Genomic DNA, 281644 nt, shown 5'->3' with positions numbered 1-281644 from the left:
CCTTCTTTCCCACCCCTGCTCTTCGTCCCTCGGCATCGTCGCCCTGCCGCGTGGCTTACCTATAACCAACTGTTTTGCGAAACGGAGTGGTATACGCCCTTGTGCCTGTTTTAATATACCTTCTGCGTGTGATATACCGTCTTATTTATGCAAGCTGCCTTATGCGCTTTTCTATACTTCATCTTTCAACGCACAGATCATACACACGTATTATCGAGCCACAGAGAGAGAGAAAAAGAGAGGAAGAGGGTGAGAGACGGATAGAATCGGATATATTTACTGCTCAGCTGTTGAATACAGGCACCCTCTGATATGCGGAGTCGCAAATCAAGCAGACGTAATGTCCCGATTTTTTATTCAACTTTATTTTCAATTGTGATAAAAGTATGCTGCGATCGGTGACGTGAAAGAGGCTTTAAATCGTCAAATAACATGGTTTATTTAATTTATTGTCGGTATGTAATTCGATAATATGAAAATGCAGAATTTACAATTTTTTGGTTATTCAGGGTGTTTCGGCATTTCAAGCAAATAAATTTGCCGAGAAGATACCCGCCAGAGGGATAATTTTCTCTCCACACACAATTAAGTGACGATGATTCTATTCCGAGGATTTGAAAATTTCAATAATCTCTCAAATCAGAATCCGCAGATCCCGATCACTGAATGATTCTTGTAAAAACCGTTCGTGTCTCAATTTCGATGACGTAAAACCTAAAACGAGTTTCAAATTACTTCCAATTTTCCTTCTTGTATCAAATTTTCAACAAAAGTATAAAACGATGTCCAGCAAGGATTTCGAGCCTACAGTTATCAGTGGAAGGATTAATTGATATCAGAGCGTCTGAAAAATCACGAAGGGATCGTTATTTCGTGAGGATAATAACCTGCAAGGTGTGCGATGAAAACTCGTGTAACGGTTTCAGTTTTCACGTCCGTTTCATCCTCGCCATACGATTCCTATGTATAACCGTACACATAACCGTACACGTCCCACGAGTATTATACGCACACCCGTGTACATAAACCTATACGGAGGGTAATAACACTGACAAAAGTGCTGGCAACCCTTGCGCGAGGGGGTGTAAGCTTTCTCGGAGTAACATAAAAGCGACGGAAGTAGGAGAAAAAGAAACCTAGGGAAAAAGAGGGAAATGAAATAAAAAAAAAACGTCGATTTAGAGAAGGTGCTTGTCCGTTTTCGCAATTTTTTCTCTCCACTTTTTTTTTTTTTTTTTTCTTTTTGCCTCTACTTCTTCTCACCTTCGTTCTCCTCACCCTCCGCAGGTTTGAATTTACCGAATATTGGTCTACGATCGTGTCATCGTATCGAATTCGTCGTACGTAAAGCACCGCGAGCTTCTCGATCGTCCTTCAAATGGCGATTTACAATACTTATAACTCGTAATTCGCGGTATGATAATGACACGATTAACCTTGAAGGATTGATTTGATATCGAGACTTATCGAATATCAAAGGAAATAGGAGAGGTCGAATTGACGAAGCTGGAGCCGAGAAGAGCGACTCGATGGGTGGTCAAGCGGCAATTTCAATGACCTGCAGTCGTTACCCGGCGGAACTACGAGGATCGTAAAGACGCGGTTACATTGTTATTTGGCAATTTGATCTTCCCTCGTATAAAGGATATTACGACGACAATAACCGGCGCTGACGGCAATAATTGAATTGGCCATTCGGACGCGGCTGGTTGTGTAAGTTGCAGCCCGAAAGAATTCAATGTTCCCACGGATGCAGCGGCCATTCTCACTGGCCGCGGAAATTGATGGAAGCGGATGTTTCCTCTTATTCTCTAACGATAATTAGCGAGCTAACCGAAGATTATGGCGAGATAAATTTAACCTCTTTACCCATTCAACCGACACGAAGTAACGAAGTTACGTCGGATCTGCAGTTGCAGATATTCTGGCTGATTGGATAACAAGACGTCGATCTGGACGATAATTTAGGCGACACGAAATTCACGCGGTAATTTTACAGACATCCGACCGCACCGTCAGACATTTATGCATCAGCTATTCGAACGGTCAAATATAATATGCACCCGCTGCTTATCTATTCCGATTAACCAGATTGAAATTCGCGAATTATTCCCAACTGACTTTAAATCGGCCGTCGACGCGAGGAAACACTCGCACGGCGAAGATCCTTCTAAGTAAATAAATAAATGAATCCAAACGGATATGTCGAATTCGTGAAACCAGACCGCAAACGAATCGACGCGTCTAAATCCGCGTCTCGAATCTACCAAGAATTTAGTAAATATATAACGAATCCAATGATTTATTCTACCGGGATTTGGACTCACCGTGATCGCAGGTGCATCAAGAGAGGAGAAGTTCAAATTTCAATCCGTGAACCGGTATTTCAAAGCTTCTCCGCCTTGGCAATTCGCTCTCCGCCGCTTCACCGAAACCCAATATCAATCCATTACCCGTTAACAATCAGTGCCACTTCGGAACGGCGAGAATCAATTACTGTACTTGCACAGCGGTCCGATGGTCAGAGTCAGTTTTTTCATCCCACTCACCTCCCCCCCCCCCCCCACCCCCCGCCTCTCTCTCTTTTCCGCATTCATCGTCGAACGAGTGGCCGAAGAGCTTGCAGAGATCGTCGTAGCGAAAGCCACTTTTCCCGTGTACTCGGACCTAACCAAACGTGTGCAAAGACTTTTGTTTCATTTTCTATCCGTATTTTTTCTTCCTCCTTGTACGATCTGTATTTAACAGTCGATCCAGCAAGGGCACATGTTTTATTGATGCGGATATACCGTACAGGTAGTCGAGTGAGGGATCTAATCGCGTTAGAAATTTGTCACACTCCTGTCGCAATACGAACTATGTATACCTGTATATTGTACGCGAAATCCATCCAGTTTGGGGAAACAGGAACGTGGAAGGAAAGAAAAACGGGATTTTGGTATCGGAATGGAAACCCGAAATTTTGACAACGAACGAGGGTGGAATATTGTTAAGTAGAATCCCTGGTAAGTCGACCCCTGCGATTTTTAACAAGTTCATGTAAGTTGTAGAGCACCGATAACTGAGAGACACGTATATTTTTATTTTGTTTTTTTTATCTGCTAATAAACGATTTAGAGGGGTGAAAGCAACCCCCAAAGATGGGATCACAGCGGGGTGATTTCTTGATGCGGTTGATAGACTCGAACGAAGCCAACGCTTGAATGTTTTATTAATTGATAGAAACAAAATAGAAATTATTATACATTTACCGTCGTAGAAGAAAAAATTATTTCCCATAGCCTGACGAAGAAACTCGAAAAGGAATTTCAAAAGCACGTCTGTAAATATGAAAACTTCAATCGGAACATTGATTTTTGCGTCATTTTTCGAAGCATATTATATAATGCATAAAGTTGCAGCGGAAATTGATCTCGGTGTTTTTTCCCATCTTTCCAAAGTTCGTATATTATACCGGATTTCCGTTCGGCGCACCGTGCATGAGAAACTGCGCGAGCGAATCAAAGAGCTTTTCACGGTTATCCGTACATTCGAGCCAGCGGGTATTTATTCGCAAGGATATTAAATGTAGGTATAACGGACGAATGGAAAAAGCCTGGCAGTGATTAAAGAACAAACATACGCGTAGAAAAAAAACCTACAAATGAAATAAATCCGACGAGCGTATAATACGCGACGATGAAAAAGAGAGAAAAAACAACACACACGGACACTCGCGGCTCGTAAACAGTTCCGTTTAATCGGAGAAAGAGTGAAAACGTGCCCGAAGCCGCAGTTCCCTGGGATCAAATTCAGTGTCTTTGGTTGAATATGAACTTTTTAACAAATTCCTAGTCCATTATTTCAAGGAGTAAAAAGATGCCGGTTAGACGCATCAAGCCGGTTTTAAGACGTTTCGCGGTTTCAGGATGCAGTTCGGTTGACGCTTTTGCACTTGCAGCGGCGAACTGAAAGTTCCGTAATTGCACCAAGTACTCGTAAAACTTTCCTCTCCTCTCCTCTCCTCTTCTCGTCGAGCGGCACACGGCACAGCACCAAAACTTCTTATCAAGATTTTTTCAATTAAAGTTAAGTAGAATAAGATTTTGCATCCGATTATAAATTACAAGAATTTCCACCCACGCCTTCCCGTGTAACTAACTCCACCTGCACAGGCTGAACAAGGTATAACGCAATTATATCCTACCTGCGAGACTCTCCCGCTTTACACACACACTCGCACTCACTCTTACACGTTTACGCTTACATTCACCCTTCCCGTTACAATATCTCACCCCGGCTTTTTTACTTCCCTTTACTTCATTCTTCTTTCCTTTATATTCTCTCGTATCACGTATACTTATATATACACTTACCTACCTAGAATGCGCGTATTATGCACACCTATACTCGTACACCTTACACACACTCGCTTCATTCTTAACTACGCGGATAATATAAAGCTCTTCGAGGTAAAGCTCGCCTTTTCTAAGAAAGAGAGAGAGAGTGAGAGAGGGGCGGGGGGGAGGAATAATTATTCCAACAATGAACCGGAAAAACTCGTTTATATACTCTGTCGCCTTCCAAACTATTATACTCACCGTACCAGAAGCTAATTGCTCCCCGAATTAATTGGTCTGACAAGGTCACCTAAACCGATAACTGCGATCTTATCCCGATCCGATACAAAAGGTATGGCCTTTGATTATTGACCCAAAGTGACTTTACCGGTGCAAAAAATATTGTACAATCAAGCGTCTGTCAATGATTGGCGGCCAAAGTGGAAGAGGGGTGTAAAAGTATCGTTAGGTCTCTGATGATAGAACAGAGGCACGGATAGTGCCATTGGTGCAGTAAATATTAATCAAAAGAGGAAAGTGTTTCGATGGCAAGTGAAGAAGGATCGACATCGCGAATTTGACGAATGGCTCGTTGACGAGATTCGCGCGTCGTGCTTTCAGCGTCAACGGCTAGATGAAAGCGCGTCGAGGCTTCTTCTCGCAGTTAGTCGCCTGGGATGCCGTCCGCGAAGAAGGGTGTCGAAGAACTTGGAGCATCTCGATCCGGGCTAGCGGCAGATCCGTGCGATGTAGGGCATGCGGCGTGCCGGGTGATTTATGTAGTTCTTATGCTCGGAAAACTTAGCTACATAAAACGTCGATATTTCAAGGGTTCGGGAGCACGAGATATGATTTATCCTGCGCCGGCAGACGGGAGAAGAGGCGGCGCCAGCCGTCACTGGGCGTCACGACGCCTCCGTCTGCCCGGGACCAGGAATCACTCTCTTTCCTGACCGAACACGGCACGCACACGCGTGTATATTTATACGGGTATAAGACGTGCGCGGTGGCGAGATCTCGAAATGCAAGCCCGAATTCTCCCCGCCGTCGCAACGTCCGACTTCCTGTTTGTTTTTCATACCGTGTCACGCGAAGGATGGTCAACACGTCAGCTATTTGCCATCTTTTTGGCCGAATCGAAGGACCGTCAGGGGAGTTATTGCGAAAGATCTATATAATTTTACCGGTCCCTGAGTCCCTCGGGATTGTCGAGGTTAAAAAAAACGGATCGAGGATCGAGGATAGCGATAAGCTCGGCCGTGTCTCATCATCAGCCGGAATCCCTGATCAAGACGACGAATTTCTTGCCCCGGTTTGGAAATGAAAAAAAATTTCGCTTCTTACCTTGCCGTACCGCAATCGGATTCATTTTGATCGGCGAGGAACGATAGCGGATGTATCCAAAGCTCGAGTTTGAAACAACGGAAAGGCAATCAACTCCGGAGGCGACTGAACAGGTATACCAATCTCAAAACAAAATTACCTATCAACCGGATCCCGCGAACCTTCAATCAGTTCGAAATAAAGCTGCACCTGATCCTTTACGCTTTGGGCAACCGGAAAGTGACGTGCGTTCTACATGCGTGCTACGTAAAAAGGTTCAAAAAGGACAAACGCGATTCTGGATTAAACCTCGAACAAACTGATTTTATTCCGATTTTGCCGTTTTTTTTTTTTTTTTTTTTTTTTTTTTTTTTTTTTTTTTTTTTTTTTTTTTTTTTTTTTTTTTTTGTTTTACAATGCCGATTATTTCGCCGCACGGATATTTGTTGTACTTTGATTTTCTCAGGGAGTGGGGAAAAAGCGAGGGACCAGCTGATAACGACTCCTGCCGCTGGCGAGGAGGTTCGATACCTTTAACTTGTCAAAATCAACGGCAGCCGCACGTTTACACGACGTATTGATTAATACGCGAAATACAAGTTGGTCCGAAAAAGCGGACGAAACGTCCGTAGTGGAATCATTGCGTGTAAAACACAACTCCGTCGGAACAGCAATTCGGAATTTTGCGAATAGAAAGAAAAAACTGAGAAAACAAAAAACCAGTGAAAAAGTTTCGAAAGCTATATTAAGCCAAAGTATACTTCGGTGAATTTAAGCCGTTTGCTTTGAAATGAAAATATTGACTCAAAACACCTTTGTTTGAGCGAAGAAACAATTTTTGACCGATTATGAGATGTTTTTAGACATGTTTCAAAAATTGAGCTTTTTTCGCAGTATAAGAATATTTCTACAGAATAAATAACGGTATTTGAAAATTTCCCCCTATTTCATATCCTTGACAATTATTTAACATGCAATATATCTCGAGAAAATCATTAAAAAAAAACAATGTGGATGCATGGCGCTTTTAAGCTTAAACTGGCCGTCTAAATGAAAAGACAGAATAAATGCATATATAATAATAATATGCAATTAATCGACAATAATTTCGCTGTGTAATATCCGCGCAAAATTCCGCAGCACGCACGGGAGCTTTGCAAGTTTTTGCACGAGCACTTTACTCCCGATACGACTTAACAAGCCGAGCCCTCCCGTACGTTGAGAAACAAGCATCCCAGCCAGCCATTGATAAAGTGTAAAGTCACGTTCTATGTGTTCGAAAGTTTCGAGCAATTAGCGCAAGTTTTCGGAAGCTGCAACACTCGCTGTACTAAGTATTCGCACCACGGCCGTACACAATGGCCGAGGGTAAAGAGACGTCGTCGAGTCTGTTCATTCATCACACGGTGGCCTGCAGACGACAAGCTTCCAGCTCGAGTCTTGTTAATGCGAAATTAGAATAGTTTTAACCCGGCACATCGGATACTTGATAAATTAGTTTCAACCGTCGCGGATTCCAGCCTGGATAGACGGCGGACTTCGGCCTTTGAATCTGCGTTTCTACAGCGTTGAATACCCAGGAATTGACTATACGCGAAAGCTGCCTGCTCGTCTACGGCTGATTTCTCGCAACCAATGTTGCAGCAACTCTAGACGGCTTCTAGATTCTCCCGGCCTTTTCATATGAGAATATATTTGCCGTTGTTCCGATGTAATTCAAGCATTCGTGCTGAGCTTTTTTTCCTCTTTCCGTACGGTGTCAATTGAGGAAGTTTCAACACTTCCGAAACTCAGTTAACAGCGTTTCATTTCGATGGAGTATCGTTCACTCGGTGACTCGAGTCACCGTAAAGGTCGTTTGTATATAAAAAAAAAAAAAAAAAAAAAAAACAAAATATACACCGTTGGAAGAGACTTTTAGGATCGAAAAAGTATTTCACAGTTATGAATGACTGTTTTAAACATGTTGACTGCGATGTGTGAGCCAGAAAAAATTTTCCACTCTTCGGGTCGATTCGTTGATAACGATTTTTAACACCCGCACCATATCCCATATCCAAGAAATCTCTCTTCGAGTGAGTTTTCGGTGAAAGCGATTCATCACTCTTCAGAAAAACTACCGAGTGTGAAAAGGGTGACAAGCTACGAAATACACATTTCCACATTACGGTCGGCGGTAACTCCGCGACCATTGAACGGTTTTTGAATTCAAAAAGCTCATTTCGAAGCTTCAACTTCCGCAGCTACTCCTTTCGTCATTTCTTCCACGCGGTCTAGCGTGCTGAAATGAAACCGTTCCTCAAACATACGAATCGGAATAAATTTCACAAGTATATCGTCGAACCGCCTCGAAACTTGATCCATGTAACTTTTTCCTACAAAAGTTTAATTTGCAGGTTCGTATCTTGCCTGCGACGACGTAGAATCAACCGTCCAGTAGCACGCTGGGATTTCCTAGATTTCTTCTCGTTTCGACGCGGGTGTCCGGAGCATTTACCGTGGACCCCGTATAAATTCACAACCAGAAGGCTGTAGATTCGCGTTGTTGTTTTCACGGTTCGTTGCCGCGACGCATCCGCCAAAAAGGTGGCTGCGCCATTTCCACAGAAGCATGGATTTCAGTGAAACAGCGCTGCAACCTGCTGGCTGCACTTGAAAAACCGCTTTTCGGACATATTTATTTCTCTTTATTCATCGAGATTTACGAGGCTCCGTTCAATGCCACTGTCTCTTTTTCGTTCCCGCTATATCTCGGCGACTGAAATTACCGGAAGTGAAAAATTACCTCCACTTTACGCTCGAGCTGTTTGTTGCGAAAACTTGACGTTCAAGTCCGGCAGATTGGTTTATAGAATTCGATAAATGGAATAACGAGTAAATCAACCCTGCTGAACGCTGAGAGGAAACTCTGAAATCCCCAAAATCGAATTTAATTAAACCCAGCGATGTCTCCTCAAGTTTGATTTTGCTTTGTTTGTTTAATTGATTTCATTTCACGGTGTCCTCGCCTCAAAATTTTCCACCTAGCAATATTAAGCTTGACATTTGTCAAGTTAATCGCTTACAACGATCGAAATGCAGGGGTTGCTTTCTCTCTTTCATCCTCTCTTATAATTGTAAGTCTATTGGAGTGAGGAACTAGACGTTACATTTGCATACTAATTGTACTAATTGCGGGATGATTAATTGCCCCGTCGGAGTTTTCCCGAGGACAAGAGACGCCGGAAGTGAGGAGTGACGGAAGGGGATGGAGGAGAGAGAGAGAGAAGGAGAGAAACTGCGACGATGACGGGCGTATTTGTCGCGCGAAACGGATCATCAGACCCACGTATCTATAATGCGTACGTATATAGGTACGTACGTACGTACAGCGTAGTAGGGTAATTACAAATTGCCTGCTTCTCAGGTTTGCCTGGAAACAAACGATCCGTCACTCGCTTCAAATTCATCCCCCGCGAAGAGCACAGCCGAATTATACTTCCCACGAACTGCGGCTTGGGGATGGAATGTCAGAATTCTACGACTGTAGGGAAAAATTATCCGCCCGAGGGCGTGAAAATAAACGAATCGAATTTAAATCTGTGAAAAAAATTCATCGACGAACATAGTGAGATGGAAAGCAGAAGAGGGTGAGGAGAAATAATATATCGAGGCGGGAATGATTACGCGAAATATGTAAAATAATGTAGTCTGTAGAGCGGGATCAGAAAATATAAAGGAGAAAAAGAATGCGAAGGAAAAAAATATTATTCAGAGCTGACAATGAAAATTTGTATTCAAGGAATTTTCTTCCCTTATTCCACTTCTTTTTCTTCTTGCTTCTTCTTCTTTTTCGAATATTATAAGGAATGTCCCCGGCAAAGAGTTGGGGAGAAATCCCTCTTTCCAAACTTGCGAGAAAGTCGATGGAAGAATCTGGTTGTTTTCAGTCTTACCCCGAACGAGCCAAAAGAGAGAAAAAGCGAGAGGGAGAGAGGGAGATAGTGAAAAATGATAAATACGTCAAAGGAAACCGGCACGGTGATTCGTGACACCCTTGGTGCACGTATTTTCGCCCTCGTTCCTCTCTCTCTCTCTCTCTCTCTCTCTTCGCTTTTTCTCTTCTTCTCTCTCCGCCCTTACAACTTTAGAATTGCAAAGGGCGGTGGGTCCGAGGTCCGTCTTCCACTCGGTCTCTTTCCCTTTCCTTGAATTACCGACCCTGCCCAGTACAGGGAGGAGCATAAAGAAACTTTTTCCATTAACCCCGCGGGGTCAAAACCTGGGTCAAAAGACCGCACGCTCTGTACAACTTCCGGGCCATTTTTACCCAGGCTGCGAAATAAGGGAGAAGCGAAAATGAAGAGACCGGGCGTAAGAAAGGAGGAAAAAATCAAGCCTGTGGCTCTACACTGTAAGATTCAACGATTCGGTCACAAACGACGAAGCCCGACAAAATAACGATATTGTCAGCTCGCCTCCCTTGCATCGTATAAACCAAGGTCCGACCTAACGACTGCGCTTCCACTGGGTCGTATAATTCGCGTAAATAAGTCGTCACCGTCCAGCTATTGCAGCATGGCAGTGAATGCGGTCTTACGCCCGGCAATAAGCGGCGCGACTCACCGTTCGGTAGAAAAAATTTAACAACCACCAGAATAGCTGCAGCATCACTGACGAGGAAAGTATCGAGGTTTACATCACGGATTTCCTCCTATCCGCGATACGTTGTAGAAGATGGAAAAACGCTTGGCACGTATTTAATTACGTGGTAATTTGGTAATTTAACCCCGTGACAAATAAGGGACGCAACCCCTGAGAGTAAAAACACCGAGCATATTACAGGGGATGATATCGGATTGTTTTAAAAAAAAATTCGACTTTCGACAACAAACTACAGAGGTATAGTTTTCACCCTAAGAACGACCGAATCGGCGTGTTGAAAAAATACACAACGATACCTCCTCCCCGTTCTGCTGGAATTTACCTCGCGGCAAAACTGCAGCGTGAGCGAAAATTTGCAAAAACTTCTTTCTCCCAATTTTGTGCATTTTAGTAGATATCTGTACGGAGGAGGGGTTCTGAGTCAGTCTCCTTTGCCGACCGAGTAATGGGACTGCCGGAGCACTCGGTCGGTAAGGCAGATTAAACCAGAAACTTCCCTCGTATATCTATTTGTTGCTTCACCGCGAGAAATTGCCTCCGGTAACCGAAAAATTCTTACAAGCGGTTGGAATAAGTTGGTAATCAATCGGTGACGATCTGTAGAAGCTTAATGGGGATGAAAGAGCTTTATTTGGTTCTACCAAAGGGGGCAGATTTCGAGACACACACGGTTCGCATAAAATCTAAAATAGATGAAATCGTTCCGCGGCCGCGAGAGCTAATCCCTGCTATCAATTACTTACGAATGTTCGGAACTTGAAGTGGTCCGGCAGGCAGCCGGCCATGATATATCGAGCTCTTAACCGCAGAACATTGCTGGCCCGCTAAAGTTCACGTAACTTACTCCGACATTTCCTAATTAATTGGCTTGATTAATGTTGCATCCGGGAGTCGTCGGGCGGCTGGTGCGGGTCAAAGAGCGCACGCGTTTGTGTTGCGCGATATTCGCAAACACGCTTTACTCTCGCAATCGGCTCAGCGTATAGTTCGTGATAGCAAATCGTCCGGCTCCCGGGATCTCGCATTGCCGGTGAATGGCTTATCCGTCGCTGTTTTATCGCGTCTTTGCTCTTCGTTTCACATCTTTTTCGCGCTGCAGGTTCGCGAGCTTTTACAACCCCAGGGGTAGTTCGAAAGCCGTATTTCAGAGTAAATCAAAGAATCGTTCCACCCTTGTTCATGACCTGCGCCACATTGTCTGAATTATCGTGTCTGCTTTCCATTTTCCAAACACGTTTCCTCAGCCTCGTTCGATTCGGTTCGTAGAAACTTTCGCCCCAAAATTGATGATAACGTTCATAGTTGTACCTCGAAATTTCTTGAAGGATACAATTACGATACAATTTTTAAATCATTTTTCTTCCCCCCAATGTATCTACTTGGACTTGAATTCAGAGCTTTGAACAAAGAGACGAAAGAAACGTGCTCGAGAGGTTGGAGATAAAATTAAGGAGCAAAATCGCGTCCGCAGCAACACGAAATATAAGCTGCCGAGAAGGGAATCTTGGATTATCAGAGGCGTCGATCGGAGAGGAAGGCGGGTAGTTCAGCTTCCGTGACGACGATTTTGTCTCTCGTAAGAGAATGACGATTTCATCTACTGATTAGAATCGATTTAATGCTATCCTGGGTCCGCAATAATCATGTCGTTAGAGGAGATACGCGCCGGCGAAGATTGAGGTCCCCGAGGTACGAGGGCGAGGGATGAACGAGGGTTTCGGATTGCCGATGAAGAGGCGAAGAGCGAGGGTGAAGGTGGAAGGTGGAAGGGGGAACGCAGGGCTTCGGCGTTGCTTTGTATCGAAACAATGAAGCAATAATCGTTCGGCTGGTGCCGCCAGAGATCCTTCCCGTTAAATTGTTGTCTCACTGTTATTCAATTTTATTATCCACACATGTCTGACGCCAGTCGAGACTCTCACACTTTTCGTAGTATCCGCGATGAGGATTGGAAGTATAATTCTGCGCGTTTGTATAAATACGTGCCACAGCTTTTTTCGAATGGATAACAATTTGCGAAAATTCATTCGACAAGGCTGAATCTTTGACAGCAATTTTTTTATACAACTTGTACAAGAATTTTTCCCGAATATACACTGACCGTAATTTACAATTTGTGATTGCTCAAGTCCGAAGTATCAAGCTGCGCAAGTGATACTCGGCAAAAAGCTCCAAATACAAGAATCAATCGAATACAAAGTCTCCCAAGTCTTTATCCCAGGTGTATGACAATCTAAGTTCGAAATTGATCTTCGAATATTGAGAAATCCAGACCTAAGCTACGATTTGAATAAAAATTGCCAAATTCCGCGTTCCAATTTCGAAGACCGAAGTGAATGGTTTACAGGCACATGAAACAACGGCTCAGCGGCGTTTTTCGTGCCAATTGAATTTCCGAGTAAAATAATGGGGAATTTCCGAATGACCGCGTGCTGCTTCGAGCACAATATCCCGAAGGTGAAGGAGAATAAAGCGAGAAAAGAGCAGAAAACAATAATCCCCGGAGGGTATAATGCGTGAGGTTGGTGATCCGCTAGACGTGACGCGACGTGGCGTAGATTGTAGATTAAGAGAAAGATTAGGCTTACAAGTTTAGCCACTTACCACTCGGAAAGTTGACGGGTTGAAAAAGTTTCCTCTGCGGTTGCCACAGGAACGCGGAAAGAACTGTCCTGCATCAAGAAGAAGGCGGACGGGATGGTCTCCTGGAAAAGTGCGAAAACGAGTTAAGATGAAAAGTTTCGAATGCATAGCGGTAAGAAGTATAAACAAAATAAGGTGTAAGGCAGGGAGGCCGAGTCCCACCTTAAACAAACGTATAATAACTTACACAACGCGCGAATCTTGCCGCGTTAGGTATTTCCGTTGAAAAGTAACTGATGTTCGCATCCGCTGTATGTTATATACATTATATTATCCAACGTAGCCGAGCAAGTCGTGAGGTTCATTCCTTGATCGTGCTGCAGCTTTCTTTTATATATCTTCTTCCTTCACGTCCCTCCCCTATAAAAATAGGGGGGAGGGGGGGATGGAGAGTAAAAAAATCTTTGGTGCCCGAACGATACAGCGGTTAGGTACTATGCTTGGAAAGAGTAAATTTTTATACATGTATATTGTATATATACATATATATATATATGTATATATATATATATGTATGTATGTATGTAATGTACGAGTACATGTTATATATACGAGTTGCACGGTGGTGGTTACGTTATGCATGCATGGTAGGTATGTATATATACACGAAGGCAGTAACAGACATGTTGCCATTAGCATAGATAGTGTTTTGTTTTTCATCCGCGAAAGAAAATGGCAGGCGTATTTCAAAGTGAAGTAGCTTTTAGGGAAATTGCCCGCATCGCCAGTTACGTCAACCTAAGCGAACATTATGAAAATATTTCAGCGCTCCGACGCGGATCGTCTACCGTATCCCTCCCCTCCCTTCGTCCCTCCTATACGTATAGTCTATGTATACCATGTAATACGACGCGCGTAAAACTCCGTACGAAACCGCCGCCGCCCTGCAGAAATAGGTGCGGGCGTCGAGACGCGTTTCTCCCCCTCCCCCCCCCTGTACCACCTTCTCCTGCTTCTTCTTCTTCTCTTCTTCTACTTCTACTTCTACTTTCTCCCGCCGGACCGCCGAACAAGTGCCAAGGAACGAACGACACGAAACTCACGGCACCCCCTTCGAAATATGCTACTTATTTGTCACTCGAAATTTTTTATGCAGCTCGCGTCGCGACGATGTCGCTAAAAATTGTCGCACGTCGTGTATTATACGTAACCTAAATATGTACGGTGTATCGTAAGTGTGAGAACCGCGCATGGAAGCCAATTCGATTGATAATATAGGTACAATATTGAAATCTCAGTTCTGCAACTGCCGGTCGAGGTAAGAATTTATGAATATTCCAAATCGCAGAGTCTAATATTGCAGTCTACTAAATGTGGGTAAAAAATTGCAATATGGACCTTCGAATCGCTTCACAGATTGGCAAAAATTTTCGACTCACATTTCATCCGAGATATACTCGTCGTGAGCTTATATACATGAGAGTAAATTCAATAAGAACCTACTATTCTTATTGGATCTTGAAATTGTGAATATCCACGAATAGTTTGTACAAGATATTTATTTTTCTTTACTTTCCACCGTACTTGATTTCAGATATTTCAGAGCTTTCATCATTTCCGGATAATTTTTCACTCGAATTGGAACGATGACTTGATAATTTCATTAAAAAACGATTGCAATCTTTTGTAAGTACGTAAGTTGCATTCGGTTTCGAAACTGCAAGAATCCTTCACTATAAAAATTTGGTATCTTGATCGAAGTCGAATACGAAATTTGTGACGATAAATACGTATTTAATACTTACATCTTATTCCGTTTTGTATAACTTTCATCCCATCCCATTCTTTTTTTTTTTTTTTATCGCTATCGAGACTGCGAAGCCCGAAACGTGGATTCAAACGAGAAGACGAAGAAAGGATAAAATCGCGAACCAAACATGCAAGAAGGCTAACTATACGTAGTATATAATATTACGTCGCGACTGCGAGGCGGTATTTCGGGCACGTGAACACCTCGCGAGTTCATTATATAAGTATAATAACGTAATAATGCAGAGAGAATTGTTACGCGGGCATGCTTAGGTAATATTGGAGAATCCAGGTGGCGGTAAAGCGGTAAGAAATAATTTACTCACTCCGTGGCTGGTATTGCCGCGTGTAATCAACCGGTGTTTACTGATCTCGCGTGTCGACAGGTCATTTCGTAAATCCTTCGTCGGTGGTACTATTTACACCGAAATCGCTGCCTTTAAGGGTTGAAAGGAAGAGAGAGAGAGAGGGGGGGGGGGGGGGGGGAAGAAGGAAAGGAGTCAAAATTTAGTGCCTGGTTAGATATGATCTAATCGGTCGCCCGCTACTTATACACCTCCGCCAGAACCACGGGCAAGGATTTAACCCCCGGATATTTCACCGCAACAGCAGGTAAGCAACGGGCGCCAGGATCTATCGACTGTACAGTCCACGCAAAAAGTCGGAAATCGAAGAAAAAGGGGAAAGAAATCGCGAGGCAAAAACTCTAGGGGAGGAAATTTTTCTATCGGATAAATAGCGCAAATGTAATGCGTAACAATGAAAGCCGAATGAAGTCTATGGAATTTTTACGGTTCACTCGATCGAATCGATCACCCATAGTCGATGTCTCGACCGATTCGTCGAGTTTTTTCACGTTGTCAAGGAATTTTTAACCAGCCTGTATCAACGGATGCACCCCGAACGATATATCCGCGGCATATCCGATGCTGGGATCTCTGAAAGGACTGGAACAAGCGTCGGGAGGCAGGATATCCGGCAGACAAGTGTCCAATAACCCGGAGCCGTTTTTGAACGGGAATTCAACGTCAACGCCAACATCCGCGATTGATCTGTAAAAGGCCGCGGAGCTGGCGGGAGAAGGGAATAAAATATTCCAAGAGTGTAACAGCGATATTCGATATCATTCTCTCTCCGCAAGATTCGCCGATTTGAAATAAGAAGAGAATTAATTTTCCAATCCACTTTGCTATTCCCCGTCTTATATTTTATCTACATACCGTCGGGGCTTCTTCGCTGCACGTAATTCCTTACCGTTTCCCCGATCCTTTTCGTCCGCCTACGTCGTCCTCGAGCACGCACACTCGCGCAACCTGATCCTTGAACAAACGCGCAAGGATTCTCACAGAGACGTTGCATACACTCCGCGTAACCATCCGGCTTCGCGGACAACTTATTTCGAGGGAAATTTATTCCTCTTCTCTCGAATTTAAATAAGGCAACCCGTTTGACGAATGCACCGCGGTTATCGCTCGAAGCAGGACTCGGGCTCGTTTCCTCGCTATTTTAACCCGTTGAGTCACGCGTTGTTGCGCTGAGTCAACTTTTGTAACAAGATAGTATGGTTGCATGATTTTTCGGGTCACTGATTACGAATCTGAAATCAGATTTTCAAAATTCAAGGTGGCTACTCCAATATGACGGACGAAACTTTCAAATTTAATCAAATCCGTTAGAAAAACTTCTATTCGATTTTCGGGGTCGCCGATTGGATTCGCCGTACCGAATTTTCAACATCCGATATCAAATTCGTAATCAGTCACCCCTAAAAACTTATAATGTATGTTAAACATATGTACGTGTAGAGGGGTAACTTTTCGCAAATGAAGTATTCCTTCGATTTTCACGATTTTTTTCAATACATTTGCTTCTAAAATCTAAAAACTGATTAGCATACTATCAGCAAAAAACCGGCAAAAAAATATGTCAAAAACTTTTTTAAATGTACAACAATTGGATGTAAAATATATGGTAAGAATACTTTCCACTATCACTCTAAGAGTTCAACATCCGCGGTATTGCGTTTACGTGTGCGAGAACGCGATTCTGTCAATGACGAAAGCTTTCGAAACGGTGAAAGTGCGGCAGAAGGTTCGCGAACCGCAATACGGAAGCTACACGGCGGAAACTTTGACCGTTAGGAGGTTAAATTCTGCCGCAGAATATCGAGCCGGTGAAATTTCAACGAGAAGTTTCGAATCAAGAGTCGAAGGACGCGAAGAACTAATCAAATCCCATTTGAGCAAGCGGCGCCGAACAGCTTCGGCAAATGTGAATGGGATTCGAAAGCTCACCGACAATGCAGACCCCGAAATATTCCGTGACATCCATGGGAGAAGAGAAAAGAAGATGGAGACAAGGCGAAGTATCTCGTATGAGTTTTCAAATTAAAGAGTGTCCACCAAAAAGCGACAAATAGTTGTTCAACAGTCAAGTCTGCGATGGGAAGGCGTTGTCTCCCGAATTTCTATCTTCCACTTTATTTTCTTACGGTTATTTATTTATTTGCTTCGTTACGAGAAGTCTTATCAATTTATCTTAAGATAAATTGATGATTTGTTTAAGATGTTTCCTTTTAAGTTTTGTGAATTTTCGAAATCTTTAGCTGGTTAAATCCTGGTCTTTAGTTCTCTGGAAGACGTTTTCCTTTTAGATGAACCAAAGTAGCCAGAATCTCTCCGATGACCATTTACAACAGAGGTGGAACGACTTAAATTGAATAATGAATTCAGAGAAACTATTCCAGTGTACTCGATGATACCAGCGATATGAAATTCGTAAATAACTTTATTTATTGTTCCAAAAACGTCTCAATCTCTCCAACATCTTTTACCGAATGCCTACTCCTCCCTTTTCACAACAATCCCGTGAAAAGATCGTTGCTTATCAAACTTGAACTTATTTTCTATCGATCAAACGTTTACGAATAATTCTAAATTAACTTTCCTTTCCTACACAAGTCACCAGATTGACGCTCGTAAGCAAAACGATTAACGATCCGATCGGCGCTTAGCAATCAGGGTAAATCAGAGTCACTCTCACTGGCGGCTTGTGGAACTCTATTTTACGTCACACACTTTCCTCACCTCCACCCTCCGTTCGCAGGACTAAAAGAGGGTCCGAGTCGCCCGCGTCCCGCAATTCCCACCGGGTAAAAAACGTCCCGCGGAGAATTCACGGTATTCACGGTTATGACGAAGGTACCAGACTAATAACGGGGCGACCGTTCCAACAAATCCACCCGATTATCGAGGTGAGCCGAGGCAAGGCACCGCCTCTCTTGTACGCCTGTTACCTGCATGCGAATACATTCATGAGCTTTCCCAGTTGACTAATCCAGGGCTACGCGAGCCTTGCCGAATTCGCCCTAATTGCCCGGCAATAAACTTTCTCGTCTTCCGTGCGTATAACAGAGGCGTTCGTTGCGTAAATACACAGAGGCAGTGAAGTTTCGTACCGTTTTCGGAAACTCGATAATCACGCCAATACTAGTGGATTAGAAAACATCCCCGTTCTCTTCGCCACCGACTCGAACTTGCCGTACCATGCGGTCTCTGTTGCTCAGAGAATCGAGATGAGGAAGTATTTGGCCAGCGAGCTAGCCGTTTTGATCCTCGAAAATAGACGAGGTCCTTCGGGGTCCTTGAAACGATATTAAGTCACGTCTCCCAGGGTTGTTGAATCGCCGGATCGATAACGCCAGCAGCAAACGTGGTCGCGAAATCGTGGAGGACTGACGAATGCACCGGAAACTCGTTATAGCTTTTTCGTTAAGCTGTGAAAATTTCACCGCCAAATATTGGAAAGATACGATGCTGAAGCGTTTTAAGGGGGTGTCACTGGTCCGTTGTTGAATCCTGCTTGTGTTATACGGTAGAACTCCTGTCTCATGTACGAAACCCATGAATATCGAATCCTCCGTGATCAATTCGTCGAAAATTGATAAGAATTTGTTTTGGAAGATGGGAAGTGACGAGTAAAAGAAGCATTAAATTCATATTCTCAAAACACTCTCTAATATGCGTGAAAAAAAGGGAGACAAATATTCTACGATCTTTTGGGTCGAAAATTTCTTATTTTTTCTTCGTTTAGAGATACCTCCGTTTCTGCGCAATGATTTTTGTGACGCGGGGTCCCCGGAGACCCCGATAATATGACACCGGTATTGTAAACAGGATGTGTGCAGCGTAAGGGTTAACTTGGTTCCAAGTTTGGATCCTGAAAAGGACTTCGTCGCAACAAACGTTACAACGATTCGTACACGAGTTGTAAATTATCGGGGTTTGCGGAGCCTTCTATTTTCCGCGCGGCTCCCCCACCCCTGTCGACGAACCCGTTTCCACGTTTCGAGGGTGGTTTTTCTCCTCGGCAAGCGGACGGTGCGGATAGCTGGTTGGGAATTTTCGCTGACGTGTCAGCAGCTCTTTTACATGCAGCGACCGCACTGCGACACTTGCGGATATTGCATGGGAGAATTTTTCAGCGTTTCAATGCCCGGTTTGTCGTATAATATGATAAATTTGCGAAACGGTGGTCAGGATAGTTCTCACAGAGCTTATATCCGCGAGGAGATCATCGGATCGGAATGGAAACGCTTTGATTGGAGCAGCCCGGGTTCCACATCGACCGGAAGTCGGGTTCGATCCTCGACTCCGAGTGGAATCGCTCGCCTTTTCGATCTCGAACAGGGAATGAGCGATCCTTGGTCCAGCGGCTCGGACGCTGGCACGCCAACGGACGGGCATCACCTACCAGAACAACCGGAACTAACAAGATTCGAAAAACCGATGCAACGTCACTCGGGCAGCCGTGCGTGAACGGAACTCGATTCGGGATCCCTGCGATCCCGATCCCGGAGGAGGGCCTGAATCAATTTCAGCAAAATTAAACAGCTTGAGAATATTCTCAGATTGATAAATTTTCAGATCATGTTGTCGATCCTTGCATTTCCGAAACAAACACCGGCACGAGCTTCGGGAATGATACATATTTCAGTCGGATATACGACGTACACGCTGCTGTACGTTTCCAAACTTTTTAGGGTAGCACAAGGGGGCGAAAGAGGGGGAAATTGGCATGTCCTATAACCACCGAACAGCCGCGGATTTCACGGGGTCTGATTTTAAATTACCGTTATAAAGCAAAATAGCTGAGCGGGTGCACACAGGCACTTCTCGCGCTACCGAACCCGACTCCATGTCCCAGGACACCCTCGTCCTGTTGCAGAATAATTATCGTTCCCCTCGTGCATGCGTCACCGCGTGTGTGTTTGCCGGCGGAAAAATAAGCGTAGCGCGAATAAACGTCGGTCGGCGTATGTAATTAACTTCTTCGTCAATTTACGATTCTAGTTGTGTTATTCAAAGTTTTGACAATTTTTGTATTTTTTGTATTCTTTCTCTCCTCTCTCATTTGTTTTACACTCGGTATTTAATTCGACTGTGAATCGTTGCGATTATTCTCGACCAGCAGTTTGTATTCTGATTATGATCGGAAAATTTTTTCGCCCCTTACAATTGGAGTCTTCGGCACTGCGAATCGAACTATCGCAACGAGAAGACGAGGGAAATACCACGCGGAGACCATCAGCAGTGACCACGAAGAGACGGAGGGGATAAACTGGTTACAGTTTCCAAGGAACTCAACCGGAAGCGGATTCTGGAACGGTTTACCCGTGCAGAGGGCGATTAGCCAGCCTTCACGGGGAGCGAAATGTACTAAACTTAGCATAATGTAACCACCTCGAATTTCGCCGCTATCGTCCAACAAGATTTCCACACAGTCCTTTCCTGTAGGTTGATATTACACGCGCAAAACGACTTACAAGCTGCGAGATGTGGACGAGTAACTTGACATCCGTCGCTAACACCGAGAAGATTCTTACTTCTGACAACGAGTCGACGTAATTTTTGTTCCGTCCGAATAATCGTGTCACTGACTTTTTTCTATTCGCAACGAAATATCCGTAATGCCGGAACCCCCCAACAAATGTATTTCACTCACATTTTCGATATAAAAAAAAATTGTCGAACGATCGTACCTAACTAAAAAAAGGTTAGAAAAACGTAACAATAACGAAAGCTTTCAAAATTTATTGAAAAAAAAAAAATTGTGGTATGTTTTTTGGCAGACGAGACGAAAAACTTTCTGTATTATACAAAGACCGGTTTTCTTTTACATACAAACGTGCTTTTCAATATCGTATACATGTGTGCTTTACTTTTTTGCTGCACAGAAGCGACACGTCAGCGGCGTGTTTATTTATACGAGTGATAACTATATTTGAAAAATGCAAAGCGAACGGACGAGCACTTGGAGCCGACGCGACGCTGCGCGGTATTTGTTTTGTTGCCGAAAGAAGGACGGTCCTTACCATGCAAATGACCCAACCAGAAAACAATTTGCGGACAGGGTGTCGGAGGCTTTATGGCGTCAGCTTACGGGGTGTAGGGTTATAAGACCGGGCTCGGAATACATGCGGGAGGTACGTAGATACGTACGTACGTACGAATGCGGTGGTGTAGACACGCCACACAGGCGTAGATACCAACACGTGTATCTTTATCTCCTCGGCTTAAGCCGCCGTTGCGAAATCGTTACGCATTCGCGTCTCGCGTGTTTCTTTCTACTAGTAAATCGCGTTTGAGAAAGATTTCCCTTTTATAGATTTCCGGTGGGGATCAGATTCAACGGCAATAACGCTGAACCTCAATTTCACGACATATTCCGTTTATTTCCTTCGACGATATAAGGAGAAGAAGAAGAAGAAGAAGAAAGAAAGAAAACGTCGAAACGGGAGAGCGAGAGAGAAAAGAAACAATGTCAAACTCGAATCCTCTCAAATTCCCCGTTAAATCGTCGCGAATTCGCATTTCCAAACCCGCTCCTCATACTTACGTTCGCTTTGACGTGGCGGTGAAAAAAACGGATTTTAAAAGAAAAAAGAAGAAGGGAACTCTCGATATCCAGGATAAAAAGATGAGATACCCACTCGCAGAGGCTCCTCTAATATTAAGCATCATAAACCACGATCCGTGTCGCCTTTCCGCACGTATTCCGCGGATCTCTGCCTCTTTGAGGTCCTCTTCCACAGTGGAAAACTGCGAAATTGTGGACAACCCTGGTACGGTACGTGACGCAATTTCCTCCCCGCTGGAGCGTTTCGATGCTAACGTTCAGATTGCGGCACCCCCGAGTGCACCTTGCAAGCTTTTCGGAGGATGTCGCCGTCCGGCATGCAACAACGAAACTGCGTCCAGGGATACGCAATTAACCGGTGAAAAGTCGGCGAGTATGAATCTGAAGATCGGAATCCGTGCAACCATTAGAGAAAAGGATGTTTTTCTTGATCGTGAAATTTTATTTTTTGCAAAAAGAAACGTTTAGTGTTCTCCGATCGATCTTACACGCTCATCGTCAGCGAATGGAGGTACATTTTTTCCCAGTTACGACATTTTAATAACAGAGGATCGACGCTGCGTCAAAATTTTAGGCAGACGCGTTTCTTCGTTCGCGTTCTCCGATCAACCTACTCGTACTCTTTGAAGGAAAGAAGAAAAAATACTGTGACGTTTGAATAATCGACGGCGTGGACGAAGCATGAATTTTCTAAAATGATTAACGCTAACGGCGAGCAAAAGAAAGTAAGTAAATCAGAAGAACAAGACGACAAAAGGGAAACACGCCGGAGTTAACAACGAACGAAGTGAAATTGGGATAACGTCGTGTAATTTAATCCTGTTCAGTATTACCTACGTGAGATTATTTTTTTAATAAAAAGAGAGCCACTCCTCGTCATTCTCATCTCGCGAGCTAATCGGCTTTGAGGAAGAACAATGGCGTCGCGCCGTGCGGAAAATTTTTTTCAATGTAACCCAGAGGACCTTGGCCTGCAGTGACCGTAGAGAGGTAGAATTTTCCATGTGGAAAATCCCCCGCGTTTGTGTTCGTATGCTTGTGCATGTACACCCGGCGGCGTGTTGAAATCCAAAGTCCCCGAACTGGTGAACACTTTGTAAAAGGTCGGCAAGTACTGCGGAAAATCTATTCACGCATCGAGACGATTTTACAGAAATTATAGTTTTTTTTTTTTTTTTTTTACTCTTAACGATAAACAATCGCGTATAAACAATCCGCATGCGATGATTTTTAAACAATTGAGTGTGAAATTTTTTGGCGAAAATGGTAACTTATCTTCAAAGTTTCACGATTTGTTTGATTGTTGATGTTTGAGATTTTTTTTTAATCTACATAGACAGTGATTACATGGAAAATGAGAAATTCTTTGGTTTTTTTATTCAGACAAAAATTACGCACGCTACATTGTACGCCGATGAGCAACTTCGGCACGAAGACGTTGAACAGTTCAGAATATTTGGTAAATAAATTTGAAATAAAACACCCTGAAAGTTTGAAAAAGAATCGTTTCATCGTTATTGAGACAAATGATCGCGAAACAGGCAAAATTTTGAACTTTCTAAAACAGACTCTCCCCTTAAACTCTGTACGACTTACATGAACATCCGGTTTGAAAAGTCTTTGAAAATCATTGAGTTAAAATTGAAATTTCAATTCGGAACGAGGGCTTTTTTGTTGAAACAATCGACTTGTCGATGTAGCCGAAGACGCGTGTAGCGTTGAAATTGGGGAGGAAATTGTTTCTGTTTCCAGGAACCGCTTATCTTCCCTCGGGACGTGAAAGCGGTGAATCCGGCCCGGCTAGTAGATTCGTACGACTAGCTAACGAAGTGCCTCAGCACCGACGTTCCCGCGTCACGTTTACCGCTGAAGATGATCTCTTTAGTGCTTATTGACGGTTGCGGTTGTAGACCGAGCAAGTTTACCGGAGTTTAGAGCGGGACGTAGCTTTGAAGACGCGGAGGACGCGGAGGATCGGGAAGATAGCGGCGTCGCGGCGGCTCTTCGAGGATAACAAAATTAACGAAGGACCCCCGAGAGCGCCTAGTCGGCAACGTTTTATTGCACGATCCTCTCCTTTACGAGATGTGATACTGTACACGCCTCTCCTGTTTACCGAGATTCAACTAATACGCTGATTAAATTTCACACCGTTTGAATTTCCTTTTCAAACCATCAAAGCGAAGTAACGGAAAATCTTAAAACAAAATCCCTGGAAGTCGTTTTTCAACACTTTCGAAATGTTTTCCCTAACTTCTAGATTTCAAGCAGCCTCAAGTACGAAAAGAATCAACGGATTTAGGTGATTACCTACTTTCACGAGATAGGCTGGATTTTATAAGCTTTGTGAAAATTCCAACTTTATTAAAATCGACCTGTAATCGCTGAAGGTATTTAACGTAATGTCAACAGGATTAAACTTCGATTATCTAAAAAATTTCAGTATTATTATTGCTTGGTACGAAAATATTACGTGCTACCGTTACGTGGGGAATTCTAATCAAATGTTTATTTCCAAAAGCCGCAAAAAATGTAACAGAAAATTCGTTCCAATCTGTCCGAATTTCTTTCGCAGCAACGGCTGATTGGAATTCAAAAGTTTGAAGCGTGCTATTTTGGGAGTTTTTTTACAGCTGTATGTATGGGTGACGAAAAATCCTGTAATACGTATCTTTTCAAACGTGTCAAAGAATGGCGTTGATTTTAATTTTTAAACGGTTTAAAATTTCGTACAAATACAACCTACAAATAAAACCTTCGCTGAGAAAGATTTCGTTTGTTATAGTAATGAGTAAAATACGGTAAAACAGGTGTCGTTAAAAAAACTTTTTGAATATTATTGGAATTACGAAAAACGAGGTACGCGTAACCATTTTGCGCTATCGTCGATCCCTTTTTGGTTATTGCAACGCAAAATCAGTTTGTTCGGTTTACTCTACTTTTTTAGTTAAACAAGGCTTTAACGTCAATTTATCGTTGCACAAGCATTAAATTTTCGGAACGGTTGCAAGAAAATCTAGTAACAGTGATCGTAATGAGAAAGAATAGCAAGGAATACCAGACTTTCCGTTAACAGCAAGAAAACTAATTTTCATTTTCTACCTAGAACTATATTTTTCGATTGTGGTAAAAAATGAATATGATTGAGGACTGAGCGGTAACCGGAACTAGAAATTTCTTTCAGTGTTGAATCCTCCGACCCGACCTACACTCCTATAGAAATACTTTATGTATCCTCGATTGATTTACTCTTGAAATACAGTCTCGACGGTTCAATTAACAGCCTCCGCCACCGGACCTCGCTACTAGTAAGCTACACAGCTCTCTGCCCGCCGGCGCAGCTTCGATTTCCCATATTTCTTCCCCTTGAAATAACACCTATAACTCGCCGCTCGCAGCGAAGAATCGAAAACTGAAATTGACCGCTAGGCGCTGAGTGTGCGACGTGCAGCCTTGGATAACATTTAAATATATATCGTTTTCATACGAGTTCATCCGTCTTTTTTATTTACGAGAGGAGTAACGATCTTAGCGATCTACCGACGCACGCGACACCTTTAACGACTAAAACATTGAAAAGCGACAACTGGCGACGTTTGCTTCGTTCAAGCGATTACGATCCTGCGGAAAAAAGGGCTGTTTTTATTCAGACGCTACATGTTTTCACCCCCGAATTCGTACTGCGCATCTGCATCGCTGTTTACATAACAGCTTTCAGCGGCACCGTGGGATGTGGAAAATCCGGAGCAATCTTGGAATAGAAAATCCGCAAGAAGAAGAAGAAGAAGAAGAAGAAGACTGATAAGAAAGCTGCATAGACCGATGTAGAGTTCCTCGAGGTGGTTCAAAAAGTAGATTATCGATTTCGGATAAATCGGAGACCCGAACTGAAGGACTCTTCCCTCCAGGACTCTGATCCCGATAATCGGAAGCCGCCGGGAAAGTTGCACCGAATCGCGATCAGGATCTCGGTGCATCGGGGGACCAAATGGATCGTCTTTTCTTTGCCGTGACAGCAATTACGTAAAGCGATACTGCAGCAGTCGCCTGCACCGAGACCCTCGTTCGGTAAAAAGCATCCCCATCGCTAGGGGCGGGAAATTATTTAACAGTCCGATACTCGGCGTGTGGAGAAGGAGAACTCGGAGCGGCGCGTCTCAATCAAGTTCGGTAGTTGGTCTAAAAACGGCCGCCCTGTCAGTCCCGTCCATATAATTTCTTCCCCCTGCACACAGCTGCATCGGTATATTTACTTTTGAATGTTTACGCGCGCACCGAGGCTCGCTCTCAAAAAATTCCCCCGTCTTTGTGAGCGGAGCTTAATGACAAACGGTGAAAATATACAGATAGCTGTGAGAAAGAATCGCGCGCTCTTCGAAGCGAAGCTTCACGAGATGTTCGAAACTGAGGTCGGGACGATCTTAGAATCCGATTTCATGTTCGCGTTGGATTTGAAAGAACGTGCCGTTTGGCTGGGTGGGGTAAATTATGCTTCGTTTGGGGCAAGGTTGAAGTTCAGAGTTTGAAAAATTCCGAAAGCGCCCAATTCCGAATTATTTGGTGGAGAAACTCGAAGTGAAGAAATCGAACTTTTGCGAAACAACAAAGTTTCGAATGGTTGGAAACCCGGCAGCTCAATTTTCCGGAATGCAAGATTCCGAAGTAAGAATCCGAAAATTTCAAATATGCTCGCACAGCGTAGTTTACTCAACGATTGGATGTCAAAAACGAGAATAACTGAAAATCGGAATGACCAGGATTTCAAACGTGGAAATCGAATATCCAAAACAAAGAAAAATCAAAGGGTTGAAATTTCACCAACCCACAAATTCGCAGAGCTCAAAATCTTCGATCATTCTGAATTTCGATGTTTCAGATTTTTAAATTGAACTTTGACGTTTCGTTACTTTAATTCTCCCCACCAAAAAATTCGTAATTCAACGCCGTCGGAACATCTCAAATTCAGAATATCAATCCCACGCCCTTCGCGCGACTAAAAAACGCCGCTTCAGACGCGATGAGAAAACTCCGAGACCTCGAGCTAAATCGTTTCTTCATACGTGCGTCGTAGGATGATTATTACCGTACCACGCGTGTAAAGATAACAGCGTCGGGTTCAACGAACATGTTCTACAACAAATCACGTCGGGCCGTACGGCTCTAGTTTCAGCAATTAATAAGAGCTTTAAAAAGCTGGCACCGGCTCTCGTGTAACTCTGACTCCCAGCAGCGACGTACCGTGTAATCGAGAAATAATATTTGTAGTGTGTGTAAAGCAGGAAGCCCCAGGAAGCGCGGAAGCACATCTCGTCCTTCGACCGATACCGAGGCATGTGAGCTTGCGAGGAGGAGAGGTGTGTGCTCGGGGCGCGGAGAGCGAACAAGCTAAGCAGACGCAGCTTTCGGGAAGTACTTTGGCCATAGTTTACCGAGGTGCTTGTGCTTGCGTGTACGCGACGCGGGCACCGCTTAGTATGAGAGTAGAGAAAGAGAGAGCGAGAGAGAGGATGAGATCAGAGAGAAAGAGAGAGAGAGAGAGAGAGAGAGCGTAGGTAGGTACGTAGGTACCTCCCGCCGTTTATTACATCTGCGAATCAATTACCGCCCAGACGGTATCTAACGGCAGTGTATACATACCGACATCCGGTTGCTTCTTGTCCTACCACCGCGACTTGTTTGAGCTTCGCCATGCCGCGGCTTAGAATCTTAACCAAGCATGCAGACACCCGTGTGTTTACTTGTACCTACCTACCTTCAAACTCGGCGTGTCATCGCGCAAACTGATCTAACGACGTTTTGATATATTCAACGTGCGTGGAAATCGCTCTGTCGAACAGATTTGCCAGAAACTTGAAGCGGCGGTGTTGCCGAAATTTCCTGTCGACGTTTTCAACGAATTCTATGAATTTCGTAGTCTCGGATTAGATTGGAATACAATAAAAAAGAAAGCTCGAATGAGGATTTTTTTTTTCAGTAAAGACACAACTTTTTTTTTTTTTTTTGTTTCTCGAGGTTATTCAAAAATTGGGAAATAAGCGGTCTGAATCAATACAATTCTCACCGATTCTTCTCCTGTCCAAAAAAAACTGTTTTATACGATACTTCAACGAATCAGAACCTGTTTTACTGAATTTTTCTAGTTACTATAACAAATGAAATATTTCTCAGTGTAAAAGATAAGGATTCTTAGCTCACCGAGCTACTTAACATCCCAATTTTCACTTCCGGTGAGATTTCGGGTCCTAAGTTTCGCAATTTCGGCATCGGATGAGCGAACCCACGGAAACCATTCGCGGTAAGAGATGTTTTTGCACATGAGTGAGTTCAAGCCTCGGCATCGAGTCGGTTCCCGTTTTCGCAATAACCGGCATTCGCGTGTGTAACTCGCGAGGAGCATATGCGGTATGCGAAGGTATCAACGTGAAATTCATTCATTCATATAATAAGCGCTGCGAATCGGTTTGACGAGGTTAGTGCCGTTTTCAATTCCTCGGTTTTTAAAAATATGCATACACCGAGCTGTGTCGGAACGGAGCTACACGGGACAGAAGACGAGTTAACGCTGCGCGCGATTCTAAACGTTAAACGAGGAGAAGCTAACGCAATTTAATACGGGTAAAAATTTATTCAACCTGTTATAATTACACCGCTTGTTAAACTGGGTCGCATTCCGTCTGCTCGGAGAGCTTTTCGCAAATCGTTACAACGTTGTTCCCACGAATACTTACGCGGAGCGTGTATACCGATCAAGGAAAAAAAAAATAAAAAAAAAAGCCTCGCCGTCTGGCTGTAACAAAACAAAAAGAAACGACGGGAAAAAAGAAATCGAACAAAAGTCCAGAGATCAGAAACGTTGATATTCCGATTGAAAATTCATACGTATAAATATTTCACGATTCGGGTCGCGGTCCGAGACACTATATTGTTATTCAATATTCAAATTCGCAATATTTCTGGTTCGTTGATTTCGAATAAATCAACCACCACGCGTAGAATTTCGCCCTGTCTTCCCGTGCCTATAAATAAGTATGTGTCGCGGTTGGAATCCGTACAGCATGCGAGACACGCGATCTATACGTATACCTTGTGCCTTGCCTTACCTTGTAGGTACGAAGTGCCACCTTGCGACGTCGGGAAAGAAAAGCTCTGCGGGAAAAACGGCAGACCACCCGATGTCTCCCGCGGGGTTTTTTGAAGTCGTCTGGATCAGGTACCGGAGCACAGCGCCCACCTCAGACGGCTGAAAAAACGCCGGCGTTTCTCCGACTCGCGTCGAGTCAAAAGCAGCGAAAGCTCAAGCTCGAAAGCCACTCGTCGTAGGCGACACGGGAAAAACCGAAAAACGATATCCATCGATGCCTCGTTGCGTTTCTCTACGCTAAATGATATTGGATTGCCTTCGCGAAGGTTGCCTTTGTACACTCTTCGCCGTTGACAGAACCGAGACGCTTCGTTTACGCGAACCGAGAAGCTGAGCGTCAGCTTCGAGACACGGTTTATGGTAACATCCACTCGCGAGAATCGAGAGAAACGTTGTTCTGGGGAAAGAGCTCGCGGAAGCAAACAGTTAACACAAAGGATCGTGCAAATGCGATTTATAAACTTGGCCGTTTCACGTGCTCGACGTACCGGGCTCATTTAAATTCCGTCAGTCGAAATTTGGAACTCCGAAACTCGACGGTACTAAATTCGTCTACCTTTCCCGGCTAGACTCGCGATTTTACTATCACACGCTGTCGAGTTGTCGTCGATCTCGTCGATCGGTTCTGCGTATCATTGAGCTGTCCTCCTTCGGCGCTTCGCGCACTTCACGCACTTCGCGATCTTCTTTTTTCTGCTCCCATTCACGCGGGTATTTGTTTGTACCGTGCATCGGGCGATGTAAGATCGGAGTAATTTACTCGAACAGACGCAACAGGATCGGTAATAATTTTATGGAAGTATTTTGTGGTTTAAAATTTAGGTTAATCACAGTTTTTCGCCTTTGAAAAACTTGTCGCAATTTTTTTGTCAGGAGTAAAATTCAAACCTTCGCGTTACAAGCACCGTTTCAAAACACACGCACAGAGCGAAAAGTGAACTTCACATCTTATATCGGTTGTGATAAATATTTTGTCGACAATTGTTTTCAGTAAAATCTACAACGTTTCAACGAAATTTACAACTCAGTGATTAGATTTCATCGTAATCGCTGGAGATTCTGTTGCCAAATACTTCTGGCATAGTCGTAGCGACACTTTTCCCCCCTCCATAAACACGTCCCTGCGTAATAACAATCTTCTGTTTACATTCGTCGAGCGTCCTGCAAAGTTTATCTCAAACTTTGATCGTTTCCAGAACAGTTTTTCGCTCGAAAGCGCGCGTTACTGTATCTTCGGATTGATTTTCTACTCTCGGTCAAGGAAGAATGCTGAATTTTTTTTTTTTTTTTGATTACAAACTTATCATTTTTTTTTTTTTTTTTCATTCGACGCTGCAAAATAAAATTGCAAGTGAAACAAAGATAGAAAAATAACCAAAAATAAATCAGTAAACAGTTGAAAATAGTTTATCGTTGGTTTTTAAATCCGCGTGTTTTTTAACCTGAAGAAATGGCGAGGCCACGTAAGGCTATGTTCAAAAAAAAAAAAAAAAGTGGGGGAACCACTCGAAAGTTGTAAAAATTATCAATTTTCATCGTCTTGGGCGTGGAGCTTTTACAGAATGTATCTTGATCGAACTTCGCTGATCCCCAGGGTAAGTTTTTTCAATTTTTCAATTCTCAGGAATTTTAAACACGAGATGAATTTATAATGCGTGTAACCACCTTTCCTTTCTACACTTTCGCCTTAAATTTTTATCCGCGAACTTTTGCGAACTTTCAAATTTTCCGACCCAAAGTAAAACTTCTCCGACAACTTTTACTCAAAATTCTTGGAATATCTTGAATTTATTATTTATTATAAATACGACAGATGCATTATGTCATGAACTTAGGCACCCCCTGTGAGATTTATGTATTATTATAGTATACAAACAATGTATTATACGTGCCTGGCACATCACATCGAGCTTCTATATAATCCACCGACAGGGGCCATTTTGACATGATTCCAATATATCGTCCTCGCTGTATGCAGATGTATAGGTGTGTGTGTGTTACATATACGTATACACGTAGCGATAAAATAGCGGCTGTGGGAACGGATTTCAATTTATCGCTTCCCCTTTCATACACCCTTCCTTTGTCCATTTACTTCAATTTGCATCACGCCACATTGTGAATTGTGATGCGAACGATTCTACGTTGCAGGATATGTATTCCAACACACCTATATGTACGAATACACATATGCAGGATATGTACCGTATACGCACGACGTCGCACGTTCCCTGAAAAATTTCGCCCCATTTCAAGTATGACTTGAGTTTTTTTTTTTTTTCTCTTTTCTTCACTTGACGCAATACCCTGAGGTTTTCCTCTTTCGTCCATTTTATCCGACGTATCTGCACGCGATATAAAAAATATCGTGCTCCCCGACTAGAAATCCGATAAGAATTTCAAATAAACGAAGAAAAAAAAAAAAAAGAAAAGAAAAGAAAAACTCATTCGAAACTCCGTTCTCCGCATAAAAACGTTACCGTGAAAAATTGTGAAATTGTTGAATCCGTTTCAATTTCACACGCGCGACGAAACGACTTTTGAATTGAAATTACGAGCAAGGAAAAATAAAATCGACGCTTTGGATGAAAAGAACGTGTCCAATCGCCGTAAAGAAAAGTCTTTAGCTGTGCACAGTCAACTCGGTACATCGTTAACCGAAAACACCTCGAAGTAGTTCGTGTCAGGTTTCGTGTTTCGTCGCTCAGGGTGCGGGAAGGGGGTGAATGTAGTTGATATTTTGCACCCTGCAGGTATGGCGGGTATTAGAAGATGGGAAAGGAAGAACGCCTGTCGTCTCCCTGCATCGCGGATCGGCGCCGTGTTTCTTTGTAACACCTGTCTAGTGAATATTTACGGGGACGAAGAGACGCGAGGACGAAGGATCGTCACTGTCGCTGCACCGAGTGTTAAGGGCGGGGAAAAGTTTTAAATACACTTCTTCTTTCGAGTATTTTATATCGCTAGAGTTTGAAAAGTTTGGAAAAGTTTTTAAAAGTTAACTGGTTAACGTCATAGTTAAAATGTCGTCTCCGATGTTACGAAGACACGGGAAATTCTCGCTAAATAACATCGAAGCGTCTCGTTCTCGCGATTATATTCACGGTGAAAAATTCACACCGGTACTCTTGTTTCTTTTATTGAACTGCGTAAAAAATGGTAGTAATATATCGATTAATGGACGTACATCAGCGTGAGCAATGAACAGGGATCAAAGTATCTTGTTTACAAATCTTTTGTACACCAAGCAGTCGTTAATTTTTAAGAACGCTGTAGACGAAGCGATTACTCCGGTAATAAAGAAAAATTTACACCCTGAATAGTACCGCGGAATTTTTGTTGTTGAATAAAAAAAAAACAACGTTACTCTTTTCATCGACGTGTCTGGCGGACTTTTTAGATCCGTAAAAAATATTTACCAACTCATTTTCAGAGTCTTAAAAAATTTACTGAATTAAAAACTTGAAAAAATGTTTATCGAGATGGTTAAAAAGTAAAGGGGGAAAAACAGAGAAAAAACGAAGACGTAATTTCAAATTCAACTTTTCAAATTAAATTACTTTTATTCAAAACTTTAAATGCGAAACTAAAGTTTGTTTAGTTGTTATTCGTAATAAATGTTTGAGGAAATAGGTAATTTTTCTTAAAATCCGAGATATCGTTTTGATTTCTACAAAAGCAAACTTTATCTAATACAACAATTTTTTTTTCTTTTAATAGTTGCGTGCAAAAAATCAAAATTTGACGTCTAGAACTTAGAGTCAAAAATCGTGTTGACCGGTGTTATTTATTTATTATTTATATTAGTTATTTGAATATAAACTAAAAAAAAAAAACAAACAAATTCTTTGATGACCTGCGTTATCTACAAATCAAATGGTTCTTAATTATGTAAATAATGATGAAAATTTTTTTTTTTTTCAAATTATTCTCTGACTTCGAAACGCAGCCAAGCGTGAAATTCTTTCAGGCTGGACGATCAAGTCAACCAAATAACTGCCTGTCAAAAATATTGAACCTCTTGGAGAGTTTTAATGCGTGTACTTCGATTCGGATTCCGTGACCATTAAATTATAAGTAACTCATTTTACGTCTGAAGAAATAAAAAACTTGTCTTCAATTTGTACGAAAGTTTAAGAAAGTCCAAAAGTACAATTTCACGTGAGACCAAAGCCGCAGGCTTCGTCGAGTCCTTGTCTATGAAACATGTTTTTTGGCTGAATATTTACGAATAAAAAATTTGGCAATTCATGGGTTCTTATGGAAACTTAATACCTTTGACAAGGTAAAACCATCGCCGCCTAAGTATCATTTGCGACGATAGATCCTCTAACAAGCAGCGTTAAACACGAGAAGCAAAAGATCCGGACCCTGCAACCCAGCTCAGCTTTAACGAGCCCTATTGCAGTGACAACGTGAAAGAGGAAAAAAGCGTCGCGACGGCGAAAAAGAGACAAACGGCTCGTATACGTCATGCGTTGAGAAAATGAAGTCTCGTAAAATAGTTGTCGAAATAAAATTTGATTTCTCAGATAATTCTGATTCCATTTTTTCCTTCGCGAAAATCCTACTTTCTATAATAAACTTGGTTTCGTTTTTTCCGACGCTTTTACCGCCTTCCACCTTCTTCCTCTTCGTCCTTCGAAAGTTCGCGATCTTTTTCCCACCTCGCAAAAATAGTGAAAATATTTTCTTTAAATATAATAAACGGTAATAAAAAAAATACGGATAAAGAGGGAGCGAGAAACGAAAAATGATCAATGGACTAAGTTGACTTGTGCGGAATAAACGCTACAGCGACGCGAGTGTAATTTGACTTTGCTTTTTTTTCGCTTTGCCTCTCTTCCGGTTCAATATCCACCCGGTACATAAGCCTCGAGTCCTTCTCTCCATTTCTCTCTCTCTCTCTCTCTCTCTCACTCTTTTCGCATTGTGCCAAACTTCTCATAGATAAGCGACACGAGACGGTGACCCTCGGGGCTTGGAGTCGTCGTCAAGAGGGTGGTATAAGGTTATATTATGACAGACATAGAAATCCGGTGAAAATCTTAAGGAGGGAATTCTTCGACTACTCAATTCACTTAGCACCCTCGGTGAGTCGGGGCTCTGAAGAGGCTCGAGAAACCGGGTAAAATATTTCAGATTGTAAATTGAGAGGTGGGAAAATTGGGTCAGGAGAGTGGTGAAAGAAGTTTAATCATTCTTACCATCATCTATCTCTCCTCTCTCTCTTTCTCTCTCTCTCACTCCCTTGCTCTATTTATTACTCTCTCATTCACAAAGTGCCCGAAAAATAAATGTATATACTTTTTCGTGAATGAAACTGAAGTACGAAAAAAGAAACCTCTCCGTTCGGACGCGTAATAATGAAAATGGATATCAGCGACGCGTTTATAATATCGCGAAGCATTGAAGAAACTGACGATTTTGAAACTTTGAAATCATTTCGAAGATGCCAAATTCACAGAGTATTATTATCCGCGTTTAAATGTGCTCTGAAACTTCACTCAGTTTCAAACATTTCTAAAATTTGTGGAACAACGATTTTTCTAAAAACCGAATCGCTGTACATTACAGTTACTTTCGCGACGTTAATCTCACGGACGAATGTATCTCGGAGAAACGGGAAGCAGCCCAAGTTTGTAATTAATAAAGTATAATATTGGCATATCCGTTTACTCGGGTGGTTCGTTTCGTTCAGCTTATCTCGCAACATTATCGCTTGTTATAAAATAAGTAGCTCTGAGTATTCCTCCCCAAGAAGAAAATGTAGAAGAAGAAGAATAAGAAGAAGAGGCAAACAGTTCCTCGAGTAAAATTACCGGAGCGGAAGTTCCGCAGAACCGGCTGAAGATCGGCGTTTCTTTTTCTTTTCGGTTTCTCCCCCTCTCTTCTTTTCACAATTCATCTCGTCCTGATAAATTATTTCCCACGCATAGATGCTATTTTCATTCTGCCGCTGCAACGCGTTTGCAATTTTCACTCCGGGTTTTTAATGCCCGCGATTAAATTCTGTCGGCTTGAAAATATATATATATATATATATATATATATAAACGTATGTGTGCGTGCGTGTGTGTAATACTTTTAATTTTACTCCACCGGGGTTCGTTTATCTGCGAAATTTTCCACCCCGGTGGCCGATAGGAATGTTTTGAATTCTGGGCGATTAGGCAGGTGGAATTTTCTAACGGCACGAAATAAAAGGCCAGGCCTCGGCTCTCTTTCCCTTTTTTCCCTCAATTTTTCTCCTTCGCCCCCCCCCCCCCCCCCCCGCCGATCACTTCATACCTGAATCGTAACGATCGCGTTTTGTTCTACGACTCGGCTCGCCTCGCGTTGTCGTGTCTGGGCCAGATTAGGCCCTCCAGCCCCGAGCCGAAGGTCCCATCCATATTCATCGCGGCCGCAAACCCTCCGCGTATTTATTATTATTTCTTATATATTTGCCATAATTCTCGCCGAAAATGGCGCCCACATTTCTCGCTTACCTTACAGCCCGCCTCGAAGGACTGCCAAGCATGCGATTCACCTGCACGCAACGACCCTAAAGAGCGCCGTGTCATCCACTCGCCCCGATTTTTACGATTTTTACGATTTTTACGATTTTTACGCCGCCTAAACCCTCCAGTTTCTCCAATGGCGTGAAAGCTCGTCATTTCAATTCGCGTATCCGCTTCCAACATTTCCTCCTTTCGATTTAAGATAAAATTTAGGTACACAGAGCTTTCTTTGATCGAGGACGAATGAGACCCGCTCCCAGAATTAAAAGCTAGGCAATGAAAGGAAAGAAGAAATGAAAACGTTTGAAAAATGTCAAGTAATGTTATTTGCGCCAACGACGATGAGCGGGAATTAAGGAACACGCGAGTTTGCTCAGATTCAAAATAACATCGCTGGAGATTTTTTTCACAAGTTTTTCTCTCTTTGCCGAGCTTTTAATTCAGCCTTAATAATCGTTTGACGGTGCCACGAGTCAAAATGTGAATGAAGAAGCGAAATTAGTCTCGTGCAAGGAATGAAAAAGAACAAATTTCCAAGGGATATTAAAGAAAAATTGAAGTATTCGGATATCTTCGGTACACACTTAGTTAATTGGGAACGAGCCTCGTTTAATATTCTTTACCCACGGATCGCCGCAGGGAAAAACTTTTCAATACACTCGGAGGTTAAAATACCAATGATGAGAAAAAATGAAATTGGCATTCCGCAGACGCGACGCGGTGAACAGCTTATTCATAAAAAATTCGGCGACCGAATTCCATGCATATTCCCTTACAGGATTAAACTAGAAGCAACTTGGTCATGCTCCTGATCTTCTCCTCTCTCATCCGACATTCGATCGAAATTATCCTGTCAAATACATGTGTACAGGTTACGGCGATCGTTAATTTATAATGTCCAAAAAACAATGTGTGAATTATTTCAGAATTTCAGCTCGATTGGAAAGGGTGCCGAAATCGATTTGAAATTAAAAATAAAACATAAATTAACAATCTCAATTTTTGAGTAAGAAAAAAAGAAAACTTTTGGTCGATTGACATTGATTGATTTGAAAATTTGAAACTGGAAACAAACTCAATTTTCGAGTAAAAAAGAAGAAAACTTAACGTTTGATTAACTTTTTTCTTTTTTAATAAAAAATTTACGAAAAAATTCTATTGTCTCGAAGTTGGAAAGGGTGTCGAAACACATTTGATAAATGAAAAACGTTTTAGAGCATTTTTTTTTTTTTTTTTGCCACGACCATTTTTAAATCTAGCAACGACGTACGATATGTTTTAACGTTTATGCGATAAATGAGCATTTTATACGAAAAACAAACATAGTCTGCATAACGTTGTAATGTGACAAGAAGCCCATTAAATACATTTTTCTGCCGAAATTGTTTCGTTGTTTGTCATTCTCGATTATTTTCTTTTTCTGATCAAGTAATATGAATTGAACGATAGCTCATTTCCATTTTACTCGAAATGTGAATGTGGGATTACGAAAAACGAGAAAAATAGTAACGGATGCCAGACTTTTCGGTAAAAGCTAGAAAACTAATTTTCGCTTTCTGCCTAGAACTATATTTTTCGATCGTAGTAAAAAATGAAAATAGATAAGGACCGAGCGGTAACCGGAACTAAAAATTTCTCTCAGTGTACATACATACACAGATCTCCGATTTTCCGTGAAACTGCGAGGCACGGGGCGAACAATTGCATCGACATTCATTCGCGTTTGGGGATCGATGTTGCTCGACTAGTAATTTACCTTTCACGGTAGGCCCTGGAGTCTAGCCCATTGATTTTCCCGACGTAATTGACTAGTCACTGCGTCCCTGCCCTCCTCGTTGCGTCGCCAGATTTTCCTACCCATGTTTTGCCGCCGTGTACACAACACAGATACCTGCTCCGTGTAGCGTAGTCTGGTATGTATCGTAAGCTGCACCGCAATCTCTATTCACCGTCAGACCACTCTCCGTTTCACAATGCAGAATGGCGACGCAAGTATAGTTAAAGCTTCGCAAGCTCTCCCATTCGAATATCGTCTTGTCAACTTGATCACAAAACGTCTCGAACTGCTTTCCCAGCAACGAATACCGAGAAGTACATTTTTTTCGTCGATGATGAACGGTGCAATCGTTGCCATCGACTTTCAAATTAATAACAAGGTTGAAATTTGGATTGCGCGGATAATTTCGCGATTATAATTATTGGCGGGCTCGATACGTTAGCCAACAAATATATTACCGCCAGTTTCGGAGAGCTGTTTGTCAAACAGAAAATTTTCAGTTCGGACTAACGAGGCAAACATTTATTTCACGAATAAATTCGAACCGTAGAAACGTTAATTCGTATCGAAGGCAACAACGAGTACAGGTACTTCAGCTATCATGCCGCGATTGACTGTGTTTGAACTAACTTTATTTGTACAATTAATTATATCGCTAATAATCACTTGAACTCGGGACAAAAACTGACGTTTATCACACCATGGATCGTATCGATGGATGTTGATTATTCGAGCTAAATCTTTTTTTTCTTATTCTATATTCAATAATCAGCTTGCTTTGTTAATTTCGTTTAATTACAAAACACAGTTCTGTTCCAACGAATAGGAATAATTTCAATTTCGCTAACAGGAAATGTTATTTGCCTATCTTTTCATAAACGGGTTGAAAATATACGACGCGATTCTTTTCACAATCGCAAAAATTGTCTTTTCCAATTTCCGATCAGGCGGGGTATAATTCGCTTCGTTTTATTCTCGTCGACGATGATCCCACGGCATGAAAAATACAGACGACGTACCGGGACGAGGCCCGAGAGGCAGAGCGCAGCATCATCCCGGCATGCTAATTGCAGCGGTTCGGTACAAAGAGTAAAGAAGAAGTTATAGTTGAAAACAGGCACCTCGAGGCTTCTTCCCACCTGTAAATTACTATTTACCGTCGACTTTGGCCCCCGGGGATTGTTTCCGGGACGAAACCGCGTCGTGTGTGCAGTGGCGGCGTTTTAATTCACGGTCACTAAATCCTTGTCTGCACGAAGTCGAGGCGAGGAAAAAGCCGCCGACTTTCATCCTCGAACACACCCCGCAAGTTCGAAGCTCGAGCGGGCGAGAATGCAGGCTGCTTGTAAATTAGTCGGAATCCCGCGAGGGTCCCAAATTACACGTTTCGAGTGATAAAACCAAACCGCGTAGCCGGGCACGATGATTTTCTCGAGGGTGGATCTCTCGCCTATCGGGACAAACCTGGAGAGACGTGTGCCGAGGATCGATTCTCTGTGTACTATAAAGGAGAGCTCGTAAATTATGGAGGCGGAACCTGTTACTTATTAATAATAAGCATCAGCCTCGGTGTTGAAGTCTGAATTGTAAATTGTGAGATCGTAGAATGAAGGCGAGGCCCAAAGGCTCTCTCTCTCTCTCTCACGTTGTTTTAAAAATTTATTATATTTTCAATCCTTGTGTTATCTTTATTTTCACACTTTTAAGTGTTTTTGAGCTACTATAGACTTAACCTTTAGCTGGCACGTTGGGGTCGTTCGTGACCTAAGAGTTTTGATCGAGATTTTCGTAGCTTGAAAATTTTTTCTCGCCTTTTAACAAATTTTTTACTACCTTAAGATTAAAAATGATTGAATCGACCTTTTTTATCTTGTAAAAGACACTTAAGTGAATATCCAAAAAGAATTCAAGTCGAAATATTAAATTACATCGATGTATGGCCCCAAGGTGCCAGCTAAAGGTTAAGAAAATCTATTTGTAAAGGTGTTGTACATTTGTAGCTTTGATTCGTTCTTTTACTGGTTTGTACGTAATTGCATGATACTATCGTTTTTACGTCATCATAGCTTGAAGAACTCGTCATCGGTATTGTCTCACTGAACTTACACCGCGTGTCATGTACTCCATAACATTGAAAATTGTACTCTTCATGCTTGTTACTTCTTCGCCCCAAAGCTAGCTGGGTCATCGTTAAACTCTAATCAAACGATCAATCAATTCTCCACGTGGCTTGATATCTCTACAGTCGATTCCATCGGAAAGGTCCCGGCACAGGAACAGGTCTTTCTCACGTTTATCGAGAGACACGATCTTATTTCCACAAGATACACTTTTTCCCGGGCTCGATCACCAACATCGTCCGCGATGCTGCGTCGGAATTGGGAATGTTTACTGTACCCAACCTTCCCCGAGATTATTTCGTCGCAAGATTGGACCTCTGCCTTTGCCTGTAGGGACTGGAGCGGGAAAGTCACGAAGTTCAATGAAACGCTTGACGGTTTTCTCGACGCTCATGCGCCTCTTCGAATGGGGTTACCCTTCGTCGTCAATCGGCACCCTGGATGACCTCGGATCTCCGTAAACTGTTATCCTCGCGCAATCGTGCGCGTGTCAAAAGGCGTCGTAGCAAAAGTGCATCCGATCATCTTGTGTACAAAGGACTAAAACAACGTATATCGAACTCTGAGGCTTCGAGTTCCCTCATTTTTTGCATCACAATTAACGTTGCGGTGTGCAGAGTCGTTCGGCGTGTCAAAAATATATAGATTAATCGTATATTAGATCGTATATACGCTGGTCTCAGCCACTCGGCTTTGGAATTCTATACTCCCAGCCATACGTGAGACTCCGACCTTTGCGTCCTTCAAAAGGTATCTCTTCGACCATGTTCTTCGAGTTCAGTGGAGTATAGCAGTTCGTACGGGTATTGGTCTCGATAATGGTAGAAGTTCAAGGTCAATTTAACGTGGATCCTTATTCCACACCGCCTACCACTGTATTCTTAGTGCTTATTTCTTAGTTCCTAGGTATTACTCTCACTAGTCTGTCTTTCTTATTCTTACTTCTATTCTTTATTTCATTCTGCTCTACACAATTTTTTTTTTTTTTTTTTCATCTTATCGCTGCTACCTGCTTATTCGCAATTCTGAACCTAGACCAACAAGTCAATTTTAAGTTGAATTTCTGTGTTCCTCAGCCTCGTTGTTTACACCTTTGGGTTCACTACCCTGGTATAATAAAAATTGTTCTATTCTATTCTGTTCGATTCTACTCTCCTTCTCTCTTAGCCTGATCTTTCTCCGGCTCCCGGCGGAACTGCCGCCAGGTTTTCCGATATGAAATATTAATGTCAGAGACCCGTTGGAACCCGTTGCAGGACGCTTTACGCTCACTCCGATCCGATGCCGCATTCGGCTTCCCGCGAATACAGGAGCCGCCTTCATCCCTCCTTAGCCGTGATCGCGGCACACAGGATCGTTGATATCTCGTTTATATGCAGCGAGATTGGCAGAAAAAGCGAGTGCGATTCACCTGGCTCTGCTGCGCCTTCACCCCCGTGTATCGTCTTTCGTCGTCTTTCCACCATATCCGGTATAAAAATCACGGACTTTGATGTCTCGCCCCATGCCGTGCAGCGTTTTATGCGCGAGCTCGTAAAACTCGAATTACATGTCATGTACCGGCTGATACGCTCGATGCCAATATCGGCATGTCGGAAGAGTTCCTTCCCCTTCGTCGTATGATATTTCCTTCGGATGACCCGCACTTTTTTCTCCAACTTCAGGGAACGAATTCCGAAATGGCGTATTCTGGTCGTTAATTGCCAACTTTCAACCGGTGCAATCCGTATCGATTCACGCGTTACGAATAGAAGAGTGAGGCTGAATAGTCCATATCGGATGAGAGGGTCTCTGGGAAAACAGAATCCATCAAATCTGAAGTGAGCGTCAAAACAATGGGGTGCCGACTTCCGCCGGGGGTGCGGAGCCAAAGTCGGAAAGGAATTCAGCCTCTCGTGGATGAGAGAAAGAAGATTGATTGATTGATCGAATGCGTTCGTCTCGTAATGTCTTGCAGCAAAAAAAAACTCGTCATGCATTCGTCAAAATAGGAAGTAGATATAGGATCATTTTTCTACAGACTCGCGCATTCGCGCTTCTCATTCACTTTCGCGATTTATTTCGTGCGCCAAATTTTTACTTACCACCACTTTTCAACTTAACGTGTGACAAATACTTTCAAACGGAGAACGTACGTAGCTCAAGAATTTCGGTTATAATCAGCCGGCCGTTAATGCAGCAATAATTTATTCCCCAACTCGACTCGATTTTATGGAATACTGTAAGCCCTGCGTAATCCTCGAGACTCTCTCGAATTTCCATAAATATTATACACATTCGACGCGTTGAAATATAGGCATGCGTGCGGTAAAATTTGAACAACCATAAACGCTTGAAATTCATTCTAAATTGAAATCACACCGGATGTGCCGCAGCTTTATAGCTGCTTGTTAGGAGGTTTGGAATTCGGAATAAACGAATTGTGAAAACGACGTTAATTCCGCGTCAACTTTGCGCGGAGGCGTTCATTTTTACCGAGTGAAAATTGTTACTCAAATCGAGTAATATTTTCTACCCGCGTATACATTTACAATTGATCCCCGCGGATCACTCGCGAATTCATCCTGCTGCAGGGCATTGTTTTTCAATTTTCCCCCCATTTCGGTAGGTTATATCCAATTTACCGGCAGACCTAACTTTACTGTCGGACCTTTAAACGCTGAGAGAGAATGATGAAGCAAAACCGAAAAAGTCAATTTTTGTACCGTTATCAAAGTCGGTAATTAACTCACGGTTATTGGTTTGAAAGCGCGTTTCGCAGCTTCAAACTCAATTTGATTAACAACGCGGCAACGATTTCTCGATGCGATTGTAAAATCCGATTCTTTCATCACCACGAGTTTTTCTCGTGTAACAACATGGCTTCAAAATTTCTAAGTTGGGTAAATAAAATTTGCACATTCAATTCTGCACCTTGCTACCGAAAGCTTAGCACCAGCTTCAAGCCGAGCTTTCCGTCTTCGTTGTAAGTTGGACTTATTCCGCTTAGCGAAAGTCGACGCACTGTCAAAGTTGGCACTTGCGTCACTCGTGTCAGGAAAGATGTTCCCGAGGAATCGCGGTTTAGGTATAATTTAGCGCGGTTTCGCAGCGCAAAGTTTGGAATTACCAAATTCTGTACTAAATGGAATTGTTCGGGGTTAATTGAGGGGGCTTCTAGAAGCGTGTGAAACAAGCTCTACCACCGCCACCCACTCCTGCTTCTCACTTCTGAATTAAACAGCTCGAGCTCTACTGAAAATGCTTGACGACGGTGTAGCTACACTAGTCGACATATTTGACGTCTGAATCAACGAAATTCTCATATCTTGAATCGGATTAATATTCACTAAGTAACAACAAACGGTGAAACGATATAAACAAAGGTGAATTTTGTGAAAACGAACTTTTTGAAACACGAAATTCAACTGGAAAAGCCTGAACGGAAATGAATTACGTGTAAACATAACGACAGTCAACAAGCGAAAGAATGACCGAAAATAATTTAATCTACTTTCCATTAAATCAATTATTTTTTCCCATTTAATAGAGTATAATCAAATATTTTTCAGACTCGATTAATCGACCGTCTCAATTATTTTTTCTTTACTCCCGTGAACGATGCAATCCAATAACAATTTATGCGATTAAAGTATCAATTATTATCCTTAAATGAAAGATAATTTAATATTTTCACGTGAAATTGAAAAATATTTTGCATGAAACTGTAAATCATCGAAAAACTTTAAACTTTACGAAATTTTGGTTTCACATGCACCGTTTCAAAAAAAAAAAATACGAGATATAATCAATGAACCGATTAATTTTTACCGGTTCGATCAAATCGTGTTCGATTATTTTTTTGGACTCATCGATGCATCGATTAAATAAAAATTTAGCTTAGTGGCTATCCCTACGTTCAGAGTCCAAACGATTCTTTCTCGGACATCGTCAAAGCGAAGGGAGCGTGAACTTCACGGATGAGGCAGGATTGACAGGAATACGAGCGATCAAGTTTGGAAGCAGCGTATCCAGACGATCGTAACGAGGAATAACCGAACCTAATCGGGTTTCCGAAAGGTCGGCTATAAATTTGTGGCTGTCGAACGAGGTTACCAAAAGTGGAAAAGTGCAATAATCCAATTTTCGCCACTCCCTCATCCCCGGCTTCGCCCCTCCGCGCGATCTTTTCAGAAATGTTTCTCCACCATCGCTGACTAAGGCGCGAAAAGTTTTAGGACTGTTTCTCCCCGACCTCTTTTTCCGTTTCTTCTCCTCGCGCTTCTTGCATGCTCCGCGTCTTTTTCCCCGCTCGTTGTACCCTCACACGCACAAACGAGCCCATATTCCCAAAGGAAATAGGCCTGGGATTGATATTGGGGTATATGGGAGGGTCGATACCCCGAGGGATGGACGGAGCCGCCGTTCACGGCAGCCAACGTCACCTCCGTCGTAGCTGCGTTACGCACCTTGATCAGGAAGGATAACGTAACGAAAAAACAAACAACCCCGCTTTCACGCTCCGGTTTCACCTCACCGGTCAGCAACAATTTTATATCTTCGCATTGGTATACCTCGCCTAGTTAAGAGGGTCGCTCCGAGTTGACCCTCCGTTTTGCACTTTCGTCTTCGCAACGGAACAACCGTTTCATCAGCCTTTCACTTTTATCCTACATTTTCTCTCTCTCTCTCTCTCTCTATGCTTTAACCCGATACTTATTGTTAGTAGTTAAAGTCACTTGACTCGTGAATTCCATTCGTGGAATCCCTGGTTTGACACATTGTGATTGTTCTACGTGCATTGGAAAAGCTGATTTGAACGATCAAATTCAAACTCGAGTCAAAATTTTCTTTCCTTTTCTGAGGCAGCGAGGATATCATAAAATTGTACGGACATCCGGTGATATCCCGCGTTTGTGTAATACCTACGGAAACTGTTTAATGACTTGCGTTTCGTCCGGAAGGTTCGCAAGCGAATTAGCCATGCCTTATATCGCAACCTGTTGAATAATTCGACTGTATTTGAATGTTAACTTGTCCGTTAGGGAGGACTCGAGGTGCCTGGCTAATGCGTATAATCCACGTGTATAACGTTTGAAACGTTGCATGTAGGGAACGCAGCTCGCAGGCGGTAACTGTGACAATTTTCATTACCATTTTTAACAAACCAACAACCACCGCATTCCGTTTCATCGTGCCTGTGGAATAGCGGAAGAAAAAGAATAATAAAAACGAACAAGGAACACCGAAACAAAAAACAAACGCCGGCTGAATGATGGTCGGGAATTTTTGCAATTCGCAATTGCCTCGCGGCAATTACCTTGCACCTACCTACCCTCTGTTTTCCCTCTCTCACTCTCTCTCTCTCTCTCTCTCCCTCTCTGAACAAAGTTCAACGCCAATTCGAGTTCGGAGCAGTTGCGGCCACTGTGTCATAATATCTCTTCCGCGGAGTGTAAAAGGGGCACGCTATAAAATCTGCAACAAACCCGGTGCATGTATTATTGCACGATCTATGAAATGTGGGGAAAAGACCGTATGAAATAAAATTTCGTTAATCAGGGTTTACACAGTTTCAGCGATTAATTTCACCTCGGTGAAATCAATTCGGGACGCAGGTGAAGTTCGAGTCTTTATGTGCGAATGAGGGTGTAAACCTGGCTGCGGTTTACGCTATAGGTATATTATATCGGGGTGACAATGGGGAGAGAGAGAAAGAGAGAGAGAGAGAGAGAGAGAGAGAGAGAGAGAGAGAGAGAGAGAGAGAGAGAGGCTTTTCGCAAACGTGAAGCGCAGCTTGCATTACCCAGAGCTCCGCGCATCATTCGCGCAATCCGAGCAAAAGTTTCAAAGTGTGATTAGAGCTACGGTTATTATTTATAATCACAGTTTCCTCGGAACGAGCCTCGAAATGTGTTTCAGCCCCGCCTTTCGACGCCTCTCAACGACGCTTCGCAACCCCCTCAGCAGCGTAACGTGCAGCCGCCTCGCCATTAAGTTTGAGGAAAGTGATTAGGGGCGCCTGCCATCAACTACTCGCGCCCTCCTCTCACCCTTCTTGTAAGTCAATGATGCACCCGTCCAGCTATCCAGATGCTGACGCTTCGTTGCTACTGCTGCTGCTGATCTGCAGTTCCAACCCCCGAACCCGACGCCTCTGCGAGGCAAAAGTGCTTGCTGGGGTGGAAAAAAAATGGTGAAGAGGAAACCGTGAGCAAAAACCATTAAATGCGGAAAAATAAAAAAAGGGTTTCATTTTGCTTGGAGAGAATTGGTTTCGAGGTTTGTTTATTGATTGAGGAGAAGACGATTTGTTACCCAAAATTCTTTCCCAAATTTTGAAAGTCTGATCTTGGATTCGTTGTCGATTCGGTCCCGAAAAACCATTTTCTTTTTTAAATGAACCGACGGACGCGGGTACTTAACTGTTGCAGAGAAAGAGAAAGAGAGAGGGTAGCGTGTATTCGCCCTGGGACAATTCCCTTCAGATGGCAAATATAAAGAATAAAAAAATTACAAATAACTTATAAGCTAAAGTAATTACGTGGAATCAAGGAAATTAAAACATTAGCACTGAACTAACATTGCAAAAGCGAAGAGAAAATAATAGTATAAACGGTATGGAAATAGAAACAAGCAAATTTTTTTTCAAATAAATAGATGTATATACATATATATATATGGGGGATTCCACGTCAAATTGAACAAAAAAACGAGATTTTTTCCCTGACCACTTTTGATATTTTAGCCCTTTTACTCAATTGAAGTTTTCAAATCAATTCTGAATTTTTTCAGATTTTCCTGACTAAGCATTTTATTGCGACAGCTAGTCCAAAACTCAGCTTTGACGATATCCCATTTTTTCAAGTTAACATAGCTTGAAATTCAGATGACGTATAAAACAAATATTCTTACACAAAAGTTTCGCACCTTGTGTATGAAATTTCTAAAAATAATTTTGTGCAAGTTTTCGTGGCCCGTTAAAGTATAATTTTTATGAAAAATCTTCGAAAATCATTCGCAACAAAATAGCACCCTGATCGAATTGACTGAAATTGTTACACAGCATGTCTTTCGATATCAAAGATTCTCGATAAGTTTCGTAGTGGGTGTAAATGTAGTTCAGAAGTTACAAGTAACAGTTTACATGGAACTGTGAAATTTCTCATCCACACGTACTATAATGTGGCGGTATAAACGGTAAAAATTATACAGTCGGTATTACGATACGCGATACATCGTTGAATTCTTACCTTGGATGAATATGCTTCAAAAATATCTCTCGGCGGCACGGAACTCACATATCGTGTCAGGAATCGTGATAAATGACGGACTGAAGTACGCTCCTCAAGAAAAAGTCGTCAACTGTTATAAACAACACGCGTAACAATTGAAGATCTCGCTCGTGTGCGCAACAGCGCCACGCGCAGGGTGAGCAAATTTCTTGCCGCGGCGCGAAGTTTGAACCGTGTTCTCGCCACCGTGCGAACATTTTTTAATATATCTTCCGAACCACTGCACCGCCCACTACGAAATTTTCAGACAACCTTTCGCATTGAAGAAGACAAGCTGTGTATAAATTGTAGCCCATTCGATTCGGGCAATTTTCAGTTGCAAATAATTTGCGCGCATTTTGTATGAAAACTACACCGAAACGGGATATGAAAAAAACCGAAAAAATACCGTCGAGAAGTTCACAAGAGAACCTAAAATTTTTATGAAGAAACTTTTGTCATATGTCGTCCAGGTTTTAAGCTACGTCGGCGCGAAAAATCAAAACATTGTTGAAATCAATTTATTGGATGAGTTGTTGTGAACAAATCGTCTGTCGGAATATCCGAAACAATTCAAAGTTCATTCTTTCAATATGTACTTTCATTGTGTGAAAGGGCAATCGGATTAAAATGGGTTAGGGAAACCTACCGTTCGATTTGACATTGAATACCCCGTATATAAAAAAAGATATAAACGCGTAATTAAAATAAAACAAAATAAAAAAAAAGTAGAAGAAAATTAACTAAATAAATAAATGTGTATGTTAAAATAGGATATCAATAAAACGTCTGGTATAAAGGTTAAATAAAAATCAACACAATAGTGAAAAATAAATAAGGAGATCGGGTTAAAATAGAATAATATAAGAGAGATGTAATCCTGTAATCATAGAGGAGTCCGTAAAAGACAGTTCAAAACAAAGGAATAATCACGAACAAATAAGTTAGGCGGACGAGAGAGAGAGAGAGAGAGAGAGAGAGAGAGAGAGAGAGAGAGAGAGAGAAGTTGACCCAGGTGTACACTGTACATAGTTGTTAAAGTTTAATTATACAAACTTTATTCGATACAGTATATATTAGGTAGGTATACCTATAGGGAATATAGGTGGGTATTATAGCTCCGTACTTAACCCGGAATGTTGCATGCCGTAGCTGCAGAGTTTACTCGAAGCCTCAAGGCGTTGCGTCCGACGTCCAGGATGTCGTGGTTAATAACTGAAATTTCCTGATCATAGATATTACGCGGGGAAATATCTTGCCGGGGATTTTATTAACATCCGTTAACAAATAGCTTCGGATGTCGGATGAGGTCAAAGATCAAAGATCAAGGATCGAGGATCGAGGATCATAGATTCCGTCAATTTAACTCGGGGGTTTCCGAAAAAGGAGAGAAAATAGTTTTAACCATTGAACGACTTCACTTCCTACTCGTACAATTGTTTCCTTTTCAGGCAAAATTTTTTTGTATCACGAGTTGTTGACTTAATTGCATCGGAATAACAAGAAATAACTTAGGAAATTTTATGCTAATGAGGATAAAACTTGCCTAGTCATTTTGGTGTTACGTTTAGTAACAGTTTGAAACGGAACGAATTTCGGTTCCACAAAACGCCATAACTGCCCTTCGGCCCTTTGAAGGTTTCTCACAGGAATAACGGGCGTGTAATGACCGTCGCTGATCCATCGATCATCCAGATGCAAGTATACCTACTGCTATTTAATAGCCCACAAGTCGTGTAATAAATCTTTATTGCATACAAAGTAAGCACGTAATACGTAGATTATGTTCTTAGAGTTTACTTCGAATATAACGATGACAGGTGCGAGAAATTAATAACAATTACATCAAACCTATCAAGGATTGATCTGATCGGATAATCACGTCAAAATCGCAAATGTTCACGCGATGCATAGAATCAAAAAATTTTCAACTAACCGAGAGGAAATAATTCATCGTCGATTCTGTAACGAGTTTCGATTATTTTTGTCGCGGTTGGCAAAAACTACGATTAAATTGTGTTTATAACACAATATAGAAAAAAGTAAATAATAAAAAGGTAAAAATAAAAAAACACCAGCGTCCGTATCTTATTAAATCAGAAGCGAACCTCGTTTTTTACGTACGGAGGTGGCAAGTTGAAGGTAGAATAAAAAAAATTTCAATCACGAAGCAAAGGTTTATTTTTCTTCCGTACGGGGAAAAAGCTGGGCTCTCTCGAAATGAGGAACGTGCATCTGTATATCATCGCAATAATCCAGCATCGAGCCAAAACGCGATATACTTTTACCCATCAAAATGACGGATTGCCAGCGAATTGGCAAAAACTTGGATAATAATGTCGGCGAAAGCGCGCGCGCGTGTGTGTCTGTGTGTGTGTGTGGGATAGAGAGAGAGAGAGCGATGCATGCAAGGTACGATGTGCAATTTTATATATATATATATACGCGTACTACGAATCTGCGGATAGGAAAAAGCGTCGCGAACACAGATGCTGCCGAGTTGACGGTGCAGGCATCTCGGATCCTAATTTACGATGGTGTTTAGTTGTGTGTAGTGTGGCAAAACACTTGCCAGACATTTCTGCGCCGCGGGTCCACTCAGCCTAATAAGGTTTTCTGCTTTATTTTTCATTCTATTCGCGATTTTTTTATTTAGTTATTTATTTTTTTTTTTTATTTTCTTCCTCATATTCTTCTATCTGCTTTTTGTACCAACGAAGCAATTTTCCTCATATTTATTTCAGCCGTTTATCACAACCTGAATGCGGTGATCGGTTGGTTGCCTCGTGACGTTTCAGATTCCAGGAGCAAAATCCTTCAAAGCGTGTACCTCTTCGATATATATATATATATATATATATATATATATATATAATTTTTCTTTTCGAAAACCAGGAATCTCCCTTCGACGCCAGAATCGAGGATGTGTTCCATTCGATGTACGTTAATGTAGTGCGGTACATACGCGATGTGCATATTACGTGTATACTTATCCGCATATGCACACATGTGTGTATACATCATACACGGTATAGTAAAGCCCGAATCTCTGACAAATCTCACCTCGCGAGGATATTTATTTGTTTGTTTGTTTGCTTGCCACTGTTTGCTCGATACCCGATTGATTCGTTTGCCAACTCGGTTATTTCTACACTTAAATAACTTTGCCGCTAATGCGCCTTTGTTTTTTATTTATTTATTTTGTTTTTTTTTTTATTTTTTTTATATTATTCTTTTATCGCCGGCTGTTGTGTTACAAAATACGAGGTTCAGTATCGACGAGTGGTTATTAATTAAACAATTATACCTCTTTACCCACCCTAAATGTTAACTTGGGTACTTTGTGGTTCGATCTCCTCGTTATTCTCAACTCAGAAAACGGAGGAAGGAGCAAGAATTGATGCGAGGAGGATGTACAGTTGAATATATGATTATTTGTTGCACAATAAAGAAAGTAAAGATTTTTGTGTTGAATGGATCTTAGTTATTAACCGTGCGGTTGGAATTGATACTCGGAGAATGGTTTACGAATTGGTTTTCTTGAGATTTGACATTGGACGTTGAAATAGCAGTTGACTGATTGAAATTTGAAATGGAAATATACCCAAAGAACTTATAAAGGGGATGAAAGGGAAAATTTTTAGATCGGTTAGTAAATTGGGCCGAATTTTTCACCTCGATTTACTTAGGCTAGAGATTATTTTATCCGCGCATTACTTTTGGAAATCCATGAATTTTCATTAGCTGTGCAAATTAGCGATCGTTGAATAGAAGAAAAAGAAGTTTACGAACGGTTTTGCCTCCCTTCGCGTAGAAATTTTTCTAATTACAATTCTCTCGAAGAAGGAAAAAACGACGAAACAAAAAAAAAAAAAAAAACACAAGATAGATAAGAGTAAGATGGATGAAAATAGACGAAGTTACGATTAACTGCTTCACCGATTTCGAGCAACGAATCGAGCTTCGCGAATTACACTGCAGCTGTATTAAATATCGACGAAGCTGTACATATATGTATATATATATGTATATACGTAAAGCAGAAAATTTAATAAACTGATCAACCGAGCATCGCGGCTCGGAATCGCGCATTGTAACTGACAGTTTATTTTCTATATATATTTCTAGCTGACTTCCGGTATTCGGCGATGGTTGCCGTTTTTTAAACATATAACGCGATACGGGATTTTTACGCTACGTTTATCGTTGCAACGATTTCCTTTTTATCATTCCTTCGTTTTTTTTTTTTTTTTTTTTCATATTTATTCCTTTAAATCCTGTTATCCATCCACCCGCGTTGTTCGCCAGATTTCAATAACCGGTTGATGCCTGAAATTAATGCTTTTCGATTTCACATACAAATTCCCATTTCCACGTCGTCCGTTCCAGTTTTCGTCGGTCAGTCGTGTCACATGATAAACGTGTTTTCAAATAATGGTGTATTTATCCTTTTGTGCCGCAGAAACACACGCGGATGAAAAGGATGACATTAATATAAACGCGGCAGGACTTATCCTTCAATATCCTATGTCAAGGATCGTTTTTTAACTTCCCGTTCCTCTGGTTTCAGGGAAAAAAGGAAGTGATTTTCAATTATTTGAATAACAAAATTCCAAAAACTCAAATCAAAATGATGATATCTTGAGAGTGGATGAATGGATTAGAATGAAAATTGGTAGGTGGAGGTTTTTTGGGTCACCGATAATTAATCCCAGATCAGAGTTCCGTGATTTATAGATAACGTTGGACTCGTTACAGTGGTTAAAAATAAAAAAAAATCGCAACATTTTCGTGTTATATGTTATCCGATATCCGCTTCAAAATCGTTTATCACAAATCTGAAATTCTAGTCCGATATTGGAATTGGATATTATACTCGTTTTTTTTTTTTTTTCTCTCTATGAACTTGGAACCTGCAATGTGAGAACAGGAAGTTTGACGACTGGCTCACGGCCATTCTAAAGCCGCTTGTTATTATTAAAAGCAAAATCTCGTGCCTCCAAATTTGGTCTCCGTTGGAGAATCCTATTTCTTACCGTTTTCAAACCATGCGACTCCATATCGCCACCAGGCTTGACACGCGTACCTTAAAGGCCTCAATTTTTTCCCCACAGTTATTACATCGTACCTTATAACCAGCCCGAAAGCACACTCCCAGGTAAAATGCCCCTATTTATCTTCCTCGATTTGCATAAGGTGCCGCAGCGGTTCAGTTTAGTTCCCCGCATGTACCATCTGCGCTCTTCCACCTGCCGTGAGTCGGCCCTTCGAGATACTTGTGCTTTAATAAAAAATTGCCCACGCACGAGCTGAATAAAAAAGTACACGATTCTCCGTCGATTCCGTCCGTTTCCTCTTTGATAAGCATGAATAACGGATCCTCTTCCGCCTCCAGAAATCACGCGACCCTTTCGAACGACGTGAAAAAAATATGCAGACGATTCTCGGAAATTTTCGTTGGCTCGTGAATTTTGAAGTCCAATGTCGAGTAAAGTCGATCGAAATCAGTACCTTGGAAAATTAAATATTTAACGATACCAATGTGATGGAAAAAAATGTCGTATGGTGGAATCGAAGAGAGAAACCAAAAGCAAAAGTGGACGTCTCAGCTCTTTGCGTGTAATTTTGATTTTGTTTCTTGAATTTTTGTAAAGGGATGCAACGAATCGCTGAATTACAGGGAGTAAAACGCGTGCGAAAGTTTCGCACTGGACCATAAAATCGACAACGTCGCCGTACAACGGAGTGAAAAAACGTTCCCGAACTTTGAATTGAGAAAGAATTTGCCCCAGGTGCGGTTTGAACAGTGGCTGTACGCGAAAAAGCGGGCCTTTCTTATTTCCCCGGTGAATCAGCGACGAAGAATCGTTAAAATATTCAACCAAAAGCAACGGAAGGCTTGAGCTATCCTCGCCTCGAAATATATTACTGTACTTTCGACCCCCGATACAGGAATTTAATTGAAGAAGTTCCCGAGCGGACTCAAACAACAAGTTTTCTCTTTCTGTCTTCTCTCTGTTCTATCTCAAGTATTATCACTTTAGTTTTGTTCAACACTTTTGGCCCAAATTTCGAACCCGGTAAACTCGACAGAATTCGGGCCAACTTTTACCCCATCTTTTCAGGCCTCCGGTCAAGGCTCGATACTCGCCCGAACCTCGAATCAATTATAACGTTTAATTACTGCTGACACGGCGCTCGATGCCACTTCATTAACACCTGGTTCTACGTACATTCAGTCCATCGCGATGCGCTCCATTCGACTTTTCCAACGTTCCACTAAACTCAATTAAACTTGGAATTGTGGCTGACCTGCTCTTCAAACCTCGGAATTCAGCCACGCGCACGTACCAATTTAACCTATGTCATGCACGTCTGATCGACGTTACATCGGCAATACTTGCACTTTGTACACGCATGTTCCGGGTTTTGCAACGTTAACAAAATCCGCCGATTCAATTTTTTCGAAGATCGATAATTTGCCGCTGCTTCTAATCAAGAACAAATAACAAATATCATGCTTCGATGTGAACTTAAGTTCGAAACATGGAACGAGTAAGAAACGACATAGTTTTTATACCGCTTTGATTGAGCCGAATGAAAATGAGTTTAACAAATTTTCAAACCCTTGCGCGAATCAGACTTGTTAACACTTATTGTTGCAGGCTGACCTTCAAGGGAAAGTGTTTTGTATAATTTCACATCAGCGAACTCTATTTTCTATTTCGATGTACTTCGAAGAAATCTGCTACCGACATGTTTTGATGGAAAAAAAAATCGTGCGACAAGTTTGCATACAATCAGTAAGACGAAAATTGTGTAATTATAAATCGCTATTAATCATTCGGCGATTGTAAAAATATTTTGAAAATATTTCTCAAGCCGAAGGATAATATCAACGATGCGAACAGTCGTCGAGCCGTTGATGAAAATCGTAAAATTAAACTTATAGCCGTGAGAAACGGGGCGACGCGCATATTCTCTACGGGTATAATGACGCGATGATGCGCGTACGTAACGATTCACGGCGTTATTATTACATCATCGTGTACCTCGCGCTGAAAGCTGTAGGATCACCATTGATATTCATATCGATCCACGGTTAACGGGTCGATATAATGGTGAAGTGCAGACTCTCGGTGCAACTGCCAATTAAGCTACTCATTTATTACTACTAACAATAAAGTTAACTGCCGCTGTACCGCCAACGGCTCGCTTTACCGTTAATCTTAATACCTTGGGGTTGCGGACTGCCGCATCAGCCGATCGTTGTTTCCAATTAGAAGAAGATCAAGCCGCAAGTTAGATCTGAAATATATTCGTCGATTAGTCGTTGGATCGATTTTCTTACAGCGTTTAACGCGAAGCTGCGAAAAATGCTGCGCGAAAGGGTGAAACTTTGTTTTTAGCGTTATTCTTACGACTCTTGGTGCAGACAATAACATGATATTTTATCACGGTGATTCTTTGGAAATTCAATTGAAAATTGCGAAAGTGCATTTAGAAAATTAGCCCCTTGTTCTCTGCGGGACATTTTTAATTCGCCTTAATTACTCAGGGCGAACATTAAGCAGCCGATAATTTGTTTTTAATCCGAAACACCTGCTTCCCATTGCAATAAGAGTGGCTTTGGATATACAGCAGGGAAAATATTTTCTGGATTTATTTTATCGCTGTTTCAATCACGGATTCCTTTCGCTTTGCAAACTTAATTCTGAACGTGGCTGATTATACAGACGATAAACGATGTTCCGCGGTATAAGGAAATTAATCTTATCTCGTAAACTAATCAAGGAAGTTCAGAAGTCATCTATTCGTCCGATGCAGCTTTCTTCGTTTCATTTTTCTTCCCCCCTTGGTCTTGTCTTTCTCCTTTTCCCGTTTTACAGTCAGTCATTCGCGGCAGAAAGATGATGTAAAAAATATGTGATGGAACAAAATCCTTGCCGACAAGAAACCATCGGCTGTTATTAGACAGCAAATTTATCGCCGTGAAATCATATTTTTTAGAGACTCTAGGGTGGCTGCAAGGTAAAGAAACCGGAGATTCAGACCGTTTCATCCCGGTCAAAGACGGATTTTTATTTGAAAAAAAAAAACGCATTAATTATTGCAAGTTTCGTTATGGCATAAGACGTATTGCTGTGGCGTCTAATCACTCAATTTTTCATTCGACTATCTTCATTTTTTTCCCTTTTTTTTTATTAGAATTTGTTACGAATAATCGAAACGTAGGCTTTACAGGTATATATGTAAATTAAATATCGAAATTAATCACCCTTGTTAAGCAAAGATCGATCGATTGTCTTCGAGATAATTGTGAGAAAAAATCAAGCGCGAATCTTCGTGCACTTATAATGCATTATTCTACCGCAATCGACTAATCGAGTCGTTCAATTTAGGGGTGAACCATGCAATCATTAGGTGCTAGTTTAAAATGCACCCCGAGTGAGCAAGGAAAATGGGGTATGTCTGGAGACGTCGTCGAGGGATTCGACCCTGATGATAAATTTAAGAAGTTAAACTCACCGTCGACTTCCTGTACGTTATACGTATTTTATGTATATGTATATACTTGTACACACCGCGGTAGATAAATATTTTACTTTGTTTCTTAAACCTGCCTCGAACTTCCATTTGTATTCAAATTTATAAATTAATATTTATTCAACCATTCGTCTTCCTCATTTCTTTTTCGGTTTCATCTTCCTCATATTTTTCTTCATCTTCTTTTTGCAAGCTTCGTTACAAACGTTTGATTTTCATTTTAGCGGCAGTTGTCAATTCAGTTCATTCGGACGATCTTTCTGTGGGCTTAAAATACTTTTTTCACAGACTTTTTTCGTCTTTCAAGACTTGCAAGTTCGGAAGGTAATCCACCGCCGTCAGGTGATGAACTTCCGATTGAATCCGGCCTGTTTTTGTCGACGAGGAGATCGAACGCAGACACAATGCATTAATTTGACGTATACTTAAACGTAGCTCCAAGGTTTTCAGTCTCGCTACGAATCCCAGAGTCTCTCCTCCCTGTATATAAGGTACAAAATTCACAGTACAGCAGACAGATAATGTGACGCTGAGATCCATTGTTTTATACTGCTCCTATTTTGCTTAATCTTTTGTTCCGAGTTTCTCCCTGCGTACAAAAGCCACTCATCTGAATCACGGAAATGCGACGAGAAAATACAAACGACGAGTAGCTACGTTACTCACTATTCTTCGATTCAAAAGATAAAAAGCTCGGGTAGGGTTATACTTGGCTCCGAACTTCAAGCTCGTGGATAAGATCATTATTTTTGGCACCATCAGTTCTAAAAATCCATCGGAATAAAAAGTGTATACTCGTCAAAAAACGCAAAACTTCTAAGAAAAACTCGAGCTTTTGTAAAACGTGATCGTTTCACATCGCGAACAATTAAACAGCTTTTGAACAACCATTGTCCCCAAAGACATAATCAAAAATGAGATATACTTTATCCGTAACTTTTAGCAGCTGCGATGTAAAATATTTGTTTAAAACGATCAATATTTTCATTAAATGTCGAATCGTCGCAATGAGATTTCGTTGGCAAGCAAACGAGAGCGATTTCGGTCAAAATTTCAAGCTAATCGTAAGGGATCGTCCGGATTTCAAAACTGGAGAAAAATATCTACTTATCCCTGGGTATACTTTTCATTCTTTACTAGCCGTCCAAATATCGATCCAACGAAGCAATTATCCTTTTTTTTACGCCGAAAATTGCCTCGCCAACGAAGCAGGAAGTCAAAATAGTAAACAAAGTTCATTAAGCGGTGGGTGCATTTCGGTATTCCGAGACGAATTTCGCTCTGCCAGTGCTAAATTCCAGGGTTGGAATCCCGGTTTCGGGAATCGGGGTAGTTCTGGGCGGAAATTTAGCCTTTCGGGGTGCCCGGTAACGCTCTAATTTCGCGCCCATGCCAACAATTACGGTAAACACGAGTCTCGCGCAGGGGTCATATTTACCCTGGCTGAAACGTTTTGGTTTACCTTGAGGTAGCCGTTCGCGAAATCGCCCGCCGGACCGCGCCACGGCGCAAAAACAGCCCCGAGCAGGCCGTCGGTAAGGGGTGATTTCAACATGCGCGCGATAAAACAAATCCCAGGGCAAAGAGGAATCGCGAACGGAACTTCGCTCTGCCAAATTAGTCCGGAACGGGGGTGAAACGGACGGGCAATATCCACTTGACAACCGCACTCGGCGCTGCATTTCGGTGCGTTTTCGACGCTCCGGGGCGTTTTGCGTCCGAGGTTTGGGGCGGGGGTGGTTCCGCCAACGACTGAAGTAATAATGAACCCGCCCTGTCGCGGACCCGCCATTATTACATTGCTCGAGTTAAATAAATTGACTCTGCCGTTGCCGCCGTTGCAAACAGATCCCTGCAAGCTTCCGTCGCCTCGCTGTTCGTTCCCTGCGGTCCTTCCGCTCTATCACGGTTCGCCATATTCCACGCCGTGCACTTCTGCAGGTGAGTGTGAAAGTACCCGGTATTTCATGGCTGTGGAATTTTCGGACGTTTTATTTGTTCCGGTTACCGCAGCACGCGAATTTTTTTTTTTTTTTTACAAAAAATAAAAAAGGATTCTAGCTGGTGTTTCAGTGAGCGCAGGGTCTCTTTGCTCGACGTAGAATTTATGCATCTTTTACAACGTTTGTTGCAACACTTCGTCAGGGCAACGATATGATTTTCTGTTTTTTGGACGTTTGTAACGATCTTTTCAACGATTCAAAGCTTGTTCGTCACTCACCAAAGATCGTCGCTGTTCGGTTTCGTCGATGGTTTTTTTTTTTTTTTTTTTTTTATAGTAACTTTGGATAAAGATGTGAGTAAAAATTCAATTCATCAAATTACTATTCTTCAAAATTCGGTCCGGAGTTTGCAAGTCTGTTGCTATCGAATCAAACCTCTGTACGTACAACGTACATACATGTATTCAGCTTTCCGTACGCGATTTTATAAGTTTTGCAGTGAATAATCGGATCGGATAAAGGATCCGGTCGATTCGACAAGCTGGAAAGAATGGTGAATAGCTGAAGGGAGATTCATTATCGTTGAGAATCCTCGTTTTTCATCGTCTCAACATAGCGATCCTCGGACTCGAGCGCCTGCACTTGTGTATACACGTACAGTACGCGGTTGTAGAACATGAGAAGCAGTGTCGGCGACAGATAGTTGGGGACTGAATAAATCACAGGCCGCGGCTTAGGTGTTTCTCTCCGTTTCCCCGCGCAGGCGAAGGGTCTCGAGCTGGGTTTACACAAGGAAGTGGAGAAAGTGGAAATGGAAGTGGCAACGGAAGTGAAGAGCGACAGTGACAGGAGACATCTTACACTTCCACCGAGATTACAGGACTCACTTGTTCCGCGGAATGTTGGGTATGAAAGGGTTGGCCTCTGCACGGCCGTGCAATCCCGACTACACGCGTCTCAATTCAGCCCGGCAGTTATGTAACCTCTGCAAACTTGTCCAGTTCCCCGACCTGAACAACGTTTCAACTACTCTTAGGAAGTCACATAATTATCTCGGGAAGACAAGGACCCATCAGGTCCGCCGGACCATTCAGATTGGAAGGGTCGTCGAACCAGCCATCGAAGCTACAAGAGACTTCGACTCTTTCAGGTTGATCTTTTCGATTTTATTTCTCGCGTGACATGTTATAGTAGGCTAAAAACCAAGCGACACGTATTTTTTCTTATCTGCCATTGAACACTTTGAGGGGGTGAAAGAATCCTCCAAAGTAAGGCATGTCGAGGGGTGGTTTGGCACAGTGTTTTTTTTTTTTTTTTTTTTAATTTTTATTGAGAAAATTAGATTTTTTATTTCTCGTTATGAGAAAACCTTTCCAGTTGGATTGGTTTAAAAATATTATGTTCTTGTGAGTGAAACCGTCAAATCAACCTTACTTTGGAGGGTTGTTTCTTCCCCTTAAAGCGTTTAATGGCAGATGACAAAAAAATACATGTCGCTTAGATTTTAGTCTACTATAACATATTACAACAGAAATAAAATCTGAAGAATCGACTTGATCGTCGTTTGGTCTTGATAGTGATCTAAAAACAGCGAATAACACACAGAATCGAGTCATTAATCACTCCTGAGAAGGCGTTCGGTGCTCAAAAATCAGATGTTTTAAACTCAAAACACTTCTGTAGTCTTGAACCAGACTCTTTGATACCTTGACCATGTGTTAATTGTGTCGAGTAAATGTAACGGTGATCCTCACTACCTGACTTTGAAGTAATGATTCTTGCTGTTGTCGGCAGTGATTCAAAGTTCGCGCGTTCGATCTTACGTTAGTTTCGAACGACCGATATCGTTACTTACGAGCAAATTTATTTTTTGGAGATGAAAGAAGTAAGGATTGGATGTAAATTATAGGTAAATCTGCCCATTAAGTGACAATTGTATAAATTCAAATGGAATATTCCGTACGAAGCCGTGGAGAAAAGAAAACATTGAAAAAATAAATTAAAACCGATAAAGTTAAATGAAGTTGAGGTTAGCGTCTGCAAGCTGCAGACGTGTAATTTCCATTAGCTGAACTCCGTTTGTGATTTTAACAGCAGTACAAAGTTTTTCTTGAGAGAAATTTGAATATTCTATTTCGAACTGTACCGTACCGGTACCTACCACGTTCCCGAACTAACTTTATTTCAATTATATGAAGATATTCTTCTGCGAAATTGCTCGCTTGAATCTCCAACTATGGTGAAATGTGAAAAAGTTGGAATTTAACGTTCGGACGTGTAACGAGGATTTGTTGAAACTGCGCGAACGATGACGATTCGTTGGATTGTCTGAGAAAATTTACAGCGACTCGATCGAAGGTGAGACAAGACTTTCGGGCATACCGGAATAACGATCTTACCGATTTCACGGTCAGGAAACACGGCTGCAGAATCGCGCCCATCTCCCGAGGGGCGGTAATCATTAATTTGGCGAAACTGTTCGAGGCTGAACTATCGGCACCCCTGCGATAGAATTTAGTAACGAGGTTCGATCCGTACGCCGCTAACCTCGCTCTCACAATCAGTCTGGACCTCCTCCTCGTCCCGACGCGTCCCTCGCCTCCAGGATTTACCAAATCCCGGAATTAGCGGGTGACCGCCGGTCGGGCGAGTTTGGCGTGGATAAAAAGTCGATCTCGCAAAAAGCGCGGAGCCAACCTGCGGAGCTTCGAGACTTCGAATGTCGGGGTGGCTCGGTTAAAACAGCGCCGATTTCATCAGCTTTCATACACATTTCGGAAGAGTCGAGCGTCCCGAGCAGAGTAGGAATCGATTTAACCGACCTTGAACTCGGATCGATCTTCTTCCCTCGCTTCCCGAGGGGTCGTTAAAACCGGTGATAAAGTCTGGCTAATAAGTCTTCCGCAGACCGAATTTTGGCTCCGCAGCCGAGGGATCATCAGGAAGTACGGAAATCCAACCTTGCCGAAGTCAAAGAGAGATCGGTTGGCTCCGTTTACTTTTAATTGACTATCCCGGTGTCCCTTTCTCGGCCGGTCCAAAACCCCATGCATCGAATCGCCGCGTTGCGTTTAACCGTCGAAAATATTCTACCTTAAAGGAAGATAACCCGGACGATTTTGATCCCAGGTTGAAGTTCACTCGAGTACAAATCACCCGTTACTTACTAAACAGGAATCGTTTCCGTTGTAGGTACCGCCAAGCGGAGGGGTGGTGGTCTCGCTCTCTTCATCCCCAGAGAGAAGGAAACAATGAGCATCCGTCACGCTTTGATCAGGCTTAAAATATTTGAGGTATTAGCTTTCGCTTGACAAAACATTTATGGTACCGGATGTTTGATCGGAACGAAATTTCGAGGCGAAGAGCAAATGTTTGTATTTTCGCACGTTTTTCGCGAACGCGTGGAGTATAATTACACGGAGCGATCACGCTCTGCATCGCCTGACCTCGAGAGACGATCAATTAGCTTCAGCGCGATTTTTGTTAGAGCGCTGAACAAACCCGACATTTCGCTTACCCCCTGGAAAATTGACCCTCGCATCGAACAAACTGCTTTGGGAAGGTCTGTCCGAGTTTTCTCTCTCCAACGAAAGCTCAAGGATTTGGTGTATCGAGTGACGATGTTACCGCCGCTAAAGCCATGCCCTTATCCCACCTGATGTGATAAGTCACGTGAACGAATTGTTTCGTCTCGCTGAACGATATCCGCTCTTCCTTGTCTGTTCCGTCGTCCGATTCAATAATAAAATAGGCGATAGGCGACACCGATTCAACCAGCATTATCGATGGCTGAGACCAACAAGTGTGATACCGTGGGCAGGCGGATCGGCTCCACGTATTTTTCCCTCCTCGGAAAGATCGGAACACAGTGTCGCCGATACGTTCTAACATTAGAGTTTATGACACAGCTGCTGGACGTCGCAATAAGCCGGCGAAGAGAGTCAAGTTACAACTTTTAGTAGTCGCTTTAAAATTGATGAAAATCGCCCGAGACGTGCAGAACTATTGCTGGACATTTTTTTCCGCTGAATTTGGAAATTCAGAAACACGTGGTGTTGGATTGGCAACAAATTGCGGTTCGCAAAGGCACGCACCGTGTTTTTGTTACAGTCCAAAGTGGCGATAGGGATGAAAAATTTATGAACACGACTGACCCTGACATCCCAAGCGACCGGGTGCTGTGTTTTCCTGATCGCGATCAGCTACCTCTAACTTATTCAGGTCGTCTTCTCTCACCTCAATACTCCTGAGACTTACCGTCGAAGCTTTGAACACGCTACTTACTCACTCCGGCTTCATCACTCCACACTTGTCTGTAAATAATTCGTGTTAGACATTCAGGGGCAGCGGTAGGTCCCCGATGATTTGTCGCGCTTACGAAACTTGGACTTTGAGTTACCCCGATCCGGAACGGAGCTTTGGCTTCTTTGACAAGCTTCTGAGGCCCCAGGAATGTCAAAACGGTGAGTGGAAACATCTGCTTGTGTACGTATAATGTACACTTTGAAGATAAAGGGGCGTTTGCTCTACCGCGGTTTAAGCAGCTTCCGCCAACAAATACGGCTACATCGGTTCGAGCTTCCGCGAATGTTCCGTTGCGGCTTCCGCAAGCTCCCTCCTTCGAGTCGTCGCGAAGACGTGGAAATAAACGTTTGAAAAATCAATGGAGCGACGATTAAGGAATGCTCAAGACGAGAAGTCATAAACCCCGGTTATTTGTCTCCTCGTCTTCCGCATCTTGAGAGAAAAACTTCCCAGACTTGCAGCTTGCAGCGCAACACGGCACGACTGCACCCGGTGAGAATTCTGACGATTACTGCTTCAGGAGTCTCTGTTGAGAAGTTTACGACTTCGCGATGAACGCTTCCGTCATCCGATGAGGAACAATCTTTAACTGGATTGTTTCATTCTGTTGCGCTGCTTCCATTCTACCCCTGCACTTGCATACTTATACACGTATACGGATATCGTAGCTGTACCGACGCTTTTGAATAACGTTTATGAAACTAATCAGTCCTGACGAAGTTACGCTCCAACTTTTCTCGAATTAAATCACAATTCTCCATTAACAAAGCCTTTGTGCTTATATGTAACGGTAAAACTTGTAACAAACGCTTGGTAATAAACTTTTTTCCCACTTCTGTCCGTCGTCTCAAACAATGCAAATTACATTCGCAGTTTTCAATATTTTGTGCAGGCGATTTTTTTTTCCGGTATCAGGAAAATTATTTTAACTTTATTCTTATATTACGATATTCATTCGCTTGCGTCTTATAAACCATTCGAATAAATAGCGACAATTATGTGCGCTGGATATTTTTGAAGGTAAACAGTGTGTTTCTATTGTTGTTTAAATTTTTTTCAAATTCCACACACGGTTGCAATTAATGAACGCTATTGCTCCGCGTTCCGAGTTCGAAAACCGCGAAAAACGACACCAATAATCACGGTGTCACGTCGAATTGTATATTTCAAAACTAGAGTGTAAAAAATTAAGCAAAAAAACATTTCCCCAAGCCCCGGTCAATCGAATCCTACGAGGTAAAATCTCCCAACTTTTTTCCTGCAGTCATACGTGTCGAATTAATCCTGACGGTAGGAAAACTCCAAACGTGCCATCCGACGAAACCGCTGTGATGCATGGGGCGTCGTTTATTCCGTCGGAGGCTAAAACCGTTGCTTTTCCCCGTCCGCGTTTTTACACTAAAAAGTATATTATATTATGTGTATAAATCACAGTTGCAAATCGTTGTGCGTACGTATATCTGACTAGAAAAAGAAAATACACCAATCGTGAGAGATTGCATGTGAAAAATAATCCGTGGTGAGATTTTCTTCTTTTTTCTTTTTACAAAACTTCGATAGAACCGCGTTGCGAAAATTCCGCGTTGATGGCTCTGCAAAAATTGTTTCGCCCATTGTGTCTGTTCGCCTCGTACCCAGAGACAATACTTACTCCGCTTAGCATGAAGAGACTCTCTAGAGTTTCCGGAACGCAGATAAATCTACGCCTCAGGTGCAGAAAAAATATTATAATTGTAATGTTAATTATAGTAACAATAATAATAATAATGATGATGCAACAATTCGAGCGAAATAAAGAGAACGGAGAGTGCAAAAATTCGCGTTCTCCAATTTTACGACTAATCTCACACGCGCGACTCCTAATTGCGAATTTTTATGGAAGAGAACAATTTTCAAATTGTAAATCGCGCAACAATCGACTCAACATCATCCCAACTTGAATGCTTCGTGGTAAAGTTGACCTGGTTGGGATGTTACGCAGTGTAGGTATTAATATGTGCGCAGGTATCCGCAGCGGATTATTGTGCGGCAAAAAACGAGGAAAAAGTAAACAGAGAAATAAGAAAAAAAAGAAACGGTATAATATAAAAAATGGAGGCCGCATGGGCGCGGGTGAAGGAAAAACCAACTGAAAATAAACAAAGAAGGTAACGCAACACCACGCATTACGTATTCCGTGAGTTTTGTATGCTCTACCTGAATAAATCTTTCGCTATATTAATCCCCGAGGGCATTTTTATGTAATATAATAACAAGACAACAAAAGCAGAAGAACATATACGCGGAATTTTTGATACTCTTTCATCGAACGCGCCGTTGTATATTTTTTCATTGATTTTTTTCCGCTTTCGGTAAGGTAAAATTTGCGTGACGTATAACGTGTGGATATTGTTTTTTTTTAAATTTTTTATTTAGTATAAGTTGCCGATTACGGGAACTGTTTCCATTCTTCATATATCGCTATAATGATCCCGACGTTTAATGGAATGTTCTCACTCTAATGCACGTGCCTCTAATGACTCTCAAGACTCGAGGCGGATGCTCTACGAGTGTGTGTAATGTGTTACATGATAATAGCCGGTCGCTATCCACTCCTCATACGTCCATCAAACTCGACGAATTTCAACACGATAATTTCCTGCCTCTGAAAATCCCCCCCTCCATACATTGTTCAAATAATCCGGATGGATTAATCCATTGCAGCGTTGATGAAAACGCTTTTTCCTCAACAAATTCGATATTTATCCAGCGCTTCGTTAGTGAAGTGAAAAAGAAAGAGCAACGGCTTTGAAAAAAGTTAATTTAGGATTCATCGATTCAAACGGTTCCAGTTCAATCGGTATTTGCAATAAAATAACATTAGCTTTCATAAACTTTTGACGATCTACTTATAAATGCTTTCCTCGGATTGTTGATATTTTATAGCTTGTGTTATTCAAATTTGAACACATTAATTTCTATCACGCGGTAGACGAGTCGTTTCACTTCATGCGAGTTCACTAAAATTGGCGCAAATGACGTTGCTGGAGATTTTTGGAACGGTTTCTTTCTTTATTTCGTAACTTTTGATTTACATCGGATTTGAAATACTTGATCTTCGGCTTTGCCGGAGCCATTCGGTTCGGCGATATTACTTATGCCCAAAAATATCGCGCGTCGGGTGAACGAAGAAGCCTGCGGCACGTTCGTTAGTGGACGAGCTATATTTGGCGGTGAATATGAATCGAGATTTCCGATTATGCAACACCTGCAGCGTACTCGAGATCCGTGAACTCGACGTACCCAACGGAGTGTTCTTCGTCCGCAGGACAGTGGAACGCTTAGAAAGTAAAAGGTGAACGTGCCGGGATGGACATTGCGGCAGTGATGCACACGGGCCGTTGGACTTTAATATCGACACTCTCATTCCCGGTACCTAACCTTGTCACACCGCAAAGTAATTCTATGAAACGGTCGGACCGTAAGGAACTCGAACTTTTATCACACCTGGAGTTCCTTTCCACCTTCGAGACTCGAAGAGTCGGACGACTATGATCGAATCCAGAAGTATCTTCCCGCTAAATTGAAACCACTCGATCCTGGGATTTCGAAGCTGGAGTAAATTCGTGAAAAATGAAAGAATTCAGAAGTTGATGAAAAGCCCGAAAGCTGCGTCATCCTGGAATCGCAAATTCCTGACAGAATTCGGTTCACTTTGGCTTGGGCTTCGGGAGGCGATACTTGTTGGAGGCTGCGGATCTCGCAGCAGAACGACGCGGTTTCTGGTATCTCAAACCTTTGTCTAGGTAGCGGGAAGGCAGGTCGCAGGTATCCACGTAGGTCACGTTCCCCTCGGCCACAATGATTTGAATCTGAAACGCGCGTCGCCGTCCTAAATGCTGGAGGGTTTAGTTATGCGTGGGAAGTCGGATCCAGGGTGAGGAGAAAGGAGACAAGGGAACGAATTGCTGCCCGACCCTTCGATATTATTTCGGCAGGTACGCTCGAGCGTCGACCTACGTTTTGGCTTCCAGAGTTAACCACCCTTTGAATAAAAGCTTCGAAATCTAACTGCAATTCAAATATACTTGGGTGGTAATATTTTTTCCATTTACATTATTATTTATCGGCGGATGGAACGATATTTTTTCAACGTTTTACTGTGACACGTGATAAAATACACAGAGCTATGATCGATTTTATTATCGGTAAAAGCGATCGGTTTTATAGTCGTAAGTAAACTGATCTTGAGAAATGAAAAAAAAAAAAAAAATCAACAAATTTCAGGAATATTTATTTTTCCAGCTACTCGCAAATCCGACAAAATTCTCGCCACTTTTTACAGTGATCCTGAAAGTCTTGCTTCCTAATTTCTCGCATTTCCACCGATCCTTCGTCACTTCCGCATCCTCGGAGTAATTTCCTCTTCTAGGCATGTAGTAAGATAAAATTCCTTGGTGCGGTTTTAGCCGAGACATTACACCGGGTTGGTTGGGGCTAAATTTTCTGGGCGTTCCTGGTTCGCGCAGTGTTGTACCCTTGAGGGTCACTTGCAGGTACGATAGTTAAAATTTAACGTCGAGATAAAGCGCGGGGGATCCACGGGTCGTATTGTTTAATTTGCGGTTTAGCCGGACGTTAAAATTTTACCAGACTCTCTCTCTCCCTCTTTTATTTTCATCGCGAATATTAACTGCGCTGTGCAACGGCCCTGACTTTATTTTCACCATCAAAACAAGACTTTTCGCTCATTCCGACGCTGCAATTGCAGGCGACAATTTCTTTCCCCGTGCCGTACGTGAGGTGAAAAGTAAAATTTAAGCGCAACTGTGTGGCAATGCGACAGTTTTTTCCAAGGCCTCAAGTCCTCTGATATTATTACGCATATCCAAAATGCCGACAAGATGATTAATATGGTAATTAACACCTGTCTCCGGACTTGGAAACTCTTCGGGAGTAAGATTCGTGCGGGGAAATGTCCAGAGATTATAACTACGATGCAAATAAAATTTTCGTTCAAGAAACGGACTAGACTTACATTCCAGCATATCTTCATTTCACGCGAACTTTTTCGCAAATGAAATTAAGATTCTGTAATAATTTTTAAGTGAAGAAGACGCGTTATTCGTAACGTCACCGTTACGTTAAACCAGTTTTCTTGACAAGTTTAACGTATAGAAGAAACACACGTTTTGGTTTCTACAATTTTGTTTGCCAGACGCAGCATTTATTTATTTCTTTTCTTTTCGGCCAGTACTCGCAGATAACTAAATTCTCTGAAAAGTGGTTGAATTCGATTTCAGCAATAAAGTGTTAGCGCCGCACGTATGGAAGCGGAAAGCGTAAAGCGGGTAAAAGAAACTGGGTAAATCGAAGAGGCAAACTACCGTGCAGTTATGGACGAACCAACTTTTTCTTGGCCAGCGCGAAACGAGATGCGGATATCTGGAATGCATACCTATACACACGTGGTGATCCGTGATAGAGGGAAGTAAATATGCAAGCACGTGAATGCCGCGCGCATATAGCGCTATTTAAATCTTGGCTAGTTGAACGTCGGAGTTAAAACTCGACGGTGCAGCTGCAGTTATACCCGAGTAGCTGCTGCAAAGCGCAAGTCGAACGAGAGCTTTCCCTCGTTTTTGTCACCGTCCAGGAAAATGGCTTACGAGCCGATAAATTTTAAACTTTTCACAAACCAGCTTCTTCCGCATCTCCCCTTCTCTCTCTTTTCCTCCCTCAGCTCTCGTATACGTCAAACCTTGGAATCCAATTCACCTCTGACCCGGGGATAAAATTACTTTTTCCTTACTTTCAAGTTTTTACCCTACATTATTGCGTGTACTGTATTTTTTCCACTTTTCGCATCTTTCGTTTGCTTATTTTTATTTCCTTCTTTCCTCTTCTCTAAGCCAACTTTAAATTCTGTGAAGAATCTAATACCTATAGGGGAGAAAACGCGTGTAATTTTTATACACGCCCGAGTCAGCGTAATGAAAAAACGAGAGAATAAATAAAACGCTTGATAAGAATCCCGTGTAATTCTCTTTCCTCACCTGCCCTAAGGTAGCGACTTTAAATTACCTGTATTTTTAACGTTCATTTATTTTTCTTCTCCTTGTTATCATTTTTAGAGAAGTTGATACATGCGCCACTTATCCCAGTTCCCGCCATTAATATCGTGCCTCGAGGTGTGCGCCGTTGGCTGCCCGTTTGCCGAGAAGGTTGTGAAAATACGAAATGAGTAATAAAGGTGGCAGGTTGAAAAACCTGGGGCAAATCTCTGCAACTTTTATTAGACTCGGGAGTAGCAATTCCATTACCGAGTTGATTTGTTGCTAGACATAAAATAAGGAGAGAAAGGAAGAGGAACCGACGCGCAAAGCGGGTCTTCGGATTAAGCCGCTCGGCCGTCTTAAGCGCCGACGGAATATCCTCCTCGTCCTACTGCAGCAGGATTTCTGCCCGCTCAGGGGAAACCGGGACCCGTGGATGACTTTCGTCTCCGGTCCCCGAAACGAATCGAGAATAGATATTGGCAAAAAAAAACAAACAAAAATCTCGGACTCGTCGCGTCGAATTAGACGGGGGTGAGAAAAAATCGGGCAGAAATTAGCGCCGTTCGATTAGCAAACCTGCTTCCGCAATTCGAATTTGCATCGAAACTACGGAGCTTTTCATTTCTACTTTACGTACATGTCTATATACAGAGCACGCGGCGCTCGACAGGATAGGACAAACCGGCACTAATCAAGCGGTTTGACTATCGCGTTGAATCGCTTTTTGTTTCGCGTTTCGAGCTTCGTTAGATAGGAACGATAATGGCAGGTACGAGCGACAAAGAGAACTCCGGTGCGGAGGTACGAGGGAAAGGCTGACGTTTTATACGCGGTGCAGGGTTGATTTCAAGAGAGGTGAACTGCTCCAAAGGGATGCCGTCGAGATAGCGGAGCCGATCCGGATCTGCTGCTTGATGGAAATTACGGGGGTTCGGAATCATTAGCGATTCACCGAAACTGGGCTGTTTTTCAATCCGGTCGGCTTATCAACTGCAACATGATTACCCCGACCTCGTTCACCCGACCTAACGAGCTACAATTGGCTCGATAAAAATCTACCCTCATTTTATCGTACTTGTACGCCCTCGCGTATCACCGTGACTCGACGATACAGCTTGAGAATAAATTTTCAATTTTGTCAGGAAATAAAGAGGAAGACACTCTGATTATATGCTGGTAGAGAGAATTCTGAACGATGGCATTCCGGCATTGCAATTTTAACAGTCGTATATTATCAAGAATTGGAACTGTAATTCGTATCTGCGATCTCGGAACGCAAATTTGTCGCAACTCTGAAGTCACATGAAATTGAATTGAAATTAATTCTACGTTCTGCTTTACTATACTGAAACTTTTTTTGTATACTTTGACTCCCTAAATTTTGAAACTCTATTAAATTTGATATCATGTCCCTTCTATTTTCTAATTCATCCATATTTTCACCCGCGCCCAAACGTTTTGAATATTCGCCTGAAATATCGATCAAAATTACTTCGAGTCAAACGTAATTCACTTCAATTGGCAACAAGTAGATTAGTCCGTTCAATTCACGAAGCACTCGCTTAACCCTTTCAGTCACGCGAGTCGGTTTTTTTTTTTTTTTTTTTTTTTTTTGGCACGGAAAGTTCAAGATTTTGCGTGAAATATTTTCAGAAAATATAAAAAAAAAGAAGAAAAGAAGGTTGCCGCTAAAGTGGCTTCCATGACCGAAAGGGTTGAAGTCGAGTATTCCATAACTTGCGACTCTGTTCTTCGGTCCGTTCCTCGTTACTTCCGCTACCTCGAGACGTGACAATCCTGACCGTAGTGAGGGAACGCTGCATGCAGTGATAGAGTGGAGTGTCTAACGTACCTATCCGAATCGGAGACGAAAGGCGAGATGTAATTACACGCGTACGAAGATTAACCACGAAAATGGTTAGCAGCATGCGGTGAAACAGAACAAATCCCGGAGCTTGCAGCATGGCGGTTCTGGTCTGCCGCGAGTTAAGAACCAGGGCAAATTGGATTGCGAGGAGTTAAGCCCTGGGAATGGGAGAAATTAGGTACCCGTCTTGCGGAGCTGAGACACGGCTGCAAGGATATCCGAATTGCGGGATGAGGCAGGACGAATTTCTGAGCGCGGGGCGAGGCGCGATCGCCGATACAAGATATCGCGAAACCGGCCGTCCGACCACTCCGGACTTTTCCACTTCTGGCCTCCCCAACTTTGCCCGGTATTCGACTTCCGGGCGAATCTGACGCGATGCGTGTCCCTTTGCGCGAAATGCGGCCGAGGGAAAAAGTGGCGGGCGATAAGAAAGCTGAAGAAGCGAAAAAACCGCCGGTCCTGCAAGGAGAAAGAGAGAGAGAGAGAGAGAAAGAGAGAGGATCGGACGAAGAAAGTGGAGGCGGGATGGATGGAGAGAAAAAACTAACTCTCGACAAGTTTACTCTCGCAAGAACAAGAAAGAAAAATAACAACATCGACACGGGACGGAAGAAAAAGAAGAGGGAAAAAATACTAGGATCGGCGAATTTACCGATGGATAAAGGATCGGCTAGTTTTTGACGTTCGATTTAAAACGGCGGGATTGCCCCTTCGAGAGAATACTCAAGTGAACGCTGTGCGAAAGAAGCTGACAAAAAATGTCCTTGGGAAAAGAATTTTCTTGCCTGGTAACACCCACTGGCAGGAATTCCCTGAAATATCAAAGATCTCTGCCCAGTAACGAGCTGCGATTAAAATATAATTACACGATCTTTCAAAGCTGGGGAATTTCTACTCCTTCCAATTCTAATCATAGTATAATTTTATAATAAATTGGAGAGGTTATATTATACAAAGTATTCCCTCGAGTAGATTGAAATTTACTCCCAGATGTTTTGTTACATCGAAATACTTTGATATTTTCAATCCGTATTTAAACCTGATTGTGCGTAACATCTTCCTATGACGCACAAATTTTCATGCAATTTTTCCGCGGAATTCATCTGTCAGCGAGAAAAATTCTTTCCTCATTGGTATTAGTTTTTTTCAAAAATAAAGCCATTTCAATGTAACCCTGCATACAAATTCTGAGTTACAAATCCCAGTTTTGCTTTGACTGCGTCTAAACGTAAAAGAGAAAGTGAACATACGATCCAGCTCTTGAAACAAAGGGCAAAAAATTGTTGCACGAAGCTGTCGCACGATAATCACATCGCGTAAAAATCGACCAACTGAAAGGTTTGAATTTAGTTGAGCACGATAAAAAGAACGATGTTCAAAAAAATTCACGTATTTCCGTAACCCGGTCAATTATTTCTGTGAGTAAATAAAAACGCAACTGTTGACGTGTAATCACGTACCTACGAACCGCGTCGGTCAATCAAACGAACTACCCCAACATCAAAACGTAGGTGTACGCGTGTCGTGGATACCCTGCTGATATACGTATAGATCGGAACCCGGAGAATTGGTTATACGCAAAACCCGAGCGTTTGAAACGGAGAAAATTCTGTCGCGCTATGCGAAACCGTATTACGGGTTAGCCGTATTGATATGCACGTCACGGGGAGATATATTTCGCATTCGATATTTCGCATTGTGATTCGTTTGCAAAACCGCCCCATCAATTCTTACGCTTATACGGTGATGGGGGACGGGGTGGGGCGGGGCGGGGACGGTACAAAGAAGAAAGAAAAAAGAAAGGAGAAAAGAGAATCTATACCTAGTCTGTACGTAGGGAAAGGGAAGGAGAAGAGGAACAAATAATAAAAACAAGGGCTTAAAATATTTCAAAAGTTATCTGCGCGAAAACTTTCGCATTGAAATTCCATCCCGATGAAACCACACGCCGCATGTTCGAATGCCTGAGAGACGAACGTACGTATCATACTTATATATGTATGTATACGTTGCATGTATAATGTATGGACGATTTTCGATATCGCAATATTAAACAATTCGTCACGGTTCTCATGAATTTTTCAAACGTCAAGTAGTACTAAATTTCCTGTCAAGTATTCGCATTGACAAAGGTTTGAATAATATTAATTCATATTCACTTCTTTCCCCCCTGCCGAAGTGTCGATTAAATTTTCATCACGTTGAAAGCTCCGCGAGCAAACACACACGCGGCGTATAATAATTATAGATTTCGGTGACGTTTAACGTCCGGATTAAAAAGGGAAGGGTGAAAGAAAAACGCTAATAACAATAATAACAATAACGCGATCCAGGGTACGGAGGTAACGGGATAAAAAATATTGAAAAAGAAGAGAAAAAATGTCGCGTCGTTATCTCACCACGTCGCGTGCAATTGCGGCCTGCGAAGGGCGAGGGAAGGGAAAGGAAAAGGGAAAGGGAAACGTGAAAGGGGATAAGCGAAATCTCGCGTATACGCCGATTTTCACCGATTATTATTTTCGTTTTTTACACTCGGTCCCCGGGATTTTACGGATATTATTTTCATTCATATATTCCGAAGTGAGGTTTGCAGCCTCTACTCGTACAACCCTCTGCAGCCTATTTAAATCGGCAAACAGATCGATCATTATCCCCGCGCGGTGAGAGGCGACGACGCCGGTTAAAAGTGGGCGAAAATTTTCGCGGTTCGAGAAATTCCCTTGCATCGAATATATTTATACACGTCCGTGTGTGCGCTCGTGTATATATTTGCAGACACCCTCTCTTCGGGTATTGATTTCACCCGATATCGTTAAACGCACAGCTAACACAAATCGCCCAGCTAACATGGATCGCCGCGTTAACTTTCAACCCCGAACCAAAACCGGGCGGCGGCGGCGGCGGCGGCGTGCCGATCGGTCAAGCATTTAGCTGCGGAACGAGAAGTCCGGAATGGAATAGAATAGCTCAGAGGGGCGGAGAGGAGAGGAGAGGAGAGGAGAGAGGGCTGGGTGCCACCTACCGGTCAGTTGCGAACGGTGAAGGAGAGCGTCTGCAGGCCGATGGGGTGAGCGCCACGGGCTGCGGAATCGTTCGGCGCTTCGGGCCGCGACGCCTGGCGCCGCGGTTCGAGAGGGTCGTTTGTAACTGTTATCGCAAGAGACTTACAAGCTCACTTACTAGCCCCACCATCTATTGTTCATCCGGAGGACCGCTCGACGTTCCTCCGCTCTTTGTACCTACCCTCTATATCGTCGGCGATTTGTCTGCAACGTGAAATTCCTACCCCTCCTTATTCCCCATTTTCCCTCATCCGGACGGGACGGATAAATCCGCAGCCAATTACAAACCTGCGTCGATTTTCGTTACTCCCGCGGTAGGTTCGCTGCTTTTGGAAAGCATCCGTTTTTTGGAATCCTGTTTCTTACTAGGGTTTAATATTATCCTACGAACAAAGACGATTCGTTATTGGTAATTAGAAAGCTCTGACGTTTTACGTTAGACGTTTGTTTCACGAATCATATTTTATACATTCGAATTACGAATTGTACAATTTTTTTACAATATCAGTTGAATTTTCTTTTTTGGAACAGAATGAAACTCGGTTGAATCATTGGTTGGTAAATTTATCAATACGGAATTTTTATTACTTCAACGTGGGCGATTAACTGAAAGCTTTGACATTTTGAAACAATAATTTTCTACCGCACAGCTGGTGAACGGTATAATTTAAACGCTGAGAAAGAAAATTAGAATTTTATGACCGCGCGTTAGTACTTTCCGTAGCGATGAACGTCCGCAAAGATATTATATATATATATATATAGATATATATCGAATTTCCCGAAGAGAAGAAAAGAAATTACGGCTGTTTACCCCCAAAGCTTCTTTATAAAAAAAGAGAATTAAAAAAAAAAACAAAAAGAAAAAACGGAGGAACTACACATACATCAGAAATTTTCAGGAGAGATAAAGGCGCGTTCGTCCCCCGTTATCGCCTAATATGATTTCTCGACTCTTCTCTGCAGCAGCAGCAGCAGCAGCAGAGATTCTATAAAAACAATAAAATTTCCCCCGGTATGAAATACGAGCAGAAATATCCTGCGACGAGGATAAGGGGAGGTAAATATCGTCCTAAAAATGATTTAGACACTGGACTCGCGAAAATACGTTACGACTTTAACGGTCCGGCGGGTCAAAATTGAATAGACAAACTACAGTCTGCGAGGATAAAAAGGAAACCCTGTACGTGTAGCTGGGAGGATACGGGACGGGAATTTCACGATGAAAAATTGCGACTTTGGAAGAAACTCGCCTCATCCAAATATAATTTTTACCAAACCAAAATTGCCTCGTGCTGCAGAATTATTCCGCAGAGGCCGCGAGCCTTGATCCCCGACGAGAAGAAGAGACGGCGAGCCGCTGTTTATCACGACGAGCTGATGAATCTCAATATCGCGAGGGCAAAAAATTCACCCCATAAATCATACACGGTGTTTGTACAGTTGCGGTAGAAGCTATTCCGCAGGGGTTGAAATTCAAACGAGAAACCAGAAAAAAAGGCAAAAATTTTACAACGTCAAGATTCAGATTGGTTTCAAGGATAATTTCAGTCCCTTAGAACTTTGAATATATCTCAAAACCGCTTCAATCTCTTCTTTTTCGAACTTGGACGGTGAAAATTCGCGAAGAGAATATATTCACGAAGAATTTCCAATGAGGTTGACGCTCTCGGCGTCCCGATTCGTTGGTCGTCGGTTGGCGTTCTTTCCGGCACCTCGTAAAGGCGATCCCTTTGAAACGTTATCGGGAACGGTATCGGATACAAAGTCTGAGAGTCCGTAGGTAGTAAGGTAGTACTGCACGGAGTTGGTTGGCAGGAACTGAAAGTTTTCGCGAAAGATCCATTACGCCGGGCGCTCCCGTCGCAGAATCACTTTGCAGGATACGTAGGTACGTCTGCGCTGGGAAATTGAATTGGCCCTGAAACCTTTGAGGCGTCTCCAACGGCCACACTCGACTTCCTCGACGCCGGTCCTTTGAGTCGAAAGTAAGGCGCGTGGAACGATCGGCCGATTCGTGCATGATCAAGCAGTCCGAGAAACCGGAGGAAAAAATTTCTAGGAGAGAGAAGAAAAAAACGACGTCCCAACGATTCCGAAGGCAGGCAAACAAACCGTTTCAGAAGGGATCGCTCCGTTCGGATTTCTTCTAAAGCGAAATATCTCCGCACGGGCCAAAGTGTTCCACCAAAAAATCGTCCGTCTCTCGACGAATATCATTTTTTACCGGTCTCAGGAGCTTCGTGATCGATTCGAAAGTTTCTGCTAGACGAAAGCTCGTCCAGGTGAGAATTCGCTTCGTCTTGTACTTGATAAAATCACTCTTGTTCAAGATTTGTCGTTCAGCCACCGACGCGTCCGTCGATTATCGTCTTTTCTTCCTTTCAACCGGCAATCTATCGACATTCGCAATCTCGATAAAAAAAAAAAACGTGAAATTGTTTCCAGAAAACGTGGAATGCGAATCGTCCCGGTGACCCCATGGATCGGCGAAACCGACCGATAAAAATCACAACTGACGACGCAGCGAAGCGAAAAAGCGAATCCAACTCGAATTTCTTCCATATTTTGACACACTTTTCAAAAAACAACTGCATCTCACAATTGTATCACACTGAACCTGCAGTTACGGCTTCGCGCAAGAGCCAGCGAAATGAGGTGCGCCAAAAAATATCCAGAGGTGGAGAGGAATCTGCATACGACGGTCGGTACAAAGTGAGTGTGAAAAATGTCGAATTAACGAGATTCGTAGAGAGACATGCAGACAATAGGGTTTTGATCGGGTGACCCGGATGCTTGTCACGTCAGCCGTCGGCTTGTTCTCCACATTTTATCATCCCTGGCGATATGAAGCGGTTCGTAAAAAGGTAATAAATGTTAAAACGTGAATCGAAGTGGGTAAAAGCGTGGACGCAGCGCGAGCGTAACACTGAGATTTCTTTCTTCATTTTTTTTCTACCGTATCCTTAGCCCCTTTTTATAGGTTCTGCGTTTGATTTATGACGGAGACAGCTGCGCCCCGCGAACATCGACCAATCCCGTACACCAGGAGAAAACACCCCGCCGATTCTAGTTTCCACTGCCATCCTGAACGAGGAATGAAAAATAAGAGAAGGGAGAAAGTCGACGCGCAGCCAGACAGGCAAGGATTTAACCCGAAAACACCGAGCTTTTTCATCGCCTGCGTATAGTAGGTACGAAGGTTCTAATAATCTTGACGAAAAACAAACGACTCTCTCCGTTTCCGTCGATTTATACTCTGCATGGGCAGGATCCGCACGAATCCGTTTTTATTTTTCGCCTACGTGCAAGTAAATTCCACCTTTGTTGTACCCTGCAGGCAATGGATTAAAAACGAACGAAAAAGCTCAAGCAAATATAAGGGCAATTCAACCGGTAATATCCGTCGAACGGAAGGATCGGAAAGAAAAAAACACGACACCCGTTTCAACCGTAAAAAAGCAAACAACTAAATCTCGACGTGAGAGTTATTTCTCCTCGAGCTATGGCATTTTTAAAAAAATTTTTCACTTCGGCCCTTCTCGCCAATTTGTACGAAACTGGCTCGAATTAATCCTTTACGTTATATTTATTTTGGCCGGTATACATTATCATGGACGAAAATCCACGAATGGTAAACACGAAAGTTCGTCGAATTTTTTCTGGTCGAAAAATTTAACGAATCGGCTTATCCACAAAGTACGCGTATTAAAAAACAAGTTTCCAATGTACAAACATCATTTTACCGGATTAATTGAATGGCTGAACTTCAAATTTCGTTATTCATTATCGTGCCTAAAAATATTCGCATGTGTGTTCTAAAGATTTTTTTCCTCTTTAGAACAATTCGTTTCAGCCTCTATTTGATTTACAGAATCTTTTAGAATCAATAAATTCCACAAATGCAGCAGTTTATTATCACCGAGCTGCTTTAAAGCGCGATTGCTGCAGAAACACTTAAACAGATCACAGAGAGGGCCGAAGCAAACTAGGAAGCGTAAAATGCATCGAGAAATTTGGATATTCATTCTCGCCAAATTTCAACAATCTCTACCAATTGTTTCCGCGAAATAAATTACACAACAGCCTAATTGTCAGACGAAGGAAGGATGAGAAACAAAAATAAACGACTCGCAGAATTTGTTGTATAAAAAAACTTAAACTTTATTTACACTCATTACTAAGGAGAGAATTAAAAATTGCACATATTAGCTGGGTGTGTAAATTCGCGGGTGTTAATAATACATTCATAGAGCGATATATCAGGGTCGAAATCCTCTCGACAAAAAAAATCATCGACGCAACCTTATCAGTACCGGTATCCGGCATGGCTGGCCGAATTGACTCCAACACCGGCACCCTGGTAGCTCGTCTTCTGGTAGTTCTGCTGGGGCTCGGCGCGGTACTGACCGTCCTGATTTTCGCCACGAGCTTCAGCGGCGAGGGAAAGCTCGACTCCACGACGGATCTCCTCGGAGATCGGGGGCGGTGTTGGCAGATGAGCGCCCTCGGGATGGAAGCCGTCCGGTCCAGCGGTGTAGCGGATCGTGTAGAGGACGCCGTCGGGTCCGGTGTACGAGTACGATCCGCTCACGCTCTCGGAGTCACCTGGGATGATGAGAAATAAAAGGATTAAATCATCGTCGCGGCAACGCCTGACAAACCAGCATTGCGCGTGCCCTTACCTTGAAGGACGCCGGCTTCTTGAGCAGAGATTCCGTTCTCAGTCTCGTAATTGAACTGGTAAGATCCGTCTCCGTTGTTCTCGTTGTTGAACTGCTTTATGGCGTATTGCTGACCGCTGTATCCGGTCTGTCCCTGGTTGTAGGAGGTCTTCTGACCTTGGTAAGCTCCGCTCTGACCTTGGTAAGCTCCGCCCTGACCTTGGTAGGCACCGCTCTGACCTTGGTAGGCACCGCTCTGACCCTGGTAAGCTCCGGTCTGACCTTGGTAGCCTCCGGTTTGACCTTGGCTGTAAGCTCCGCTCTGGGCCTTGTAGGCGGGAGCGGAAACGGATGCGGGACGGTTGAAGCTGCTGCCGAAACCCGGGGGTTGAACGAATCCAGCACCACCGGCGGAGGCTGCGGATCCTGGTGGAAGATAAGTGTGATCGAGACGAGCGGACGCCGCGACGCCGATCGTGAGGAGGAGAGCTGTGGCTGCGAACTGTGGAGAAATCGGATAAATCGGTTACGGGATGAAGAATCGGTATACCTGACGTCGTGATTGGACTGATGATTATTGAAAAAATCGCGGGGAGCTGCGGGTATTAAATTGCACTTTGGATAAGCAAGTAACACTGTGCGGGATTAAATCGCGGATGAAATCGAATCTTCGAGTAGCGGCAACTCTCGGCTAGACCAAGAGCCGCGGTCCGTGGAACTCTCACAATGTAATTACATCACTTGCCTTCATATTGGTTCTATGAGTTGTTACGTTATCCGGAGTGTGCGAACCAGATGAGTCGAGTGATGAACGGCAAGAGCGGACCGCTTATATAGCGCTTCTCCCTACCAATGAAGAAGAAGATTCAATTGTTAAGCAATACCTCGGCTGATACAGATCGCCGAAATAATATTTGACGCGAGGTCATCTCGAGGAGAATATATTCCGATCACGGGGGGGAACGTTTACTACGCACATGTATGTGTATATATACATATATATATATATATATATATACACGCATGCGTGGATATGCGAACCTGTAATTTGAAGATTATTTGCATACGTTTATTACACTTAATGCCCGCGTATTCCTTCGCTTCGCGCCGATTTTTCATGGAATTCGGTCACTTTTGTGACCTCGCCTCGACATCAGATCTTCGACATTATTCACGGATTCGTGACTGCATTTACAATATTTCAGACACCGCGTGCCGTCCTATTAATTCAGGTGAATTATATTATAACAGTAAGGGAATTCAATGATAGAATCGAATTTGAAAGTTACCTTCTCACAAATCTAATTCTAATCCTAAGACGAAATAAGAGCGAACGAAATCTGAATTGAATTTGAAACGCTTAATCGTGTCACGTGAGTCATCGCATCCTCTCAACTCCGCCATTTATTACATCATTTATGAAAATCATTCAACGCGAACATTCGGAACTTAGTCGAGACTACTTTTATTTCATTCGAAGCTGTCCCATCCACAATAGAAATACGCGTTCTAAAGTCTACATTGACTCAGAAAAAGTCATTTGTTTCAACTCCAACCCATTGCGAAATTTCTTTTGAAAATGTAAATTTTTGTTCATGTCAAACTGGCAAACTTTTTCATTTCTTGCACTAATTGTGAGCATCTATTTTCGTAATTGGAAACATTTCGTCATCATTACATAGAAAAATTTGTCAGACGTATAGAAATTTTTTAATAGATTCGTTATTGAGTAATCGTGTACAATGTTCCGATGAGACGTGTACGTGTGCCTGAATTGCGTGGGCGGAGGTAAAAGTGCAGAAAGATCAGAATATAAAGGGTCGCACAGAATTTTCAGGGAACCGAAAATCAAATTTCTAAGATTTCAAGATTTCAAAAGTCGGAATATACTAAAGTCAAATTGTAAAAAATTATCAAAATGCAGAATCGTTAGAATGGATAAGAATATAGCGAGCCAGAACATAAATTCGTCAGAATTTTGGTTTTCTGCGTCCTTCATTTTAATACATTTCGACTCTCTGTGTTTTAAGGTAGATTTTCGCGCTTATGAAAATATGATATTATGACTCCTCTATTTGCTAGAATTTCTACAACTTTTATCCCCATCCGATTAGGCAATAACATTCCTGCAAAATTACGGAACAGCTGGAATGTTTTTCATTGAAAATTGATTGGTTATGGTGTAATTCCGCAGCAAATTCTCGACCTTATTCCGATTATTCCGTTTTCCCGAGCACGCGGTTATTAGCCGGTAAAATGGATGAAATAAAACCGCAATTATTGGTGCGCGGTAGATACAAACTGGAGACTTTCCGAGAAAACAAACCGGGGTATAGGTACCGCAGCATTAGAGGAATTTATATAAGCTTCAAGCTCGGAGTCTGAAAAGTTTTTGAAACAATTCGTTTGTCGCATAAATTTTATCTCGCGCGAGGCGCGGTTTACGTCACCGCACATTTGCAATACCGGGAAAGTCCCGGGAGGTCGTTTGAATTTTCTCTTCCAGACATGGAACGCGGGTCGAAGATCATCGGCTGGGTTTCCAAACTGGCATAATTCAATTACACGAGCCTCAGGTGTAATCCTTTACGTTCACAGAGCTGGATCGATCGAAGTTTGCTAGGCAGAGGAACCGACTCCCTGCATGCGTGGATCGTGAAAACAGCCGAGAGCCTTTTACACCCGTCAAACTATTTGCACATGTCGGAAGACCTTTGCGCTTATCTGTCTGACAGGTAACGCTTGATAACCAAAGATACGATCTCGACCCCTGATCTGCACCTCATTTCACACGTGGTACTCGACTCCAAACGTCCGCCTATCGGTGGTACCCAACTATGGAAGACTCTCGTTAATCGCATAGATCGGTCCAACACTCGTGCCAAATCCGACCTTAAATCACCGAGCATCGTTGGGACCAAAGGATCGTTACACGATTCTAATCGAGTTACACTGTAAGGTGGAACGAGGGACGGGATTTTTCGGAGAGGATCGTCTCCGTCCAGCTTCGATCTTCGCACGGGCGTGACGCAACATGTGTGTAAACTCCGAATCGAAAGTGTCCAGGATTCCTCCGATCCACAATTAGGTGTCTGTAAGCAGCCTCTTCGGCACGTCCGGAACGATCGTGCGATTCACGATTAGTACCCACAGTGTACACTGACTCATTGTTCTCATTGCTGCCGGGTTGCTGCTAGGCGATGATGCAAAGGCAAACAAATGTACCCAGCGAGGAGATGATGCCGCTTGGAGGTGTGGAGGTGCGGAGGTGCGGAGGTGTATCCGCCTCCTGGACGTGTGGACGTCGAGGAGATACCGCCTATCTGCCTGCACGTACGTACGAAGGTATGCCTACATAGTTGCGTGAGCTTGGGAATGGGCGAAACGAAATTGCTCCGGGTGCCTTCTGCAGCCAGGCACAGACGCCCGACTTACTTTATACACTCTCACTCCGCGATACTGGAGCATCTTAAAGGTCACGTCAGCCGCAAGGTCCGTCATTCGTTACGTGCTCGTTTATTTCCAGGCTCTCTGTGTTGTTGGGTAATTGCCTTGTATACCTGCGCCAAGTCGAAGCTACTTAAGTCGTCGAGGTGTAACTCGTGTCATGAATCACTTTTATGCCAGGATTTGTATACCTACCTACCTGCCTGCCTGCCTGCCTGCCTGCTCTGATTTCTTCGATTTTATTACACCGTGTAATATCGCGAACGGGCGATAACACCGATCGTTAAAAAGTTTCACTGCTTCACTCTGTCGTCATACTCGGCAGTTGAGAGACGATCATGGCGCGCGATGCGTAATTGAGTCGTTCTTGATGCACTCGCCTCGACGCTGTTTCAACGGGTTTTCACGTACTCGCCAATCACACTTCGCGTTCAAAGAATTCCTGCAACTCTTCAAGGATTATAAAACGAGACAGGTATATTACCGTATTGTGTTCCCGGCTGGCTTTTGGCCACAATAGACTGATCGAAAAGTACGTCAAACCAATATCCTTGTAGGTACGCTGCTTGTAACTGGTTTTCCCAAAGGTCGCTCAACTGGCCGGAAGAATATTCATTCGACGAGCATCGCGGAGGAATAATTCTCGGGGATTGAAAAAACGTCGATCGTACGACGTCGAAAAGTCTTTCGGTAGCCGTGGGACAGCTAATCTAGTGCAGGGTAAAGTTCAAACAACTCATCGATGCGACGAGGTATCTGAAATAAGGGAAAAGTCGGGAGGAGTTGGGGAAAGACCTTTTGATAACGTAAAAAAGTCTCAATTTTCATGGTTTTACGAACCCGAGTAACAGTACGTTGATACCTACATGTGAACGTGTATAAAACCTCTCGGAGAATACGGCCAATTCCAGCTTGTCCCTCGGGAGAATAAGTAACTTTTCATCCTTCCTTTAGTATGGTAAAGTATACGCGAGTAATCCCTCTCTAATTTCAATTTCCACGGCTTAGCGTGAAGTTCAATTACCAATTAAATAATAAGCTATTTTGCAAGATAAGGCCCTGGGCCAAGTTTACATAACGAGGGCACAAAGTCGAGGGCGACGACCATCGTTCCGTGCCTCGTGTGCAGTTTGTACTTTATAATACATCAATTTTCCGCCCGAGTTCTCGGCTCTCTCGCGAGTAAGGCTGAAATTCTCCTCATTTCACCTTTGTTCCTTCGTCTAACAGACAGGTAACCGAAGGCACGGGGTAACTGAATTACTTCCGACAAAGTGCCGCCTGCCTCTGCTTCCTCGCCCTCGTACACGACCGAGGGGAGAAATTCTATCGCGACGCGGTGAGTGCATATTGTTCCTTCTGCATTCCGCCGGCTTCGCCTTCGTTACGAATCATTATTTCAGCCCCGAAGGCGGAGACGGGTCGTTTCGTCAAAAACCAAGGCAAGTCACAACTTGTTTACAAAAGCATCGTAAAATGCGTCATCTTTATTGGTGTACAATACAAATTTTCATAAAATATAAACCTAGTTATTGCGAGTATCTGCAAGGATAATACAAAGAACGAAGAAGTCAACACCCTCAACGGTGTTGTCTCACGTGGCTTCTGTTCCTCGGATGCGACATGCACCGAACAATAGCCAAGTCTAGTAGTGATAGCCTCCGGCATTGGCTCCGGCCGAGGAATGCTGGTTGTTGTACACCTGGGCAGATCCGGAATGATACTGTCCTCCCTGGTTTTCCCCGCGGGCTTCAGCGGCCAGAGACAACTCGACCCCGCGACGTATTTCTTCGGGAACGGGTGGTGGAGTCGGGAGGTGAGCACCTTCGGGATGAAAACCGTTCTCATCAGCGGTGTAGTGGACCGTGTACTTGAGTCCATCGGTCCCGGTGTACGAGTAGAAGCCGGAAACAGCCTCGGTGTTGCCTGTGGAAATATGGAACAAAATGGACCAAGATGATAAAGAAACTTTGGTCGAGATTGCGGGGATTTCGCGCGGTCTGCACGCGGCGTCATTACCGTCACTCGGACCGGTTTTTGGGACCGCGGGTGACGCGTCGATTTGGGAATTGTGATCCATCGAGGGAGTTGCGTTATATCGAGGTCGGATACGGAGGTTTGAGAGCCCTTCGAAATGGACTCCGAGACGTCCGAGCTGCGGGCAGTCAGCCGAAACGACATTCGCCTCGCCACTCCGGAGACCGTTCCAAGGACAGGAAGCTTGTATCGTTGGGGCAACATCTTCGAGAGGAAGTCCATTGAAATATGATTGCGGACTTTGGCCGGTGTTGTGTGGTCCGCAGTTTGCGGAATTTCCTATACGATGGTCTGCGATCTTCCACGCAACCTCGAGCATCCAGGCTTCGCCTTCGTTTCGTATCGATTCAAACGCGGGCGAGAAGTTGGCGAAGAAATTGAGGAAGCCGGTCATGGGAGAGGAAAAAAGAGAGAACCTCGTTCGCGGTGAAGAACCGTCTGCGAGAATACTCTCAGACACACTTAACGCTTGCGAATTTTTCAGGAATGAATCTGCGGCGACCGACGGTATTCGAATACCGGACGGTTTTGAACGCCGGAAGGAATCTGCTCGTCGCCTGCGGCTGTTTCATCAAGGCGAGTCTACCGGACCGATGGATGACAAAGCATCGTCGTTACACCGTTTCTAAACTCGTTCGGTGCAGTTTAATCCACATCCTTAAAACGTCGAGAGTACGAGGTCGTCACGCCGTGGAACGTCTCGTCATTTTTTATCCGTCTTGCTTTTTACCATCTCGAATCTCCTAAGATCGTTCTACCGGATGTCGCTGAGGCTACCTTGTCCCTAATTGTGGACACCGACGAAGAACTAACTCAAGAAATGAGACATCGATGGAGATCGTATAGAAGAAAAACGTTGCCTTCGCATCGCCGAGTGTCTTGAAAACTCGTTCGAACGCGTTGCGGATGAATCATTCGAATTGATCAATGGCAACGGCATTCTGGTCGTACTCAATGGACCACGCTTCGTCGGTTCGGCGGTTAATCTTTATCGACGAACAGCAGAGACTGCCAGTTTTTGGCTCAGGATTTTACTATTGAACCGAAATGACGGTTATGCGTTGCTTCGAAAGTGAGAGGTGACTGGTCCGAAGCAACGTAGAATATATTCAGCCGTCGGATAATGAACGGTGAAAACAAACGAAGAATATTGATAAAAGTTTGGACTCCATTTGTCAGAAATTATGTAGATGAAAAACACGAGCATCCTCGTATCGTGGTTCCGTCTCAAACGCGGTTAAGAGCCTAGGATAATGATTCTTGGAAGAAAAATGTATGACACGAAATACGGACAAGGACAAATAGCGACGGATAAAAAGCTCTTACCACGGGCTACTCCGGTTTCCTCAGCGGAAATTCCATTAGCCGTTTCGTAGTTGTAGCGGTAAGATCCGTCGGCGTTGTTCTGATTGTCGTACTTGGTGATCGCGATCTGTTGTCCGTGATAAGAACCTGCAGCGGTGGCGTGAGCCTGGGGATTGTAAGCTCCAGTGAATAATCCCGGAGCTTGAACGAGCCCCGCTCCTCCGGCCGTCGCGGCCGAAGCCGGTGGAAGGTAGGTCTTCTCCAAACGGGCAGCGCTGGCCACTCCGGCGACGAACAAAAGGGCGGCGATCTGCGAACAGGAGCAATTGCGGTCTACATCGCACGGCGACGTTGGTCCATTCGTGATTGCCGATTGTCTTTCTCGGGAGGGTCGATTCCCGCCACCACGAGCTGCCGGACCAACACCCCCTTGACCACTGGCCGGCAGCTCGAGAGAAGACGCTTAACTCCTGACAAAAGCTCTTGGATCCGGAGACCGTGAGGGACTTGGGAGAAAACTGGATCGGTGAAATAACAGTGGGATCTATTCAAACGCGGACATAATTAGATCCGACACATAAGCGGACGGTGTGCATTGATTTGGAATATCAGGAGCGAAATTTGTACAATGTGGACTCGGAGGATAGTCGATGAAGACCTTGGGTCGTCGGAAGTAGTCCCGATGTAAGACTGAAAATTATTTTCGAAAAGTCGATTTTCAACGTGAATTCCGTGCATCGCTTTGACGTTGAGTCGCACTGAGAAAAATTTCCTTTGTTACAGTAACTAGAATAATTGAGTAAAACAAGTATCGTTAAAAAATCTATTTGAATATTGTTGGGATTACGAAAAACGAGGTACGCGTAACCATTTTGCGCTATTGTCGATTCTTTTTTTGCAATTGCAACGGAAAATCAGTTTGTTCGGTTTACTCCACTTTTTTAGTTAAACAAGGCTTTGACGTCAATTTATCGTTGCACAAGCATTAAATTTTCGCAACGGTTGCAAGAAAATATAGTAACAGCGATCGTAATGAGAAAGAATAGTAACAGATACCAGACTTTCCGGTAACAGCTAGAAAACTAATCTTCATTTTCTACCTAGAACTATATTTTTCGATTGTGGTAAAAAATGAAAATAGCTAAGGACTGAGCGGTAACCGGAATTAAAAATTTCTCTGAGTGTGGTAACCAAACTGGTCAATCAACAAGATCTGTTTGAATTACGTTACCGATCATATATTTGACACTTTTCGATGAAAAAGGATGTGACTTACACCCCGGTTGAAGTTGAATATTTAGGATAAAATTTGATTTTCGTAGTGTGAAAATTTTACCTTCATTTTCCTTCTCTTCCGAATCGAAGCTGTCTTCACTGTTGTCAAAACTTGACGTGCAACTCTAGGAATGCTTGCAATGAGACAAGTGACGTCGAGTTTAGGGGCGAACGGTTTATATACACAAAATCTCCCCCCTGAATGTAGCCGGGCGGAAAGAATCGTTGAGCAATACGTGATCGAAACGTGCCGAGTGTTTCTGATATGGATCATCAAAATACGAAATATCTAGAGTGACTTGCGATTCGCTGCGGAAAGAAGGCGTGCGCTGTAAATACAAAATTGAAGGTGTAAGGCTCGCCACACGGGGAATGTAAGTCTGCGCAAAAGTTAGAAGGCTGCTCTCTTACCCTTTGGCTCGAGTTATTTGCTCTGATCCGAATCGCCGATCCATCCCACATTTCAACGCGGCAATAACGACGATCTTTCACGACGATTATTCAAAGCTCATCGGTACCGCTGCGCCCGGTCTAATGGCCGATTAAAGGACTCCTAGAACTCGTAATTATAGAGCGGCGGTTAATCGCTTGACGCAACACCCGCTCCGGAATCCTAAACGCGCCTGTCTAAGCCTAGGCCGGCTGTTTCAGAGGTGCGTCGAGACGCGTCGCGTCGCGGCGTCGCGGCGACAGGCGTACACGTACAGCCATTCCGGAGACGACACACCTCATTACCTCGCTCTTCGTTCAATCTGTTACACGCAAAACTTCCTCCATCCAACTTCGCGGAGCGGCGGGCAAACTCGTTTCACGAGCTTGAAAGCAGCCCCGGGATCTCATTAAAATTCGTCATTTCGCGAAACCGTCGATATTTCCCTCCGTTTTCTCCCTTTTTCCATCACCGAAATACCAAAAAACTTGAATCGAGACGTCGTTGGGATACCTTGTACGTATTTCCCTCTTCTAAACGTGTAAAGATTGAGGATTCCCGAGGCAAAATTCGTCATGCGAAATCGTTGCGAAAATAATCTGTGATCAATCATCGAGCATACCGAGGTCGGAATTCGGGTGAGACTTAGACGTATCATCGCATCGGTCGGAGCCATACGGGGAGAGTTAATCAAACTAAAAGCCTTCGGCGAAACGTGAGTGTCTGTGTGTAGAGCGAAACGAAAACGTATTTACTATACGACAATCGAATATTCATATCGCCTGCAGGCAGCGCTTTGCAAGGTGCATGCAGAAAACGGGCGGCTCCGTGTTTGAACGACTTTAATTGAACGTGGGCGTTGCTCGCTGGCTCGAATGTTTATTAATTTAATTGCGGAATATAATAGAGCTAATGAGTTTTAGCGAGCGTGAATTAAAAACAATATAGATTAAATTGAAAATAACTTCCCCCCCGGCTATATTACGTTAGACTCGCACAAATTTCGTATGTGGTTTGCCCTACGCTATGTGAAATTTAATCGCGATCTACCCACTCGCTGTAGACTCTCGCTCGCCCGATCCTTAGATATTGGAGTACCTTACACCTTAAAGGTCACCAGCTCGTCACAAGGCCTGAATCATTACATGTAGTAATCGTCGCAGTTCTATCTTTGTTCGCGGTTGTTACAGCATCGATTATTCGTTCTTCGCGCATCTTCGATCGCACTAAAATTGGGCCGCGGAATTATTCCAGAGTAAATTCGCTGTAAATTTCTAGTTTATTTTTATTTTTTTATTTATTTTTTTTTTTGTTTTACTCCCCATCCTTTCTCGACGATCTTCTCTGTCATCGTTTATTTTGACCGTCCGTTATTTTTCTTTCTTTTTTTTATGCCAGTTGGCAGATTGTTGCTACTCATCTCATATACCGGTTCAACAATATCTTTCAGGTATAACAGTGAAAGTTTGACCGCGTCTGTCTGATGGCTGAAATTTGATTGATTACTCGTAACCAATGAGCAATTTTTTATTCTCCCTCTTGGATCTAATTCAGAGCCTAACGAAGATACGGACGAGTCAATACTTCTCAGCAGGTTCGATTGAGTTTCCGGTACTCGAAGAATCGAAGAATCGTCGTTTCGAATGTTTCACAGAGCTATTCAAAACTGGTACAGCTCTTTAATGACCCGAATTTTGTAGTCTTTCAATTTGTTTCTGGGTCACGACGACTTTCGGTACTATGATGCAAAAAAAAAAAAATATATATATCGACGATACCCGGACTGTTTCAGAATCAATCATAATCAAGAGACTGTAGGTAGAGTCTCACGCCAAATATGCAGCAAAGAAGAGCGCAAGGCCATGAAACACTTTAATCGCGACGAGACTTTTTATTTCAGGCAATCGATCGTCCATTAACAATGGTCGTTACACGAGAAATAAGATCACCGGACATCATCCGTCAAATTTTCGATTTCAATTACGAAATAGAATTAAAGAAAAAAAGAAAGAAAGCCACTAAAAAAAAAAAAAAAAAACAGGGTCACACGTTTAACATACAGCGGAAGACCGTGTATGATTATAACTCGATTGAGATTAAGTTCTTTGTAGTAAAAAAAAAAAAAAAAAGAAATTTATAGTCCAGCTGTGTAACCGACGGCCTTTAACAATTCTCTAAGCACAGCCAAGTATGTCGTTTCCGGTGGCTTATCGGTAGGTCGATCAAGCAGCTTGAAATTCCAGCTGAAAGAGCGTGAAAGCTGATTTCATTTTTATTGTCAGCTCGAGAAGCGGAGGCTTTTCACCGCTACGGTACGGTTCGAAAAATAAATAATGAAAAAAAAAAAAGAAACAAAAACAAAAAAACCCAGTCACAGCGATCTTTATCGTACGTACATAACCGTACACGAGTAGAACATCCGTTGAGATAAAACTTATTTTTTGGTATGACGTTTGTTTCGCGGGTCGGCATGAAAAAAAAAAATAATAAAAAATAATAATAATACAACATATTTCTATCGAAGGGCACCCCAGCTGGAAGACGCGTTTCACACACTCTCCTACGGCTGGTACAAATGTGTCTCAAGTGCGAAGGAAGGCTGCCAGGCAGGCATACCTCGATGTTCCCTTGGGTCGAAGGACACATCGAGCGGTACGCGCAAGTGGCGTTTGTACCAGATGGAACAAAGAGGAACAGGACTTCGTCGTGCTCGGACAATTACCGCATTCATTCGCGATCCGCATCTAGGCACCTTATGTCTATTACTCTCCTATGCCTGAACAAGGTGGAGGAGGAGGAGGAGGAGGAGGACTTGAACGGAAGGTCGCTCTCGGCCACGGAGAAAGTGGTCTCTGCATTCAGCCGTTCCTTGTACTCGTTCTTAATAGCTCGCCGCTTAGTTCGATTCCTGGTTATAGACGAACGGTCGCACGTCTTCGTTCTTGCGCAATTTCTACAATGAGGTGATCGTAATCGTTATTGAACGAAAATGATCTGCATAATCCATTCGAACGCGTTGTAGCGTTCGAATATTCACCACCGATTTTCGACTCGAGCAAAGAAGGATCAAAAAATAATCCATATGCGGGAATTATCATCCAAGATGGCGCCGGAAAAAGTGATCAGCTGATCGTTTAGGGTCGATTATACGATCGTCGGTGCGGAGAAAAACCTCGCGCAGGCTGTCAGTCTTGTATTTTATTGAGTCGAGTCGATTTGAAGAAAACGATACGATGAACGTCAATTTTTATAATTAAATACGAGAAACGCGGAGGCGCAGCGTTTGCGTTTTCTGCCACTCGATGCCTCGCCGTCTTCCGATAGCCGACGCTCCTTCTTCTGGGCGCGAAAATCCTTTCTCTGAATGGTTTCACGACTCGGAATATGCCTCCGCAAATTACGCAATTACCCATCGTCTGACCTACCTACGCCTCGAGAGACCCACTTGCCGGGCCGCAAATTGCGCAACACTCGGTTGCCTCCCTTTACTTATAGCATGCGCTGCACCGATACATCCGAATGGCCTCTGGGTCCGTAAGAAACAAGATTTTTACCGCGATGGGAGAAACGAGTCGGGCGCAGGTCCTCCTTGTCGTCTCGTTTAACACTCTTCTCGAATCTTTGTAACGAGTGGGAAGATCGTATGATTTTAGAAACCCAAATTTTCTGACGCAATCATCCTTATTTGTTTTCTATTGTTGTGTAAATCGTTCCGGGCTGTTTAAAAGACTGCCGCTGTCTTGACAGCGTGCCAATCGACCAACTGAAACCTATAATCAAATTCCTCAATCACCGTATGATTATCCACCGGTGTTTGACGGGTTTCTATCATTTTTTGTTTATTTTGTACGTTCTTCTTTTTTTCACTTCAACTCTTTAGTTAGAAAAAGATACGGATACTTGTTTTTTTTTTTTTTTTATTTTATAGTGTCTCGAAAAAACAGATTATTATAGAACCAGTTTGTAATTGGGAAAACCGTATAGAAATTGACCACGTACGGTAAAGTTCGATTTCGTTGTACTCGTAGAACGTATTTTCATATATTCTCTTTAAAATTTCCATAAGAACTGTGAAAGTTTTTGGAAATCGGGAGGTTTTCAGAGTGATTGAAAAAAACTACCAAAAGCTGGATTAAAACTTGAGTGAAAATGAATATCTTTTCCAGCGAAACTCAATATTTTTAGAGACAAGCCATTTCGAAATTGCAAGCTATCGTAGAAGTTTTCATCCGGACGTTTCGGAACCAAATTAAAATTCTTCCAGGTATCTCTGTCGTTTACACTTTCGCCCTGAATTTTTCTCCAACATTATTTCCGTGGGAAAATGTCGAGTGAAAAACCTTTACCAAGATCAATATAACGACACGACTACACGATATAATACACGCACAAACGTAAAACCCCAGCGATGTCAATTAACGGACGCGTCGTCGAGTATCCGGGTCACCGATAGACGGGAGAACACAGATAGTAGGGTGCTTCCCTCGTTAGGGGGTGAAAACCGCAGCGAAAGGGTATAAAGAAAAACGCAAAGAGCAAAAGAACGACGAGAGGGAAAAATCGAGGGCGAAGAAAAGGCATCGAAAAGGAGGTGGGGGGGCAATAAGCTCAATCAACGAGTGAAGCCTTGCGTAGCTTTGCGTCGTTTGATTGAAAGACCGTCGGAGGTAACCTCCGTCTTTATCTCCCCTTATTTCCCTCGACGTATCGGCGTCTCTTTCGTTCCTTCTTTCCTTCTTTCCTCGAACGTGTTTCAACCAGTCAGCCAGTCAGCCAGTGTCGGCTAGCTCGCTCGCAACCGGTAATTTACCGAGCTATTTGTCTCTATCGTATACATGAATAATGCATAAACTCGGCATCGGGGGTAACTAACCGAATCACCCGGCGTATGACTGCAACGGCATCCACCGGCTGCCTGTAAATCGCAGATTTGAATATCCCCCGCTTAATATGCATTGGAAAGTGTAATTAATACTCGCAGTGAGACAAATCGTTTCAACTCTCTTTACTTCCCCTCGCATCTACCCGCGTATAATCGATCTTCTTCGCCGCACGATCAAACAGATTTCAATTTCTCACAATTTTGTCCAATCCGCTACACGAGGTATTTCACGCGACGAAACGAGACGAGCTTCCGCCGATTGTCAGCGAATTTTACGTACAACGACCAGAATACTTATTCCTTACTATCTTGTGGCAAATAATTATCGACCCTCCGGAAATTACGATTAAAAGAATTTTTCTTAGGGTCTGCTCGATTCGCTTGAAAATTTTTACCGAACGCAAAAAAGTGTAGTATAATTTTCAACTGGACTTTGTTTTCTTATTTTTTCAACACATTTCTTTTTTCACATATCGATCTGTGTTTAGTAACATTTTTCAAGCGAATCGAGTAGACTCTGTAAGAAAAATTCTTTCAATCGTAATTTTTGCGGGGAGTCAAAGATTATTTGCCAGCGAAAACTATGAAAGACTGGACATAAAATTCCAGTATTCAAGCAATCAGTCAAGTCCACCTCTTTTTCCGATTATCGATGCACCGGTCATCACGCTGATAACGTTGAGCTGCACAGCGTAGAAATTCGTCCGAGAATACAACCTCTTTTCATTCCCTCCACCCTCTTCAAGATGCGCATCCATATCGTATAGGAGGAGCAAGAGGAGCAACTTCTTAATTCAAAAGGGCGCGCTCGTTGGGCTCGGCAAGATGAGTAGCGGCTCGTTCATATTCATTTACGAAACTCGTTCATCGAGGGTCTTGACCCAATAAACATCACGTAACTTGCAGCGTGTAACCGAAGTGGGTAGATACGTGAGGACCGTCGAGGCGTTAGACGATCACTGCTACGTAACCAAACTTCCTGCCCGATCGCTGCCTCGCGAAATGGTCAAACTCCTCGACCTTTGAAGAGGAATTATGCCCAGGCATACGGGACACGTGGCACTGGTTACACGACGTTTTGTCCAATTATCAAATAACTATCCAACACCTGGAAAGGACCGGATATACAATAAATGTGACGCGGGCCGTTTGCGAGATGTGTCAGAATCGCAAGTCGCGTGAATTGGCTTTTGAAACGTAAAGCACTCGGTTGCGTGAAAGACGAGTCATCGGTTCATTCTTCGAATCAAATCCGGCTTTTTTCTCCGGTTAAAAATCGTCAAAGACGTGCGCGAATAAAGTTTTTTTTTTTTTTTTTTTTTTTTTTTTTAACACTTCTTACGCTTCGACGTAATGTTTTTGTTAATTAGAAACGTCAGCCGGGTTGCGGACGAATCGACCTGTCAGAATTGTTGTCTGTGCACGAGTGTTCGAAAATCAACATCTCGTCACTGAATGAAAAGAATTACGCAACCGGCTTGTGAACCTTTTGGCACCTAATGCCTTCCAACTGGCAATTACCGTCTTTTAACCGTGTTTTGACGTTGTATTGAGTAACGAATAATTACCCGGAAATTTTTTTTACCACGTTACCTTAGACCGCGGCTTCATCTGCCGTAATTCAGGTAAGTCTGTCATTGTCAAGTAACGTAGTCAGTCCGCTTATACTAGTGGCACATTTCACGAGTGTCATTAGTAATTTCAAGCGGCATTTCTCGCATAATCCGATATATATGCCGCGGAACTGTATATCCTAAAATAATCTCAAATACTGTGACCCAAAATTCTCATTATCTACCTCGATTCGTAACAAGCAAGGCTGCTAGGGCTGTTTCGAAATCAGAATCAAGCAAAATAACAATTAACTGCAACAACGGATGTTAGTTGGCTGTAATTCAATCGCAATCAATTATTCGTACCTACCTAAATCCGATTGAAAGGTAAAATCAAAAGCACCGCAGTGGCGCAGGGATTGCATCCGAAATTCGCTGAGTGACAACTCGAAAGCCCGATATTGCTTTTGTGAACATGATGTAAAGCCCAAGCGGGCTGCACGGTCAACGAATTATACGCAATTAATGCTTCGATTGTGTTACAATTGCTCGGCTCAAGAGCTTAGTCACCGAAACGAACGAACACATCGGTGCATTTGTAGTTCCAGCGCAGCCTCGTCTTCGTTAAAAAGTATCATCGAAGTTTTTCACCTGATCAATGACCGTTCCACGTTCACGGTAATTGACTGCCATGGACTGTCGAATCGTTCATCAGCGATATCTCGAAGGAAAACATTCGAATCAGCCGCAATTATCTTAACTCTGACAAGCAGATACCGCATGATCTCGACTCCATTACCTCCACGGCCACTTATTTCACCCCATTCTTTTTTACACTCCTTTTCCGCCCCGGGTATCGCGGATAACTTTTCCGCATGGCGCTAGACTGCGACAGATAATTTGCATATCTTAAACAGCCGCGGTATGTAAGACAGAGTGTTTTTTAGCGTTTGGATTTATGTATAATATCGAGCGCTTCGTCCTCCCGGTTTTCCCGGTCCTCCCGCAACGCCTGGATGTCTGTCCGCTGCGGCTTGGCACCGGGAACGGGACAACCGATCCGGGCTGGTCGTTTGTAACCGCTATCACGAGCCTCGTAAGCTCCCTCGGCCCGCAGCCCGTAGATCCTGGAGGAGTGCTGAACCTCGTCCTCGTCGTCGTCCGCAGACTCGTCTTGTTATAACGGACCGCCGTTTTCCCGCATTGCACATTCGAGAACGACGATATCCTAGCTGCGCACAATCCACCCCTTGACAAATGTCTGAACGGCTTGTTGCCTATCGCTGGAAACGCGAAGCGGCACGCGAAACAATTCAATTTCACCCCGATGCTCGGTAAAGGATCCTGCGATTGATGATCCCACCCACCGGCTATGGATATCCTCGATTCTCAACCTGAATTGCGAATTTTTTATGAATTCCTCCAGGCACCGGGCTGAGGCAACTTCCGTGCGTGACGTAGCAACGCGAATATTCACTTCTCACAGTGAAGATCTCTCGAAGATAGATCTCTCCAATTTCACTTCTTTTGTAATATGTTATCGTAGACTTAAGACTGAGCGATAAGTATTTTTATTTTACTTTTTTTAACTGTCATTAAATACTTTGACGGGTTGAAACCACCCTCCAAAGTAAGGCATGTCAAGGGGCGATTGGACAGTTTCACCCACAAGAAGATAATACTTTTTAACAAATCGAACTTGAAAAGTTTTTTCATAACGAGAAATGAATAATGTAATTTTCTCAATTGAAACGAACACACTGCCAAATCACCCCTCGATTTGTCTTACTTCGAATGGTGGTTTCACCCTCTTAAGGTGTTCAATGGTAGATAAAAAAAAAATACGCGCTGCTCAGTTTTTAGCCTGTTATAGCATATTACAAAAGAAATCAAATCGGAGAGGTCGTCCTGGGATACCTTCCTTGTCAAACCGCGCTCACGATTTTCTGACACCTACTCAATATCGTACCAATTACCGTTTATACTCCGGAAGATTTAACGATGATTACTTAGCGAATTCACACACGAATTGCCATCCCTCAGCGAAATCGGGAGATTCAAAAGTAGTAAATTTTGTCTGATTTCGACTCGGCTCTTGAAACGAGGAAGAAAAAAACTGAAGAAGAACTTTATTAATTTGAGCAAAGTCATTTTCGGTGTCCAAAGTACGTAAGAGCAAGGTCGGGGTGACCGTATAGGTGAGAGCCTGTTAAGCGGCCAATTAGCGTTATTAATTGTGAACTCTGTCTAGGCGTGCGTGTATGCGTATCATACCGACAGACGTGTTATAACGAGGTGGAAAGCGAGCCGCCGGGGAATCCCGCGACCCGAGTCTTGGCCATTAGTCAAATTAAACGAACCATAAGCAGCTCAGAGTCTCCTAGGTCTCTACACGACAGATTTACACTCCTTACTCGAGCCGCGATATCGGACGATATCACTTTCACATAATATCTTGTGGCTGTTTTCTTTGCTCTTTGCTTAAAACTCCCGGTGAATAATCAACTCGCTCTTATCGCGAACTTAACAGTGTCTACACAGCTCGTTACAGGCAGTGAAATAAAATCGAAAGTCCATGAACGATACAGAAAATGTAATGCGGATGTAGCTTATAATTGACTTTGTTGAACAGATTCATCTCCTTACAGTTTTTATTAAAGTTAATCGTGCAAGCGTGTACACGAATCATCAGCGAGGGAGAAGATAGGTGAAAGGTCGACGATACTCCATCTAGACAATTATAATCGAAAAACATGACCATTGACCCATAATGGATCTTGTCGAAAATAATAAACTGACGTTGGAGTTTGAAGTGTAGATCCACCTTTCGATTACGCGTGATCCTTAAATACGTGAGAAACCAGTAGTGTTTATAATTGAAAAGATAAATACATTTTAAGTTAATCGACGCTGAGAGGCTACTTATGTAAATTTCAAGCATGTTGCAGGACGCTGCGAGGTGTCAAGGATTGATTGAGAACGTACCCGCGTACCTTGCGATTGGTGTAACGAAACGTTTGGCTTTATCGCAACAAGAAACTTTGAGGTAATACATAAAACTGCGTGATAAATTATTATGCAATGCATTTTGATAGGTATGTACCCACGACGATTGGAAGCCGCGTTTACCGTTCGCCTGACAAATTCCAAACCGCAACGATATTCCATCCGGTCGATCACGTTCAGGATTATAATTAGAATTTGTACTCTACCGCGAGAAAACTCATGATAGTTTTAATATATACATTATATATAACAAGTATATACGTGCGGAAGTTTTGCGGAGTACATAGAGAACGAGTCGCGGTATAAACGTAGGTACATATATACGAAGTCGGCGAGCCAAAACAACCCAACTGAGTCTTAGTTAGAGCTATAATTGAGAATGTTGGGGAGAAATGAGATAAAACATAATTATAACCACCCCTTTTACACCCCCCCCCCCCCCCTCGCAAAAGCTCGGTACTTTTCACGAAGAGAAAAACCTCTCGCTCTCTTTTTCTCTCCCGTTTTTCCCTTTTCTTGCCTCGGTCTTTCCTGCTCGCTCTCTCAAGTTTTCCGGAGGAAAATAGAGCAAGCCGGGAAACTCGGCGGCCTCTAAGTGATAAGTGGTTGCCGAAGCTAAAGTTGTTCGTTTTAATCTCGTTAGCCGGGTTGATTCGCCGTTGCATATTGCATAACCCAACATCGCGTCCCGATCCGCGCCCCTGAAACTCTACGACTTGCCGATGTGAGGGAAATTCACGAGTGCAGCTTCGCCGCTCCAAGGATCCGGTCCTCAATTTTCGGTGCACCGTTGCACAGCAGATATGCGGATAGACGGCTGTAACGAGGCCGTTTTTACTCGCTCCGATGCACAGAGCTCGCGACCTACTCGGTGAAAGGAATACCCGGAGCCATTGTTCGGCGATACGGAGAGATGATGGTCGCTGCTTAAGGAGAGCTCGCCCAGACCGTGGAAGAAAGGGTTTAGCCGCGGTATTTTTCGCGACAATGAGATCAAGCGGGAGAGAGAAAGAGAGAGAGAGAGAAAAAGAGAAGGAAAAAAGAAAACAGGGGATGAGGATTTCGCTGAAATATGAGGATAACTGTGAAGTAACGCGACGGCGGCGGGAAAGCCGATTTGAAGGTGAATTCCAACTCTCGACCTTTACGCACACATATTCGTGCAGAGGCCGCGTTGAGCTCTTGAGTGTTTAATTTCACATACACCTATAGTCACGCGTAATTCCACCGCCCTGCGTAGGGCCGAATCTTTCAATTATACGAATTTCGCCGGAGATTTATAGCTCTGATACCGCGTACAGAGGTTTGAATTATTTTTACTGGAAAGGGAGGAGAAATTTCAGCGAACCGTTATACCCGGCACGTTACTACGGCAGCCTTCTTTCTAATTTCGTTCCTTCGCTCGCCTGGCGATTGATTAAAAAGGCTTGTCGGTAATTACTTAATTAATTACGGAGCTGCGGTGGCCTCTCCAATTATGCAAACCTTGGAAAATACAGACTTGGACGAACAATAGCAATCACGTGGTTCGATGATCCTCGTCGGTTAATGTCAACCGAAACGACACCGTGACATTGAAAGACTGCTATAGGTGTATTAAAGAGATTTCCACAAACGATTCCGAAGCTTGAAATTGAATCGAAACACTCTGTAATCGGAAATCAACGCTTCAACCTCGGCTGGAGAGGGAAAATTTTTTAATCCTTCCGCGTGGCGTAATGTTGATTAATTCCAGCCACTCGACCTACCGTAAATCCACGCGAAACCGACCCGCTACCAACACCCCGCCCTTCGTATAAATTAAAACCAACACTTTTTCGATTGATTAATGCCCCCCAAACAGAAAAAATTGTTTTCGAACGGTATTTTATAAATTCCACCAAGAGTTTCATTATTTTATCACTGTTTTCCAGTCTCAGTCTCCACTTGCTGTTGGATTACATGGAACTCGGAACAGAATTTGGTTGATTTCAATTGAAAAATGACAGGTCAATTTACGAAATTAAAAAACATTATGCGTGAAAAAAATATTCGTTGAGATAAATAGTTTGATCAATTCGTTTCCATCTAATGAATGGACAGAAACTAAATTTGTCGATTTCTTGTGCTTGGAAACAGCCCTTTTCATCGCTCCCGCCTTTTGTCTTTTCCGTTCATGGATCATGAAAATATGGCCTCCCACTCTAGCTTTTTTCACCCTCACAAAGCGGGGCACAAAAGTTTTAGAAGGCGCCGTTGGTACGTGGAAAAAGGCGAAGATCAAACTATCGGTGTACGTGCAAACACCAACTAGAATTGTAGTGGGTACAAAAGAAACCAAGCGTACGTTGGACACGCTAAACTGATTCAAACTCCTCTGCAAGCGGAAGTTGAGACTCGAGTTCGGTCGAACAATCGGACAAAGGACGCCTTGTGAAACAAGCCGCGAGAAGTATAGCGTCAACAGCGAATTACTCAAGATGAATTTTCGAAAACTAAACTGGACCTATTTTCGAACAATATTGTGGTGCGGAAGTGATTCTTCAGATCCAAGTGTCAAGCGTCAAAAGCAGCTGCGAACTCGACGAATGGCCTGAAAAACAAACCACAGGCAAGGTAGATTTCAACAGTCGGATCAACGCGCTATAGAAAAATCAAAATGGCCGCCGCTGGCTCACTTGAGATTCTATTTCTTCTCTACCATCATTTTCATCGGTGAACATTTGCCGAACACCGAATCACGTCCAACAATACGATGGCAAGAATCGTTCGGTCATTATTTCTCCTTCGACGAAGTATCGACGACCGAGAATTCAGCTTTAAAAATTACGGCAGGCCAACGGCCGACCTCTGACCCCGTTAAGACCAGCTTCCACGAATCGAGGAAAGAAATACGGTGCACCGCGTTGTTAGTCCCGATTATTCTCAATCTTCCGGTTCGTTGTTCGGCCGGAGTAAATTGAACAGAAAACGTAGTTTCTATCGACGCGTACGTCGGAAGCTGGGATGAAAAAGCAAACGTTGGCGGTTAAACACGCCGAAACTTGGCGGTACATCGTCAGCGTTCTAATTAGACGTCTTTCCGTTATTTCTAAGGCTTGTTCGACGGATAGTTCTGCCGCCCGGTTTCCCGGGTCTTCTGCGTGCCAACCAACTACGCGAGTGTTCAAAACTCTCAAGTACTTGAAAGTCGTTGAGTAACCGAAACGCTACTTGCTCGTCGGTATCGCGAATCTCGACGCTACCCCAACTCTCAAAACTACCTGCAAACGATTCGCATCTTCTTCGCAATAAAGTCTGCCGTCTCCCGTTTCCGGAGGGTGATTTTACACCGCAAACAAAAAGTTGCACCGTTTTCCTCGACGTGCGTAAAAATTATCCAACTTACGATCCGGATTCGACTATTTTTTCCAGAAGCTATTTCATACGTGTCCGATCAATTTCTTTGGGCTTGCGCGCCAAGCCTCCCAAACGATAATATATTACTTCCTCGGTCAGGGGACAAGTGGCCTCGTAGTTGGTTGAGTGGGGTGAGCATTAGCCTACACCTCTTGGCCTGAGGCGTGAGTGTGGTCAAGTACTTCCATTAGGAGCTCAAGGAGCCAACTCCGCCCTCTCAACTCCCTCGTTCAAATTTCGAACGCTCCGCTCTGCGGTGTTAGCGGTCTGAATTTTTCCATTTTTTAAACCGGGGAATCAGTTACTTGAAAGTCGAAAAAAAGAGAAGAGGAGAAAAAAAACTTGCGCATAGAATGTATTGTCGCACCGAACCCCGTTGCAGCCTGCTTTTATACGTCTCTGTTTTACGAAAAATACAAACGGACTAAACAATTAATCTTTCAGATTATAAACACGGAGATTGTTGAGGCGATTGCAGAGGTTTTGAATACCGGGTTGGCTCCAGGCTTTACACTGCGACAGGTGTTCATCTTGATTACAATCGAAACACCGTATTCTGTGCCTCGACTCCCCGTCTCGAAGACGAGGAAGACTAGAAAACGAAGCTTCAGGTACGTTTGAACACATCCGAAACATAATTGTAATTTATAAGCGTTATTCGTACGGAAATTATCAGTGTATGTACGAGGAGAAAGAATTTTATTCACGAGAGAATACTCACTCGTTTGTCTATGTCGCGTTACAAAAATCGAAATCGGTGAATTACGAGTACAAGAAAATCCGTCGATCTCGTTTAACAGTGATAGATTCGTTTCTACTCTTTGGAAAAAAAAATTCTTCATTTCGAAACTTTGACCCGTATAAATTTTCCGGCAACGTCGAAGAATACCTGAAAGCCCGATTAACAAAACCATTTATGTCATCGAGGAAAGAAAAGAATAATTGCACGTTTAAGTACCAATTGAGTATCGGAGTGAAAAATTTCGCTGGAGGACGAAGAGCGAGCCTTTCGCCAGCCCTCGATCTTGACCCCCAAACATAAAACATCCCGGATTTCCTGGACGGTCAAGAATCCTCGAGAAGTGACACTCATCTTCTGGAACCGAGCCGCGCAATGGCGGGACTCGCGATCGTCGACAAAGGCTGCTAAGGTACACAAAGACCCTGGGGACATTAATTCTCCGTTACCGAGCTATATATGCTCAATTACGTCGCATTTACCCGGGCAAACGGGGCGGAACGAGGAGCAGATCCTTCGGAGCGATGCAGAAAACTGCTTGGTATATAATATGAAACGCGCTTGATAAATCGTGTCTCAAGGATGTATCAACCGTGCAGGCCTGCAGTCGAGATATTGATCGAAAAGATAAAACTTATTCAATCAGAGTTCAAACCGTCCGGCTGAAGTCGATTGAGGTGAATTTTACGGAAACGAAAATCTGTCTAGCCAATATGAGGAAAATCAGTACCAGATGTTGAAACGAAACAAGTCCGATTGTCAATCGTTTCAGAAATAATATATTATTGCTCGTTTCTTTTTTAAACCAAATTCGTATTCGTCGACTTTTCTTTAATGGAACTCCTCAAACACTCTGAAATAAATTTCGATTAACGTCTAAGTGAATTTTAATAAAGGCATACGTTTACTACATCCAAGTATTTTCCTGACTAAAGTCACAAGCTTGCAGGGCAACGAAGGTTAAATTATTCAAAATCTTTCGTTATTTTATTTTTGCATGTTTGAAATTTCTGTACATCGGCCATTCGCAATATCGACCGATCCAAGTATTGACCCCTACCCAGTTTTTAAAGCTTTGATTCAACATTTTGTGTTCATGCGTGTCGGACTCGGCAACTGATCGATTAATCGTCTCTTTGAGTTACTTGTTTTTCCGATCAATCGATCGATCGGTCTCTTCAATAAATTCCACTTTCAATCAATCATCTTCAGCTAATTAATCCAAGTCTAGGATCAATCGATGAATCTCAGAGCCCTATTTCGGACTAAATTCGTGGTCCAACCTCGAAGTAGGATCGAAAGACCATCGAACCAGGACTCGCAAATGATCCGGTGATTTCCGACCGTAAACAAGCGACACGCCGAAAGGCTCGGCAGGCGAAGAGGAGACGGCGCCACTTCGACGAGTGTCATGCAGAAGTTTCTCCTCGACGACCGCAAGTTTATTTATTATATTATTTCTTTCGGCTTCTTCGACGATCTCGCCGGAGTCGCTTCTCTCCCTGCAGCAAAGCCACCGCTTTGATTAATTCCTCTCTCGACTCCGGTCCGCTGCAGGAGGGCGTTCTCCGCTTCCTCGTCCTCCACTCGTGGCGTCGACGTCCGGCTTTGCACACACAGACACGCCGAGCCGCTGACCTGGAGGAGGGTCGAAGCCGAGGGTGAGGGGTGAGAGATTCCCGGGCGTTGGGGATGAAATAATATTTCTTTTACTCTCTCGATTAAATCTCTCGTTCTTTCCCCGCCTCGCGCCTCTCCGCACCGCCAAAGAGAGACTATGACCGCTGTCTTCTCACGCCTTATATACTGCGGGCCAAAGTGAAACTTGATTTACCACCCCTTAATCGCGAGCTAATTATGTCTTTTTCTTTATCCCCTTTTATCTTATACCTATACAGGTATATATACTCGTATGATATACAATTTGGATTGTTACGGCAAGCTTTCCCTCGCGTATATAATTCAAGTTGGTTCGCGGACTCGCTGATGAAGGGCTCGTGGATAAAAATAAATCAACCGGCTCGTTCCCAGCTGCGATGCCAAGTGGTATATAGGGGCAACAATTTTCTTTCTTCTTTTTTTCAAACACTTTTGTTGGAATGAAAATTCCGATTGATAAATTGAAAACGAATATTGAGTAGATATTACGGTCGAAAATTAGACTCAATAACACACTGCAAGTTCCAGGGATATTTTTAAAAAATTACAACAAATCAACATCCCGGAAAATCGATTAGAAACGAAGAAACAATTGAAAAGTATTTTTCTCGTTTTTCGAAATCTATCCATCTATAATATTGGTTATCCCTTGAATGCTGAATATCTGAATTTTTTTCCCCAGCCTGATGGCTGTAGAAGTTTTATTGCAATAGCTGAGTATCCCCGATAATCGACGTATGAATTTTTTCCACCACCCATCTTCATAGAATCACCTTGCAACCTTCTATATTCCGAGACGGCCGTATAACCTTATCCAAAAAATCCTCCCGGCTTACATAATTTATCCACCGTATTCGCGGGAGGCCGCTTTCGCTATGGTAAAAAGTGGCTTCTTCTCTTTTTCACCTCACCCTCACCCTTTCTTCGTTCTCCGTTTTCACTTTCTAGATAGATATTCGAAGAAGCTGCACAGCGCGCGTGTAGCGCCTAGCTGTGCTCATTTAACCGAGCGAAGTACCTACGTACCTAAAAGTACTCGAGCACGAGCTGAGTCCGCAGTTAAGTATATACTCGTAGGTATATTACACGCACATACCTGACACACCCACATTCCTAAAAAGGAACAGAAATCGCGGTGTAAAACGACTGTAACTAACAACTTCGGGATTCCCGGAGGCTCCTAGAGACGTAGAAAATCGCTTTCCACCTTGCGAAACTTGGCGAAATTAACTCCGCACGGCGCGCAGTGCTTTCGGAGAGCGAACGTATTAAGCACCGAAATTGAAAGTCTTCGGAGAAGAAGTGAACCGAACGCCCCGCGCCCTTATAGACACGTATAATCTACCGTGACGATGACAGCCGGCCTCGTCTTGCAGGATGGCTAATTTCCCGAGGCTTCTTCTTCCCTCCTCCCCTCTTCGCCGCGGCAGCCTGCTAATTACTTTTGTTCATAACCGTCCCGGCGGAACTCTTTATTGCCGGGACCTCGAAGCATATTTTCGGCGTCCTCTGCGAACGAGTATTACACTTTGATTAATTTTATTACGCCCGGAATATTTTCCCCGAAAGATCATCCCGTCCCGTTCCCTTCGTTTTACCACCAAACTTAAGACACCCCCGCCTCGCCAAATGTCTCGCATTTCTCTTCACCGGAGTGAGCGAGCTGTACAGATGCTGTGAAAACCACGGCCTGTCATTAGCGGTCGAAAAATAGCCCCCTCAACTTCATTTATCCAAACATCAAATTTCATGGGAAGTTCTTTTTCAACCGCGGTAACGAATTTAATCAGCCTCTGCGCGTTCCTCCCTTTACAAAATCGCTGGGGCAAAAAAATTAAAGGGAAGAGAAGAGTGGAAACAAAAAAAATTTTTCTCACCGTTAACATAATTCTCCGATATCGTACCTAGGTGTAGAACCTCAACTTGTGTTAGAAACTCTCAATTTGAATATCGTACAACTCGCCCAGCGACGTTGACAATTATTCGCATGCACGCGCGAAAAATTCTGACGATTTAATTTACATGCGCGCGTTGCCATTTACTAATTATTTAATTCCTCCGGGTGGTCGTGGCTGGGAATTTGCTTGCAGATTTTAAACGAAATTCCCGCAACTCGATATAACAATTGTACTGGGTTTCCTCATCCGCAAATGCCGATGGTTCTGATTACCACAAAACCCGTAATAATCGTATTGTATATTATATTTGCGAGCTGGGCGAAGAGCAGCGCTGTTTCTCTGTAATCGAAAAGCTCTCTCTCTCTCTCTCTCTCTCTCTCTCTCTCTCTCTCTACCTCTCTCCACGGAGAAAAAATACGATCGAGTATTCGCATTCGTTAATTAATTTAATCACGGAACGGAAGTGGCCTCAAACAAGCAACTGTTACGCAGCTGTACCGATGTGGATAAATTTCAACAACGAATAAAATTTCGTTCATCAATTATGTAGCGCAGCCGGGCAATTGGAGATAAATAATTGATAAAACCTCAGACCCGACAATCCCCGGGATAACAAACTGCGATATTACGTTGTATCTAACCGCACTGTGATCACGTGATCACAAGCTCATACGGCAAGGACGGACCGCAAGTATTTTGCTAAAATATGCGAATCCAAATTAACGCTAATGCGGCAACTATGCGTACGTATGATATAATTATTCGCGGTCTTCTGTTAATAATTCCTGCGTAGGTATAACGGCGAAACGAAAAGAGGTGGAAATTCGAGAGGATGAAATTGTGATATTCCCCCAGCTACCGTAACTCCTATACACGCACGAGTATCCGAATCCCATCTATATCTCGGGCTATTTTGTCCAGATTCTGCTCGAAAAGAGTCGTCCGATGCTGCAGGACGCATAATTCATTCCTATCTTGAAAGCCCGGCGGTGGATTAGCCGCGAGGCTATCTGTATCAGACTCGACCGAACGGCTAGCCACGCAGGACTTTATTTGTCTGGATTTACCTCATCAGCCATTGAGTAGCTGGCGAAACTTTTTACCCGCGCAATTCGTCTCTCTGTATCTCTCTGTCGCTCTCTCTTTTTCCTCCTGCAGGAACGGCAGCTGATCGATCGGAAAAGTCGGACGTGTAGAGTAAATGCAACTGTGGTGCACGGCCATTTCCTCCTTATATCCTGGAGAATGCTCTCCGTTTCGTACTTGTTTTTTAACCTCCGAGCCACTTTTCAAACGCACATTGGAAAATTTTTATCCCAAAGAATATTGTGACTGGTGCTCGCTGCATTTTTTGCATCGATATTGGAACAAGGAATTGCGAAATGTAAAAAGAAAGCGCGACGCGCAGAGGGGTAAGAGAACGACGAAAGCTTTATCAGCAGCCGGTTCCCTTGGAACACCGCGAAAGATGTCTTATTACTTATTCATTTATTTACATCCACTCGTCTCGTCATTCGAGAGGTAAATATAATATAATAATGGCGCTCGAAGAAGAGTGTTGAGGATATCGCGCAGTGAAACAGCGACGTCAGTGGGAGGGTAGAAGCGGCGCTGTAACGCCGCGAGAAAGAATGAGAAAAGTAATTTTGAAGTTCTGTAAAGTTGGGGTATCACGCGTTCGATCCCCCGGTGCAGAAAGTCGCCGGGCGTCGACGGGATACCGTGCACAAAGAGAAATGAAAAGAGTGGCAAACAAACGAACGAAAAAAGAAAAAAAAGAAAATCCCCCCCCATACACGTGTACATAGCGCGAAAGAAGAAGAATAAAATGAAAAAGTAAAACATGGAAAGAACAAAGAACGAAAAGTCAGGTGAAAGCGCGCGGCTCCCGTGGCTGCGGGGAGTGGAGTGGAGAAAAAATTGAAAAAAAAAAAAAAAAAACAGGTACCGAAAAACCCGGGGGCGACTGCACGAACTGATTCGAGATATTTGACGCACCGGGTCAAGCCTCCCTCCTCAACGGCCACACAAAGTCAGGTTAACGAGTATTAATGGCGCCCCGCTTTACTCCGGTAATTATTTACCCGCTGCGAGATATGCAGGCAGGAATGAAAAAAGTTGGGGAACACTCGATGGCTTCCGACACACTCCGAGCTCCGGACCCGGGGGCTGAAGGCCCGGATCCCGCAGGCCGGAGACTCTCGTGGAGGCATTGATCGGTCGCTGCAGGACGGATTAATGGATCGCTCTCGACGAGGCAGGTAGATGTAATAGGATCGAGGCGCCTCTGCTCTGTGTATAAATAGTGAACACTAGCGCGTGCACAATGGAGGTCAAACTACTTTTAGTCCCTGAGCACCGCTGCGCTTGTTGTCGAATTGCCCTCTGCACCATGCCGGAGGAACAGCCAAACCTCGAACGGGGATGACGTTTCACCCCGGTGAAACGGGCTTAACAGCTTACGCTATACACGCGGGTACCTGCTAGCTGTAATAATTACGACTAGACGGGTTGATTAATTGCGGTGGGCGTTCATCACGTCAAGGTGCATTCACAGGTGGTGGAGAACGATCGGCTCGGTGAGGAAGCCGCTCCAGGTTACCCGGGTCGGTGAGGAAGGGTGGAGAGGGATGAAACGTTCAAAGGGATGCCGGGCGGAACCCTTGAAGTTATTTTCAATTAGTTTGTCCGAGGTGAAAGTATCGCCCTATCTTTTTACTTCGCCGACTCGGTACGGGAGAAAAGGTTTCCATTACAGGCAAGGTTCCAGCTGTGAAAGAACTCGTGGACCACTCGAAGGTTTTTGCTGCGATTTGTTCAGGAACATCTCGTAATTGCAACGAATCAAGGTTCCATCCGGCGAATAGTTGAGCATTAGCTTGCTCTCAGCCCTGAGTCTAGTGGCGGTCGTTATGACAGTGTTCAACGGCGAATATAACCCCGAGAGAAGTGGACCCTTTTCAATACAAACGTCTGGCCGAAGGTACGTTAACGGGTCTCCCGAAGGACCGAGGTTGTTGTTCGGCCATCGCATGTTTAACTTCAATTTTCCTGAAACTCCTCCAGGTTCGCCCTTCCGCTAGATCGAGCGGACAAAGTCATCGTTGACGAGTATTTAGTGCAATTTAGACCTCCCTTGTTTCGACCCTATATGCAGGGTAGTACGTTGGGCCACTGCAGTGTCGATCGATACACCAACGCACCACGGGTCAGGTTTATTACAGGGCAGTGAAGGGCCGTCCATAATTTACCTAATGCTACATTTGAACCCCTCTTTGACACCCTTGCGCTGTGAAACGCAACCCTCGACCTTTGTTCTTTGCCCTCTAATGTCTGATAATTTCGTTTCATGTTGTGTAACCTTGCTCCAAATTGCAACACCTTGCGTAGCGGATGATGAAAAGTTGACGAGTATGGAGAATATCATGGGTTGTTAACAATTTCGTAATATACATCAGCATGCTGCGCGCAAAGTGTCATTTAACTGCTACTGCATTTGGCCCTTTACGCAATATGGTGTGTTTTCATGCACCGAGGATACCAGTTATAGCCGTCAATTTGTTACATCCGCACGTGTGATTATAGAGACGAAGGGCGGCGATACGTGTCTGCGGGATAAACTGCGATGATAGCCCATTTGCCTAGTCATCCAAGCGACGAATGAACCGAACCGTTAAGAACCGTGTCAACCCAGGGAATTGCAACGTCATTCGTAAAGTTGGCGACTTCCGTAAAGTCCGTTGATTCGCTTCAGCGGCTCAAATTTCTAATCGCGTTCTCGCTGACGGGAGATAATTCCAAAGTCGAACAAAACCGGGAGCTTTTCACTGGTCTGACGATGAGTGTCTCACGCGTAGCGTGTAACGCCGTAAACGCGACCATGGCTGAACGAAATTCATCAAGTTTACTCGGAGGAGCGAGGAATCAACGTGCGATCAACGTTTCCGACGTACTTTGCACGTGCGGCGCTGAATAACGTACCCTTGAATACCGCACGGAGTCAAAGTCAAATTGTACTAATCACTGTACCTCAAATCAGAAACGTTCTCCTTGTTGAGCGACTGTTTTTCCACATCAGCGGACCAGTATTACATTCGAAGATTAATTCCAAACCCCGATTACGATTCATCATAATCAGCCACTGCCAGAGCGGCGCGCTGGGCAGAAAATTTTTTCCTCGCTCTCCACCGAGTGTGTTTCGCCAACACGTCCGTCAAAGGGTCGTTCTTACCCGGGAAATTCGCACGAGCAAGTGAGCTTCCATCTGTCAACGCCCAGGCGTGATTCATAACCGCGGTAAGCCGACTGCGAATCAATGATTCCGGGGGTGCGGGACCCGCTCTCCATCGACCCTACGGCTCTTCGCCTAGGGGCGTGATGGTCCTCTGACATTTTTACCCCGACACCGGCTCTCCAACGGTCGCCAGATCACCTGTCCAAATGAATCTTGTATGTACCACGCCGATGCGGGCGATCCGAATAAGATCGATTGATTCTGGGATGAAGGGCCAAGTCCACTTTCAGCATCCCTGTAACGCGATGTGCAAACGTGTAACGGTGAGAGAAATTTTATAGATCTGGTTACTGTACGGTCATTGGCAGTTGTTTCCATTTTTTTAGTGCAGCCAAAAAGTACAGTTTCGAATAAAAAAGAAAAGAAAATTACTTTTGAACGAGGCGTTTTAACTGTAATCACAATGAGAAAAATTTCATTTCTCATAGTTACTGGATAATTTTTATAAAATATTAATGCTGTGCACTCTCAGTTCAATAAGGCACGAACATTAATTTATTGTTGCGCCAAAATCAAATTTTCGCTACAGTTACAAGAAAATATAGTAAGTAGATTTCCTGGCTACAGCTGCAAAACTAATTTTTGATTTGTACCTAGAACTACCTATATTTTTCTCTTGTGGTAAAAAATGAAAATAGTTGCGGACTGTGTAACAACAGTAACTAAAAATTTCTCTCAGTGTATAAAATCTAACATAATGTTACTTTTCTGTTAGATTTTGGTCATCTCGTAACGCACTTCTTTGTCATTACATTGTGATAATTTGACGTTGACGCAATAGCAAAACAATTTCAAGTTCTCGTTCAACTGAAAATGTATTAGCCTGAATATACAAGATTTGACGTTGCGATAACCAGAAATCGTAGTAGTCGCGATTATTTAATTACAGTAAATAGTTACTTGCAGCATATTTTTGTTTCTCATTTCACCAATATTTAAACTGCCTTCGTAACGATGTCCATTCGCTAATATTTTATAGTACACACCGTGACTATATCTGAAAGTTTGCCCAACGCATGACAATCGACAACTTTGTAATCCTCATCCACTTTTACTTCTTGCATGCGATTACGAGGTACAAAATGATGTCTCAATACATGCAGTTATGGGCCGCAGAGGTGAATGCGTTTTTGGAACGGACGTGGTCACTGGTCGTGCCTTAGTTGTCCTCAGGACTTCGGACCGAAAACGGAGACATTCGGTGGTCCAGCTGTGGTTTTGAGCAGCCGCGAGTTAAGACTACTGTCAGTGCGAGTATCGCTAAGTTCCTCCAAGGTATAATTGGATTAAGCCTCGAGGAGGCCATGAAAGTACAAACGAGCCGGTGGTAATTGGCTCTACCGGCGTCTTAAGGGACAGTGGTAGAAATTTCTCATTAATATACCTAAATTGGAATCATCATATCACAAGCTGTTGAATAAGCACTGAATCAAACGAACAATTACACGCCTCTTGTGCAATCTCTACTAAGTGATCGTCGGATGTCGCGACAGGTTTGACGTCAGATCGCAAACGATCATTCTGCAGCCCGCAGCGCATCGAATCCGGATTTCAAGACCTGCCGGCCAGCCTGCTGCTGGCAGTCAATCACATCGAGCAACCTTATTAGTGTCAGCGAAGTTTCGAACGTGCTTCTGGAGACTGTAGGAGGTCCACAAAGACGGCAAGATCGAAGAAACGGAAACGGAGAACGTTTGCCATTCGGCGTTGGTGGTCCAGTCTACCGACTGAACGGGGTAGCCAAGGAACACGGTGACTTCTGGCTAACTTCTAATTGATCAGATAGAAATCGAGGAGACAGCTCCGGACCAATTTATCGAGCAATGCAAAACCCGGTCCCCTTATCGTTCGCCAATATCTCTGCAGCAGCTCGGAATGCGCGAAACGTGGAGCGGAGAGCGTGATTTACGGATCAGTGTTCTACCTGACTTACGCCGGTGAGCATGAGGAACCGTTTCGATCGAAAATTCACGACTGTGATCCCGCGTTTCGCAGTATAATATACCCAGCTATTCCGATTAATTGATCATCTAATCGTGAGTAGGTATCAAACAGCATTCGCCTGGGGCAGGGAAACTCGACTCGACGAATTTCAGCACGCGACGTGTCACGGCAAAGGATTTTGGTATTGTCTCAAGCTTATCGCGACGGAGCAAACATGGTATTATATGCTTTGCCTGCCTGCTGCAGGGTATCAGACTTCGACTGATGCCGATAAAGTAATTATCCTGGCGTAACGGGCCTTCCACGTTTCGCCTGTAATTTCTAACACCTGTGGGATATTGGTAAGCTTCTCAAATTCTCTGCCCCTTTGATATCCAGGACAATGATTGTGGAGCCTGCCTCCACGACATCCTCCGATTCTTATTACGTATGTATATAGACGAGAGACGGAATCCAGCCTCGACAGCTATTAATAACCATCGTCTGATTCTTCTCACCGACTAATCTCCAATCCCTCAAGCGATTGCGCCTTTCGTTTCGTTTCATTTCATCTCATCTCATCTTATTTCTTCCACAATCGGCTTGGCAGCATCAGGTTCTTCTCCCTGTTTCCCTTGATCCAATAAATCCTCCCCTTGCGCGTACAAGAGATCAAAGGATACTGAGGTACGACACGTACACTTACGTACATACAACGACAGTTTTCTAGCTTTGGTGCTGACGGTAAATTACACGCTATTTTCTCGTAATCGGATCCTCAGGGTATTACATTATATACCTTTTGAAAATGTGCTACCTTACCAGCTGTTGAGAAACGCGAATATTCTACGAGGCTTAATTAGCTCTCGCGGTAAGGCGATTCCACCTGTAACAGATAATTGAGACACCTCCTTAAGTTTCGAATATAAAATCAATTTTTCTTTCACTTTTGTAAATGTCCAAAGTCCGTACAGTAGCAGTTTGACAAATCTTTGAGGAATTATGCTTAATCGAACTGCTTTCAAAAAACAGGTAAGCCGCGTTAACGAATAATATCATGCAACGACAAGGTTTATACTTAATTGGAAAAATGTGTCCTTCAATTTGAAATCGTATGTAATTTATAACGCCGGTTTAATTGATACAGGAGTCGATGCAATTAGATACAGCAATTCAATCAACGGCCCGCAGACGTGAAACTTTCTGTCAAGATAGCTGTAGAATATATCGGTATTACGAAACCGATTTAAATATACCTGGTATCCCGAGTCATTTACATTCAAGCATAATACCCGCACCTTTGCGCGTGGCTTTCTGGTAATTGCTCGATCAACGCGTACACCGGCTTAAATAGCATTTACGACTTAATCGTTTTTAGCACCGTTGCACCGAGAGGTGGCATGTTGTAACGCGCGTAAATCTATAGGTATACATCGAACAGAGCCAGTCGCTGGGCTAATGCTACGGACTCCTGACATTCTCTTTCAATTAAACCACTTCCCGCATTATTACCGGCTAATTGTTGTAGCAAATTTTCCCAGCATTCAAGTGCTCTAATTCAGAATTTGACGGCTCTCGAGTGACGGAGGTCGTTAGGACAATTAGAGATTCGAGAAACATCGGGCCGAGGCTCGGCTGTCTTGTCAGGTGCTTTGCATAATTGGCGTTAAACATCAACCCCGGCATGAAGATGTTGCTCAGCTTATTAGCGCTTTGCTCCTTTCCTCATCGTGGGCTTGATTTAGGATTTGGTTTGATTGACGTTCGCCTGCATTGCGCGCATCTAATTGGCTGTGTTGGTATGTAAATCGACGGTAGTCACCACTGGGTTTGTTGATCCTTCGGATGAATACGGATATATCGAAGAGCGCACCCGGTTAGTCAATAATAAACGCTGCGATCGTGCAATAATAATCAACAAGCACAGGTGAGAGAAAAGGAAAGAATTATTCGCAATGTTCCTCGTTCGAATATAGCATCGATAATTTACAATCTATTCGTTGTAATTGAACTCATAAATTTATTTCGCTAATCGATCGACACACACAAATTTTGCAATTTGCGTAGATTCTATTTCAGCGAGTTCAACGTGAGCAGATGCGATTGGCGGATTTTATGAAATCTCACAGTTTTCATCAACGCGTTGAGGCAATCGTGTTTTAACCCTCGGTATAAGGTACATGGCTTTTCCATTTCTATTTACTTATGGCCCCGATCGACCTCGCGCATTCCTCCGGTGACTAGTGAAATGATGAGTGCATTCCCGTATTTCATTCCCTTGCACAACTGATCGCAGAGTAAAAACTTTTTTCCAATTTTAATGCTACTTAATAATCCTGTTTCGCAATAATAACATCATGCGTCTTTATAAATTATATGTCGAAATTAGTACGTCCGCATTGGTTTTATGAAAGATTATACTGCGTGTCTGGTCTCGAAAATGTTTTTATTTATCTTAATTATGCTTGGGAAAAATGAGTGAGAGACGAAAAATAACCCAGAAATGAACATGGATCTGCAATCTATAAAATTTCGGACTTTAGAGTTTTTCCACTTAACGGAGTTCATTTTGTAAACGCAACCAGTCCTTTCACATTTCTTTCTCATAGTTGCGATCTTGAGTTTTTAAAATACCGGACCGATGAATTTTTTTAATTCACTTTAAACTAATTCTATATATATCTATGTTCGCAAGATCGAAAGAGAAGAATCTGATAGCATCGATTGCATAGAAGACCTAAACAAAACAACTCACATATACGAAACCCAAGAATATCATAAAAAAGTATAAAAACGTGTGCAAAGAATTAAACCAAATGAAAATTAAGCTTGACCCATGGAAGCAATCAGTCAACTTTTATTCTGAAAAAACTGATGATTTTACCTACCCAATAACAGTAATCGTATAAAAAGAACTATGACACTGCGATACATTGAAATAGAAGATATATGTACCAAGCTAGAAACACAGATCTAGAAAATAGAGCAGAAATTTAAATCCACGGAAATCGCAGCCATGGGTACTCCGCAAACAGAACGTGAATGAAGATCATCAAAAAATGGCCGATTAAATAGCGAAATCAATTGACGTTGAACGCAGCCAAGGTAACATCATAGACTCATACAGACTCAACCGAAGTGGAAGACAAGCAGGAAACATCCTAATGAAAACAATCACCACGATTGTCAGAAACGAATGGCTCACTCAATATATAAACAACACAAGACCATGAACGCATCAAAAATACACCAAAATTTTCCACCAACCGAAATATACAGCAACGAATCACTAATACCTACAGTAAAGAAGCTCACATGTCAAGTCAAACCGCGCGCCTAACAAACAATTTCAAATTCACTTCGATCAAAGACAGTCAAACGTATCGTGACATTACCTGCGTGCGCTTCGTAAGCACTCCTAATTATAGGCAACTGAGGATGCAATCGACTCTGAGCAGCTCCGAGTTTCGCAGTAGCGGTTTCAAACCAAAAGTCTGAAACTCGGAGCTGCTCAGAGTGTGCGAGCAGCCTGAATTGCCTATAATTAGGGGTACTTACGTTGCGGATCACGTAATTTCACTGTACGTAGGAATATAACACTCGGTTATCAACAACTTTACGAAATTTGCCGTACCTGCAGACTGTTACAGTCTGCCTTATTATACGCTACCTGCACGTCAATGACGAATGATACTAAAGATGGCGTCACAGTTTCACGAAGAAAGTGCTGCCATCTCAACAATGAACTTGAGAACTATTATTGCCGTAGCGGGAACCTTGTAGCGAATTTAAATGCATTCTTAGGATCAGATCGTACTCACCGATTAACCGAGGTAACTTAATGAGTTCATAGAATGCAAAATTAGAATTGAATTTTGTAGGAGGACGCATCTCCTGTTTAGTGACAGTATGTCCAATCCTTTTACCGTAAATCTTTTGCATTGGTCAGAAACATATTATTAGTCTCGCTGTTCGTTTGTTAACGATATTTTTTTTATTTTTTGAAATGTACTTAGACTTGAGAAGCTGAGAAATTTCTACTGGACGATTTGTGTTGCGGAAAAGGAGTTTTTTAGATGAGCTAGATGTTGCGCGACCTATGCCAACATGCATGTATAATTAATTAGGCAAAACATCTTGGCTAACTTATATACTGACTAGTTCTGAATTGCGGTAACATAACATTCATTTGTAGAGACTCAGCTCGAGGCTAGGCGGTATGAAATCTTGCACCCGCCAAATAGTAACCGCGAAACCGTTTACTTGAGAAATTACACCTGTCAAACACGAACGAATAGACCATAAACAGCAGGGGAGAAACATGAATTTGTAATAATTGAGATATTAATCAACAACATCGTGATTCATAGCTAACGAGCCGCACACCATTAGCTTGGGTCATTTGGCCTGCTCGACAACTTGATATCCACATAAATAGGTACTTATTACATGAGTAAACGAGCGTTCAAGGTTTTCTTTTCCAAGTTTTCTTTGTTTTTCCTCTTTCTTCTTCTTTCTTTCTATTCAGCATAACTTCAGGCATAGAAAATCGTTCTAGAGGCTTTGTGCAACAGCGCAACTCGCTATATTATACAGTAATGATTTGTTCTTGCATGGTTGAATGGTATGATTCTCGATTAAAATCTGTTTCAAGAAATTAAAATATTGTAGTGTATAAAGAGAGTTTTGCGCAAACGTGTGAAGTTGCTTGAAGAGTCCGTGAAGAGAATGAATGAGCAAAATATGCAATTACGATTCGATCGGCGTGAAATCGGGGGTAAGTGTATCAAGGAAGTGCGGCACATACAAGCGCTAGCAGATTGATGAGAGCTTGAAGCGGTGAAAATTGAAGAAATTGAAAGAGTTGATAGCAGGCCGACCACAAGCTTTAACGAGATGATAAGGAAACAATTATTGAACAATATCAGTCTGCAGCTTCTGATATACAGCGAAAATGTTAATTAAGTTGAGCGATATAACTGTTGATTGAATCTCGGGGAAATGGATGTAAATAAGAATGAAATGTGTAACCTCGGCGGGAAGAGGCTGCAGATTTGAATATTTATGCACATCGTGACCTTTACGGATCAGAGAAGTGCCGCTGCACGGTGAATACATGTGAACGAAAGGCATTGCAGCCCAGGATGATCCAATTCCAGCTGCTGCTGCCGCACCACGAACGTACAACCAAGTAGTTCATCCGCGAGAAAAAGGTTGAACACCTTTTTGCAACGTCGAGTGCATACATCTCGTGACCTTTGGAGGAGCCGCCGACTCCTCGCCTGCAGACACAGCTAAGGAAAGCTCCGGGCGGCAATGCGGCGATGGAGACGAGGATGATCCAATTTCCAATGCAGAAGAGACGATGAAGCGGTTTTCCTTGGGTTGTGCAATCCGCAGTTTAAGGGAATTTGCAATTCCGCGAGATTCTCCACGCGCCGTGTTGCGAAGACGGCCGACAACCGATGGACAGGCGAATCGGTGAGCAGCAGATTTCGCGGATCGTGCATCGCGGATCTGCAGGATTCAACTGCAATAAACGCTGGGAGAGGAAAAAAAGGAAAACAGAATCGGGCGCGTTTCGCAACGCGGCAAAGTCCGCCTTATTCTGTCATATTATATAACGCGGCTTCAACCGACGACTGTGTAAATTGAACATTAACGAGCTTTGCGTCTCTCGAATAAGGATCCCGCGGTTCTTGGGGAAAAAGCTAATCACTGCACTCTGGAAATCATTCTGCACCGATCGACCTGGAGATCCACCGTCAAAAAAACGTCGACGGGGTCGGACGATCGCTCTGGAACAACGCGGTGAAAGTTCACCTAGATCCGCGGAGACTGTGCAGTGCACGCGTCAAAACGGAGTATCTCGTATATTACGAGAGCCTGATTCGTTCTTGCTCACTGATCGTCGGCCCTCGGGCAATCGGCCACATGCCCACGCGTCCATCGATCCTTATTCATCTTCTGACACGCACGCAAGGTGCGGGTCACGCGTTAAACGCGAATTAAAAGATTTTAGCAGACATGCGCCGTGCGGTGAAACAATTACTGTCGCAAAAAAGATTATGCAACCAAGCTTTAGTAGTGGAACTGAAATTGATGGGCTAGAATTCTATTCAGAGTCTCGTCTTAGCGTGGGAGACGATTTATAAAAACTGTCAAAGTTCAGTCGTTATATAATTGCTCGTCAGAAACATTACGTGTAATTCAAAAATCGCTTAAATTTACGATTTAATAGAGGATAACATGTTGTTCAATTCAGTATAATTTTATCAATACTTCGTATCGAACAGATCCGTGTATAAATTGTTTTTTATCACACGTGCATGAAAAGTGCGGCTTTGCGTAGCGGTTGAGCGGGCCGAAAGTAACCAGTTTCAACTCAATGTTGTAAAGATAGGTTCGCGCATGCGCAGCCCGCAATTGCCTCACTTTCGTCCCTCGGGAAGAAAAATGGGCCACACGCGTCCGGCAAAACTTCCACGCATCGCCCACCACTTTTAATTCGCTTGTTATAAAAACCATCGTGCGCGACTCGGGCCAAATATTGACGATCGCCAATTTCCGACCCTTGTTACTCTATATACACTATTCCTCATTCCTCTACGATCTGTTGCCGATGAATTTCGAATTTCTGATCAAGAAGCAAAATCAGACGCAGCAGTACACGAGCAAAAAGTACCGTTAACTTTGATAACAGAAAATGGAGCCATTGTCTAGATGCCGAGATGAGCAAGGCAACACCCGAGTGAAGGATAAGTCGGTTGTATTCAAGTGTAAGAGAAGCCGCAGGTGAATACGGACACGTCAACATCAGATCTTGTGAATAAAGTTACACTGACACACGTAAGCGGAGAACAGCTTCGCCAGGTTCCGGATAAATTAATGACGGCGTCGACGAGGTACCTAGGTCTATGAATAAAAAGACAGCCGTGGTTAATGAAGGAATAAACAAACTCTGTAACGCATTGGATGTTACGGGAGGTGAGCAACGTCTCTTACGCAAATCCGTACGTTCTGGCATTCGGCTTTTTTCGAAAGCCCCGAAAGGAACTGCGTTTTTACTAGACGGTGGTGCATCCACTCCATTCTCATGACCCCCTCAACCTCGCTGGGTTTGGCATGCACCTTGCAGACTTAGAACCTGATCCATCGAATGGTACTCCGTCTCAATATACGATCGTTCCTGCGCTACTGCTACTGCATGGTAACCATTAGCAAGGCCCAACCCATTGTTGCCTTCACGGATTGATTGAATACCAGCAAACTGTCCAACACTTTCGTCGCATAATTAACCCGAGAACGAATGACCGGGGGACAAACAACTCTCAATAGGATTTCAAATTCCGCAACTTTCTGCACATCTTCGTCACTTTCATTTGTTCGAACAATTCTTTTTTAGTTCTACCAACTCACCATTGAAAAAATTAACTTTCATGCACACCGTTCGCTTTCTTATTACTTATCATTTGTACGGTGATTTATAAATATTCAAGCTCTGTTATTCGTTACGGAAACTTGAATTTATCCCTTTGTCCGCCAGTCTGCAGTCGTTTAAATGCAAAAAAAAAAATAAAACAAAAAGTTATACAATCGTTCCATGGTTGACGAACTTTTGAAATTATTTCTCTATTAAACTGGAAAATAATCACATATGTTTGAATCCCGAGGTACTTTGAAATCGATTAATCAGTTGTTAAGCTATAATTTCAAACCACCCAAATTTCCGCGTGTAAATGCCCGCAACGAACAAAACTTGAGACAATGAAACCCTTGCGCAAATCAGCGAAGCGTGAGTCATTCTGCAAAATTGTAACCCTGTTAATTACAGCCTGTCCAGAAAAGCAGCTAGTTTATTAAAAGCGACATTAGGGAGTTAGAGAATACAAGGAGAAGAGCCCCGAGGCAAAAAGCAATAAGAGATCCATTAGCGCAAATGAAATGACTCAGAACGAGCTGATGGCACAAGTGGCGTCTGTGAACTCATAAATCCCGCGAATCCCTCCGGCAGGTAAGTAAATCTACCGAATAGACGTCCGTCTAGCCGGCGATCGGATACACGATTGACACGTAAGGCTCCTGTTCGCAGATCCTCGGGATCCAGGAGCGTCAAAGTCCTCTCATGCAGTTTAACGCGATCCCAAGAACGCTACCGATCAACGAGGTCAATTAAAGGTCACGTCAGATCGGACGGCTCGGGTTAAACCGGGCCGTGTTATCCAGGTGAGATTAGCCGCGGATCAAGAGCTACTTACACAGCGATCCAAGAAGAGAATCCCACCATTTGAGCAGCCTCTAATTGCCGGTTGCACACCAGAATAAAAATTCTACGACTGATCAGCAGATCGGATCTTTTGACTGCGTTTGCTGTGAAACAATCCGGGCAATTCTTTATTCCGTTCTTTTAGAACGCAGTTTTCACCAGGCATGATGCAGGTTCATTACACCTGTTACATTTATAGGTACTTTACGGGGTTGCGACGTTCGCATTGCTGGTTTTCAGCGAAAATCTAAGCGCAAATCGTTTATACTGCAGCTTTGAAACACCGCGATCGCATTCTCCGACATTTTATATTATATCGAATATTCGAAGTCTCTATGCTCCTGGGAAGCCTCGATAGGATCCGCTGTTTTATATCCATGCACGTTACTGCGTTTTAACGACCGTTTCAAGTAGGAAGGAACGCGATTTTTCTTCCCTCATATATATATACATATATATATATATATATATATATGTGTGCTCATAAAATGTGAAACAGCATGGGACCTTGTCAATAAGCAGAATTTATAGAAAGTATACCGTATATGTAAAATATAGAACCAAAGATTTCGATATGTTGCTAAATAGTCATTAATCAATTATTGTACATTTTCTTCTTCCCTTCAGATTATTGGTTAACATAACGAGGAAAAATCAGTTTAATCGTATCGTTGAATACTTTCTCTGTCTCTTGCAGGCTCTTACGAAACTTGGGACACTGGCTGTTGTTCTTACCGATAGCCAATCGATAACATTTGACACTAGAGCGGCATGACTATTCGTTACCGTATCCGCGTGCCTTCCTAGCCTCTCGTTCGTTGCCTCGCCTTGATGGCATAACACGAGCAGATCCCTGTGGGATAAAAATCCGAAAAGGACGAAGAGGACACGATCGCACAAATCGTGCAATTCTCGGTCCGATATCCATTGACTCATACGTGCCTATACCGCAACTTCTGCGCAGATCGCGAGAAATTCGTCCGCCAATAAGGAACTCCGATAATTAATTTCTTGGATCAAGAGAAAAGTCTCGCGGTCATATCCGTGATTTTATACTGAGAATAATTATCACGTTGCACTTCTCATCTTTCTTCTTCGGACAACGGAAAGATGCAATTTTCATCTTACCGCATCCGATGCGAATGATTAATTGCAGTCACGATCATACCGTAGTAGAATGACAACAGACGTTCGATTGGCATCGCATTCATCGAGGGTAATAATTAATTCATTATACCCACTCGTAGCACGGATCTTACATCGGAGAAATCGAACACCGACACTTTGTGCGATACTGAAATTATTCAACGAAATTACCGGCGACCATTGCCTAGTCTGCATTGTAGACAATCGAGCGTAACTTGAATAGAATAATTGAAAATAAAGGGAAAGTAATGATGAGAATTTACTGCACGTGATTCTTGGAAGAACAAAGTAAATGGGCGCGATGCCGATCGTCTCTCAGGGTGCGCCAGATCCGTGTGCAATTTCTTTAATGCAATAAAATGTCTTCATACTTTCGGGCTCCCGGATAATCGCTGTACTAAACAATCGCGATTCAAGGAATTAGGAAAACGATTATCCAGAAAATCCTGAAAAGATCCCACCGGAACTTTGGTGTTCATCGGATCTTTCCCAAAATACTCACCGCGTACGTATCATTGAATCTGAGTCAGCAATCGTTGATAATATTTTGCCTGTTAAATAGAATCGTCGGTGAACCGCATGTTCTACACCATCTAGATTTACCACTATGGTAATCACTCCCTGGGTAAATGACAGCCCTGACCGATTTGTTCGTTTGCAGAAGAGCAATTGACACTTGAAAATGTACAGGCACATGCGCATTTCTCAATACGCCGCAATTAATTATCTGCAAAGTGTGAGCACATACTCTGCGTTTGACACGCTGGTCCGTTAGGAGAAAAGAGAATCATCTCGAGTCATCCGATTTGCGAAACAAGCGCAGGGCAGACGAGATGAGAGCAAAGTATGACGAAGCTCATCAAAGCGCACCGCAACAGCGAGATTGACGATTCGCCGCATCAGAATTGTGCTTGCTTAATAACTTGACCAAGAGGATAAACAGAACAGGATCACGGACGTCGATGCATCATTGATCGATGCGACGTGACAAGTCAGCGCGCAGTATTGATCTTTATAGACTAGATCGGATAACGAGCTGGTGGTAACAATTTCGCATGGGACGGTAATTAAAGACGCATCTCTTGTACCTCCGTTGCCCGCAACTACTCGGAGGCGAACTTTCTGGTTCACTTTCAATTGACCCGATTGAATGACCTTCGTTGAGTAAGGTATGTTCTCGACTAACCACCACGATCTGTATCACGTATCACGGCAATGACGCAATGACAGGCGCATCTTTGCCCTCCTCCAAAGCTACGGTCCCTCGAATGCCGGGTTGCTGGGACGCCGAGACGAGAGCGTCACTCGAGCCGCTCATAGTTAGGTATATAAGTTCCTCTACGATTAGCGCCAAGCCATCAGACACCGCCGAGAGGAGTCCTCCTCTGGTGCATCTCGCAGATACCCAGTTCTTGTACGAACTCGTCGAGAGAGTTCGCCGGCTGATTTACCGTGAAATTTAGTGCCCGCGGCACCAAAGAACACCATGAAAACCGTACGTCAACCATAGTTAACCAGTGCGTCGTCACCAGTCAGAAACAGATCCGGGGGTTTCGGTTGGGTACTCCGGGTTCGTTTCAACGAATGGCATAAATCCGCGTCAGAATACACATCGCGATCACAATGCATATTTTAGCCAATAAATCAATCCCGCGACCACTGTCGACGTTCGTCATCCTCCGCGTATCTTCGCTCGTCGTACAGCATCACCATTTGTTGAGCCGTCAGTGGTACTCCGGTGATTGATTTGCGGGCTAAGGTCGCTTTGCACCGATCGGAACTCGCAGCCTCAATAACGAACTGTACCTCTGTTTTCTCGCAAACTAATTGAATAAATAAAGCATTCGGCAATGATTACATCGTCAATCAGATCCCGGCATTCTAATCGTTGGGATTCATACACCGTTCAATTCTCACCCAAATTTGGATCACAGTTTTCTTACAATCAATGAAATCGACGAAACGGTATTCGTTGCGAGTGCCGAAACTGCCTGACGAAATTTCTAAAAAATGATCAGACCTTGTCCATCATCCCTCAGATCACGTCGGTTGCGCTACTCGCGCTAATCGGTACCTGCTACACCGCGCGTCTCGAAAACACTTACCTACCACCGGGCGGCGCGTCAGGTTCCGGTGGCGCAGGGTTCATTCAAGCACCAAATCGAGGAACATCCGGAGGATCGGGTGGTCCAGGAGGAAATGGCGCCGGTGGAAGTGGGGGCGGTAACAGATTTGCCGGAAGCGGTGGAGGACGTCCTGGTGGCAACGCTGGCGGCGGTGGAGGCGGCGGATACGGCGGTGGTAAGTGTTCCGAATTCTGTCTAATTATGAAACAGTCGTGGAATAATGAACTTGCAAGTTGATGTTTCGAGCATCGACCAGAAATAACGGTCCAACGGTATAACAGATCGAGTTTCAACGTGATTTAACGAGTCTTTATTTTTCGCAGGAAGTGGTAGCGGCGGCGGCGGTGGCTCCGGAGGGGGTGGAGGCGGAGGTCGTGGTACTGGATCAGGTGGCGGTGGCGGCGGTGGGGAAGTCGGGATTAATTCGTTCCAGAACGAGAACAACGGGGATGGAAGCTATCAGTTCAGCTACGAAACGGCGAATGGAATAAGTGTCCAAGAATCTGGCCAGCTTCAGGGTTAGTAGATAAATCGAACGGTCCCGAATCCGGACCATCTCACGGTCTGTGGCGATTAACGGCAACGTAACAATTTAAATTGCTTCGAGACCGACTGTGAAACTATTTGCCAAAATTTTGAAACCTGGTTGCAGGTGAGGCCGAGTCGGTGAGCGGATCATTTTCTTTCACCGGTGATGACGGAGCCCAATATACCGTGACGTACACCGCTGACGCAGACGGTTTTCACCCTGAGGGTGCGCATCTTCCAACGGCGCCGCCAATACCGCCAGAAATTCAACGCGGTATCGAATTGTCCTTAGCTGCAGAAGCTCGAGGCGAGAATCAGGACGGTGGTGACGGAGGCGGAAACAGCGGCGGTGGTGGTGGTGGTGGTGGTGGGGGTGGTGAGAAAGATTCTATATATGTAATAAACTTAGCCAGAGGCATGTGAGATCCGCATTTTTCCGCTGGAGTAAATCAACGCTCAAACCATCTTGAAATTCATTTTTGAATGATTGCTTTCAGGCGGTGGTTCAGGTCGTGGAGGCGGATCCGGAAACGGTGGAGGCGGTGGTGGAGGCAGTGGACCCAACTCTTTGTACCAGGGGCCAAACTCTTACCAGGCAAGCCCCAACGGTGGATACAAATATTAGAATCGACCCTCGTGTTACATTATATCGGCTACAGCCTACGCACTTACATTTCAGTCATCGGTGTTTCTTCGTCTTGACTTTACGTATAACTTCAACCTTGCTTTTATACAGCAGACTTATGTACATAATATAATATAACGTATTTGCTACTTTTTTTATTTATAGAAAACGCGTCGACTTGGTTATTTCAAAAAATATATCCCCGTCCTGTTCCTAAATCGCGTTTCAAACATGATAGGTTTACATTCACGATTTGAGCTTGCGTAATTATGCAATGTAATCGCGACTCTGATGCAGTTCAAGGATGTGCATAATATCATTGCGGTAAAAAATCGATTCGGTGACAATCATATTTTCACAATTGCGAACAAATACGTAATAATCACGGAATATCAGAAATAACCATACTGATACATATAACTCTTTGTTCACATGCAACGGAAATACAATTGTTGAATACTGTCGAATGGCCCAATTTTTTATCGTGTAACATTTCTTTAATCATTATTGCTCCTACTGGTTGGAAATGAAAATGAAGCGCAGGAAACGTAAGGTGGATAATTTTGCTGTTTTGTCAACAAAAACAATGGGGAAGGATTCACCAATCGATGTTTCAAGTGATTTTTTTTTCATTTCAAATACTCGTACTTGTTATTAACACCTTCATTGGGTAACCGGATTATAATATTTCTTGGTAACATTCCTCATCCAAGGAACAAACTGGGACACGTCAGTGTAAAATGCTGGTACCATTTTTTTGGCGCATCCAAACCCCCAGGATACGATACCGGCCAAAGAATTACCTATAATTGTAAAAAATTCAAATGTCATTCAGTCTCCGAGCGCCGAGTCAAAGGCCTATGATGTTTTTTTTTTTTCATATGTCATCATTACTGCTGTTGTTGTCATCATCATCTCCGTTTATTAGTTTTCACCGAAAATTTGCGAGCTACTCACCTATCGTTATAGGACCACCACTGTCTCCCTGACAGGCGTCTCGGCCCCCTTGTAAGTACGCGGCGCAAAAATGCGTGTCGCTAACTTGCAGCGCTTTCGTAACATTGTCAAGAAGCTTTATGCACTGATCATGATCGAGCACAGTCACCCAGACCTGTCTCATTTTCTTAGACATAGTCTCATCGCCCTCCGCAACGACACCGAAACCTGAAACGAGGGCCGGAGTCGATGGTCTGGGGCTTTTTGTCCGCACTGGAATAGGTGCTACTGTTGGACCGAATACGATGTTTGAAGCTGTCATCAGCATCGCGATATCGTGGGTCATTGCCCACTCAATACCATTGAATCTGTATACCAAGTAGAGGTCGGTGTTTGTATCATAGGAATGTCCGTAAATTCACTTATCCCATAAAATGTTTTTAGTTTGAAGGTAAACGTAAAAAATGGAAAAATTCACTCACTCGTTGTGGATAACGGTCCTTGAAACGCTATACCACACCGCACCCTCGTCATTATCGATGTCGTCTGACCCTGCTCGGATGAGCGTCTCGTTAACAGCTACTCGAGCGATGCAGTGAGCTGCTGTCACCACCCAACGACGAGTAATGATGGAACCTCCGCAGCCAGGAATCGTGAATTTAGGAGTTTTGCGGTAAATCAATATCTAAAGAACCGATTTTAATGCTCAACTATCTGGATGACATGACCGGAATTTTCAGCCCTGATGGCTTCGCGCTCTCTATTGTAGCAAGACTGTGCCGAATCACTTCACCTCGAAGTCACGTAACGTTTGTATGACAATACGAAGAACCAAGAAGCATCAAAAAGGATGGATAAGAGGTACTAAACGAAGGACAGTTTTGATAAAAGCTTACACCTCATGTAATGATATAAGGTACTTCTCAGTTTTTGTGAAGATCATCGCGACTTCATCATCGATACGTAACTGACGTTATTAATGTTTCTGCAACTTACTTGAAAGGGACGATTAGTAATCGATGCAACTTGTCCACCAACGATCCTCACCTCCAATCCTTGAAAACCAGAAGCTAACGTTCCAACGCTGTTCAAAACGAGAGGTAGTAACAGTAGCATTTTAAAACGTGCTAAAAAGAACTGCTAAGGAAATTGAAATGGTACTTTATAGCACGAACGTACATGGCAATTGACTTATAGCACGGAGCGCGTTATCGTACCGCGCGTTTTGTACGCTATGCATTGACGAATCGGATCGTCAGCAGCCGTACCAAATACTTATTAACCATACGTACATTGCGTACATATCAACCGTCGCCTGTACCTGGTAGTATAATTTATTGACTCCCGATTATCGCCTGTATCTTATAATACGTTTTACACTTTCTCAGAACCATAAACACTACGTAGTTAACACTTTTAATAAATTTCGCCGAATTCCGAAGCATCCATTGCTTGATACAGCTTAGACCGTACCAGACACCATCGTTCGATTGGATGATATCGTTATAATTACACATAGCTTAAGGATAAAACAGTAAACCAATGAACTATAAAAAAAGCATCATTTTGGTCACTCACATCACCCAATAAAAGGCTTCACCAACTTTTATTCTATTTATTTATTAACGAAAAATAATTAGCGCACCAAGAATCCCCTGTCATTACCATTCAGACTTTTTGACCCCTAGAAGTTTTGCAATTAGGAGCTTCGATACCCGCTGGACAAGACTATTGACGAGACTTCACATGTATTTTATTAATTACATTATACTCGGTTACTGTCTTGGTCCTCAGCCCACCTTTTCACTTGTCCACCGAGGCAGAGTTCATATTTTCCAAAATCCAATCAAAGTAATATGACACGTCCGTGTAAATACCGGGCATCATTACTTGCCCACAGCCAAAACCCCAGGACACTATACCCGCCAAAACATTACCTGGAGGAAATATCCATATTGATTTTTTTTTTTTGTAATCAGACCTCACGGAAGAAAGTTTTCAAACGCCTACTACCAAGGAGTCAAAAATTTTAAGTTACTCTTAATTACGAGTCAAAAACCCAATAAGAATTAATCAAATTTGTTACTGCGATATTACTCTTGACTAACGCGAGGTGGCAAAACACGAGGTAATAGTAAAAACTGTTATACGAAAAAGTCTTCAATCTTAATTCCCAAGGCGCGATAAGCGATGGGAAGTCGATGGGTAGACGATCGAGCTTCTTTTACACGCCTCGATTTGACATTCACATTAAGATTCTGAATCAGGAAGGACCAATATTCTATATACAATAGTACTCACTAATCGTAAGCGGACCACCGCTATCTCCCTGGCATGAATCCTTTCCCCCGTTCAAAACTCCTGCGCAAAAACTCCCGTTTGATAATACCAATTGGGCCTCGGCGTTCTTCAGTAAGGATCTGCACGCATTCCTCTCAATCACTTTACCACCAACGGCCATCAGGTAATTTGACGTTACGCTCTTGTTAATATTCGTCACACCGAATCCCGAAACCACAGTCTCATCGCTTGGCTGCGGTGAAACACGATTTAAAGGCACCGGTTGCACCCTGGAACTGTATTCTATAGCATTTATCGTCCTCAATAGAGCGATATCATTTTCCATCGTCACCTCGTTATAAATAAAGCTGTAAAAAAGATTTTTATAATATTACAGATATAGATTTATTTAAACTTGTTTAGAAGGATTAAACGTTACCACTTTTTCACTAATATTTTATTACACTTTTCTACAAGCTGACTAAATGCAATGCGAAATTTGTGGCATTTTTTTGAATCTCGTATATTAAATTATTAAAAATTTTCGTTGCAGTATCCAGATTAAATTAAACATTTTACGATACAGTAGCGAGGCTTACTTTTCATGTAGAACAACTGTATCGATTGCATAAGTAAGCTGATCGATTCCTCCAATTTTCGAAGATCCAACCGCAACAGTAATTTGTTTTGCAGATAAACCATAAACGCAATGGGCAGCCGTTATAATCCAACGTTCAGATATTATCACTGCGCCACATTTTTCATGGTTATCAACAAGCAACAATGCCTAGACAAACGGAATAGTTAATAAAAATAAAAATGAAGCAAAATTAATACGTTGTATACAAGAAATCACAAATCCGTATCTTCCAATAATCATTTCCAATTTTTAACATTTCAAAATGTCTACTGAATCTGTGTATACCACGTTAGATTATGTATGTTCCAATAATAATTATTCATGATAATTCAAATTTCAAATTCCAAAAACTCGCCATTATCGTATTTAAATTAGATAAAAATCGTAACAGCTACAACATCGTCAAAGTTGATTAATAACAATGGTTGCAGTGTTGGTCAAAATGAATAATCGCGTCTTCGGTCTTGACCGGTATATTCAATTTTACATGTCCCTTAAGATTTTAACAGCAGATAGATCTTCGTCATCGAAATTGTTGGAATTTGAAAAATCCTAAAACACTTCCACATCAAATCCGCGGATCTGATTTCGTGACGTGTGGAATAATAAAAGCAAGAAAACATTAAGTCCGTAAACTCCAGTTTGACCAAATTTCTTAAAAGTAGCTCTAAAAACAATACACCTTGTAGTAGAGTCCATATCAGTTAGTGTGAACTTACCTGAAACGGTCGATCAGTAATCGGCATGCAATACCCGCCTATAACTCTTTGCGAACTGATACACTCCTGTAAATCATCGGCTTCGAGGAAGCTCGACGTTACGTCAAGTAACGAAATGATAACTGATAGAACCATACGTTTCAGTGCCATCATTTTTGGATACTGTCAAGCTTATACTATTTATTATAACTGCACCATCCGGAGCAATCGTGAAATGCAAACATAATAGTTCATGCCAAATTGTTATACCTTGAAATTGCACACGCTCACCGGATTGTAATGAAACACCATCACCGAAAATAATTCAATTATAATACTTACTGATAAGCCATACTTGCAGTCGTATAAAACACGAGTTACTGAGACTTACTTTAAGATTTACCTATATACATATATAAGCAGACTTCAGGTTGCTTACAATTAGTCCCATTAGATATTAGTATAAAAAATCAATGTATTCTCTATTTCGAGCAATTGAAAAATTCCACTGCGCATAACTGAGCTACAAATTTTTAGGTGCAATCACGTTATCCAGTATTTTTCTTACTGCTTATCTTTACGATGAATTAATCACACGTCCGCAAATAACGGAACAGAAATGGCCAAAGTTTTGGGATTTTTGTTTCATTTTTAATCAATCATTTTAACGCTTATTGTACACTTCATTCGATTTAAATATAATTCTGACATTATAACCTACCGTAGTTGATTACTTATTATTTAATTAAATATACCAATTAGCCTCAACAGTTTGTTACTAGTCTGTATCAAGTTCTCTAACAGCTGTAGTATTTTATAAATTGAATATGTCACGTTAACAAGTTAAGATGCATCTCCACTTTGAGTAAAAAATGTAGAGATCAAAGTTTAGTATAATACTGAGTTTGTACTTATTCACAATACTGTATTATACGTTAGTTAAAACGTTAGTTACTCCATTAGGTACAGTCGTAGATCCTGAAGCAGATCTAGCAAACTGTATAAATAATTGTTCTAATGTCGACGAGGATACAGTGAAATCCTCGATACAGCTGTGCTGTGACTTCAATGTATTCATTATTCCAAACATTTTCACCCAGGTTGTCCGATTATCAAGTATGTGATAGAATAGATATCCCTGTAAAATATTACAGATCGTTTCAGTAATCGCCTTACTATTATGAACACTCTGGTGATAAGACGGCGAAATGTGATACTTACCGGATGTTCATCACGTAATTCACAGGTAAGAGAAGATTGGATTTTTTCTTTAATCTTTTTGTGCTCCTCTTCCGATCTTTCCGGGTTTAATTTTATGCTTATATCGTAGCCAGCTCCGTAACGCTGTTTCAACTGCTGACTAGCTCCAACGCAAACTAATTGGCCTCGAACCATGATTAGTAATCGGTTGCATAAAGCTTCACATTCCTCCATGCTGAAAAAAATTTTCAATTATTTATAAAAACTAAAATTGAATCAAGAGTAAAATATCAGTTAAAATACCTGTGCGAAGTTAATATAATAGCTTGTCCGGAATTTTGACAACTCTGAAGAACGCCCCACAATGACCTTCTCGCTCCTGGATCCACACCTGCTGTTGGTTCATCCAGCAACACCATTTCCGGATTCGCAATTAATGCCATTGCAATATTCAACCGTCTCTTATTTCCTCCGCTATAGGTTTTGCTCATATTTTTAGCATGTTTGTTCAATCCTATAAGCATTCTATTTTTATAATGGATACCAATACAATGTATTATGTTAATGACATTACAACCAGGATGAAGTAATGTTTCATCAATATGAAGTGTTTTCTTTTCATCAAGTATAACACTAGAATACAAGTTGATACACGTTTTTCGCATTCATTTTTCCAAAAATTTTCAAACGATGAAAGCCTAAGAATTTTGCAAATATTTTGCTAAATATTCGCGAAAACGTATACATGAAAATACCAGTTCTACTCACGCAACTTGTCAATCCATAGTTGAACTTCCGACTCAACCTCAGCCTTTGGCACGCCTCTTAAGCGGGCGAAAAGTAATAGATGTTCATAGGCATTAAAAGATGGGATCAAAGCGTTGATTTGAGGGCAGTATCCAATCCCTGCTAAGTACTAAAATTAGGGATTTCAATAATTTTTTTTATCATGATTCATGCCCTGTAAGAATTTTACTTATTTTGGATGAAAGGAGAATGGTAATTCCAATCTTTACCTGCTTACGATTGATTTTGATATTGTTATGACCACGAATAAGAATACCACTTGTGGGTACATCCTCGCCAACTAACATTCGAAATGTAGTACTTTTTCCAGCTCCATTAACACCCAACAAACCGAAGCATTCATTTTTCATGACTCTAAAATTGACTTCTTTCACTGCTTGAAGTTTTCCATAACGTTTACTTAACTCGTAAGCTAAGAAAACATTTTCATCTTCAAAATTTGAATCTTGTTTACCTGTTACAGTTATTATTGAATATAAAAACTATGTTTTCTACAATACCATTAAGTTAGCTGATACTGTTTCTTGACTTGTGTAATTTTGTTGAACGAATGAAATGATTCCACTTACGCTGATTAATCGCTTGCTGTACAATTCGCTTTTCATTTACAACATCACTATCGATAGTTTCGGTATCACTTAAACCTACTGTTTCAGAAGATTTCATCTTAGATATCAACTTTCCAAATACTCGATGTTCGAGTAAACATAGAATCGTCAGAAAACCAATTGGTGTCAACGCCAGATACAATACGAACTCTTCTAATCCAGCATCTGCAGTAAAGTCACCAAAATATGGAACTCTGGCATTACACTTGCCGTCTGCGCAATCTAAATCTGAAAAATTATAAAAATTGTACAAATTGTATGTACGGACGCTGCATGATAACATCTGAATTTGTGAGTCAGCAAATATCCTTCTAGCTTTATGATCACTCAACTAAATAATGAACACTTACTGCAGCAGGGGTCCTGAAGGAGACAAGCTATTTGACCAAAACTGTTTGGCAACCCGCGGCATCTGGCATTGTTAGCCGCTACGTCCAAGAATTTCGAGAATCCAAAAGTGAAGCTGACATGGGGCAACAACGAAAATAGTCTTCGTTGAAGTAAAAAACCTACACCATATGACTCCATGTATTCCAATGCCAAGTTTATAAACACCTGAATTTCCGCTGTGAAAATCAGAAGCAATAAAATGTAACAATTATCTACTGCAAACAGGTTGGCAAACATAAATCACTGTACCAAAAATTTAACTCACCAATTATAATATTCGCGAGACAGAGGATTAAAAGTACTACATAGAGCGGTTTTTGTGTGAAACTAAATACGTAGGCCAGCAGTAGGAGATTGATACCAAAAAGAAGTAATAGCAATGAGAGAATTCCTGGAACATCAATCATATTTAATCATCTCACAACAAGACAACCGTCCTTTAAGAGAAAAGTGTTGAATCTAAATAATGAAACATACCAATTTCCACACTGTAATATGTTTTTGATTGAAAAATGATATCCATTATCACAAATCCTAGTACTGTGACAATCGTCGCTATGATATAAATGCCATAATCAAAAATGAACATAGTTCCCCAGTACAACATGGATGAGACTCCTGTCATTCGTTGAAGTTGTTTAACAGAAGTAGTAACTTCCATCAGTGGATTAATGACAAACAACCCAACAGCGATGAAAAAAACGCTTATAAACAACATCATTTGCAACAGATTATCCGACTTTATTGTAAACTCATCATAGAGATAGTCGACTAATGATTTTGGCAAGTTTTCAATATTTGCTGTGATCGAGTATGCATCACTCGCGAACGTCTTTAAAAGTGAATTCGAGATTACATTGACACTTATTGGTGCACTCAATGTCGCACTACCAGAATAAAGACCATTTGCTGTAATAGTCTCGCCAGTTGAATCAAATTCTGCAGAGACGACTATATTGTTCCTGTAATATACAATGCCTGCTGTAGCTTTCTCCAGTAGTGCTGAAAGGTAACATCAACAGTTCATTAAGTGATAACTGAGAAAGATAGACGAACTCAGCACAAGTCAATTTATGCCCATACTTATGATGAAATGAGAGTCTCAATATTATATCTGAAGAATAGTATATCAACGAACCATCGAGTATATTAACTTCAGATCCTAACAAAGTTGCTGTACCCCCCTGGCCTTCAATAACCGCTGCATATGTGTTTGCCAGGTTTTCATCTTCGTTATATATCAGAGCCTCCGAATTCGGATAGATACTAAGACTGAGCGGTCGGTAATTTGTGCTGCTGGTCACTTTCATAGCAAAAATCGGCATTAATATTACTGCAATCAAAGTTCCAAAAACCTGCAAAATAATTTTTTGTAGTGATAAAAAAATAACTACTGCAATTGCAAGTATGGTTCACCCTACATACAATTCTTTCAATACACACCATTCCAATTAATATCCCTCGATTATTTTTAGCATAAAAAGCTTTCTTTGCTAACAATGCCCAAAAAATTTGTTTCTTAAGTTGCAATCCTGTCAATTTAACATTTTGTTGACAACCCAGTTCTTTTTCTTCTGCATTACCCGCAGGTACACTAATTTCTTCTTTTTTTTCTTCTTCCTTTTTTTCTTTTTCATCTTCCTTTTTTTCTTTTTCATCTTCTTCTTCAGCAGCTCTTTAACACAAGATTTTATCTTATCAACATTGAATAAATAACAGTTGACGCTGAAACTGAAACTGTATTTGCATTTGTCAGGACGATAAATATTTAATCGTCTTACATACTTCAAAAACACCTGTTCTAGAGTAATCATGGATACGCTGACACCAGAAATACCAAGCTCTGCTTTCATCAGTTCTATTTTGTCCAAGGTCTCTGGCAAGGAATCAGTCATTGGAATGCTTATGACTATTCTGCCGTAAGTACTTGTATCTATCTTCGCATCAGTCCCAACTATGGCTTGAATTTTGCCTCGATCGTACCATGACTCTATCGAAAGAGTAACTTCCTGATAGTTCTTACCTGTATTATTTCAATTGCATATTCAAAACGTTAATATCAGAGGCTGGACAGTATTAATTGAAAAAAGAAAAAGTACACAATCACCATAGAATTTTTTAAGAAACATTGAAGTGCCGTAACATTTCATATTCCCATTGTGCATAATCGCAATTCGATCTCCAAGAACATCCGCTTCCTCCATACTGTGGGTTGTAATTATTATTGTCTTCTGCTTTCGGAATTTCTAATTAAATTAACAGTAACAAATTTTTAATTCACCGTACCATAAAAGCATTCACATCAGTTTCAATGATTTACTGTAAGCGTATACTATTTTCCAAGATACGGTAATTTATTGAAACTACAACAATCATGAAAGTGAATTGATTTCAGTAATACCGATCATTCTAGACTCACCAATATGATCTCCCATGTCACTCTACTTGTTTCTGGATCCATACCTGAGGTTGGTTCATCTAAGATCAAGGTCTGGAAATTACAGATGGTCAAGTTAGGTCTGCTGAAAATCTTGATTTGTATTTTACTCAATGTCCAAAGTTTCAAGTTGATTCGAGATTAGGATATTTGCAATTCTGTATGTGTATAGTGTTATGATATATGTTTCAAAGTTGTAGTTTGTTACTCACCGATGCGTTGCCAACAAGCGCCATCCCTAAACACACTCTTCTTTTTTGACCCCCAGAGAGATGCTTCGGGAGGGCGTTTCGCTTTTCACTTATTTTCAGCTTGACTAGTAATTCTTCTACATCATGTATGACCTCATCTCTTGTTTTCGTCTTCTGTTTTAACTGTACAAGGAGTAAGTAATTTGTTATCAGCACACAGCAAGCTATTCTTAATGAAATTTGTCGCATTCCTTAAATTTTTCAATTTCACTAAAACTGGTTTCAATTACAACAATACTATAAAATTATACAGACCATGTAAGGGGCAATTATAAAATAATTTACCAATCCAAATAACTGCAGTTGTTCCATTACGGTAAGATCTGAGAATAGCATGTTCTCTTGTGGACACATGCCTAAGTCATCCCTAATTGCTTGCATATCACTGTTTATATTTTTACCATTGACCAATACCGTTCCTGATGTAGGTGAAGTTAAACCTTAACAAAAAAAAATTTGAAGGTATATCTCACATAAGAATACGTTTAAAGTCATGCAAATTTCCAGAGAACGTTGGTTTCAGAACTAACCAGTGAGGATTGACATTGTTGTAGTTTTTCCAGCCCCATTGTGTCCCAATAAAGCAGTTATTTGTCCTTTGTAAAAATCAAGACTGATTCCACGAACCGCTTGCACCGTCTAAGGACCATGGACATTTTCATTCATGATATCTCATTATTTACACACATAGGCTTGAACAATTATTGTTATAAATACAAACACGTCAAAGTTAGGACATTGCATGAAAGACTATAGTGTTTTCGTACTACTTTCGTGTTATGCAGTATTTAAATACACAAATTTTACGAAACAGACCTGCGATTTTAAATATCCAATGGTGTAAGTTTTTTCCAAATTTCGTATCTGTATTCCAGGTGTTAAAGCACCTTCAGCCACATGTTCCAATACTTTAGGCTGCCCGTTAGAAGCACCATTCAACACTGCGTCATTACTCTGGCCATTGTTCACCTTATTTTTCTTGAAAGCCTATTGAACCAAAATAAACTATATTATAAGATTCCATAGAAAACGACTAGAATCAATGTAGTTAAGAATCAGAGGGTTAAGCACTATTCTTATATCAAGGTATGAGACATTTTTATGTCATTACAAGTAGATAAAATTGGTATCGGGATTCTATAGTTTGGCGTATTGATAAAATACTAGACCTTGAGAAAAAAGAACGGTGATTTCCCTACACCATATTTGCCAGGTAAAACAGCATCGAGATACAGGGCAATAAGGAAGTGGAAAATAGTAGCAACAATACTAAAGATCATTATAAAGCCGAGAGTTCCGTCAAATCCAAGTACTTCATGTTCCGTTAAAAATAAATTATTCCACTGTACTCCAATTACTGTAACAGTAAAAACATGGGTGTGAAATGAAATAAGAATCCATCCATTATTTCACTTAAAATGAAATGGCACTACGTTAGGTTAGATAAATAATAAATTTGTAAATAACGGCTCACAGCTCACATAAATTGTCGTAGCTATTGAATTCGTCGAATATTCTCATTGCAGCTGCAGTTGGGAATAAAAATCCAAGATACGGAAGAACGCTATACAGCTCATTGGTTTCAAGTTGGTTGACAACTTGCAGTACGACAAACACTATCAGCATCATTGTTGCTTGAGCAATTCGAGCTAGAATGTGAAATTACAACAGGTACTTTATTTTCATTTTTAAATCCTATATGCGGGAGTTGAGAACATAAGTGATTTAACTTGGAAGTTGAAAATAATGAGCAAAGGTGTTCCTAGGCTGATACAAATCAAATGATGGAATATTCAAAATTTTTACTCAATACTTTTCCTGATAAGTGAAATTTTACTCACATTCTCTCAAGAGACAAATGTATGACAAAGGCATGTTTGCAGAATTTCTTAAGGTGACTAAAGCTTTTGTATTGAATAATGCATTTGAAATAAATAATACACAGTCGTAAATCAAATCTGGACACACTCACCTTTGGTGAAGTAAGAAGCTACGTGCAAACAGAAAGCATATGTGTGAATAAAGTTTATCAAAATTGCCATCCAAAATATGAAGCCATTGCTATAGTAGTAAAACGGTAGCTGACTGGACGTGAAATACACTTTGACAACTATCGTAATTAGAAGAACGGCTACAGTGCCCAATACGAAGCCAATGATTAACCAGCTCAAAAAATTTTGATATGTTTTCACACCGTTCATCTTCAGCAGGGCCTAAAAAAGTGAAAAATGTATAGTGATGTCAGGAATACCATATTCTTTTACACGAGTATCCCTATTTTCTTACTATCAAGAAACTGATTGGATACACTGCAACTTTTAAATCACTCTGAATAATCATCTGAATGTAGTCCAGAAAACAGAAGTATCATTTGTACATTACTGTTGAGTAAACGATGAGCATCTACTTTGTACGACTTGAGAAATCAATCAACTACTCCTAATCACACATGCAGTTCACTTTTATTACTCACAGACACGTAAGCATAATTATTTTCATCACCTTTGCTAGTAGTTATACCCAAATGAAGTGTCTAAGTTTTTAATAAGTATTACTTCGCAGAACTAGTAGTGCTTGTAAAATCTGTGGAACTCTTCAACCTAGGTGTCAATATTTATAACTATCCTCTTATGCTAAAGTCGATGGCCCTACTCACGTTCACTCCTGTGTCTTTTTCCGTAGTGATGTAAGATGGTACCAAGTATAATGTTACAATGAACATAATCGCTGCCCAGGTGCCAATAGTATCACGAAAAAAAAGTTCACTCAAATCTGCAGATTCATATGGGGGATACGGCATTTTTTGTAGACTTCTCTGTAAAAAATTTCCTTTTCAAATATGCAATTTTCAATGTAGTTAGCGAAAACATGATCAGAACATTTGATGCCGTAATGAATATCAAAAACATGTTACAATTTCACTGTCTTTGTTGCTTGTTCAGATAAAAATATGTAGATTTTATACACATATTATATTGTGAATCCATTTTAAGTTTAATTTCTTAGCAAGAGTTTTGATCTACAAGCATAAATTTATAAATTGAAAATAATATTGATTGAGAATTATGCGCGGGTGAAACTAACAAAACGATAGTAGCAACTACCTCATTTTAATGTATGAATTTTGCAATCAATACATCGCTTTGCAGATAAATACTGTTGCATCTATAACAAACATACTCACTTTTGTTAATGATGATTTTAATGGTTTAGTCACCTCAATCGAAATAGATGAAATGACATTTGACATGAAAAATAAAAATATGAGTAGGATGAGAAGCTAGGTCAACATTCAAGATTTTCCAAGTTATTTGGTTCAAAGTAACTCCTTAATATGATCGATCAACATACCGTTGGCATCTGCTCGGCATAGGCAGGAGCGACTCGACTAATAAACGAATCATCTACGCACATTTGTAATGCTACAAATGGGATTTCATCTATTAAAGTATCAGCTACAGTACTAGGCATTCCGTAATCAGAATCAACTAATGAGCTCTTAAGTGAACGGGAAGTCTTCATGGTGTACACTAAATTCTGTACAGAGTCCCCGACAGTCCCTTCAAAGACAACCACCAGGACTGAGATTGTCAAATCCTGTGCTTGTTGCGCTTCATAACCCTCCAACATAGTAGATTCCGTATCAAAGCCATAGAGTTCTGGAAAAATACAAAAAGTAAATTTTGGCCATAGTTTTCTTGAATCACTTATAGAAACTTTCTGATCAATCTCACACTAATGCAATTTTTTAATTTAAGGCCTCCAAGTTTTGAAAACTATAGAATTGTATATTTAGCATCAAAAAGTAGAGTTATACTTACGGCTACTTGCTATTCCAAGACATTCTGTAGAGTTCTCCATTAAACTGGTGGTGAAATCATTTTGGGGTAAATAAAATATGCGAAGTAGATCCGGAAAAAAGTTACTTTCCAAGTAAGTTCTATTCTGTACTGGGTATATTGTGCTATTGGTAACGACAGTAGTTCCACTAGGTATGAGTGTCCTGAGGGCCATGATGATTGCAATAATGCAAGCTGGTGTTACAACTTCAGCGATGGTTCCAATCCAGTGTCGTTTACGTATTATCAAGTTTTTGTGCAGTAGGAGGTACATGATTCGCCATCCATCCCCCATCTTGGTGTAAATATGTTTGTAGAATAACGTTGTACTGAAAAAAATTGAGCAAGCCACCTGAACTATTACGTCAACAATACAGCACTACAAGGATAAAAACAATAAAATTCGTCATTCATAATTACTTATACATACGTGCAAAGAATCGTTGTTTTAATGTCTCAGTTTATGTGCACAAACAATGTTATAAATAATTCATGATTATTGATGACTTCTAGGAAAGCTAGACAAAGTTGGATTAATAATTTATTAGAAGCTGAATCAGTGACAAAGAATTACCGACAACACTACCTATACAGAAAATGCATCAATGGCACAAAAATTTTGTGCAGGATATAATTGCAGGAATTCAAAAATTAATTTTGTCTACACTCGTTTGTTTTATGTGAATGTATACTCCCTCACTAAAGTACACTGCACGTTTAACTGCCGCACGGTCAGGATCTTGCTGACAAATCCAACAGAATTTATGATCGATGTCCGCTTTGTCGATTTACTGATAAGATATGGTAACATGTCCGGTGGAGTTTCCGAGTTAACTGCTGGCTCCAAAAATAGCCAGCCAGCCCTCTAAAGGTTAAACTTGCTGTACACTACATTATTAAGTATTAGGAAAGGCATTGAAAACAATAACATTGCAGAATGTATAAGCGCAAGTTCCAGAGCTGAGATTCGTATAAAAAAAATTATTATTCCATAAGCCTTTACACGATGTAAAACTCAATCCGACATAATCTTTGCAACGTGATATTGCAATTTCAGTGCCAATACTTCTCAGGAAATTTATGATTCATAACTACATTATCAATTAAGTGATAAGAAACTCGTAGATCCACCAGTCAAGATACAATGCATCAATTACATCGAATTTTCACTTGAAGAAATTTGATAGGTAATAGACACAATCGAAACGTTTACATAAGACTTGTATTTGGATAAAAATAGATATTTAAAAAAGTATGGGTGAAAATTGCAAGATTCGCATTATAATGTCAAAGGAAAAATTGGCAGACAATTCAGGTGTAACAGTAACTTTATTGTTACAGAATCGACTAATAATAATTATTTGCGTACAGTGAATGGGCATCGTTTTGAATATTTTAATTAATTTTAGAACTACAATATACCTGATCCACCTCACTCCCATTACGAAACGCCAAAAGTTCTTATCCCTGAAGAATATCGGCACATTGATCCACCCCGGCGGTACCGTGCGTTGCGTTGTCATCCCTTAATTCCAACCAGTAAAATGTATCAATTTGCAAGGGCTCTGCTAGCATTGCAAAGCTGCGGCGACATCGAATGAATAAAGGGTTGAGGGTGTACAAGCGTGACACTAGGCATAAGAGAGATAGCATGTAACCTTAGAGCTTATAGACCATGTTATCCGTGTCTAGTGACAGTCGTCAACCTAATTATGTTATCAATTTTACCTAGGCATGCGCCACCGCAGGCCACCCTCGTTGCTGATGACAGTTTCAACTCAATGAGGGTGAAACCCTCTGACAAAGGCCGCCGGCGAGAGACTCAAGGTCAAGCTGTTGTTGGAGAAACATGTCAACCACGCAACGTTTCAACACAATTTTATGATATATTCCATGAAAATATTAGGTTGGGAGTCATTTCGTGAATTCTTGGGAGTATTCCGCTAATTATTATAATGGGTCAAATTCTAGTAGATACAATATTTTTCATTTATTCGCACTCGATTTGCAACGTATCTCTGATCTACGCTGACGGAACATCTGTACACACATTTTATCGTGTTGGATTCTGACCTATTCACGGGCACGCGCATTTCGCTCAACCCATCCAAAGATCAATATGTCAATATAAAGAAGTACCAGACGACTCATCAATCATGATTGTTAATCTAATCTATCAGTGGACATACTATCTATTATTTTTATATTGGCTTTAATCGTAATGATCCTCAAGGCCAGAATCTTGGGGGAAAAAAATTGAGACCGCATTTGTAAAAGTCACCTGTCATGTTAGGTCCCTTGAATACTTTCCTCGAAATCATCCTCGCAGTTCCTGCAATCCCACAGTCACTTCAAATCAAATGAAATAAGCTGAAATCATAGTACATTCAATCATTACTCGTTTGAAGAATATGCCTTTTGTATGAACGTTCTCCAACTCCAGCATTTTTACAGCCGCGTAATTTCGGTGTTCAAATTAATTCTGATTTAACTTCAAGTTCTGACGTAAATTTATCGCATTTATTTGTTAATCATTCATTACGGGTAAAATCAGAAAAGCTGTATGTATACAATATCAATACCTTAAACATATCACACATCAGAACGTTTGGGTTTGTTTGAATTTTTTGTTTTTGTTCAATGTTATCTTTTTATTTCAATGCATACAAACATCGATATTTTGATCATCCAAAAAATATAAAAGCTCTCGCTTATCCACACTCTCTGTATTCCCCTTCTCCCTGAAAAAAAACTTGAATGTACATGCCTAATCGTAATTGAATTCAAAATACAGGTGCACTATAGTTTCATTCAAACTTCCGTACAAACATAGTTCTGCCAAAGTTTGTTGTCTCATTTAGGTATGAAGTGTTGACAAAATTTGAACATATGAGAGATGTCCAAAAATTCCAAAGATACTTCACCTTCAAGCCCTTCAAGCTAGGCAATGATTTTAATGTAATAATTTTAGGGCTGAAGTTTAGACACAAGTATAATACCTTATTTCCGTGGAAACAAACAAAAAGAACTAATGATCTTACAATAAATTTGTAAAGTTAATGAAAAACTAAAAATAGTACAGATCTGCCTTAAATGCAATTTTTGAGAGTACACTTGTGAGAAGTAATGGAAACAAGAAAACATAAAGCTTGACTTTAACAGTCGTTTCCTAACAAAAGGAATGATACATATTTCGCTGTTTCGATTTCTTGATACAAGTGTACTATCAATCAACATCCTACAAAATATATTTACGTAAGTTACCATTATTACGATTAACATTTCAATTATTGTTTGAGATTATTAGATCTTTTACAGTTATAGTTAAAGTAAGCGCAATTAAATAGTTATAAAATTTGTATGTAAAACCCCAATTTGATATACACATACAGGGATTAACATGAACTTTGGGATCTTGTAAAAAAAACTGCTATTCAACTGCAAGTCAAGATGTCAGCTAACAGCAAGAATAGATCTACTCTTTTATATTTTATACCAGTAAGGTTAACCTTAGACACAACTTTCTTCGGCTGCAGTTTCCGATTTTCTGTGATATTGCGTGGTAGAGTCTGTAGGCCTGGCAAACTGCATAAACAGTTGTTCCAACGTAGACGTAGATACAGTGAAATCTTCGACACATTGGTGTACCGATTGGATATCGTTCATTGTCCCAAACATCTTCACCCAAGTCGCTTGGGGGTCAGTCACATGGTAGAATAAGTATCCCTAAAATAATTAAGGCAATATATATTATTTGGAGTTATTTTTTATTGAAATGTTCAACAGAAACTGAATAACTAGTTTGACTTACAGGGTGCTCATCTATTAATCGACAGATGAAATTCGTTTCTATTTTTTTCTTAATTCTCGTGCAATTGTGTTCGGTTCGTCGCGGATCCAGTTTGATTGTGATATTGAAGCCTGCTACAAAACGTTCTTTCAACTCCTGACTAGCTCCGACACATACTAGTTGACCTTTCGCCATTATCACTAAACGATTACACAGAACTTCGCATTCCGCCATACTAAAAATGAATGATTTTGGTTCAGAGACGATTTTTTTATTACACGAATTTACTTTCCAATAAAATCATAAATGACAAAGCCCTGAAATAGCCCATTTCTTTGTAAAAAGTGTTTCTTGATTGGACATTCAAATACGTATCTAAAATCATGAAAATTGTTTCATTATGTATACCTGTGGGACGTAAGTATGATGGCTTGGCCAGATGCTTGGCAATTTTGAAGAACAGTCCATACTAATCTTTTGGCGGCTGGATCGACACCAGTCGTTGGCTCATCCAACAAAACCAGTTCAGGATTTGCAATTAGTGCAATTGCAATATTTAAGCGCCGTTTATTTCCACCACTATAATCCCCACTTGGTTTTGTTGCATGTTTGGTCAATTCTAGACATTAGAATGTGTGAATTAGCCTCAATGTACTGACTTAACTAAAATCGTTGCAGAAAAATTTCACTCATCTCATTTTACTATTTTAAAAGGTGCAAACCATTTTAATAATTTAACAATAGTATTCCTACAAGTTCGAAATCAATTGAGATAATTATACTTACGCAGCTTGTTAATCCACGAGTAAACCTCTGACGCCACCTCATGTTTTGGGATGCCTCTCAGACGGGCAAAAAGGGTCAACTGTTCCACTGCATTAAGACATGGAATCAAGGCATCAGTTTGAGGACAATAGCCCATTCCAGCCAAATACTAAAAAAGTAAAATTTCATAAATAATCGAATAATAAGTGTTACTGCCCTCTATTTTGTGCACTGTCAAGTTACATTATCTGTAACTCTTTACTGATACCAATTTTCATACAAGATTCAAGGAAATACGCAAAATTAACACATACGTAACACCAAATTCTACTGACAATAATTTTCAATTCTTATTATTTATTATGCTTTACGATTCTGAAGTTGTATGAGTAGTAGATTTTAAAAAAATATGAAGAGACATGCTATTCTTTACCTTGGTTCGATCAGAATTACTGCTGTAGCGACCACGGTAAAGAATACCACTATTCGGGATTTCTTCACCAACTAACATTCGGAAAGTAGAACTTTTCCCAGCACCATTCACACCTAACAATCCGAAACACTCGTTCCTCAATACTTTGAAACTAACTTCTTTGACAGCTTCCACTTTTCCGTAATGTTTGCTCAGTCCAGATGCCAGAAAGACATTCTTGATCTCAGAATTAAATTCAGATGACCCTGAGAAAAAATTATAATGAACCAGTATCTAATTGGATCGAAATATATTTTATTTCCCATGTCGAATTAACACATGTACCTTTGATGTGTTACTTTAAAATGAGTACGAGTACTGACACATCATTTATTCTAGTAAACAATTGAACACTACTCATACTAATCAATACCTCTGTTAATGTTATTAATTTCTTGGCATACGATTCTTTTTTCTTCTTCGACTTTCCTGTCTATTGTTTCATCAGAATAACGCTTTGAGTGGTGGTTCGTTACTTGGAATTTTGATCGCAATTTCGCAAACGTCTGCTGCTCTAGTAAATAAAGGATGCCCACCAGAATAATCGGGGTGAATAATAAATACACAATATACTCTTTGATTCCGCCTTGTTCACTAAAATCACCCAAAAATGGTAACGGATTTTCGCAATATCCATCAGAACACTTCAGTGCTGAAATCAGAAATCTGTTTAATATTTTTCCATGGAAAACAGTTAGGAACAAGGTCCCAAATAATTTGTTGAAAATTATCCCATACCACAACAGTAGTCATTAGTATCACAAGCAATGGCAGTTGAAAGTTTAGGCATTGCTCGGCACCTTGCATTTTTGAATGCTATTTCTTCCCACTTCATACATCCAAAAACAAAACTGATGACAGGTGCCAAAGAAAACGTTCTGCGCTGAATTACATTTGCCCATTTAACATTATCCATGTACGATAACACTTCATGTAGTGGAACAATGATAAATACTGTAAAGCATAATGAGGAAATATGTTATAATTAAAAAAGAATTCTTTAATGATTATATGAATTCCGAAAGAAAAGTTATAGACCCTCAAATGGTCACAAGTTTTGATTTGCATAACACAAGCAATTTAAGTATAAACTCACCCATTAATAATGGTATTCCACTCAAAATTGAATACACAACATGGAATCGTTTCTTCATGAAACTATGTATGTAAGCCAAGAGTAAAGCATTGACACCAAAAAGCAGAAATAACAGAAGTAAAACCCCTCCTGAAAACATGTGTTTTACGTTATGGATGGAAATTATGAAATGAATAGAAATTATAGTAAGCCTAACTCACCACATTCTGAGAAAAATACAGCTGACAAGTGATCGAAAAAATCCCTACAGACAATACCAAAAACGGCGAATAATGACACTAATATATAAAATCCATAATCAACCAGAAACATTGTTCCCCAGTATGTAAAAGGCGAAACACCAGCCATCTGCTGTAACTGTTTAAATTTTGTGCTATTCTCAAGTAGCGGATGTATGACGAACAAAGCAACAACGTGAACAAATATTGCCATGAATAAAATGTTTCTCATTAGCATTTCAACTTTATTCTCCATTCTCTTCTGTGCATCTTGCACTAACGATCGAGGCAATTGGCCGATACTTGCATCGATTGAATATTGATCGCCCGCCACTATCTTCAACAGTAAATTTGACATGGTATTCAAGACTATTGGAGCACTTAATGTCGCTCCGCCAGAATATAAACCATTTACTGACACACTTGAGTTAAATTCAGCTGAGACAATCATTCGAGTTTTATAGTATGTCATATCTTTTAGAGCTTTGGATAGTAACCCTGCGAAGAAAAACCATTTAATAAATTAACAGAGACGAAATCATACAAGTTCTGTATGGCATTGTCTACTTAATATACTTATATCTAAATAATTGGTTCTATACACATGCATACATAGGTTTGAAAATTCAGGTCGAGCATATTTTAAAGTTGAAAAAACTTGTTCTTCAAACGATTTTCTTCACAATGATTAATTTAAAAACTTCATTTAAAAGATACTTAAGCTTGGTTTGGCGTACGCACCTAAAAGTTTCTGTATATTACGTGCTTCAATTTATTTGTATTATTTTACTTATTTTAGTCATGAAAAATGTAAATTATCTAAGAATACATTATATACCTTTGCTCAGAGAGACTCCAGCTTCAGTAACATCGATTTTAGCACCTTGGTTTTCAATTATCTTCTTATACATATTCCCTAAAGTTTCATCTCCGGAGTGTATCATCACTTCTGGACTTTTATATGTTCGAAGATCGATCCGTAAATTTTGTTTTTTCCCATAATCAGCTGGGTTGAAAACAAGCGGTAATAATATCGCTATCAGAGTTCCACACACCTGCAAGATCATTATGGTCATGTTATTTGTTTTCATTAGCAGGGTAAAATTAGTAAGAACACAATTTAAACAGGTTTGTTGTTATTTATAAAAAAAGACTATACTATGATCATCCGAACACAGATGTAGAATAAAAAAATAAAACTTACGAGTGCTAGACTCACACCCTTGTTAGCTTTGAAATAGGTCATTTTCTTTGCTAACAATGCGTAAATCATTTGCCAAGTAAGGTCCCAACCTGTCAAATATTCGTACCCTCTTAAATCTGGTGCTACTTTCCCATCAACATTATCTTCCGACTTATTTGCTATTTCTTCATTATCGGCAGCCCTTTATTATATAGAATATTTAATATAATATTACCAATATGAGACATACAGCGTATAATAATTATAATATACCTTAAGAAAACTTGTTCCAAAGTTATTATTGACACACTGAGACCAGTAATTCCCAACTTTGCTTTTTGATTTTCCATACTGTCCAAAATTTCCGGTAAAGAGCTGGTAAATGGAAGGTTTATAACAATTCTGCCGTGCTGAGTCACATTTATCGATGCATCGCTACCAACCAGCTCTCGAATTTTGTCTATGTCGTAATTTGATGTTGTTGACAGCGTTATTTCATGATGATTGTGCCCTAAATTGTCATCAAGTTATGATAATGATCAATGACCTATATTACTTTTATAAAATTATCACATATTTTCGTGAAGTTGCCAATATAGTCACCATAGCATTTTTTAAGGTACATCGGTGAACCATAACACTTCAGTTTTCCTGAATCCATGATTGCAATTCGATCACCCAGAACATCAGCTTCCTCCATACTGTGTGTCGTAATTATAATCGTTTTTTGATCACGGTATTTCTAAGTGAAAACAATTATTATAGCGCAATTATTTTCACCAGTAGTTATCAATATGAACATCATTTAATAATTAGTTGATTTGATACTAACAGTGTTTTAGCGAAATCAAACTTTAGTGAGAATAAAACAAGCAAATAGGTATATGGCAAATTGATTTCAATGAAAATGATTTTTCAATTATTACCAATATAGTGTCCCATGTCCCTCTCTGTGTTTCTGGATCCATACCCGATGTTGGTTCATCTAAGAATATAGTCTAGGAAGGAAAGTTTCACTAAGTCAACTGCATTTGTTTACTATTTTCACAACCTTGCTGTGGACGGTAGATATAAATTACAAATATCAGTGATGATGAACGAATTCACAACTCACAGAAGCATTGCCAATAAGTGCCATAGCTAGGCATAGTCGTCTTTTCTGACCACCGGAGAGTTCGTCTGGCATAACATCTCGTTTCTCTTCCATATCCATCTTTTTCAATAATTCGTCGATTTCTGCCATCAACTCTTTTCTGGTTCGGTCCTTTTGCTTCAGCTGTAATGAATTCATTTAATTAATCAGTGACTAACCGTAATATCAAGATTCACAGAAGCAAATCGCTGCCAAGTGTCCATAGGCCGGCAAAAGTCTTTTATCCGGCCCAACTTCTACCCGAAGTGAGGGTGTCATATCTCCAGAATGAGTACATGTTTTTAAACTCACAGGCCCAAGAGATCTTCCCCATCTGACCTTGTTCTACAAATCTTATTGAAATCTGTACTTCAATTTTGAAGATATTGACATCCAAATTTGATTAAAATGAAAAATCTTCTCCGTACCAGGATTTAGGACGTCAATAAGTGACACTGACTCAATAAGCACAGATGACTCGAGTTTCAACCTGATGCCATGAAGTGCAATTTGGTTGCCAGCCATGTGTGAAAGTCTAATGACGAAATAAGAAGATCCGAAGACAACGGCTTTCGTCTTTTCAATGTTAAATGTAAGTTTGTTGAAAGAAGTCCAGCCTATTATTTAACCAGCATTTGCACTCATTCTCAGATGGCAGGTCGTCGGATCCTCAAGACTTTCAAGACAAGCACTACGTAGTTTCTGCGTTCCAGGTACGCTACCTGGTAAAACTCCACTTTCCGGACTAGCGGACTAACATTTATTACCCATTGAACAATCCTCAAGCAGCTGGGGCGTGAGGTATCTGCTGAATCTCGTATCATCTGGTAAAACACTGACAACGAGTAAGCGAGCGCACGAACACAAAAACCAGCTACACTAGGCATCCGACCCCGAGCGAGCTTTGCGAGCGAGGGTTTTAAAGCTAGTTGATTATTAGAATCAATAAAAATGTCAGTGAAAAATAGATGTATGACTCACCAAACCAACTATTCGGAGCTGTTCGACTACAGTTAAATCTGGGAACATGGTATTTTCTTGAAGACATACGCCCAAATCACTTCTGATCCCATCAATATCCGCAGTTATATCTTTGCCATTAATTTCCACACTTCCCGATGAGGGTGATGTCAAACCTTCAGGTGCACAAACGTTATCAAGTTATATATTAAACGGTGCTATTATTCCTCCAATAACTGTATTAAATATGTAATCGAATCGTTTTAAAAATAGTACACAAAAAATTACCAGTCAAGACTGCAAATGTTGTACTTTTTCCAGCACCATTATGACCCAGCAAAGCAGTGATCTGCCCCTTGTAAAATTCCAAACTGAGTCCTCGAACTGCTTTGATTGTCTAAACACATTGAAAGTTTTATACAATTAATTCAATTCAATACAATCTGTGACAGCATTCAACTGTTTCTAAGCGGTTCGATTACAACCAAATTCAATATATTTCAGATTCGATCAAATAAGTTCATTGTCAGCCAGAAAATCAGTTGATCATAAACATATATTTGATTACTGTATTTCTAAAAATAGTTCGTATTTTGAAAATTTTCAAATTGTACTGTGTCTTACATTTCGTTTGATAATTCCACGTATAAATCGTTTCACCAACTGTGTCAGTTTTACCCCAGGATACAAGCTATTATCAGCAACATGTTCATATATTTCTGGTTCTAGAACTGGATTAAGCATACGTGTACTTTCAGAAGAGCTGCACACCTTGTTCTTCTTAAAATACTGTTGAAAAAAATACAGTATAACTTACGAAAGTCAAATAAATTCTAACACAACGAACTTGTACAGGTTTTGTAATGTATTTTAACAAATTTGTGATGATTATATTTCAATATTATTTCCATCTCACACTTTGAGATCATTGAGTATAAATTGTATAGCCAATAGTAGTATAATCATTCACATATTCCAATCAATCAGATTCACTTACAGAAGACGATACAAACCTTGATGAAGAATAACGGAGTCTCATTGATACCATATTTGCTCGGTAGTACAGCATCCAGATATACAGCGAGGATGAAATGGAAAACTATTCCCATAAAGTTCGATAACATTATGAAGCCAAGACTACCCCAATAATTCAATGCTGGATGCGTTGTCTCAAGAATGTTACTCCATTGTGCTCCAACACCTTTTAATGTCGACAACAGTGTAAAAAACGTAGCACTTATCAGAAGCACTTTTTTATTGTGATTTTTATGAATAAAATTCGTCTTACTCACGTTGATTTTCACGCCTATTAAGCTCATCAAATATCCTCATAGTAGCCGTAGTTGGGCAAAGAAATCCAATCCATGGTAAAAAAGTAGATTTATCATAGTTTTCAAACTGGGTTGCAGTTATGTTTATAATTAGAGACACCGTTGTTGCCACTAGTTGTGCAAGCCATGCTGAAATTTCGAAAGGAAATAGATCAGAAAAAACAAATTAGAACAAACTGTAAATCTTAATCTCTGTTGTGGTAAAATTTATAAAGATACGGAGAAATGTGCAGCAAGTTAGCATGCTTTTAATATACTTACTTTTTGAGAAGTACGTAGCCAGGTGGAGACAGAAGGCATAAATTGCAGTAAGGTTGATGAAAAGTGCTAGCCAAATTATGCAGCAGTCAGTGTGATAGTAAAACGGTTTTTGGTCAGATCGAAAATTCAATTTCACAATTGTGGTAATTGAAGAAACAATGATGATGCTAAAAACCATGCCACATGCTATCCAGCTTAGAAAATTTTGATATGATTTTATTCCATTTATTTTCAGTAGAGTCTGAAAAATCATAAAACATGTTCGATTTTAAACACCGCTTCAAGACGAAGTGGTTATCATATCATCAACTTCTGAAAACGAGGACAAATTTTAGTGCCTGAAATGTCGAGATGAAGACGACACCAAGCAGGGGGACCTCGTGCCACCAGCCCCAAGAAAAGGCGAAAGCAGGAGGGCAGAGAAGGAAGAAGTGAGTCTTCTTTCCGCCATTACTCTCCAACTCCCAAATAATTCCAACGATGTTAAACACTCTTGCCTAATATTTTTGATATTACTTTGGCCAATACTTCTCAATCAAAGTGCTGTTTTGTTGATGTTGTAATAACCAAGTGCAATTCAATTTAATTATTTATTTTAGAACGACTGTAGATATAGTGATATATTTACATTTACACCAGTGGATTTTTCTGCACTGATATATGTTGGTATCAGGTAGATTGTTGCAAGGAAAATAAGTCCACCAATTGTACAAATCACATTCTGTATTTGAAGTTCATTGGCATTAACTTTATCATATGGTGGAAATGGCATTTTTTGGAGTGAAACCTGTAACAAATATGTAAGAAAAATTTATAATCTTTATGGTGATATACATATGATAAGCATTAGTTGTTGCAATTTCTTCAGTCTTCAAATTCTGTCTTTGTTGCTCCCTTGCCTCACCGACTTTTATAAAAATTGACACAAGGCTAACCACTTATTAGATAATGATAAACTAAAATCTTACTCCTCACTATATTTAATATCAAGACCGAAGATGTGTGAAGATGTGATGTGAACAATATTACATATCGATACAAAATCATCACATCAAAATAGTAAATATAATTGAATAACCATACCATTGGTTTAATTGCACCATCGCGAGCTTTACTTTCAATAAATGCATTGTCCAAACAAATCTGGAAACCAACGACGGGAATCTCGTCAAGTAAGTGATCCGATGCTGTACTTATGCCTTCGATATCAACATCAAGTAATTTATCTGGAATTTTCTGTGATGATCGAATAGTGTAGATCAGTTTTTTTGGATCAGAGAAGTCATCCATATCATCAAAATCAATTGCAAGGACTTTAACTAATGAATCCGTTGCTTGCTGTGTCTCATAATGGTGCAGCATGACTTCTTCCGAATTGAAGCCAGAGAGTTCTGTAAAATTATAAAAAGTTGTTAGAAAAAGGTCTCAGATGAAATTATTGTTGTGCCCAGTTTCTTGAAATCTGGGCGATGTTGAAAATTGATAGTAGATGTCATTCTACCACTTTTTTTTTTTTACTTTAGCTCTTAAATACTCTTTCGGTTTAGTTCTAGTTTTTCAGTCATGATGTTTGCAACTTCTTCTTACAAATTCCCTTCATTGAGTTCAGCTCCTTTTATTAGAAAGTGTTTTCTTCTTTTTTTTCATTCATTCATCTCTAATCTGTGTTTTATTTCTTTCAATTTGGTGTTATTTCTTGGTTGTGTTCTCCATTTTCTGAGTTCTGGATTTTCAGTTCCATTTCTGCTCTCCAGTAGCCTTCTGTGCTCTCATTACTCTCCTTACTCTTTTCTGGACCTCTTAATCCTTGTTCAATATTATTTGTTTCTTCTTTCCATTTTTCTTCTCTGTTTATAATTCTTTCTTTAGCGTGTTAATTTCCTTTCCCATGCAATCTTTTAATGCGTCTCCGAGCTTATTTACTTCTGCTGTCGTTTTTGTTTCCAGTTCTCAGAAAATTTCTTCATCTAGCGTTTTTCCTCTAACATCCTCTACATTGAACTCTTCTTCAATCACATTACTGTTACCAAGTCATCATCTTCGCTTGATGTATCGCAATTGCTTTGAACTTTGCGTGTACCTAAGTTATTCATAATGACTTTGAGGCTGACTCGCGCGATCCGTGTTCTACTGCTATCTCCACGTTGTACTGATTGTGAGTCACCTCTTTGAACCTTGTCCTCTATCGTATTCTTTCCTTGTTTTCCAAAGATGCTGCTACTGACCAGAGATCTTTCGTTTCTTGGGCATTTCTTTGTTCCTGACATCTCGTCTTGATTTTCTATGAGCTTTTATTTCTGGGGTTATTACTTTCCTTCACTTTTTTTATACCTTATCGTCACTTCCCCTGTTGCTGCTCACTGTCTTCTTTGCTTTGTGGCAAGTCTTTCTTTGTTTGCACATTTCTTTCTCCAGAATCTTACCTGTTTTTACTGATTATTTCTTACAGATGTCTGTGTTCATCTGCCATTTTTTTTTCTCGCATTCTACCGCTTGAATTTTTATATTAAATGACACCAGGGTCCTTACTAATGCTACATAACAAGGTATATAGCAAGCAAATGTCCCGAGATAGTATGAGTTATAAAAGTCAGGAAAATTCATGATTTGAAATTCCAACAGATAATAATATGAATATGTAGAGTAACATTCTGATTGCAAATATATTTTTTCATACATCGTATGGAAGAACAAATACTTACGACTTGGTAATATGCCCATACATTCTGTCACATTTCTCATGAGATTTTTCGTCAGCTCAGTTTGTGGTTTGTAATACAGACGGACACGAGATCGTGAGGTATCCCGTACCACCTCACTACTTGTTCGCATTTCATAGTATGTGCTGTTACGAACATGTATAGGTTCGACATCTAAGTTAGATCTGACTGCAAGGATTGTCGCAACAATGCATGCCGGTAATAAAATCTCAATAAGAGTGCCAATTAAGTGCCGTTTGCGAACTTTGATATTTTTGTATATGAGAAATCCCGAATGTTTCAGTCTTGTGCAAAAATTGTTTAGCAATGAAATACCCATTTTTCTTTCTTCTGAACTTGACAATTTCAATAACTTTTTCAAGCCTTTTATTGAAATCTAGTACCTTATATCTCTGAAACAGATTTAAGTATTTTATAACTACGTTATGTTGTAGAATTTTTTCAACAAAATACTCATAAAATTGCGTCAAGCTGGCAGGGTACCAAAATAAAAAATTAATTCCCACATACATTCACATGAATGATGATATTCTGGTTCGTAAGAAAGTTGTTTTCTTTAATTTCAATTTTTCAATGATTTGAAGACTGAAAAGAGGTCATCGTTACACTCAGGCATCTGCGAAGCGTCGTATAACGGTCCGAATCACAGGGCATATTGGTTTTTAAGTATCCATCAGTCTAAAGGGAAGAAATTTCGCAAAATTATTGCGATAATTGTTAATGCACACTTATAGTTAGTTCCCCACAATCCGATGGCTTAGTAAAACCAGTTTGTTTCCAATACACGCCCACGATAAAATAATTTACACGTAGCTACCAGCAACAAGGATCGGACACCCGTGTCCGCATTGCATGTTTATTCACAGTCGAATGGACTCGCGCTTCTATGCTGTGTAATTCAAAAGGAAAGTCTCCGGGTACTCCCCGTTTAACGTCAATCCGGAAGAAAAAAGATAAAGCTGCGTTGAAACCGCAGCCCCCCATGGACGTCAATTGCTTCTGACTAACTGCGATTGAAGATTGTGTGGATCTTTATCGTGCACCATATAAATAGCAATGACGGATGCAGACAGATGCAGAACACTGGTGTAGCATAACGTACACCCTGATCACCCTGATACTGTGTCAACGTGTGCATATGTAAGCAGTGTTCCCAACCTTGACAGACTAAATTATAGTATCAAGGCCGTAAAGTTATGGTACTGACAAGAAAATTATCGTACTTTTATTTTCAATAAAAACCACAAACAACGCAATTTAAGGTACCCGAGAGAAGAATGTATACATATTTAGATCAGATGTAATAATGATGCAGAGACCAAAAAGTATATATACCTACATGTACACACGCATACTGATGTTGGTAAAATGTAGAAAATTGTGGATTTGACAAAAAGTATTTCCAAGTTGAAGAGAACTTTTTGCCAAAACAACTTTTGTTGTTACAGCAAATATAATAACCACACTGCTTTGTGATTATGCCTCAAAATTACATAATTGAGGTATTCTCCAACTTTTTTTTTATTTATGGGACATTGGTACAAGCTATAAAATATTGTCAAAAATATTATCCATTAAAAATAATAATTATATATGTCAACTGCACAGTTATAGGGCCAGTTTATTGACGACATGCTTTGAAATACTAAAAAAATTTATTGTCATAATTTGAAATCACTGTGCTGTGCGTACATACCTCGAATTACTGTTCAATTAATTGATCTATTCAATACTGTTCACAGCATTAACTAGATAGGCAACAAGTACAGTTCTTACGTTATATTTATGCCAGTTACAATTATTACGTAATGCAGACAAAAAATTCTGTAGTATGTATTCCATATCCAGCTCAGTAAAACATCTTTCGTTTTTTAGTGTAATGTATACGCGGAACTACAGTTATCTGTGTGAACTCTTGATTACAGAGCTAATAAACATAACTCAATAAAGATATATCAAAATACTGTATTGTGTCATTTCCGCTTTTTCTAAATGTTAAAGGACTTCACTCTGAACCCCATACTCACAATGTAGTTGTATGAGTTCTAATATCAACACAGTTGCAATACCAAGATCGGGTTATATTTTGTTCCATGCCTGAAGAAAAAAACTTCTGCTTTTAATTCAAGCATAAGTATAGTTCAATGATAAAAATTGATCAAGCAATTTAAACTCAATAAATCATTGCAGCTCCTTGCCCGAATCACCCACAAACTGTCATCAAATAATTACCAAACCAATTAAGTTTACAATCTATCCAAAAAGATATTTATTATGGTTTTTCAAAAAAAAATCTTGTTTTTCGGATCAAAATGTGTGAAAATAGACGACGAATGAATCGTGTTATACAATTGTAAGTTCACATACTAGTATCCTCATCAGTCTTAACCATCTATTACCCACAGCACATTAACACCAGACATTCCTAGATTAACACGTCCTAGCATTCCGTGATCCCGCGTCTTCACTATGTACAGGAACAGCAATAAAGTATGAAACATATTGTTTCGACCCTGAAAAAACCAATTCACATAAATTGTGCTGACAGGTGATCCAACAAATTTTGCTACTGAATTTATGAGTAGATCGTGCAACTTTTCATACCTTCATTAATCATTTAGAACATAAAAATCTTACCCTTTGTATTTCTTCATAATCATTTGGTGCTGAATCACCTGATAACGCCAAACTATAATGTGGTGGGTTAACCGAAGTGCAGACAATTATGGGTCCTTTATTTCGTGGCAAGTCTTTACCAGCTCTGGCCGTGTATCTAGAGGTAAAAGGTCTAGCATCCGGTTGATCTAAAGGAGCCTCTAGTTGGGTATCCATATAAGAAGCAAATAAGTGCATAACTATCTGTAAATGCATAATCAAATTCAAGATTTAACAATGTACATGAGAGTTTTTTTTAAATTTCCCCCAAGCAGATTAATTAGATATTTACCGCTGTATCTGTAGGTAATGAGTTATCCCATTCTTTGCCATTGTACGAACTGCCTCCATTCCATTTAAAATCACTCATGGATCCACCTTTAGCTAGAACTTTTATTCTTTTTACCAGATAATCCTGATTGTTTGATAACTCAAGAAATGGTACCAAAGCAGGTAATGTTGGAACCCCAGCCACCAACGTTGGTGATTGAGCTAACTTTCTAAGCCTATCCAGTCCTACATGGCCTGGCTGCGAGTCACTTAAACCATGCCTTACTAGGGCTGAACGAACGTTCTCTATTTCCATGGCTACACGTTCGACGACAGTTTTACTAATCCACTAGAATCAGACGTTATTTTTTTATAAAAATATATCACATCGGTCTCCCCAATCGTGGTTTATTATATTTCATGCTGTATCTTTATTTGTGCATAAAATCAAAATGTATTAGTGAATTTCCGTTCAGGATTGCATATAAAATTCGGATACTGCGCCCGTTTTTTGCGTTGCAATGCACAGCCTCTGATATTAGCCAACATAGAAGACATTGAATACAGTCTATAAGAACTGACTATAGCATCATATTAACCTCTTGAGACAAATTTCATATTCAATGATGCAGTAAACTAACCATTCGAAGATTGGCTGTCCATTGATTAACTTTATTCGAATCTATCCTGTATTTTCTCCAAATGTCTGGTGCTCCAAAGATACCTCTTGGAGAGTTGCCTTCCTCAGCTCCTGGACTTGTAGATTTCGATTTATCTGTGTAAGAGGGAAACACTAAGGTAAGAGTGAAAACCCTAAGTAAACCGTTAAAGGTCCACAAAATAGAGATAAAAAACAAATAATGAATATCCAGCCATATACCAATAGTTGGTGCTAATTGATAGACACATCGCCTCAACATCGGAGAAACTTCACCAGGATTTCTCGTCGCTGGATGTGACCAAAAAGAGCTTAATAAATTTGACGGCTGATCCACATTTGTTACAGACGTAGATTTTCGCTCTCTGTGTTCTAACTCCTTCAAATATGTCTGGAGTTGTACTTCATCATATATAAGCCCTTCGCCTGTTAAACTTCCATTTAGAGAGTTATTGAACGATTTGTTCAAGGAAGTATTTGGACTCACAGTTAACTTGCGAGGTGATGATGGACTATTGTACTTGTAAAATGGACTTGATACTGTATAATCTTCTGCAAAAAGCAATGGTAGTTTTTAAAGCAATTTAAACATCTTTTTAGTTTGCTTTTTCTTCAAATATTCAGTTAATCTAAGCCGTTTAACACAAGTCGCAATAGAATATTTTATTCACCAAATTGATACATACTGCTTTCGTTTAGGCCAGGAGAGCCGAGAGTATTTGATCGCCAACTAAGATTCATCGTTGAAAAATGCTGTGGAGAGCTTGGCTCAGATAGTTTTTGTGGAGTTGGTACTTCTGTTTTGAATAGTGGGTCATTGTCCGTTACTCCCAGCAGCTTTCTCTGTCTGGGACTCAAAACTACTGGCTGAATACTGAGCGTAGCTATTGCATAACTTACTATATGATACACCGCGTTTAAAGCTAATATCGATGCCAAACACCACTCAATCCAGCAAAATGGTTTATACGCTACTCCACCATACAATCTGTAATAGAAACGTAATTATACAGAATTTGAATTTTCTAACAATTAGTGCTGAATGAGAAACAGTTTATTACATATCATAGATCACAACAGACAACAAAGAAGTATTAATGAAAAACCAGGTGATACTGTTTTTCACTTTTGTCTGCGTCTGCCTCAAATCTAAGGTTTGTTGCACCTGCGGCTTTGGAGTAAGGACTCTGAAAGTGAAGAAAACTGTTAACTATTAAATCACTGGTAAGCTTATTTTGTTTCACTGGAAGTAGACAACCGGCGTCTATAACCTCTTTCTTAACCTCAAAATACCTGTAATTCGGTTTGATTTACCTTGCATTGGGTGAAATACAGCGCATAGGCGAATGAAAATTGCTCATGTTGCTGACTTTGTTGGAGAAATAATTGAATAAAAATATGTGATCCGTTAAATCTGAATTTACTTTATACAAAACAAATCACCTTCGTTGACGCATAGGCATGCGCACAAGCCACTAATATTCACAAGAAAGCGTCACATGTGTGTTCCGAAAACAGCTATTTCATGCAAGCGACATTGGGAGCTTTCCAGCAAGGAGACACAGTGTGACACTGTGTTACACGGTCGAACACTGTGCCTTGGTGCTTGTTGGAACGCTTTGAGGTTCTTAATTCAGTCACTAGAGTCCGCTCATGCATTATACGAAAAATCTAGGAACACTGAGCGCTCCAGGAAACAAAATACATTTGTGAAACGCGTGTAGATTATCATTGCATTTAATAAATAAATATAAACAATACCATGCGTTGAAAATAAAATCTCTAACTAAAAAATTGGCAGCAATGAATCCGACACATTGTCCAACCATGCTCCGCAGCTGTGTCCGACTGTGTCGCTCTGTGTCGTTGCTGGAAAGCTCCCATTGTATACTCGTCGCTCTTGTGAAAACAACATTTCATAATACAGGCGCCTGGTGTACCAGAACACAGTAACCTCAAAATCTTGTGTTGACGTAAGGAAATCAGCGAGAAATCAATCTACGCAACAAGCGAAAAATGGTGTATATTGAGTAACCTCATTGCGTTGATAAACTCTCATTGTCATAAATAGTCACAAATCAAAATGGGTAAACACGAAGTTGGGACACCAAAATACATTGCGAACAAGATAAAAGCTAAGGGATTACAAAAGCTAAGATGGTACTGTCAAATGTGTCAGAAACAATGTCGCGACGAAAACGGCTTCAAGTGCCATACGATGTCGGAGTCACATCAGCGGCAGCTATTGCTGTTTGCCGATAACGCTGGCAAATACATGGATGAATTTTCCCGAGAATTTTCCCAGGGATATGTAAACTTACTTAAGCGTCAATTTGGCACAAAGCGAGTCCCAGCCAACAGAGTTTACCAAGATTACATAGCTGACAGAGATCACATACACATGAATGCGACAAAGTGGTTGAGTCTAACAGGCTTCGTTAAATGGTTAGGTCGAAGTGGTCAATGCGTAGTAGATGAGACTGAGAAGGGATGGTTTGTAACATACATCGATCGGGATCCTGAAACACTTGCCGCACAGGAAAAAAAGGCTAAAAAGGAAAAAATGGATAAAGATGACCAGGAACGCATGATGGATTTCATTGAGAAGCAAGTTGAACGTGGTCGTCAAGAGACGGATGAAGATTCAAGCGAATTCAAAAAGCCACTAGAAAGACCGGAACAGGATAAGCCTCTTGTTCTAGAACTGAAACTAAAACCTAAGCCTGTGTCTGTGGTAGGGCCCAGTGTTAGTTTTACATTTGACAGTAAGTTAAAAAAGAAAAGAGGAAACTCGGGAGCTGACGAGCAGTTGTCAGAGTACGAGTACGAGTCGAATAAAAAAATTAAACGCGAACAACGTGACGAGAAGAACGAAAAGAAGAAGGATGCTACTGATATTAAAAGTGATAAGGAAGAAGGATGGTTGCGAGCTGGATTAGTGGTGAAAGTAGTTACAAGATCACTAGGAGAAAAATACCACCGGGCCAAAGGTGTTGTGCAATTGCCAGAAGATAAATCTCCTTGCTGTATTGCACGGGTAAAGCTCACAAGCCCAACTGAAGTCAAGGACCACGTATTAAGATTGGATCAAGAACATCTGGAAACTGTTATACCGGCAATTGGAAAGCCGGTAACAATTCTGCGAGGGAAATTTCAAGGAACGATGGCTGCACTGAGAAAAGTTCGTCTTGAAGAATTTAGTGTCGATGTAGAATTGCTTGAACGTGATAAAGGGCTACTTGTTAAAAGATTACCCTACGAGGATGTCTGTAAATTCAGTACTTCGTGAGAATATTTATATTGTTAATTTTTCCCCTGATATATTTGATTTCATTTTGAGTTGAGCTATGCCTAATATAGACTAATTGCTCTGCATCTTGAAAAATGTAAATAATTGTAATTATTCAAATTTGATAAGTAAAGGCCGAATGTTACTTCTGCAAGAACGGTAATAAGTGTTTTTAATTTGCGTACCAGTACTTCATGAAGCAATCTACTTGCGGTAAAACTTCCGCATTATTTATTTCGCTTCAATCTTTATTCTCATTAATCACATTGGAGTACATCTAATCACAATATTGATCTTCCAAACACACCACCGACAGTTCAGAATACTTCACAGCCTCAGCAATACGGTTCTGTATAAAAAAACACAAAGGCTCGTTCCAGTGATTCTTAACTTGGCAACCAAGAATGATACCTCACAGGATCATGAAAACAATATGTAGGAAATAACAAAGCGAATACTTGGATAACATGGGAGAGGTGAGCATGGTGGGCAGCAAGGATGTCCAGTTGGCGGTGGCGGCGGGCAACGTGGCGGCGATGGTGGTGGCAGAGGACAAGGGCAACAAGGTCCCGGGAAAATGGGTGGGCAGCATGGCTTTGGTGGGCGGCAAACTGGTCTTTGGGGTGGTAGAATGCAGGGTACCTCTTCTATGCGAGGAGGTAACATTATTGAGCAGGATGGCGGTGTCGGAACATGCCGACACTTGCTGAAAATTCAATATGTTAATATAGGTATGTATGTTTCTAAACATGGTAACACCAAATCTTGTTATTGTTATAGACATAACTTACCAGCAGTCGATTGCACAAATCAAGTATTTCAGTTCTTCCATTTCATTCCAACAAGCAATTTTGTGAGATTGATTTTTATTACACATTGCAAAGAATGAGTTTATAAAGATAAGAACGAAACTGGAGACAAAGCAACAGAGGTAATAACGGTTACTTGGAATTTCTTTTACAGGTTCCAGTCGAAACTAAAATTTGTTCATTTTGGGTTAACGAAGAGAGGAGAAATAAGTCATATATGAATAAAAAATGAAGATAAATCAGTTGTTATCCTAGTTGTTGGGTGTCATTTTGAACTTTTAACTTACAAGCTTTTCTAAGGTTTCGATGCTGACTGGCATTTGTGTTTCCCTATTCCAATCAAACGATAGAGCCAGTTGCAGAGTTTCTCAAAATTTATTATATCCCAGTTATTAACACACCTGAGTAACAAAAGCATTTAATTATTTCTGAACTCTAATGTTTGCAAGTTCTCATTTGCATCAACCATTTGCTAAATCTGAAAGTTCATATTTTAAATTCTAGTAAATTTTTACGTTACCAGCATCTGCATTAAAAAAAGTCATGCCATAAGTATTTTAATGTCAACATGACACGATGACATAGCGAAATGTATGTCATTTTGTTTGCTGTCGAATCAATGATCTTAGTACTATCCTACAACAGATGACATAAATTTCTACTACAAAGTCATAATTTTTAATTTCAGTTCAGCATTGGTCAAACTAAAAATTGAATGATTTCCTGCAGTGGTTGTAGTGTTACAGAAGTCCATTGCTCGCCTCCACATAGTGGCGAGTGTTGCCCACCTCCACCATTTTGTTCAAAATGTTCTCTTGTGAATTCTGCACCTAGCCCTCCAATATCTTTCAAAACAGCTTGTGGGCCCTGCAGTTCCTGTGGTCCTTACATTCCCTGTATTCCAAAATTTTTCACTACGTCGTATTTACATTCAAGATTTTTAAAGTTGTCGATGAAGATGAATGAAGTATAATTATTAGTGTACTATAAATAACATGAACATTACAAACAAGAATAATATTTTATTTCATTTGTTGTAATATAATATTTCTAATCATACACTGTAAATAGATTTGGAACAAATTCGTGTATGATGTTCAGAAAGTGCATGTTTATTACATAATATACAAATGTGAATATAACTCCTCAATCTGGTTTGATAAAAAATTGATAGCACGCAATACCATCTGTTGTATATCAGTGGTCTCTTGGGTTCAATGACTCATTAATCCTCTGCATAAACTACACCTATTTGTCTGCGTATTTCATCCTCGAGTTCTGCAAGAAGCAATGACTCTTTATGTGAAATCAGGGGACTCTCCTTCAATCCTGTAAAACAAAACTCCATTAGCACATATGTGCACACATTTACATGAGGTTCTACAAATTGATTATATGTTTATTATAGTCTGTTACCAGCGCGAAGACATCGCCGAACTTCCGCTGCTTCGTATCTGAGACCAACAGAGTTGATGAAATTGAGTGGATGTTTCGGCTCAGGTAAGGTGATAGACTTCGTTTCACCCGATGGCAGCACAATATCGGTTGGACACCAAAACAAAGGTACCCGCAAGGTACCCTTCGTGCCTATTATAAGAGCTTCATTAGGTAGCTTCACGTGGCAGTGTGTCATCACAGTTGCGGTACGACCTTCCTTATATAAAAGTGTTGCAGACATGGAAATATCAACGCCATCTTCATTCAAATGACCACCAGCCTTTATTGAAATTGGCTTCTCCCCATTGTACACAAACGACGCCAATTGTAATACGTAAACTCCCAAATCTAATATACCACCTCCTCCAAGATCTTTTTTTCTGAAACAATTAAAGTTTGGAATATCACAACCAAACATATGCACTGCAATTTCAGTTTCTCATGAAACCCCCAGAGTTTTCTAATGCTGTGAAACACGGATGAGTTCTATCATGTTTTCGAAATTTTAACGCTACGCTTGTTTGAGGAGGTAACAATCGATTTTCAAACTAAAGACAAATAGAATCTATATTTGCCAGAGCAATAGCATCTTATAATTACACCTACATTAGTCTGTCAACCTTTGGGGCTGATATTCCAAAAGAACCGATAACTTGTTTAACTTCTCCCAAATTTCCGGAATCAATTTCCTTTTTGATCCATTCATACGTTGGGAAACAGCGACTCCAGACAGCTTCCATCAAAAATAGACCCTTTGCCTTTGCCAGATTAATAAGTTCTGTGGTTTGCTTCAAGTTCAACGTCAAAGGCTTCTCGCACAGCACATGCTTGCCATTGTTTAACATAAGCGTGGCAACCTCGAGATGTTGAGGATTTAATACCCCAATGTATACGATTTCTATTGAATAAGTTACATCATTAGATAGATGGAAAACTTTCATATAAGATTATCAGAGGTTCGTCATACTCTCGTGGATTTTCAATATTTTTATTCAATGTGTTAGTACAGAATGCAACTAACTTACCGACGTTACTATCATTGGCAAGATCTTTATAATTTCCATAAGCATTTCCAATTTTGTGTAGATTGGCAAAAGTTTTAGCCCGTGAGAGATCACGCGCCGCTATTCCGACAACAGTATGCTCTCCTTCAGGTAAGCTAGCCAAGGCTGTTACAAAGTCATGAGATATCTTTGCTGCACCTGCGATGCCCCAACGAACTGCCATTTCAGATACCTCTGTATACATAAATTATTGCGAGCAAAGCTCAAGGTAAAGTGCTGTTGCAATTTATAACTAGCCGGATGTACAATAAAAGCTAAGAATTTTTACTACAGGCATTAACAGATGATCTCATTCAGAGTGCCTAATTTCTCAGTTTTAGTTGATTAAATGTTTGAACAGGGGAATCTAGGGAGAATTAGCACGCCCGACAAATTTGAAAGCAGTGAAGGATACCAATAAATATTCAGATATACCAAGAAACAACTTAAATTTGGAAAAGAGAGAAAATGGTGTTAAATTTGTCTTAAAACTAGCTAAAACTGTGATGTAATCTGATGTATGTTTCTATATAAGAAATTCAAGGTGACCCTAGTTCAATCTTTCCTGCTTTCACTGTCAAAAAAAAATGTGTTAAATTTGTAATAACGTCAAAATTGAAAACGAAATGTCACGTAGCAGTTTAATAAAAATGAATAAAATTCTAAGAAATTTCTGAGAATTTTGAATTTGTTTGAAGTATAGCTAAGCTATTACCATTTTGTAAATGGATTCGAGCAATATTGAAAAATATAAGCCGCCTTCCTGGAATTCAGGAGACAACATTTTTGGCATACATACATATACAATACACTTGCATGCATGCACATAGATGTTGGAACATTCAATAAAATTGTGGAATTAATAAAACGTGCTTCCAAGTCGAAGAGAACTTTTTTTCAAAACAAGAGTTGACTTTACGGCAAATACAATAAACACTCTGCTTTACAATTGTGCCTCAAAATTACATAATTGAGGTATTCTCCAACTTTTTTTTTATTTATGGGACATTAATACAAGCTATAAAATATTGTCAAAAATATTATCCATTAAAAATAATAATTATATATGTCAACTGCACAGTTATAGGGCCAGTTTATTGACAACATGCTTTGAAATACTAAATAAATTTTTTCATAATTTGAAATCACTGTGTTGTGCGTACATACCTCGAATTACTGTTCAATGAATTAATCTATTCAATACTGTTCACAGCATTAACTAGATTGGCAACAAGTACAGTTCTTACGTTATATTTATACCAGTTACAATTATTATGTAATGCAGACAAAAAATTCTGTAGTATGTATTCCATATCCAGCTCAGTAACACATCTTTCGTTTTTTAGTGTAATGTATACGTGGAACTACAGTTATCTGTTTGAACTCTTGATTACAGACCTAATAAACATAACTCAATAAAGATATATCGAGATATTATAACGTGCCGTTTCCACTCTTTCCAAACGTAAAGGGACTTCAATCTGAACCCCATACTCGTGGTGCAGTCATGTGAGTTCTAAGATCAACATAGTTTCAATACCAAGATAGGGTAATATTTTGGCCATGCCTCAAGAAAAAAATGTCTGCTTTTTATTCACACATAGGCATAGGGCAGGAACGTTAAAAATACGTATATTTTATGGATGTTTATAGAGATAGTGTATGATATCGACAATCTAGATATAGATAGAAAATGAAACCCACTTATATGATTACCATCGATTCCATCATATTTATGCTTCAAACATTGACATATATATTTTCAGATATGTAATTCCATGTTTCACAAACGTGAAAGGAAGCTTAAGGACTGAATTTTATATAAAATTCTCAACAAAAACACTCAAATACATCATCATTTGATGCAGAAATAAAGAAATAGCCTGCTTTTTATGAATTTACTATTGTGGTTTATGATACGTGGACTTAGATATTTGCAGCTATATACATCAACATCAAACAGAGTGTTTAATGTATACATTTCCATGATTAAAAACTTCAAAACATTGGAAAGCTACAACTAATTATTAATTTGAACGAATAATAAGCCTATTACATTGACCGCAGATGTGAAAATAATTGTATGGTTTTACCGTAGATCATTATAATATTGGTACAATAAAATATCGAAAAGTCAGATGATGTGAAATATCAATCTATATCATTGTCAGTAAGAAATGACTACTGGTTACGGTTTGAAATGGTTTGAATGCCAGTAAACAAAGCCGTTTGTCACCGTTTATATCTCTTGAACACGATGAGTATTTTATGAAGTATTTCAAATGTTTGATCTGAACGTATCATTATACCTGTCCACTTCTGAGTTGTATGATTAAAACACGATTACACTTGTTGCGTTAGACTATGCATTAGATAAAAATTAGTACACGTGCACTGTAGAGAATAAATTATAAATGTAGGGTTGATTTACTCAATTTATAACACCAGTCAGTAAATCCAACAGAAATATTAAATTTATGCTCACAATATGTTTACTTTACAATATTGTTTAATATCGTTACGACGTAGGAACGATGCAATTCGCAACGAATTTTGTCACGTTGCTGACGGTTTTATTCACGAGTTTGTTATCATCTGTGTATTATCATTCATTGCATTGTAGAATTCTACTGTATCTGAAATTACATTGCCTTACCGACTGGATTAATTGTATACGATTTAGTTTCTCGTTTCAAATCACGGAACTAGCGACCTTTACCAAGTAGAATCAAATCTACATTTTTGTATATCCAATGGCAAACAAATAATCTTTGAATGTAATTGGCTACTTGTAACGGCTGTGATTGTGTTAAGAAACGGTTAAAACCACCGGACATTTGATATTATTTTATAGTTTGACGAATATCATCGATACTTTTTCAAAGATCAGTCAGAAAAGTGGGGATTTAATTCCTGCTGAATCACATACTAGTCAATTCATGATAAATTCCTATTCTTTCTGTGTTTATGTGTAAATGAATTTAGTTGATAGGTATTCAATTAATTGACGGAAAAAACATTAATTAAAGATGTTACGAAATGCTTTCAACTTGCTATGTGCGACGGTATGTATTCATGTATTTACTGGACTTGTAACGATATTAATAAATTAATGATAAGTACCCTTTGACTAACTCCTACAACTGTGTAATTCAAACTATTATTTCAATATACTACTTTAACCTTACCCTTTTCTTATCTGGTGTACTTCTTCATCCTAGAATGGAACTCACGCAGTCTTCAAAAGAACTTTAAATTTAGTTCCCATTGTCGTTGAACAAACGGGACGTGGTGAACGAGCCTACGACATTTATTCCAGACTTCTTAAGGAGCGGATTATCTGTCTCATGGGACCGGTACGAATTCAATAGTCTTTAAGTCTTTGTCAACGTCACGCAATATGGTCAGGCTCTAAGAAATTGTTTGGCTCAATTTAATTTTATGAGAATTGACAATGGCATAACATTTTTTTTACTTTCAAGGCTCATACAATTATATTATAGAGTTTTCAAGTTATAGAAAATCAGGTAGACTTGATTAATTGTTGAGCTTATTCCTTATAGATAACAGATGATGTCTCCTCGCTTGTTGTGGCACAATTATTGTTCCTACAATCTGAGAGTAGTAAAAAGCCAATTCATATGTACATAAATTCACCCGGAGGAAGCGTTACAGCGGGCCTAGGAATTTACGATACAATGCAATACGTACTGCCACCTGTAGCCACCTGGTGCGTTGGTCAAGCATGTTCGATGGCCAGCTTACTTTTGGCTGCCGGGTCCCATGGGATGCGACATTCGTTGCCTAATGCTAGAATAATGATTCACCAACCTTCCGGAGGTGTCCAGGGCCAGGCAACAGACATTCAAATTCAAGCTGAAGAGATCCTTAAACTCAAGAAGCAAATAAATAAACTCTATGTTAAACATACTGGACTTGATCTGCTGCGAATAGGTAAGCCCTGTGTCATTTCCTGGACATGAAAATCTATCTACTTCTTGGAAATTTTACATTGCAATCCCTATGATGTTGCATATTGTGAAAAAAAATTGATGTATTGAAATCTTTCACAACGAATATGGTTGAATTTTGAATTAGTACCAATAAGAAGTAGAAAGGAATTTAATTACAATTGGTAATATTAATAATCGTAGAAAACAGCATGGAAAGAGACAAGTTTATGGCACCGAACGACGCGAAGGAATTTGGAATAATAGACAAAGTGTTAGAACACCCCTTACAAGAGAAGGACGATAGCAATTCTTCGACCCAATTGATAGACAAATCTGTTACTAGTGCCCCGACAACTTGATTTCAATCCGTACAGATTGGTTGTAAACAGCAGAGTTCATTATAAAATGATTTTATTAATAATATAATATTTAATAAACATACTTATAACACTGTGTCTGTTTATTGTAGCCAAGCAGAGTACGGCAACGATGTGCTTCGATTTTTTCATTTATTTATTTTCATTGATTCACCCATTGCGTATAGGTTTTTCGAAATACCCTGATTGAAAATATTTCCTATTTTCTCATTTGATTATCATTATTCCTACGAAAAATATGAACATACTCTGAACACAGACGCTAAGCGCCTTGTGATCACATAAAATTTATTGCCTAACGTTAAACGATTTTGCGTAAAAGTATAAAATATTATCACGTAATGTTTAGTAGTGAAACAATGCTCAACATATATAAAAATTAATGGCAAATATATATACATAAATAAACTTCATATAATATTAAATTTTAGATTAAATGATTGCATCACTGGCAGCGTGGTGTCTGATTTTTTTCGATAATTGGAAGCATTTTTTGGAAGCACTGCCAAATATCAGCGTATTTTGATTCAATATAGCTTCTTAACAATTATTCACGAATATGTGATTATACTTGATAATATAATTATTATTGCATGGTCTTAGACAGAACAGACAATATGTAATTGACTATTTGCCTGTCACGATTGAATGATCAAAAAATCAAACAAATTATTCTAATCGAATTTCTACATCAAACACAAACCACACATTTTGCCATACTATTAGATACAATTTTTGACGTAAAATAATGTAATTTACCGATTTCAAAAAAAGGTATCTGAAAAAGCAGCACTCTCAGCAAGCCTTAAATATATTAAATGGAAGGCAAGCGAAATCACAACGAGCAATAACATCAAAGAAATTGAGCTACTGGTAGTAACTCTATGCCTATCATACGAATGTATGAAATAACAAAAGCAAAACAAAGGCAAGTGTTTTGCCGATCGTCAATGAATCAAATATTCAATTTAATCTTATTGGTTGTTGACCTACAGGATTAAGGAACCATAGATACGATGGTCAACTAGTATAAAATGTTTCCTAATCGATGAATAAATGAAGCATATTGACACGCGGCGTTTGATCCAGTAGCTTTTTTCTTTGCTACGATAGTCAAAAATTTACTGAGGACAGACCTGAGCATGCGCTAGCATAAGAATGTCCTTTTTCTCTTTAGGGAATCTTAACTCTCGTCCAGCTAACCGAGCCGTGTCTAATTCTTGTTCAGCCACAGTTAACTCCATAGCAACAATCCCTCCTCCGCTCTCATGCTCTCTGGCAACCCAATCGAGAGCCATCTGGCTTCGCATGTCATCGTCAAGCGCTCGGTGGCTGTAGTGTGCGACTACCTCTTGCCTGCTGCACTGTCTTTCGCGCATAGCTTTTAATGATCCATTCCAGTGCAAAAGCTGAAAGACAGTCATCAGTTCTTGGAATTCTAACATTGTTCGGCCACGGTTACATTCAAGCATGAATCTAAATGCTCCGATCCCTGTGTTGGGGTCTTCCTTTTCATCTCCACTTCCCTGGAAATATTTATACATCTATTTTTATTTAAAATATCCTCAACTCTTTGCAATCCTGTTGCGTGTTCAAAAATAAGGTGATACAATTTATCATTTGGCACACCTTGACTGTTTTCCCCACAATCCTGTAAATACATCATTCACGCACTGGAAAGTGGGGTCAACTTGATCTTTTTTTTCTCTGTCATTTAAGTAGGAAACATAAAGGTACTGATCCAGTGGAACTAGATACCCGAAATTGGACTACCACTGACTTTTGAAGATAACACCAAGTAAATACATCCACATGTACTTCATGAATAATCCAAAAGTTTGCAGGTGATTAAACGAACGCAAACGTTTTGAAATAGTATTTTTAGTGACAATTTGATTAAAAAAATACCTGCGTCTGACTGCCAACTCCATTTGGGGTGGATGACGGTTTTCCAAAACTAGCTCTAGCTTCTGCCACAGCTTTTTCTATAAAATCGTCTGTAATACGTCTGGAAGGATGTTCATTGAAAACTGAATTCATTAGTGCAATTTTGGCTGCAGAACGACGTGCTTCAGCCTTAGTGGGACAATTTTGGAAACTGCCAAAACAGGAGCCACCTGGCAGAGTGACGTAACAAACATAAGGTGGATTGGCTCCAGGAATAGATTCATAAATCACTAGCGCTCCATTCCGTAACTCTGTTCCTCTGCTCTGTTTCATTTGCCAAAATTCTTGCAAAGCCTCCACAACGTTCACTGTTATCAAAAATAAAACCAGAATTACACAATGCTTTCTGTTAAAGAAAGTACTGCATAATAGTATGGAAAATGGAAAAAATTTTAGACATGTAAGATAACTAGAATAATCGATGATGATTTGTAAATAAAGATTATTACCTCGTCCGTAACCCTGCGTGTGCTTAGCAAAGCTATTCACCACAGCGTCAACTGCTTCTCGTAAAACTTGCTTAGCTCTAGCGTCAACTAAACCACTACTGACCCCCATATTTTCTGGAACACGAGATTTTGTTTTGGCTGGCATCACACGTTGTATTACCCTCTCAACAGATCCTAATCATTTACCCTGTAATAAATATTTATAATCATAAGATTACTCGATAAAACAAAATGAAAGTAATAAGAAGTTGGAAATGATATGCGAATTTTATTTCAGGTATCTTATCGATTTCAATGACTGTTATAGCTCACAAGGTAAGTGATTAGTAATTCAGGTGTAGTGCTGGACAGGCTCGAAAATGAAATACTTATGGGTAAGAATTTATGTGGAAGTCAAAGTACTCATTTGAGGTTTATAAATTTTTCGAAGCTATATGTTGGAAAAAAAAACAAATTGGGGAGATTTCACTAATTTTTTTCCTTTATTATTAATTTCGATATTATCCTAAGATTTCATTTTTCACTTTGATCGACAAAAATAATTTCAAATTAGTTGCTTTGTTACTGAAAATAAGAATAATCCAACTTGAGGTTAAATCTAGTATGTAGTATGCAGCCAGAATTAGCAGTCAAATGTTCTATTATTCATCAAAACCTTTAACCCTCAATACTGTTATAGAATTGTGAGGATAAAACTGATCTGCATTTTTCAGTTTCCAAAAAGTTTAACACTTTTGGCTGCTAACTCTGACTGCTAGCTTTAGCTTCATTACTAGATTGATAAGAATCAAATAGAAATGTATCTTCATGCATCAGTTCAAAATATCATATCTCAACTCGCAGTGCATTTCGTGATTCATCAGATTCCGCACATATTGTACGTGCTTATGATACTGTCTAGACACAGGCTCGTTAAGTACACTTTTCAATGCCGCTTATCGGAGGATTAGGGTGAGGGTTAAATGCCGTGCAAATGGCAGAATTAATAGTATCCAGGAAGCACGCGGTGCCCTAATGTATCGTAAGCAATAAAATTCTTTGAAAATCGAACAACGGAGGTGAAAGAGGGAGGGGGGGGGGGGGGGGGTCAATAAACTACGAAGCGCACGTAGAGGTATAGTGGAAGAATAAACGAAGTATCCTCATTAGTGTAGTTATCTTTGACTAATAGCGGTTTAGAAGGGAAGTCCAAAGGGTGATTTTTCTATAAGCACTTTGGTTTCACAAATCCCGATTGAGCAGATGCAAAGTACGATTATTATAACGGACAATTCGATGCGATACTAACACTTCCACTTTACCGGGTGTAGACGCTGTCGCGAAAGTAACTCCTCGAACTATGGGCTCTTGAGCAGACTTCGAATCTCGTGAGTGGGAATTCGCGAAAATTAGTTCTCCGTTGGGAACGAGCGATGTGGGATCAAATTGCGGGACATATATAACGCGTATAATGGCCCCCGGACCCCACTAGCCACTGATGATTTCCAGAAAGCCAGTGGTTCTCTTTCTCCTCAACAATGAGCAGCAAATCTCCTTTGATCCTTATACCCACCGTTCTTCTTCCAGTTTACATGCAATAACAGGAGGCCATTTATAGCAGGACCATACTACCAAGACGGTGGGTGACATGAACGAGTGGGTAAGCAACTATACCCATTGACTTTCACATTGCAGATGGACAATCGTTTGTTCGCTCCTGTCTCCCCCCCCCCCCCCTCCATCCGGTCTATCCCCGTACACGTTTAATCCTGCAGCTCGTCATATTGTCATATTTGTTCAAGCTTCGTGATGCGACGCAGCGCCACTATTTTCCCAGTGGATAACAGCACAACTATCGGCCAAGTTTACACGTGGTCTTGGGGTCACGAAGAAATGAATGTACCGCTGATTTTTGTTACGACTTTATTGAAATTCAAAATTAAAACACTTTTAGGTCAGCCTCGTTGTTCAATAACTTCTTTCTACATCGCTTAATTTTTTCTCTCGCTTATTTTTTTTCATCTATTCCGACTGCAGTTACTAAGATACTACAGCAGATTCACAGGCCATCTGTTTACGGAGATATGCCGGCAGACGTAGGCCTTCAAAATTCACGCTCGGTCCAAATTTCAAGCCAATGTCACGGGCACTCTAATGTCAAGGGCCTTCCGTGAGAGGATGAATAATGGTCGCAGGATACCCCCAAATTCGTGCTCCGTCTGAAGACCAACAGTTCTACTAATTATATTCCGTAGACAGCGAATACTGTAGCAACCAATACATGTATATTTATAGCATGATAAAAAATTTAAGTAAATAAATTTGTAGCGTGATATGTTGGAATTTGTTCGAGAACTCTAAAAATTTGCCGTCAATTGATGACAATTCAATTTAGTTGAATATATTCTATCGTACTATAAATGACTGCAAACCGACAATCGAAGAATGCAAAATAAATCGCTTACGCAGCTGTTAATGCTATTATGATGTAACAAGTATCGTGTCCCTAATTGGCGATAATTACATTCCGGAAAGAAATACATAGCGGTAAAACAAACCTCATTTGATGGATGAAGTTGATGGTAATCTATGGGGAGAAAAATTTCGCGCGCAATTGTACGTGCATAGATTGCATGCGAGTATTATCGTTTAACGAATGTAGTTGAATGATTAACTCTGTTGATAAACGACGGGATTGTAAATAGTAATTAATGATAGTGAGTGTGGTCAGTAACGCCGGTAAAGACCCCACCTAAAGAATTGGGGTACGTGGCAAGATATCCTTTGACATCTCGTTGGCGGGCCGAAGGTATTGCAGGCTGAGTTTACGCGCGATATTTCCCGCGCCCGCATCTATGTGTTCGCTTATGCGTAGTGAGAAGTCGGCTGTGTGTGCGCGGAGAAATCAGCTGAGCGCCAGCTGTCTGCCAGAGTTCGACCAATCCGGGTTGTTCCGAACGATGCACTCCCGGCAAGCGCGTCACACAACCGGTCATTCTCCCGCAAACGCGCGATGGTGTAATACTTGCATTTCGGTGAAAACTGCAATCGTGTTAATTTTCAATCGTAAGATAAAGGTTCACGGGTTAGCGGTGGTGCGTTAGAGTGAACTGTGAATGTACTCAGTGACAAAATAGTCGAGAATATTGTGTACGTTGTGAGTGATGAATGTGACCACCATCGGTTCGATTAGGTTGGATTATAATCGCGATTTAACACGAACGCGCCGTTTTTATAAGATAGGATATTGACGTTACTGATTTTGACGCCTTATTCTAAGTGAGGTGAAAATTTTTAGCTTTTTTTTGAGGTTATGTTGTGTGTACAGAGGGCGTGACAGTACCGAGCCGCCGACTAGGGGTTGGCCACCTTTTCGCGCGCTACTCTCCCGCGCTTTGAGAAGAAAACCTTCTCGATATTTCATTAGAAATAAATATTCCAGCCAGTACGTAGCGGCCCTAACCAATTATGCAAACTTTTAATAATATTGCGAACCATTCCAAGCCCTGGTAAATAATATTTCGACATCAATTTGCCAGAGTCAACGTAGAGACTGTGCATTATGGCGAGTGTGTAAAGTGAACTCTGCATGCACGGACCTCCTGTAATTTTCTATTTTACTCTGGATATTCCATAGTGATTTTTAATTATCCGGTCTCCGAATATTCCCCAAGATCCGCTCGATCCGTTAAAAAAATCAATACGCACCTGGATCTTCGTCGTCAGATAAAATACGCCACCAAACGACGAACAAGATGCCACAAACGAGGTAGGTCGACGAACGCCACATTTACACCTCGAAAAATATTTTATATCACCAATTAATTTAACTCAGATCCCATTTGGATCGTAGTTTAATAATCCATAGAAATTTGCAAAAAATTTTTATCAATTTTATATATAAATATTTTATTCCGGTAAGAGGCTCGACTTTCCGAAAGTAAGGTTCTATTTATTTGATTCTCTTATTATTATAACGATTAAACCTTATTAAATTCATCTCTGAGTCTGAACAATGTATTTCCGAAGAAGTTTCTACTTTTCCAACAACGTGGAGGTCACGAAAAATCTTCCTATTGGAGGTGTTCCAGTTACTTGCAAATGGCTGCCATTAAGTGGCTCAGGTTTTTAGGGTGAAAAACCCACTTAACTCACTGCAATAAAACTGAAAATCAATTTGATCGATTACCAAAGTCATTCTCCAAGAAATATTTTCTTTTCATAAATTTCTGACAATTTTTCGATACCTTCAGAGTCGTGGAACCGAACCTTTGACGTCTCTCGTCACTGACACATTTTTTTACAATAACTGTTCAACTTTAATTAGAATTTAAGCAAATATGAGGCGTATTTGTACCAGTGTGTGTTGATGCACAGATCAAACACTAAAAATTTTATTCTGATAAGTAAACATAGTCCAAAATTCAATCGAGAAAGCTCCGCCTTGTTAGATCAGAATTCGCCAATTTGTTGGGTTTTAGAACGTCACCCTTTGCAATTGCATATAAATTTATAATCAGCATCACAGAGTATTTGATGTAATGATTGAAACACCAGCTTTTTTATGAAATATTATTAATTTTTCTATTAGTGACATTGCTTGAATATCGTCAAGTCAACTTGATTAAATTTTCAACACCTGATTACCAAAGCCTCGAATATTGGACAACAACATTCAGATTATCTCTACTTATGCTTTTTCAAGGAAAGTGTAGAAAGAATTACACAGTTTAAAATGTGATTGAACAGGGAATGGATCTCGTAATATCTTAATGTAGAAATGTTGAACAAATTTTTGGCCAATAATAAACGATCTAAAACGAAATATTTCTCACATTCAGCTTGCAGGAAAAGCAGCCATCACAGATTTATCTGCCAACAAGCAAGCCACAAACTCTGAAACGTAAACGTCGAAACACAGAGATCTCTGAGGATGCAGAAAATATTTACCCACCTAAGAAGGTCCCCTCGATATCTTCTGCTCATACACCATCCAATGAAACTTGCCACTCGACTTCAACTGCAGATGGTCTTCGTACTCCACAGCAGCAGCAGCAGCAGCAACAGCAACAACAGCAACAAACCTCACCTTTAACAGAGCAGCAGGACCCAATTAGCTGGTCCGAACTCAGGAATGCAACTTGTTTCCTGACACCATCTGCGTCCAACGGTGGGCCCAACAGGCCCAGTCCACTTCCTTCCTTTCCTTGGGCGGACGGGTCACAAGTATGGTCGCTGATGTGCCTAGGGGATCAGAAGTCTTTGACTCAAAGGGATCCTCAGATGTTTCAGAGGCATCCCACTCTGCAACCTCGAATGAGAGCTATTCTGTTAGACTGGCTTATCGAAGTCTGCGAAGTTTATAAGTTACACAGGGAGACATATTACTTAGCAATGGATTTCGTTGATAGGTATCTGTCGTCTCATCAAAATGTCCCCAAAAACCAGCTTCAACTTATCGGCATTACTTGCTTGTTCATTGCTTCTAAGGTGAGTTTCTAGTATTGCGGTCACGTTCTAGATCTTTAAAGTCTCATTGCTCATTAATAATTTTTGGCCTGTAAGTTATGCCTTACTTTTATGAATTCACAATTAAGTTTTGGACTGCAGTATTTTGTTTCCAGTATTTTTGTAGTTGCTTGAATTATTTGTAATAAATATTACTGGGTTAACCTACAAATTGGTAACTCGTATGCTTTATTATTTTTCAGGAAATTTATATGGGAACAATCGGCTTGGCAAATATTTCTCTAAATTCGATATTTAAATCTCCACCTTCAATAAATCATTTTAATTCAAAACATTTCGATAAGTAAACATTTACCATATGTAAAAAAGAATTCATCAATCAAGCACGTGTAAAAGCAATTTTGAAATAGGATTTAATTTTTTCCATCACATCCAGGCCTCAAATTTATTGTTTCTTGTCTGAAATTTAATCCTTCAACATATGGCTTTAGATAGAAATTTTTTTGAGCCACAGTAATTGGTTATCATCTTTCTAATCAAGACATATGCAAAACTATGCATTGCGTTCCATCTCGCATAATTTTATGACATAATATTGTACAGGTATGCTAGAATTAGCATTAGAAAAAAAAAATTCAATTTCTCTAAAACCATTATTATTGACTTCTGAAACAAAATTCTTAAACCACTTTTATGCTGAAATCATAAACGTTTTCACACTAAACATATAAAATAACCTATCCATACTTTACCAAATTGAATTAATTCAATATTTACTATATTGTTTGTTGATTATTTATCAACACATTATTGAAGCAGACTTCTAAGGCTATTGGTACTTTCGAAAATGAAGTCTTTTTCAGATAAAATTTATTTTGCTGTTCGAACAAAAATCTGAACTATAGTTGATACAGTTAAAAATACCCAAGATAATTTGAATACAATTATTCCATCAAACAAAAATCAAACAACAATTTTCACGAAGTAAGCCACTTTTATGATTACTGAGAGACACAGCAAAAATCATTAAATTTTTTATGTTGTTAAACATTTTAAAAAATTGAACCATACCGCATCAAATAATTTGCATTGAAAATTTCTTCTCGGCACAAGCGACTAATACAATTATTCATTCTCACGTACAGGTTGAGGAGATCTACCCTCCTAAGATAGCGGAATTTGCATACGTCACGGATGGCGCCTGTACAGAGTCAGAAATACTTGGAAAAGAACTGATAGTTCTGAAGGGACTCGGGTGGAATCTTTCTTCAATCACAGCGCCTGGTTGGCTCAACATTTACATGCAAGTGGAATGCGGTGATACATCTCGTCCGAATGCATTTGTTTACCCCCAATATGGTGGGCTTAAATATTCTCAGGCTGCCCAACTCCTTGACTTGGCAACGTTGGATGAAAGCTGCCTTAAATTTCCGTACAGTCATATAGCTGCCGCAGCTATTTATCACGTACAAGGAAGAGAGTGTGCCTTGAGAGTATCGGGCTTAACATGGGAACAATTATCACCGTGTGCAAGATGGTTAGACGCATTTGCCAACACCGTTGCCGAAGAAGTTCCACAACTTCTGTTGAGATCCGCCATACCGCCCATAGAATCCCATTCCGGGTCTGGACTAAGAGCAGCAGTGCCTAATATAGTTATGGACGAATCCCATCGCATACAAACTCACGTAGTAGATTTAAATATGTTGGATCGAGCCCTGCAACGGTTGACAACCGAACTACCTCTTGCAGACTCTGTCAACGCGCAAGCAGAATTCGATTCCAACAGTAGCCTTAATAGAAGTGGCATTTTAACTCCACCCTTAAGTAATCAAAAACATTCATCAACTCCGCCCCGGCTTCCACCGCCACTGCACCCTTATACTTAAGCCGTAATTGACTTTGTAATGATGGCTTGAGTAGAATAAACATAAAACATTGTTATAGTTAATCATCAATGGCAACCATCGTATTTAAACCATCGTGATATCTCTTCCAACACCGCTGCGTAACTTTCTGCCATAAGTAAAAGGGCTTGCACAGGGATTAACACAGCACTAATATCTTGAGTTGAGAAAATTTGGAGCAAGTTGAAAAAAATAAAGATTTGTCTTCAAAGTTAAGAGTAGAAAACTAAACTAAAAAGTGAAAAGTAATGCTCTTTGTTCAAATATTTCAAGTGCTTGCCAGGTGGGCATAAACAGTCATTTACAGAACGAACAATTTTTAACAGTTAATATCAGTTGATAATAAACTACAGTTTTTCATACAACTTACTGTCGCTCTAGCTTCATTTAACGAAAATTAATGGAAAGATTGAAGAAGTGATCAAAATTTGTTGAAATTATGACCATTTCACTCTTTGCGTTAACAATGTTGAATTCAATGCATAATTATCAACAAATGGAAATATTATTTTAAAATCGAAGCCTTAGACAACAGCTTTTACATCCTCAAACTTGAAACATCAAGTGTCATTTGTTTCCTGTTATTTCTCTTTTTTTCAAATAGTTAAAGAGTATGTGTAGTTGAACAAGCCGTGCCGTGTTAATTTTCACCTTTTCAATTCAAAATTCGATCAGAGTATATGATCTTGGCCCAGATTTATGACTATAAGTTATTCAAACTATTTGGCGTAACTTTCGTGGCGGATCCTGTAGACAATTAATTATCCTAAGATTCATTTTAATCGCTTTTGCACGCGAGCTAATTTCTTAGCATTTGTTTTTCCACTTTTCAAGTTAATTCGAATTATATGCATCTAGTAACTCTTTATTCTAAGCATCATTTACTAAAGTAACTGTATCTTATAGCATGTGGTGTGCTTCTGAGCATTGGTTATAATGTGGAATTATACAAACTGAAGAAAAAGAGAAAACATTATTCAGTCAATGTAGAAATGACTTTTGACTGAATAATTGCTCGAATGTGTAGAAACAAATTTACTTACGATTTAAAATTGATTAGAAATTCTTTTATCCATACCAATAAGTAATTTACAGATTTTTCATTCTATAGTAGTAAACTGGGGATTTCTTTGTTACCCTTTGGATAAGACTGACTAGACCAGTCGCTTTAATAATTCTCACTGGGATCGTTTAACTACTGGCTGTAATGAAACTTTGGGAATAGTGAATATAATCTATCCTAACATAATATATTTAACTTAACAGCGAATTTCATTCTTCTGTAACTGATTTTTGTACATAATACGAATTGTATATTGTGTCTATTATGTCAGAAATTGATCGCGTATATATTGTTGATGTTTAATGACTGATGACATATGTCCTTAGGCCTGAATTAAAGGAGAAAGAAGAAAAAATGAAAAATGGGAAAAAAGTGATAGATTAAGTAATTCATGTTTTAAGGTCCTATAACAATTCTACATGATAGACTCGATCAGTTTTTATAGGTGTGTATATATATATATATATATATATACATACATACATACATACATACATATATATATATATATATATATATATATATATATATATATATATATGGCTGTATTAATTTATAAATAGCTACAAGGGCATAGAATATTCATACGTATTGCTTGGTTATCACTTGTGGCATTATTGCCATGGACTAGTACATTAGTTTTTTTTTTTTGCATTTTATGTCCTTGCTGTTAACGCCGCCTAGAATGTCAACTCACGTAACATGTTAAAAAATAACTTAGGTTCAAATTCAATTACTCGTGATCATCTTTCAGTGAAGAATATGCATTGTCAATAGAGATTGTAAATTCTTGATTTGAATTTGTGAATCTGATACCTGGAACAAATTTCTGCATGTTTGACTAGAGCGAATTATTAAACATATGATCTTTTTCATTATAAACTTTGGAAATATCTTTTATTTTCTTTTTTTTTTCATACAATCTTTGATTAGACATGTATTTTGAAAATTTTTGTTGTTACTTATAGGAAAGAAAAGGAAAAAAAACCTTCATTTTTTGTTGTATCTTGTGGTGCGTGCTTTTTGTGTGCACTGTAAATTTAATGCTAGTTATATTTTTTTACATCGGCGTAACGAGTAAAAAAATAATACCAATAATAATAGTTCACGTTGCAGGCAATATGCGTGTGTGTATATATTTTTAAACAAGTACTACATTGCTTGAATAGTCTTTTTGGTCGAAATTCTATTATAAAAATTTAAGTAATATCGTTATCAATTGTACATAAGCATTTGCTTATTGTACCTGTAATGTACAACATAGAAGAAAAAAGTGCCTTGAACTTCTGACAGTTTTTATTTACGTCTAGAAAAATCTGACAAAGCATGTGAATAGTATTCCTTTGTACCTTATGTCATTATTACACCATAATCATAAATTCGTTACTACTCCACAGCACAGAATGAACATTATTACTGAGTGTTAAAAATACAAGAGGTGCCCCAATTTTTCCCCTCATATAATTCCCACCCTTCTTATGTCCGAGAGTCTCCAGTGACCAACCAGAAATAAACAGGTTGTCTTGTGTGAAAATTGTATCGCCAAGTATAAATTTTTGTATGAAAAGTATGTTAATGAATTAATAAAGACTTACTTTACTAAGATGAACCATGTACTGAAGTTGATTCGCCTTTTCAATCCCTTGGTAATGCTTGGTAGACAATGACAAAGTTTTGGTAATTATTTTTAAAAACTTGCAAATATGGTTTTTAAAATTTTTCAAGGAAAACATGGCGACATCAGCTGATCAAGCAGAAACTTATACGGCTTGCACGATACCGTTGGCTTGTACGACCACCGACATTTATTATAAATCCAAAATTTGGCAGAACATCTTTTCGAATACTGTGAGTAATTTCGATTTAATGTATGCCGCACGTACTCGACGGTTTTTGAATTGATTAGAAATTTGTTTACGGTGTGTTTTACGCCACCAATGAAAATTTAGGATTTTAGACAGTACGGACAATACGACGTATGATTGGTTCATCTACGCCATTTGACACTCACTACTTTGGGACCTGTCTTACCAACGGCTGCATCATGCGACACAAATGAATATAAAGAAGTATTCAAAACATCACTTGGTCCTGCATTTGCAAGAAAATGTTCTTAACATACGTCTTGACTGCACTGAGTCTTATTTAACAAGAAGCTCGAATAATTAAGAGTGGAAAAACGGACAAGTCTAATCTGTATTACCGACTGGGTACATTGGTCGAGCTAAGCGCCACCTATACGTCGGAAAAAAAATGTTGTTTTAATTCTCGGCTCCTGATTGGCTATTGGGTTTATATTCAAGTTGTCAAAATAGCGTGAAGCCGTTACAAGCGTTCCTTGGAAGGACACGGTGTTTTCAAGAAGTTTTTGCCGATATATTCTGACCTAATGTACCAATCCTAAGTGCTTAGTAACTGTGAAGTGTTTCCACGTGATATTTTCCCTTCTCTGTTATAATATATCGCCGGTTTCGTTATTCTTTCTTTGTTCCTCGGCTTGACGTCAGCCCTGCAGCGAGTGAGAGACGTTGCCTGACAGCCAGTTTATTTTAAAATTGTAAAAATGTCAAATTCTGGAACTCCCAATGGTATCGGCAGCAATTGCGGCATTTTGGGTACCCGCGATGGAACACGTGTTGTACTCAGAGAAATTACAGCGACCCTACAAAATTCGCCACCAACGCAGCCTGGACATCGCAAGGTGAGAAAGTTACCCCGTACAGAATTAACATGTTTGCATCATATATCGAATGAACAGATTGAATTTCAAATCCTGTCAAACCTGGCGGATTTTCGACTCGCATCACTCCACGAGGAAAATATCTGCTGAAAAATATGAAACGTTGAAAAAGAAATAGAAAAATACCCTTTGGAAAGTAGTCTGGATGAATTTAGAAAAAATAAAAATAACGAGGTGTTTTTAAAGTATCAAACAACGTACTTTCACGTATGTATATTAATTTCATAATAAGAATCAGGTGTAGGATACGAATCATATATGTGAACGTATCAGCAGGTATCGGAATTTTTTTTCTATCGCATACACGTGTATAGGTATACATAAAGTTCGGCAAAGCCAGCAGAGCCTTTTAAAATCCTCTGTGCATCTTTGTATGTATCTGACAGTTTCGTTCGAGTATAGGTTCTATAAATAGCCCCCGTATCTGCCCGAGTTTAAACTGAAGAAAAATAAACACTTTATACTTATATGCATTTTGTTTATACGCATATATATGATACGAGAAATGCATTAAACGATATTCGTTTCCGTACCGTTTAATACTCCTCCTCGTCTGCAAGCGAGGCACCGCATCCTAATTATTTATTATTTCCGTACCATTTACGGCTTGTAATTGATCGTGACGAGTTTTCGAAACCCACATACCGCTGTCGAGGCACATATGCGAATGAATTCAAACTATTCCCGCTACCATCTCGTTCCTTTTGTTCTTCCTTGGTTAACTAAAAATAAGTTCAATTCATCGTTTCCAAATTCCCAGAAGTTTTTACAGTTATAGAAAAACGATGATTCGGTACGCCGAATAATCTTTTAAAATTAAACGCTCCAAATAAACTGTTATTTGAAGGCATGTTACTTATATTAGTCAATAAAATAAAAATAAAACCTATTATTTTGCAGAGTCAAAGATCCGAGAACCCGTAACTGATAATTCTACATATTTTGTAATAAAAATTGTCATCGTTTTCCGCTATTTTCTGTATCGAATAAAGGCCATTGGGGTGAAAAAAACGTGTCAGTGTAAGAAGTTTCGAAGCTTTCATGGTCGAATCGTCATTAGTGAAACTTCCATGAATTTTCCAATAAAAAAATTCTCACGAGTACATATTCGTTAATCGCAACCTACGAAACATTCTCGCCGTCGTAATTACCAATCGGTTTGTTCAACACGATTATTAAGAAAACGTAATAACACTTTCGATACTGGCCAAAGGAAGAATCATTTCCATTCGCTTCCAACATTATTCGGTCTCCCTCTTCAATTGCGATGTAAAAGTTTTCAGAAAGGGATTAAAATGATAACTGAAGTCGTAACTGCGTACCGATTTCTCTTCTCTTTTATTCGACGAATCGAGTTTAAACAAAAGCCTTCACACGTGCTCCGCACTTCTGTTTCACCCGTTACAACGGCGGCGGCGGAATAAATGATTTTTTGCCTACGTACGAACAATACGGGAGTTGCGACGAGACTAACTAAGGACAGGTACATACATATCGGCGGAGTGTTCAGTTGAAATTTAGGCAATCTCTTTGATTAAATTTCCATAGATAGCGCCACCAAGCCGATTTCCTATCTCGACGACCACCACCAGTTGTATGCCCAGTGCCTAGTACAGTGATACATCTTACATGGTGTGTTAGTACTGTACCGTCTACCGTGACACGGTGTGGAAATGGCTCTTAAAACAATCGTACACTGCTCGATATTAGACGAAATCTACTCCTTCTCCGATCCTATTTAACAAAATAACCGCCGACATTCGAATACAGCCGTATAAACCGAGGCTTGTAAGAAGCTGGACGTTGTCATACGAAGGTGAGAATACAATCAAACGTTAGACGACGATCATATTCTACTCGCCAACCCACCACCATGCAGTCAGCTACTCGCAATTTATTGACTAGAAAGACTTGACAAATCTAATATTAGAATCTCTTAATCGCTCCCAAGTACAAATCAAATAGAATTAGCTCGGAGTTATTGTTACAATGTCTCTGTATAAATCAAAAAGTCACACCCCGAATACCCCGCTCATAGTTTATCGGATTTTCGTACGAACATTTAAACAGATGCGAATGAATGAGTCACACACACACCTTCTCGTGCACATACATATCTGCATTCAACTCGCCACACTCTATCAGCTTCATCGAACCGCTCTCACTCTCTTACCATTTACGGAATATCCTATGCGGGTTTTAAGTATTGCACACACACATGTATATATATATATATATATATATATATAATCTACATCGCATTGTATGTACATATATGTACATGCATTTTATCCTCATTTTAAAATGAGTACCGGGGCAAAGCAGTACTCGTCATCACTTTCTCTAGTCTATATTACGTCATTCTGTCCAATATCGTCGGAATCTTTGTACGTATATTCTGTGCAGGTAGTTCCATTACTTACTGAAATAAGAAGCAATGCATATACATTGCATAATTGAACCAGTTCGAGCGGTTACAATTTGAAATTTCACGGATGTGATGTTTTTTTTTTTTTCTTTTCAAGTTATTCATCCGTACGAAAATATGTGTTGTAAGAAATATTGGAACAGGAAGTAGAAACAGCTGTATTGAAATTGCATTTCTTTCTTACTGCTTGGAGACGCTGGAATCATATCATTTAATGAAGGGGCCTTTGTACGTATACACGTTGTTTAATAGATCGTGTAATGTAAGCTGTAATTACTCGAAGAATGCGGCATGCTGTTACGGGATGCAATAACCGTGTAAAAGTTTTCTCGGATACGGCGAACAATTAGGGAAATATATCGAATCTATAGCGAACAGAACGCTGTTCTTCTCGATATAACGTTAACTGCACGCGTTAGGGTACAATTTGATACCTGTCTACCATCAACGAAAGTAGAGAAAACAAACAAAAAGGGATGGGAGCAAAAGAGAAGACCTCTTCTTTTGGGACAGTGTCTTTCTCGCTCCGTGGGGTTCCACATATAAACACGATATATATGGACACAGCACGTGCTAGTGACAGCCGCAACTTCCTACGATCTTTCTCAGTACATACGTTCTCTGTACAAAAATCATGGGTAATCGTGGTAACAAGGTAAATTCATTCGTTCTGGACAGTATTCTCTTTTTCTTTTATCATATCTTTATTCGCCTGCGCTTCCTTTTCCGTATACTCGCGAATGCTAACAACTTGCAACTACTGGCGAGAATTCTTACAAGAAAAACGCCCAAGTATATCGCGTACACGAGGTTACATTTCCAGCACTTCCGGTGCGTTTTAAATTCTTCCGTGCGTCCGCTTTTCAAGAACGACCTCGCGATCGCATTCTCCGATGCTATGAATTTTCCGTCGGAACACGTGAAATATTACAATTTCGTTCACTCCAAAGCTTCGTTTTTCATTTCCGGTGTGAGGTGAATTTAGATCGACCCACTCGCGTGCCTCTTGTGATATATCGCGGCTTGAACAACTTCTATACGGGTTTTTGAATCTCATCAAGTCATCACCGAGAGAGCCGTCGGAACGAATTGCGTGGGATGTATTCTAAAAACGAATGCCTGCGTAAGTCTGTTGGACGGTCGAATATTTGCTCTTGAGAAAAATTAAAGAAACAGAAACACTGTCCTAATTATGAACGTCTAAATAATTTTATGCCTGCAGTCAACATGTATAATAATTCGAATTTCGAATCGACACATTTCAACGTTGGTTTCTTTTCTCCTTTTTTTTTGCCTGCGTAGCGGTGACGAAATCATATTACTTTGTATAACTGTTATTGAATGTGTTCGAATGTTTTTTTCCACTTGCCGACAAGGAGTGTATTTTTCGTCTTATGCGATTTGTTGCAGACGAGCATTTAACGTGAAATTTACAAACTGATCGTTCAAGATTTCTTTACGCGACGTGCAAACGATATTACGTAAATATTGTTATTCGGATGACGAAAAATCTGTTGGAAAATAACTTTGCAATAATTGATCTACGCACATTGTAACTTCTATGAATTAAGTGCGCTGCCACAATTCAACACGTGGCAGTATAAAAATCCAGAGTTGACAATGTAATCGGCGGAAATTAATCTGTGTATGTATTGTGTACCACCGCGCACTATTAATCCGGGCGTTGACGTACTTGAAAAAGGAAAACGGCAGATTAGCAATCTATGACAGTCTTCGAAAAGAAAAACGAAATCAGTGTAACAGAGAGCACAGAGACCGTTACGGTTGCATTTTTGAAACGGTTCACGTTAGAGAAAGAGTTTATCACACCGAAGAGTACCAGGCTAGACTGACGAGGGTGAAAACATATGTACCCAGTCGGCATTGATTACGTGCCAGTTTTTCGAGAACTTCAACCATTGGTTTCGGTCTCTCCTTGTCTTTTGCTAGTGTTTTGCTGTTCTTATAATAGCCAGAGCTGATCTCCGTTGCGCAATTCGAATGAAACCATCATCCGTTCCTTCGCGTCAGTTGGCTTCGAAAACGAAAAGCAAGTCAGTTTTCATTGGGCAAACACAAGAAAAGTCTCTCTCCTTAACTGTCACTCGGCATGGACTTCATCAACAAACTCCTACATCGCGGATCCGCTTCCCCCATTGTTAGCGAGGTAGAAATATGCAGTGTCCTTTGCAAAATCATATTTTTCGACATGTGGAATTTTCGCATTTTCCCCTTGTCATCATTTCGTACTTTCCGCCCATCCATTTATCAATTCTGTTAAATGTCTTTACTCTTGATTTTTTTTGTAAACATTCGCCATGACGTGAATCATTGTTTTGCGCATTCTGAATACCGAAAATTTAATATCATCGTTAACGAAGAGGAGAAAGCGTAAAAAAATTATTTTTACTACGTAAAAACGACAATAGAATTTATTTTTAATTCTATCTGGAGATAATCAAGACGATTGACCAACTTTGAAAAGGCACCTTCGTTTTCTGTTGTATTATTGACATTCAAGTCTCAGCTATTGTCTGTCTCTTCTGCCAAACTGGCTAATGTTTCTCTGATTTCTCAACAAAATGAGATTCTGTCACAACATTTTCTAGTTCGAGAAATAAATGTTCCGTGAATGTGGTGACAAGGTAACCAGGGTAAAAGTTTTGGCATATATTTACGTCAAAATTCTAAGGGAATATTGTATCGTAAACTGTTTTTTAATATTAAACCTCAGTAAAAGAAACAATATAATGTGAAATAATCAGAAATGTATAAAAAATTTAAATTCTTCTAGTCTCTAATTATAAGAAATTCGAATTAATTGAAATGTGTTCAAAAAATTATTTATTGAGGTATAACTGAATGATCTATGAAAATCCAACTTCGTGCAATAAAAAGTGCATGCCTAATCAAAATTCAAAATTAAATATTGACAATTACTTGTATTTTATTTTCAGGCGGCAAGCAACACACAAACGGGAAAAACAGAACACGAAGTAAAAGTACAGTTCACACGTGAATTTGTGGATGCGGGGGCTCCAACTTCCAGGCCCGAGAGCCTGTCTTCAGAGTGCAGTTTTCAAAGTGTAACAAGTACACCAAGTACTAAGAGTTGGAATCATTTGCGACCCATAACCCCTCAGAGGGCAGCAGACACTTCGTATGGAAACACGGACATTCCTGGACTGGACGACTTGATATCAGGCTGGGGAAATATTCACCTAAACGAAACAACTGATACCCAAGAAACCAAACCACTGGAAACTTCTCTAAGGCTCGATCCCAAGCTTGATTCTTCAAGTGCTGAACCAGTAGAGGATTCAGAGGATAAGCAAACGAGTTACAACTCAATTGAAATTCACATTGAAGATACGCCAGACATTCCACAATCCTCTGCAAATAATCCTGCATTAAATGAAACCAGAGATTTGTCGTCGAAGTCTGACTCTGAGAATATAATAATTTTTAATAAAACTACAGAATTACCAGCAGCTGCAGAGGAATGTCAAAATAATTCGCTTCAAACACAGGATTCTTCATTGACATCAAATTCGCATAATAATTCACGTGGGAATTCACATCTGTTAAATGAGACTGTCGAATTGGTAGCAGACTGTAACTCGACTTTCAACAAGTCTGACTCAAGTAAATCGGAGGTGTTGAATGATACTAACTGTATCTCAAATAATCAAAACGATGCATCGACAAATTGCAATTCATCGAACATAGCCGAGACCAGTGAAAATCCATCAACCGAGTTATCCGCAACCTTGAGAATTGAAAATGTGTCATCATTGAATGATCCCTTAAATTTACCTCCAGAGTCAACGCTTTGTACAAACCAGAATACATCTAGTTCAAATGAACCGACTCTATGTGCATCAAACAGTATCGTAATTGAACCTTGCACTGTTGAAGAACCACTGACTAAAGAACCTGATTTGGTAATTGAAAAACCTATTGAACCAGAAACTCTGGAAGATTTTAAGGAGGAAGAACACAATCCGAAAAATCCACAATTGAATACAGTAACTGAAAGACCTGTCGAACCAGAAACTGTGAACAGTTTGAAGGAGGAAGACCATAATGTGAAAGACTCACAATTGGTTCCAGAACGAATTACGCCTGATTCTTCTACAGATCATTTTGCAGAGGCATTGTCAGGAAATACAAGTCAGTTTGAGGTAGAAAGCCTATCTATCGTTATTCCAAACTCATATCCAGACATAAGTGCGGAAACTTTCAACGAGTGCATAGCTCAGGAACAAGCTCTACAAATTTCTGATAACCAGAGTTTATTGACTCCATTGAGTATCCCTGAAGAGAATTTGGAAAACACAGAGCCAGCTGAAGAGTTACCAGAAGTTCAAAAGTCAGTATATCCTGAAACTCAAAACTCAATTCAATCTGAAGTAGAATCCGAGCAGTCAAAACAGGTGGTACTTGAAAATTCAGTAGAACAGTTATCACAAAGTCTACAACAAGCTGAGGATCTAGAAACCGTTTCACAAGTTACAGAAAACAAGGTGCCATGTGTTCAACAGAATACATCTACTAATTTGGAAGATTTGAAAGAATCTAAGTTAGAAGAATTACCTCAAGTGGACGTTAATGTCACACCATTTCCAGAAAGTAATTTAGACACTCAACCGATATCTTCATTGAGTGCAGAAAGTTATCAGGACGCAGGTAATTCAGTTGAGGAAGATTTGAATCAAACATCTACCCTCAGGGAGGAATCTTTTCACAGTATTAGCTCTGAGATTACTAGTGACCCTTATGAGGCTTTTAAACCTGTACAACAAAGTACCAGTCTACAAATAATAATACCAGAGTACAATTTTGAGAAATTGGAACTGGCTGCTCAAGCTATTGCTGAAGAAATTCGTAACAAGTCATCGGAGTTGACTGAAGACACTGATCACTTTTTCAACGCTCAATCAGAGTGTAAGTTCATATTTCCGATACTTGACTAAGATTTGCAATAGTGTAGTTAGATCAGTTTTTTCTCTTTAATACTATGAAAGTGAGATATTTATATTTCAATATAATTTTTTCTAAAAAGTAATATACTGTGTGTTTTCTGTTTACAGTATTCTTTGATCCAGCATCGTTTGATTTCTTGCTCGCAAGAAATAATAGTAAAAATACCGTTCGTGATTTGCGCGCCGAGTCACTTTATGTGAAATTTGACCCTTTGGTTGGTAACAACACTATGCTACCACAGGGGCCTCTGCAGGTAGTTGACGGCGAAGAAAATGCCAAAAACAATATTTCACAGCCAACACTTGGCACCCCAAAACGAAATCCTGCTTTGGCAGCCATTGACAGACTGTTGCTTTACAGTCCAGCACCTGGTACACCTAAAAAAATTGAAGAACCACCTAAAATTGAAGAGGTAATATAATTATAAATGTTGATTTCAATTGTACTTATTAGTTTTAAGAATTCACATAGGAAGGATAAATCAGAATTCAATATGTCCAATTTCCAAATAATGGAACATGTTTTGATTTTCGTTGCAGAAGATAGTCGAAGAAGTGAAACCCGTGGTTACACCAATAGTTGATGAGACTATGACCAAAGAATTAGAGTTGGTTAGGTCAACGGTATTACAGCTTGATTCACAGCTTGAGAAAGAAAGAAAAGAACGAGAAAAAGAAAGACAGGAACACGAATTAGAACTGGAAAAGCAGCGGTCGAAATATGAGAATCTTGAAAAGGAAATGGTGCATGAAATGCAAAAGAAGAAAGAGATGACGTGCGGTTTTTTACTTGTTAATTAGATTAAATATATGATTATTCATGTCCATTGCAGCCAAAATGAGACTAACGTACAATTATTTTGCTAGGATGGTAATGGATGAATATGAAAAATCATTGAGTCGACAAATGGCAGATCGGGAAAGAGAAAGAGCGATTTTTGCGCAGGAAAAAGCGAAGCTGCAGGATGATTTACAGGCTGCTAATCATCATTTGGGTAACACGGAAGCAGCTTTTAACGACGTCCACTTGAAATACGAACGACTGAAAAGTGTAACTTCTGCATATAAAAGTAACGAGGATGTTCTCAAAGAGAGCATACAAGAAAATGTTAAAACAATCAAAACGCTTGAGGACAGATATGACCAGCTTAAGAATCACGCAATGTCACAGCTTGAAAAGTAGTTATTACATACATTATTTAAATACCAGTAAGGCTTATGCATTGCGAAGTGTTTCAACGTGACATTCTTTTTTCTAGGGCAAATTTAGAACTGGAAGCGATCCGAAAGCAACATGAAACAGAAACAGTAAGATTACAGGCAATGATAAGGAAGGCCGAATTGAAAAGTAATTCTTTAGCGGAAATGGTTGAGCAGAAGTCAAAGGAGAATAAGGAACTTTCATCGATACTTGATGAATTCATTGCCAGGGTTGGTCAAAATCCCGAGTGAATATTTATATCAGTCATTATTTTTTTACTTGATACGTTCATAATATACGATAACATAATTACTGATTATATGCCGTTGTGTTTATGAATAGTACTCTTTATTGATCTTTATTTATAGACTGTAAAATAAATGATATCCTAATAAAATAGGCCTACTTATTCAAATCTTCTCAATTATCATCAAATCATTGTCACTGTAATTGGACACATCACTAAAGCCTATCCTGAAAGGATTCTTGCTCTCAATAAGTTAAATTTTACCTAATTCTATTTATCTTTTCCTTCCCTCATAAATGTCAAAGTCGCCGGTAGTTGTAAAACTATACCAACGAAATTTATGGTATCCTAAATTTACCTAAACCTTAAGTAGGTTAAATATTTCGAATCGAGTTCAACATTTCGCCGAGTATACATACATCACAATTATGGCATACTAGAGGCCGGTTTGGTAATTATTTCCTGTTAGCTAGATGTGATCCGGACAGGTATTTTAAAACAGAATAGTGCGCGTACAATAATTTCGAACTACTCAGGCTGGAATTGTTGAACACAGATGTGGTAATATTTCAATAGGATTATTATTTTCGGTTATTAAACTTGCATTTTCATATATTAGTTGAAAAAATATACTTTAGATCTCAATTCAACGATAACAATGTTTATAAACAAGCAGTTCAGATGTCGTGCTTTCATATCAAATTGAAATAATGTTTCTTTGCATGTAAATGTGTCCTAATGTTTTTATCAATAGATTTAATTGAAGTTATTAAATAAAATAATTAGAAATAATATTTCAGTCGGGGCAAAAGGCCTTATTACGAGAATAAAGGGATTTTTATGAAATAGGTTTACTAATTCAATTTGTTGATCTATTACAAACTAAATAATTATTTAAATAATAATTTATAAAAATAACTCTGTAACAAATCGAGTGCTCATTTTACAAATAAATAGGATAGTTGACTGATAATTTTATATTGGCGAAATAAATGAATCATACTGCTGAAGTCTCGAACCGGCAAAACCATGTGTGTCAAACTACTAGTGTCTGGCAACAGAATAGAAACTTGCCACGATATTTACACTTCATTCTGATTTGAATCATTTTATATCACCGCGAGTGTATGATATTGATATGTTTGTTGATGAAGATATCGAATTTGTATCTCATTATTTTTAGAAGTTATTAATACCTCTTAGAATTCGGATAATTCATCAGGGTATTCAAGTAATTCACTTTGCAACAAAGCACGCGACAATCACGCAGAGATATCCATATCGTAATAATAGTGTTAAAAAAAATCATGATAACTTACAATTAAATACAGAAATTGCGTACATATTTTAATAGAACAAAATAAATAGAAAAAGAAGATACCGTTACTGCCACAGTGAAGAAAACCAAATTAACTTAATGATTTTGCAAAACAATTATAAGTAGACTAAAAATATGCATTCACAGTTGCGTTCAGTCGTTTTTCTCTGGTTGAAAACCAGGCGATTCACTACAAGATAAAAACTGTGAACATTTAGGTATTCAATAGTAGTTTTAAAAAAATATAAAACAGAAATAAACACTCGATATTGTATCATATCAATTAACAATTTGTAGGTTTTGCGTCAACAATTGTAAGCACGTATTGCTTAGCAAATTTCAACATGCGATCACTCGTACTTCCAGGTTTTCGCGGAATATCCTGGTTTTCCAGCTCAGGCATGAATTTTCTGACAGTACGTGCTAAGAGAGAACCATATTGTTTGAATTGTGGATGATTCATACCAATTCCTTTCCCTCTCAAGGCTTCAGCAACAGCCCACAACAATTTCTGTAAAACATTTGTAGAAAACGAGTATTACCTTATATCATGAGGAATGTAAAGTTTAATTCGTACACTTTGGATTCGGTTTTATGCTCAGTTCCAGGTTCTTAGCCGATGTAAATTAGTGTTTACCTTTTTGTGCGTGTCAGTCAGTTCTCCTTTTCGGTATTTCATAGCACCCTCACTTTTAGCAAGAACACTTCCAGTTGAATATCGTTCAATCTTACAATCTGGTGTTTGTTTTTTTTCCAAGCCACGAGGGCAGTCAAATGACATACTCTTTGCCCATTTAGGCCTTGGACCTTCGAGATCATCTTCACTTTTCCGCTTTTTTGTATCTTCAAAACTAACCCGTTTGTCAATATCATCTTTTTTATTTGGCGTTGGGAAGAGAGCACGTTTTATTTTTTGCGGATTCAAAGATGGGACAGGTCGTACTGTATTTATTCGACTAGGACCAGCCCGATCTCCAGGTGGACTTTGAAACAATGCTCGCTTGGATGTTTCCAATTTAGATTTCCGAGGACTTGAACCTTCCATCATTAATCTCCTGGCAGCACGTTTTTTTGCCGAGCTACGCGGGCTTTTTCCTCTAATACCCTTACCTCGGGGACTTTTACCCTTTTTAATTAATGGTTTTCTGAAATGACAGTGAGCAAATAAATAATGATTCAAAAGTTGCATGATCATTAGTTTCAAATGTTAATAACTATAATGTCTGCCACATTGTTATAATTACGAGACTGATGAAATGTGTGATAAGACTCACTTAATATCAAGAACGACTTGTCTTTTATCAGTGAGTCCCATGCCTTGTAAGTTAGCACTAGAGAAAGCTCGTCTTCGCCTTGCCAGGTGGCTAAGCCGTCTTCCTGGACTTTGTCCAACATTCCTTCTTCCCAGCATCTTACGTTTAGTAGCACTTCCTGGTGCCTGTTTTGTAAACCAGGCGTTGCATGTCGATTGTGTTTCAGCTCCTATATATCTTTCACATAGCTTAATTGACAAGTATTCAAAGTCCTCTACAGCTACACTGCGATTATAACTGAAATGCCAAATATCATAATCAAATAATTTCAGATAAAAAGAACAGCATGATAGAGTTGAATTGTATTATAATTGCATGAAACTTACTGTATGCCATGATGCTTGTGTGCGTAAGCTTCAGGCCATTTCAGCGTGGCTGGGTCACAATCAATAATTGTTCTATAATTTAACAACAAAGGTTTATCCACGCTAGTTGTTTCGTTTACTGATAATGTTGTTCTGCTTTCTCTGCTATCATTTAGTAAAGTCAATGTTGAATTTTGACACACAAAGTTACTCATAGTACTACTATCACTTTCCACTCCACGATTAGGATCACTCAACTTCTTACTTACTAAAGTCGTTTCACAATTTTCATTATCACTTTTATTGTGGCAGTGTTCATCGTTTCTTCTTACATTAGATAAATCACAGGCGTCAAAAGCATTCATCAAGTTTCTAGAACCACTTTTAATTTGTTGATAAAACGTATTACTACTTCCACTTTCAGCTAAGTTTGTTAATTCGGAATTAAGTAGTTTTTGATTAATGTTAGAACTGTCTTGGCTCCCAATCTGGTCAAAATTTTTCTCTTCACATAAACCCCTCGGCCAAAATAAATGGCTATTCTGTTTGATACACCTTAGGAAGTCATTGCAATCCATTTGGGAAATTGTAACAGAAGGAGGTGGGGGAACACCACTTAATGCTTCATGAATTCTGTTTAGTAGTTCACTGTCTGATTTTGCTACCAAGTCTGCCTGGCATATTTCGCTATCTTCATGTTTTATGTCCAATTGATCGATGTCTGTAACTAACAAAGCTCGATTGTTTACACGATTTAAATAAGAAAAAATACAATTGTTTCGTAATCCGTACAACTATAAGATACTCATATAATACCTGAATTGCTTTTTGGGGCATCTTCGGTATCGCTTCCAAACATATCAGGACTCGGGGCCTCATCAATTACTTCAGAATTTTTATAAGTCTCATTTGACTCTGTGTATACACAATCCATAGCATCTTCACTCATGTAGACCACTTTGGTCTTAACTTCGGAGGTACTGTTAGTCGTCAACAAATCACTAGCGCTTTTATTCGACATTCCTAAAATTCAGTATTGAACACGTATCTAATCTATAAAAAGTGAGTAATGAAAGAATGATTAAAAAAATGTTTATTAGGAAAAGAGATGGATTGAAAATAATTGGTTAGTAGTAACAGATTTTTCCTTAAAATGATCATGTTAGTTCAATATCAATATAACACCTAATAAAACCAATGATAAAACCAACAACCATGTATAAATTATATACGAAATAGGTCAAAATGTATTTATTTTGAAATCTAAATTCTATGGACCGATCAGTATTAATTATAAATAATGAGCAGAAATATTGACTCGATGAATTACTTGATAGATTAACTGAAAACATGTAAAACATTAAATGTTAGTGTTGCGTGTCTTGGTTTCAATTTTTTTTTTTATGTTATCTATTATCCTTAAATACAATGTTTTACGATGGCTATAAATATGGTAGAATGACACTAAATAATTGACTTATATTCCATTTCCTGAAGGTTTTTAAGAATTAAAAATACATCTTATATGTCACGGAGTTACCTATATGCATGTTTTCTGAAATTCTCGAAATGATTTTTTGAAATTGAGATTTCTCTTGACATTTCCAGGTTCTTGAAATTTTTATCTGTTTATATAAATCTTCACATATGTTATTGATCTCTGGTAAAGATAAAGATTAGACCTGTTTTGATTTCTTAATTTTTCACTCAAGGGTAGTTTTGAGAGCATCAGCACAATCGTTATGAGAGAAAAAGTAAAAAACCGAATTTTGTTAAGGACTTACAGTTATGGCCAGTATTTTCATGACTTATGAGAAAAAAAAATCAAAATGAGTGGAACTAAAAATCCCTCAGATTTGTGATTGGAATAGTACTCGTACTTACCCAACGTCGATGGACTCAACGCAAGGTCATCTTCTAAGATAGAAGTACCATTGCAAGGAGCTGAGTTGTCAATGTCTCCCATTATTTGCTCTAATGCTACAGCGTGCATGTTAAAGTTAGTTGTCAATCATTCGACAATATGACATCTTTTCAAAGACAGTCAGGATATTTATAATATAGAAGCAATTCGATGTTGTCTGTAAATATTTCAATCACTTGATTAGGAAGGATATAGAAATTGGACTACTCCATAAGTTGTGTTACGTAAAAAAATAACTGCTCATATTTTGCATTCGCTAATATGGACGGGTCAAGAGCATGCTGCGCTCAAAAATTTATTAATCGATGTATTGTGTCTATGCCCAGGAACGGTAGAGGACCACAACTCGGCATATTAGGTTTGCACATTTTATTCATATGAATAAAATAAATCCTTTACTAACCTCTATGACGAACGATGATGATAAGGTGGAGTTGATTTAAGAACGGTGAATCATCACCTACCATATTTTATTACCCAGCAGATTGGCTCTGTAAACATTGACACATCAAGGAATACCCTACGATGAAGGCAATTGTACTGAAGGTTACAAGATATGTTTAGTAAAATTGTATGTTATTCTATGAGGTGATATACACGTTAAGGGTTGTTGACTCGCGAGGGGCTGCATGCTTGAAGAAAAAGTGTCATACCGTAATTTAGAGAGATTTTAGATCGCGACACACCGATAATGATTGAAAACAGTTCAACAAACAATTAAAACATCATTTGGCGACAATATGAATACGTCATATTGTTCAGATAGTATGCGAAACTCAAAATCATCATCTCACACCTCTTCCAGTCAAACGACGATACCTTCATAACGTAAAAATATTTCTAAGCGAGACGTGTTATTTTCTTTATGTTCCACTCACACTACGGAGTAAACTCACACACTTACCATCAACCAAGGTGCCAGAGATACCAGATTACGACTTACGACCTCTTACGAGCCGTGGTCAGACTGTCACGATCAGCCCCCTGCAACTAGATCGAGCGAAAAAGTAAAAAGACTAACCTAGTATGTCATATAATTTTAGTTCTTATTGAAGGCGCTAGTAGTGCAGTTGCACGGGTTGCACCACTGTATCAGTGGGTTGCACTCTGTAAAGGCCGTAAAGGTAATCGCGCAAACCGTGCAACTGTACTACTAACGCTCTCTACCGAGTGTGACAACATAGACTCGTTTTCTGAAACACGGAGTGACAGGGGGCTGGTCACGATCGTAAGTCAAGTGATGAAAGCCCTGAAAGCCCTGAAAGTTTACTAACTGCTACCTGGTGGAATTTCCTGGAACTTCTCATGCTCCCGTCTGGCTTTCGCTAGATTTCAAACTAAAATCGGTAAAAGAGGATTTCTGATTACATTTGACACCACTTTGACACTGACATGACACTGACATCACTTGTCTAACCTTTTAACCAACCTAATCTAACCCGAGCTGACATTTTCTGGAATCGTGGGGCGGTTTGACAGATAAACCTGATCTTGACCACAAAAATAAGCACAAAATAAGGAATTGATTGGAGACAATTGTCTGATTCATCTGAAATTATTTTCAATGCAGATATGGGTCCACCGCCAGTAGTTACAGGGATATCGCCGAAGGAAGGACCACCAGGAACGCGAGTGACGTTGAGAGGCGAGTTTTTAGGAGCAAAAGCGCAGGACCTGATAGGTTAGATTGAACTGTCACTGTTGAAAATATTGGCATTAATTGTAAAAGTCAACTATTGAAAATTGAATCGAGGTATACACATGCTGTACATTTTCCAAAAAATCATCCTATTACAGGTTTGACCATCTGCGGATGCGAGTGTCTTTTGTCAGCTGAATGGAAGTCCCCAAACAAAATCATCGCCCGCTCTGGACCAGGTAAAGGGCGAGGTGATATTATAGTCACAACGAGAAATGGAGGCCAGGGTACTTCGACCGTCCAATTTCGTGGCTATCACGAAACCATTGGACCCATGAAAGAATCTGCTGTATGGGTTGAAGAAGCACCAATGCAGAGCTTGGTATGGGGAAGACGAGCTCTGTCACCTACTAATTATCAGCAAGAGGATCCGTTAGGACTCAGCGTCGAAGGAAATGAGTTAAGAAATGTTCTGCATTCAAGATTACTGCAATAGTAACGAAGCAAGATCTAATCAGAATATATTGTTTTCAGTAAGAAATTTCCTGAGGATGAATTAATTGAGCTATTTGGCGATGGTAGCGGTGAATTGGCCAGTGAGAAGTTTCACCCAGGCTGGTTTTTATTACAACATCATCATGCTACCACCCTAGATGATCTTAAAGCAGGATTAGCTTATCTCAGACGCAAAGTTCACTCACAGAAAGAGGGCCAATTATCTTTTCTCAAGGTGAAACAGGACAATTTCACATCACACAGATACTTTTTGATTCGTTCAACATTCGATCTTCTGATTTACACTTTTGTTTAATTTTCTTCTCCAACAAGTAATTTGTTGATCTTTTTATTTATTTATAGGCGAATGTTGGTTCGGTGATGGAGCAATTAGATACAATTATGCTACTGAAGGAACAGTTTGAGTCAGATGTTCAAAAAAATGGCAAAGATCCAACAGCGAAACTTGAAAAAGCTATCAAAGATTCAATGGCTGAAGCTGACAAACTATTTCATGATGTCTTGGCTCGAAGAGATAAAGCGGATGCAACAAGGAATGCCTTATCTTTGATGCAACGCTACCGATTTTTGTTCTGTATGCCAGTAAACATTGAAAAGAATATAAAGGGAGGGAATTATGAGTTGGTAATCAATGATTATGCCAGAGTGAAGAATCTATTTGGTAATACTGAGTTGGAAGTTTTTAAAAAAGTATTAAACGAAATTGAAGTTAGAATTGGAAAACTTAGAACTGTGCTCCGAAAAAAATTAGAAGAAATGCCGGTCACTTTGGATGAGCAGAAAAAGATCATAAGAAATTTAGTAAACCTCGCAGCTGAAGGTGATCCAGCATGGGATGCGATAGGTATGCACTATTAAATATATGTGAAATTTCAATAGGAAAGTTCATGAACCAGGGCATCACGGGTCAGTCAAGTACATTAGTATTCTATACAGGTTGAAATTCTTTGTGATGTACTGCAATGGTGTATGTTTGTATTTCAGCATCACATGCTCATTATTTAGAAAAAAGTGTGACAGCTTGTATAAACGAGTATTTAGAATCTGAAAACGCTGGTGGTGATGATTCGAGTAAAACCCCAAAGTCAAACGGCTTAACGCCAACCTCGGTCAAACAATTGAGAATGCAACAAAACGAGGAAAATAATGTTCCGCCACAGGTTCTATGTGTTGAAGCTATTTGTGATGTGGTCACAGAGCAATTACCAGACTTATGGCGCTTAGGACAGAGTTATTTTACAGGACAATTACACGTAACTGTTGATATAGAAAAACAAATCCCCTTCAAAGTGAGTATTCAAATAATGACTCAAGAAATGCTGTTGACTTTCTATTTTAAACCTTAATACTTGGTATACTTTTTCATTTTAATGCTGAGAAAAAAAATGTTCCATATAAGGTTTTTCATATAGTATGCATGTAATTCGATTTTACACACTGCATCGAAAAGTGCCATTTTATACACTAATAGTAGTGCTTAAAATCGAATTATTCTACATATACTATGTCAAAAAAGTATCATATGTAACACATGCCTACATTTTACATAATTGTGCCATAATATACTATTTCGATATTTCAGAGCCTGGTTCTATCTAGTATGCAACATGCAGTGGATGCAATGAAAACAGCCTGTGGGACAAACTTGGATGCATCTTGGCTTCTTCATAACTTGAGATGTATCCGACAAACGTATGCGTCTTTAATTCATTTGGATTTACCCAGTGAGGCCTTAGACATATTTGGCAAATACTTATTTGATCTTAGGTAGGTATTCTAATGTATTTGATAGTTTCAAAATGTGAATTAATATGATTTAAAGTGAATAATAAAACATTTGCGTTCAATTCAGGTTACAGTGCTTGGTGGCATTGTTCAAGCAAACCGCAGACAAAATAACTGCCTTACATCGTAAGGAAACATGGAAAATTGAATATCTGAATGAACACGGAGGAGTAACACGACTGGTAATACACCCCGGCACTACATATTTCAAGACAAATATCCAGTTTATTTATGTTTGACTTACCTTGAATAGCCAGGTCTTTTTGAAGAAATGGTACTGGAAGTGTCAAAACTGGCTCGAGAAACAGTAATAGCTTGTGGACCTCGAGAACTCCCTTTGCTAGCGCATACTAGTCATCAAACTCTGTTTCATAATGCAGTAAAAACACTATTCACTGCTTTTGCAAAATGCTTACAACAGCTGGCTTTCAGTGGAAGTGAAGAAGCTATGGACGATGATGAATCCTCAGTATCACAACTGATTGGTTCTCCAGTTGGCTATAGAACTAGAGACAAGCAACAAGGGCCAGTGAGAATTTACTTTGAATATTTTCATTGCTAGTTACTGTTTTCAATAAACGCTACCAACCAAACTATTACACTTCCTACAGACATGGGAGCAGTGTTTACTAATATCACTGAGTAACATTCGTTATACTCTGAATACAATAATACCACATGTTAATGATGCACTGAAGCAGCATGGTTATCCGCCCTTGTCTTTAACCATGAGTTCGAATACCGATTGGACTCAATTGGATACATTGGATAGTGCCGTATTAGACGCATATTTGGAACGACGCTGTGATCCCCTTGTCGGTACCATAGAACCAAGTATGTACCTAGGTGGTCTAGAATGGCATTTGGACATTGAGCCCTCACACGTGAGGCCTTACGTACAAGAGGCTTTGACTAATCTGATCGCAGTTCATGCAGAGGTATTTACGTTGTTTTCATGTGAAAATATTAAAGTTACAGATAATTTGGATTCATTTTATAGTTGTAATTTCATGAAACAGGTACGACGGGTTTCACCAGGATTATTGAAGAGAGTTTTATCACACATTGTTGAAACAGTTGCTGAAGAATTAGCACGGCTGATGTCTTGTGTAACTCGTTTTAGTCCTTCAGGAGCTGTTCAAGCTAGAGTCGATATTACGTTACTGACAAGTGCTGTCCACTCTTATATTACTCCGAGAGCTGGGTAAATCTTGGTCTTTCTTTTTTGAATCCCAACCGAAGCCCTATTTGTATCAGATTCAAATAAATTTGTGCCACTGATTCGCTTGGGTAGAAATCTGAAGCATAATGAAAATACAACATTTTTCCTACAGGAGCTTTTTCGAAGAAGCATTGGATGCGATTTCTGAACCAGTCTGTAAAGAGGACTCGCAAAAAATCGATGCTCTATTGCGCAAAGTAGCTTCCTCCATGCGCCTACAACTTGCATGTCTTGCTGACGATTCAGCAGACGGCATTATTCTGAAGGGATCCGATCCAAATCGTGCGACAACAGTTTAACTTCCATTTGGAAATTTGGTAACCACTTTTCTTTCAGTTTATATGATTGACAAATTTTTTTACCAACTTGCATGACTCCGCATAATCCCTTCTTATCAAGACAAATAACGTGCTATTAAGTACAAGTGGGATTTACTATTGAGTAAATTGTGCACGATTCACAATATATTTCACGGATTATTCAATCAGTTTGAAATAGTAGTATAATTATTTATATTTTGTAAAATACAGAGACACAGAACTGTTAGATATACATTTGTTTGCTATGCGACAGGTTCCCATACATAGAAAAACTTGCAGATTATTAGGATGGTGTAAAACTATGTACATACATACAATTTCCACTCACGAAAAATGAATCTTTACGTTGTCTCTTCAACGACTTGCAAGATTCCGGTAGTTCCAGTTAGTAATACTATATCACCTGTAAATAGGAGTGGATAATATAGTTTACAAAAAAAAAAGGAAGCAGTAAAGTTTTGTTTTAGTGTCTATACCTGATAATACGAATAATACTAAGCATCACGATAACTGACTATGATCAGAGTTATAAATACATATTGTAAATACGACTAATATTGCATAGCAAAACTAAGAAAAATAAAACAAATAAATATCAGAGAAAACAATTTGGAAGATGCTTTTTTCATCACAAACACGAAATTATATTTATGTAGAGCTTGCTTTATTTCACATATTTATATCTTTTTAAATCAGGGATAAAACAAGGGCTATTACAGGTATTGTTAAAAATGATAGTTACGAATTGAATAAGTGTACTACTATTCTTCTTGTTTTTGTGTAGATGTTTTGATTCATACATACCTGTACGAAATTTTTGTGTAGCTCCTTCAGCACCAACAATACACGGTAAACCATATTCTCTCGCTACAACAGCTCCATGACTAATGAGACCTCCAAGTTCAGTGACCACACCACCCAATATTGGAAAATAGGGACTCCAACCAATATCGGTGCACTGTGTTATTAATATATCACCAGGTTTCAGTTGTACAGCATCATTTATATTAGTGATAATGCAAGCACGACCTAGGACTGTCCCTCCACCGACTGGCGTTCCTGATACCCGAGCACCTCCCTCACGAATTTTTGTACTGGGCTCTGCCTAAATAGAACAAATATTTTTATAAATATTTAATAGTGTTAAGATTACCATATACGTACAGATTAGACATTACAAAAAAAAATTGAAGGATACCACTTTCTTAATTGTTGTGAACTGATATTATACAGGAAATACTTTTCACTTACCAGTATAGGTTTTAATACACCTCTATTCACTTCCGGAAACTGAATTTTGTCACAGTGAGGATAAAGTCTTTGTCTTCTTATCGCTCTAAAAAACAATTTTTTGTTTTTCAAATTAACCTCATGCTCAGTAATGAATAAGCAAAATACTCACTTTTGCACTAATGTTGGATTTGAACTAATAAATAACAGACCAATTTCCTGATGGGTAAGAAAGAATATCAAATTCATGTCAGGTAGTTGGCCATCCTCGACCATTAGTCTACCAAGTTTTTGGTATCCTAATCTCAAAGCATTGACTGTGGAAACTAAAACAGCTTTTGTGAATTCTCTGCGACTAACGGCACTCCTGTTAAGTGGTATCAGCATCTCCAATATCTTTTTTGTGACTCGACTTTTCGGCGTGCGTAATCGATCTACAGTTTCGGCTACACTTAATTCTTTAAATACTGGTGGCTCTCCTGATGATGCTACGGCTGCCTGTTTTTAGCCAGTGACAGAATAAATAAATATCAAAATATTTTAGTCTTATGTTGAAAGTAATATATTTTGAGAATCTCGTTGTATTTATGACTTACTTGAAGTGAGGATATTAGTTTCTCAGGCTTCATATCCCATGTTTCAGTCATCAAATCTAATTCTCTTATGCACCTGTATCCGTGTTCTTTCAAAAAATCATCAAACATGACTGCAGCTGCAGTGCAATTCAGCGTTAACCAATCTCTAGCTTCCTTTGGATCTAGCTTAACAAATTCTTCAGCTTTTTCACCATTCCTTATTGTATTAGCAAGGTTACGTAGAGCTGTGGGAACTTGAGCACTCACTACATCACTACAGGAACTTAGGAATATGCCTACATCTGAATAGTGGTTGATATTCAAATTTGGAGCACCTTCTGTCAACACTGACATTGCAACAATTTGACAGAATACACTCACTTTTGATGTATGAGCGTGATATATTGATGCCTACATCAAAGAGAACACAAAGTAGCAGTTTTTTGTAAATATTAGATGATGGAAGCAGCAAGCAGCAAAGTTATGACGTTCACAATTTTTTCTAATTTTTTGGTCAATAATTGAACACATGTCTGTAGTAGAAATTATGAGTATGTAAATAATGATTAAATATAAGAATATAGGTACCTGAAGCAATTTCTCTAAACTATCATCGAGATCTTTATAAAGATGTTCCGCCCTTACGTAGGACTCAACATCAAACTTGAAGTTTGCGTGAAATTTCTTAGCCAGTTGTTCTATGTTTCCATTGACCCAAGTATCTCTTATTATGGCTTTATACAACTTCAGTTTACTCTTTATTCCCTGAATTCCATTTCTTTTCACAGCCCAAGCATGAAGCTCTGGGGTTGTTACTTCATGACCACAAATTGCGATATCGATGATCTTATTGCTTAAAGATATTTTGGACTCAACTTCACGCAATATTGTCTGCATAAAAGTATGTGTAAGAATTCTAATGCATATGGAAAGTTTAACAAATTTGAAATTTGTGAGTTATCGTATTTTATGGACACTTACATTCATATAATTAATGCAGCATCTCATTCCTGTAATACCAATGAAAGTTTCACAATAACAATGAGTCGGTTTAAACTTAGAATCAAGCAGGATCGCCCTGTCTATTGATCGCACAACAGTACTCAATGTCAGCGGTGATGTAGCTCCTGGAAAAACTTCCCCAGCATTAGAAAATACTAGAGTATCAATTTCACTAGGCACTGGTGAATCTAATTCATGGATTATTTCGAAATCAGACCAGTTATCCAAAGCTGTAACTGGGCGTGCTTGCAGCAAGAATATTTTTCCCTGTGCAACAGCCCATTCAATATCACGTGCAGAGCCGAACAATGCTTCCAAATGTATGCCCAATTTGCTCAATTTCAAAGCAGTTTCTTCCGAAATACATAATTCGTTGTGGTAAGAGTCTTTGAGCTCCTCAGTTACCGTGCCCTCGTCCGAAGTCATTGAAACTTTGTGAGTTTTCTTTCCCAACTTGAGGTCTTTCACTGCTAAAGCATTGTTCAAACTTCTCTTAACAATTACTGTGTCGGGCTCAATCATTGCAGAAACAACACTCTGGTGGAAGTCATAAAGAAGGAAGTTTAGTAGACGATATTACATCTATCCAAGAATTATTTGGTATAACTTATTGCTAGGTAGATGCTTGCGTACCCACCTCTCCCAGGCCATAATTAGCTGTTATAAGAATTTCTCTAGGGTCTCCGGAAGTTGGATGTCTTGTGAACATTACACCAGCTGTCTCAGCATTAACCATTTGCTGGACACAAACCCCCATTTCAGCCTTTATGGGTTGACCACGTTGTCTCCTAATTAATTAGTTTCGGTACAGTAGAGATTCAGATAAACTTGCAGGAATCTTATTTACTAAGTTTTGTGCATTATTAATATTTGAATGTATTTCTAATTTACAATAGTCTAGTCATTGTACTTCATCATTCGTTAACGAAATTACACATTAATATAAAGTAAACATTTAAAGAGAAGTTAACACAGTCAATTGTAAATACCTGTATTCTACACTTTGATATGCATATAAACTACCCCAGCATTTTGCAACTGCTTTAATGATATTTTCAACGCCTTTCAATCCAAGGAAAGTTGCATTTTGACCTGCAGCCGAAGTGTCTTCACTGTCTTCTCCAACAGCGCTAGATCTCACTGCAAATCTTTCAAACTTGTCTGATATTTTCAAGTCAGTTTGTGGATCAGAATCAAGATGTGAGACAGATTGTCTTATTGCTGCTTGAATTGGTTCGATTATAGGGGTTTGTTCAAAAAGTGCTACAGCTCTGAAAACGTAAAGATACATGAAGTGGAGCACACCTGTGATGCTGCGTCAGCCATGAAAATAATTGTGGACTTTCGAATACCATACATAATATAAATTTGATGTATTCCGCATATTTAGGATAATCTAAAAATATGACTGTAAGAGGAAAAATATGTATGGGTATTAATATCTTTTACACTTACTTCTCGCAAGCTACTTTTAAATCAGCCTTCAATATTCCCGCACTAACGTTTTTAACATAAGTAACAGCATTTGCCAATGATTCATTTTTCTCTATCTGTAGATTTAGAGCAGCTGTGGTAATGCAAAATCCCAAAGGTACGATGAACTGTAAAAATTATATAAATGATTCATTTAGTTACTTCAAAATATTGTCAAATAAATCAGTGCCATAAGCAGCTACCTCCTTATGTGGGATAGACGTTAGTAATGCTATCGAAGATCCTTTACCACCAACGGCCGTCTCGCTTTGACAAATTCGGTCCTTAAATGAAACTGTGTACAAATCAACTTCCGGTTTCAAATTTGATGGTAGGAGGTGAGGTATTTTTCCCACTGGTTTCAATGGGCTTGGGCCATTATAATTATACCACAAATATGCTATTCCGTACCCTAAAACGTAAATACATTAATAATGATAATTATATTTGATCCTATTTCATCATGTATTTAAGAAACAGTACATCACCTGTGTCGTTATTCAATTTTATTTCGGTGTTAAAAACTCTAGCTTCCCAATCCCATGGACGCCCACCATACAAAGTGGCACCAGAATCCATTATGCGACAAATTTCGGTGCTATATTTCCTCCCACCCGCTAGATTTCAAATATGATTTTGTGATGTTAAATGTTTAATGCTTAGAAAAACAAATTCATTATTCCTAGCAGCGGTAAAAACCATGGCAGAAGGATTGCATGAAGATGAAAAATCCATATAGTGATAAACAAATACATTGTAAAATTAGTCTCACCTCGGAAATTGACTTTATATCTAGTGGGAATGTTCTCTCTTTGTTCAGCATAAGAAGCTAAATCAAAATCCAACTGATCAATGGAGAATACTATATCGTTAGCTTGTCTGATATGTCCGAATTTCATACTGAAAAATAAAGAATAATTAAGATAAAGTCAATAAAATCTATGAAAACAATTCTGGATAGACTGAATTATATTCAAATTGAGAATATTAAAAACATCAATAAACTAGTTTATGAATGTTCAATGTCACATTCTGTTGTGTAACAATCAGTGATAGTCGCAAGATTTACAATATGACCAGAGTAATATATTAGTAATAGTGTAATTGTCTACTGCTTATGTCAAGTTTACACTCACTGTGTTAAACCTTCCTTAGAACTATCTGCGCCCAAACAATACATTGCTCCGTCATACATTACACCGACAATGTCAACAGTTCTATGTAGTTGTGCAGGTTTGTGCACACCCCAACGCCTCTGTCGTAGCCCACGTAAATATAATTCAGTACTTGAAGAATCTTCGAAAATTAATTGACCAGCTAAAGTTCCCCATTGGTCAAATCCACCGGTCTTGTTAAGTTTGCTGTAAATTTGAGTGAGTCAAAGGTAATGTTATCGCAGTGTGCAACAGTCTTACATCATATTTATCCATTGAGGATTTTTCCAAGGTTCTCTAGCCAGAGCATCTGCTTGTAGACCAGGACTCCAATCTTTTGGCCATAACAGTGGCGGAGCACTAGCAGTGTATCTGAAACGTGTTTATTGGTGACATAGGTCAATGCTTACCAATCTCGACGTGTTACTTATTTTAAATAATTGTTCATCTGAAATGTAATTATAAATAAAATTACATTACAAGTCGTACTCACATAAAATGGAAACGAACATGTTCTACTTTTCCTTCATTTTGGCGATAATTACGTTTGATCCCATTTCTCAATAAACCATTGAAAGTTATTCTCCACCGTCTCCATGGCTCCAGAGGTGTAATCTTTAATCCTACAGCAGACCATCCACGATCTACATTGTTGAAGATTACACTGTCTGGATGATCTGGAATCACATCGTTGGCCATTTTATGCTACTACGTAAAAAAAAAAAGTAGAAATGAATCGATGAAAACTTACTAGGAAGTTGATACATGCGTCCATCAGCTAAACTTAGTTGAAGTATTAGTTCAGCAGTTCGATGTCTTCTCCGTGTCAAACTTATGAATACAAAATTCCCTTTCTGATCAATACCATAGAATTGGATACTATCTGAACTCTGGAATTCAAAGTAAAAATTCCGTGAAAGTAACTGGTAAAATTTTTCTTCAATATTACAAATTAGCAATTAAATGATGACTATTTCACAGCATAATAATAAATGTAAACATACTTACATCTTCATCACTTAATTTCCTAAGTTCTTCCAGTTCTTTTGGCACTACTATGTCATATTTCTTCTTAATTGTAGCTTTTTTCCTTATCGCACCGTTTATACAATATTCAGCCCAACATCGCTTCAAATGAAAATTCCATCCTGGTAGCATGAGAATACATTACTTGACAACATCGTTGGAAATATATTTGCGGAAATAAAACTCCAGGAAAGACGGTTTTACGTTACCTGGGATTGTGTAGTGGCTGATGATTGAATTTGTAACGAGTTTCCTTTGAACAGACTTGTTCAACCACAAGTAAATCCATATAGGCAATACAGTTACTGTAACTACTTGAATTGCGACTGTGATCCAGTCCATTTTCCATCACTTTCAGTACTATGTAATCTAAATGACATGATTGAAATTAGTATTGGGTCAATGGTATTAATTGTGAGATAATACTTGGGGTACGTGGTATATTCAGTACTGATAATTCCTATGCTTTCGCAATGTCAATGTTAAAGTATACCGTCATCGAGTGAATTTTTTCATGTACTATCCAGACATGTAATTTTACTGAAATTGTTAATCTGTCACTTAAATATGAAATTTTATTATTAATCAGCACAAGTATACACCAGTTTCAGTTGAAAATTCCACTGAGTTGGAAGTAAGGCTATGTTTGTTTTCAAGGTTTTACTAGCAAACTGTGGTAGCTGTAAAAAACGAATACGACGATGTGATTATTTAATGATACGGCGAAGAACTGGCAATAGGAACACGTGGCTATTAGTCTTTGGGCCTTGAAAAAAATTACAAGATTCTATGGTATCTTTGCTTTCCTGGTAAATGGAATAAACATCATAACTTAATGATTCTTTACAGACGCAAGGTCGAGAAAAAAGGTACAAACTATGTATTCCGTGAGTTTATAAAAGACTTAATAAACTAACAATTCTTTAAAGATGAGTCACTTTTCTCTGAAACGTCTTTGCGTCAGAGAAATAATTTCTATGTCAAACAACGAAATAAAAGAACTGAGTGTTAAGACGGACTTGAACTTTCACCTTGCGCATCATTATCAAAGAATTCTATGAAGCAGATTTATCAAGTATTCTCCAGCATATGGTAACTGAAACACGATAAAATAATGTACAATATTGTACTGTATTTCTTTACTCACAGGATATTTAGATATTAGTTGATTTCAGCATACATGTCTGGTCGTTTGCCTTAGTTATCAGTGTGTAAAACTGGTGCTGTTATCGTTACAAAAGTCTTCAACTCAATATCTCAAGATATGAAGTATCAAGATGTCAGAGGCTTAAAAACATATACTTAATTGATTATCGTTAATTTTCAAGATATATAATTTCTTCCTAATCTGACACGTATCAACGACATAGATATTAGCATTCGGAAGCAAGATATATAAGTGTGTGGAATCTTTTAGCTGATGATAGTTTGTTACGTCACAGATTATTACTTGAAAAGCATCACTGATAAGGTTGATAAGTTAACTTCTGAAAGAATTTCAATTGCATTCACCCTTTATATAAGATATTTATTAACAAGTTAATCACTTTATTACTTCTACCGTAACAAGTATTTGAGCATCTAAAAATCGTTGTGGAACAATTTATTCAACTGACAACTAACGTTGGTTACAAATCAGTTATTTCTAATACGGCAGTAAGGCCATAAAGTAATGTCATATGATGGGCCTGCATTTAACTACCACACTAACTTGTACATTCTTAATTATTTTCAGCTAAGTTAAACCTGTGATAAACTTCCAGACTTCCTATGTAAAGTCTTGAAACTATGAGACGGTGATAATTTTTTATCTCACCGTCACTAGGTCTCTAAATAACTATCGACGTTGCAAATTGATAGCTAGCATCATATCTATGTAATGGGAACCTTAAGGAATTTCTTATTTTAGATGTTTAAAAATCACTTCACCACAACCTTAACGTACATATTAATATCAAAGCCTTCTTTACTTTTAGTCACCACTTGTCAAGTTTTAGAATAAATATATATCTATGTATTTCCTTAACAAAATCGATATGTTACCAACAAATGTAAATTAGAACTATTTCATAATATAATATTACTGATTCGAACAATCGCGGAATGTCAAGTGTGCACTAGAGTTTATCTTAGTATCACATTGTGGTAATATAATTTTTCATATTGTTAGTAAAATGAATTGAAAGAAATATAATAAATAAACAATTAATAATATCTTTAATTAACGATCAACATTTGTACTAATTTTTCTTCTTGTCATACATTGCATGCTCCATTGGTGTTTCATCAATTGAAACTGCGTCATCTCTACGAGATTTGTCAACCGGATAAAGCCTACAAAATTTTAACAATATTATTTTCTTTTTCTGTAGTGCACAACTATATGACATGAAAAGTCATCGAGGATTATTATATTAAATTTATTGAAAAAATTAATATAAGGGAGCCAAAGCTACAAAACCAATCTTGGTATGGAACTTACCATCTCTGGTAGAGGTAGACTAAGAATACAGCATCGTCACGGAAACACGCGACTCTGTGCGCAGTCGGCATTGTTATGATAAATGCAAAAATATCATCAATAAAAGTGTTAAATGCTTTATACATAAATGCCCTCCATGGTAAATGAGCAACTGACTTGAGCTTGTAATTCACAAATAATTGTGGAAGCATAAAGAGGAAGCCAAAGGCATACACGCCGTTCACCAAGGAATTTATGCTCCACGAGTACCAGCTGCAATCAATTATCATCGTATTAGAATGAAAGAAAAAAAAAAAACTTCGAAAGAACGTTGATGAGTATTCAACGAGCAGTAAATCTCATTAGTAACTATTTGAGACGTGTCTCGTTGAATATGTTATGGATCAATCAAATCTTTCAAATTATATCTTACCTTTTGTGAGGTTGGTACAGTAACGAATACACTGCTCCACCAGTAACTAAAGGATATAAAAGATAGGACAGATACTTCATACTTTCAGCATCAAATTTACGTGTTCTTTCTTCAGCAGAGCTGGATTCAATCTTTTCGAATTTAATTCGTGGTAACCAGCCTTGGCCAGTAACAAATTCGGCCCTCAATATTTTTTTGGATTTCCAGAACTGTAAATATAGTGCACCGCAACAATTAGCATACCACCGTATCTTTAAATTTCAGAATCTAAAAACTTTTTTAAGGAAACTTTCTTCATCCCCAAAAATGTATAATATATACATATTGTTACTCAAATTTATTCAAGAAACGCATTTACCTCAATGATTGTACCGATACCAGCGGGAATAAGAACAAGCATAGACGATTGTTCGTCAAGAAGGTACAGGAATATGACCGCTTGACTAAAAGCTCGCCAAACTACAGTTCGCACACTCAACCCTGCTAAATTATTTTTGCCACGCCAGAAACTGACGTCATTTTTAAATGCAAGAAAGTCGAATAAAAGCTGAAAAAACGGAATACATCAATTTCAGCGAGACAAACTAACAACCGATATAATCAAATAAATGAACTTACGTGTACTGCAGCAATAAAAATTGTTCCACCTAGAAGGTACACATTAGTATCAGCAAAAATGCCCTTAACTTCGTCAACGTCTTTGTCCGAAAAACCCAGACCTTTCAGTCCCTGCATAGCAGCCTCTACATGCAATATTAATCTCAATTTCCCAATTGAAATAGGTGTGTAAAATACAGTAACATTCATGGTATCATTTTGTGGTGATATTTTCACCAAATCTCTATGCCGAGTTTGGAGAAAATCGTAGTTCACGATTGGCAAGTACATTCCATCTCGTGTTATGCTGTAAAAAGTTGTACAATATAACTTTTATTTTAGTGATGTATGAAGGGAGGCTAACCGGCATAATTTGTAATGATAACACGTCACACCTTATGTCCCTTGCAAGTTCTAATGGTAAGTTGTGTGCAGGCAATTTTATATTGTCTGTTATCATTGTGAAAGTAACTTGGCTTTTTAAATGCGAAACAGGTTTCATTAAGCGCTCTGTATTTTTCTTAGATTTTTCATCGCCCAATAAATTGAACGCTGCAATTTCAGGTACTACATACTGAGTCATTTTTATCCTAGTATAAACTGTTGTTGGATCCTGAAATACAAGAGAACCGATGAAATAAGATATGATGTTTCTAGCGATTATTTATATGAATAATAAGGCGACTCAAATCGCAACCGATTTATATCAAATACATGAATAACACAATGCAGCTGTACATTAAAGATTTTATGAAAGTAATAGCTTTTCATAAGGTATAAAAAAATCTGGTCTTAAAATTTGCCGCCTTGTTTTGATCAACGTTAGAGCACTTGACTTCTAATTCAGACAGCTAGTTTTCACTTAATAAGTATTCTCAATTTTACTCTGCAACATTTTCACATTCGGTTTGTACACCTCAACATCAGCTATGATTCAAGCTATAATTTACTTGCCTTGATAACTTCGTTGTATGTGCCACCATGTTTTACAGTATGTGGTGTTATAAGTAGATGTAGAAATAGCGTTCCATTTTCTCGAGTTTTGCGGGGTATTGGCAATGTTACTTGCCTGCAATATTTTACGTGTTAATATCGATTTAAACTGCTTTTTTTTTATATTATTGTAATCTATGCAATATCTCATCAAACAAATTCTTACCCTCAAACATACAACTTGGACATAAGTGAATTCAAATTATCCAATTGACATGATAAGAGCAAGGACAAGACAATTACAAAACTTGTAGTGAATAGATAAAATTGAAGCTATCCTGAATAACAATGTTAAATTGTAAAAATAGCCGTCTTATCATACATACTAATTAAAATATTACATACGTAAAAATGGGTTAAGCATGAAAAATTCATGCTATGTGATAAACTCATTACGAAATGATCATAGTACAATATGTATGCCATTGAAATACCCGAATGTCGTACATACTGACTATCGCAAGTTTTGACCATTTAATTATGCAGAACTAATGTTTTACTCGGTAATAAATCTCATCGATTAGAATAAAAGGATAATCAAAATGTTACTCTCCAAAGTTTGAGCCAGCCTATTCTATACTCACATATCATGTGCATACGAGTAATCAAATATCCCTTCAGAATATACATGAATAAGTTCTTTTTGGAGAGGACGGCTCATCGTCGAGACATACATATGAAGCCCCAGCTTTGGCTTGGTATGCAAAAGTGAGGTGAGACAGGTTTCACCCTTGACGCATGGAGGCGGTACAAATAACAACGAAAGTGTGTAAATAGAGTAAGCTATGTACCCTAAGAAGACTCCAGAGAGCAGTAAGCTTAAAGATGGTGATTTCATTTTCTGAAAAACAATTTATATTAATACCACTGGAAGTAAACTTTAGAACATAAGATGGAGCGAAGGCTTGACTTTGGAAATAGAAATTGATCAGTTTTACCCAGATATTACTGCATCGATTGTTTTATTTTGAACTGGCATCTGGAGAATCTTAATCTTGGGCTCATCGGTTAAACAAGACCTGTTTTTTTATTAAATACCGATGTTGGTCCTAGTTTCAAAATATTGCACAAAATAAGGCACGTCGACTTTCGTCTACGGTTTTGAAAAACGCGCCAGGTGAACCCGATTTTACAGTAACAATACAGAAAGCATATAGAGATCAGAAAAAGATAATTGCTTCGTTTATTAATTTTTAACTCATTGAAAATCAGCATTTTCAGACTTTTCACCTACCGTTCTGTTTACAAACTTAACCTGAAAATTTCATTCCTACTTAATAACAATCTTTTGGTGCACAACGGCTACTCACCTAGTTGTATTTAAATGACGTAACTTAACAATGACCTGCAATAGATTTGGTTCATGTATATTGCGTGCTGGATCCTATTTCATCGTTATTCCTTACAAACCGATGTCAACATAAGAAACCTGCCGACAGCTATGCCATGTTGGCACGACGTGCGACCGTCCGTCCGACGAGTTTCAATTCTGTTCTTTTTGTAAATAATTTTATCAGTACTACGGTCTGTTGCGATTGTTAAAAATTTGCATTTTTTCTTATTTTATACCTGTTAAATCAAAACTCCCGTACGGATTGTCAACTTAATAAACTTCAGAAATAGCAACTAATTGTAAGTTTTTAAATGTAATGTATAACATTCATGTAATAAGGTTTTTGACATTTACAACATGGTAATTTATTTTACACTATGTCTTTTTTTATTTCAACAGTGCGACAGGTCAACATTAACAAAAGAAATGAAGAAACAATCAAGTCTTGATATCACACACACGATTTTATGATTAGAGGATTTTCTATATTTAGCTGAAGGCAAAAAGTATTTGGCGAGTATAGTGAAACCCATACATTTAATACCCAAAAATTATTATCTATGCACACGTTATTCAACATATACATATATACTAGTTAGTTGGAAAAAGAAATTTGTGGTTTTATAATCAATATATTTATAAACATAACCAGAACTTATAATCAACAACGTAATATATAGTTGGTACATACACTGCAGGTAGTACGAATATATCTAAATAGGAAAACTCTCTACATAACTGTATGTATAATATACACCTAAATATGACAGTGGAATAACGACTACTTTATGAATAAAAATTCTTCAATGTAATAAATTTCTAAAGCAAAACAACACGTTGTTCAATTAAAACTTATTGAACTCCTTAAAACTGTATAAATTAATCATATATTTCATTTTATTATACTACGTATAAATCGCTGATAGTTTTTATTCGTATAGGAATGGAGTAAAAGTTATGAAAACAAATAATTTTTTCCGCTATTTTTTTTTAAATTGCATATAAAGGTAAATAATTAATATGTAGACTATATCAGTGTTGGGTATGAAATAACAAAAACTTAACATGCTTAAGGGTAACATGATTTGACTTAGGATGAATTAGTGTGATAACTTTTCTGTACGTGAGTTTCAGTAATCTTATGTTTCGCATCATCTTCAACATAAAAATAAAACTGAAATATTGACACGTTTCATAGCCGAAGAATATTGAAATTACAGAGCATAGTTTCAGATTATTTCAACGTAATTTCCTTTTTTAGTACTTTTAAGAGGACTACAACAAAATCGATTAAATTGAACATGTTACAGCTACTTGTAGAGGTATAAGTATTACATCACTGCATAGGCAAGTGAAATGACCTTTCTATTTTTATAATTACCAAACTAAATCTCAGTTATTGTTTTAGTTGATTAGCTGGCCATTGAATTATCATTCAAAACGTTGCAGTTACCGTAAACTAACACATTTAATTTTATAAAAGTTCGAGCACCTAATAATATTAATTCCAAGAGTGCTACTGCAGATAGAATTTTTATACGAATTCAGCATTGTTTTCGCGGCACGATCATTGATCAAACACCCGGTAGAATATTAAAAAATGATTCTGATGGTAATATTTCGTTAAATATTTTATAGAGATAAGTTACACTGACCCTGGGCGATTTTTATATGTACAATTTTATACGTGTAGGCACTTGTAACTTGAACTATTTTATCAGAGTAAATCTTATGTTTTGTAACAGAAAAGCACAATTCCATGGCTATTCAATGTTATATGATAAAATGCCTGCGGAATTCTTTAAGGTACTCTAAATCTGTAAACGTATCCATATTGTTGCTAACACGCAACACTGTTTGGACATTAAAATGCACTGTCTAGTTGTACAATACTTACATATAATATACAATGTAAGCCTCAAAATATAACACAAGTGTCGTATATAAGATATGTATGTGTATATATATATATATATAAAGTACACATACATATATGTGTGTATACATATATAAATATTTTTCTTAAATAATATAATAGTCTTATATAACTTGATAATATTTAATCTAAGTATATTATGATCTCGAATCATTTCTTTCCCCTCCTTCTCCGATGTACACAACAGTACGAACAATTGATATTTATTTCACGCATGCTAAACGTAACAAATTGTTCACAAATATACAAATCAATATAGGATCACTCCACTTTTTTAGTTCACTATTTTCCCCATTATTATTTTTATATATATAGTGTATGTATACTGTTTTATCAATGCATATATGATTTTTTCCAATTTTAGGCACATAGAACACACAACGCGATATAGATATACATATATGATGGTATATACATACACATATCATATATATAATATGTCGACGAATACTGTTAGGTGTATTTAAGGCACTCGTGCGAGTCAAACCGTGTAAGTTAAGAAATTGTTTGTTTGAACTAAAGTGCAAGTAGTACATCAAGATTTTTTTCTTAGGAAATCAAAGGTGATAAATCTACTTGTGTGTTAAAATAAATAAGCAGTAAAGAAAAATATTAGGACCTCATAAGGTTATTTAAAAAATTATGATGCCGGTCATTTCCACATTCATTGGTAAAGTTTTATCGGTATTGCAAAATTACCCATCTAAACCGAGTGATCAACCGTTTCACCACTTTTTTAAACCAATAGCAAATAACTGATTGAAATTTCACATCATTATCCATAAAAACAGATAAAATTTGTATATTTTCTGACACCGATTTTCGCGTGCTGTGTTAATATACCTAAGTATTGAAATAAGATTTAGCAAATTTTATAGCCGCATAAATTTGCAATCTCATATTTTTATCTCTGACCCATCACTATATGTTAAAACAAAATAAATATAAATAAATTGATATCGAATAAGAAAGAAAACAAGTATAAACCCTGTAAAACCTTAACACCATAATTTAATAGCATTATTCTATTTTTTTTAAGCCAGGAACTAACGTCTTCTCCGATATTACCTAATTTTACTTACATTATAGTCTTATTTGGTGAATTATATTTCATCTTCTATTCTGTTCGATTTAATGATTGTAAATATACATACATATACATACATATATATACATATAGATTTACATACGTATGTACATTTATATATGTATATATATGTAGATGAGATCACATGCAATTGATAAATATGTTTTCTTTTTAGCTTCAATCATCGACTTATCGGCGGTATAGTTCGGAATTAAACAAACATAGGCCACTGATCCCTATAATATTAATTTCTATAAATTTTATTCATAGCTACGAATGATGTATCAAATACGAACTACTTGACGCGAAGAATTGAGCGTTTATATATACTAAAATTACTCTTGAACTATTCTTTTGTGATGACTACATCTTTTGCACTGAAATATTTCGGTAGTACAGCATTGCACATATTATTTATGCATAGAGCAATATCAAATCTATGATACAAAAGCATATGCTCCGTTATTTTACGTGAAACTGTTTCAGAAGTAATTGGAACAAAATATATGTACATATACATTTTTTATGCTGTATACAATCTACAGGTAATTTATACCTGCATGATATAAATAAAAGCTGATTGATTAATTATATGTATACATTAATAGAAGATGGTTCAAATGTAACATCATTTATACAGCTAGAGACTATGTTACCACAATTAAAATATAAATGTATGCTTTGCTAATATCTTTGGCTAATAAACTAAATATGAAATGATGACTAATATTCTACGGAATTCAATTTAAACCAGTCAAAAGTTTACCATTAAAACGCAGGATGCCTAAAAATAGTGCCAATCGTATTAGGTAACTGCGCATTTATTATTATTAACTTCTATTAATGCCCCGGTAATTAATCTAATGCCATTAAACTCACTTATCATCATTTGTTGGCTGTTCAATATTACTATCCATTTTTCTGGATTCCTTTGTTACTCCCTGAAAAGTAAAATCAGTCTTATTGATTGCTTTATGAATGATTCACTTTGCTATTTTATGCTATGAATACACATATTCAGTTAAGCTAAAAAATTTCACTCCTTTCAGGTATGCAGGAGAGAATTTAATTCGCAAACAAAACATACTTACCATTTTACGCCCTGCCGTTTTATAATAATGAACTTTTCATTGTTATTGCTGATAATAATTTTCACGCAATACGATGGCCAGTAATGATAATGAGAGAGAAATAATCAATATTCATAGAACTTATTATTTACAAACATTAACTGACACAAGTAATATCATACCATATATACACCACACAAGGTAGAATGATCAATAAAGTACGGAATACTGACACAAATGCCGGGCCATGTATTCATAAATTTTGCATGCATTCTCAAATCAATATGTTCGAGCTCAGATACATTTTTTTCCATTACAGCAAGAATTGATAACCCATAGGTATGGGAATTTCCTGTTTTTATAGCTGGTAGCTCAGCGAATGTTTTGCAACTGAATTTGGGAAATGCGGTCTTGTTTGATAATTGAGGCCACAATTTTATCAAATACATACTTCGTTGAAGTTGAGTAATTATGTAAATATTGATATGCTTCTAAAGAAGTACATGAAAATGAATAAATTTAATGACTGAAATATACCTGTACGGCTATTTGTAGAGGCGTTAATTCTCCTGGTCCGCAATCAATCCTTACAACGCCAGGTGGTTGTAATCTAGGACATGGTTTCCCAGTGAAGAGAGTAAACAGTGCGTGTATCGTTCTTCTCTGAGTTAATTCCGTGTGGCGATGCTGATATCCACTTAAATGTCTTCTATATCTTGTAACAGTTGGAAACCACCTTTCGCATAGCGTACAGTATCGTTTATGTTTTATTATCGCCTACAACAAAATAACAAAAATGGAATAGTGGTGTATGATTGTTGAAAAAGAACATGAAGCATTAAATTCATATGTTCACCGGAACCAAGTATACGTGGATTTCAACGTTTTCAACAATTGTTGGTAAAATTTACAACAAAAAAACTTGTGACAAAAAAAGATGTTCATAGTAGTTTTTTGCAATCGTAACATTTACTCACTTTTTCGTGATACGCCATATCATTTACAATGTCAGCAACAGTTGTTCCTTTACCGTGCGTTAACATGGCCTCCGGTGTCTCCGGATCAGTAAACATTATTTCTTGTCTTGACAAGATTTCCTTTTCCTTATTTGAGGACACCTGACATAAGTCATCCCTGGAACTTGAAGTTGCTGTCTCATAATGAGTTACACTTTCCTGAATTGTTATGACAGGTGGCGATCTTGACATCTCTCGGCCAAAATTGAAGGTTGGGATATCAATATCCATGTTTATATCAACTTGAGGTTCTAATATTGGCATTCTTGCTTCTTTTCTCTGTGACTCCTCAAGTTCTTCAGTCAATCTTTGGCTTTCACGATGAGTCGGTTTTGTAAGTTTTGGTATCTTATAAAATTTAAATTTTGTTTTATCCGTTACTGATTTTAAATTTTGATCCAATAAGGTTTTCAATGATTTGTACTTAGGTTTAGCTGTGTCTAATTTTTCTTTACACTGAACAAAATCTGTGCTGGATTCTTGTAATGTAATATTATCCAGACCGATTTTGGATTTTCCAACACATTTTGAATCGAGGTCATGCCTCAACATCTTAGATCTACATTTATTATCTTTGGAATTCATAAGTTCAGGTATCTTTTTATGTGTCTCTGAAAAAGATTTCTTTTTCATCAAGTGCTTTGAATTTTTTAGCGATATGGTCATATCGTCTTCGGCTAGTTCAATGCTTCCTTTATTATCTGTTGAACTATGTTTCGGAATTAAAGATCCTTTCACTTGTGTAATGCTGCCATTTTTTTGCGCTACATTTGGAAGAAGGCTGGAATTTTTTCTTTGTATTGAATTATGCTTACTACCTTTGGAATGTTTTCTATCTAACTTATTTGTGTTCATTTGAATCTTGGTCTTGGTTTGAATCTGAAGGAATTTATTTTCATTGGTAGTATCAACATTTTGATCCATTAGTTTAGAACCATTTGGCAAAGTTGACAGCGTAGTAAGACTTTCATTACAAACAGGTAGCGCACTGACGTCGAAACTTAATCCCTGTTTTTTTTCAGCAGCTGTTTTTGGTCTAGATTTGAGTTTAAATCTATTTTCATCTTTATTCTTTGCAAGACACCTTTTCAATGTCTCCTTAGCAGCAAGAACTTCTTTTACCAATGAATCTGAATGACAAAAAGATTCTTCTATGTTCCCGTCATATCCTACAGCACTTTCCGTATGCCCATTGTTATCTGAATTGAGTTTACCAATATATCTGCGTGAAATTGCATCTTCGTCATCAGGATGTGCTAACGGCTCTTCTTGGTGCTTTATGGAGCAAACTTCGACAGAATTATTCTCGTTGTTTTCAGGCATAGCACTTTCAGATTTTGTTTCATTGAGGTTTACAATATTTCCAGAAGTGCTTAAAATATTAGGCAAGTGTTGAGCATTTTCATTTGTTTCATCTTGAGAATAATACGGAATTTCTTTGTCGTAGTTGCCAGTTTCAGGTATTGGTACTTCTGAAGAATCATGAGCTAAAGTGTCTGTAAGCTCTAGTTCTAATTCATACTGTGTAGGGATTGCATCCTCGGAGTACAAACACATTTCATTGTCCTTGATTGCATCTGTATACATGGGGATTTCCATTTCATATCGACTAAAGCTTGGCGAAGTTGATACTGGTTCACTTATCGTTTGAGCTGCTTCGAAAGATTCTGCTTTAATCATAGAATATTCATCGCCATCAGTTGCACTACCTAGGCTGCTATTCAGGTTAGTATCAATCTCAGGATTCTGAACATATTCAGTACTTGAATCTGTTGAAGTGCTACTGAGATTAAGAGGTGTTTTAAGTACGTTTTCGTTAAGGACAGAATTTTTCCTTTGCTCCTCTGTAGCACTGTCTGATATGAGATTTTCAGAAACATAATTTTGATTATGCCCTTGATTTGCATCGTCATCTGAGTTGTTGGTATTATTTAATTTAGTTATGTTGTACACGCAATCAATAGATTCAGGATCCACGATCTGCGAAGCATTTGTAAATTTCATGGAATTTTTATAAGAACAGTTTTTTGAATTTCTTTTCGGAATATCAACAACTGGTTCTATTGACATCACATGCCGCAAAGTTATTGAATGGTCACGTACATTGATATCGTCAATGACAGTTCTGGCTTGGTTTATTTCATCACAATATATGACTTTATTTTGCAATATCTCAGTTTCGACCGGAGTCAAATCCATTTTGCAATCCTCAATAATTGTGCTTCGCATTTCTTTTATGTTTGTACCAATTTTGATATGCCTCTGAAGAGAATTAACAGTGGAATTTTTTGTCAGTGTAGTGTCTTCTGAAATTTCTTGTTTACCTGTCGCACTGAAACAACTTGCAAGAATATGAACGCCTTCGTTATCATTTTTGCTACATTCAAAGTTAGATGTCGAACTGTTTGTAAGAATTTTCGAGTTTAGATTCGAATCGATAGAAGGTTTATTTAAAGTTTTGTCACTTAATATTGGGGTTTTTTCCAGTACAGAGGGTTCACTTTTTGAATTCATATTTTCATCTAGAATTTTCTCTGGATTGATTTTGAATGTGTTTATATGATTCAGTGATTCATTGTGATTTTGGAAAACACATGATTTCTCAGATGTTATTTCTGGATCCCATATATTCTCATGATTTCCAGTGAATACCTGACATTCTTTCATTGATTGAATGTTTGAAAAATTTTCAACATCATCTTTACAGATGAGCTCATGTTTTTTCATTAATTGTATTCTGTGTGAATCATAATTGTACCTTAATTTTTTTTCGAATTCTAAATTCTCTGAATGTTTCGTGAATATACTACCCAAATCGCTTTTGCATCTCTTACGGGTACTTGAATGTATCGGTAAACTTACAACACTTGTCTGCTTCAGTTGCCTATTATGACAATCGACAAGTGTTCCGGCGTGTCCTTGCTCAGATACCAAATCAGACATTGACTTGGATCTAAACAATTTATTTTTACTACAAATCTTGTTGACATTGTCATTTGCTACATGCATAGCTTTAATTTCTGTCCTTTTCTGTAATAAACTTTTCTTTTTCAAGCTACCAGGAGTTGCAAGTTTAAGCTTTAGGTTGTTTAAATTCAAATCTTTGGCCATACAATCTAATACCCAAGAACGCTGAAGCTTTACTTCTGGCTGCCACATTTTATTCAATATTATCGCATCTCTCCGACCTTTGCTTAATTCACATTTAAATTCTGCGCTGGGCGAGGTTCTCTTGATAATAACTTTCGGTATTTCCTTTGGACCAACAGAAATTTTTCCCTTTGTGGATTTTGATTGATCACCTCTTATTTTACCAGAGGAATCATTAGCTGATGCATACTCGTCGATTTCAGAACAACTCAACTGATGAGACCGTCCAATGGCAGAACTATCTTGTTTCTTCGGGCTATCCTGGTGTTCGGAAGATACAGATGATTTGCTAGAAGGCTTTTTATCATTGGATTCCGTTAATTTCAGAGATTTTTTAACCTTCTTTGTTTCTGATTGGACAGGACTCACGTTGTGTCTTTTTCTTTCCAACTCTACAGAACATCCTGAGCTTTGCCTTTTTATTTTAAGTTTTGGAATTCTTTTAAATTCAGTATCATTCATCAATTTTTTATTACTTAGGATAGAATTTGGTGCAACAGACGTAAAGTTTTCACCCAACGTGCTACATTCATTTTGATCTTCTCTCATAATAGTCCGTGTTTGTTTCTTATTCTCTAACTCTGTATAAATAAACATTCGAGGAATAGAAACAGGCAATATCTTAGTGTCCACAATTTGTCGCAGCGTACCGTTTAATTTTTTGATTTTCATTTTTGGAATGATTTTTTGAGCATCCTCGTTTGATTCACAGGGCTCTGTAATAACATTTTCAATAATTACTTTTGATAGCCTATCTTCCAGCTTAATTTTGATCTTCGGAATTTTACTTTCTGTGATATCGGTATGTAGATTGTTTGCATGAGATGCTGCAGTAGGACTTGTAGATCGCGTTTCTTCTAACAGTATTTTCACTTTGTGAGATTTATTATCTTCTTTATTACATGGAGAGAAACATTTTTCTTCAGATATTTCTTCTATTGATGGTGTACTAGGACGTGATTTGGCGTTTCTGATCAATATTTTTGGTATTTTAGGATGTGCAGAGGCCTTAGTATTCTTGACGTCTTTGCCTAACATTTTTTCAGTACCTAAACCTTGCAGTAGTACAGCTGACGTCAGGCATATATTTTTAGAACTCAAACTATCTGTCTTCTTTATCACAAGTTTTGGAATTGCCTTAGCGTCTTCTGGGCTCTCGCTTAGTGGCGAATATGTGATATAGTTTTCAAAATGCGGTTGAGATTTTGTTATGTTCTCATATTCAGATTTCGTTTTGATAATGTGGCTATCAACTTGTTCTTTCGCACAATCTTTTACTAGCAATCCATTTTCATTTTTTAATGTGATTTCATTACATTCTACTTCTGATACCTTCTTTTCTAATTCTATAGGATATTGTTCACTTTGTGAGCTGCCTGATAATTCTGGACGATGAAAAATGGTGTCATTCGATTTGGCAGATTCAAGATTACCTCGAGCCTCATTAATGGAATCTCTATTTTTCAATTCAAGTCTATTATCAATATGACTGTCTTTGTTCGACATGTGTTCCTGGTCGACATCTGAGTTTTCCGATGACCAATGTTCTACAAAATTTAAGCTGGTCTGAATGTCTGCATTATTCAAGGGCTGATTAGAATTAGCTTCTTCTGGAGAGTTTTGAATTCTTGTATTTGAACTCATTTTCGGTCCAATTTTGTTCTGCATTTCTGATATTTCTGCAACCTTTGGTTCTTGAGAACCTTTATTGGCCGAAATGACTTCAAATGGTGTCAAACAGGTTTCATCTTCAATGTGTGAGCCATTAATAATTGCCTTATCCTTTGTGCTATTTATGTTTTGAAAGTTATGATCAATTTCTTCCAACTTTTCTATCGTCTTAGGAGATTTTACAGAACCTGAAGAAATTACGCACTCACTCTCTGAAAAAGTTAAGTCATTTAGTTTGTTTTTGGATATATTTGAGGTTCTAGTTTCATAAATATCATCATTTTGATCACAAAGCACATTTTCTTTGTTTCCTTCATGGTGAACTTCTTTGGTTTTATCTAGTAAAGTTTCCTTTGGTACATCCGTTTTAAGAAAAGACTCATGGCGAACAGCCAAACTTTCACAGCCACCTTTCCAATCATTGACTTGATCATACAGTACGTTTGCTTCACTTTTTTCATGGTAAACTTCTTTGGTTTCATCGAATAAATGTTTCATGGGTATATCTATTGCGAGACAGCTTTCTCGTTGAACAACTGAATTTTCAGTGTTCTCTTTGAATCCATCAACGTGATCGTACAGCATATTTGTTTTGTTTTCCTTACGGCGAAATTTGTTAGTTACTGACTCAGCATTTAGGTCTTCACTTAATTTGCTGTTTGGAATTTCTGATAAGTATTGATCGGTGGTTTCTGACTCATCATTTACGTCTTCACTTAATTTTCTGCTTGGAATTTCTGATAAGTACTGATCATTGAAAGGTTTGTCTTCTATTTTTGAAAAGCTAAATTCTAATTGTTTCACTTTGAAATCCATGGTTTTTTTCTCAATGTATTGTGGGTGACTGAATGTACTTGGCTCTAATTTTAATGACACAAGGTTTGCAGTACATTCACTTATATGTTTATTTTTATCAGATTCAGAAGCAAATTTTTGTGTCGATATTTTGTGAAGATCTTTTGGTTGATCACCGTGCTGCAAATCGGACACATTTTCTTCAATGCTGCCATGTTTTCCACAATTTTTCAATTTTCTAATAGATGTTGTTTTACTTGTACTTTGCTGTGGTTGAGCAAATTCTGTAGGATTTTGATAACCATTCAGATCTCGAGTGTTTCTAAGTAAGACAGGATCAGGGACAGACTGTTCCGTTGATTGTTCAAATTCTGTCCTATTTTTCCGTTTGAAAGAATTTACAGTTTCATTTTTCTGTTTATGACGATCTTCAAGGATAGTACAACCTTCCCGAAGCTTATACTTACTAGATGATATTTCCTGTGTTATCTTTTGAGTATCGTGCTTTTTCTGTGAAACAAGATTATGGTGCGGAAAATGATGAGACTTTCGATCTCTCGGTTGATGACGGTATTTGTTACGACTAAAGCAACTCTTATTCCATGGCTCGATTGAATTGGTCGTTGAAGATTCACCATGTTCTTTTGGTTCGTAGTGTTCCAGATAATGCTTCTTAGTATAACCCCCGGAGTGTCTGTACCCATTACTACTTTTCCTCTTGCGAAACGAGATTTGATTTTTCGAATAACTGAGGTTTTCTGGGGTTCTGGAATGTCTGGAATACGATTCACGTGTATCTGAATACCCTTCTCTTTCTCTTGCCTCCATGATCAATGCTCTGTATGTGAATTTTGGATTTGGGCTATATGTGATTTTGCCATCTTTAGTTGTATAAATGGGAACTGTGTTTAAATTATCCAAACATTCCAAACTTGATAAAATTGGATTGATGCAATTATCAGGGTTTTTGTAACGCTCACAGTCTTCAAACCGAGAATGTGCTTTCGAATATTTCCAAGTATTGCTTTGATCATTCTCCACAACCTCATCAATGTTTGGTGCTACATCAAAATTGTTGAAATCATAGTTGAAAGAATTTTCGAATCCAAAGGCCTCCAAACTTGTACTGATTGTCTCCATACTTCTATCAGTCCCCAAAGGTAAATTGATGTCATTTAAAATACTATTTTGTGGATTTTCAGATTTTGTCGACTGTTCTGAAGAAATTTCCAGGAGAGGTTTGTTTAAATTCAAAGAGTACCTTCTATATTCAGCGTCCTCGTTCATCATTGGTGATTCTTTGAGAAAATCATTGGTGACAACTTTTTTAAGGATTACTGAACTGTTGCTAACAATATTCGGCTCACGTTCCATCCCCTCTATCTTTTCTGCTAAGAATATGTGAGCATTTTTTATTTCTTGACATGGTGATGTATCAGTACATTTCTCTGTAGATTCAGTATCTCTAGCTTTTAAAAGATTAGTCCGATGTGGTAATAAATTCTGATGACTGTCAACAGTAGTCTCCTCTTCTCGAGCAGGATTGGAGGAACTAGTTTCCTTACTTTGATCAAAACTGCTCACTGATTTCGTCAATTTTTCGTTATTTACAAATGATGAATCTGAAACTACATCTCTATGTTGATTCTGTAAATCGCATGAAAGCTCTCGATCTACTATTTCATTACCATGTTTCTCATTCTGTTCTTCATTTTCAGTCATTGACTCGTTCAATGCTGAAAGTCCATTGTGTTTTGATGTAAATTCAGCGGTTTCAGCGCTTTCATTTTCGGAAGCTGCAGTCAAATTTTCACAGGCAAGAAAGTTATCAACCATTTGGTCCGGATTTTTGGTACAGTCTATCGATTCTTGGATTTTTTGTGGAATGGGAGAAAATTTCTCAGGTTGACAACCATCGGCAGTAATTTTTATTGATTGCCGATCGGTTTCATGCATATTATGCTCCTTCAAAGTAGGCTCTTCGGCTAAACTAGCAGGCGCCAAAGTAATATTAGAATTTCCATTGTCGTCCACAGCTTTGATATCATTCTCTTCCAAAGCATCGTTATCCTTTTCTACCATTTGTGTATATAGTGGATTATCTACCGCTAGTACAGATTCCGGCAAAGCACAATTTTTCTCTTCGTTACCTCCGTTCTTGATTTCTCTAATCTCATCACTTCTTAAATCTTCTGATATATACGAATTATGATTGTCACTCGGTACACAATCTTTTTCATGTAATGTTTGAAGTGAATCGAAGTCAGTCAATGATTTCGATAAATTTATTGCACGTTCATTAGTATCTTTATCAAAAAGATTCACAACCATGGTATTCAAAGTTTTGCTATTATTGGTAGTCCCGCTGTTTTCAACTGTGATGTTGTCTTCCATATTTACATAATAATCATTATCTATTTGTCTATCTTTATCGAGTACAGCTCTGTCGCCATCATGCAATGTTTTTCTACATTTCTCTTCAGGTACTATAATATCAGTGGACACTGCTGGATCCACGTTTATATTTTGTCTTAAGCAATTGGACTCTTGAGAAACTTCTTGAACTGTGTTTGCATTCAAATTTTCCAGAACTTCACTGTCTACTTTTGCTACATCTGCGACAACAATTTGTTTGCATCCTTCTACAATGTCAGTTGACAACACAATATTACTTTTTACATCATCCTCGGTTTTTCTTGACTGGTTGCTTGCACTGTCCATATTTACTGTAGTTTTCATTTTTCTGTATTCTTTCAAAAGCTTCATACGTTTTTTACTAGTATCGCTAACATTATTGGTACAAGTCGAGTCCTTTCTCAGTATCTCTCTTTTCCTCAATTCTGGTTCAAACAGTCGAGCATTTTCCAAAAGCTTTGTGGCGATGTCATTAACATGATTTGCTTTTTCTTGACATTTCATTATTTCTGTAGCACTACTTTCTGAACAAATTTTGTGAGTTAGGTGATCATTTTCACGAAACAATTTACTACTTGTTGGTTTTGAAACGATTGGAGGTTTGTTGAGAGTACGCTGCTCTGGTAATATTTCTACATTATTATTAGTTCCGGTGTTAATTGAACAGTCTGTGCGTACTTCTTCGTTTATAGGATCAATCGTTTGTTGCACTGCATTCAAACTACATGTCTCATCAAGTCGTGAGTTTTTGAAAGTGTTACTCCTCAATTCCATTTCTTTACTGTTATCCCATATTCTTCCAAATGCTTTGCTTACATCTTTTGTTTTGACAGACTTCTTGAGACGCTTACATTCACTATTTTGTAATTTCCGTTGTTTATTCCTTAAATCCAAAATTTTTTGACGATTAGTAATTTTACCGCGCACTGTGCAGCAGTCAGTGTTCACATCTGTTACTTTATCAACGGTTTCTACACCACCAACTTCCATCCAGAGTTCATCAATTTTTTCTAATTTTTCATCATCAGATCCAAGAACGTCCAAATCGGTTATAGGTGATGTATTTTTTATAATCTTTGTCAAACAATTCCCTTCCATTGGTAAGACAGGTATTTTAGGTTCTTCAAAATATTCCCCTGGAATTAGTGGGATATTTGATGTACCTGAAAAATGTTGTAGATTTTCTGTAGTCTGTGTATAGATGGCATCTCCCTCTGAAGATGACGAGTATAAGTCTGTGTGTTCCGCTGATGTGAATAGTTCTTTGCTTTCCACTGAAGAATCGCAGTTGCTATTATCTGAAGATTTGAAAGATATCTCTTCACATGTGACAGCCTGTGAAGTTGTTACTCTATCATTCATTTTCTTAGAATCTGAACTTACTTTATTCTCATCTTTCACTAAATTCAATGCAGTTACTTCGTCGTCTCTTTCACACCTATTTTGCCATCTACTTATGCTGCAATAATTTTTGGCAGTAGGGGCTGGCACCGCATCTTCTTCAAAATTACTTTTAGTGCCTCTCAACCTTTCAGATAATTTGTTTCCGAATTCTGATAAAGTTTGCAATTTGTCTGCGTCATTTTTTTCTTCTTGATGATCAGTAGTATTGGATATCTGATGCTCTGGGTCCCTGACAGTAACTACTGACCAAACTTCACAATCCGTATCACCCATGTTACTGTTTGTTTCATTTGTTGCTACAGCATTTTTTTTGCTAAAAGAGAATTGGTTTCCATCAGCAGATAAATTCTTTGCAATATTACTGTCCACAGCAATTTCCTTTGTCTCTAATTTATGCATATCACCTATAATATTCTGTTCTACTTTCTCAGACAATACCTCAATGCAATCAGAATCAAAGGTCTCCTCATTGCTCTGAGGAATATTGTATTGCTCTGTGGTATGACTACTTACGTCGGTCAGTTTTTCAAAATCATTGTCACAACTATTATCTGCGTGAAAGTCAAAGTCCATAGCATCCTGTGATAATTTGCCAGTGAAGTCATTCTCGTCAAAGTGTTCATATGGTTCCATTTTTATCGGAGAATGAGTGAAGCTCAACATAGGACTATTTTGAATAATCTCTATTGGATTGGTGGGAATCGTCAAATCAATAACAGGATCCAATGATTCTTCGCTATCGGAATGGATTGGTGTGTTTAAAGTAGTGGAAATTGGTGTACATTCAGATGTTGGTAGGTCTGGTAAGCTTATGTCATCTGGATTATGTGATTCTTCATTCACAAAGCTGCTTTGTTTTTGTAAATCCGAGCCTTCTAGAATCTCAGAGTTACTCTTGGGTGAAACTGGAATTGCAGCTAATTCTTGCGCATCAATATGTATCTCGGTACCTTTGATTGTTTTCGGCAGTTTTGTAACACTTGAAATCGAATGGCGATTCATTCCTTTAGCATTGCTAGAGTCAGACAGATCCTCGTTGCTGCTAAAATGATTTTCTTTATTATCAGAGGATTCTCCACTATAGCTGGACCTACTGTTGTCGTTACTTTCAGATACTTCTTCAATGTCAGAATGAATGTCTACACTAGAATCATATTTATGCGTTTCTATGTGTTCTTTAATAGCTGTTATAGTCTCTTCCTGAGTTGACTTTTTTGCTACCATAATATCAACTTCCATCGAGTTCGAAATTTCTTGACTATTGTTATTATCCAAAGATTTCTTCTCTTGACATTGTAGTTTGGTACTCATATGTATATCTGGGCAATCGAGCAACTTCTCAGTAACATGTAACTCTGTTTCACCCTTATAATCACTGCCAGTAGATTTTATGTCTGTCTCATCTCTGATGATGCTTTTATTAGAATCAGAAGTATCAAAATCTTGTTCCGATGATTTACTGATGTCACCATCGCGCTGTGAATCGTATTTGTATGTTTTATTTTCCGTGTAATTGGAAGATTTTTTATTATTTTGGGCATCCTCAAACCTTTCACAATCATCTGTGCTCTGACAGTCTTGAATATTTGAACAATTTGCAGGTTCTTCAGAGTTGTCTGAAATAACCTTGGTACTTTCATACTCAGGAACAACACTGGATGTTGAATTGCTCGACACAACATCTGGCAGATTACCGTTGCCTGCATCTTCATCCTCCGATTCATCCCAGTTGGCCAAAAACTGACGTACATCAAGTTCTGGTTTGTCGGCAAAATCGCTTGAGTTTCTTTGAAGTATGGATGAAGTCTTATCATTTTCGATATTAGATACATTGGGATCCTCTCTCTCTTGTTTTTTTACATTATATTGGTCTTCTTTGAATTCTTTTTGTAGTGAATAAGATTCTTCATTTTTACAAGGTAGCGAACACTGGGACAGTGAAGAAGAAACTTGAGTTTGTATGTGATTTTCAATGGTTGATTGGGACTTAAATTGCTCAGGGTGATGCATATTTTCTGCTCCCATTTCTCGGTTAGTCACACTTTGAATATTTTTGGAGTTTCGAACATTGATTGGGCTCTGTAAATTAGAAAATCCGGCAGGTGCAAAGGTCGAATTAATCAAGACTCCATTTTGATCAAATTGCAGATTAATCGGTGGTATGTCATCATTTACCTGTGACGTGACAGCTCTGGGTGTACCTTGGACAATACTTTGGTAGTCAACGTTTTGCTGTAGCCTCAACAATTCTTTATGCCTCAAAATACATTCTTGATACTTCGGTTGCGATTGATATCCCGGAATCCGTGTCAGCTCTTGCATGTGATTTTCCATTGAGAACCTTTGCATAGCAATCTTTTGCTGATACATTTGATATTTCGAATAAGTTGGATGTATAGCATTTGGAGTTTGTATTCCCTTGTTAGCCAGTGTATTACTATCTGAATAGTCTCTAGGAAAGTCCCTGGTTAGTGGCGGGTTAAAATACGGATTTTGTGCTCTCGATATGATATTTCCTCCCATATTGGCTGGCACGATGCTCTTTGGTATAACTCCATTTTGGTATTGTATTTGTTTAGTAAAATATTTCTGTTGAACAATAACGCTTTGTTCCTGATATTTAAGTATGGCCGGATTCTGCGGATTTGTGATAGAATTGTCCCTAGGATATTCCTTTACAGGGTAACCAGGATACTTTTGATACTCTCCCGTAAAATTGTAGTTCTGAACAGGATAACTTTGTATTATGCTTGGAGGATGAGCGTAGGGTCTTTGAATAATAGAATCTTTTCTGTACTTATAATCAGGAAAGTTTCTCCTTGGATCTACATTATAGGCTGTAGTGCTTAAAGGTTCTCTACTTACAAATTCATTACCAAATCTTCTATTATCAACAGAATAACCAGTGTCACTACGATTCGGCACATTCGGTGGATAAGGCCCAAACTTTTCCCAGCTTTGATAGCTGAGACTGGTGTCCGGATTACAGCACAGACCTTTACAAGGCATGTAAGATCCTTGTCCTTGTCTGCTGCTTGTTGGAAATGGGGCTTGAAGAGCGGTGGGTGTGGTTCTTTGGCCCATTGGTCCCATGGGCCCACTAATAGTAGGGCAGCTCATATGCCCAGCAAGTCCGTTCATTGATATTTGATGATTTTGTTGTCCCGATACTTCGTTCATGGAACTTACAGGTACGTTTCTGGAATCCAATGAAGCATTCGTACCTTCAATCATCGTATTTCTTGGACTAGGTGTCCCATAATGTCTGTGACATCCTGACATCAGCACTGTAGCTCCGATGGAAGGATTGTCAGGAGGAACATTGTGCCCATTTAATGTATTTAATGTATTTGGCGACTGTTGAAAATTTCTGGAATTATAATTGGCATCGTTCTGGGGCTTCGTCAATCCTTCGGGGCTGAAGCTGGACCCGTTCAATCTTCTCGGGCTAATACTGGGCCCGAAAATCGGACTGTGGTTTACATTTTGACCACCAGCAGATGGTACTTCAGACCCAATTAGTTGTGGAGAATGATATTGTTGCCAGTCTGGCATGTTTCCACTGTAGTTCATTGTACATTGTCTTGCTTCAATTTTCTTATATAATTAGTCGTGCATCTTTCAAGCTGCCATTGATGAATTCAAATGTTGTGTATTCCTAAAAAAATAAATAAAACTTCTACTTACCTGAAATACATATATACTACATCGCGTTTTAAATAATTCAGATAAATTAAATTGACAATCTTTATAATTTTTGCGATTGGGTTAATTCAACCTAGAATATAGGAAAAAACCTGAGAAGACTGGGTATTTAAAAAAATCAGTGTTATACTGAACATAGTATTAACTAAATTATTCATATCATTAATTGAGTAATCTGAAGAGTAAAGTAAATCCCACTTGGGAAAATTTTCAGAATTTAGTTCCAAAAAACGCTTATAGAAATCATCCATTCATAATTGAAATGTAGATTGAGGTGTTTCTTGCATATTTTATATGTAGATTACATATTTCAGATGGTACAAACATACATGTTGTAGGTCAGAGCTAACACCAGAAGCACAATGAATTAATAAAAAATACTTAACAAAAACAGAATGAATCTAAAATTTTAAACGAACTTGAATCCCATATGCCATTATGAAGTGTGTAATTCTAATATTTTACAAGGATGTATCGGCAAGGTGCATCATCTTCTTGTGAATATCATTGATTATTTTGATGTCATTTAAGGTATTCACAGTTTTTTTAGTTTGTCAATAATACTTTATTGATTTAGTTGATACTCAGTTTATTAATGAAGTTTTCCATTCTGAATAATTTAATCTTGGTATATACCAATAATGTATTCTAATAATATGCAATAGTTAATAATAGTATAATAATGAAACGTAGTGATTAATTAGTTCTCGTGATCGAACATAATGTATGGAATTAAATTCAACAGTTGTGAATGACCAAATAGGTGAACAAGAAAATAATTCTTTCGAGTAAACAAATTTACACAGAAAATATTTGCTTCGATAGGAAAATGAAACCAAAATGTTTTGTAAATGCATTGCATTTTGTATACCAGTATCCGTATCATTATTGCGACACCGGTTAGAGCAGGAAGTAATAGAGTATCGTATATTCTACAGTATTCAAATAGTCAGAATGATGAAAGTGAAGTAAAGTTTGACTGTGTATTAAAAAAAGAAGTGATAATAGATATCAATTTTGACCCAAGTTTGACATTATGCCTACCAATACCGATGTACTGACAACAATAAAGCGTACAACGATCTAAAATGTAAATATCTTTGCCTGGCTGAGTAAGGAAGTGGTATTTTCTCCCAGTTATAAATTACACAACAGTTCTGATTACACAGCTCAAATATTCATCATTTGGTAAACGATGAAAATACACACTGAAGGTCATAGGATAAAAAATAACAGATCTGAGGAATTAAGTAATCGTCAAGTTCGTACAGAGATAACGAAACCCATCAAAATCTGTGATAAGGTATGAGAATCGTGAAACTTTCCAAATACACTCCAATTCAAACAAATTCAGTACAATTGAAATAGAATTAATTCGTTTTCATATCATCGTGTATGGGCATTGTTGGTAGTATAAGTAATACGTATATAGTAATAAATTTGTGAGAATGCAAAAAAGTTATTATACTGTCGATAAGCAAATCAGTTGTGTTGTGCCGCTATGTTTCAAGATAAGCAAAATTAATCGTAGAAATAAAGATTTGATTCAAGAATCATATTCATGTCAGTCGTCTTGGAGCTCTATAGTAGCGAAAAACTATACGAGTTAATTGGTGATTAGGTCTAATGATCTTACATATATTATAAAGGGTATAGTAATCGTTAAATTGTTTAATATCAAAAATTTTCAATCATGTAAAGATGTAATAGTTGCAGAAAAATACTTTTGGCCACCTATATTGTAATAATATATTTTATTAACCAAAACAAAACAAATTTAAATCATTCGATCGAATTGTTTTCGAATTCCAGTTGCGATTATTTGCTACACAAGCATATTAAACGAAGGTGTTCGACCAATTGTGTGAAGATTGTGCTAAATCAGTTTAATATTTTGCCACGCATATATGTATTTATATTATACAGCAATACCAGCATGTACTCTTACTTAGAATTAGTAATTCAACAGTTGTGATTTGTATTTTACGTGTTATTCATTGTAGATAGTCCAGTGAATGTGACACATGAAACATTACACATTTTCGTTTTCTTCTTTCTCTTCTTCTTTTTTTACTACTTTTCAAATAATAAGCATAAAGGGTAGATAAATATATCAAGACTGATAAGAGATAGGTATATATGCACCTACTTTTTCTCAGAATGCGTAAATATTTCACATTATAATACTACGTGAGTAATACATTTGTGCATTTGAATGTTGTTGATGGGCTTATCGAAAACAACAAATTAAGAGAAAATATAAAAACAACATTCAGGCCCTTTGTTTCGCATAGTAAAAATAAGAGGACGAAAAACTAAATATTTAATGGAACCATCGATTGCCAAATCGTTGTTTTTATTGAAAAGAAACCAAGCCGCGATACAATTTGTATTAGTGTTAATGGTGAAACGTGTGATAAAAAATTAACTCTGCAAGTGTTTAATATTTGTAATCTTCAAAGATATTTTCATACAGAAAAGATACTGGTGCGAGTGATATGCATGCAAAGAATCAATTAAATGAATTTGAAATTAATAGATTCGTGAAAAAAAAAAAATAAGAAATAACTAATTTTCACAATAGTGATCAGCAAAGTCGAGCACTAAGGCTTCTCGAATAAGTACGATAAAAGGCGAGTGATAATATCTAACGAATTTAGGAACAGGTCGAAATGAAGGTAAACAATAATCGGAGGATGTGCTGTAGTTGGATCAACAACGTGGCTTGGAAACAACTCGCCGATCAAGAATGAAAAAGGTCTCGAAATAACGTTGCGTGTGGACCTGTGTCGTAGAGAATATACTCGTACTGCATATATCGTAATACCTGCGATGAATGCACCTTGCCAGGTAGACCGTCTGCCCCCTTCCTTGACATATTTAACATAATAAACAATACTCACGTAGTGATCATTGGTTTAACATCTCCATTTATACGATAATGTCACTTTCATTCACTGATTTCGTATATTTGCAACAACTAACAATGCTTCGTAATCACTAAATTATAGGAAAAAAACGCGAGCTCACCTGGCTATCAAAATCACTTGCGACAACACGCACGCCATGTTGAACACAAATACCACTACTAACGCCATCTCACGAAATAAATTAAAACTATCGATTATCATCAATCCCTCATAGGTAGCAAGGTGTTTGTAATATCAATGATAAAATATCCACCGGTATTACTCGCTGTCTTTACAGCCTTTGGCATTCGAAATGTACCCAAAAAAACTGTACCTAAATAAAAAGGGTGTAATAATAAATCTTAATCAAAGTAACACACATCTTTATTCACTGTGATTGGAGAAAGAGTGATGCATTTGTAATTATACGTCATATGTTGTTCCCTAATAACTATATGTGACGGAATCTCTTTTTTCAACAACGTAAAGATTTGCCGAAAATTACTTGGTTTCTATAACTAGTCTACAGATTTTCTAATTACCGTATATACCCAAAAACCATATTCAGGTTTTTACGAATTTTTTCATTTTCTTCAAGTGAGTGAAAGTTTCACTTGGAATCACACACATCGTCACTTATCCACGCACTAAAAGCCCTTTGGAATATTCACTTGAAACCCTATTTTAGATATAGAATTCACTAGGAAAGATATTTCTATCGAATCACTCGAGTTCTGTACTTCAGCATGCGAATTTTTCGGATTAATAAGCTTGTGAGATTCCAATTATGTCGATTCTTAGTCGTGCACGCTTTACTTTTTGTCTCATTTAAGGGTTTAGGTTTAATTTAGCAGCCTCTTGACGTATTACGGATATCAATTCTTGGTTTATCAAAAATATGAAACGCAGGCCTGCAATCTGTAACAAATTATTCACTAGAATAGTTGAGTAAAAAAATAAATATAGTCGGTACAATACAATATTTATCTACACGTTATCTACACAATTATTGAATATTCTGTCAAAAATGATAAACCAACTTTACAAGATATAAATATCATAATTTATTATCTATCAAAAACTATGTTCCGCATTTTTACACAATCGCAAAAATGTCATCATGCATGTAATGTCCAACTACATAAATCCGTCAATTTTGTCATCAAAGCGATTTTGACATAATTGATGACCTATAAGTTTTATGAAAATAAGTTCTTTTCGGCTCAATGTGCATAAAAAATAGTGTATAAAGTGTCAATTTCTGAGCATAACGGTATTCGTGTATATATAATTTCGTGTAAAGTGAACGGCTGTCACTTAACACAAGTGCACGCAAAAGTTCACTTTCCCTCAGAACACCTTTAATTAAAAATCACTTACCTCTACAACGCTATTATTATTAAGCTTCATTTTATTCCCAGCTAAAATAGGTCTGCTATCAACAAAAATTGGCCTCTTTCCTTCAGAAGATAGAAAGAAATCACCATTGTTTCTCAAACGTATGGTGCCCTGACGTCTGGATACTTTCCAGGCTGGACCTTCTAAGGTTAAATCAACATCAACGCTGTGATCCTTTGTTGAACGACCCACAGTGATCTTCAAAAATTAAAATACTGTTCTTACATGTTTAAAAAAATGTGTGTGCAATAAAAAACCAATGATTTGAAAACCAATTGCCAAGGTATTCTATGTACATAAAATATGTACTGTAAAGCGATTCCTTTCCTCACCTCTCGCGATCTCATAAGATATCTAACGAGCCTTCCTCTTAATATGGCTAAAGTTTGATTATCAAAATCTGGAGGGTTGATGCCCGTCACACTATCGACAAGGACTTGCCATCTACCAAGCTCATTTTCCAACATTCGGATCTCTTTTTTATTTTTTCTGTCGGCCATGGCTAATTCTGCATCGATCATTTCATCCTTTTGTTCAACAAGTTCAGAATCGTTTATCATATCTTCTGCGTCAGAGAAATTCAACACGTGCTCACCACGGGGCAAACTTTGAACTGTTTGATCGGGTAATAAGTGATACTGTTTCATAAGCTGCCAATGTGCCATCAAAGCTTTGGCTGTTCGTGCAGGGTAGAATGTTTGAGCATTTACTTCTAAAAGTTCCTGAAACGTTTCCAACGTTGGTTGAGAACTCTGTGAAAAAATGAGGCGGACAAATTTATTGAATGAACGAATACAATGAATAAAATTGTTTTTTGTATTCTTATGTGGGTACTGTACAGATTTCACTGTTCCCAAAAGATCTTCTTCGGCTTTGCTGTAAAGTGTCCTAGCTTGAACTGTGGCAATTAATTCTGGATGCAAATTACGCATTGCTTGAACAGCCACTCTAGACACCGCACTGTCATATAACAGTGCATACCACCGTTGCTGTATTTCCTGTAATGTGAAACGGCAAGAAAACTTGGTGCCTCGATGGACCTGAGAAAAAATTTCAAAAACAATCTTAAAATGTGTCTTTTCGTAAACCACAATACATTTGGATAAACAATACGGAACAACATTTTTTCAAACTGCTAGGAATTGTTTATGAGCAGTTTTATATTTGTCATATATTTGTCATATATATTTGTCATATATATATATATATATATATATATACCATTCTCAAATCATTTGTCTGCTGAACACCAGTTATCAAAGCCAAATCATCCGTTGGTTTCCATCTGCCTAAGTCTTTGGTTGCGTTAATTGAATGTGGATGGTTTTTGTTCTTCTTATTTTTTCTACCAGGACCTGTAGAACCACTGGGCCTACTAGGACGTCGATTACATCTGTCTGACTGGGTTATTGTTGCTGGGATTGGAATGGGACTAGGTAGCGTAGGCGATGGCAACAGATCTAGCGGTCCACCAGACATAGATACAGTTCTTGATCGTGAATTAGATTTTGTTGCTGCTGTAGGAGGTTGGAGATTGAATGTGGTTTCAACCAATTCGTCGTCAAATTTTCGACGTTTTATCGTCCGTGAAGAACTGTAATTGAATACGTGGTAACAATACAAGTTTGAAGTTATTAACCAAATTTTAGTGTTCACAGGGTACCGTACCTTCTGCGTTTTATTCCTAAAGCGTCAGAATTTGGAGATTCTACGGGAAGGGTTAAAAATCCATCAGTATCATGCGAAATACCAGAAACATTAATATTCGAAGAAGACGAGATATCCATCGCTGATTATTGTAGAAAAATAAACTTGCAACGAATATTCAAGTGAAGTGTGTATGCACTACGGATCGACGAATGCAAAGCCAAAAATTCAGTTCGTGATTTGATTTATTGGTTGTAAAAAAAAATTTGAAGTAGTCACAAAACTCAGTAATTAATTGACCCGTTTGAATAAAACACTGATCTCTTTATAACTTAGTTTTAATCAAAGTTGACGGTACACAGTCACGTTCTGTTGTTATTGTGCGTGGTTGCTTCATTAGTTTTACGTCATGGATTTGAGCCAATGGTAGAACATAGCACATACTATAATTTATCATTTTACGGCGCCTTAGTGCCCTCTACCGAATCTGAAGCAAACTTCCCTAAAAATTAACAGAATAATTACCATCTGTGTGCTAGTCACGCAATTAGGTACATACATACGTTTTATTTATTCATAAAGCTAAAGAAATACACTAAAATATGATTGAAAGGATACTATTAATATTACGATTGAATCCGAATAATCAACCTAATATATCAACATCACCGTTTATAATCCAGAAAGGGAGAAGGTTAAAATGGAGACATATAAATTATCTATTTGTCGGTAAACGGAGACGATGCTGGAGTGTTTTGTCGATATCGTTACATCCATTATCTCGTTCTAACGCAGGAAGAGAAAAGGGCAGAATATCATTGTCGGTATGTCAGTCAGCGGTGTCAACACTATAAATCTCACATGGGCCTCAAATAAAAATTCTTCTCACATTCATAATAAAGCAATTGATTGTCTAAAGTTGGAAATTTGCTTTGACCGACCAGCAAACGACCAACAAAGGTGACAAAGGATTCCGTTAGAAAAAAAAACCGATTTATAGTCAAATCGGGTTTTCCAGTCTCCGAAACACAATGAAAACGTGACCCTCTCCACGTGAGAGTACAGTGGAGTGTGGAGCTGGCATAAAACAGCAATGTAATTTTCCGTATACGAACTTCTGCGCCCTCTGAAGTATCAGTGACATAACGGACATAACTAATGTCGAATGTAACGCTAAAATTCAAATCTCAGATCTAGAATTTATAATCCAATTAAATAACAAATTAATATCAACAATACAAATATTTTTCGTATTATTTAGATCTCATTTTATTGCACTGTATACAAACATTTTACATATTTATATAGAGATGTATATGGCATATTTACGATGTGAATTCAAAATTGTTTAACTAAAATGGCACTTGATGAAATTGGAGACTATTTCATACACTATTACATCATAAAAATATAACATAATATAAATTATTGAACACAGACTGAGACGTTTATTTATATAGAAATATTGCTTTTTTTACTGTTACGAGAATTTCAGACTTTCAATGAAATATATATCATTTTATTTTATTTTAAATCGTTAACCCTGAATGTATTATATAAAATAAATGTTAGATTATTTAACGCAATTAATAAGTTATAAATTCCAAGATTTATGTATAATCGTCAAGATATAGAATAAAACATTGTAGAGGTTACTAAATCACTATAATGTATGTATATGTATATGAAAATATATTTTTTGTTATTGCTCTTGGGATGTAAGATATTGACACAAAACTGTAACTGACAAAAATCTCGTCTCAGTTTTGGATATTCAATTACTTTGTAATTAGTTGATTATAACTACTTAAATATATTGCTGTTAATTAGTCTGATTTTGGTTGCTTTGGTCTGCAAAATTTGGTCATTTTCTTTACATTATTGTCGGACTTTTTCGGCATGTTTTATTCTAGAAATTCTTTATGCAAAATAATAATTAATCCCTACTCAAATGCTACAAATTTAGCAAACATTGTTTCATATGAGGTACCAAACCATAACATTTTATTTTTTTACTTGACTTAGTTAATCTGAAATACTACTGCAACACGAAAATACAGAAATAATACTAGTTTGAGAATAGAAAACAGAAATGACGTCACCAAATAACCTCATTTTTCAATATTGCATCGTAAATGTTACAGATGTAATACTTACATTTTTGGGTTTTTTGGCGGTTGGAAAAAAGAGTGCTCTTAGTTAACTCTCTTATTCTTTCTACAACCTTTCACGAAACACCGTAACCCCATTTTAATCACAAAGTTGTATTACACAGAGAATACATTAGTATATTTTTCAAAATTTTTCTCAGCCACGCTATTCTCGATAGGTCATAGAAGAATTAGCGAGAGAGAGAGAGAGAGAGAGAGAGAGAGAAAGAGAGAGAGAAAGAGAGAGAGAGAAGAGATAGAATAGTTAGGGTTTTGAGACAGTAGAGGCGCTTCTTTTACTGTATCCGGTCAACTTCCACTCCGTACTATACTCTTTCTCTTTGTCCAAGTTTTTAGAGGACGAATGGACAGCCAGAGCTGCAACGGAAAACAGTTGAATCATTCGCCCCATGAGATTAAGGACAAGGCCCGCCGTGCACCGCCGTGGCTCGTTGATTTTTGTTGCGTGCACGGTTTTTCCGACTATTTGAGTGATATTTCATAAAAATCAAGATCATGGATGACGAGTGGGGTATGTATTTTAAATTATTAAATATTCTGTGCCGATACATTTGATCAAAGGAAATGAATTTCTCGTGATTCGGCTTAATTTTTGACAACTCGTTTCGTATCGTATCATATTGCAGACGCGGATAATGTTGAGGCCAAATTCGACCTCGCAATGAGGTCCAATAAATGGGAAGGCGAAGATGAAGAGGAAGACGTTAAGGTATCGAAGTACAATGTGATATTCAGTTAACAAACATTCGAATACTCTCATTAATTTCATTCTGCCTCCATATGTTTCACCACCAAGTTTTCATAACCTTGTCCTAATTACCACATGGAATTTTTGAGTGTCTCTTCTCTATGAAAATTGACGACCTATCTTGTCCGTGTCAAATAAATCAATATGTATTCACTTTTACTCTTTAAACATCATTTTCTCAAAAGATGTGTATATTATTCCAAAGTCTTTGACATGATATTTTTTTCTTTCCCATTTCCATTACCACTTCGTGTCAATAATCTCATTGACGCATACTTAATTGCTTAATATTTATTGACGTTATTAGGATAGTTGGGAAGATGTGGAAGAGGAAAAAAAAGATGTAGAAAAGGCTGCTGAGGTGCCAAAGGCTAAAGCAAAACCTAAAAAAACATTGGCCGATAAAATCGAGGAGCGTGAGGTCAGCGTCTCCATTACTAAAAAATGATTGTACTTATTTTATTTTCATTCATAGTCGCTTAATAAAAGATTCACTACAGTAACTTTGCTAATCGGTTTAATTGACTGAAATCTTACAGGATTGTTGAGAAATATTTCTGATATAGTAGATGAATCCTGTATTTAAATTCTCTATTGGGAGTATCAATCAAACGATACAAAGTATTTTAAACAAATCATTTTCTTCACATCTAGAAAAAGACGCGAGAAGAAGCAGAAAGAAAGGCGAAGGAAAAGGAAGAGGCCTTAACACCTGAGGAAAGGAGAGCGGAAATGTTGAGACGTCAGAGGCTTCAGGAAGAAGCGGATCTTCGACTAGCCATGGAAACATTTGGTTTGTCAAACCTTGTTGACTTTAGCCCCCGTAAACCACAAAAAAGTGAAAAAAAATAACAATTCTCCCCTGCTATCAAATATTCTCACAATCATAATAATTATTATTAATCCACTTGTACTATCTATCACTTTTAATTTTTACCTGTATTCGAATCTGCTGTATCTCAGATTATTGTCAGATTTGTGGAATTTTATTTTTATTGATATTAAATTTATCTGTTGCACATAATTTTAGTTTTCTGGTGTTGCTACAGATATTTTTTTTTTTACCGAAACATTCTTACAACAACCCCGACACGTATGAATTCTGGTGAACGTATAACAATGAAATATACCGTAATTAATTTAATACTAGAATTAACCTTGAGGCGATATTTCGTTAATAACATAAAACTTAATTCAATCCTGAGATAATTGATGAAGCTGATTCAAATTCTCAATTATTCAAATTTGACTGATGCTTAATTCTTTCGATATACTTTGACTCATGTGTGGTTACCGCGAGATTAGGCAAGCTTAAGACATTGTGATAGATTTTCGAGGGGTATAGAATTCTGAGCCAATGAACTTGACGAAATTGTATCAAATTAGTCTATAAACTTAATCATAAATCAGATTCTTTGTTTCGAAGTAGTTCTTTCTTGAAATTTCAAGTTAAAATGATGAAGTCTAATTTAATTAGTGATTCTGAATACGTTTTGCATTATTTTTCATTGCTTGAACATACGTAGAAAAGCGCAGTATTAAGGATGAAAGTAACCACGTAAACATTTCCACCTAAGATTAATAAAATATTAAGTGAAAGTAACGTTAATTTTTTTTTTATCTAACAACATTAAGTTTCGAAATGCTACATTAATGAACCTATAATTGTCAGGAACTGTACCAGAGATGAACGAAATCCATACGATTTATTACCAATTTTAATACAATGAAATTTAATAATGTTATGTATTTTAATAAAATTGATATTTTGCACAAACAAACTGTTGTGTCCACGTCAGTCTTTATACATCCTTGCATACTGTTTTTAATCTCCTGTATTGTTCCTGATGAGCTGTTCGATAATGTATTCCTTATTTGTATCTCATTTTAAAGGTGTGTGGTGAAGATTGTATGGCTTCTAGCTACACAAATTTTTGTTTATCTTAAAATCTTTAAAAACGAAAATGCGAAAGTATTAAACAATAACAAGAAACTTCTATTTTAAATTAATAACAACCGTTTTAGGTTCCATCAGGTATTTATACACTTGTGAAACTTAAAATTATTTTCTCATTACTTATTAACTGGATTGGGTAGAAGTATAAGATGGAACGAAAATGCTATCACGAAAATTGAAGATACAGGTCAAAAATTTATATGTGCTGTTGTCAAGTTACCAGTGTTATCTAATTTATTATAAAACTCACGTTTTTATGTTAAGGTGTGAACCCTGAAGCTGCTACAGGACTTGACTCTATGACACCTGACACAAAAGAAGATTTCGACCAGTTCAGTGAAGCACTTTTAAAGAAAATAAACCAATTCAACAAGCATGCTGAGTTTACCACGTTCGCCGAAGAGTTCATTAAAAACATTGCCGTAAATTGTTAGTATCTTACTCTTTATGGAATATTATCTTTCTCAATCATATGCACTCTTTTTTAATTGAAATTAAAATTGTTGCAGTGTCTTCGACAAGTTTGAAAAAAGTGAAAACGACAATTGAAAATTTAGCTATCGAAAAACAAAAGATTGAAAAAGGGGATAAGGGTAAGAAGAACAAGGGTAAAGGCAAAGCAAAACTACGAGTCGAGGGTGATAATTCACATCTAAATGAATATGGCGATTATGGTTTTGATGACGAATTTAATGATTTTATGTAGCGCCGAGATGTAAGTGAAAGTCAGTTACTGTTACAAAACAACAATCTGCATACATGGAAACAGACAAAAAATAGATTTATTATACAAAATGTAAGAAAGTGACAGCCAAAAAAACTAAAAACATGCAGCTCCAACATGAATGTACTAATACATGACGATTGTAAGGCATGTAGATCCATGCCCGTTATTATACATGTTGAATATTATTATTAAATCACATCGAAACCAGAGTTTGTTGTCATTATTTTTTTTTGGTTCAGTGGCTATTTCTATTCAGCCAGTTTAGTGCAGATTTTACAATATCAAATTTAAACATCTATATAGTTAGATAACTTTGAATATTAAGAATTGCTCTAAATTAAAGAAATGACAATTTAGAGCCATGAGTTGATTGTTACCACGCTACTTTAATTCAATTTCAAATACTATTAAAACTATTACTTACGTCTGTTCTCCTACCCGCAGTTCTTCATGCAATGCAATAATCAATGTTAATAAATTTTGTATAACTAATAACAACTACTTACATTGTGCGTATTGGTTGATAAATCAAAGTTGATTTTAAAAAGAATATATTAAGTAATAAAGGATCACTGAAATGCGAATGTTGAAACGTCATTTGCTGTTTATTACCAGAAAAATTTACTTCGATTACACTTGATAAACCCTACAACATTTATCATCCAGTTCTCTTACGTTGAATCTCAGACAATCAATTTTTCAGCACTGTGAATTTGATGTGGTGTCAGAAATAAACATGTTCCACAAGTCGAATGTGTGACTGTAAACAAAAAAAGGAGTCGTCATTATTTTGAGGAACCAAAATGGATTTGACGTTTCCTGAGGGCTAAGAAGCCTTGAATTTTTTGTCCTATCTGAGAAAATGGAAGTACTCATGGTTTAGTGCGTCAGCAACATTAACTGTTTAGTTAATTCATTTGATTTTTGCATCTTCTTTGATGACAGTGATTTAATAATAAATCTCAGCCTTTGCTCTAGGACCTCAGCAGTTACTGTTTACAACGAACTGTTCCTACGAAAATCTTATACAGTCATGGTATCTCCAATGCACAAATGTCTATGGTCATTGGCCTTTAAAATAGAAATATATCGGCCATTATCCTTTGAATTGGAGCCAAGAATGTTCGTGAATGATTATAATCATGACGATAGTTACATCCATGGATTGAATAGTTATATTAGTATGACTCTGATTGTGTCTAATTCTGTGCGCTTTTATTACCAAGAATTACACTTAATTCAAATATCTATTTCTTTTCAGCCTCCGTGCTTTTCAACTGTGTTTCTACTAATAAATTTTCGTCAACAACACGTTTAATTCCAATTTGCAACTGCATTACGATAAGCGATAAACTCAACTTACCTGTCAAGCAAAACATGAAAGGCTGATAACTTACGATCTTTTCATAGCTGATGAAAGAAAGTTGTTTTCAACTTAAATACACTTCAATGATTCATGATTTCTTGCTATGAATTCTAAATTGCCAATCTGGAGAAAAAAAACTTGATAAAAGCATATTTTTATATCTAATTAATTTTTGTTTTATTGACATAATAACACTGCTCGCCACAGCCTTCAAATTATTACCCCAAAAAAAAAAACTCTGTACAAAAACATTTGTTTCTTTTCCAATTCATCCAAGTAATAATTTATAACTCACAGCGAAAGATTAAAAAAAAAATTTTTAATTCAATTATTGTAAAAAAATGCTCTGAAATCCGCAGAATTAACAAAGGAACAGAGATCCTTCTTTAAATATTTTTGTCAACATATTATTTTAGGACTTACAGCAAGCAAAAGAATCGATACCGAATTTTTTTTTAATTCTGCGATCAGAGAATAATAAGATATAGAAGGGTCATTTTCAAAAGTAATTGACCCTCGTTATCAGCATCATTCGGGGTAAGAAGCGAAGAAAAAACTGGATGGTAATCGGTAGAAAGTGGTTGAAGCGTAATTGGAATTTTGAATAATCCTAAATCATGGGATTAGCGGTGCGTCCATTTCTGATACGCTCTCTGAAGTACATTTCTTTCCTAACGTCATTCATTCCGGCTCAGTGGTCGGCAGCAGCAAACATGTCGTTGAGTCCAGGAGATCCAAATTCCTATTCACGGCCCGGTATTGTAATATATTTGCATTTAATGAATTAATACACACAATTCCGCTATAATTTAATGTTTTAATCAATGCTATTTCGATTGAGCTTGAATCGTTTATGAATATTTATCGTTAGCTGAAAGTCTTAACCTACAACAAAATATTTTTTGTGTACATTTCGAAATAATTAGTGGCTTGTCATTTGATACACCCATAAATATGAGTCGAAATAGGTTTTCTGAGCTGCAAACTCTTTCACATATCTAAATACGGCTTGAATAACTATTTGACGTTATTCTCCGTATCTTGTTATTGTTTCAATTATTCAAATATTTCCAGACTTAGCCGTGGTGACGCATATTGATCTGCACCTGCGTGTGGATTTTGACAAAAAAGTATTGGTTGGAAGCGTTATTTTGGATGTTAAAAAATCTGGGGATACCAACGAAGTGGTTAGTATTGTTCCATAAGGCGACTTAAATTTCTTTCAGTGTGAGTGCCTTCGATAATGTCTTTATTCATCCACATGTAAAGTTGCATTAGTGAATGAGATAGTACAATCAATAATCCGAAATGCTTTTACTAGCGTGAACACGTCCAAGTACAGAGTTTCAATTATCGAGAAATTCTTAAAATTGGTATTTTCATAATCTATAAAAAATGTTGTAGATTTTGGATAACCGAGGGTTGACCATTTCGACTGTGCTTAATGTTGCCGATGGTTCGCCATTAGAGTTTGTCAAAGGGGAATCAGTGACATATGGGTCAAAACTCAGCATCAAACTGCCTCAAGTGCAATCTCCAAATAATACGTAATTAAATTATTTGACAATTACTACTTGAATTTAATTTCAATTGACAGAAATATTGAAAGTGTAAAACTGTCGTTATCACTTGTTTCTCAATCTGTAAAACTTGATAAGAAAGCACTTGTTATTTCAATAGACTAATTCCCACTGTCAGAAAGCTTGATGGACAGTGATAAATTCAATTGATAATCCACATTCTTTTTACATGTGTGGAGAATTTGAACTTTGATGAGATAATTGACTTGCTTTTATACACTTTATCTTGAATAATAACTCAATTCCATACAAAATTTGGACATATTTTCACTTTCCTTACAGATATAAAATTGAAATACAGTATGCGACTTCGCCCAGTGCCAGTGGTTTACAATGGCTAGAGCCAGAACAAACAGCGGGTGGAAAATATCCATACATGTTTTCACAATGTCAGGTAGTTGAATGGTTGAAATAAAAATAATTATTGATATTCCATGAATTTTATTCTAAAAATATGTTCGTTTTGTACAGGCTATTCATGCCCGTTCTATATTGCCCTGCCAAGACACTCCGTCTGTGAAAGCGACCTATACTGCTGAGGTAATGCATCCATACAACAACGTTCAATAAAATATTTCGTAAATGAAACACACTGTGCACAGAACATGGCCATTATGTTTTTTCCTATAATGTACTGTGTATCAATGCAGATAAAAGCACCAGCAAATTTGACTGTCCTCATGTCTGCTTTGCATGACGGGATAGTAGAATCTGGTGGGGATATCAGAATACACAAATTTCACCAGCCAGTTCCAATTCCTGTCTATTTAATTGCACTCGCTGTTGGAAAATTAGTCTCCCAGAGAGTCGGCCCAAGATCACATGTCTGGGCGGAAAAGGAGCTCATTGAGCAAAGTGCATTTGAATTTAGCGAAACAGAAACTATGCTAAGAACTGCTGAAGATATTTGTGGCCCTTACGTTTGGGGTACGTTTTTTTTCTGATGTGGTGGTGATGTATCACGAGTATTAAGTCAGCCTTATTTTTTAATTATTTTATTATATGTATGTTTACCAAGATTCTATAAAAATTCTCAATCAAATAATAGCCAGTGACGATTTTGCTGGCATTGTAACATTATTCAGAGCTTTTATTTTAGAAATTTATGACTTGTTGATTTTACCACCGAGCTTTCCATTTGGTGGTATGGAAAATCCTTGTTTAACTTTTGTAACACCGACTCTCTTGGCTGGGGATCGTTCTCTGGCTGATGTGGTTGCTCATGAAATAGCTCACAGCTGGACTGGAAACTTGGTGACAAATGCAAACTTTGAACACTTTTGGCTAAATGAGGGATTCACTATGTTCGTTGAACGAAAAATACAGGGGAGAATACATGGTGATAAATTTCGGGACTTTTCAGCTATTAGAGGGCTCAAGGCGTTACGTGAAACTGTGAGTATTCCTGATTTGGTTATTCACAATTTGTGTGAATTGCGTATATTTGGAATAATATGGTAGTTTCAACATTCTTGCTTTTCAGATTGCAGTATGTGGTGAAACTGATCTACTTACATACCTTGTGCCAAACTTGATAGGCATGGATCCTGATGATGCTTTTTCAACGGTACCCTATGAAAAAGGTCACACATTTGTGTACTACATCGAGCAGCTTCTCGGAGGACCAGAAGTGTTTGAACCATTTTTGAAATCTTATTTGAACACATATAAGTACAAAAGTATAGTGACATTAACTTGGAAAGGGTATTTATATGATTACTTCAAGGACAAAGTTGATGTAAGATATTGATTCAACTGATTTCTGCGCACTAGGCTATCATAAATCTTCACATTTAAACATTTTTATTTTTATCGCAGGTCCTAAACTCTATTGATTGGGATACATGGCTTTACAGACCAGGGATGCCCCCTGTAATCCCAGCGTATGACACAACTTTGACACAAGTGTGCAGAGAATTAGCAGATCGGTGGCTTCATTGGGACGAAAATACAACAAGCCCATTCAACGCGTCAGATATCACAAAATTAAGTTCAAATCAAAAGATTGAATTTCTGGCTGAATTATTACTAGCCAATGAAACGTTATCACAAAAAAAGTTAGAAGTTATGAATCAAGTGTACAAGTTCGATCCTATGAAAAATTCAGAAATCAGGTACAGGACAACTTATTACAATCATAAGTACTGAATATTTGTGAATTTGTTTTGAATTTTATACAAAACTATCGACACTTAATCCATTAATACATTGTTCAACAGATTTCAATGGATACGTTTGTCACTCAAGGGTCGCTGGAGAGCCAAAGTATCACTTGCGTTAACCTTTGTAACGGAACAAGGACGTATGAAATTTATTAGACCGATTTACCGAGACTTATATGCATGGGAAGAGGTCCGCCAACAAGCCATTGATACATTTTTGGCAAACAAACATAAAATGATGTATGTCAGCGCTCATGCAGTGGCCGAAGATTTGTGTCTAAACAGTGATGTGTGAATGATGTTGATGTATGAGCTTATGACCATAAAATACCACTTGCTGAATAATCGGACAAAATGGTTATCTTGATATAAATAATTTGTATGATGCTTTTAATACTTTATACATGGTGGGAAGATGATAACAAATAGTTACGTGTTGGAATATATAATTTTACTACCTATATAATACTCTGTTTATCTCAACGGTGAAATTGATTGAGTTTTGTACCGTTGATAGAAATCACGTTTGTTATTAATCGTCAGTTTACACCACCCGTTGGTTGTAACAAAGTTTTTGCTGTTGTTTGTTATCGATAAAATAAGTACAGGTTTAAATACATAAACCGTGACTGGATGGAACTACTTGGTAGGAATTTATTTTCATGACTATATACAGATGTACAAAATGTCAGTATGTTTTGGAGTAATTTAAATTTGCTAATGATTGCAAACTACAAAGTTTTCTTTTTATGTCGACTTTGTAAACTGCGGATTTTCTTTAACGCAGAATATACTGTTTTGGATAGTCTACAATTTTCGGGTAGTTTTCGACTTCTTCTGGTGAAATATGATCCAATCGAGTTGGGACAGGTCTCAAATATCTAATTTGATTACTGATGTTTTTCAAGATCTCTTCAGGGATTTTATCGTCAGGGAAAACATGTAAACGTTGCATTGTATGCCTTCGTTGTAAGTTGCCGTCCATTCCATTATACACAGCTTTTTTTATGACCTACACGAAAAAAAATACACTAGTTAGCAGACTCTTGAAAGAATATTTATATTTATATTCTGTATTAAATTACGATGATTTCTTACCAATGTAGGATTTTTGTTGTGCAATTCCCAGGCAAGTGTCCACGATGCACCCCCAGGGTAGGTTGTGTGGTGGAAATACACACGTTTCCTCCATTCGTCACCTGGTAAGGCGATATCTCTACTATTCATGACAACAACATGATCTCCGCAATCATCTGTGAATGAGTGTCAAAAATTAACTAATTTAATTGTAAAAATGAAAACTCAACTATTAATTACGTAAATATTTCAGGAAATACAAGTTCTCAGCAATTTTGTACTCACTCATTGGATGGTATATGGGTTTGTGTAGACCCATGAGATGCTTGATTATTACTTGTGCACTGTCAAATGGATTTTGCCATGTAGCATCGAAAAGATGCCAGGTTCTAGCAAATGTAGCCCATTGCTAGAATAATGTAAAATAATAAACGATTTTCATTCAGATTAGTAGGAGATTCAAAGCTACTTTGATATGAAACTAACCTGTGCTCTTTTCACTGCGGACATTATTGAAGTAAGATTTTTCCCGTCCTATGAAAGCTCATGAATTAGAGGCTCGTTTCCCCAAATAACGGCACCAATCTAATATTTCTATATCTTACGTGCTTATGTTGGAAAAACGACTTTTGATTTCTACGAACAAATTTCCGGCTCCTTGGCACAAAGTTCTTACTGCTTACATTGCCCATGAATAACAAGTTAGTACCTAGATGCGACGCATTGGGCCGAATCTTGTGAACAAATTTCTTGCGATGGTTGTTCAGATATCCGTCAGAGGAATTATCTTCAACGAAATTATCTCACGGCATCTATGGAGACTAGAGAGTAATTATATCCTATTCGTGAGCAGGCGCTGGTATCGCTTGCGGATACATCCCGAACTACAAGATCGTTCATCGCTCTCACGAACCACTTTTCGACGATTCCGCCATATGCGTTCGGCCTCCTTACCTTCATCAAAGAGTATCTCTTTGGCCTTCGTGAGATTTCGGTACCATCGACCGCCAGGAAGCGCTGCTATCGGTTATCTGCGAAGTGGTAATTAGCATTTCCGGTCATCTTGCCGTTGTACAAGTATTTCTGATCATCTTATGTGATCTTGTGTATCGCGACCAGTAGTGAACTTTGCGTATAGGTATTCCGGATCTCTTCACTTGCCCTAGAAAGATCGACAACAGTGCACAAGAAATCCGCATTTGACTTTACGACGGGGTTATCTTTTCCATACGATCGAATATCGCGTTAGTTTTGAGGGAGTGAAAAATAACCGAAGGCAAAGCCAAGACTCTATTTCATCTGAATTTTCACGCGCATATACCCACCATGTCCCTGTTTGGATCCTTGATGGGCGATTTTGAAGAGGATCCCATCATCGGGTAAGGTTATTTGCTAGCCCCTCACTAATTGGCAAATTAGTACTTCTCAATCGTTGGCCGTATGTAATCGTGTATGGTAAGGTAAGCGCTTTAACGTCACTCTGGCAGATCAACGGAGAATGTTCGCGCCACCGATCCACATAATTTGTTCAAGACAGTTCGTCTGTATTGATTTTGACTTTCACAATAACGTCTATTTTTCGTCTGTTCTTCAATAAACGATATGCAAACTTAATTATTACAGGTTAGCAGCTGAAACACTCTCGTGATTCTGTAGTAAAAATTTCGACATATGCGTTGCGGAAAGCATTTTGTTTATCTTGACACATTTTTTCCCTGAACACATCAGATTTGATGAAAGTAATTTTCTGTAATCGTTCGAAATAGCCAAGAACAGTTCAGAATATTTTGTACCTGCACAATGCGTGGCTACAAATTTTCCATAATTTTAGTCCCTGGCATACAATTTCTTATTTATTACCACCACAGAAAACCAAGTTTCGTTTTCAAGAAATATTCACCGTACCTTGAAAAACTATCTTTTTACTTGCCTCTGTGTGTTTGAATGTTTTATCCAGGATCAGTTTTTTATGGATTACAAAATCCTACTAATAGCAAGTATTGCCTTACACATGATTGTATACCTATCATCTCTTGTCAAAACAATTTCTGAATCTGTTGTTAAATTTATGGACTAATTTTTTCATCCACTTCTACACTACATATCTATAATAAATATGCCCAAAAATGTTAAAATTTCAATTTTTCTCATTCTTATAATATCCATTTGAGTACTAAATGTTTATTCACAGCGTACATTAAAATCTAAGCGTAAACTTTTTGTTCCAAATCATTTGCAAATATTTAATAATCAATTGACAAATCGATGCGTCCATGGAAACAGAATTTTATTTATGATCAATTGCAGCCTGCAATTATTATTGTCGCATAATTCATAGGGCTTAATTTATCAACGATAAATTTTTTTTACAGTGATGATATTGTACAATGAGGATATTAAATTAAATGTTTGACTATACAAAAGGTTAAAGTATGGCAATATATGAAGCGTACAGAAATATTATTATTTCTATATTATAAATTAAAAAAGTATCTTTCCATCTCAACAGGACTCACATGCGATCTATGCGACATATGAACAACATGATGAACTCGCTCTTTAGCGATCCCTTTGGTATGATGGGTGGACCCGCTCCACTTACTGGGTCAAATCATCACCGGGTAAATTCTCGTCATAACGAAATGCAAATGATGCCGTTTGGCTTTCCCCCGATGCCTGCTTTCAACATGAACCGTGTTTTTGCAGATTATGTAAGTAAAAATGTGAGGATATTCAAAGATTTTGGTCAGCTATCAAGCTTTGCGTTCCATTATTTTTTATTGATTTGCTACTTTTTTAAAAAGTTTTGTCTAGTTTAATTATTCTGTTAGAACATGCGAAGTACTGATTGCTAAGTACAGACCCTTAGATTAATTCTGACACATTCAACGCCGCCTGTTGTAGTCTGCTGTCATGTGTTTCACTGTCTAACATGTAAAGTAGACATCGGTGGCCTTTAATATGTCAGAATAAATCTAATAGGTCTGTCAATTACCAGGAATCCAACTCTCGAGAGTGTGTAATATCATTTTAACCAATTTGAAAAATCGTTTCTTCCAGGGAAACATGGGTCCAAACAACGGAAATTGTCACTCTTTCATGAGTAGCTCTGTCATGACTATGACCAGTGGTCCAGATGGCAGACCACAGGTGTATCAAGCATCATCTTCAACAAGAACTGCACCTGGTGGAGTTAAAGAGACCAAGAAAACTGTCTGCGACTCTCGTACAGGTACAAAAAAGATGGCAATTGGTCATCATATTGGTGAACGAGCTCATATCTATGAACGAGAGCAGAATGTTCATAATGGTGATGAAGAAGAACGTCAAGAATATATAAATCTTGAAGAAGGTAAAATAATTCTTGAATAAATTAATCCTCAAGTATTTACCTGACTCGTAATTCCTTTTAATAATCCTAATATCAATTGTTAATACTTATATTGTTTATTCATTTTAACTTCAACTTGCGGATATTTTTGCGTTTTGTTCAGAAGAGGCCGAAGATTTCAACCAGGAATGGGAGACTCGTACTAAGCATGCTGTTGGCGCAGTGGATCACCACACTCATGGACCTGCTGGCTATGCTGTATCTCGGCACAGAAACCGTCGTGAACATAGTCCTCTGGCTTTGCCGGCACCAACAGCAAGGTTAGTTTATCACAATGCAATATTTTCTTGATAGCTAACAATTTGCTATATTTATTTTTTCTTGCATCGGCAACGTAAATAAGAACTTGAAGTGGAAGTTGGTAGAAAAAGGTAGCAGAAAATTCAGAACTTCAGGCCTAAAACAGTTCTCACATCCTGACTGGAATCCAGTTCTCATAGTCGTTGAACAGAATCACGCTAAGCTTCAATATTGAAGAAGTCATCAAATGTTTTTCCAACAACCTCAAAGTTGCTAATTTCTCTGTGTGAAAATGTCACTTTCTATTTTCTACCACCCCTAATTTTCTTTATGATTAACGTCATCGTGTATGCAAGCAAGATCGAGGTTATTGGAAGAACATTTAACGTGGTTTTCAATATTGACGCCTCGTGTGGTTGCATTTATCAACTCCGAGAAGTGAATTCTAGCAAGGACATGAGAACCACTGCTTCTGGCATGGAGTTTTGAATTTTCGACTACTTACTTTTGCCAACTTTCACTTCACAACAAGAGCCTAACATACAGTCAATTTGCTAAGAAAATGGATTAGCAATATGTGTTTCATTATTTGCGGATGAAAAATAGGTTTCATCAAAATACTTTCACTGATCGCATAAAATGTAAATGATTAATCGTAAATTTATCTCTATGATTACTTCAATTATCCATTATCTTTTGTTTTAATTATTCTATTAGTTCCATCAGTCACACGATTTTGAAGGTGTCTATTACTTGGAGTATTACAAATTTAATCAGTTGTTTCGGTGTTTTTTCGTTCTTCCGGGTAACATATTGTATTTTGGGCTCTCAATATATCCATCGTTGATTTCATTTTTTTTTCCTGCTCCTATAGTTATGGGATATTGTATGATACATAATGCACGAATAGAGAATATCAAACGTTCTTGCAATCGATTTGATGGTATTGTAACTTGTTCCATGATGCACCTTATTTCTTAAGGTTTTTTCTGCATGTAATATGTACTACATCATTAGAATGCATTCAATTAGCAGATACAAGAAACGTGGAAGGCGATCTGGTAAAAATACCTACTCGAAAAAGTGATAATGCGAAAGAATCAATCCTGCAAATGATTATTTGTTGCTCATATCTCCTTTGTGAAATTACCTTGTAATATTGCACGTCAATAAAATATATTCATACTGCACGAATTGAATAAAATTCACAAAAATTAGTACATTGTTATTTCGTAGTTCTGCTTTGTATTCTGATTTATGTAGTGGAATGTATGCTGTTACGGCATTAGTCGATTATGTTTTTTATTTTTATTTTTAATTAAAATTCAAGTGTTTTCTAAATTTATTCATTTTTTTAATGTGCAACCGATAAATTTTTTCACACAGTTTGTGTTGAGTTTATTATCACGCCAAAGTTTACAGTGAATGTGATCAACATATTTTTCTATTGAATGAAAAAATGTAGTAAATTAGATGTTATTACTTTACCACTCTTTTGTTCGAAACTAAAGACAAGTAGAACCACTGTATCTGTCAATCTCACCTGAGAAGTGTAGATTTACAATTATAGACTCTTCTTCGTTTAAATTCACTCTTGTATTAGATGGTTATTTACTTTTTTATTTTCTTTGCTTTTATTTTATGTCCTGGTCTGGTTGTGGTTGGTATACTTTTGTAGCCGACTATCTAGTCGTTCCAGGTGGGCACCTTCTCCAAGGCGAGGTTTGAGAACCTCATATTCTCCAAAGCCCAGCAGTTTATTATCCACATCACGGTAAGCTTCTATTGGTATATGCTGATTTATCTCCCAAAAACTGACTACTATCTACAACTCAGGTCTACAGAAGGGAGAATTATCTAAACACAATTTGAGATCAGCATCTTGTTTTTATTACCTTAGTCTTTTGGTAGACATCGGTTGGTGTACAATTATTTTTTGTTTTTGCTAATAATTTCGGCATCTACGATATTTTCTCTTCCTCATTACTAATGTTCAAGATGTACCTCAAGCAATGTATTTGAACCTCTGGCTTCGTGTTTTTATAGAAACTTGTTTTACACTTCATTGATTTCTTCTTGTCGAATTATGTCTATGTGCACAAAGCTGACTGTGTCTATGTGCAAGTATCAAGAAAATTAAACAGGTGGCCTTATTACTTTTATAATGCCCCCCAATACCGCTGCCCTCCTGCACGACTTGTCCCATTTCGACCAATAACAATTTAAAAGTATTTTATTTTAAAACAACAGGGAGTTGAGAGATTTGTTTCATTTTCTTTCTGTTTTACCGTATAGAAACATAACTGAACTAGTATCGAATATCGTTTATTGTCTATTACAGGTACAGCCGCAAATATTAATAATTAAAAGCGTAGAGTACACAGTGGTGACGCTAGTACGACGTAAGTACGATGCGTAACATAGACTTTTATACCTATTAAATTACTAATTAAATTATCCTAATTGCTAAAAAAAACACAGCAAACTTTACCTCTCTTGCATACATTCATTAGGGTGTTGACGAATTTTTACCGCCCCATCACTGAAATCAATTTCAAATCATTTAAAAAGAGTCGCCTAATTTTTTGAGATTCTTACAGCAAGTCTGAGATAGCCCGCATTGTGATCGAAGTTTCTTATGGAAGTGACATGAGAAAAACTTTTTTTCGTACTATATATATTATCGTAAAAGTAATAATGTTCCAAAAAATCTGTAACTGCAAGGTTTTAGTCGGCATTTGTGATACTATATGAAAAAAAAAAAATACACATCATCGTACGAGGCAATCTAGACGAATTGCACTTCCTCTAAATAAAAAAAAAGTCAGGTTTCGAGGTTGTGCAATTCATCTAGATTGCCTGGTACGATGATGTGTATTTTTTCCCAGATAGTAGCACTAATTCTCACCAAAACCTCGCGGTTACAGATTATTTGGAACATTATTACTCTTGCAATAAAATATATACTGAGAAAAAAAGTTTTACCCATGTTAATTTTCACAAGAAACTTCGATCACATGCGGACTATCTTAGAATTGATGTAAAAATCTGTAAAAATTCGGCGATTGTTTTCGAATTATTTGAAGTTTATTTGGGGGATGGTCTGGCAAAAATTCGTTAACACCCTGAATAAGGGCCACTCTAATACATATATGTGTGTAGAACAGGCCTCCTCAAGCATTAGTTTTTGATAGTTTTATTATATCTCGATTCAAAGTAACGTGTGTTAAAGAAAATGGTTCAATTCGATGAATTATGCTGAACTTTCCTGCGTTTTTCTGCAAGTCTAGGATTTATAAAAATGTACAATAGGCATCTTGGTCTCAAATATTCTCACACTCCCAGTAGATATAAAGATAGTAACAATGTGTTAACTACATCAACGGAAAATTAGTGTAGAGTAATTATGGATATCGCCTTATTATATTTAACGTCTTGCAATTAAAAATAGATCAAATGATAGTTAATTTTTTTTTAAAGACATCTAATCGTTACTCATTGAACAATAGATGTCAAAAAAACAAAGGTCATTTGTGTTGCGCAATGTACCTTTGTAAAGAATATTCTGTCCCATAATATTCATTTACAGACATGTTTTTTGAAACACAAGTTTCACGAAGGAATTTTACAAACGTATCGCTTGTTTTTCCGTACGCACCTAACTGTCTCAGTACATGAATAATTCATGTAAATAATAGATTGCTAAATTGAAGATTGAGATTTCTCTTTCCTTTTTTGGAGTGCTATTGGTCTTGTGCGATATTCAATGTCTTCGTGTTACGTTTAATTGTTGACTGTGTTGCTGTGTCCTAAACTTTCTGAAAAATAAAGTCTAACATTAATACAATTAATAATATGTTAGGGAATCTTCAAATAGTTTGAGTAACTTCAAGTAAAATGTTGATAAATCTCTAGTGTGAAAACTCCTTATTCTTGTTTTAGGTAGTAAGAGTTTTTGTCCTGATAGGAAAATGTACATAGTAACTTCAGTCAAACACAAACGAGTGAATTGTTTTTGTACCTCCTACATTGAAATTTACTGAAATTAGGAGAGAATACTAGCTTAAGATAGGTAATAACTTTTGTGTAATGATCGTTTCACTCTTTTTGATATTTTGGGTATATGTTCTCAGTTTAAAGCAAATTTCATGAATAATACCTAACTCGTATGCATACATATATAAATGGTCAAAAGCAAAAATATCCATGAACTTGCTGCGATAAAATGACATTCTTACTATAAAAAATTATTAAAGAAATTTATTAAAAATGATATTATCTGGTTTTAATCATCATCAGTTACTCGGATTGGATACTGCATTACGATGTCATTTAATTGATGAACATGATATAAGAAAACAGAGACTATAATGAAATGTTAATTCAGGTTGAAATGTTTTACAATTCTTTTTTACTAGGTAATACAGTGTATTCTAGTAATTGAAATGGATACATTGCATAATATCCCTTGACTTACCTCAAATGAAAGCTAGTTTTAACTGATGACGCAATTTTCATACTTAGATGATTGAAGAACGATACCGTGATACTTCGGTAATATGCATCTAGCACATGGTTATTTTTTGCAGATTTATTTTCTGCGGCAACACGTAAAAAACTTACTTTTCAAACTCTTTATTTGTTTTCTATTTTCAGCACCAGTAGATCAGAAACTACATCAACAGAAACTAAAGTGACGCAGCCTCCATCAACCTCACCTGCTGGTTTAGGAAGTCGCAAGCGTGATCATAGTCCAGAGAAAGAGAGCAGTCATAAACGACTCTCCAATTCAGATTCCACTGCTTGAAGACACCTCAGACAGACGAAATGCCACAGCTCATTTTATTTTCATGGTAAAATATCGGTATGATTCATTATCATTCCTATTAAAAGTTATTTTCACTGCACCAAAATTAATCAAGGATTCCTCAATCGGTCCCAACAAAGATATCTGTTTCTGACGTTTAAATGTTGCTAAGTTTTAATTAGTTTTAAACTCCTCAAACTACAAATTTGTTCACCATGGGTGGTTGATGTATTTTAAAGCTTAGACCAGTGACATATATCATGTGTCGAGCTTCAGCTTACAATATCAGATATTAATATTTCCACATAAACCGTACATAGATTTTGGCATGTTTGATTTCACAATACAACTGGAAATTTTCCTTTGTATAAAGTCTAGTTATCAAGTACCGAGATTTTACTGTACTATCATTGGCTATGAGACTGTCCCATTTTATGTCAACGATCTAGATGTTATATTTAAAATAATCATGGATTCAAGGCTTACAAAACCGGGTAGTATTTATACCTATATATACATATTATAAATATATATATATATATATATATACAATTACAGATCGGTGATGTTATCAGATGCAACAATGTTGTGCTGTTATTGCTCATTAAGCATCTAATATTTTTTGAGCCACAGCCAAAACTCAAGAGTTCGAGGTTGTAGAAGTGAATCTTTATTAAAGTACAAGGTAGTTCTTTAATTTTCTATATAAGATTAAATATATTTGTGTGGATGTGGGATATTTAATGCGATAGAAGCACAACCATTTTCATTTCAATTTTCGGAGTAGATTTTCGTTTAAAAATCGCAGGAATGATTTTTTTTCTAATTTTAATAGTCCTTAATCGACCGAAAATGCTCGTTTTTGTGGAGAGATTTTATTCCACCAATTATTGTCATTTTTTCAACCTTCTTTTTCCGCATAGACATTATTTTGCATTTTTTCTTCTATTTATAATATGATACCTCCGATATCACCGGAGAATAAATAATTAGCGATACGATGATGTTGCCCTGTGACGAAACCTCACCGTAAATTAACTATATGTGCTACAATTTAAATCCGACAGTTGTATTCGAATCATAACTGAACGCTAAAGACGGTCATTATGAACACGTGTACGCAAACTGCTTAATAAATGAATATAGAGTAACTCTAGTTTAGATGATTCCAATACATAATTGAAGTATACCGTAGATTGTAATATAATAAATATTCTGAATTTCTTAGAAGTCGTAGGACGATAAGAGGACAGTTACAGTTGTACGGAATTTCAGGATATATTTTGGGACAGGATCTCGATGACAAAATAATGACATCTTAGCTTTTAGAGTGCTTTAATTCTGATTTATTTGAAACTGAACCAAGCAGAGAAATCTGTCGTTACAATTTAGTGTACTGACACAAGTAAAATTGTAAAGTGTGGTATAAAATAAATATATATTGTATCCCATCATAACAATACTATTCCAATCATATTATGCCTATGGATTAGATAAGAAAGAAGTAGGTATGCTATTTAGTTAGTTTTCGATACATTCAATGCAAATGTTATCAACTGTTATATTTTTGTTTGCTGCATTTTTTACTTAGTTTTATTTCACGTCATTCAACTTCAGTAAAGATGAATTGTTTCGTTGTAAACATTTTTTGTCAGGGTCCATTTTTTTGTTTTCTCGGTCACGATTAAATTTTATCCCACACTTGAATTGCTAAAATTTCACTGTCAATTAAGCCGTTCATTTGGAGGATAAATTTCAATTTTGTGGCAAAACAAAACTGCCGTTACACTGACGGACGTTGTTTTGGTATATTTATATCACGGCCAATGACAAGAGTGTCATTGTAAATATTATTCGATAACAGTTAACATTTCCATTGAACAATGAAATTTCACAAAATAAAATACAATAAAGAAAATTAAAGTACCCCAACCGAAGTGCAAAGCCTACATATTATAAACAAGTGTTAATGAAAGAAAATAAGTGTGACTCAGTCTCTGACTGGTTTGCGGGCATTGTTTAAAAGAATTTGTATAATGAAACAATAGTAAATAATAAAAAAAGAACAAAAGAGGAAAGCTGGCAGAAAAAATGGTAATCTTTTAAGTTTTGCTGACACCTCTTTGGGTGGAGCGGCCTCTGTTAATTGTCTTCAGCCAAGGTATTGATTCTTGCATTGATGGTTAAAAGTTGTGCAATATACTGTGTATCGCACATAACTTCGGCAAGACTGGCTAGAACACCTTCCAGTTTCTCATGCGTCAGACCCATCTGGCGTGCACATTTCATTAGAATTGTTGATTCCTCTGTGTCTTGGGAGGTCTGAAAGAAAGCAATTAATTTTGTTATATACCCATGCGTAAACTACCAATCAACCAATCAAATATTTCTGTCCAGTTATTCACATTAGGTAAGCTCAAAAATGTTGATATTAATACATCTCAACACATGTTCTGTATTATATAACATTCTAGTGCCATAGTTTATTCCAACTCAATTAAATTTAATAATCACCTTAGGCAAGCCATCGAATTTACTGAACGGCATCTTCAGGCGTTTCTTCCCATTGCTTGTCTGATAAAAGATGGTAAACGAATGTGTCTTGTTGATGTCGATTGTAACTGGAAAGTAAATTCCGGCAGTAACATGACCTTTTGTGTCCCTGGCAAGTAGACTCCTGAAGTTGTAGACTAAGTTTCGTCGCTCAGTAACGTCAATAGCGGTCAAATATGGTCTTGCAACGTAGATAAGGGCAACCTGTGTTCTCTCTTGAACTCCTGGACGGTTTTCTCTTTCGTGCCATTCAACATAGTCAGAATCTTTAGTACACAGGGTGTAATTGTACTCTTTTTTACAGTTTGGTTCTTCAGACTGCGTAAACCATCCCGAGTGCGGGTACAGCTTATCCGCCATCACAGTGACGACACGCGCAACATGGTAACCAGGGTCAAGCAGCAATACTCCTCGACGACCGTTTATCTCAATTTTCAAACATACTAAGACATGTTCTTTCTCGCCACTGTCGGCAGCTGGTGCACCACCGACGTACCCAGCGATGTCACCGATTGTCTGCAAGTTTAAACAAGTGATTAATCGATTGCTGTTGAAGGCGATGTTCATCGACAAATGGATATAGTTGGTGATAATATTGAGCCAATCATAGACCCCCTGGACTAAGAAATGCACAACATATTCAGGAAATTTGAATTATAGTATAGTGTAAAATTATCCTTCTGGTATGCATGCATTGAAATATTGAATTTTAATCTATGTATTTCTTACCTCTTCACAGGATACCAAGTACAGACGACTGGCTATACCAGGAAATCTCTCGTTAAGGCTGCACAGACGTCGCAGTAACTCAAAGCCAAGACCTACGCATGTATGGTGTTCGTTGGTTATCACTGGCTGATACTTGCGATAGAAGCGTTCTAGCGAAGTTTCTCCGCTCACTTTGAACTCTTCATAAAGTCTGTAAGAAAATTTTCAAAGTTAATTACCTTAAGGAAGTCATACCGCATCATGAATCAGTTTATTATCGAAGTTAAAGGAAATCTTCAGCGAACACAATCCAACTCGTCGTTCGGTAATGTAATTACTTACCTAAGGAAGTTGCTGACGGTGTCATAGCGATGCTCGCGCAACAAACGTTGCGTTTCGAGTTCAACGCTGCCTGCTAGTTCCTCATATTGTTCGACCGTGGGAAAGGTCAGGGCTGGTGACTCGTCGTTGGCCCAAACCGGCAGGGGTAACGGCAGACCCCTGATCCAGGGCCCACGTGCCTGCCCCCGCGGCTGGCACCATGTTTCTGCCGTCTCGAGTCAACTTGGCCATTCGCTACCCCAGCGGCCAACGGTTGGCACGTAACCACGCTCATCCCTGCAGCTGCTTATTGGCTCCACAGGGCGCTCTCCGTGTTTTACGATCTTCTCTCGCTCTATAAAAACAATAGTCATATTAAAATTTATACCAATTTTCGTTCATTCTATTATAACTAACTAGGTAAAATAGTAGTGCAAGGACACTTGAATAAAGGGGTTTGTCAAAATCTTGTAATCGATGAAATCATACATGAATGTATGTTTTCAAATCAACGTTAGAATTTGTTGAGAATTTTATCTAAGTTGAAGGGGGGGAAGGGTGATCGAATACGGCTCACATAATATTTTAATGACTTCGTGGATTTTGCGACATTATTTATTGATATGTAGAATAATTCGAATTATTGCGCGCGGTATCGATTACTTCTGATGTCTTTTGTTTTCGAGGTAATTTAATTGACATTTTGGTCACGTTGGCCACCACTTCTACTTCGGCCTATTTCGCATTTCGCCCCTCGTGCTTAGTTCAACATGGCGTCTTGTGATGCGTGGTGAATCAATACGGGGGCGTTGGAATGTTTTGTGCCACGTGTGCTACGAATGGCTTTTCATTTACCTACAAACGATCCGCCGCAATGACGCGTTGGCGAGAACGGAAGTGATGGGAGGGAAAAAGGTACAAAAAAAAAGGTAACTCGAGTAACTGTAACAGTAAATATACGTATTTCAAGTTGCTCTGCAGTCAGATCTACAGAGCTATGTATATCAACTAGATTGTGAAATACTGGTTACGGATTTTCACCAGACTTTGTTTACTACAATAAGATACGTGTATAGATACGATAAAAAATACAATACGACGCAAATGCGTGAGATGAGATCGCGAGGTCAACAACGGCGAGTGATTGTCAGTTGACCGATCATTTGTTTCCCAACCAAAAGTAGAACAAGAGATTATATACGCGGTGTAAAAGATGACTAATTGCAAACTCGACCTATGAGCGCAACAGTGCGCAGTGTTTTAGTACATACATCAAATCGCGAAATTTGAAAGCCTTGACAATTTATAATTCCGTTGTATAATCAAAAAACCTTGACGGTTTATAATTCCGTTGTATAATCAAAAAATCACGCAACGAGAATTATAAATCGAGGATACGAGTATTACGTATTTCGTTACGTCGAATGTCAAGCTGAAAACTTTCTAATGAGACAAAGAGAAAGCGCGAATACGTGCCGTTTTCTCTGGCATAAACACGTCACCTCGTAATTATTTTCTTTGTAAATAATCGACGTCCGCGAATTAGATATATCCTAAAATACGACGTCCCAAGGTCAGTGTTGTAAGCTTCTAACCGTTCGTGAATCGTATGTATGTGGATAACCGACTAAATATCCGGCAGATTTTTGATACGAGAGGGGGTCTGGCTTACAGGGAAATGTCAGATCTCCGTACGATTGGAGTGATAAGAAGTAAAAACAAAGATGAAACTCACCCATACAATGAGCGCACCAAACAAATGAAAACTTTCGCTTCCTGAAGGCTCAATAAAGTTCACACGTCCGAAGTCCGAGCAGAACTGAAGTGAAGGAACTCGCGCCGAAGAATATATATGATCTTCTCCCTCCTTGCCTTCCCGCCTCTCCCGCTTCACTTCACCCCCCACGCTTTTCCCCCCTCCCCCCAATTGGGTCTTTCCCGCACACTATAAACAATTTACCTTTCTCGCGACACACAACTAAACTAATACCGACACACGTCACTGGTTACTTGCTCGTATTCAAAGTCCCAGCTATTCACTCTGTGTCGCATTTTTTCCCTTCTTTTTCCCCTCTCCTTCCACTCGTTTCTCAACGTCCACCGAATTTCCCAACACGCCCAGCACGGCAGTTACGGGAAAAGCTTGATTTCCCTGCACGGAGAAACCGCATCCGCTTTTCCTCCAAACGATCCGACGATCGACGAGCTAAAGGGTGCACCGCTCGACTAGACGGTCCAGGGCGTCGCGGCGCCGCGCGCCGCGTTTCGACCCTTGCGTCTATGCCGTCTGCGCCCACGCCCCCGCCAGTGACGTCAGAATCGATACCCGTGCCGCTACGACGCCGTGACGCCCGCAACCTTTATCGTGCCACGTGAATTCCCCCTGACTTGACATGTGCCCTCATATCGTCAAATTTACACGTGTACGATAACCTGACATGCCTACAAGTGTATATATTACACATATATGAAAGTCGTTCAAAGGGTGTCTTGAAACAATCTAGTTATGTTAGCTTAGACTAATCGAGCTGAACCCAAGGGTCATTAGAATTCGTAAACTCGTACCTGCGGTATAATACCTGTGTTTAGCTAGCAATTACAGAGTTTACAAATTCATAATAATCCTTGCATTCAGTTTCGATTAGTTCAACACAAATACATTGTTTCAAGATACTCTTTGAACGACGTATTATTAAAGTTAATTTTCTTTTTGTTTCTAAATATATTTGTGCCTTTGCTCACCGGGCACACGTGAACTTGTAATTGATCTGGGGAAATAAACTTTGTCAATTACGTCGTTGAATCAGAAATTCCGTTTGGTTCGTCACATAAAACGTCGAAAAATAATTGACACGTTTTTTTCCTTTATCAATTCAATATTTACTAACAAATATATAGTAGTTTGAAATTGACGCGTGACGTCGCAATGTGCATAGATATAGTCATATTGCTACACGAACATTATGACGTCACGAAAATTCATCTGGCTATATCTTTGTCAATAAACATTGAATTGAGAAAAGAAAAAATACGTTTCAATTATTTTTCGTCATTCTATCCGACGGAGCTAGGGAAATTTTTCATTAAACGATTTAATTATCCCTGTAATGATCGTTACTTCAGTTTCAATAATGTCGATATTACCATGTGCATGCAGACGTATATCTTCGAACCAGTGTATACAGTACACTTTCCGCTCAAATTGCCAGCGCTTTGACATTTCTGCAAAACAGTGGTTCGTGCGTAGATTCACTAATACCCATGCTCATCGTCATTGCCCGTCTCACACGTCGCGATAAGGGAATCTTTAACAAACCGTGTACGTCGTAAAATTATTTTCGCAGAATATGACGACGCGTGTCGAAACACGTCGTAATTTATATTTCGAGCGATGACTAACCCTCATTGTTTCATGGAAGAGTCCTACACAACATTGATCCAGAGTCGAAGACAGACCTCGTCTCCCCCCTCCTTGGTTTTATTCCCGAAGCTCTGATAATGGGTACATCGGCATCTGTGCTCTCGTGCACATCTATACGCATAGATATGCGAATTTAAATTACTGTTTTGTTTTACACATTTTTTGTCGAGTCGGATAAGCGGCCAGCTGATACAGACTCCTCACTGTATGTTATATATACGCTTATACCGTTATCAGGAAGCACGCTGCTGACGTCACCAACCAACGGTCGGGAAATAAAATAACAAGTAATCATTTGAACGTTACTTTGTCCAAGTTGAATAGTTGTGATACCGTATGTTGCAATTGTTACGCGAATGTTGTGACCTTGATCGATTAATAAACCGTGCAGCAAGTCGGTAGTAATGAGGAAACAATCGAGTCATTGATACATACAATCCGGAGTAGTTGCACACTTTACATCGTTCGAGGCATTGTGGCACAATGATCAACCGGTATCACTGTATTGAGACAGTTGACGTACTTGACATTAACACAAGGCAGGCCGGAACCTTGAATTATTTTTAACTATACGTACATCGTGTAAAAAATTCTTTTTCTTCTTTCCATTTCATCCTTTTTTTTTCTTTTTTTTTTACCTTAAACGACGACACTCGCGTGTTCTTTATACAATATTTCAGTGTATCTTGCAGTCGCAGAGCTATCGATTTGCACATGGCAGGTGAATGAAAGACGAATTGGTAAAACTAGTTTCCAGTACGAGATCTACCAGAGACGGAATCTCGCAAGAAAGTGTCCTTCAGGTATCATATTTCTGCGTTCGAAAGACGTTTCGCATTGTACTTTCAACTCTACACCTTTTTCACGAGCGAGGAACGATCACTCGCAGATGGTAATAAATACGCTATAGAGTAAGAGGAAAGCTGACAATGGGAATGAAATGTCTTTGAAAGTCTCATCGGCGAACGAGCACTTGCAATTCCTCCACTTGTACTCACTCGTATGCACGTCACAAACACATGAAAGGTTTCTTATCGGAAACCCAGATGTATAACAACTTGCTTCTTGTCATGCTATGTAATATACTACAGTGCATCACAGCTACCTTCAGTCAATATCACGCATGGCTCGCTTGTAAAGACAATTTTTCCGCATAATACGTCAGTTCGAAAAATTTTCTTTATTCCCCGTACTGTGTAGCATAGCTGTGTAGCTATAAATTGCAAATTGATGCCTCGCAGCTGGAATGAAAGAATTTGGAATGAAATGAAATCTTGATCCTCTGACAATTGCGATTCGCCCATATGGGTATGTATGTACATACACGCGGTACAAAAGGATCAGCTGAGTCTGTCTCAATCATTTCCAAACGGATCAGAGTCTGCTTCAATTTTGTGTTATATTTTATATCTGCAGGATTGAAAAGAATTCTTCGACCTCTAACTTGTTTCCTACCCGTGTACGGAATATCCCTTGGATACGAAAGTCTGCTTTGATAAGAAACTCACGGAACCGGGAAAAAGCTTAGGCACGAATGCCGAATACGTGCCACGTCTCTCTACCTTCCGTTTCACAAACCTATATTGCAATTCGGAATATCTAAAAATACACCGCCCGCACCATGCGTCGGATCCCCGCGACGTTTAGTTACGGACGCGAAAATAAACGTGAATCTTATTCTTGCAGACATAAGACTCAACGCTAAAAGAAGTATTTCAAATTTCCTCGCTGCGTGACTCGGCCAATTCTCACGGCCATGTCATTGCTTTCCGCATGCTAATCGCTTTGCGGCCTGTAACAATGAACAATATTTTCCTCAATTCGGTCTCTGCATCTACCAGACATTTTTCGGGTAAACATCCGACCCTCCGATTCGTCAGTGTCGAGTTTCAGCAGGAACTTTTTTTCAGACGTCGCGCCTGAAGGCCGGCCGTGGAACTGACGTGGAGTGGGAATTCGTTTAGTACGTCATAAGCGGCGGTCTGAAAAGATCATTAATGCTTTGAAGTAGTCGTCTGATATCGCTAGATTTTTATATTTCCTACGCGTTGTTATCATTTTACAAAAAGAGTCTGCATTGGGTTTGCTAAATGGAAAAAAAACGGCGCACCTACGCTAGGGCCGTCCTTAAATAGATCATTTTTGAATTTCGAACGTATAACCCCCAAATTGGCCCCGAATAATTCAAAAACAATTCCCTAATTTTTTCAGATTTTTTTCTCATCTCCAACTCGCGCTACCAAAGGGTTGATGTTCAAATTTTATGTAGGGGGGTTTTTTGGGTCGCTGATTACGAATCTGGATACAAAATTTTGAGATTCAAAATTAAAAGATTCAATATAGACTGTTGGGATGTTTGTCCGCTAAATTGAATCCGCTATTTTGAATTTCGAGGTGACGAGTTCAGATTCGTTATCAGTGAACCTCTACATCGAATTCCATCGAAATGCGTTTGGCAGATTTACTGTTCCCTTGAAAAGGGTTAAAAGGGGAAATCAATCCTCCGGAGGTACGGGTTAAACTGGAAATAAAAATCCAAGAAATTAGAGGATTACTTTGGGATTATTTGTTGTCGATTCGGGGGTTGACACAGTTAAAATTCAAAAGTGACCTTTTTAAGAAACGCCCTGACCTACACTCCACTTTCCAATGGAATAATTCGTAATCAAAGCGACACGTTGATGGTTGAAGGACACGCTCAACCTACGTACGATACGCGTAATTATGCCAGATATGTTTAGCGTATCTCTGCAACGAATTTTAAAAAACTTTGTCTGCATGAATATATGCTTAACACCTGTCTACCGCAAAGACAGTAATGTAGAGATTAATTATACATTATAGTACCGAGGTGGCTGTCTCTCCGAATGCGAAAGTTTAAACGAGACTAGATATTTATCTAAATAACCTTTCGTATATACCCGATTTATACAGCTGTCTTATTAGTTTTTCAATGAATATAAGCGTATCGGTCAGCGGTGAAGGGAAAAGTTGGCTCTGGCAGTTTGCCTGTGTTCTCATTTCAGAGCATCCATATTTTGGAAAATATTTATCGCTGCTGAGAAATATTCGTTATTCTCAAGTCCTCAAATTTTTTCTTCATAGTCAACTAGGTTCCAAGACTCGTAATTTATCGCATTATTCCATGTTTCAGAAGAAAATGTTCGATCGGTTTTATTCAGACTTCATTCCACACTAAAGCGACCCTGACCCTCATCATCGGTTTTTTTTTTTATTTCAAAGTACGGCATGGAGTCTACAAAAGAAATCATCTTTCACTGAGTTTTAGATTTTTTGAACCACGAGTTCTATTTTTACTGCTTCCAAAAACACTAAAACCCAATTTTCGAATGAATGGCCCCAATCGATTGGCTTTAATTTTTTCTCATTAGTGCTTTGTTGTGAAACGAAAATTTTAAGATCAAGATGGAAGTGGGAAAGCTTATTGTTTAGAAGCTAGAGGTGAAACAAGTAATTGAAAGGTGAGTAAAATCGAATTAAATATGAATATGTATTTTTTAAATTTATATTCAATTTGATTTTTTCACTTTTCAATTACTTCTTTCGCCTGTATCTTCGAAACCAAAAGCTTGTTCACTTTCATCTCGATCTCAAATTTTTCATTTTTTAACAAACAATCTATGAGAAAAATTTGAAGCCAATCGATTGTGAATATCGATTCGATACTTTGGTTCTCGTGTTTTTGCGAGCTATGAAAATCAAACCCGTGGTTCAAAAAATCCAAGCCCCGGTGAAAGAGGTTTTTTTTTACTATACTTCGAAAAAAAACGATGATGGTGAGGGTCGGACGTAGGTTGGTTTGGGGTAGAATGCCTAATATGTATTTGCACATCAGATACTTTAACCCTTATTGGTTTGGATGCCTCTATATCTCACCGAATTTAGGTAAGTCTGTCAATGTCAAGTAACACCGTCTACCATCCATAACTATATACAGGTATTATACACAATACGTGCTTCGAAACTTGTACTCGAGCTTCTATTACACGTACACACAAATGCATACAAAGGCTTCTACGGGTTTGTGGCTGGCTGCTGACTTATCAATCATAATGTAGGCAGGCTATCGAGTCTAATGTGCATAGTGCTTTGTGCTAGAAACAGGTCCGGACTAAAGGGGCACGATACCTAAGGCTGCTCCACAAAAAAAGGCCGAATATCGATCCTGCAAGATGGTCGAATTGGTTAAATGTAAAAAGTAGTAACAAAAAATTAAATCGACTAAGGTTAGGGAAAAACATTTTTACTACAAAATTTCTCTTATATAATTAAGTTTTGTATTACGATATTGAGTAATTATATTCCCCATTTTTTTTTTTTTGCCTTTTAAAGCTGGTAAAAATATTTAAAAAATTTTCAAAATCTAAATCACGAGCGATTTCAATCGCTGTGCTCAACAGAGACAAATCATTTAGATTTTTCTGCGATACTATAGAAAAAATAAGCGGCTTACGATATTTTGTACACGTGTGTACAAAGTTCTCGAATTTTATCTAAGAAATTCTTCGGTATCGGATTGCAGCGAGACAATGATATTCATGCGATCCTTTATTGGTAAAGATTCAAGAGTTTGAAACACCCGAATTTTTGAAAATCTAGGTACTATTTTAAAAAAATATATTTTCAGAATTCAAGGGCATAAAATTACGAGGATCTAAGACTGCAGCCTTTTTAGACTTAGGGTTAATCCAGGCCTGATTAGAAAGCTACAAGCATCATAGCATATACGTATATAGCATTATTTTCTCGGTGGTCTCTCCGCCCATTTACATATAACACAACATTCTACGAACAACCCACGCGCTTGAATATCGCAAGAAACCAGATCAATCGAGTTACGACAACCGTGTTGCGGTAGCGTGTATTGTAACTTCAGTCATATGTGCTCCAAGTATTCACTTCCGGAACAATAAATTGTTCAGAACTCGACAACTGCAATGTGTTGAGACGAAACATGCGTGATAATTCAGTTGGACCGTCGGCTTGTTCAACAATAAGACGGCGTTTACCCCGAATTCTCAGACTCCCTTTTCTCACAGCTGTCTACATATGCAGGAATGTGTGGAAAAAACGGCAACGTGATGCTGACATGTGTAATTGCATAAGAGTACACCTGTACTGCATGTTTAACGAGTCACAAGTATCAGCCATAACGTCACACAATGAACCTATGATCAAGCTGCGTTTTCACGTGCAGCAAAAGCGACTGCTGTAGAAATTAGGCTCGTTTCTACTTCGAACAGGAATTTACACGTAAAAAAAGAGTAGCTGGAGAAAGGACCAGAATCATTGAACGAGCAGAGAATTTTTACCGCTGCTACGTACAGTTGTTTGCAACGCGTGAAAATGCAGCTTCGGTTGTCAGTTCAGAAAATTGTAGGTATTTTCCATGCGTGACGAGAAGGGGCAGATATTGCAGATGTTGTAGGGAACGTAACATACGCCGATCTGCGTTCGATCATTTTTTTTGCGCTATCGCGCGTTTGCTGAAAACTGCAGCGAGGCAAAATTGGATCGGTTTTGATAAGAAGTGGACTTTGATTATTTGGTGCGGATAATGGAATATTTGATAAATAAAACGCGCAATTTGCATGGAATTGTGTAAGAGGAACATCAAGGCCTTCAACTTATGTTATTATATACGCTTACGTAATTCCGTTCATAATTATTTTCTGACGTTCATTTTCCATTGCAGTGTGTTGTATAACAATAAAGCCAAGATCTGGGCAGAATCTTTTGAATTTCTATTTTTTATTACACGCGAAGGCGTGTGTGACATATATTACACGTGACTTGCGATAAATAGGAACTGTTTCTCACTCGGCTATTCGGATCACTGTTCGATTTATCCTACGAACAACATGTTTTGTCGTATCTGAAATTGAGGGTAATATCTCACTTCGGCACACTAATTGATACCAGTCCATCCACCCATGCATATGGGCTGGTTTTTATTTATCACGAAAACAAGCTACCGCGCCTGTGATAAAACGCGTAAGCATCGTGATGTTTTTCAAAAGAGTATCACGAGAAATGATGCTGCTGTACGTGCGTGTTAATGTTCAATACGCAAATTAATGTTCAGACGAACTATATGTATACGTATATTAGCATTGGCGATATTCTTGGGGTCACTGATCACATGAACGTATCAATCTACATGTATTCACGGAATGATTTGTTATAGTCTTAAGTATTTATCGTCTACGTGTTATTTGCTTTCGGCGATATTAACGTCGCAATAACTATATTTTGCACGACTTGCAGCCAGAGACGTCGATACGTATTTTTAGGTAATCGACCTTCGACGATGGCAAATTTTTTTTTTTCCACGCAGTTACATCGAGAAAAGATTTTATTTACCGTTAACAAACGTATGTATTTGGATATGGCGAAATAAATGTTTCCTTATTATCCTCAAATTTAAATTCAGCCAAATCTGATTTGTCAACTATTAGCATAATTTTATCGATCATTATTTGGCTCGGCTTAAATTTGATAATAAGAAAAAAAAACATCCATTTCGCCGTATCCAAATATACATATACGTTTGTTAACAGTAAACAAACTATTCGATCAGTGTACAGACGCCTGTACGCGAGTAGCGCTTATTCTATGTAACTAATTGTGTGTTTTTACATCGTTAATAAGAACGTAGAAAAACACCCTGCAGATGTTATAGGTGCAGGGTACCGGCAGGCATTTACAGATTGTACTTATCGTACGCGTTATAATATGTTTTCGCAAACGGATAATTGACGCTGTCGGATCAAACAGACGTCCGCCTGCGAGATGAATACTTTTACACGCAAAACAAGTCTAATTTCATTATCGTTCAAAAATTATACCCTGCAGAATTGAACTGATAAATATACGGTGTAAAATCGTACGTTTCGTCAGCGTACACAAAATAAACAAAAATTAAAAAAAACCACCTTCTACAGGTTTATTTATAAAACGTCTATTTCTATAATTCATAAATATTCTCAATCGTTCTCCCCGCGCCTCACAGGATATTCCAAAATGGAACGTGCCTGTAAACTGTTGCTCAACCTGGTGTTCCGTGCATGTAGCTTATATATGTACATATCTATGTACGTATTATATACCTGCTGCTTTTGTCGGGGGACTGCAGATTCAACAAATTTCCGCGAATATATTGGTGTGTAAACGGTCACGTGGCATACACTTAATTGTTATATATGCCATATTACGCCGGGTTGTTACAGAGGTAAAATTATATCTGGAAACAATTCAAAATATTCTGATAAACCGCAATCGTAATTCTAATGTATTTTTAGCCCATTATTCGCAGTGCAGTAGGATTAAGGCGTAACACCACTGTAAGAACCTAACAAAATGCACGATCTTTGTTGTGTTTTTTTTTTTTTTGTTTTTGAATGGAAGAAAAGGTAATCGGATAAAAATGTTACAGGCAATTATTATTATTAGGCATATATTTATTATTGTAATACAAAAAATTGCTGTCAATAAGCATTCGAAAATGGTGACACTGGTGACGCAGTGTAACTGGTGCAAATTTGAATTTAGAAATACAAAATAAACTACTCAATTTACATGTCTATGTCTAGAGAAATACGTAGGTGATTTTTAGAATATTGATTTTTGTGTAACTCGCGAGTATTTTAATGAGAATGTTAAATTTTTGACCAAATAAGGGGCACATATTTGTTAAATAATAATGTTTAAATTAACTTGTCGAAACTCCCCTACGTATATTTTACAGCGGTGTTACCCCTTAACAGAGAACAGGTATACCGTAATCTTATGCGTGTTATACCTACACCTCGTTTATAACTTGGCGAACAAGTTTTGTACGAAAGCGATTTAAAATTTTTTTTATTTGCACGTACGAGACGTTCAATGGCGCGTGAAATTTACGCGCAAGTATAATAACGACAACGAATTCTTATCGAGGGTAAATCATACCGTATAATTATAATTGCGCACAAATCAAGGTCCGCAAAATAGAAAGAAATAAAATGCAATAAAAACGTATCTATAATTTATCTTATCAGTAATATAACCGCGGTCGAAGCTGCGGATAAACGCGGGTAGGTACAACGATCTAGATTGAGCAATCGGATTTTAAAAATTCTACATTTTTTTTTTCATACAAGTATCCAACATTACGATACAATAATCAATGTACAATACTCAAAAGGCACAACTGGAATAAAAGTTTCGATTCTTTGAGCTTTGACAAGGTCGGTATAAACCGAAAGTGATAACCTCGTAACCACCAGCTACTTTGATGTGGCTAGACACCTCTCACACTCCTCACGATAAGTTTATCGCGTCCATGAATTCGCCTCTGTATATTTATACATGTATATATATATATATGTGCGTGTGTGTTTGTACGCCATGTATTCGGCGAAATTCTTTACAGAGGCGAATTTATAGACATTTATATATATATGTATATATATATATGGACACTAGTATACGACTACGCGTCTACTTACTTGGTCGTGAGACGACCGACTTTGGATCCAATTAGATATTCGCCACAGGGGCTTCGCGCTCCAAATAATTGCATCAGCTTCGGCTGCTCTGATGTCTTGTCAGTGGATGTTATAGGCATAGGTATACGTTACCGTATTCGTGAATTGCCAATGCCACGCTGCTGTTACCTTATTTTGTTACATGCATATATGATAATTATTGTATTAAAGTAAAAGAAAAATTGATGCGTATGAAATTTGTTCTGGACAATTTTTTGCCACACGAAAAAAGGAAAAAATCTAAACGTCTGTGCGATACAAGATCGATGCGACGTGGCTCTTATTGGTCTTCTTCGTTCGACACGTGCTTTACAGATGCACAATAACTCCAAACACTTGTCAGGCGTGTGACTCCGTCTTGAAGAGATGAGCGGCTCAATTCCATTGCGCATTTGTCGAAAATCAAGAAGCATTTAAATTGGAAAAATACGTGAAAATTTCCGAGTCGATTCGCGAGGTTGATGTGAAACATTGTGATTCTTTTTTTTTTAACCAAGATCGAACGGTATACGAATCATGACAATCCGAAGCAGACGTTCAAGAACGGATGTGACCGAAAATTTTACCTTCTGTGATTTTGAAGATTACTAACAGTTGCCGATTTCGTATGAGTATTAATTGATAAATATCACGCGATAAGATGCGTAACGTAGGTATATCTGTAGTCAAGTAAAGTTGCTATCGAATCAATGATTCTGTTTTATCATTTGGTATTCATTCAGCCGTTGGACTTTATTAGACAAGGTGTAAGTACCTCGTCGTTGAGGCTCATCCCGTGCCGCATTGATTCATAATAACGTCACAGCGAAAGAAATAGACTTGTTTATTGTACTGTAAACTTTGAATCATAGCTCAAGTTTTCGAAGCAGGTAAATATGTTTTTCCAATTTTATGGAAGTAATATTTAATTTTCGTAATTCGTTGCCCGCATTTAATCTGTAAATTGAAGCCTCGAATAAAACATTGATAGCAGAATCTGTGTGTTTCGATAATGTTATACGTATAAGATTGGTAATCTCAAATTTTTGTGGACGATGCTAATCACACACGACGATAAAGCCTATCTTAGGCCACGTAAGTACGAACCTAGTTTTAAAGCAGACAGAGGCATCAATAATTTCAATCTTGCTTCATTAGCCAAACAACACGTGATTGTTGTAAGATACAAACGAGACGATACTGAACGGTGAGATTGGATTTATTGCAGTTGCATTGAAAAAGCGTAACGGAATAAAGTATCGTAGATGGAAGATTAAAATTTCGAGATTTGCCTTTCGTTTTACTCTCTTTTACAGAAAGATGAAATTTGTCTTAATTGCGTTTTTACTGGCGATGATCGCTTTTGCGAGTACCTCCGGTGAAGGCCTCCCTAATTGCCTTTGCACAAGAGAATTTGCGCCAGTCTGTGCAAACGATGGCGTTACTTACGGGAACAAATGCGAATTCAATTGCGCAAAGAGCCGCCTTCAAGGACGTTCTGCTGATGGTAAGGGACTAATTATCGGAATAAAGATTTGCCATTGTTTCTAAATACCAAAGTGATCTAAATTATTGCAATTTTTTCGGTATGTCCTTTGTTATTCGTAATATTGCACCACGTTATCCAATGTTGTACAAAGGTTCTGCGATTTCGTCTTCTATTTTGTAAACACGAAAATTGCAACGTCGCCGTTTCTTGAACGTTGTACTGTTTTTCAAAATTAAACAAATAAATTTACATCAAACTGTAACGTACGTACAATTTTATCACTTCATTGCTCGTTGACCATTTTAAATGTAACAATTTATACGAAGTGCAGGATTTTAATTCCACGCTGTTCTTATTTCCAGACTTCAAAATCGCCAGAGGTGGAGACTGCAACGGTCCCGAAATTCCCCAATTCCTGGAAGAATTTTAATAAAAAGCAAAAAGTTTTGCGCTGTGCACTATCCCGATAGATCGTTAACGTTTTGCGGCAAAATATACCATCAGTTTCTTGATTCCCGGTTAAAATTTAAACAGGATTCAATTTTTGTTCGATGCATCGTCAATTCAGCAAATATTTTCCGCATATATATTTTTACTTACAATTTGTAAAACTCAAGCTCATAGTTACACTTTCTGCAGAGTAAAGACTTTTGATTTTCAATTTGGACTCCGTCATTTTAAGTATTACATTTCGGAAACGATAAATGTGCAGCTGCGAGAAAATAATATCGTCAGTATGTTTACAATTACCGAAACATCGCGTTTAAAGATATGTATATACCTATCGGTGTATATATTATCTTTATATCAAGCTAAAAATAAATGTGCAATAAAATAGACAATGTATAATCAATATAGACCTAGACAGAGTACGAAAAACTGAGAAATAGGGGTAGAAATTATTCGATTCCAACTATTTCTTATTCTATTGCGTTTCGGATTCAACAATTGTAATAATCAATTCAATAAAACATATTATTATACCGATATTTGCATTTATATATGTGTTCTGAAGTTTTTCTTCATTCTTGCCAGTCACGTGTGTTGTACAGAGAGAAACCTTGTTGTACAAGTACTTAGGAGTATGCAGTTTGAAATGGTGAATATTTGAGTGGACGGTATAATTTGGATGTGAAAGTTGTATTTGAACATTTGACAGGTGTTACGTCTGTGAAAAGTATAATGTATAATAATATATAATAATAAAAAAGTATAATAATTTAACAGCGTAATTTAATAAATAATTGTTGTTATCGTTGAATGCTACAAAGTACGTGACGTCTTCAAACTTCAAGATTATATTTTTCCCTATTTCTTTCGGCATACTCGTTCATAGCTACATAGCCATATATCAGTTGGTCCTCCGAGGGCATCGGAGCGACCTCAGCGCTGTCATTCGGTTATAGCAGTAACTTTTGTCAGTGTTGTTTCCATTGTATTGGTTTCAAAGTTTTAAGCAAAATTAATGTTACGTATACGATAAGAATTGCGTACGGGTATTGATTGAACGGCTGAGGAACGGTCGTAAGAAATGAATATAGTTAAAGAAAGTTTCGTTTGTAGGTCAGCGTCGAGGAGATTATTTCTACGGTCCACGGTAAGTTGACGCAACGAAGGTTGATGCTTACGTAATTCGTGGCCAGAGGGCAGCACGTTCGACTGTGTTTTTTTTTTTCAACGATCCGTCGTATCATGGCGGCAAAAACAAAACGCGTTCGAACAAGGGATTAAGCTTTTAGTTTGTTGTATGATTGGGAAATGAAAGAAAAAATGTTAATCATCAAATTAGACGGACAAATCAAAGAGTTTCACATTTGTTGCAGCGAGAGAATAATTTTGCTATGTTTGTTGGGAACTCTGGCAGGTTCACGTTCATATTGAAGAAACGGTGCTTGAATTTTAACCTGTTGTTTTATCGATACTTTGAATTAAAGAAATATTTTTTTTTTGCCACAAAGCCCGTAGAACCACAAAGAAGACTTAGCGGGATAAACGGAAATGATTTGAAAGCCGATATTATCTTGAGCGCAAATAACAGGAAGGGTTGCGTTAAAAATTTAAAACTCTATCGACCAGCGAGCAGATCGTCGAACCGAGAAGAGGTTAGTAAAGCTGCTGTTCTGGTACCGCTATGCATGCACAAAGGTGAACTCGGATTGCTGTATACTCTAAGGTCAACAAAGCTAAACACCAGCAGAGGACAAGTATCGTTCCCCGGAGGAATGCACGATAAGGATGACAAAACTTTGGAAGAAACGGCCATCAGAGAAACTTGGGAGGAGCTTCGTATACCGAGAGAAAAAATTGATGTTTGGGGTAGTGGAAATCCAATGGGAAGACAACATGTCAGCGTACTTCCGGTTCTTGCCTACATCGGCGATATTGAGCCAAACGAATTACAGCTCAACACCGACGAAGTTGAAGAGGCCTTCGTTTTGAGTTTGAACAATCTGTGCGATCCCGCGAAGTCACGTTTTACTCAATTTCGTGATAGTTTTACATTGCCAACGTATTTAGCTGGCAAACACCGTGTATGGGGATTAACTGCTGCTATCACCCATGTCATAATGAAAGCGCTAGTTCCGAATGTTTATAAACATAAATTAGCCTACGCTCAACCTGTTCACGAAATAAATTCCGCTTCGAATATAACAAATTTATCGGTTCCATAAACCGATACCTTTTCTGTGTATATAATTTATTATATAATATTGTAATTTTGAAATAATATTAAAGACAGATGTAATAATATTAATTTTGTTTATGCTTTACTCAGACAGCTACTATATGTTACTCCTTAACAGCAACGTGATACATTCTACCAGATTTAATAGTTTGATAAATATTTAACTGCCGCTAAACGTTCGTTTCAAATTATTCGCAATTCCTTGTAGCGCATGCGCAGTACATTTAAAATCAATCCACCATATATCTCGTTACTTCGCATACGTTCAGTATTTGCAGTTCGCATTTGCTTTGTCGATATAAATTTACATTAGTGTAATAAATCACAACAGAGCAATAAGATCAGCGCTATGAATGGATCTGTCGTATCGTTATGTGGATCAAAGTGTGGAATTCCTTGATGAGACCTAAATTCCGAGGGCCTAGGGACATTCTAATTTCTATCGTTGGTACGGAACTTGGTCGAGACGTCACCACCACGACGTTTACGGGGGGCCGGTCCCTGGAATTGACAGTATAGCAAAGATGGCCGACGAAAAGGAACCTCCTCCTCTGTTCGACAGCGTAGAAATTAATAAAAATGATGATTTGGAGGAGGACGACGATGACCTATTCGCATCTGCTGTTCAGGTACGCTGTTGATAATATTACGAAAAATTTTCAAGTTATTCAATCGGATCTTTGAGGCTATTATGCCAAACCGCTCGGCGTTCTATCTTCTCGATAGCAGTTCACGTCGTCATTGCTTGTTATTATTAGAACTCTTTTCCGTTTATGTGTTGTAATCCATATCGAACTTTCCGAAATCCTGTAACCTGTGAATAGTGAATCACGTAGTATTCGAAACGATCTGACTCGAATACTTTCGTGAATGTCGAGTTCCTGTGCCGCTGCTCTTTCCCCATTCACAACCAAAAAACCGCTTTTGAAAACGCCTCCTTAGTTTGAATCTTACGGTTTAATTTGTTTTTGAAATATGTAGCCTTTGTTTACCGAGGTCGACGATAACGAGGATTGATAGAGAGTATCGCTTGTTATTCACCAATAATATTGAGACTGTAGAATTCGATAGGCTTCGTTCCATCATTTTCGTTTTTTCGCAATCTCAGCTAATTCATTACCAAGAAAGCAGTATGCGGTTTCTTTTCTTTCATTCTGGTTTACAGTTCAATCTTTTATATTTCGCCACAAGCAAGGTAAAAAGTTTGTGTTAATTCTGTTGTACATTCTTCTACTTATCCTTTGATTAGTATCCAAAAATGTTTTATTAATATTTGAACATCGATAAATATTTGTGATTCTTAGGACCATAATCAGTTAGATGATGATTCACCTTACAACGGTATCGGCACCATGCAGGCAGAGTTGCCTAAACTGACATTAAGAGATGCGATAGACCAGAATTCAGGTTCATCTATTTCGAGTCCTCCTCCAGGACCATTGAGTCCCACCACTGAAACTGCGGGTAGCGATATTGGAGAGATGGACGAAGTGCCTATTAACGATAACAGTGACATTCTCCCACCAAAAAGTGTCTTCCAATCGCAAGCCCTTGAAGAGGTGATTAAGTTGTAGCATAGAGACTTGCGCTGAGTTGCTTTGTGTAATTTTTTTTTTTGCATCATCTCAGCTTTTGGACATGTATTCATGTATTTTTATACTTGAATTACAGGTGCCCACGGAGACCTCTGATGTATTTTTAAAAATTACAGTAACTTCGCCACAAAAAGTCGGTGAAGGTATGGGTGCCTATGTTGCATACCGAGTTGAGACTAAAACCAACATGCCAATATTCCGAAAGCGTAGTTTCAGTGTGGTTCGACGCTTTAGTGATTTTCTTGGTCTTCACGACAAACTGACGGAGAAGTATCTGAGAAATGGTAGAATTATACCACCAGCACCGGAGAAAAGTGTTATTGGTATGAATAATTATCTGTCTTCTCTAGCTGACTAGTATTTCGAATTCATTCTGCGATCCTTTGGTTATTTAGATCATGGCTTTGAGTGTCTTTATCACTTTTTCAGGCATGACGAAAATTAAAATGTCCGGTGACAAAACCCAAGAACATAATTCAAGCTCGACTGAGTTCATTGAGAGGCGCAGGGCTGCTTTGGAGAGATATGTAAATAGAACAGCTGCTCATGATGTCCTTCGCGTTGATCCCGATTTTAGAGAGTTCTTGGAAGCTGGTAAGTTTCAACATTATGTATGTATAGCTAGTAAGGACATTATAACATACAGTTGAAGAAATTATTAATTTCCCAGAGTGTCCTGCAGTTTTGAAAGTCCGTAGTATTTGAGAAATATTTAGTATTGCGTTTATTTTTAAGACAGTACTTTGAAGTGTTGAAGTATATATGTTTTCTTTGACGTCCATGTAATATTTTCTTGTCTATTCATCGCAGATGAGTGTAATTTCGTTTAGAAATATTTTCACTTAAATTTTCCTGTCTAATTTTACAGATATGGAATTACCCAAGGCCACAAGTACATCGGCACTTAGTGGTGCTGGAGTTATGAGACTTTTTAATAAAGTTGGAGAAACAGTCAATAAAATCACTTATAAAATGGATGAAAATGATTCGGTGAGTTTTAAATGTACTTTCTCAACTATGATTTATCCATACATTATCATCATCCATTGTCGCAAGAAAAAAAGCTGTGAAACAATTTTCTGTTGCTTACATTTAGGAGGGTAAGGTATGTTCATTACACATCGTCACTGTTGTCAAAATGCCTTTATTGTTAAACTGACATTCTCATATCGTCATCCTTCGTTTGAACTCACGTTCACTAACTCACCTTGATTTAATAATGAATTATGCACTTGTACACACCAATAACACAACAATCTCGTCATATGTATTTATCCCAGTCACTGTAGTGTACAGTATAAGCAGATGCCATGGAGAGTATCGTAAATGTCTAGTAAATATTTTTTAACAATCTGGCGTCTCATCCCCACTTCTTTTTTTTACGTTGCTCAGAGGCGGTTCAATTTTTTTTTTCTCAAATGAATATGTGAACTCTAAATTTCAGTGGTTTGAAGAAAAAACAACTCAAATAGATTCTCTGGACATACAATTACGCGCATTACATGCGGCTGTTGAAAGTCTGACCAATGAAAGAAGAGAGTTGGCTAATTGTACAGGCGCCACAGCAAGATCCATTGCTGTACTTGGCCATGGGGAGCCAGGCGCTTCCCTTGGCAGAGCCTTGGCTCAATTAGCTGAAACATTGGAAAAAGTCGAGGTGGTCAGAAGGGCTCAGAGCAATAGCGATTTATATCAATTTGGAGAAATGCTGAGGGATTATGTCGCGTTAATTGGCGCAATTAAAGTGAGTACACAAGGAGTTCTATCATCGTATTTTATCAATTTAAAAAAAGTGTTGTTTTAAAAATTTGCGTGTGCCTGATGAGAGGTGACAGAAACTATTTCAATTACAGGGCGTTTTTCACGAGCGTGTGAAAGTGTTTCAAAATTGGCAACATGCTCAGCTTATGCTGAATAAGAAACGAGAACAAAAAGCAAAGTTAGAACAGTCCGGGCGCAGCGAAAAGTTGAACCAAGCTGCAACTGAAGTAATTGAATGGGAATCAAAGGTTGACAGAGGTCAAGAGGAGTTTGATAATATTTCAAAAATGATAAAGAAGGAAGTTGAGAGATTTGAATTAGTCAGAGTGGAGGATTTCAAAAAGCAATTGACTGAGTATCTCGAAGCAATGCTGCAACATCAAAATCAGCTAATTAAACACTGGGAAAGTTTCCTTCCCGAGGCTCGTGCAGTTGCATGAACATTCCACGAGTATATAAAATTACGAAATATATCTATGTATATATACACGTACAACTACATTTATGTGTACATAGATAAAATTTACTTATAATGTGTAATGATAACAAAATTATCTTTTTTAAGCATTAGATAATAATTCATATCTGAAAGTGTACTAGTAAGTATACAAGTTGAGTCTCTTCAACGTTTTGCCTGATTTTCCTAGACAAAAGTTGGGATGTGAAATTTCGAGCACAGGTACCATCTGTTTCATTTAAAAATTGAAAACAATCGTGTTACTATTTAATTTTTAAGACTCTTCACGATTTATTATACATGTATAATCTTATAATCGAAAACAACAACAGTAACAGAAAACAACTTTTCCGATGCATCGGCAAAAAAATTCAGTCGCACAGTTGTTAAAATGATCGCTCGAAGCGAATCGCTCGCTGTTAAACAATATTTATAGAAATATATACATTATATAATATATTATATTATATACATACATACATACATACATACATACATACATGCATACAAACATACATAAATACATCAAAATCGTACTCTTTTCTTTCAGGCACGTATTCTATACACGTACTATTTGTTAGAGAATGTTATTCGACAATAAAATTGAAGTTATACAAAATATTAATTATAAATATATCGGAATTCCTGTACATAGATATAAACATGTACAATTCATAACAACGAAAGTTAATTGTGGTGAATATTATAGAAAACCGTATGTAGTAAGTATTGATCCATTTCTTAAATTTAGATTTTTTTTACAATAGAAGTAGAGTAGATGAGAGGCAGATTTTGAATCCCCTTGATACCACGTGTAAATTTCTGTGAAAGTGCACGTTCTTCCTCAAATCATCATCTATTGATACAGAAGGTATACATATATCTACAATGGTGTACTGCTTTGGAATCTATTCTGTTTCAGATTTGGCAACTGTATTCTCTCCCTGGCCAGTAACCCGCTGCTTTCCTATCGAATGGTATGCCAGATTTCTGTTTTTCTTTTTCCAACTGTAAGTATGCACTCTGTTTGTTATCGATATCCATTAACAACAGTTAGTAAATGTACGATATCACGCTATTTTCACTGCGTAGCCTATATTTAATTGGTGTAAAATTCGTGATAATTCTCTGTCCTCCACAGCATACTAAACAATACATATAGTACGTATGCAACAATGTTATCGTATCAACAGGGAGAATATGGATTTTAGTCATTATTTTCATAAAAAGTTTCTTAGCGGATATCATGACTATACACCAGACATGCTGGAGTTCAAAAAAAAAAAGGTAGTACACTACATTTTACAATTATTACAATACGCTATATAGCCAGTTAAATCCCTTCGGTTGTTCGCGCAAAATTGCGTTCAATAGAGCTGTCAGGCGTCTAACTTATCCTACGAATAAAGCCAAGATAGTGTAAATCCCCGGGTATACGCGTGTTATTGAAAATTCATTACGGGAACCGGCCGGATACTGTAAATATGGTTTGTCATATTGAATTCAACGATTCGACCACACGCTTTATGATTGCAGGCGATTATTTCACGCGGAGTGTGTATTATACTCGGCACGGACATAATTAATGACTAGGCGATAATTATCATTATTTTGAAGACGTGTATTAATTCGATTTCAGTCAGTCTTCCTGCTATTGAATAGTAAAATATTTAGATCTACTGAGGTGCTACAGAAAAAGGTCTCTGTTCAAATAACAGGTGAAAGCAAGTTTGAAACACTCGATAAAAAGCGTCACTGCAGGAGTTGCAATTTGAAGAAGAGAAAGAACTGATTGTGAACTGGATGTACCACACTAAAGGGTAATATACATATTTCTTTCTATCCTTTCAAACGCTTCGATATAAGCACTGAGAGAAATTTTTAGTTCCGCTTACCGCACAGTCCTTAATTATTTTCATTTTTTACCACAATCGAAAAATATAGTTTTACGTTCAAAATGAAAATTAGTTTTTTTAGCTTATACCAGAAAGTCTAGTATCCGTCACTATTCTTTCTCATTACGATCACTCTTACTATATTTTCTTGTAACTGTTGCTAAAGTTTAATGCTCGTGCAACAATAAATTGATTTTAAAGCCTTGTTTAACTAAAAAAGTAGAGTAAACCGAACAAACAGATTTTGCGCTGCAATTACCAAAAAAGGATCGACAATGGCGCAAAATGGTTACGCGTAACTCGTTTTTCGTAATCCCAACAATATTCAGACAGTTTTTTAACGATACCTGTTTCACTGAATTTTTCTAGTTGCTATAACAAATAAAATTTTTCTCAGTGAGGGTAATATTAATAACACAACACATATTACAGATATTGCGTATGTGTAGCACAATATGTGTGGATGATTAATCACCTGGGTGCCATCCACAAACCGCCAACGTAAATTGTTCGATGTGGATGAGATATGGATATGGCAGTGCCGGGCTTCAGTCCCTAATTAACAGAATTCCAATACTCGCAAATCTAGGGCCTGGATGAGGCCCAGGGATAATTTAGTTATGCTCTCCTCTAATCGCACCGGTGGTTAAACGTGTCAAGTATAGTAAATTTCCGTATCGCGATGTTCGCGTTGTATTATATACTGTAATTCCGTTTAACGGTAGGCAGATTTTCTCAACTCAACGCAAGCACGTGAACATTCGGCTAAGTGAGGAGATTAGTTTTATTGCGTACCATTTGTAACACAAAACGAAAATTAATTTTTCTCACAGACAATCATTTTGGAGTGTGGTAGTAAAATTACGTACCGTAAAATTGTACGGATAGAAGCATGCTTACCTCGACAAATTTCAACTTGAATATTAATTATTGAACCGATAATTACCGATGCGATGCAGGGATGACGTTGGTTCACGGAACAAGGGAGGTCGAAACTTGAATGAAGTGTCTAACGCGTTTAATTAAAGAGATTACGCCGTGCTCATTATACTTGGCCATCTCATAAGGTGAAACCTTATCTGGTTTTACCCTACTGATCTCAGGCTAAGTATAGGCATATATTTGTTCAGCCGCAAGCTCGTGCAGCCACTGATGAAATCCTGAGATTTCTCAGCTATCCTATTTGGAACTTGTTGTTAGGGGCGATGAGCCGACACGGGCCAAGAAGCTCTCCGATCTGCGAGTGGCAAATTGGTGCTAATTAATCGCGCGATATTACGCTAGATTGCAGCCAAAATGCCGCGTCGGGCGGAAGGATTTATTCTAAACGACGCCGATTTTGCTCTGGCAATGAGTTTAATCGCCTGCGAATATAGCCGCGTTTGGCAATACGGATAATATGCAATCTTTGACAGTGGCAAAAGTTCGACAAGGAGTGAAAAATATGTGCGACTTGGGGTGTATGTTTATTATGCTATACGTATAATGTTGATAGGCATTCGGTGTTTACACCTAAGATATTTTAATCTGGTGCTGCTGGATTCGAAAAATAGTTTCGCCATTAAGCTCCGTTCCACTGTTAATATCGTGGAGCATAACTCTGGAATTCAACAGGGTGTAGAGCGATAATACCGACCGGGTCTGAGGGTTCGAGTCTGCGGCGAACCCTTCGTGGTCAGCAGATACGATTTTGATTCATCTTTGAAGAGGCAAGGAGCCCTGAAGAGCGGCGATGACCTTGTAGATTTTAAGGGCCGAGCTGCTTGCGTGGAATATACTTTCGATTTATCAAAACACGAGTTGCGTCCGCCGTATAAGATCGATTAGAAACCAATCCCTTGCACGCGCGTATAATAATGGTTTAAAAAAGTTGGTAATATTTCTCCGAATCCACATCCGAAGCTTCTCTCCCGCCCCTTAAATCCTCGGCTAATCCATCCTTACATGCTACTCGGAAAATCGAAAAAGTTTATTTCAGAACTCACGGCACACCGATCCTGTCACAACAGTTACTAATTGTCACTCGAGCTTTCCTGCCGCGCTCTCCGAGGTGAAAGTTTCGAGTCTTGCTCGTTAGTAACAGAACTTCTCTATATCTCGTCAGTTTAAGTAGCGATGAACTTTCGAGCGTTATCTGTTGGTACATCGGGGGCTAAGAGGTACAGTAAGGGCGTGATTAAAGGGAAAAAGTCTAGTATCGCGAGGACCCGAAGAAGGGTGTAACTTCGCCTTTTAATTATTGTTTTCTTCACCCCTCTTGCTGCAGGGTGCGAGGTCCTTCAATTTCTCCGAACCGCCGAGGGTGAGCTGTAAAGGAAATTTAACACCGTCTCTTAATCGCGTTTAGGATATTCTTCTTCCCTCGAATGTTGCCCGGCTGCTTGCAACGCAGTCACTCGAACAGAGAACGGAGTCTCGTCGAGCTTTCAAAGCCTCGTATGGCCTGTGCAATGAGCCCAAGCTTCGCTCTGTGCAATCGGTGGGAGTTTTAGGCGATTCTATGCAAAGGTCACGACGTACCTCCGTTTAAAAGCTCTGCCGCGTGTTCGGCTTTGAATACGTACGCTTTGTAATTAGCAGGGAATCCGTGATTCTTGAGTCTAATTATTCTAGTTCTATACTTACATCCAGTTCTAGAGTCTTGAGGCCGACTCCGCGAAGAGGGTGTCGCGTTACGTCACGTCCGTATAATATAACATCTCCAAGCCAGTTGTTCCTTCCTGTGATGTAATTAACTGCCCTTCTACAGTCAGCGTAATTAGACGATGAACGCGTGCGTATGGTTGTACAGAGTTACCAACGCCCCTCTGAATCTTACGATTAAATTACACACAGCTTTGACGAGTTACCGTCGTATCACGAATTAAATTTGGGTACTCGCACCATACTCCAGTACTCAAAGCGTTGTGATCATTCGGTACGGGAA

The 281644-nt window shown here is 39.0% G+C and overlaps 28 protein-coding genes and 2 long non-coding RNA genes across 64 annotated transcripts; 13 read left to right on the top strand and 17 right to left on the bottom strand.

The window, feature by feature from the left end:
* Nucleotides 1–76294: 76294 nt before the first annotated feature.
* On the bottom strand, nt 76295–77663 carry LOC124182218 (pupal cuticle protein 20-like). Its single transcript, XM_046569174.1, has 3 exons — nt 77565–77663; nt 76841–77321; nt 76295–76763 (listed from the first exon to the last, which is right to left on the bottom strand). The coding sequence occupies exons 1-3, from the start codon at nt 77568–77570 to the stop codon at nt 76465–76467; spliced, it is 786 nt and encodes a 261-aa protein (XP_046425130.1). The 5' UTR covers nt 77571–77663; the 3' UTR covers nt 76295–76464.
* A 4057-nt stretch (nt 77664–81720) lies between these two features.
* LOC124182694 (endocuticle structural glycoprotein SgAbd-8-like) lies at nt 81721–85034 on the bottom strand. The gene is made up of 3 exons (XM_046570271.1): nt 84945–85034; nt 83630–83918; nt 81721–82192 (listed from the first exon to the last, which is right to left on the bottom strand). Exons 1-3 carry the CDS (start codon nt 84948–84950, stop codon nt 81912–81914), a joined length of 576 nt encoding a protein of 191 aa, XP_046426227.1. The 5' UTR covers nt 84951–85034; the 3' UTR covers nt 81721–81911.
* A 34365-nt stretch (nt 85035–119399) lies between these two features.
* On the top strand, nt 119400–121336 carry LOC124187901 (pupal cuticle protein 20-like). Its single transcript, XM_046580084.1, has 5 exons — nt 119400–119552; nt 120097–120358; nt 120507–120701; nt 120836–121087; nt 121209–121336. Exons 1-5 carry the CDS (start codon nt 119544–119546, stop codon nt 121334–121336), a joined length of 846 nt encoding a protein of 281 aa, XP_046436040.1. The 5' UTR covers nt 119400–119543.
* A 611-nt stretch (nt 121337–121947) lies between these two features.
* Nucleotides 121948–123495, bottom strand: LOC124184550 (trypsin delta-like). Its single transcript, XM_046574368.1, has 4 exons — nt 123269–123495; nt 122755–122957; nt 122294–122640; nt 121948–122139 (listed from the first exon to the last, which is right to left on the bottom strand). Exons 1-4 carry the CDS (start codon nt 123386–123388, stop codon nt 122000–122002), a joined length of 810 nt encoding a protein of 269 aa, XP_046430324.1. The 5' UTR covers nt 123389–123495; the 3' UTR covers nt 121948–121999.
* A 129-nt stretch (nt 123496–123624) lies between these two features.
* LOC124184542 (trypsin alpha-3-like) lies at nt 123625–126140 on the bottom strand. The gene is made up of 4 exons (XM_046574356.1): nt 125912–126140; nt 125152–125339; nt 124574–124920; nt 123625–124209 (listed from the first exon to the last, which is right to left on the bottom strand). The coding sequence occupies exons 1-4, from the start codon at nt 126062–126064 to the stop codon at nt 124076–124078; spliced, it is 822 nt and encodes a 273-aa protein (XP_046430312.1). The 5' UTR covers nt 126065–126140; the 3' UTR covers nt 123625–124075.
* Nucleotides 126141–126365: 225 nt separating this feature from the next.
* LOC124184511 (phospholipid-transporting ATPase ABCA1) lies at nt 126366–137045 on the bottom strand. Of its 4 annotated transcripts, none has more exons than XM_046574290.1 (25): nt 136845–137045; nt 135405–135751; nt 134935–135242; nt 134240–134398; nt 133556–133796; nt 133065–133232; nt 132753–132940; nt 132400–132570; nt 132114–132222; nt 131869–132023; nt 131545–131706; nt 131315–131386; nt 131003–131141; nt 130681–130918; nt 130339–130570; nt 130034–130250; nt 129373–129897; nt 129161–129286; nt 128856–129071; nt 128467–128733; nt 128107–128351; nt 127859–128006; nt 127394–127604; nt 127112–127325; nt 126366–127028 (listed from the first exon to the last, which is right to left on the bottom strand). In XM_046574290.1, exons 1-25 carry the CDS (start codon nt 136943–136945, stop codon nt 126819–126821), a joined length of 5169 nt encoding a protein of 1722 aa, XP_046430246.1. In that variant the 5' UTR covers nt 136946–137045; the 3' UTR covers nt 126366–126818. The 4 variants fall into 4 exon arrangements, with proteins under 4 accessions (XP_046430246.1, XP_046430264.1, XP_046430256.1 ...); XM_046574308.1 differs by lacking the exon at nt 136845–137045 and adding an exon at nt 135853–136287 and having other exon boundaries at nt 126367–127028; nt 135405–135774; XM_046574300.1 differs by lacking the exon at nt 136845–137045 and adding an exon at nt 135853–136287 and having other exon boundaries at nt 126367–127028.
* A 105-nt stretch (nt 137046–137150) lies between these two features.
* On the bottom strand, nt 137151–150444 carry LOC124184528 (retinal-specific phospholipid-transporting ATPase ABCA4-like). Of its 3 annotated transcripts, XR_006871212.1 has the most exons (27): nt 149861–150444; nt 149333–149742; nt 147714–148021; nt 147259–147417; nt 146631–146871; nt 146331–146498; nt 146052–146239; nt 145663–145827; nt 145327–145435; nt 145060–145214; nt 144061–144222; nt 143873–143944; nt 143550–143688; nt 143220–143457; nt 142968–143148; nt 142602–142818; nt 141746–142261; nt 141546–141674; nt 141188–141403; nt 140823–141101; nt 140411–140655; nt 139999–140146; nt 139621–139831; nt 139234–139447; nt 138932–139148; nt 137704–137792; nt 137151–137255 (listed from the first exon to the last, which is right to left on the bottom strand). XR_006871212.1 is itself a non-coding variant. In XM_046574339.1 (26 exons), exons 2-25 carry the CDS (start codon nt 149667–149669, stop codon nt 138933–138935), a joined length of 5013 nt encoding a protein of 1670 aa, XP_046430295.1. In that variant the 5' UTR covers nt 149670–149742; nt 149861–150444; the 3' UTR covers nt 137921–138163; nt 138932. The 3 variants fall into 3 exon arrangements, 2 of the variants coding, with proteins under 2 accessions (XP_046430295.1, XP_046430285.1); XM_046574339.1 differs by lacking the exons at nt 137151–137255; nt 137704–137792 and adding an exon at nt 137921–138163; XM_046574329.1 differs by lacking the exons at nt 137151–137255; nt 137704–137792 and having other exon boundaries at nt 137921–139148; nt 149861–150028; nt 150168–150443.
* Nucleotides 150445–150986: 542 nt separating this feature from the next.
* LOC124184430 (transmembrane protein 209) lies at nt 150987–154554 on the bottom strand. 3 transcript variants are annotated; one of them, XM_046574133.1, is made up of 8 exons: nt 154248–154554; nt 153995–154136; nt 153620–153921; nt 153156–153485; nt 152917–153050; nt 152298–152624; nt 151988–152209; nt 150987–151863 (listed from the first exon to the last, which is right to left on the bottom strand). In XM_046574133.1, the coding sequence occupies exons 1-8, from the start codon at nt 154252–154254 to the stop codon at nt 151735–151737; spliced, it is 1593 nt and encodes a 530-aa protein (XP_046430089.1). In that variant the 5' UTR covers nt 154255–154554; the 3' UTR covers nt 150987–151734. The 3 variants fall into 3 exon arrangements, with proteins under 3 accessions (XP_046430089.1, XP_046430081.1, XP_046430098.1); XM_046574125.1 differs by having other exon boundaries at nt 153995–154120; nt 154248–154497; XM_046574142.1 differs by lacking the exon at nt 153995–154136 and having other exon boundaries at nt 154248–154497.
* A 221-nt stretch (nt 154555–154775) lies between these two features.
* LOC124184459 (DNA/RNA-binding protein KIN17) lies at nt 154776–157556 on the top strand. The gene has a single exon (XM_046574163.1). The coding sequence runs from the start codon at nt 155017–155019 to the stop codon at nt 156220–156222; it is 1206 nt and encodes a 401-aa protein (XP_046430119.1). The 5' UTR covers nt 154776–155016; the 3' UTR covers nt 156223–157556.
* A 564-nt stretch (nt 157557–158120) lies between these two features.
* Nucleotides 158121–162024, bottom strand: LOC124184467 (trans-1,2-dihydrobenzene-1,2-diol dehydrogenase-like). 5 transcript variants are annotated; one of them, XM_046574214.1, is made up of 5 exons: nt 161997–162024; nt 159494–159706; nt 159075–159366; nt 158448–158848; nt 158121–158360 (listed from the first exon to the last, which is right to left on the bottom strand). In XM_046574214.1, exons 2-5 carry the CDS (start codon nt 159693–159695, stop codon nt 158257–158259), a joined length of 999 nt encoding a protein of 332 aa, XP_046430170.1. In that variant the 5' UTR covers nt 159696–159706; nt 161997–162024; the 3' UTR covers nt 158121–158256. The 5 variants fall into 5 exon arrangements, with proteins under 5 accessions (XP_046430170.1, XP_046430150.1, XP_046430161.1 ...); XM_046574194.1 differs by lacking the exon at nt 161997–162024 and adding an exon at nt 161821–161990; XM_046574205.1 differs by lacking the exon at nt 161997–162024 and adding an exon at nt 161748–161793.
* Nucleotides 162025–162284: 260 nt separating this feature from the next.
* On the top strand, nt 162285–163856 carry LOC124184502 (ATP-dependent Clp protease proteolytic subunit). Its single transcript, XM_046574278.1, has 4 exons — nt 162285–162576; nt 162733–162867; nt 163075–163465; nt 163666–163856. Exons 1-4 carry the CDS (start codon nt 162541–162543, stop codon nt 163821–163823), a joined length of 720 nt encoding a protein of 239 aa, XP_046430234.1. The 5' UTR covers nt 162285–162540; the 3' UTR covers nt 163824–163856.
* Nucleotides 163857–163956: 100 nt separating this feature from the next.
* Nucleotides 163957–171304, bottom strand: LOC124184485 (protein limb expression 1 homolog). 5 transcript variants are annotated; one of them, XM_046574247.1, is made up of 4 exons: nt 171171–171304; nt 166238–166424; nt 165750–166096; nt 163957–165385 (listed from the first exon to the last, which is right to left on the bottom strand). In XM_046574247.1, exons 2-4 carry the CDS (start codon nt 166380–166382, stop codon nt 164963–164965), a joined length of 915 nt encoding a protein of 304 aa, XP_046430203.1. In that variant the 5' UTR covers nt 166383–166424; nt 171171–171304; the 3' UTR covers nt 163957–164962. The 5 variants fall into 5 exon arrangements, with proteins under 5 accessions (XP_046430203.1, XP_046430213.1, XP_046430183.1 ...); XM_046574257.1 differs by lacking the exon at nt 171171–171304 and adding an exon at nt 167891–168398; XM_046574227.1 differs by lacking the exon at nt 171171–171304 and adding an exon at nt 167526–167884.
* Nucleotides 169162–174490, top strand: LOC124184450 (G1/S-specific cyclin-E). Its single transcript, XM_046574150.1, has 3 exons — nt 169162–169985; nt 171058–171706; nt 172831–174490. The coding sequence occupies exons 1-3, from the start codon at nt 169972–169974 to the stop codon at nt 173572–173574; spliced, it is 1407 nt and encodes a 468-aa protein (XP_046430106.1). The 5' UTR covers nt 169162–169971; the 3' UTR covers nt 173575–174490.
* Nucleotides 174491–176979: 2489 nt separating this feature from the next.
* LOC124184391 (transforming acidic coiled-coil-containing protein 3-like) lies at nt 176980–187546 on the top strand. 3 transcript variants are annotated; one of them, XM_046574036.1, is made up of 6 exons: nt 176980–177356; nt 182781–184770; nt 184917–185221; nt 185352–185584; nt 185676–185987; nt 186068–187546. In XM_046574036.1, the coding sequence occupies exons 1-6, from the start codon at nt 177219–177221 to the stop codon at nt 186258–186260; spliced, it is 3171 nt and encodes a 1056-aa protein (XP_046429992.1). In that variant the 5' UTR covers nt 176980–177218; the 3' UTR covers nt 186261–187546. The 3 variants fall into 3 exon arrangements, with proteins under 3 accessions (XP_046429992.1, XP_046429985.1, XP_046430002.1); XM_046574029.1 differs by having other exon boundaries at nt 176981–177356; nt 185349–185584; XM_046574046.1 differs by lacking the exon at nt 176980–177356 and adding an exon at nt 181836–181990 and having other exon boundaries at nt 185349–185584.
* Nucleotides 186872–192086, bottom strand: LOC124184404. Of its 7 annotated transcripts, none has more exons than XM_046574076.1 (8): nt 192021–192086; nt 191520–191607; nt 191077–191273; nt 190009–190215; nt 189214–189919; nt 188849–189124; nt 188212–188719; nt 186872–188085 (listed from the first exon to the last, which is right to left on the bottom strand). In XM_046574076.1, exons 3-8 carry the CDS (start codon nt 191183–191185, stop codon nt 187858–187860), a joined length of 2034 nt encoding a protein of 677 aa, XP_046430032.1. In that variant the 5' UTR covers nt 191186–191273; nt 191520–191607; nt 192021–192086; the 3' UTR covers nt 186872–187857. The 7 variants fall into 7 exon arrangements, with proteins under 7 accessions (XP_046430032.1, XP_046430042.1, XP_046430023.1 ...); XM_046574086.1 differs by having other exon boundaries at nt 191913–192022; XM_046574067.1 differs by lacking the exon at nt 192021–192086 and adding an exon at nt 191770–192008 and having other exon boundaries at nt 191520–191636.
* A 276-nt stretch (nt 192087–192362) lies between these two features.
* On the top strand, nt 192363–197731 carry LOC124188011 (exocyst complex component 2). Of its 4 annotated transcripts, none has more exons than XM_046580268.1 (12): nt 192363–192462; nt 192687–192797; nt 192914–193214; nt 193290–193485; nt 193614–194115; nt 194256–194560; nt 194854–195038; nt 195124–195238; nt 195310–195585; nt 195668–195994; nt 196076–196260; nt 196391–197116. In XM_046580268.1, the coding sequence occupies exons 2-12, from the start codon at nt 192689–192691 to the stop codon at nt 196575–196577; spliced, it is 2688 nt and encodes an 895-aa protein (XP_046436224.1). In that variant the 5' UTR covers nt 192363–192462; nt 192687–192688; the 3' UTR covers nt 196578–197116. The 4 variants fall into 4 exon arrangements, with proteins under 4 accessions (XP_046436224.1, XP_046436225.1, XP_046436223.1 ...); XM_046580269.1 differs by lacking the exon at nt 192363–192462 and adding an exon at nt 197424–197731 and having other exon boundaries at nt 192479–192797; nt 196391–196595; XM_046580267.1 differs by lacking the exon at nt 192363–192462 and having other exon boundaries at nt 192479–192797.
* Nucleotides 196767–204507, bottom strand: LOC124188010. 3 transcript variants are annotated; one of them, XM_046580265.1, is made up of 20 exons: nt 203661–204507; nt 203268–203427; nt 203041–203180; nt 202784–202922; nt 202526–202709; nt 202294–202404; nt 202015–202239; nt 201651–201778; nt 201367–201495; nt 201082–201290; nt 200861–201006; nt 200395–200676; nt 200043–200193; nt 199385–199942; nt 198992–199294; nt 198425–198814; nt 198001–198326; nt 197850–197934; nt 197403–197703; nt 196767–197001 (listed from the first exon to the last, which is right to left on the bottom strand). In XM_046580265.1, the coding sequence occupies exons 2-20, from the start codon at nt 203398–203400 to the stop codon at nt 196940–196942; spliced, it is 4002 nt and encodes a 1333-aa protein (XP_046436221.1). In that variant the 5' UTR covers nt 203401–203427; nt 203661–204507; the 3' UTR covers nt 196767–196939. The 3 variants fall into 3 exon arrangements, with proteins under 3 accessions (XP_046436221.1, XP_046436220.1, XP_046436222.1); XM_046580264.1 differs by having other exon boundaries at nt 204206–204507; XM_046580266.1 differs by lacking the exon at nt 201367–201495 and having other exon boundaries at nt 203268–204507.
* A 139-nt stretch (nt 204508–204646) lies between these two features.
* LOC124188012 (cleft lip and palate transmembrane protein 1-like protein) lies at nt 204647–208380 on the bottom strand. Its single transcript, XM_046580272.1, has 8 exons — nt 208127–208380; nt 207504–207618; nt 206945–207162; nt 206571–206856; nt 206311–206499; nt 205953–206161; nt 205541–205792; nt 204647–205392 (listed from the first exon to the last, which is right to left on the bottom strand). The coding sequence occupies exons 1-8, from the start codon at nt 208378–208380 to the stop codon at nt 205299–205301; spliced, it is 1617 nt and encodes a 538-aa protein (XP_046436228.1). The 3' UTR covers nt 204647–205298.
* A 192-nt stretch (nt 208381–208572) lies between these two features.
* LOC124188009 lies at nt 208573–226992 on the bottom strand. Its single transcript, XM_046580263.1, has 3 exons — nt 213946–226992; nt 213506–213745; nt 208573–212839 (listed from the first exon to the last, which is right to left on the bottom strand). Exons 1-3 carry the CDS (start codon nt 226990–226992, stop codon nt 212774–212776), a joined length of 13353 nt encoding a protein of 4450 aa, XP_046436219.1. The 3' UTR covers nt 208573–212773.
* Nucleotides 226993–227065: 73 nt separating this feature from the next.
* On the top strand, nt 227066–231706 carry LOC124188014. The gene is made up of 2 exons (XR_006872218.1): nt 227066–229974; nt 231455–231706. It is a non-coding gene; the product is annotated as an uncharacterized LOC124188014 (long non-coding RNA).
* LOC124188013 (microspherule protein 1) lies at nt 230400–233479 on the bottom strand. The gene is made up of 6 exons (XM_046580273.1): nt 233100–233479; nt 232653–233025; nt 232271–232471; nt 231764–232183; nt 231414–231629; nt 230400–230951 (listed from the first exon to the last, which is right to left on the bottom strand). The coding sequence occupies exons 1-6, from the start codon at nt 233216–233218 to the stop codon at nt 230862–230864; spliced, it is 1419 nt and encodes a 472-aa protein (XP_046436229.1). The 5' UTR covers nt 233219–233479; the 3' UTR covers nt 230400–230861.
* Nucleotides 233480–235605: 2126 nt separating this feature from the next.
* Nucleotides 235606–239265, top strand: LOC124179826 (eukaryotic translation initiation factor 3 subunit J). Its single transcript, XM_046564605.1, has 6 exons — nt 235606–235760; nt 235876–235958; nt 236305–236418; nt 236652–236790; nt 238219–238383; nt 238464–239265. Exons 1-6 carry the CDS (start codon nt 235745–235747, stop codon nt 238658–238660), a joined length of 714 nt encoding a protein of 237 aa, XP_046420561.1. The 5' UTR covers nt 235606–235744; the 3' UTR covers nt 238661–239265.
* A 1307-nt stretch (nt 239266–240572) lies between these two features.
* LOC124179629 (leukotriene A-4 hydrolase) lies at nt 240573–244250 on the top strand. Its single transcript, XM_046564225.1, has 10 exons — nt 240573–240803; nt 241122–241234; nt 241452–241594; nt 241910–242021; nt 242099–242167; nt 242278–242554; nt 242727–243022; nt 243111–243365; nt 243446–243741; nt 243847–244250. The coding sequence occupies exons 1-10, from the start codon at nt 240665–240667 to the stop codon at nt 244082–244084; spliced, it is 1938 nt and encodes a 645-aa protein (XP_046420181.1). The 5' UTR covers nt 240573–240664; the 3' UTR covers nt 244085–244250.
* A 169-nt stretch (nt 244251–244419) lies between these two features.
* Nucleotides 244420–245663, bottom strand: LOC124179637 (39S ribosomal protein L13, mitochondrial). Its single transcript, XM_046564236.1, has 5 exons — nt 245472–245663; nt 245353–245400; nt 245152–245275; nt 244888–245042; nt 244420–244801 (listed from the first exon to the last, which is right to left on the bottom strand). The coding sequence occupies exons 1-5, from the start codon at nt 245556–245558 to the stop codon at nt 244568–244570; spliced, it is 648 nt and encodes a 215-aa protein (XP_046420192.1). The 5' UTR covers nt 245559–245663; the 3' UTR covers nt 244420–244567.
* Nucleotides 245664–245839: 176 nt separating this feature from the next.
* LOC124174389 (myeloid leukemia factor) lies at nt 245840–255382 on the top strand. Of its 6 annotated transcripts, XM_046553499.1 has the most exons (7): nt 245840–246245; nt 247376–247577; nt 247927–248218; nt 248361–248517; nt 250176–250271; nt 250839–250899; nt 253154–253292. In XM_046553499.1, the coding sequence occupies exons 1-6, from the start codon at nt 246193–246195 to the stop codon at nt 250855–250857; spliced, it is 819 nt and encodes a 272-aa protein (XP_046409455.1). In that variant the 5' UTR covers nt 245840–246192; the 3' UTR covers nt 250858–250899; nt 253154–253292. The 6 variants fall into 6 exon arrangements, with proteins under 6 accessions (XP_046409455.1, XP_046409457.1, XP_046409453.1 ...); XM_046553497.1 differs by lacking the exon at nt 250839–250899 and having other exon boundaries at nt 245842–246245; nt 253154–255382; XM_046553502.1 differs by lacking the exon at nt 250176–250271 and having other exon boundaries at nt 245844–246245.
* Nucleotides 252107–253216, bottom strand: LOC124174393. The gene is made up of 2 exons (XR_006868925.1): nt 253121–253216; nt 252107–252315 (listed from the first exon to the last, which is right to left on the bottom strand). It is a non-coding gene; the product is annotated as an uncharacterized LOC124174393 (long non-coding RNA).
* Nucleotides 254979–257125, bottom strand: LOC124187900 (the record flags this gene model as incomplete). The annotated part of the gene is made up of 4 exons (XM_046580083.1): nt 254979–255626; nt 255819–256373; nt 256587–256776; nt 256908–257125. Coding segments are annotated over 4 exons (1143 nt in total), but the record flags the coding sequence as incomplete, so codon positions are not given.
* A 532-nt stretch (nt 257126–257657) lies between these two features.
* LOC124174392 (turripeptide Ici9.2-like) lies at nt 257658–271311 on the top strand. The gene is made up of 3 exons (XM_046553504.1): nt 257658–257815; nt 270152–270342; nt 270687–271311. Exons 1-3 carry the CDS (start codon nt 257670–257672, stop codon nt 270752–270754), a joined length of 405 nt encoding a protein of 134 aa, XP_046409460.1. The 5' UTR covers nt 257658–257669; the 3' UTR covers nt 270755–271311.
* Nucleotides 271312–271664: 353 nt separating this feature from the next.
* On the top strand, nt 271665–273079 carry LOC124174391 (mitochondrial coenzyme A diphosphatase NUDT8). Its single transcript, XM_046553503.1, has 2 exons — nt 271665–271921; nt 272283–273079. The coding sequence occupies exons 1-2, from the start codon at nt 271856–271858 to the stop codon at nt 272994–272996; spliced, it is 780 nt and encodes a 259-aa protein (XP_046409459.1). The 5' UTR covers nt 271665–271855; the 3' UTR covers nt 272997–273079.
* Nucleotides 273080–273499: 420 nt separating this feature from the next.
* LOC124179912 (sorting nexin-2) lies at nt 273500–277442 on the top strand. 2 transcript variants are annotated; one of them, XM_046564785.1, is made up of 7 exons: nt 273500–273639; nt 274315–274569; nt 274682–274928; nt 275035–275199; nt 275474–275595; nt 276050–276349; nt 276459–277442. In XM_046564785.1, exons 1-7 carry the CDS (start codon nt 273535–273537, stop codon nt 276804–276806), a joined length of 1542 nt encoding a protein of 513 aa, XP_046420741.1. In that variant the 5' UTR covers nt 273500–273534; the 3' UTR covers nt 276807–277442. The 2 variants fall into 2 exon arrangements, with proteins under 2 accessions (XP_046420741.1, XP_046420748.1); XM_046564792.1 differs by lacking the exon at nt 273500–273639 and adding an exon at nt 274060–274205.
* Nucleotides 277443–281644: the final 4202 nt, after the last annotated feature.

The sequence above is a fragment of the Neodiprion fabricii genome, chromosome 1 (genome assembly GCF_021155785.1).
Source record: "Neodiprion fabricii isolate iyNeoFabr1 chromosome 1, iyNeoFabr1.1, whole genome shotgun sequence".
Lineage (NCBI taxonomy): Eukaryota > Metazoa > Arthropoda > Insecta > Hymenoptera > Diprionidae > Neodiprion > Neodiprion fabricii.
The sequence above is the reverse complement of the archived record's forward strand: the minus strand, read 5'-3'. Positions and strand labels throughout refer to the sequence as shown.

Bases quoted from the DNA above. Each gene is read 5' to 3' on its own strand.
- LOC124182218 (XM_046569174.1), bottom strand. The intron at 76,764-76,840 runs GTAAGGGCACGC...TCATCATCCCAG, and splicing joins AGAAGCCGGCGTCCTTCAAG to GTGACTCCGAGAGCGTGAGC.
- LOC124182694 (XM_046570271.1), bottom strand. The intron at 82,193-83,629 runs GTAAGAGCTTTT...ATATTTCCACAG, and splicing joins GGAAACCGGAGTAGCCCGTG to GCAACACCGAGGCTGTTTCC.
- LOC124187901 (XM_046580084.1), top strand. The intron at 120,359-120,506 runs GTAAGTGTTCCG...TATTTTTCGCAG, and splicing joins AGGCGGCGGATACGGCGGTG to GAAGTGGTAGCGGCGGCGGC. The intron at 120,702-120,835 runs GTTAGTAGATAA...ACCTGGTTGCAG, and splicing joins AGAATCTGGCCAGCTTCAGG to GTGAGGCCGAGTCGGTGAGC.
- LOC124184550 (XM_046574368.1), bottom strand. From the start codon at position 123,388: ATGCTACTGTTACTACCTCTCGTTTTGAACAGCGTTGGAACGTTAGCT. The intron at 122,958-123,268 runs GTAAGTTGCAGA...TCGGTTCTTTAG, and splicing joins TTACTAATCGTCCCTTTCAA to ATATTGATTTACCGCAAAAC. The intron at 122,641-122,754 runs GTGAGTGAATTT...CTTGGTATACAG, and splicing joins AGGACCGTTATCCACAACGA to ATTCAATGGTATTGAGTGGG.
- LOC124184542 (XM_046574356.1), bottom strand. From the start codon at position 126,064: ATGATGGCACTGAAACGTATGGTTCTATCAGTTATCATTTCGTTACTT. The intron at 125,340-125,911 runs GTAAGTTCACAC...CCGTTTGTCTAG, and splicing joins TTACTGATCGACCGTTTCAG to GCATTGTTGCTTGTTGATAA. The intron at 124,921-125,151 runs GTAAGCCTCGCT...TCTTTTTTACAG, and splicing joins ACAGTTGTTCTACATGAAAA to CTTTATTTATAACGAGGTGA.
- LOC124184511 (XM_046574290.1), bottom strand. From the start codon at position 136,945: ATGACAACGCAACGCACGGTACCGCCGGGGTGGATCAATGTGCCGATA. The intron at 133,233-133,555 runs GTGAGTGTGTCC...TTCACATTCTAG, and splicing joins AGCTTCTTACTTCACCAAAG to CTCGAATTGCTCAAGCAACA. The intron at 132,571-132,752 runs GTCTAGTATTTT...TTGGTTCAATAG, and splicing joins CACCGTTCTTTTTTCTCAAG to GCTTTCAAGAAAAATAAGGT.
- LOC124184528 (XM_046574339.1), bottom strand. From the start codon at position 149,669: ATGGGTATTTCATTGCTAAACAATTTTTGCACAAGACTGAAACATTCG. The intron at 139,832-139,998 runs GTAAGTATAATT...TCTAATGTCTAG, and splicing joins CTCGTGGATTAACAAGCTGC to AATTGACCAAACATGCAACA. The intron at 139,149-139,233 runs GTAAGTCAAACT...TAATTATTTTAG, and splicing joins GATTAATAGATGAGCACCCT to GGATACTTATTCTACCATGT.
- LOC124184430 (XM_046574125.1), bottom strand. From the start codon at position 154,294: ATGAGCAATTTTCATTCGCCTATGCGCTGTATTTCACCCAATGCAAG. The intron at 152,210-152,297 runs GTAAATATCTAA...ATGCATTTACAG, and splicing joins CATTACCTACAGATACAGCG to ATAGTTATGCACTTATTTGC. The intron at 151,864-151,987 runs GTAAGATTTTTA...TGGTTTTTTCAG, and splicing joins ATTATGAAGAAATACAAAGG to GGTCGAAACAATATGTTTCA.
- LOC124184459 (XM_046574163.1), top strand. From the start codon at position 155,017: ATGGGTAAACACGAAGTTGGGACACCAAAATACATTGCGAACAAGATA.
- LOC124184467 (XM_046574177.1), bottom strand. From the start codon at position 159,716: ATGTATACAGAGGTATCTGAAATGGCAGTTCGTTGGGGCATCGCAGGT. The intron at 158,849-159,074 runs GTAGGTGTAATT...TAATTGTTTCAG, and splicing joins CCAAAGGTTGACAGACTAAT to AAAAAAAGATCTTGGAGGAG. The intron at 158,361-158,447 runs GTAACAGACTAT...TTTGTTTTACAG, and splicing joins TCGGCGATGTCTTCGCGCTG to GATTGAAGGAGAGTCCCCTG.
- LOC124184502 (XM_046574278.1), top strand. From the start codon at position 162,541: ATGTTACGAAATGCTTTCAACTTGCTATGTGCGACG. The intron at 162,868-163,074 runs GTACGAATTCAA...TATTCCTTATAG, and splicing joins TTATCTGTCTCATGGGACCG to ATAACAGATGATGTCTCCTC. The intron at 163,466-163,665 runs GTAAGCCCTGTG...TAATAATCGTAG, and splicing joins ACTTGATCTGCTGCGAATAG to AAAACAGCATGGAAAGAGAC.
- LOC124184485 (XM_046574247.1), bottom strand. From the start codon at position 166,382: ATGCCAGCCAAAACAAAATCTCGTGTTCCAGAAAATATGGGGGTCAGT. The intron at 166,097-166,237 runs GTAATAATCTTT...TTTTGATAACAG, and splicing joins CACGCAGGGTTACGGACGAG to TGAACGTTGTGGAGGCTTTG. The intron at 165,386-165,749 runs GTATTTTTTTAA...AAATAAAAATAG, and splicing joins GAGTTGGCAGTCAGACGCAG to ATGTATAAATATTTCCAGGG.
- LOC124184450 (XM_046574150.1), top strand. The intron at 171,707-172,830 runs GTGAGTTTCTAG...TCTCACGTACAG, and splicing joins GCTTGTTCATTGCTTCTAAG to GTTGAGGAGATCTACCCTCC.
- LOC124184391 (XM_046574029.1), top strand. From the start codon at position 177,219: ATGTCAAATTCTGGAACTCCCAATGGTATCGGCAGCAATTGCGGCATT. The intron at 177,357-182,780 runs GTGAGAAAGTTA...TTTTATTTTCAG, and splicing joins CGCAGCCTGGACATCGCAAG to GCGGCAAGCAACACACAAAC. The intron at 184,771-184,916 runs GTAAGTTCATAT...TTCTGTTTACAG, and splicing joins TTTCAACGCTCAATCAGAGT to TATTCTTTGATCCAGCATCG.
- LOC124184404 (XM_046574076.1), bottom strand. From the start codon at position 191,185: ATGCACGCTGTAGCATTAGAGCAAATAATGGGAGACATTGACAACTCA. The intron at 190,216-191,076 runs GTAAGTACGAGT...ACTGAATTTTAG, and splicing joins GTTGAGTCCATCGACGTTGG to GAATGTCGAATAAAAGCGCT. The intron at 188,086-188,211 runs GTAAACACTAAT...AATGTTTTACAG, and splicing joins TGACTGACACGCACAAAAAG to AAATTGTTGTGGGCTGTTGC.
- LOC124188011 (XM_046580269.1), top strand. From the start codon at position 192,689: ATGGGTCCACCGCCAGTAGTTACAGGGATATCGCCGAAGGAAGGACCA. The intron at 192,798-192,913 runs GTTAGATTGAAC...ATCCTATTACAG, and splicing joins AAAAGCGCAGGACCTGATAG to GTTTGACCATCTGCGGATGC. The intron at 193,215-193,289 runs GTTAAGAAATGT...TATTGTTTTCAG, and splicing joins CTCAGCGTCGAAGGAAATGA to TAAGAAATTTCCTGAGGATG.
- LOC124188010 (XM_046580265.1), bottom strand. From the start codon at position 203,400: ATGGACTGGATCACAGTCGCAATTCAAGTAGTTACAGTAACTGTATTG. The intron at 199,943-200,042 runs GTGGGTACGCAA...GACTTCCACCAG, and splicing joins CTAATTATGGCCTGGGAGAG to AGTGTTGTTTCTGCAATGAT. The intron at 199,295-199,384 runs GTAAGTGTCCAT...ACTTTTATGCAG, and splicing joins GCTGCATTAATTATATGAAT to ACAATATTGCGTGAAGTTGA.
- LOC124188012 (XM_046580272.1), bottom strand. From the start codon at position 208,380: ATGAAATCACCATCTTTAAGCTTACTGCTCTCTGGAGTCTTCTTAGGG. The intron at 206,500-206,570 runs GTAAGTTCATTT...CCGTTTTTTCAG, and splicing joins TTTTTATTGCTGCAGTACAC to CTTTTATTCGACTTTCTTGC. The intron at 205,393-205,540 runs GTAAGTTCCATA...AAAATTTTGTAG, and splicing joins GTCTACCTCTACCAGAGATG to GCTTTATCCGGTTGACAAAT.
- LOC124188009 (XM_046580263.1), bottom strand. From the start codon at position 226,992: ATGAACTACAGTGGAAACATGCCAGACTGGCAACAATATCATTCTCCA. The intron at 213,746-213,945 runs GTGAGTAAATGT...ATTTTGTTGTAG, and splicing joins ATATGGCGTATCACGAAAAA to GCGATAATAAAACATAAACG. The intron at 212,840-213,505 runs GTATATTTCAGT...TTTACTTTTCAG, and splicing joins CTCTACAAATAGCCGTACAG to GGAGTAACAAAGGAATCCAG.
- LOC124188013 (XM_046580273.1), bottom strand. From the start codon at position 233,218: ATGGATATCTCGTCTTCTTCGAATATTAATGTTTCTGGTATTTCGCAT. The intron at 231,630-231,763 runs GTGAGGAAAGGA...TAATTTTTGAAG, and splicing joins ATCTTATGAGATCGCGAGAG to ATCACTGTGGGTCGTTCAAC. The intron at 230,952-231,413 runs GTAAGTGATTTT...AATTTGTTACAG, and splicing joins ATAATAATAGCGTTGTAGAG to ATTGCAGGCCTGCGTTTCAT.
- LOC124179826 (XM_046564605.1), top strand. The intron at 235,959-236,304 runs GTATCGAAGTAC...TGACGTTATTAG, and splicing joins ATGAAGAGGAAGACGTTAAG to GATAGTTGGGAAGATGTGGA. The intron at 238,384-238,463 runs GTTAGTATCTTA...AAATTGTTGCAG, and splicing joins TAAAAACATTGCCGTAAATT to TGTCTTCGACAAGTTTGAAA.
- LOC124179629 (XM_046564225.1), top strand. From the start codon at position 240,665: ATGGGATTAGCGGTGCGTCCATTTCTGATACGCTCTCTGAAGTACATT. The intron at 243,023-243,110 runs GTGAGTATTCCT...CTTGCTTTTCAG, and splicing joins TCAAGGCGTTACGTGAAACT to ATTGCAGTATGTGGTGAAAC. The intron at 243,366-243,445 runs GTAAGATATTGA...TTTTTATCGCAG, and splicing joins ACTTCAAGGACAAAGTTGAT to GTCCTAAACTCTATTGATTG.
- LOC124179637 (XM_046564236.1), bottom strand. From the start codon at position 245,558: ATGGGCAATGTAAGCAGTAAGAACTTTGTGCCAAGGAGCCGGAAATTT. The intron at 245,401-245,471 runs GTAAGATATAGA...GAGCTTTCATAG, and splicing joins CGTTTTTCCAACATAAGCAC to GACGGGAAAAATCTTACTTC. The intron at 245,276-245,352 runs GTTAGTTTCATA...ACATTATTCTAG, and splicing joins CCGCAGTGAAAAGAGCACAG to CAATGGGCTACATTTGCTAG.
- LOC124174389 (XM_046553497.1), top strand. From the start codon at position 246,193: ATGTCCCTGTTTGGATCCTTGATGGGCGATTTTGAAGAGGATCCCATC. The intron at 246,246-247,375 runs GTAAGGTTATTT...CCATCTCAACAG, and splicing joins GAAGAGGATCCCATCATCGG to GACTCACATGCGATCTATGC. The intron at 250,272-253,153 runs GTAAGCTTCTAT...TTCTATTTTCAG, and splicing joins AGTTTATTATCCACATCACG to CACCAGTAGATCAGAAACTA.
- LOC124174392 (XM_046553504.1), top strand. From the start codon at position 257,670: ATGCGTGGTGAATCAATACGGGGGCGTTGGAATGTTTTGTGCCACGTG. The intron at 257,816-270,151 runs GTAACTCGAGTA...TCTCTTTTACAG, and splicing joins AAAAAGGTACAAAAAAAAAG to AAAGATGAAATTTGTCTTAA. The intron at 270,343-270,686 runs GTAAGGGACTAA...TCTTATTTCCAG, and splicing joins TCAAGGACGTTCTGCTGATG to ACTTCAAAATCGCCAGAGGT.
- LOC124174391 (XM_046553503.1), top strand. From the start codon at position 271,856: ATGAATATAGTTAAAGAAAGTTTCGTTTGTAGGTCAGCGTCGAGGAGA. The intron at 271,922-272,282 runs GTAAGTTGACGC...TTTGCCACAAAG, and splicing joins GATTATTTCTACGGTCCACG to CCCGTAGAACCACAAAGAAG.
- LOC124179912 (XM_046564785.1), top strand. From the start codon at position 273,535: ATGGCCGACGAAAAGGAACCTCCTCCTCTGTTCGACAGCGTAGAAATT. The intron at 273,640-274,314 runs GTACGCTGTTGA...TGTGATTCTTAG, and splicing joins TATTCGCATCTGCTGTTCAG to GACCATAATCAGTTAGATGA. The intron at 275,200-275,473 runs GTAAGTTTCAAC...CTAATTTTACAG, and splicing joins TAGAGAGTTCTTGGAAGCTG to ATATGGAATTACCCAAGGCC.